Here is a 238,247-nt window from a genome sequence, read left to right on the forward strand (position 1 = left end):
TTGACCCACTGAGTTAGACTTACCTGTTCTGGAACTCGAGGAAACCAGACGGATAACCCTGTGAAAAAGAAGTAAAAATACTTATTTGAAACTTTGTTTTGAGAAAACGTTCCCGAGTGATGTTCTGGTCTTTGGAGAAGTGCTTTTCAGTGCTGTCTTTTGCTGCACATTCCTGAAACTGTTCATCAAAACCTGCTAAGTCATTCAGTTGTGTCCTGCTGTTGAGTCGCTCAGGTAAAATTGAAAAAAAAAAAAACAGCTCAGTGTTGTGATGAAATTATTAATTTGGTTTCTGCGCCCTCTGAGCTTTATCAGTTGCTTCACTTACCGGATTCAAATGTTGCAACTTTTTTTTAAAAAGCTTCTTTTTATGAACATGTTCTGCTACTATAGACTGCTCTCAATACTGAGAGAAGTACAACTCTGTTTCTAGAGGTGACTGCTATTTTAAGGTTTTGTGGACATTACATAAATTCTGGTCATTGACTGCGGGGACCTCTAGCCTCTGATGGTTGACTGGACCAGTGCACTTATCACTTCATTTAGATTGCATTACACACTACACTGACTCTGTTTTTATAAAAGAAACCCAATTTCTATCAACAAATCAGTTTAAGTATTTAATTCAAGGGCTACAACGCTGTAATAGTTGATGTCCCAAATCAGAGTTGCAGATATTATGTTTAGAGTAGTGTGAGTGTTTTTGACCAACTATGCACACACTCTAAATATGGCTTTTAATCTTTTTAAGTTGAGCAATGTGCATATTACTGTAGGGTCTTTACCTTATGAAATAAAGTGCCTTGATACCAAGGATCCCTATTTAAAATGAACTATATGTTAAAAAGTGAATATATTTTACAGGTTTCAGTATCTACTTTCTGAAAGAGCAGAATTATTAGAGAAGTACTACATTGTCTGCAAAAACTAACACTAACTGAGATGACTCATGTTTCATAATGCATCTCTGTATACAGTTCAGTATGAGTTTCTTTATGAAGACAAACTCCCCCACACACTGTCATACTCATGAAGGCTGCTACAAAGATGAGGATGTGACGAACATGCTTGTGTTTAACACTGCGGGTTAACAGTGGCCAGTCAAAGAGCACTTAAGAGCTCCCTGGGAGTCTTTAGTCATGCACACAGAAAAAAACAAAAGTCCAATCACAGAGATCCTACTTCTGTCGGCTCGTCAGCGTGTCAGAACAGCAGCTCCACACTCGGCCACATTAGCCCTTCACATTAAGAGCTCATGAATGCATTTACATCTCTGGGATCATTAACCAAAGGATTCGCTCCACTGCATTCACATCACCTCTTTTTTATTTTCATCAGTATGTCCAGCATCACTCTTGATATCGGCATAGTCATCATAACCACTATCATCATCATTTTAGTACTATTTTTTATTTTTTGTGTGTACGTCTTCTGTTTACTTTTATTTTCAACTGGCTTCATTGTTTATGACGACTCTGCCTTAAACAACATCAAATAAACTTTAGCTCATTATTGTTCACATTACTGATGCATGACTCTTCTAACACCTACCATATACTGACCTTTGCTGATGATGCCACAGTCATTGGCCTGATCAGCACTGAGGATTAGAGAGCATACATAAATAAGGTGGAGCAGCTGACAGCCTGGTGGACAACGAACAACCTCACTGTGAACAGAGACAAAACTAATGAGATTATCATGGAGTTCTTCCACAGCTGACCTTTAGTGGTAGGGAGGGTAAAGTACACTAAGTTTTGGGGAATGCATCCGAATGATGGCTTGGCCATTGTGTAGAAGGCAAAATTCTCTCCACCTTCTTCATAAATTGACCCACTCGAGCACTAACAGTGTTTTAGAGAGGAGCCATTGAAAGCATATTTACATACAGCATCACTTCATGGCTTGAAAACAGCAGGAAAGAGACAAACTGAACAGGATTGTGAAAAAGCCTTGCTTCCATCCCTGTCTGATGTCTACAACCAGTGCTGCATTATCAGAGGTTGCATCATCATAAATGATGCCTCCCATCATTCTCACAGCCTGTTCTCACTCCTGCAGTCAGGGATAAGGTAAGCATTTGCATCAGGACCACAAGAGTGGCAAATAACATCTTCCCCACCATAATCAGACTACTAAACTAAAACATGTGACTCTGATTTCTGGACATAAACTTTCTATTATGCAGAAGATTTTTTCTGCATTTTATTCTACACTGTCTTTAATTAGACACAGTTATTGTAGTTATTAATGTTCATATGGCACTTATATGTTACATTAAATGCTTATTTGCCTAGAGCAAGCAGAAATGTTATTTTATTTTTATGCATAAAAAGAAATTGACGAATAAAGTAAAGCTCAGTTCAAATAGGTGTTGGCTGCAAAGTGAGTGCTGACTATAGTTAATGGTGCTATATAACCTTAGCACCATTAACTTTCTGACTGGTCCCATATAAGCTTAAATTTCACTTTGCAATTGTGTCAAATTACCCAAGGAAACTAAATCTGGTCCCAAACAAGGAAGCGGATATTTTGTTTTACTGGGAACTATTAGCAGCTTTTCTGTGGGTAGAGTGTGGAAACTGAAAAATGAAGCTGAATAAAAACTGTATTCTTTCTAATGGCCAACAGGAGGTGACTCGTATCCTTGATTTATGATCTCATTAACCACTTTTCTGATGAATTTATGGTCCCAATTGCGTGGCAGATTGACAACCTGTCCTCTTGCCCTGCGACAGGTGGGTTTGGAAGGGGCTGGATGGGCAGTAAACCATGTTTTTTGTCAAGGTGGGCCTAACTTGTGTGAGTGTGCAGTTTCCCTCGGTTTCTAATAGTCCACCGCTCTTTCCACCAAAATGATGACGGACAAAATGCTGAGCTCACAGATCACTAACCAGCGTCTGATGTCACAGTGGCTACATCCCTCTTTTGTATAAACTGCCACTAAGTCTGATGTTATTAGCCATTTCTGGGTCCAAACTCTTCTTCTGTTCCCAGACTCAAGCAAACACTGTGCATCGATGTGTCATGTACTATGTGAAGTGGGCAGGAATGGAGGACCCAAAATGCAGACTTATAGGCAGAACTTAACTCAAAAGACAGTTTTATTGCTGGATGTATAAATATAGAAACTAAACTAACAGACAGAACACACAGTCGGATAATGAGGGAGATTGTGATGCTGGACAGAGGGAGACAGACACTAAATACAAGAGGGAATCAGGACAAAGAGGAAACACCTGGGGAACACGGCTGGCAAGAATCTAGCAGAAAAGACAGGGGGACTGAGCACAACACACACCGGACAGGAGACTATCAAAGTAAAGCAGGAAGTAGGGGGAAGACACCGAACACACGCAAGACTAAGACAAACAGGACACGAAAGGGAACAAACTAAATAACCAGGAACCTAAGAACTAGAAATACAAACAAAGAAAGAGGCTTGAGAGCATTAAACTATACCAAACAAAGACAAAGAAACAGATCATTAAAACAATAAACAAAATCCAAAAAACCATAATCCAAAACACCAGAAACCCTAACACACTGAGAGTTTAAAACGGTCAGATTCTTTCTTCTTCAATAAAATCTTCAGTGTGACTGCTCCCCCAGGTGTTACAGCAAAATTTAACATCCAGGCATCCATGAAATACGGGATTCACAAAGTTTAATGGAGTTAGAAGTTAGTAGGAAGCTAGTTCACTAGTTTCCATTTAAAGATGATACACTGTGTTCTAACTGAGGGATTTCTAAAAAGAAAAAAAAAAAGCTAAAGGCAAAGCTCTACTGTCACTTTGGACATAAATGAAGAAGGAAATCTAAACAGAAGCAATGTTTGTAGAGTTACTGAAGTTGGTTTACCTGGCATATAACCATGTGTTACTTGGTGAGTAGCTACACAGTTATGGTTAGAATAATATAAAAACATTAGCATAGTGAAACAGGAGGATGAGCTCCTCAGTAAAAGTTAATGTGAGATGGGCAGAGACAAATGCAATCACTTTGCAGGAAAAAGATGCTATAAACAAACCACACTTCAGTCAGGGGAACACCTGCTATGGAAAACTTAACTATTCATATGTATGATTCTTTTCTGACACGTTCAAATATTTGGTGTCTGTCAAACCTGTTAGCCCAAGGGCTGTAGTTACACTGTAAGGTTTAAAAAACTAAGAAAAAGGCAGAGAGACTGACAATGGCTGGTTTTTTTTAATATTAAATAGAATTATTACAACAATTATTATTATTACAACAAGCGGATACAAAGATGGTGAGGATGGAGTAATAGAAACTGAAAGTAAGGTAAGAGGGAGCTGTGTTTTAGAGCAGTATTAACTGGATAAAAAGAGCATAAAAATTCTCAGAAGTCACATTTAATAGAGAGTAGTTTTGTTACATGAAAAAGTAATAAAAGCTGCCTACTTATTAGTGCTCAGTACTACAGTCTGAAGGCAAATCGCCCACATTTTGCTGCACAAGTAGCTATTTCCTAAGGAGAAAAAAATTATTTTCTTAGGAAATAGAGCCTAGACAGCCCCTTCTGAAACTGACTTCCAGTTCAGCTTGCTGTCAAAGTGGACACCCAGGTACTTGTACTAACCCCCACTTCAACATCCTGTCCCAGAATAGACACAGGCCATGTAGCTGTCGTCTTGCTTCTAAATTTGACCGCCATCTCTCCAGATGGCGTTCAAATATGGAGCAACCCTGGAGGTCCCGTTCTGGGGTCTGCTTCTGTCCATTGAGCCTCTCTAATAGCCAACTCGATCTCCCAGGTCAGGGCCCCAATTACACAGGTGGGCGGTAGAATGGGAGAGTCCCGAGGTACGTCTTCAGAGGTGGCGAATTGGCGTGAGAGGGCGTCTGGCTTGACATTACGGGAACCGGGTCTGTAAGTGATTGTGAACTGGAAACTAGTAAAAAACAGGGCCCACCTGGCTTGCCTGGCGTTGAGGCGCTTTGCCGATCAAATGTACTCCAGGTTCTTGTGATCGGTCCAGACCACAAACGGCTGGGCAGCGCCCTCCAGCCAATGGCGCCACTCCTCCAGAGCTAGCTTGATGGCTAGTAGCTCTCGGTCTCCCACATCATAGTTGCTCTCTGCAGAGGTGAGACAGCGTGAAAAGTAGGCACAGGGGTGAAGCTTATCACCTTGCTGCTGGGAAAGCACCGGCCCCACTCCAGCGTCCGAGGCGTCCACCTCTACAACGAACTGCAGGTTGAGGTCGGGTTGGATGAGAATGGGCACCGAGGCAAAGAGGTCCTTCAGATGAGCGAATTCTTGTTGAGCACGGTTCATCCCAGCAGAAGGGAACCTTGGGAGAAGTAAGACGGGTCAGAGGCAGGGCAAGTTTACTGTAGTCGCGAATAAAGCAACGATAGAAGTTCGCGAACCCCAGAAAGCTTTGAAGCTGTTTATGGTTAGAGGGGGTCGGCCAGTCAACAACGGCTTGAACCTTCGCGGGATCAGTTTTGAGGTTACCTTGGTCGATGATGTGGCCCAGGAAGGAAACAGTTGAGATATGAAACTCACACTTCTCCCCTTTAACAAAGAGACGATTCTCAAGGAGACGCTGAAGGACTTGCCTGACATGGCGTTGGTGTTCTGTGACAGAGCGGGAGAAGGTGAGGATGTCATCCAAGTAGACGAAAACGAAGTGGTCAATGAAATCCCGGAGAACGTCGTTCAGCCTGAAACACAGCTGGTGCATTGGTGAGACCAAAAGGCATTACAAGATATTCGAAATGGCCCAGGTGAGTATTGAAAGCCGTTTTCCACTCATCCCCCTCCCTTATTCTCACCAGATGGTAGGCGTTGCGCAGGTCCAGCTTTGAGAAGATAGTGGCCCCCTGGAGAAGCTCGAACGCGGAACTCAGCAGCGGGAGGGGATACTTGTTTTTAACTGTGATGGCGTTGAGGCCACGATAGTTGATACAGGGCAACTCTTGTCCTTCTTACTGACAAAAAAGAAACCGGCTGCAACAGATGTGGACGAGGGACGAATGAGACCCGCGGCAAGGGATTCGTTGATGTATCCCTCCATGCTCTCACGCTCAGGTTGGGACAGGCTCTACAACCTACTGGTCGGGAGTGGTGCGCCTGGGAGGAGGTCAATCCCACAGTTGTACGGCCAGTGGGGGGGAAGGGAGCGTGCCTTATCCTTACAAAACACCAGTGCCAGGTCGTGATAAACAGACGGCACGGAGGACAGATCTGACGGTTCGGAGATCGCTGAATTGATTGGTGGGTTCATGGCGGGGGTGGCGGCTTTTAAACAGGACATGTGACACTCTTCCCCCCCACCCCGAAATACTTTCTTTCCTCCAATCGATCATAGGGTTATGTTGACGTAGCCAGGGGTAGCCTAAGACTAGCAGTGTAACTGTATGACTTCAGAGAAACAGAGCGTGCTGATCAGCGTGCAGCTGATCCGCCTGGCCGTGACAAATAGTTTTTCCTTATACTTAGTTTAGTTTTACTCTTTGAGCTTTGTGTTTCCTTGGATTTTGCATTCCTGACAATAGAGGCTACTTTCATTAAAGAGACATTAAGAATAACCAAACTAAATGTAGACGTCAGAATGAAGACACGTTTTTCTGTTATCGTCTTAGTGTTTTTAAGAAACAGGACAGCTGCTGAAGCCTTTTCTGGCAGGTTGCCTGGGCGGATCACCTCCTCTCTGAACTACAACTGGGCTTCTGATAAGAGATCTTTTAATATTACTCCCGACTTCAATATCAGAGGATTGCAAGGTTGCCAGGCAGGGATATTGAGCGAAAGCTAAGAGTTTCTCCCTTTCGGCTTGGCCCGGCATCAAAACTTATTAGATAGATAAATGAGAGCTGGACTTGTGCCGGAGCGGGCCTCTTTCTGTGCCTGTGTGTCATTTATTCGTCCCCCGAATAAAGGCTCCATCAGATAGCGGGTAGCCTTTCATGGCGGCCTCCATCTCTCTGCATCTGTTGACCCACCGCGGCACAGTCGGGATAATTTGGGCTGCTTTGGCGGCTCTGAAACAGCACTTTCCCTTTGAAACAGCTTTTGTTAATTTTGTTCTTTCTTACCAGATAAACCTCAGATTTAGAGGTCAGGAAGCATATATGTGGTTCTTCTACTCTATTGGGCATTTTGTTATCTTATTTATCAAAGCAAAGAAGCCTTAAAAACCCTTTTTATAAAGCATTTCTTTGTTATATGAGGCTGTACAGCAAAATAGGAGGCTTGCTTTTTTATCGTACATGGTTGGATGATGTGAGTGGTATTTATAGCATTGTAAGAATTAAATATTGCTTCTACACAGTAGAGTGTCTGTCATCTGCTTTGTCTATCAGAATTAAGCTCAGGTCCTTGAAAAAAGCATTTCCTTGACTAGTTTCCTGTAACCATGGTAATAGGAAGTCCTCTCCAATCACGTTTTCGTACTGTATGTCAGGGAAGTGAACAGCTTCCTGCTGTTTTCACTGGCTTCCTCTCCACTGGTGTGAACTCAGGATTCCGCATTAGGTCCTGGAAAGCTGCGCAGCTCTTAACCACAGCTCTTGTTGTGAGCAGTTTTTTTCTCTTTTCTGCATTTTCTAATGAATTTGCCCTCAACGCAGTCACATTTGAATGACGTAAGTTTAAACTTTCTTGTAAAAATTTAGACCAAACAGGAGTTTAGGCAGTGGCAGTTTCAAGATTTCATTTTTATTTCTTATGTTTTCAATACTTTTCAGGTGATTACTCGAGTGAACAAAACCAGTGAGATCAATTAATTTCTCTAATAATGTGATTTTGAAGCTTTTATCTAAATTTATTTTCATATCACTGCTCAGTGGGACACGAGAGCTGCATGTATAAAATCAGCTGTCAGATCTGACTTTAAAAATCTTTTAAAGGTTTGCTAACTTTGCCCTAAAGTAAGGTTTTAAAAGTCATACTTAAAGCACCATCTTTGCTGTTGTGTGATTCTGCATTCGGGATTCTTCATTGACATGTCTCGTCTCTTCTACACTCTCTGGCTATTTTGTTAGCTACGTCTTGCTAGTTCTAGCTGGGCTCCCTTTGGTCTTCACTACTACATTAGTTCACATAGATTCAACAAGATGCTGGAAACATTCCTCAGAGATTTTTGTCCATATTGACATTATAGCATTAAACAGTTACTGCGGATTTGTCGGCTGCACATCCATGATGCAAATTTCCTGTTTTTCCACATTCCAAAGGTGCTCTCACCAGATTCAGATCTGTTGACTTTGGAGGTAACAGTGAATTGCTTGAGAGCCAAGGCCAACATAACAAACAAAACATCCCTGATGTTGAAATAAAAGAAACTTACCTAACTCCAAAGAAACAAAATATACAACCTATAACCATAACCTACCTAACAACACATAAACAGGAGAAAACAGGGTGTCAAAACAAAAGGGAGCTCTCCCCTACAAGCAGTCCGAACATGAAACAACAATGCTCATCTCATACAAGTTACAAAGGCATGCAAGCCTGCACAGGTATGGCAACCAAAAAATGGCCAGAGGGCACAGAAGCACAGCTCCACAGGCCTTAAATAGTGCTCTGCTGATTACCAATTAGCCGGACTCTGCGCAGCATCCAATCAGGACAGAGGAGGTGGAGCCTGGACAAAACAAAGGGTTAGTAGGGAGAAGAGACATCCACCTGGGGGATGTAACACCACATTCAATAAACGAGTTAAGATTATTTGAGACATGATGTATTATAATGGCAGAACTGTGGTCATAAAGGGGTGGACATGGTCAGCAACAATACTCAGGTAGGCTGTTGTGTATAAACAGCACTCACTTGGTTGTAACGAGTGGTTATTTCAGTTACTGTTGTCATCGTATCAGCTCCAAGCAGTCTGGCTATTCTCCTCTGACCTCTTCTAGCATCAACAAGATATTTTCACACAGAGAAAATGCTGCTCACTGGATATTTTCTCTCTGTAAAGCCCAGAAATGATTGTGTGGGAAAATTCCAGTAGCTCAGCAGTTTCTGAAATACTCAGCCCAGCCTGTTTGGCACCAACAACCATGCCATGTTCAGTGTCACTTAAATCACCTTTCTTCCCCATTCTGATGCCCAGTTTGAACTTCAGTCGATCATCTTAACCATGTGTATTTGACTAACTGTATTAGGTTGCTGCTGTGTGATTGGCTGATCGGTGCTATTAAAGTGGTCAATGGGCATAATGTTTCCGATATAACATATTAAATATACTATATTAAACATGGTCTGTGTTAGTTTTAGACTGTTTTTTTAAACTCTTGAATCTTTAGGAATCAATAGAAATGGGATGAGTAAGACAAACACAGAGATATGTTGGCAACTGCCTGGTAACCACTGGTTGTTTAGATACCCACCACTATAAAGTCTGTGTTTGGGTTACTGTGGTAATAGTCTGGTGGGTTCACAGTAAGTGAGTGGATGTCTTTTGTCCATCCTCTTATTTAGACATCTTCCTCTCACAAACCTAATGGATTCTTTCCAGTGATAAGGCAGTGTTATACATGTGGAAAAAAAAACTGTAGAGGGAATATTCTGCCATTGTCTGCAGTTAGAGTGAAAACATCTTAGAATAACAGTGAACTACATAAAAGATAACAAAAGCATATCAGACAGAACAGGCATACAGAGAAAGTTTATTTTATATTTCAGAGAGACTAAAAACCACTTCCTGGGGAGTCACGGACACACTTGCGAGAAAGAAATGGAGAACTGATTTACATCAAGCTGCACTCCATTACTCCTCCTCACTGGATCAAACTGGCAGCGATGCAGCTTGGTCATCCAGTCACCATCAGCACTTCTCTCCAAATCCCTCCCCAACCTCAGAGTCTGATATCCAGGAGCCGACACCCATTCCTGCTGGACTCCATCCAGCCCGTGTTGGTCAGGGCTATCATCAATCCAAAACGGGGGATGGAGGAACCTCTCCAGCCGCAGACTCCACAAAGCCCCAGTAACTGCAGCTCATCTGGACCTGGTGGGAAATCCTGCTGGAGTTTAGACCTGAGGGTGGCTATTCTTCTGCTTACTCTGGCAGGAGCAGTAATCCTCCTGCTGCTGTACAGACTGTTACAGCTAAGACACAGGTGTGTACATGTGTAATAACATGTAGCCAAAAGGTAAATTGATGTCAGGCTTGTTTGGTAAGTCATCTGTGTGCGTCTTGACCCAACTCAGTTTGGCCTCAGAAATGGGATCCGAGTTTTACCACTATATTTACTTGGTGTTATGTTTTCTTCAGGCTGAGGATGGCCAGAGCGAGGCATGCTTTGGAGTACACCAGCTTCTACCACAGTGGCACCTACACACTCAAACACCCCACACCTTGTCAGGAGCTGCCAGAGAAGAACAGGGCAGTACCTGAAGACACTGCACCACTCCAAACCATAACCTCAGTGACACCTGCTGTCATCACCCCAGTGCCACCTCCATCGCTGCCCTCACCGGCACCCCCTCCACTGCCACTCCCCCCACCTCCTGTCCTACCACGTCCACCTCTTCACCCTCCAGTTTCTCTCCCTCCGACACCCCCTGTCCTGTCACTCCCTCTTCCCGTGCCTGTCATCCACACCACCCCGCCCAGCCCTCACCTGTCATGGGGTGCCTGCTCAGATGCAGATGTTTATTCTCGGATTGGGACTTTCAGGCCATCCAGGCTTTCCAACCTCTCCAACCAGTCGACAGTCATCCTGTTTGAACACTCATCTGTTTGAACTCTCACAGAATGTGTGTGATCTCCTCAAGGAGTCTGTGACTGTGACAGGGATTACAAGATGTTTCCTGTACTCTATGTTTGTGTGTGTAATATACAGCAAAATATAAGAAGTTAACATTTCAAAACTTTAAAACATGAAGTTTGCACTTTGTCAGCCACTGAAAGGCTTTATTGACAAAAGAAAGAAAGAAAGAAAGAAAGAAAGAAAGAAAGAAAGAAAGAAAGAAAGAAAGAAAGAAAGAAAAAAGTAGATCCAATAAAATTGCAATTTAATTAAAAACACCTCTATTACAACCATGTTTTTTTTTTAACTGGATTGTGACGTCAGGAGGACAGATGAAACCCTCCACTTGTCCAAGAAGCAGGACTAAAAAACTACCAATAGCAGATGAACAGTATGTAAAACAGGGCTTATGAATACATTGACTTTTTGGTGGAGGATTTCAAGAGCGAGGTACAACAGTGAACATCTACAGTCATCTGTAAAACATGGCAGAAGGTTGCATTTCAATCAGTGGTGTCAGGGAACGTGTTAAAGTTGATGTGAATGCAAAAAAAGCACAGCCAGATCCACCAATCAGAACCATTTGGAAGCATCTGATTGACAACAGCTTCATTTCTCAGCATGACAGGGATCCCATGAAAAGAAAAAATTAAGAATTTGAAAATTAATGGATTATAATGATTGTATTTTAGAGTTTAAAATAGTTTGATGAAAGACCTTTCAATCCTGGTGGATTAACCATTACAGAAACATAAAAAATAAATAAATAAATGACCTATGCTGTTAATTTAGGGCAGATATGGCATAACCCTTGCATTTTGTGGTGTCCTCATAAGTTTGTTAAGCACTGTATAACGAGTCCATCACCAGGTAGTTAGTAACACATTTTTGTGTTTTCGTTGTGTGACCACATTCAGGTGTGAATAAGAAATTCTGCATTACATACTTCATCGTGCAGATTGAGAAAATACACACCTCGTTATTTGTCTTAAAATATTGTAATATAAAAAATAATAATAATAACGACATTTTTAAATATTAAAAAAATAACCATGATCCCTAGTCACTTTAGCTATCTAGTGATCACCTAATGATTAACTCACTATTACTTTCTGGCTCTTTCTGTGGCTCCTTAATGAGCATCATAACTTACAAAATGATCATTTTGTTTTCTTTAAAACTCGACGACAGTGTTTAGGAAAATGTTCACTACCATCATAAATCAAGAGACCTGTAGGTTCATTTTCTCATATTCTCCTGTACATTCTGATGTTTAATGGCCTCCTGAGTTAGAAATATGGGATTAATGTCAATGCCATCCTTCCAGCCCTCTCACCTGGATGCTGTTAGTCTCCTAAAATGAGACTGTTATCTCTTAGTGGCCAATACTGCTGAATCCTTCCATGAAAAATGGGGATTCAAGTAAACAGTGCATGTATCATCAAATTTTAACAGGAACTTTAACTAATGATAGAAGTCATGTATATGTACAACCATGTATAATTTCTGCTGCATGAAGTAGTTCTGAAGTTTGAAGGATTCTTAAAGTGGATATGCAACATTTCAAAATGAAAAACTTTGATTAATATTCAACACATCCAGAAAACAAACACATTCATATTCATCCTTGCCTGACATTTCCTCATTTTATTTAATTGCCTCTGCTGTATATTGTTACAAATGTCTTTCCTCCTCAGCTTACAACCACTTACGAGACATTGCAGAAGCGCATGCACAGATTGAATTAACTGGCTTTTAGAATGGACACCGTGACCCCACGAGCAGACTTGGATGCAGAAATGACTAAAGATACAAGGTACACAAGGTCTCGGTTTTCACCCCAGCAGGCAGAGAGCAACAAACAACCATCAACTAAAACAGCTTCCCTTTACAAACTAATGTTGAATTATAAATGAGAGGTTGGTTGGGAAAAACATATTGAAATATTGAAGAAAAATTCACCTTGTTAATGTGGCCACTAAGATCACCATAGAAACAAGATGTTAGATGTCAGATGTTACCCTTGTGCCAATGGGGCTTTTTAATCTGTGCTAAGTTCATCCACTGGGGAAAAGCACTAATAAAATAGTTAAGAGTTGAGCGATTGCATTGTTAAACATATGGTTTAATAATCATGTTTGAATTTTTTACAGTTAAAGGCTTATATTACTAAATGAAGCAAAAGCTTATGATACAGAAAGAGACAGAGAGGGGGGGGGGGCATGAATGCAAAGAATGGTGTGAAACAGGGAGGGACGCTGCCATGAAAACCCAGCTCAGGAAATACCTCCCAACTGAGGAAACAATGAGCTCTGCTACTGCAACAACTCAGTAAAAATGGTTACAATAAACAGGTTAGGAGTGCTACGTTTCCAATCGGGCAGTAGTTTATTTATTACAAACCACTTGAGTTTTGCATTGTGGAGGGCACCCTGAAGTAATTAAGTGCATGTTGTTATTCATGCAAAGTAAGAAAATATGTCAAAAGTTGTCAGTATTCCAGTTATCGGCATAAAAACTAGACTGAAAATGAGTGAAAAAGCAACCAGTGCCCCCCAAAAAGCTTTGAAAGATCATGAAAAAGCCAAGAGACAGACATAATTGTTCTTTTCAAACTGGTCAGTCTACCTGTAACTTAGCTGCACAAATCTAGTGATACCTCAAATCTCAGCGCAGGGAAATTTGATTAATGAGGCAAACTGACCTCTACAGGCAATATTTGATGCTGGTGTGTTTTGTTGCTTACAGTGAATTTCCTGTTTGGCCAGATAAAGCTTTCTGCTTAACCAGCATTAGCTTAAGTAATAAAGTGGACAACTTGGCATTCATTGTAGCAGCTAGCTGGCTAACATCTCTAGAAAAATTCTGTCTCTAGCCACAACAATCTTCATTGTCTTTAGTTAGTAATCAATGGACTCCATAAGCTATCATAAACTAGTGCTGCTCAATGATGAAAATGCAAACAGAGGTGATTTTCTTAAAAAAAAAAAAAAGAAAAGGAAAAAAACTAGGGAACAAATAAAAAACAAGCAAGCAAACAGAAATAGCTAAGAGGCTGTTAGAGGAAACTGTATGTCAGTGTGATACAAGCCAATTTAAATGCTCCCATTTTCATATTAACATTCACATCAGAGTTATTAGTAGTGAAATACTGAAGTACTCCTATTCGTTAAGTTAATCACTGAATAGCATATTACTTGTGCTAAGAATCACTGGATTAAAAGCATATAAACTATTAGGAGGAATAGATCAATTTTAATTACATGTACACCGATCAGCTCAGCAGCCACAACTGATCCCTAGAAGGTCAGCTGAATTGATTATTGCTACACTGGATTTAAGGGAACCTCATGAGATTAGGTAAGATCACAATCTTATTTCCTACAAGAATTTCTTTCCCAAAAGGTAACATGGGTAGCACAAGTGCATGTTCTTCTGCAAGGTGGCATATTTTGTAGAAATATGTGACTATATAGCTAATGAATGTTGTCTCTTGGTGTTTTTTTTTTTTTGACAAGAAATGTTTAGATAGAAAGAAAGATAGATAGTTAATGAATATAATTCATACACACTGTCATGGGCCTTTGACCCAACATTTTGAGTTTTGGAATGTTTTGAGTTTTCTGTGAGCTCATGAGCTCTATATCTATATCTCTATATCTAGTTCTTTCAACATAACAGTGTCTCCCTTTGGTTCCAGTCTGCGTTCCTCATTAGGTTATGCAGTCTTTAGTTATAATCTTTTGTGATCCCTTTCTGTTCTCCCATCAGTCATGTCTCCATGTTTGTTCATCCCCTGTCACTGTGTCACATTCACGTGTTTCAGTCGTGGGTTCAGTCTTTGTTACTTCCTGTTTTATTTATATAGTCTCTTGTCCCGTGTGCATTATGTTCAGTCTTGCGTCCTCTAGTCTCGTTAGTCAGATTTCATCCAGCTGTGTTTCCTATCATCCTGATTACCTGGCGTGTATACATTGTCTGAGTGTCCACTTTGGTCTTTGTTGTGTTGTTGTGTAATCCCTCGCAGAATGGTTTTTCATTGTTTTTTGTACTTTTAGTTTAGCCCTTGTGTTTCTTACCAACCTTTTGTGCCAAAATCTAACATAAAACAACAAAAAAACATTTTGAGTTACCAACATGAAAAATGTGAAATCTGTGTTGTGTATGATTTAAACTTAGATCTCTGATATACGGTATGTGGTAAAGAGTCATCAACTAATCCAATCTCCCAATGTGCACTTTTCTTTGCATTTTAAAAGCGGAAAATAGTTATTCTGTGAAAATGAACGCAAATCATTACATATTAGATTAAATATATTTAGGCAAAAAAGGTTTTGACTGTTTGAGTTATGAAGTAATGTTATTATATTATTATTAAAAACACATAGAAAAACAATTATCTAATTACTGTCACTGGCATCATTAGCCACATCTATTGTATTCTATTGTCTATGTATCCTGTTCATGGGGTCTGTAGGTTTGCACTCCTTTTAAATAAAAAAAGAGAAAAATATTCAATATACTTCAGGTATTTATGATAATTATTATCTATAACAGTGAGTAAAAGTGTTCTAAATCTTTCTTGGCTGTGTCTGACTGGTAGGAACAGTGTTTGCAGTGCTAAATAAAATGAAATACAGTTTCTGTCCCTACTTAACTCATGTAACTGTGTATCAGATCGAGGATCATTACTTACTGTGTCATAGTCGCCATTTGCTGGAACGAGTGTGTCGACCATCACACAGTCCAGTGACCAGGTATCGATGACTTCACACATCATGCACTACAATTTTAATGCCTTGAGTTTAACAGATTGGACATCCCTATCTTGTTTTTGTAAACCAGATGGCACAAGAGAGGGTGTTCATAACTTACACTTTCATACCAAAAGACTACAGATGGGTTTTTAGATCAGTACAGCTAGTTTTGATTTCTGTGTCACACAGTTTATTGAAAGTTATAAAAAATATCAAACATTAAAGACCTTATCCTTTCCTAAAAGCTGCATGCTGTATTTTTGTTATCGCCTAAAAACAAACGTGGTGTTAAACAATGAGGAAATGCTGAAAGGTAAATCTCAGTTACCGCTGGAATCACGCAGTCAAATTCCAGAGAAGATTGCTGTCAGCTGTCTGCAATAAAAACAGACTTCCACCTTCACAAAGTTTATATGTGTCCCAAAACATCCATACAGGCAGATTTAAGAGGCAAATGGAAAATGTCATGGATTGATCCATCCTTAATAACACAGGATGGGGATGCGTGGAAATTGCTTTCCCAAGCGACATAGACAATATTGTGCTTTGAACATCGAGAGAAATTTTCCATTCCTCTGAAGGAAAACAAAAAGGCTGTGCTATGACTCTGACGTTTTCGTCTTCCTTTCATTGTTTACAAATGAACCAGAATGCATGGACAAAACTACAGTGGGAGAAATGACGACTGCTTTTTTAAAATTAGTGACTAAATGCAAAAATCTTTGTGAATCTATTTTTCCTTTGAAGATGGATGAATCCACTGTAAAGTTTGCCCTAATGTTCGGGTTTTAGTCACCAGTTTTTTGAAACTCGATCAGATCAGCCAATGCCAGCAAACTTTATCAGCAAACTGCATCTAAAGCTTTCAACACAATGTCAAAAATAGCTGCTAACTAAGAAAATAATAATGTAAAAACATAGTAGCAATAGTAGGGCAGCAAATCAGGGAAAAGTTGACTTAAAAGGATGAGAACAGGAGCTCAAACTGTAGGCCATGTCCCTCCTTTGGGAGTTGGCTGTTGGACTGCCAGTGCTGCTTATTGTCACTGATTTGGTTCATAAATAAAGAGAGGAGGACTCTGTGTCTTCAGGATCTTGTAACTGCTTTTTGCAAACGATGCAGTCCTATTGGCTTTATCAAGTGGGGACCTCCTGCTTTAATTTGGCAACTTTGCAACCGAGTGCAAGGCAGCTAGTATAAGGAGGAAGAGCTCCAAGTCTGAGGCCGTGGTTCTCAGTCAGAAAAAAGGTGGCGTATCCACTCCAGTTTGGGAATGAGTTGCTGCCCCAATTGTATGAGCTAAAGTAGCTTGGGGACTTGATAACAGATGAGGGAAGGATGGAGCAGAAGAGTAACAACAGACTGGAGCAGGATGCTGAACTGATGTGTTATGGTGAGGAGAGAGCTTGGCGTGAAAGAAAAAAGAGAAATTTATCAGTTGATCTACATCCCCACCCTCATCTATGGCAAGGAGCTGTGGGTAGTGATCAGATGAATGAGATTGCCGATACAGCAGTGGAATTAGCTTCCTCCGTAGGTGTATGGGCTCTCCCATGGCGATAAGGTGATTAACTCAGTCATTCAAGAGGAGCTCAGAGTAGATCAGCTACCACTTCACATCAAAAATAACCAGTTTTGGGTGGCTCTAACTAGGATGCTTCCTGGATGAGACGTTTCAGGCATATTCAGATGAGCCCCACACTGAAAAAAAGAACGTTATTTAATTCAATAGTTGCACACAGATGTTTTGCTTTGACAGCAACTTGAACAACTGAGATAAATTAACACTTAATTTTAAAACATTAGGTAATTTCTGTTTAATACACCCAAGATGCTGACAGAAATCCAAGAGATGGCCAGTCTCCTTTTTTCAGTGCACCTCAAAATTCCTCGAAGTCCCCCCAGAAGAGCTGAAGCAGGTGGCTGGGGAGAGTTAGGTTAGAGTTAGGAATGACGGATAGATGGATGGATATTCCGATTGCCAAGGATTTGGATTAGGGTTATGGTTAGGGCTCGAGCTGTCACACAACTTAGATCTCAGAGGGTTAAAAAATGTGGAAACATGTTAATAACACAGTCTGGACCCATTACAGGGAACTCAAGATCAAGAGGTTGAGAAAAAAAGGTCATCACATACAACTCTGCACATTCTTATTCCTTTTCCTTTATAAACATGATAGTTACTCTTAACATCTTGTGCTCAATCTGCTGGAGATGAGATTGAACACCTGCTGAAGGTATCAAACAGCAAGACAACAAAGAAAGAGCTTCTGTTTGATGTCAAACTTAAAATGACGCCTGTGAAACCAAACAAAGTCACAGAGCTGACACCTGCTGCAGGTTCAGGAGGGTCAGACTGAGGCCGAACAGGCTCTAAGATTTATGAAAGGATTGAAGAGAGAGAGGAGCGAGCAGTGTCTGATTCAACAAAATGCAGAATAATACAGTGGTTTGGGCCTAATAATAGTTACAGACCATAATTTCTCTTAAATCACTACTTGTTACACATTTTGTTTTCTATGCTGAATACTGGAAAATTTCATCTTCAACAGCCTGCTAAGATTTGATAAATCAGGTTAAGATATTAGATATGATACTGAGGATTTATCCTTTGCTTCAGTTCAGTTCAAATGCAGGATCGGAGCACTTAAATTCATTAAAACTTTGCTCCGGCCTCCAGTTGGCAAAGCTAATTTAATAAAGATGTACTCATAATGAGTCTTGACTTCATTACTTTTAGAGGAGCCCTGAGCTGCACACCGAACCATCACGACTTCACAGCAGAGGCTTCATTTGTTTACTTGCGCCTCCAGAAGAGACACTCGTGCATGACCAGGAATGTGTGTTTCACTTGAACCCATCAACAGAAGCTTGATCACCAATGAAAGAACAGCTACACGTTCAGAACTCTGTAACTACACAGTGTGCTGCGATAAAAGAAGCAGGAGAGTATTTCTTACATTGCACACTTCAAAAAAAAAACCAAGGATTCTTCACACTCAAATAAACATGATATAGTAAATTTGGGCAAAATGCAAAAATCGAAAGGTTAATTTATTTAAATAATTAAGGAAAATGTGCAATAAATGTGTATTAACTGAATGTATACCAAAGTAAATTTAATTTGACCATATTTAATTAAATGTAAGATTTTGCATTGTACACACACACACACACACACACACACACACACACCATTATTATTATTATTATTATTATTATTATTATTATTATTATTATTATATACAAATATACAAAGCTTAAAGATAGAAAACATGAAATTACTGCATCATCCACTTCCTCCATATGATGTATAAAGGTGTATGTGCTTCCCCCACAGAGACAGGATGATGAAGTTATAACTTTTTTAAAAAGCAGTTGAGAACTTCACCTTGATGAGAGGAAAGCATCTTTAATTCAGTTTAAAGAGAGCCCTTGGATGAGGAGTGAAGACATGTTAAATATGCCTTCCCTACCCAAGATGACAGCTTTATTTATTATTAGACCTTGATTAGCTAATGTTTCAGACCTCAGCCTGATTGAAATGCTGGGGCGGGGCCCGAAGAGAGCGATGTATATACGAATCCCCGCAAACCTCAATGAAATAAAGCACTTTTGTAAAGAAGAGTGGGCTGAAACTCTACACAAGTAGAGGGAAGACTTATAAACTCATACAGAACAATTACTTTTACTGTGTGTAAATGCCTTTGACCTGCCAGGGTGGCAGATTACAATTGGTTGGGTAAAATCTTGTGCATTTGCATGTTTGTTGTGCATTTGTCCCTTTTTGAATAAGATCAATATTAAATTTATGATTAAAGGAAGCAACATAGACTGAATTAATTTGGATGTTTTCCAAAGAAAATGTCATCCCATCAAAAAGTGCAAAAGCTGTTACACAACACATCTCATTAAATATAGTTTATGTACTTGCTCTTTATGAGTGAAACTCATAACAGAAAATTGAAGATTTGCAACAATGCTTTAAAAGTGTCAGTTCCTAGAAACAACCCTGAAAAAGATGAAGATTTATTTCCTATATAATATATCTTTAATAATCTACTGTGAGCCCTGTTCTGAGTTTAATGCCTCGTTTTCTGAGCTGAACTCGTTAACAACCGTTTCAAGAAAGGAAAATTCAATAGACGACGAGGCTTTATTTCGCCTTTGCTTCCCATGAGGTTGCGGAAACCCATAACGTAATTCCTTTGACAGCAGAACGCCACAGGCAGCCCAGCAGGGGAAACACGACGGAACAGTTCAAGAGTGTATGGATGAAATTTAATCCACACTCTTCACCTCCTCCAGTATGCAGGCTGATTTACAGCCAAGTGCACTTGGCTGCAGTCTCCGGAGGAAGTGCAGTAAACCAAGCTGGAGAACACACTAGCATCCAAACAGTGTTTCAGTGGCTTTGCTTCTGTCCTGCACCTTTTTAAGTGACCACTCAAGGAAAAGTTTAATGCTTTGCTTAGCAGGTTTTGTGAAACTGTTGCTGCTGGTGTTTTGAGAAATGACCTCTAAGAGATGATGACAAATGTGACTAATATGTTCATTCAGAGGGGGAAACTGTTGTGTATTTTGGGTTATAACGGACCCGTAGCGGCCATGCCCAGATGCATTATGGGAAAGAAGCTTTAGGCTGTCGCTCGGGCTAGCTCCATGTTAAGTTATGCCGTTATAATAAATACCTCAAGTTACGTCGTGGTCCGAGTATCATTGTTATACTAGTAACCCGGAGTGAAGATATAACAAAAGTGGCGACGAGGACGTCTGGACCGACGCTGCAGTCCGCTTGGAGTTTTACACTTTTTTTTTCCTGCTGATGCCTCGTGCTGACTTGGTGTTAGACGGCGCCGGAGGGAGGAATGTACAGCGGACAGGACGACGAAGGCAGACTCCGTAAGTGACGTTAACCAAAACATAAACGGGTAAAAGAGACGTTACGAAAAGGAACAGTTGTGAGGGGAAGAGTGCCATTCAACCAGGAGCCGAGTAATGGCTGGAGTTACTGGCCCTATCGGTCCCTTCGACGAAAGCACGGAGCAATGGAGCTCATATACGGAGCGTTTTGGATATTTCGTTGCGGCTAACGACATACAGGATGCTAAATTGGTGCCCATTTTTTTGAGTGTGATAGGCCCAAAGACTTTTACCCTGCTAAGGAGCCTGCTACAGCCAGCAAAGCCAGGCAATAAAAGTTTCACAGAGATCGTGGACACACTGACCAAACACTTCTCGCCCAAGCCCCTCGTGATTGCTGAACGGTTCAGGTTTCACAAGCGAAACCAAGAAGAGGGTGAGTCTGTCACAATGTTCGTTGCATCGTTACGCAAATTAGCTGAACACTGTGAGTTTAAAGATGTTTTAAATGACACATTAAGAGACAGACTCGTGTGTGGTTTGAGAAATGAAGCTGCACAGAAGAAATTGCTCACGGAAAGTGACTTGACTCTTGAGAAGGCAATTACTATCAGTGTGACCATGGAAATGGCATCAAAAGAAGCCCATGCGCTACATGCCACAGACAGAGTACACAACCTAGACAATGGTAAAGCAAATGCACAGGGACCATGCTTCCGCTGTGGCAAGTTAGGACACCTTGCTAGTGATTGCTGGTGCAAGGAAATGGATTGCAACAACTGTGGAAAAAAAGGTCATGTAGCACGGGCATGCAGGAACAAAAGGTGCAAGGATAAGGACTCAAAGCCTGGTAATAAAAGAGGCACTGCAAGATTCAAAAAAGAAAGACATGTTCACACAGTTAAGCTTCATGAGGATAGAGCAAATGACTCCTCAGATGAAGAAGTGTTGTCTGCAATAAATACTGTGCGAATACTGAAGGTGGATGAAACCTCAGACGGCTTTTGGGTCAAGCCCAAACTGGAGGGACATGTTGTAAAAATGCAGATTGACACTGGGTCAAAAGCATCACTAGTGTCATATCATGTCTATAGGACATGTCTGAAGCACCTTCCACTCAAACCCTCCGACACAGTATTTAAAGGATATACTGGACATCGAGTGCCTATGAAAGGAATGGCAGAGGTGACTGTTCAATACAATGGCCAAACTGCTAAGCTGCCTGTGTATGTTACGCAGAAGAACTGCCCTGCTATAATGGGACGTGTGTGGCTCAAAACAATCAGACTCAACTGGCAAGGAGTGAGAAAGCTGTCGCATGGTTCCTCTCAGCTACAGGCCATACTGGGAAAACACCAGGAGGTTTTTCGTGAGGAACTGGGCAGCATGAAAAAAATTACAGTGAAGCTGCATCTCAAGCCTGACACCAAGCCAGTCTTTATGAAGGCTAGACCTGTGCCGTACGCCATTCGGCCCAAGGTGGAGTCTAATTTAGACGCATTGGTCAAGAATGGTGTTCTGGAGCCGGTTACGACCAGCGAGTGGGCCACGCCCATCGTTCCAGTTCCTAAAAAGGACGGCGGAATCCGGATCTGCGGAGACTTCAAGGTATCCATGAATCCTGTATTAACAGCAGAGCAGTATCCCCTTCCGCTGATTGATGACTTATTTGCTGGTCTGAGTGGAGGACAAAAGTTCAGCAAAATAGATCTCAACCAAGCTTACCTGCAAATGCACGTTGAAGAGCAGTCACGTGACATGTTGACTATTAACACACATAAGGGACTTTTCAGATTTTGCAGGTTGCCTTTTGGCATCACATCAGCTCCAGCATTGTTTCAACGAGCGATTGATCAAATCCTGAGCGGATTACCTGGTGTGCAATGCTATCTGGATGATATCCTGTGTACAGGAGCAGATGATGAAGAGCATCTGCGCAACTTGGATGCGACCCTTCAGAGGCTGAAGGAATACGGATTGAGAGTCCGTAAGGAGAAATGTGACTTTTTCCAGTCATCTGTGGAATATCTAGGGCACGTGATTAATGCAAATGGACTTCACACTGCACCTTTGAAGATCACAGCAATCGTGGATGCACCCCCACCACGAAATGTCAGTCAGTTAAAGTCTTTCTTAGGGCTGTTGAACTACTACGGACGGTTCATACCCAACTTGGCATCACTCCTGAAACCACTGCACAACCTGCTACGCAAGGAAGAAGCATGGGAGTGGACAGCAAGCTGCCAAGAGGCCTTTCAAAAGGCAAAGGATTCACTGACTGCATCTGAGGTGCTAACCCACTTCAATCCCAAGTTCCCAATTCAGCTTGCTTGTGATGCTTCTCCCTATGGGGTGGGGGCAGTGATTTCCCACATTCTCCCAAATGGCGAAGAAAGGCCAATTGCATTCGCATCAAGGACATTAAACACAGCAGAGTCCAACTATGCTCAGCTGGAACGAGAGGCGCTGAGCATTGTATTCGGTGTTCGGAAATTCCACCAGTACCTGTACGGTAGGAAGTTTACACTGTTTACTGACCATAGGCCTCTCACAATCATCCTGGGACCCTATACAGGGATTCCATCTCTTGCTGCTTCACGTCTCCAGAGGTGGGCGTTGATATTGTCAGGACATTCTTAGGACATCAAGTATCGCAAATCGGAGTCTCATTGCAATGCAGATGGGTTGTCCAGGTTACCCCTTCCTGTTAAAAAACCCGTCTCTGACACAGTTGAGATCCTCTACTTCAGGGAGGTAGAGACAGCACCTGTTTCGGCTGTGCAGGTGAAAAAGGCGTCCAGAAATGACCCTGTGTTGGCAGCAGTGCTGGACTGGATTATTAAGGGTCTGCCTGCAAGTAAGGGTGTAGACCTGAAGGCTTTCCTGGGAAAGCGGGCGGAGCTTTCTGTTCAGGCGGGATGTTTGCTGTGGGGGAGGAGAGTCATCATTCCCATGTCATTGCGACCAAAACTGTTGAAGCAACTGCATGCAGGACATAGTGGAATAGTGAGAATGAAGGAAATAACGAGAAGCTATTTTTGGTGGCCAAATATGGACAAACAGATTGAGGAGATTGCTAAGAACTGCTCTTTGTGTCAGATGGTCCGGAACAACCCACCACTTGCTCCTCTCCATCCCTGGGAGTTCCCACAGGAGCCATGGCATCGGGTACACATTGACTTTGCAGGTCCATACGAGGACAAAATGTTTCTTGTAGCTGTTGATGCACACAGTAAATGGCCTGAAGTGACCATCATGAAATCAGCCACCACTGAAAAGACCATGGAAGCTCTAGGAGAAATGTTCAGTAGGTTTGGATCTCCTACTCAGATAGTCTCTGACAATGGACCTCAACTGGTTTCACAGGAAATGGAGGCTTTCCTACAGGCTAATGGAGTGCAGCACATTACGTCAGCTCCATACCATCCTGCAACGAATGGTCTTGCAGAAAGGTTTGTTCAGACAATGAAACATGCACTGAAAACATCACAAGGCCAAGGAACACTGCATCAGAGACTGCACAAGTTTCTGCTTAACTACCGGAATAGTCCACATGCTACCACAAGGACATCTCCTGCCAACGCAATGTTCAAAAGAGATCTGCGCACTACCTTTGATCTTTTGAAACCCTCAACTGTGAAGGACACTGTACAAAAACAACAAGAGAAACAAATCATGTACAGGGGTCAAAAGGTCAAGGACAGAGTCTTCAGCACCGGCGAGTCAGTGCAGGCCAGGAACTACCGAGGAGTACACAAGTGGGTTCCTGCAACTGTCATTGCTCAAACTGGTCCAGTTTCATATACAGTTCAGGTGGCCGATGGAGTGTGGAGAAGACACGTGGATCAGCTACTCCGGTCCGCACCAGTGTCTGCAGAAGGGTCTTGCGCAGATCTTGGAAATGCACTCATCGACTCGTCAGCCCCTTCACACACACAAGTAGAGAACTCCACCACATCATTTCCACCTGTAAATGAGACTGTAAGAGAGACTGAGACATCTTCGGTGTCAGGAACAAAGGCTCCACAAGAGAGCACACAGACTGACGTTACCACAGACCGCCGATACCCCAACAGAGAGCGGCGGCCTCCTGTTCGTCTGAGTTATTAGATGGCACCTGACCCAAATGAACGGGGCAGAATAATCCCCATGGGTCATGGGGGAGGTTGAGGTAGTCCACCCTCACTCCCCAAGATAGCAATTAAAAGAGTTGGTGTTGTAACCTTACAGTTAATAAGAGGTGAAATGTTTGTGAGGCTATTACTGTCATGTGCCAGTGAAGACTGAAGTTTGTGAGTAGATCACCTGTTTATTTCGTAGTACATCCTTTGTAAGAGGGGAGGAGATGTTGTGTATTTTGGGTTATAACGGGACCCGTAGCGGCCATGCCCAGATGCATTATGGGAAAGAAGCTTTAGGCTGTCGCTCGGGCTAGCTCCATGTTAAGTTATGCCGTTATAATAAATACCTCAAGTTACGTCGTGGTCCGAGTATCATTGTTATACTAGTAACCCGGAGTGAAGATATAACAGAAACCTTGAGCAATCAGCCGTCGGGGGGGAAAAAAACACCTATTTTTGTTGTTTAAAAGTTATTAGGACGCACAAATTGGATGCCTCACTGTGAAGAGAAAAGATCATTAAGTATTATGAAAGACTAAAAATACTTCTTTATTTCCCCATTGCTGTATATTTATGAATTAAGTAGGTACTTTATAGAACTTTGGATTTGTTTCTTAGGGAACTGCCTAAAGGAGTGATTCCTACTTCCCGTTATGCATCTCAATAGCATTTTTCTCTTCATTACTACCTACTAAAAACCCACATCAATCAAACTCTGTGAGTCTGTCCTAGTTTTAAAACATTTCTGCAACACTTCCAGGCTATATCTTTAGATTTATGTCGTTTTATGTTAAAATATTTCAAAGTAAGACTGGTAAAATCACAAGTTTTAAAACTTTTCCAACTTCACTATACCAGCAAACATCATATCCTGTCACCTGTCAATCTGCTGCGCACACCTAGGAGTCTTTAAACTCCACCCTTTTGACCTGCTAGGCCTTTTACCACCGTACTCCATATATAATGTAAAAGGCTATTCTGTCACTTGAATGTGCGTTTGTGTTACATTACACCATGTATTCCTATCTTTAAAGAAATGTTAATACTAAGATGGTGGATGCATTAGTGACATAAGTTGATGTTATCCTAAATTAGTGAATCCTGTCAGTAGCATGATTGTAATGTAATATGAACAGTATTTAAAAAAACACACAAAATATGTAACTCCTTTTTGGTTTTTTGGTTGTTTTTTTTTTCCTTTTTGTGCAATTTCTCCCATTTCTCTGTATTTTACAGGTATGCAAAGTCCTCTGTTTTAGCTAAAGTGTAATCTATCAGAATCCATGGGGATTCTGGAGGCTCTGTTGTGGCAAGCTAAAATAAATAGTAATAATCATTAATTTAAGAAATATATATGATGACAAATATATTTTGGGTATTCATATGGAAAAATAGAAAAGCCAATCTTTGTGTCAGTTTAGATATTCTTCATTGGACACAGATGGAATTATAATATGAGCTCCCCAGATATTTAAACTGTGGCACAGAGAAAAAGCCACAAAAGCACATTAATTTTTGGCTCAATGTGTGAGAGAGCATCATTTCTTGTAATTAGTTTTTTTGGCCAGAAAAGAAATTTGACATGTAAACTTGTGAAGAGTTATAAAATATTCTGCATCACCCAAACTCATCATGAGAATTGTCTTGAAAACGTCCTTTGAAGAACTGAGCCAGAAAAAATGTAAATCTCAACAGTACTGTGCAAATGTTTTAGGCAGGTGAGGAAAAAATGCTGTAAACAAAGAATTCTTTGAAAAATGAAAGTGTTAATCATTTATTTTCATCAATCAACAAAATGCAGCGAATGAACAAAAGAGAAATCGAAATCAAATCAATATTTGGTGTGGCCACCCTTTGCCTTCAAAACAACATCAGTTCTTCTAGGTACACTTGCACACAGTTTTTGAAGGAACTCGGCTGGTAGGTTGTTCCAAACATCTTGGAGAACTAACCACAGATCTTCTGTGGATGTAGGTATCCTCACATCCTTCTGTCTCCTCGTGTAATCCCAGACACACTCGATGATGTTGAGATCAGGGCTCTGTGGGGTCCATGCCATCACTTCCAAAACTTCTTGTTCTTCTTTATGCTGAAGATAGTTCCAAATGACTTTAGCTGTATGTTTGGGGTCATTGTCCTGCTCCAGAATACATTTGGGCCCAATAAACAATCATTTATATTTCTCAAAGCATTCTTTGTTTACAGCACTTTTTCTCAGCTGCCTCAAACTTTTGCATTGTATTGTATATCTGAGACGTTTTGTTAAAACAAATACAATGACTGGCCACTCTGTTAGGTACACCTGTTTAGCTGGTCCTTAACCTAGATGTAATCAGCTGAGCATGGCTGAAACTAATTGCATTTAGGCATGTAGACATGGTCAAGATGACTTACTAGGGTTGAATCAGAGTAACAGAATTGTGGTGAAAATGTTATTTTGAATGTAGAGTTGTTGTGGGCTGGTCTGAGTGTTTCAGAAACTGCTGATCTGCTGGGATTTTCCTTCACATTTACCTGTAGGGTTTTTAGAGAATGGTCCAAAAAAACAGAAAATATCTAATGAGCAGCCATTCTCTGGGTAAAAAGCTTTTTTGATGACAGGGGAGAACGGCCAGACTGCTTCAAGCAAATAAGCAACCACTCATTACAACCAGGGTATGCAGAAGATCGTCTCTGATTGTACAACACATCAAACCTTGAAGCACATGGGCTACAGAGGCAGAAGACCACACCAGGCACCACTCCGATCAGCTAAAATAATGAACAATAGATGATCTAAAAAAAAAAAACATTGTCTGGACTGAGTCTGGATTTCTGCTGTGGCGTTCACGTTGTTGGGTCACAATTTGGTGTAAACAACACAAAAGTGTGGATCCCTTCCATCGTGTAGCACCAGTTTAGGCTGGTGGTGCACTGTTTAAACGCCACAGCTTGGTGTTGTTTCTGACCATCTCGATGTCTTCATGACCACACTGTACCCATCTCCTGGAGTCTACTTCCTGCAGGATAACACACCATGTCACAGAGGTCAAATCATCTCAAACTGGTTTCTTGAACATGACAATGAGTTCAGTGAAGCAGTTTGAAATGGCCTCCACAGCCAAAACATCTCAATCAAACAGAGCAACAGGAGATTCAGGATGTGTAGCCACATAAAATCTATCATGTCAATATGAATCAAACTCACTGAAGAATGTTTCCAGCACCTCGTTGAACTGCAACGAAGAATTGTCAGTGGGTGTATATGTGGCTCTGTCATTGTCTGAGGTTTATAGGGAAAAAACAGTTAAGTTCAAATAAAAGTTAAATAGGATTTAAAGCATCTTCAATTTCTATTCTTGAGCTCTTACCTCTTTTCATTTTCTATTAAACTGAGCTTCTTCTTTAGTGTCATTTTTTTTTTTAATTTTCAGAGTTTGTTCATTCTGAGTAATTGTTTTCATTATATTGAAATAAGCCACTTTTCATGTTTTAGCTGCCGTAATTATGATTTCCCAACTTCTAGAAAAAATAATTTCTTTTTTATTTGTTTTGGGGTTTTTTTTTGTTTAGATATGAGGAAGTTTCTGGAACTCTTATTGCTAGAAGACCACTTTTCAGCACCAGCCAATAAATAAATAAAATAAAATAATACACCTGCTTATTGTGTGAGGCAGCAGGCAGCAGGCAGCTGTGGGCCCCTCATACACACCTCCGTGTTCCTGTGTCGCAGCAGGCCTTTGATCAGGTAATTGCCCCTCGGCCCCGGAGTTTGCATCCCCCATATGTCTCTATGGCGACCACCTCTTCAGCATCCATCTGCAAGCCGCCTTCACACCCCTTTTAAGATGAACTTATATGTTACGAAGCCACAAGTGAAGTAGCACCGTTTCCACTTAAGCTGCAACCTATTTGTGAAATCTCACATATGATGAATGGTGTGTGTTTATTTTTTTCCCCCTCTTTCCATGGGTTTGTCCATACATCCGGCACATGCAAAAAGCTCCCACACACACACACCTCAGTGGAATGGTGAAATACATTTTTTCAGACTGCAATAAGGAAGCTTTTGTTTCACTCTGAACGCTTTGATGTAACACCCATACATGCATGACACGACATGATCAGAATGCAGGTGGCACTCATAAGGAACCATCTCAGGACTCAGGAGTCTGTGTGAAGATGCTGTGCGGAGGGTAACATGCTTCAAATGCAAGGGATTAGATCCTGTAAGGAAGTGAGGTGCTTTTTTGACAGATTTAAATGCACAGCTGCCCCTTTAAATTTAAGACCACTTTCCTCTTTAATGCCTGCAAGATCACATTTCAGTTTAATTAATTCCTGCTCTTGTAGAAAGAAATTCTCTAATTAGAGACACTCTTTCATCCATTTAAATATTCTCATTATATTTAGCATTAATTTATGGCCACATTTCCCAGAAATTCAGTTTCATCTATATAATTTCCTCTGGGATTGATGTTAATACAGTATTCTGATTCTGATTTAAGATTTTTTTTTTTTTTTTTTATTTAATAAACACCAAAATGGCATGACTCTGCAATGAGTCGGCCTCCAACAGGTCAGCAGTGGAGGGAGAGGTAATTTAGTCATATTCAGACAGGATTTCAGACGGATTAAAAAAAAAAAATCAAATCCACATGTGGAAGCTGCACAGTCACATCCTTAACTGTTGACGCTTCTGCTGGGAAAAGTGTCTCGTTATGCACCTTGCTTGAGGGCACTGTAGTAGATATTTAATGCCATCATTTGCATGCGCATGCATGGTAGTTTATAGAAGCTGGGTGACGGGTTATCACCAGAGACAATGACAATCCTTCAGAAGTTGAAGGTTATGTTATTGTGACTAAATCCCTTTCTGTTTTGCTAACTGCCACATTATTGCATCCATTATTATTGCATCCATTATTAAAGTATGTAATTACTTACGGTGTAGCAGAGCGACATCATAGATACATGTCATTGTCTATAATTTAATGTCCAAAAAATTGTCGTCTTAGTTTTTTTTTTTTAATTTTCTGTTGTTTTTTTTTTTAATTCAATTAACAGACCCCACAAAATGCTTCATATTCTTCTTCTTTCTTATTTTTTATACAGTAACATATTACAACAACGATCGCCTCAATGTTGTAATGTAAACCATCGGATTAAAATAACCCTAAAATTTCGACTGGCACCTGAGGAAAGCATCACATTTCTAAAAGCTGGAAACACTATATTATTGATTTTTTGCCTAGTTAAAATGTTCTTTTTTTAATTTTAAATTTCTACAGTTTAGCTACTGGAAACGTGGATTCACAGTTTCAATTCAATAAATTCTTCCTGGCGCAGAATTTAAAAGTGTTAAAATAATGACTTCAGGGGAAAAAAGTATTAAAAAGTTGTTTTTTTATTGGACATCAAAGAACAGGATGAGCAACACGGAGCTTGAATCAAACGATCACAGCTTTATCTATGCATAGGCTATAGACATCTCTGGAGATATTTAACGATGGTGATGAGCGGCAATAATCATTGTGAGCCCTCAGTTCTTGTTTCAGAACAATCTGTTCGCAGGCTGTTGGTCTCTTTTTCACCTGGATGTCTCCAGATCAGCCCTCAGTGATCCGGTGAGTCTTGGTGGTGTCCCGGGCGCACACGCACGCGCAAACTTGAACCATCACGGTCTGCAAAAGTGACACTTGATGATTTTCTTGAAAGCGCTCTGAAAATCTTTGTTGAAGTACGCGTAAATGATGGGGTTCAGTAAAGAGTTGGAGTAGCCCAGCCAGTTAATGACATCCTCTAGCCAGCGGGGCATGTAGCACGACTCCTGGCAGAAAGGCATGACCAGGGCGACGATGAAGAAAGGCAGCCAGCAGAGGATGAAGGTGCCCATGATGATGCCCAAAGTCTTCACCGTTTTGCGCTCCCGTGCCAGCGCGATCTTCCTCTTCGCCTCCGTCGCTTTCTCGTGCCTGCTCTCGAAGAGCGGCACGGAGCTCGGGGTGTTGGGCAGCGGCAGGTTGCCTTTGGAGTTGCTGTGAACTTCGATGATCTCCAGAGACTCGCCGTCTTCGGCGTGTCTCACCGCGCCGTTGACACTCGGCAGCGGCCGGGGCTCCACGCTCCTTTTCCAGCTCTTGCCCTGTGGGTCTCCTTGGATCTTTTTATGGAAGAGCGCGGGAGAGAGCGCCAGGCAGGAGTCGGACACTTTCTTCTTCTCCGTTTTACGCACCGTCCTCCTGATGCGGAACCGGGCAGCTTTGAATATCCGCCCGTATAAAACCAGCATCAGAGTTAGCGGGATGTAAAAAGCCCCGAAAGTGGAGTATATTGTGTACCAGGGGTCTTGCCTTATCTTACACTGCTTGGGGTTCGCCCTGTCCTCTGCCATGCTGCTGGGCTGGGAGCGCATGATCAGCATAGGCGGCACGGAGATGGAGAACCCCACTAGCCAAGTGACGCTGATGAGGACGGCGGCTCTCCTCGGGGTCCTCTTCTTCATATAGTCTATGGGCTCGGTTATGGCCCAGTATCTGTCCAGAGCGATGGCGCACAGGTGCAGGATGGACGACGTGCAGCATAGCACATCCAGAGAGATGAAGATGTCGCACGGAATCTGCCCGAGAGTCCACCGATTCAAAACCTGGTAGAGCGCCGCCATGGGCAGCACCAGCACCGACACCATCAGGTCCGTGACGGCAAGAGAGCCGATCAGATAGTTGGCGACATTCTGGAGAGAGCGCTCCAGCGCGATGGCTGCAACCACGCACGCATTCCCAAATATTGCGCACAGGATGAGCGCGCCGAGCAAGAAGGATGTGACCACTTGGTAGCTGAGTTTCACCTCCTCGTCTTCTGGTTTTGGAGCTTTGTTTGAAGAGTTGTCGAGTTGAAGCCAGGCGGTCGTGTTGTTTGTGCCCTCCATCGTTGGGCCGCTTCGATGCGACTGGAGAGGTTCTACTCTGCAGAGCGCATGGCACGGGAACACCGTGAAGAGCGCATAGCGGTCAGCTGGTCTGCCGAGAAGTGCAGAGAGGCTGTAAACTGCGAGTGTTGGCTGCTGACGGAGAATGATGCTGCGGTTTTATACCGGTGATGGAAAATGCGTCATTTCTGTGTGAGGCTGTAACAGAGGCATGGTTATGTCTGTTTAGTCCACAGCGCAGGCAGTGAAGATGTAGGAGCTGTGAAAAAAACACAGTAGTTTCCTTTTACTCCGTGGTCTCCAGACTGCAAGTGGATTAAGATGTATTTATTTATTTATTTATGTAAACTTTATTGAAAAAAGTGGATTTGCTCATTTTTGCATGGCCTAAAATTAAAATCTTTTTTTAATTTAAAACAATTTCAGTTATTGTTTCAACTCGATATGAGTTGATATGAAATGTGTTTTTCTTCCCGTGTATTTCATTTGTGGCAGTCGTCTGCTTTCAGCACCACGATCAGCGCAGTGCAGTCAATCTGAGATGTCACACTGCCACCCGGCGTTGATTCACTGTCACAACACATAAACAATTATTACATTTTTGTTATCTTAAGCTTCAAACGCCTTCAAAATAAAAAGTAAAATAAAATAATTAAAAAGTTTGGCCATTGTGCCAGATTGTTGTATTATTATGACACTGTATTATTTTCATTCAATTGTTCAATGTTAAAAACCAAAAAACATCAAGAACAATATAAAAAGTACTGCTTTGCAAAACTGGAGTGCAGGATGAGTTCCTGTATAATTAATAAACTCATACATTGTGTCATCTGTGTCACAGGTTACACAATGTCAAGTATAAACAAGGATAAACATCCTGCTTTAAATCATAAATGGCCTGCATTAGTATACAACCATTTGCACTCACTGGCCATTTTATTAGGAATACACATGGCAGGAACTTTTACCCATGCAGACATGGTCAAGGTGACCACCTGAAGGTCAAACTGAGCATCAGAATGGGCAATAAATGCAATTTAAGTAACTGTGAAATGTGGAAAGGGTGTTTCTTAGGTCTACTAAGATTGATCTGGTTGGTTTTGAGTATTGTAGGTTTATGATTCTTTTGGGGTTTGAATATTGATTTGTGGTCAAGCTTTCTATCATTTTTTCTTTTGAGTTTGTTATTATTGCTTCTTGCTTTTTAATTTCTTTTTTTATGCTTCTAGTTCTTTGTTTGTCGCTTGATGATGTTAGGTCTCTTTCGTGTCCATTCTGTCCAAGCCTTATCTTTGTGTTTTGTCCTTATTTTTTTCTCAGGTGAAGTCAGCTTTTTCTTCATGTTTACCTTTCTGTCCTTGTGTCAGGTTTTGTGGTTTGAGTCCGTGTCTCAGTGTTAGCTTCTGTTTAATTTTGATAATCTCTTGTGTTTTGTATTAAGTTCTTCTTCCCTTGTCTATTCTTCTGTGATTAGCATCAGCTGTGCTCCCACCTGTTTCCTCTTCCTTCATTACCTGGTGTGTAGCGTGTGAATCTGTCCTTTCTTGTGTTCTCCCTCTATGTTGTATCCCTCTGTTCCCTGTATTTTTAAGTTTTCCATGTGTTTGCGCTGGCCTTGCTCCATGTATGCTTTGTTCTTAAGCTGAGTTTAAGTTACTCTCCCAAGTTAGTCTCCCAAGTCCTGTGTTTCGGTCTTTACCTGTCACATAGCATTTCATTACAGTTAGCGCCAGATGAGTATTTCAGAAACTGGTGATCTACTGGAATTTTCCTGCAAAACCATGTCTAGGGTTTATAGGGTATGGTTCAAAAGAGAAAATGCTTTGTTGATGCCAGAAATCGGAGAAGAATGACCAGACTGCTTCAAGCTGATAAGACAGAAACAGTAACTCATGTAACCACTGTATGCAGAAGAGAATTTCTGAATTCAATCAAAGCTTGAAGCGGATGGTCTACATCAGCAGAACACCGGCCAGCTAAGGACAGGAAACTGAGGTTTCAAAACTGGAAAATGCAAGACTGGAAAAACATCACCTGCTCTGTTAAGTCTTCTGCTGAGACATTCACAGGGTAGGTCAGAATTTTGTATCAACAACATGAAAGCATGGATCCATGCTGCCTTCTATTAAAGCTCTGGGCTGGTCGTGACTTATTTTCTTAGCATACTTTGAGCACTTCGAAAGGACAAAGAGGGTAGCATATTGTGGAAAGGAGAGAAATTTTCTCAATGTGCACAAGTGGATTAATGAAGTCACCACACACGAGAACACCTGGAGTCACAGACAAAAGCAGAAATTCACAGCACTGCAGTTTTTTTTAAGTCAAAAAAGGAAACTAGTATTTCTCAAAATCTGACTTTTATAGTCAGTTTGTATCCTCAGTCACACTCTTTCCCTCCATTGCTGCTGCAGGACTAAGCTTGATCTTTGTGTGCGCTGCAGCGTGAGCGTTTAAGTCTGTCATTACAAAACTAAGAATCTCTATGTTTTACTCATAGATGTAAAAACATATCAGTAGATTTCATCTGAGGAGACACAATGACCTTACTGGACTCCCAAGGCCAACCCATAAAAGTAACATAACACTGTGTTTAGCTATTAAACAAAATCAGTTTTATTTTGTGATTCACAAATGAAATTGTTAAAGAATAAATTAACATCCCGCAAGTCTGGTGACTGCTTATTCCTCAGGCTCAGAGTTAAATATAGTTTTGTATTTTCGAATTATTTGTTGTTATTTTAATTGATCTCTTTAAAATTTAGTTCAGTTCCATTTTAGTTTTTGTTTGACAATGTTGTGTTTTTAGTTTAGTATTTGTTAGTTTCTGTATTTCCAATTATTGCTGTGTGCAATGACGTGTCATAGTTAAGATTAGTACAGGTATTATTAGAATAACACAATTTTTGAACGTGTGTCATAGTATTATAAACATCCAGAGTCTCAGTAAACTTGTCTTTCAGTGACTCATCAGGTAACTTGTAATGTTTTTTAACCAAACTAAAAATTACTTAAAGATCTGTCCTCTATATTTTCATTTTATTTCAGTTTACAAGTTCTCTTTTTTTTATTCAAATCTAGATTTTATTTGTGTTTAACGAAAATCTCTTTTCACACGTGATTTTAGTTTTTAGTTTAGTTATCTACAATAACTTTGCTCAGGCTCAATAAACAAACACTGAAGTTGAAGCGACAGCAGCGGCCTGCTGCGCTTTTCTTTACGGTCCTTTTTGGCCCATTAGACGTCCCGTTGAGCGCTTTTCATGACGTCACCGAGCTATTTAAACTCAAGAGAAATACTTTACTTTGTTTTCTTAGCGTAGCTGTGTTTTCCTAGCAAATACATCTGTCTTAAAGGTAAGCTTAGTTTATAACAGTTGTCGAAATGTTCTTCGTTGTATTTGGACCGAAGCCGCTGTCGTTTAATAGGGCTCAGTAGCTAACTAGCGGCACATTTTATTGTTTTACTTGAATTATGTTTTTCTTATTTCATCGAAACCGTTAACTTTAAACTATGCACGTTAAGCGAAAAGTGGGGGGAAAAAACCCGTAATTTTGCCCTCGTAGTTTAAACATCGATAGTGAGAAGTTTGGTTGTCCCAGGCTGACATGTGTGTTGTGCACGCCAGCGTGCCTGTAGAGTGTCCTTTATTCTTTTAGTGACTATTTAAAGATTGTTTGGAGCCGCAAAACACCTGTGAGCGTTAAAAAATAACGTTAAATAAGAAATACTTACTACCACTAAAGTTTGGAAATTGCTGTGGTACAGCAGCCAAAACATGAAAAGCCACATGGCTCAACATAGCAAACATTATAACAGAACTACATAAAATAAAAAATACAATAAAGGTAATTTATACAAGAGCTTAAAAAAAACCCTCTAAAGACACATTAAGGAGTTAAATCTAGAATAAGTAGCACGTATAGTGCTATGAGGCGGTAACGATACTTTCTGTAGTGTTCATCTTCATCTCCAGTAGGTGGTGTAGAGGGTTATCAGATCAATAGCTCACCTCTTTGTCAGCTGATGAAAGAATCCATGTAATCTGTTGAGAATAGATTCCTTAATGTACATCAAAGTTAAAGAGAATATAGTTGTGATTGCTTGCAACATTATAATATTGTGGTAATGGGTGTAAGGATAGAAAATAGGCCTGGGATGGGAACAAAGAACTGAGGTGCAGGGCAGAAGGACAATCAACCCCCACCCCCAGGGCATGAAGCAAGAGTTACTGAGGCTGAGGAGCAGACAAAGGGCAAACAGACACTACCTTAAAAGGAGGTGGGGGTCAGGGTGTCAGCACCCTTGGCCACTGTACTAGTGTATTTACATTGTGGGGGTGTTTACTGAAGGGGGAAGGAGACCAGAGGTTATAACTGTAACTGTTGTGTGGAGTTCTTTAGATCAGCCTTTAGCATAGGACTGCATAGGAGTGCAGTGTGCTGATCTCCAGATGCATCTGTAAGAATAATGGGAAATAAAAGGATTGTGTAAAACATGGAAACATCTCAGCGTGATCTCTACCAGGACCAAAAGAATCGCAGAGACCGATGTTGTCTCATCAAATCCATGTGACAATAAAAGTGTTTTGATTTTTGAAATGTCTCATGTCCAGGATTCATCACATTGCTTCTCAGTGCTCAGATTAATGTCCCTGTCAATCCAAAAAGTCCTGAAGGTGAGTGAAGTCGCACTTTAGTTAACTGTAAAACCCTTGTTCATCCATACTATTGTCCAAATGCTTAACAATCCTTCTGATGACTGCTATAACACCTCCAGCACCTTCCAGGATTACAGGCCTAGCTTTGAGTGAGTTTAACTTTGCACCTTAAATACTAAACAGTAATATCCACGTATTTGCTGCAAACTATAAATGTATTTTTTTATCATCAAAGTGAAACAGCTGTGGACCACATGGAGCCTATATCTATTTGCATGTGTAGGCTACTTCCAAAGGTAGTAGCTTTAAAATGATTTGAGCCACTTCAGATCCTATCTGGATCCACATCAGCAAGCGATTGAACTAATTGATTTCCAGCCTCCAACCTTTGACTCAGAAATCAATCTCTGTACATGTGGTTTTCCTAATGGCTCTGGAGGAGAGATGGGAGGAGGACTCTTCAAACAACCAATGGTATTCACAGCTGATTATTTCAGCTGACAGTTTGAATGTCCAAATATTTTTGTCATTAGTTTTGTTTTGATTTGGTTTTATGTCCTTTATTTGAGAGTCGGGACCAGTGCAGGTGAGTTCATCATTATGCATTGACAGCCTTTGTCACCATGTACAGATGAAGGACCCACTGCAGGAAAATATGCAGAGATCCATGCTGCGCTGCAGGAAGTGTCGGAAAAGCGTCATAGACTCAGCATGTTTGTTAACGGTAACAGTTTATTTTAAAATCCTAAATGTGTTTTCTTTCATTAACTTCATAGTTTACTTTAGGAGACGTTTTATGGTATTTGATTGGGAAATTAATGTGTGACAGAAGCTAAAACAAAACCCACAAAAAAGCAAATTTGGCCCACTCTTTTAATGCTGCTTCAGTTCATTGAGGTTTATGGACCAGACCTCAAACTAATAGAGCTCTGGTCCACAGATGTACAGAGGAGTTCATGGTCGACCCAATAACTAAAGGTGCTTAGGTCCCATGGCTGCAAAACAAGCCCAAATCATCACCACCTCCACTACTGGATTGTAGAAAGTCGTGTGAAAACATCCTTTCTCACATGGCACTAACTGGCTATCAGTACCTGATAAGCTGTTTTTTCATGTAAATAGTCTCGGCTGTCTGTGTGTTTTTTGCTTTGGAGCAGATTCCGGACACAGATGAAGCCTCTGCTGATGTTTGCAGTATTTGGCACCTCGATGTTGACACATTGCCAGAGTGGATTTTGACCTCAGTTCACCAAGTGAGTGTGACCAGTGTGAACAAAGATAATATGTCAACTTTTTTTTTTTTTTTTTTTTTTTAAAAGCTGTGTTGACTGTTATTGTTCGAAGAGGAGCAAGAAACTGAAAAAAGTTAATCATTAAGCTTTGTTCCATTGGTGTTCCCAGACCCAGTGGACTGCTGGAAAACTGAACTGCCAGAATTGTAGAGCTCGCCTGGGAGGCTTCAACTTCATTAATCGCAGTCAGTGTCCCTGTGGCACTGACGCCTCCATTCACTTCAGCAAAAGCCGCCTGGATTACCACAAGCACTCCATCCTGATCGGCCAGCCTTTAAGGTCGAGGCTCAACAGGGGACAGATGGACGTTTCTCAGAATCACGAGGAGAGGGCTGAGTTTAGCACGACTACACTGGATAGATTTCGGGATTTTAACTGTGCTGCTACAATGCCTCATGAGAGTCCTATGGAGGCCTCAAATCCACAAACTGATGGACGAACTCCTGTAGAAAGAGAAAATGCTCTCTGGAAGAGTGTGCCAGCTTCCTGTGGTCGTGATTTTTACCCTGATGTTGTCTCACATCCTGCAAGCGAGCAGCTTCACACAGATGGTGAAGCCTCTTCATCTGTTTCTGAGGGTACGCAGCCGCCTCTGGATCAGCATCTCCTGCTAACTGAGGAGGGTGTTGAGTCTTCTGTAGAGACTGCAGCTCTCTGCGACGAGGTTTCTGATCCTGCTGTGTTTCTCAGAAGGAGATGGATCTCTGACAGTGTCTCTGAGCATGAAGAAGAACCAGTGGTATATTCATTTTTATTTATTTTTTTTCTCTCTGTTTGGATTTGTTGTAAACGGTCTTTAACCTGCCAGACCACGTGATTACGTGTGAGTACAGAGTAGTAGAAGTAATGGTCAAGTGAATTCTCGACTCTTTTACTGACTTTCATCCCAAAACCACACTATTTCCAGTGTTCAGAATGCATCTGAATTTGGGAGGGGGGGCTGAAACCTTGGTAAGGTTATTTCCCATTTTCAGTCTAACTTAGCAGCCAAGAGAGTTTTAAGGCACGGTTAACCTCATTCTCATATAGCAATGTATGCTGTAGCCTACCATAGCTGGTGGGCAGATAACTTCCAAAGTGAGCAGCAAAGTGGTCCAATGGGATTGTCACCTACAGCAAGAAGGTCCTGGGTTCAAATCCAATGACTAGGACCTCTGTGTGAGGTTTGCATGTTTTCCCCATGTCTGCGTGCTCTGGCTTCCTCCCACACTCCATAGACCAGCATGTTGGGTTAAACTGTGATTCTAACTTGGCTGTAAGTGTGAATGTGGGTGCAGCTGGTTGTTTTTCTCTCCAATTTAGCTCTGTGACACATTGATGACCCTGTGTTCCCAACCTCTTGCCCCCTGATAGACAGCCCAAACTTGTGGTTAAACTGTCTTCTTGCATACCAGTGGAAAAAAAAAATTCACTAGCTGATAGATTCTGTTGTTTGAGCTGCTAAATAAGTGACATATGTGTGTTATTGTCTCAGCCTCAAACCCTTTTGGGCTCCCCACCCTCAAACAGCCTTAGCAAAAGAGTGAAGAACCATATGAAGAGTGTGAGACGGAAACAAAGGAGGAGAGAGAGATGGCTGCAACACCAGAAGGAGAAAGCACTGGTGAGAGAGCAAAGTTCACACTGAGTTAGTGTCAGTATGAAGGATGCAATCAAGTGGCAGCTGCTGTGGCTGAAAAAGGAAGCCAACATAGAAGTGCTGAAAACTGCAGCTTCTCCAATGATTCCTTCATTCTAGCTCAAAAAGCAGGGCAGTCACCATTATCATGGTAAAATACCCCAAAACATTACAGCATAAAAAATCTGTTTGGCACAGAAAGGGGGCTTGGGCCTCTGTGGATAGTTTTCCCTTCATAACAACTCTATTTTAAGACTGAAACTTGAGGCTGTGGCTGGTTTATTTGATGGGGCTGATAGCTCTGCTGGACTTCACCTCAGTGTTTGTATGTTGGTGACTTTTAGATGCATTTTAATAAAATGATCTGATTTGGCTTGCTGTGTATAGATGGAAGACCAAATGCATGAAGGCCGTGCTTCAGTTGTGGTTAGCGAAAATCTGGTGTTTTAGTAGTCTGCTGTTTGGCACTAATCAGCTGAAGTGCGTTTCCCTGTGGTGTGCAAAAGTCTGTGAACTGAAGCGACATGGTAAAGAAGAGTGTGCCAAAATTCCTCCACAATGATGTGAGAGACTGAGTCATACAGAAAATCATTACTTAAAGTTGCTGTTGAAGGTGGTTCTAGATCAGGGGTGTCAAACTCATTTTAGTTCAGGGGCCACATGGAGAAAAGTCTATTCTCAAGTGGGCCGGACTGGTAAAATCATTGTGTATATATAACTTAAAAACAACAACTTAAGATTGTTTTCTTTGTTTTAATACGATCAACATAAAAATAAAGCTAGAGCCTGTGGACAGTATGTTCAAAATAGTACAGGCACAACATAGCTATTAATCATAAAACATCTCAAGTTATTTGAAAATTCTGAGGACAAAGAACACACAAACACACAGTGCCTCAGTGATTCACAGAACTGTTTCACAGATCACAGAACTACATCAGGGTGTCACTTCACAGGCAGCAATGTAGATAAAAATAATGAAATTCTGTTCCCCAAACAAGTACAAGAACCACAGAATAGGTTAAATATATAAGTTAAATATATAAATCAAATATAATCAATTAGAAACAGTCTCACATCAACATAAAAATATATAAACATAAAGCTGGAGCCTGAGGACAGTGTGTCCAAAAGCACAACAATAGCTATTAATTACAAAACACCTCAAGTTATTTGAAAATACACAGTGCCTCAGTGATTCACAGAAGTATATCACAGATCACAGAACTACATCAGGGTGTCTCATGCAGCACTTTCAGTGGGGTTGCATAGTTTATTTGACTCCTGATACCTGGCATCTTTTAGCTTTCACCAGCTCATCAATATCAGGCTTCACATCCTGAGCGGCAGCTAACTTCAGGATGTGATTCAAGTGCGTGAGCCTTGAGCGCAGTTTTGTTTTATTTATGCTCATTACAGAGAAAACTTGCTCACAAAGATACGTGGTTCCGAACATGCACAACAGTTTTGCAGCGAGGGCTGTAAAGTTGGGGTAACCTGGCAAGAGATTCTGATAGAATGTGTTCAAGCCAGCTGCAGCAAATTTGCCCTTCAAATCCGAGTCACACTGCAAGTCTATTATTTCAAGTTGGATCCTGACGGGCAGATCAAAGGGATTCACGGTGAACGGCGAGCAGAAAACTTTGAAGTCTTTCTCCAGTTCACCAAAAATCTGAAATCGTTGCTCAAACTCTAGTAACAGTCCCGTTATTTTATCTTTAAACCGCTTCACATCTGCCACACTTTGGATCGTGCACACATTTTTCAGACAGGGGAAGTGAGCTGCATCACCACCCGCGAGCTGCGTCTCCCACAATAACAGCTTCAACTTGAAAGAACGTATGCTGTCATAATACTGCATGACAACTTTGTTGCTTCCTTGCAGCTGTTTGTTCAAGTTATTCAGGTGCTCTGTAACATCCACCATAAATGCAAGGTCCTGCATCCATTCTGCGGAATGAAATTCTAACACTGGTTTGCCCTTTTCTTCCATAAACTGTTCAATTTCTTCTCGAAAACCAAAGAAACGCCTCAGCACAGCACCTCGGCTCAACCATCTTACCTCAGTGTGGTATGGCAGGCCATAGATGTGGTCTTTCTCTCTGAGAAGACTGTCAAACTGACGGTGATTGAGGCTTCTGGATCGGATGAAATTAACAGTTTGGATGACCACCTTCATGACGTTATCCATTTTCAGTGACTTGCAACACAAAGCCTCCTGGTGCAAAATACAGTGAAAAGTCCAAAAATCACGTCCTCCATTTGCAGATTGCACTTTATCTCTGAACTTTTTTACAACGCCTGCTTTCTTCCCGATCATTGAGGGCGCACCATCTGTAGCCAGGCTGACAGCGCGGGACCAGTCCACTCCGACCCTGTCCAGCAACCCTATCAGTTGCGGTCATTGTATCTGTCATCGGTACCAACTCCACGAACTCCTCGGTGACGGTCAATGTGTCATCAACTCCGCGGATGAAAATTGCCAGTTGTACAACATCTGTAATGTCCGTGCCTTCATCAATTGCAACTGAAAACACAATAAATGACTTTACTTTTTGCTTCAACTGGCTGTCCAAATCCACTGAAAGGTCAGAAATCCTGTCAGCAACTGTGTTTCTTGTCAGGCTGATATTTGCAAAGGCCCGGCACTTTTCAGGGCACACAATCTCCGATGCCTTCATCATACATGTTTTTACAAATTCACCCTCACTAAATGGTTTTGAAGCTAGTGCAATTTCGTTAGCAATGAGGTAGCTAGCTTTCACTGCAGCATCACTGATGTCTCGGCTGTGAGTAAACACAGACTGCTGTTTCTTCAGACCCGCCAACAGTTCATTCACCTTCTCTCTTCTCTGCTGTCCTTGAAAGTTGTCATATTTGTCGGCATGAAGACTCACGACGGAGGTTATATTCTTTCAGCACTGCAACATGCTGGGAACAGACCAAACATACAGCTTTCCCATTCACTTCCGTGAATAAATAGGAGGATGACCATTTTTCTTGGAACACTCTGCACTCTGCATCCACTTTTCTCTTTTTTGACAGAGACATATTGGGGCAATGAGGGTGCCAAAGCACATCAGGTTTAAATTTCGCGGGCAAAACAAAATAGCTCACAATTGCTATTGCACCATCCAATGGACACAATTGGAACAGCAGTTTCTTTATTGAAAAATTGCTGCTCATTTTTATACTTTACAAAATCATCTCATGGGCCGGATTAAACCCGTTTGCGGGCCTGATCCGGCCCGCGGGCCGTACGTTTGACACCCCTGTTCTAGATGCTGTTGAATCATGGAGTGTAGTTTTTCATATGACTGCCTGGAGCCCTGTGAAAACTTTCAGACATAACTGTATCCGTAAGTGTAGCAAAACACTATATAAGAACCAGTGCAGTTACCATATGCATGTAATAATGAGCAGGACTTAAATTATTTTAGATACAAGATTAAAAATGTGATCTGGGCAGTTTCTCCTCCAAAGTATGCTTGTAGAAGCGTTTTTTCCCCTCCGCTGTTTGGGACCAAAAAATAAAAACTCGGATGTTTATGTCCAGGCTGAACGTGTGAGAGTTTTGCTGCTGGATGATGATGATGATGATGAGGATGAGGAAGAGGAGGAGCACCAGGAGAACAGGGAGAACCTCACCTGTGCCGTCTGTCTGGATGTCTACTTCAGTCCTCACAGAAGTCAGGCCTGTGGTCATGTCTTCTGTGAGCCATGTCTTCGCGCACACGCCATGAACAGCGGAAATGACAAGACCACCTGCCCACTCTGCCGGGATGTCATCTTATACACCAACTTACAAACTGGTACGTTTGTTAGCTCGCTCTTTGTGTTCAGAATAGCAAACATTTTCTGGTGAGGATATGCTCTTTAGTTTGTCCCCTGTTCTGTCTTCTTCAGAGCTCGATCAAAGGGCAAAAACCCTTTTCCCAAAACTTTACAAGGCTCGCAAGCGTGAATTTGAGGCTTCGCCGTGTGCATCATGGCCTCTGCCTGAAGGTGAGAAGCTTTGCTGTTTAGTTTAATTTGTTTTTATTTGACTAGGAAGTGTTTCCAGTGTAATACTGTGACAGAAAAGTCTGGATTATCCAGTTTCTGTGAAGGTTGACAAAAGCAAAAATGCATGAAGTAGTTTTCAATCTCAGCTCACATTGCATCAGGACCTTGGTTCTGAGGAAGCAATAAATGGTATTACTTTATTGCCTTGCTTTAGTGTCTGTAGGGTATTTTATCTTTACACAGCTGGTTGTAAACTGTTAAAACAATAACTGAAACTGGAGTTAAAATCGATATAGCTAGGTTTGCAAACCAGGCAGAGCATTCCTCCACTTAAAAGCTTTGTCTCTTATGGTGGATAGATGATTCAATTCAATTTTATTTATACAGCACTAAATCACAACATGAGTCACCTCAAGGTGCTTTATATTGTAAAATAGACGCTACAATAATACTGCCTGTGATAACTGTGACACCCAGAGAAAGAAGCATCAGAACTTATAGTTTTGGAATGGGACCACTTCTGATTTGACAATAGATATTTATGTCTTTGGGAAATATATAATTTTTAATTCTTTAAATGTAACACACTTATGTACACTTCGGGTTGTGATATATGTATGTATTCACTTGAACCCCTTAGCTGTGTGCCTGAGGTGACCATATTGGAGTTACTCCCTCTTACTCACAAACAAGTCCAAGAGAAGATGACACTGTGTGAAACTGAGGAGTGTGTGGAGCAGTCTGAAGCCTGAGCTTCTGGTTTCTCGATCAGGGCATAAAACCATAATTATGTTTGTTTTGAGATCATGATTATTTACCACTATTATGCTCACTTTTTTTCCTTGGGCTTTAATTAAAATTCAAATGAAATATACTCAAAATGTTAATAAATAAATGAACTAAACCTTTCACAGCAGCCTGGCAACGAGTGAATCTGGACTTTCATGGAGAAACAAGAGTAAAAGAAAAGTTTGCTGAAGGACAAAAGGAGTAAATTATTGAACAGAATGCAGTTCAGTTCACTCATTTTGTTTTAATACTTGTTATAAATCCAAATTAATTACTCGGATAACCTCTATTATTTTTACATGTTCAGACATGTCATGTCTAATGTGAGTATCTAGCACTGGAACAGTAATAGAACCTAAAATAAGGAAAAAAACCAGAGTCCCATTAAAAAATGTCTGGTTTTCTAACTTGAATTTTTTATGTAGAGCTCCTTATGTTATTACAGATCAAAAGTAAAGGAAAGAAACTGATGAGAGATTGAAGGATCTGATGGTTGTGAATAGACTCAGGCAGAATTACCAGATGAAGGTTTCTGGCTGAGGAAACGATGTGTAGTGCGCTTATCTGCCGAATGAATTGAATATTTTCATATGTTTGTCTGTTTCATCTAAAAGCTAATCATTGTTTTATAGGTTTAATATTCTTCCACTTTTTAAAATTCTGCTCTTATCAAAGGTTTATTTGTATTTGGAGAAATTTTTTAAACATCTATCACTTTGTAAAATATAAAACTTGTATTTCTGTTGTTTAAAAGAATAACATTTTGAACCTCGGCACAAATAATGACATTACACACAAATTTTGATTGGTCACTAAATGTGGAACATTTCATCTCTTTCTCATTAGGTATCAGAGACGAAGATTTTCCCGTGCTTCATTTTTACGGAGTGCAATTGGGCCACATTTTGTTAAAGATATTTTTTGTCATCAGCTACATCCTGTGCTGTTTCCTGGTTCTAGTGTTCCTCTGTTTTATCCTGTTCTTCTGCTGTTTTAGACCTTATGGTCTAATTCCATCATTTCTTCCAGATTAGGCCTACTGAATCGCATGTCGGATGTTAATAGAGTCCGGGAATACGGGAATACCTCCGAAACAACAGAGGGCATGTGAGACATTTGCAGAAATTGTTGGGAAAAGTTTATAGTATTGAGTGGGATTAGGGTTTAATAACTACCTAATTACTTGAAAAATCTTCAGTCTGATGATTTTTGTCCTGCTAACATAACAAAGCACAGAACTGCAAAACTGAGCTTCTTGTGTCATGTTCACTAAGGTCACTTGACAGCAATTTGAATTTTGAATGCCATATTTCTTAAATTCAAAGGTGCCAAGCTTTGAGACATCACCTGAAGACGACTGTATCAGTGTTTTTCTTTTTTTTTCAACCATCTGCTGAAAACTCAGTTTCATAGGTCTTTAATTTCTGTCCGTCATGTTTCACAACGTATGGATGTGAAAAAATTGAATGTAAGTACATATCCTTGACTTATGTACACTTCATCCAAACTGTGAAGCACTTTGTGTTTTCAAAAGTGCCATCCAAAGATCTTGCTGCTGTTCTATTTTCTGTATTAAATGTACAGAGACACGCTGCTTCTGTGAAATGTAATCCATACCAGGAGTCTCAATAAAGGTTAGCTGGCTGATTTTTGGTTGAAAATGTGTTTTTATTTATGGTTTTTAACTCATTGGAAAATGCTAAACTATAATAACTCTGCTCGGTACACCTGTTTTGGGCACTTTCTCTCATTCTTCTCAGAACCTCTCAAGCTCTGTCAGGTTTGACGGGGAGCGCTGGTGCACAGCTGTTTTCAGATTTATACAGAGATGTTCAGTTGAGTTAGTCTGGGCCCTGACTGGGCCACTTAAGGGCGCTCACAGAGTGGGCCCAAAGCCCCTCCTTTGTCTCTCTTTACCCAGCTAAATCAGCAAACACCTGGTCAGGAGCAGGTTTTAAATTGTGGTTTAAAAATGGCTGAAGCACCATGTAATTAAATGATTAAAATTCTCTGCTGTCGCAATGTCGTTCTTTAGTAAAACCACGATATAAAGCACAAAATGTGCATTGCATAATTGCATGCAATAATGTGGTGATGGAGAAAATCTATACATGTTCTTATACTTGATTCTAATCTAAATCAGTATCTGCTGACAAAATAAAGCCCTAAATCACCACATTAATGTTTTTCTGTCCCAGTATATTTTGCGTTTTACTGTTACGTTTGTTTTATTCATTACAGATTTTTATCATCATCTAGCTGTGAGTCTGATTGGTGCAGGCAGTACTCGGAGAGCATTTTGGTCAGAAGAAGTCACATGACCTTGATATTTGAGCATACATGGCGCCTGCAGCAGAGAGCCTGGTTTAACAGATAAAGTTGATAACCACCATAATGATGCTGGTTATTTCAGACTGGAGTCTGAGGTTGCGTCAAGCTAGCTTAAAGCACAGGAAGCTGTAATCTAGCCATCAAGTGTCTGTATTTTGAAGCCTAGTTTCGTTACATACATGACATAACAGTACAAAAGATGGATGAAGTTACATGATTCATTGGTTTTGTAAGTCATACTTTGAAGCCTTGAGATGAGCATTTATGCTGACAAGGTCTTGGTTTCTTAAAAGAAAGAAGTTACCCCATGTCTGATGTTGGGGTTGTTTCCAGGACTCCTTTTTTAATAAGGTGGCACACTGGGGACTAAAAAAACGTAGCTTTGTACTTTACACAAGTTTTCACCTGTTCTTTTGTAGTGAATATCTTCATTTAAACCAGGGATGTCAAACCAACTTAATGTCATAGGCCACATGCAACCCACTTCGACCAGACCAGTGAAAGGGAGGTGGGCTGCTGCCACCATAGTCCACTTCGCACACGCCCCTGATTGATATGCATAAGTAGGTAATGAGTTTAAATAACGTGCATCTCGTAGAAGAAATCATATCGTTTGTCCTGTATGCACAGAAACGGTTAATTTTCAGTCGGAGGGTGACGACTTGTTTTGCCGTTGGCTCTCTCTGTATCCTCCGCACACGTGAGCGTGGGGCGGAAGACGGAGGAGCCTCCCTGTTGGCCTTCAGGAGGGGCTGAAGGTGACTCTCCGCTCGGCTGGGATGAGGAGGGCGCTGCTGGGATATCTTTTCTGATCCTGTTCCGGGGAACAGTCACGCGCCGCTGCGGGAGGGGGCTTTACGCATTAAGCAGGGGGAAAAAAAAGAAAAGCCCACACCCAGCAGCGTCTGCGTGTCGTCTTCTTCTCCACAGAGGACACAGCAGCCACCAGAAAAGAGAGGGCATCGCTCGCTGCGTCTGGCTCGGCTCCGGTGGTGGGTGTGCATGCATGTGTTCTGCACCGTACGGGCGGAAAAAACGCCCAAGATCCACAGGGAGCATCTTTCCGCTCGGTAAAGCGGCGCAGACGGAGACGGATCGCCGGGAGAGTACTGAGGGGGCTGTGGACGACAGCAGGATGGTGGGTACTGAAATAAGGATCGTAATCATGTCTGTTAATGATTAACTTGAGCTCAGCTCTGCACCAAAGGACAGATTCATGCGTGTAAATCCGACTTTTTTACGCGCAGGTGCAGCAGCATTGGCGCATAATGGATAAAAAGCGTCGCGATGAGCCGCATTAAGAGTGTGTTTGTTGTATTTGTTGCATTTGAAATCACACACAGTAATATCGTGTCCTTCCTGATCGCGTGATGGTTTGTTTTCCTTAAGACTGTGCAGGAATTCAACACCCTCGTAGCGCTGTACCGGGAGCAGGTCATCTCCGTCGGGGAGATCTCCGCCGACTGTCCTTCTCTGCGGGCTCAGATGCACCACACACGGTCCAAAGGATGCTCCATGGCCCGGGCTGCGCACCAGGACCTCGCCGTCATCTCTGTTTCGGGGTTAGACACGAGTTTGAATGATAATATTTTTTTAAGAAGAAACTGTGGCTTCCTCATTTATTGAATTTATTTTGTCTTTTTTTTTTTTTAACGTTTATGAGCTAAAGTTTATTCAGGTAGAACAGGTGAGCATCACAGAGTGTATTTTAAGTTAAATCAGTAAAGCAACAATTTTGAAAAAGGAGTCAGTGATAGATTTTATCCACAGTTAGTCATACATATACACATATTTTATTTTATTAAGTGAAGGTTAAATATGCTAGATACTAGGTGTTCCCAATCAGGGATACATACAAGCGGGATACTAATCAATCAGTTAACTAAACAACTACAACTGATGAATTAGCTTTGAGCAGAAAAGGTAACAGTTAATGCAAAATAAGACTTAGAATATAGACAAAAGAAATTAATTTGTGACTGTAATAGAAAAGTAATGATCAAAATAAAAGGTAGGAATAAAAGGTTGAAAAAGCACGATTAGAAAAATATTACATGCATTAAACAGTTTAATATAAACTTAACAGAAAAACGTGGCTAAATTATGAATGAAAAGTTATAGATTATTCTTGATTTGAGACCTCAAAAAATGAAAAAAAAAACAACAACAAATAAATGGTTTAAATACAGTAAAAATATAAGTAGAACTTATTTAGCTAAAAGTTTGTCTAGCAGTTTAATTGTTACCTATTGGTGTGGAATAACAGATGAAACTATTGACTGTGAGTGTCTGATTCTCCTCCCCTTAATGCTGCAGTCCAGAGGACGGGGAGATCCATCCCGAGATCTGTCGGCTCTTCATCCAGCTGCAGTGCTGCCTGGAGATGTTCATAACGGAGATGCTCAAGTCGATGTGCCTGCTGGGGGTGCTGCAGCTACACAGAAAAAGTACAGTTACAGTAGTGAACACACGGTGTGATGACGCTGAATTGCTGAGTAAAGATAAAAAATAAAAACCGCCTGTGGCCAGGTGTTTGATCGTCTGCAAGTGTAGTATTTAAAAGCTTTAAAAATCAAGTGTTACTCCCAACTGATTTCATTTCGCTTTCAGATAACAAGAATATTATTATTGTTGTTTTAACCATCTTCCAAGTGCAATATGCTGCTACCATGGATATTATGTTTTGGTTTGTTTGGGCTGTGTTTGTATAGTAGGAGTAATTGGATATATATGCCCAATAACACACAGTACAGATGTTTGATGCAGCTTGATGAGATGCAGACTTTACAACCCGAAATCCCCAAAAGACCTGAGTGGATGTTTGTGGTTCAACTTATAAATATTTCTGACGTATATGGAGAAAAAAGTTCTGTGTTTTCCAGGCAGTTGTGCAGCATGTCTTGCATTTTGTGCTAATGGCTCAGTCACACTTGGAGTAAAAGTAGAACACCGGTCTCCTTGTGGCTAGTATATCACCAGGTGGTTGCTTGGTGATTGCAGTGATTATTCTTCACTTCCATCAACCAGTTGCAAGTCGTTGCAGTAACCAATTGCTTGTTCAGAGGTGACAAATTCATCTTCTGGGGGAACACATTTGTGCACAGGTCGCCTCATGGTAGCTGCTGTCTCCAACCAATGTCACTCCGATTTGTGAATGATCACCGTGTAACAGCACTTTGACCGGACCCTTTGTCACTGTGCAGTTAAGTTGCCATCCTGCAGCAACTACATCACTACTTGTACACTACAGTGAATTTCTGCACCAGATACAGTGGCTTGCAAAAGTATTCGGCCCCCTTGAACTCTCCCACATTTTGTCACATTACAGCCACAAATATGAATCAATTTTACTGGAATTCCACGTGAAAGACCAATACAAAGTGGTGTACACGTGAGAAGTGGAACGAAAATCATACATGATTCCAAACATGGTGACTCTGGACGAGCTGCAGAGATCTACAGCTCAGGTGGGGGAATCTGTCCATAGGACAACTATTAGTCGTGCACTGCACAAAATTGGCCTTTATGGAACAGTGGCAAGAAGAAAGCCATTGTTAACAGAAAACCATAAGAAGTCCCGTTTGCAGTTTGCCACAAGCCATGTGGGAGACAAAGCAAACATGTGGAAGAAGGTGCTCTGGTCAGATGAGACCAAAATGGAACTTTTTGGCCAAAATGCAAAACGCTATGTGTGGCGGAAAACTAACACTGCACATCACTCTGAACACACCATCCCCACTGTCAAATGTGGTGGTGGCAGCATCATGTTCTGGGGGTGCTTCTCTTCAGCAGGGACAGGGAAGCTGGTCAGAGTTGATGGGAAGATGGATGGAGCCAAATACAGGGCAATCTTGGAAGAAAACCTCTTGGAGTCTGCAAAAGACTTGAGACTGGGGCGGAGGTTCACCTTCCAGCAGGACAACGACCCTAAACATAAAGCCAGGGCAACAATGGAATGGTTTAAAACAAAACATATCCATGTGTTAGAATGGCCCAGTCAAAGTCCAGATCTAAATCTAATCGAGAATCTGTGGCAAGATCTGAAAACGCTGCCCATCTAATCTGACTGAGCTGGAGCTGTTTTGCAAAGAAGAATGGGCAAGGATTTCAGTCTCTAGATGTGCTAAGCTGGTAGAGACATACCCTAAAAGACTGGCAGCTGTAATTGCAGCAAAAGGTGGTTCTACAAAGTATTGACTCAGGAGGCTGAATAATTACGCACACCCCACTTTTCAGTTATTTATTTGTAAAACATGTTTGGAATCATGTATGATTTTCTGTCCACTTCTCACGTGTACACCACTTTGTATTGGTCTTTCATGTGGAATTCCAATAAAATTGATTCATGTTTGTGGCTGTAATGTGACAAAATGTGGAAAAGTTCAAGGGGGCCGAATACTTTTGCAAGCCACTGTATGCTTTGAAGACAGCAGTCACTGCGAGTGGTTGCAGACATGGTCCTCATCTTTGAAGCAAAGGCACAAGCTCAAGTTCATTGCACACTGTTAAGCTAATTTGTTTGCGCTGCAGTCTCCAACTGCTGTTTTCTATAGTGTGACTGTATCATAAGAGAAAATCAGTTTAGTTTGTTATTATTTAATGATGAACTTAGTTGAAGAGTATATGTAGTGTTTTGATCTTACATTGCCTCTAATTTTAATCTTTCTCCAGATCAAAAATATGTCCACAAACAAATAAGTTTAGATATTACTAAGGAAACAAATTAAATTATAAACAAGCTGCAAATACAGTTTGTTTGTTTTTTTTTACAGTGCAGCCTTTACTAATGTTACGAAATCAGACAACATACAAAACACAGTTAACATATTACAAACACTGAGACCCCCACTCTGCATCCACTGGGCCATTGGCCTCTTATTGTCTTACATTTACAGATAAGCATGTGGAGAGTCTCCTGCAAACCTGCTTCTAAGTTATAACAATTATGAGTTTTTATTAAAGGTACAAGCATCAGCATCAGCAATCCCCAACTGTAGCTTCCTGTCTCCTTTTATGACAGCAGACCCCCAGTGTCAATAAATTCCTTTCCCTCTAAACAATTACACACACTCGCAAGCCTACAGCTAAGCTAAACTGAAACACAGACAAATCCTTCCCTATTCCTCTGATCTAAGCAAATAAAACATTATATTGTAATAATTGTTTTCTTGTACTCACAAATCCCTCTTTTGATCTGCCCCATGGCAGATCGACAATACACTATAGTCACTTCTCCCCTGTAATATTCAACATTTTCCCAAGAACATACTGTAATAGCATAATCAACATATAGCCTGCAAACACAGTTCCCTTCACTCATAAACCCAGTAATCCTGTAGTAGAAAAAAACATCAACCAGTTGTGTCCTGTTATAAACCACATGATCAAATCACTTGAAGAACTGTAATGCTGTAGAAAAGAGAATGCAAATGTTAGCGCTGTGCAGGTGTATACACACTTTCTCACAGTGACCTCTGTGAGCAACACAAGCCCATGAATAACACACCGCTGGTAAATCCACAAACACAGAAAGTGGCATTTAAAAGGTCAAATCGGTACGGCCCAAATCTCATGCAACCTAGGATGTTGCTGTCATCTTTCTGCTCCTGTAAAAAGAAACACACATAGATTCATCCACCCTTTTGTCCTGTCTAGGTGGAGGTTAACCTTGAGTAGTGGTCAAGTCAGTCAAGTCTTGTGAGCTTTTGTCAGCTTTTACCAGTCAGTCAGTTTTGTTTTCTTGTTTTTTTTCACTCATTCATTCATCCATTCTTTCTTTCTTTGCTGATAGTGGAATCGATCGTCGCATTTCGTTTCCACCCTCAGCAAAATGACGTCATTTCAAAAGAAAAAGAAGAATTTAGACTGGATTACCTCGCTGAATCCTTTTTGGGCAGGGACTCATTTTCTAATTGTCCCAAATAAGTGACTTTCTTCCGAGCCCATTGTAATTTTGGAGAAACTCACTTGCAACGGTTTTCTCGACGTGTCGTATAGAGCTTTTAATTCCCATCGGGCAGATCTGCTTAAAGAAAAGAAATTCCCAAACAAAACTCTCAAACAAAACTCCCAGTGCACTGTTCAAAAACCAAAAAAATAAATAAATAAATAAAATAAAAATAACCAATCAAAATGAAAAATAAAAATACAGAAGCCCGGTCTTAGGACTTGTCTCAGAATATTCTTCCTCTATTAGGTGAAAACACACCAAATCTAAAACTTGGTGAAAAAGGAAAGTACCTCAGCCAATTAAATCCCCAAAACCTTCATCAACCAACCAATGATCAGATTGAAATGATCAGTTTCTTCCTTTGTCCCCAGGTGTGTGCCATGGTAAAACCTTCCCCATACATCAGAAACAAAAAACAAAGCAACATTATATTGTAATAATTATGTTCTTGTACTCACACTAACTATCACATTATGTTCTGTTTTTCCCACTGTATAGAAGGAAAATATAAACTTCTGACACTTTTGGGATTTACGGCTTCAGAATTTGGGTTTCTCCATTATTGAACTAATTAAAATATTATTAAGTAAATTATTAAAATACAAAACTTTTATGCAGTTCATTTACATTTAGTCAGGAATTCAGATTGACCTACTGTACTTGACCCTCATCTAGGAATAATTTCTTGTGATCTGCCATTCATTTCTAGTTCACTTGGTAATGAGTTCAAACTGCATTTGTCCAAAAGTGCTATTTTCGGCTTAAAACACATTTAAATACATATAAATATTAAAACATTTGCTGAATACTTGTTTTGTTTGCTTATAGTTATTAAAACTAATTATGCTGAACATCAGTAGTTGATAGCTAAGGGCATAATGCAATAAAATATATCATATACTATTTTTATATGCACAGTTTTCCCCAGCTCACTGGGGCTTTAGGGGTGACTGCACAGGTTTTGTCCAAGTGCAGTAAATGTTCCTGTTACTTCTAAAAACTGTTTGGCTTAATGAAAAACGAATTAAAACTCTAAAAGTTCATTTACTGCAAAACTGGTGATTTTATTTTGGATCTGCCTGAAACCTCACTGTTGGCCACCTGAAATTCTTATATGCAGGAAAACTCCTGATATATTTAAATGTTATATGTAAATAGCTGTTGAATAAACGTCACAACTTTCCCATTTGAGATTGCAGTGGAGCTATCATTTTGTATTGAAACAGTAGGGGGAAGCAGAGTGCTGTATTCACGTTCATTACATTTTAAAAACATAATAAAAAAAAATGTTAAAAGGAAGAAATAATTTTTGTCAAATATTAAAACTAAAGTATTTAATTTTCTTGAAATCATGAATTGCATTCCAGATGTAAGTGTTTTATAGTGTGTGAGATTTCTTTGTCAATCGTGCTTGAGTGCTGCTGTATTTGTGCGGTTCTGAAGGAACAGACTCGGAGCCAAGGGTGGATTTCAGGCTGGACGAGAGCTCAGATGTTCCCATCCTGGAGGACCGATCCTCCTCTCCCATCGACTTTCCTCAGGAGCAGTGGCTGGTGGGAAATGATATTGAAAACATAGAGAGGTACACGCACTGCACTTGCTTTTAAATTTATATTCTGAAAATGTTTTACCAGTATAAACTCTGTTTTTGTCCAGGATTATCTAAACTACTCATAAAACACTGCTGGTTCTTTGTGTGCAGAGATATGCGAGAGATGCGAAATCTACTCAGCAAACTCAGGGAGACGATGCCCTTGCCACTGAAAAATCAAGGTATGTAATATTTGTTATAGGTAAAATATATGTAAGAGAGTTGATAAAGAAGAATGGAAATCAGAAAAGTCCTTAAAACGTTTCTCCAGAAGGCATTTGGTTTGTTTATGTGGGCAGCTGAAAATTTCAGAAGGTGGAGATTTTGGAGCAGGGTCGCTTCTTATTTTGGTCGGCACCCTCTCAGTCCATGGTGATATAAAACTGGCTTCACTGTGGACAGTGACTCTGGTGTTCTAGCAAATTCCAGTTCATGGTAGGTTTGAGCCTTGTTGGTTCCTGGGTTTTTTAAAAGTCATCAATGGTTAGATTTTCTAAAGCCTCCAATTAGAGTCCAGAGTAGGTGAAGAAGCCTAGTTCCCCCTCAGACCATTGGAATTACAATATAAAGAAAGTTTATTATGAATTGTGTTATTACTGGGGTCCAACATGTTGTCTACCAAAGCTTAAAAGTGAGACATCTTTGATTTTTGTGTTTGTTTGTTTGTTTTGGGGAATTTTCTTCCCAATCTTTGTGTTTTTACATAGCGGAAGCTAACAAATGTACATATTCAGGCTATGCACAGGCAAAGTCAGTTTTCAGCTATCTCTAGTGTGCTTGTGTCAAACTGCCATGGTTGAATGTGTCACAATGTGAGGCTGGTGAGTCTCTGTATACCTGTGTGGTGTAGGTTAAACAATTCATCTACAGCCTTATGGCGCATAAACATAACTGGCTCCTACGATATTTGCATTCCTCTTACTGTAGAAGCTAAAGGATTTAGAATTTATTCAACTATGTGTGTGTAGGCTTAAAATAAGCTTTATACCAGGAAAGAATGAGCTGTTTAGCACACTTCCTGAATTTTGCCTTTTAGATTTCATCAGCCTCTTTGTTTTTCCCCCCTGATATGTGTATATGTTGACGCTGACAGTGTTTTTCTAGGGGAGTTTTACTGAAGTTTAACCTCCGGCAGATGATGGTTTTGTAATGGCTTTGGTGGTGTTTTCAGCAAGGGCGGGTCAAATGTTCCATTGACAAACACTTTAAAGCTGCCATAACGGTTACTCAAGATGGATGTTGGTTCCTAGTTGTTTAGAAATGGTTCCAGATACCTGGGAACTTGAATGTGACATCACTCCCGCCTAGCGCCTACAACTGGTAGTTCCTCTGGAAACTAGCAGAATGAGAGCAAACAGGAGTTGTTTTTGGTCTTAGCAAGACAGAGCCATTCAGGTATCACTAGCAATACAGCATAATACTTGTGGTTTTGCACTGCTGCAGTAAAATCATGGATAAAGCCTGGTCAGTGCTCTCTGAATGGCTTATTTAGGGAGCCACAAATACACAACAGTGGCAGTACAGATCAAAGGTTTTCTTTTCTTGGAGGGCAACTCAGGGTTGCCGGCGTTGCTTCGACTTTCCAAGTGGGAAATGCGAGTTGGTGTTCTAGATTCAAATTCCAACTGGCAACTTGGAAATTCTGATTTCTGACTTATTCAGGAACGTAGAACAAGAGACTTTGCCAATTTGTTTAAGTCTACACTTCTCTTTCTTAGATATTCATTGAATTCCTTGGACATTCCCAATCAATACTCTCTTGACTGAGTATTGGTCAATCAAGTGAGTGCTGTCCTTTTTTATGCTGGCAAAGAGAATCTAATAGTTGTAGTTGGTCATGATCACTGACTGACTGATAGCGGTGTCCTACGACAACAGCTTCCGGACACCTATAATGCCGTGCTGAGATGCATTCCCAGGTGATTTAACCACCATTCAAACACTGACCCATGTGACCTTACCAACATGATGGGAGGGTTGGGCACCAACTCACAAATCTCCTGACAATATGCGAACATGCCCTGCCATGTCTGTGTATGTCGGAGCGACCTCCAAGGTGGCAGTCGGACTAGAGTTTGAAGTTGGAATTTTTGAGTTCCCAGTTTACTTTTTCAACTGGAATGCCACCTGTCAATTCAGATAGCCCCACCAACCCCAACATAGCAATTCAAGCTGGTGCAGTACATGTAAACAGTAGTAAAACTGTAAAAATTGTAGTCTGTCACTGTCTTGTATTTATGATTTGCCACGTGGAGAGCATTGACCAGGCAAAACCAAATCCCGTTTTTTCTTTTTTGTGATGTAACTCCCAAGTTCTGATATTTAGGAGGTGACCTCTGACGGTGGACTTTCTCTGGCTGTGATGGAAACAAGATAACATGTTTGTTTATTGCAGATGACAGCAGCTTGTTGAATCTGACTCCTCACCCACTGATAAGGCAGAGGAAGAGACGCTTCCCTGGACTCTGCTGCATGGTGTCCGGCTAAGAGTGTGACAGTAAAGGACTTTCATTTTAATTTGTTTTATTCAATAATGTCTATTTATTTAGAGGCACTTTAATATTATTTAATCCCGTCTTTCATTTTTTTAACCAATATCTGAAATTGTAATCTTGCAGTATCTGTTACCAGGCTCTATTTGTCCTCGTCATCTTGATATTTACTGTTTCAGACTTCTCAGCTCATGTGTTCAGGCAGCTTTGGTGCTTGAAGTTTCAGGATTGATTTTTCAAATGTATCTTATTAAGACATTTATCTTCTAAGCTCTATATACCTGAGAGCGCGTAGGCTAACTGTTGGTAATATTGCTTTGCCATTCTCAGATTCAGGTTCCATCTTGTTGGGCTTTAAATACAGAGATATTTTTCTGGTGCTATTTATGACATACAGAACCACTGGGTGATGTATTAGAGCACCAGCAGGTCAGCCCAAAACAAAGGGCCCACCGTCAGCCACACCCTGCTCCGTTTAGATTTTTTTTCTAACAACCTGAAAGTGTGCACTTAAAAATAAACAGAAAGGAAATCCAGCAACAGCCACTATCAGATGCTAACAAGGTAAAACACAAAGATGAAATAATGTTAGCTTCAGTTCACCAGTCTCTTCTCTGCTCACTCTGTTCCTGTTTCACCAACACTGCACAGAGCAGATGCACATGGTGAAACAGAGAGCAGAGGAGAAACCAGAAACAACATGTCCTAAACAACATGTCCTAAATTAAGTAAATGTCATGAATAAAATCTTTTTTTTTTTTTATTTGGTTCATTAGAGCACTTAATACTGCACTTTGGCCAGTATTCACCTTGTGCTGCCATCAGAGTGTTGGCAAATTAATAACTTTGACCAATAGCAGTTGGTAAAGATTGTTGCATAGAATCAATTTACACTTGCTAAATAGCGTGTACGTTATTTTTCAGTTCTTAAATTATAGCATGATGTTATGCTGAAAGACTTTAAAACAGTTTCATGCTGTAAAATTATTTTTATAATTAGTGTTGTAGAATTAAAGAAGTATTTTCCTGGGGAAAAAGGACACAATTGAAAATTTAGCTATCTACTATAAGCCCAAAATTTGGAAATTGTTTTAACCCCCTTTTTATTTTTGCAATAATGTGGAAACCATTAAATGTAACACAGGATATGAACCCTTATCACCCAGATGAAAGTCCCTTAATTGACCTAGCTGGCTAAAAGTGCACTAGTTCTCCTAAAAAAGACCCATAATTAGCCAAAGTCATCAATGGTTAGATTTTCTAAAGCCTCCAATTAGAGTCCAGAGTAGGTGAAGAAGCCTAGTTCCCCCTCAGACCATTGGAATTACAATATAAAGAAAGTTTATTATGAATTGTGTTATTACTGGGGTCCAACATGTTGTCTACCAAAGCTTAAAAGTGAGACATCTTTGATTTTTGTGCTTGTTTGTTTGTTTGTTTTGGGGAATTTTCTTCCCAATCTTTGTGTTTTTACATAGCGGAAGCTAACAAATGTACATATTCAGGCTATGCACAGGCAAAGTCAGTTTTCAGCTATCTCTAGTGTGCTTGTGTCAAACTGCCATGGTTGAATGTGTCACAATGTGAGGCTGGTGAGTCTCTGTATACCTGTGTGGTGTAGGTTAAACAATTCATCTACAGCCTTATGGCGCATAAACATAACTGGCTCCTACGATATTTGCATTCCTCTTACTGTAGAAGCTAAAGGATTTAGAATTTATTCAACTATGTGTGTGTAGGCTTAAAATAAGCTTTATACCAGGAAAGAATGAGCTGTTTAGCACACAACCTGAATTTTGCCTTTTAGATTTCATCAGCCTCTTTGTTTTTCCCCCCTGATATGTGTATATGTTGACGCTGACAGTGTTTTTCTAGGGGAGTTTTACTGAAGTTTAACCTCCGGCAGATGGTTTTGTAATGGCTTTGGTGGTGTTTTCAGCAAGGGCGGGTCAAATGTTCCATTGACAAACACTTTAAAGCTGCCATAACGGTTACTCAAGACCCCTGGAAGATGAATACTAACCATTTTCCTGACTTTACCACTGTTTTCAGTTTTACAGTTCCATTAATATCAAGAAAAGTCCAAATCAAACATATTAAAATGTACAAACTATCTAAATAGGAAGGATGCAACAAGAAATGTAATGTCTGGAAGTGTGTCCAGGGGATAAAGCCAGTTGATGTCAATGAACGTTTCTGGTCCCATTCAGTCCCATTCTCTGGCAAAGTCACTATTACCCTATAGTAACACTGTCACATTAGAATAAAGTGTTACTCTAGTTTTAAGAAAATCCATTCATCTATTTTCCAACACTTATCTGTGTTTGGGTCACGTGAGCAGCGGTCTAAGAAGAGATGCTCAGACTTCTGTCCCCCCAGCTACTTCCTTCAGCTTTTCTGAGGGGACACAGATTCATTCCCAAGCTGGAAGAGACATCTCTCCAGCATGTTGTCAGTATTGCCCTAGGCATAGGGTAGGGACGTAAAGCAGCCAGGAAATAAACAGCTTTGCTTTCAAAGTAAAGAAATGCATCATAAATTAAAAAATTAAAAGTAAATCATTTTGTCATTTTAGTCAAAGGAGCTTGCAAAGAAAAGCGTCTGGACTTCTTTAAGTTTACTTGAAGACGTTTCACCTCTCATCCGAGAAGCTTCTTCAGTTCTAAGGTCAAATGGTGGAGAGTCCCAGATATAAACCTAGTGGGAGTATCGCCCCACAGAGGGACAAAAGGACCCCCTGATGATCTTCTAATCGCCTGAGCCAAGGTGTGAAACTGGGTGTGGGTCCCAATCAGCCAGAGTTTCGGGTGTGATCATTGTGAAACCTGGCCCCACCTTATCATGCGAATTCCTGAGGTCAGATGGCCCAGGATGTGAGTGGGCGTTAAGGCGTCTGGGAAGGGATCTCAAAACTGGATTATAGATGGCAGAGAGTTGGTGTCGTAAACTCCCGCCTCTGTTCAAAGATGGTCGCTCACAGTGGACATAGATGGCTTCTTTCACTCCTCTTTCAAACCATCTGTCCTCTCTGTCCAAAATGTGAACATTGGCATCCTCGAAAGAGTGTCCTTTATCCTTAAGATGCAGATGGACTGCTGAGTCTTGTCCTGTTCAGGGAGATCATCAGGGGGTCCTTTTGTCCCTCTGTGGGGCGATACTCCCACTAGGTTTATATCTGGGACTCTCCACCATTTGACCTTAGAACTGAAGAAGCTTCTCGGATGAGAGGTGAAACGTCTTCAAGTAAACTTAAAGAAGTCCAGACGCTTTTCTTTGCAAGCTCCTTTGACTACGATGACCTGGATGACTGAGAACCTTCACAGACATTTTGTCATTTTGCCCTTCATCCTAGTAAAACAACAAGAGTACTGAATCCAGTTTTGTGTAAGAATGATGTCTTTTAATATCTTGAAAAAATATCAAGCTTCCTTTCATAATATTATAGTTATAGTTATTTTCCTAGCTGTTGCACTAAACTAAGCTAAGCTGTCAAGGATGTATTTCATTCAGTAATCTGGGATGTTATGCACACTGAAGCCTCTAGGGGACACTAGCATTATCAGTCTAAAAGAATAGTTTTGACGGGAAGAAAATATTAAAAAAGCCGCACACACAAACACGCAGACAAAATCCATATGAAGCATTCTACCAGAGCCATTTTCCTCGCTGAATGTAACGGTCACCTGTGTTGTAAATTAGTGTTTGTGCTATTTATTACTTTAATGTAACATTGGTGGTGTTTCAATTGAGGAATGCGTCGTTTTATTTTTGTCAGGCATGTGTTTGACTTGTGTGTAGTTACCGTGTCCTGCAATGTAGAGAAACACAGCTAAACTTATGTACAGCCAATAGGACATTTTATAATATGAATAAAGTTTTATATACAAGATATTTTTTTGTTTAATTTCTAACCTAAAATGTTTTAATATTTTGGGCAGCAGACCAATTTGCTTTCTTTCTATGAATGAAACGATGAGGTGGTAAGTATGACTCCGTGTTCTTAGATTACCTACAAAGCTGAAATCCGGATGTGCTTAGCTTAGTTTGGCATAAAGAAACTTGCTAATGCAAGAAAATCCATGTGTCTAGATGATTAAACATAATTGGAGCTAAAATGCTCGTCAGTGAGCCAATTATCAATTTTTTATCAATTTACTACACCAGTAAAAATCTCCTTCTGAACCACCTCCAACAGTGCGAGAGAACAGGGTAAATGGTCTTCAGCCAGGAGCCACCTCTCCCTGCTGGTTCACTCCCTACCGTTCATTTCCTGAACTAAGATCATTGTCCCACAACTTATCATTCCTCTGGAGCCAGAGCCAAAAGCTCCCCTGCTCTGCCTCCTACACAATACCTTGGATAGCTCTTCTCCTACTCTTGCCACCCATGACTCCAAGAGATTTCAGGAACTTCTATGTGGATCTTCCAATGAAACGTCTCTATCCATCTTCCACTGGGAAGATCAATGCTCTCCACTCTGCTTGTTAGCTTGCTGCCAGGAGCTCTTTTCTCTCAAAAGCTGCCTCTTACAGAAACTCAGCTGTACCACGGACCAGAGCATGATGTCTGGATGCAGTGATGTTATGTTGATCTCTCTGGGGAACTTCAGCTGCCTGCCAAGGGCTGCTGTAATTTACCAATTACCTCCTAATGACAGAAGGGACCTCAAATGCATGGGACAGCTCGGCACTTTGCTTCCCTGTCGGACAAACTTGATCAGCTGCTGGGATGTGATTGGCTGGCCATCTTTTCATCTGGTCTGACATTTGGTCTAACAAAGAGAAGGAGAGAGAACCTACCCAATATAGGTGTCTTTAGACTGTGGGAGAAAATCGAAGTACCCAGAAGAAACCCACATTGGCAAAAGGAGCACATGCAAACTCCATGATGAAAGGTCCCTGCCAGCAAGCACTGCATCATCATAGTGCCCAAAACCCACCACATAAGAAGAAAGAGTTAATTTGCATATTAACAGTTTTCTCAGTTAATTCACTTTTTTTCCTGTTATATCAGAAATTTTACTTTGTTGTCCAAGGATTCAATCCCAGTTTTTCCCTGTGCACATTTAGTAATACCTTTTAATTGTAATGAATTAAACTTCTCCAATTATACAGCTGAAAACAACGTATAAAGTTCTGTTGTTGCATTTTAGTTTCTCTTATAGTGTTGCACAAGAACTATGTTTGGTGCCAGATTATGAAAACGCTTGGACAACTAAAGAAAGTGTGGGAAGACAATAAGCATACTCCCCCCTTCGCTATCTATATCTGTCGAGTGTCAAGCACTGAACATCTGGTTTATGTCTGAGCAGCTGGGAAACTCCAGAGCTTTTTACTTCCCGTAACAAGGAGGACTTTTTGTGCACTGATTATTGTGGTTATTTTTTTTAAGTAGTTTAAAGTTTTTGGGCTCTGATTGGTCCAAATATCAAGCAGGTTTCCAAGAGAAATAACAGTGGGAGGTTTTTTTTATGATTATTATTATTCCTGCTTTCAGGACCCTCAGAGTCACATTCAGCTCTGCCTGCAGTGCAGAGACCATTTACTCCACTTACACTTAACTTTAACATTCAGCCAAACAGGTTAACTACAGAATTGCACTTGCTGAACAGGACATCACTGGTGAGTCTGATTTTTTTCATGTTTTTAAAGAAATGCATTTTTTTTTTTTAAAAAAAGGGAAAATACATTTTGCTGAAAGCTTGCAATTCACCAGTTCACACCTGATTGCTTTGTTCTTTTATTTCTTTATAGTTTTCACTTACTTTAGTCTTATGTTATATTCATATAATGTGTAAACCACTGTGTGTTAAATATGATAAAGCATGCATTTTCCTACAAGAAAATAGCTTCTCGCTTGCATTAAAAAGGAATTTTGTCCAATTGCAAAACACCACTTATGATATTTACCTGAATGAATAAAAGGAGATTGGGGACTTTCAATAATGAGCTGGGAATTACATCATCTTCAGTGGAGGTGAAACCACTTTGAGTTCCCATGATGGCTCCCTTCAGCAGCTTGGCCCTGCTGCTGCTCCTCAGCTGCATATCAACCGGTCTGGGCTGTTTCTGCGACCGATACTCCTGGAGCTCCTGGTCTGCCTGCTCCAGCACCTGCAACCATGGCACACAGAACAGAGTGAGGTGAGACACCAGAAACACGAGCGTGCCAGCGCACAGAGCACAGGCGGTGAAACCGATATAGACGCAAGCGATAGGTGAGAAAAGTGTATGATGCTGAGAAGAAACACAGGTGAGATGCAGCATAGATATCACAAACAGGTGGGACACTCTACAGAGCGCATATGTAATGCCTATTTAATGCAAAACAGATAAAATGGCATGCACAAGTGTCCTTTTTAGGATTTTTTTCACAAGTTTTGCTTTTTCTTTTGTTTGCTGTTAAAGCCAAAGTAATTGTGCAACACTGTAAATCAAAAATGAATCCCTTTCCTCTCCCATTCTCAACTGCTGTAGTGAAATGCACATGATGCCAGCAGATGCTGCATGTAAAAGGATTTCATGCTTTTTTGACAGGCAATTTCGGCATGACGAATATTTCTGGAAGAGCAGCTGCTTTCAGTTATGTCAGCAATACGACAGCAGAGCTTGCAACCAGCACGCCTGTCCAATCAACTGCCTGCTCAATGATTTTGGGCCGTGGTCCGACTGCTCGCCCTGTGCCAAGAAACAGGCAAGGAACTCGCAATAACGGTGTAAAACAGTGACTCTCGTCTTAACTCAACATTTTCTCCACAAATTTCTAAACGGCCACATTATTGTCCTTGGATTAAATGGACAAAAAAATTAAGGACTAAAATAAGACAGTGTTTTTGAAAGCTCTGAAAAATACAAATAAAGGGTTTTGTTTTTAAGAATAAGCCTTTCATCTAAGAAAATATTAGGTCTACATAAGATTGAGTAACATAGATGAACATTTTTACCAAATAATAAACATAAAAAGAGTTGAATATATATAAAATAGATTTGATCAGCATTTGGGTCATACTGAGGGCTTTAGGTAACCAAATAGTTGGTTACTGGCTAAAGGGTGACTCCATATAATATCAAATATAATATTTATCCATCTGTTACTGTTACAGCATGTAGAGCTATCACTGCTACTACATCACTGCTTGTAATAATCATGATCATTGTCATAAAAATATATCTCTATTTGTAAATGGCATACTAAGGAGGAGTAATGCTATATAAATTATGAAATGAGCACTTGCCAATGCCTTACTATTACCTTGATAATGTTTAATAGTGTGATATTTTTTATAAAGTGCTGATTTGAGAGTTAGATTGGAGGAACAAATTAGTTTATAATGGAGGAAACTTAAAATCTAATATGATAAAACCAGAATGATCACCGGCCTCATTCTTGTGTCACTGGCACAGTTTCGGACCCGGTCTGTCGAGAGGCCGGCTCAGTTCGGTGGATCCGACTGCAGCCCCGAGCTGACAGAGGAGAGGCAATGCTATCCATCCACAGAGTGCAGGATAGAGTCTGTCAACTGCAGGGACAACTTCAAGTGTGATAACGGTTAGTGGTATATTAACATAAATGATATCTACATAAATACTTCACAGTAACAGAAACAGCTTCACATTCTTCCTGCAGGGCGCTGCATTAACTCGACGCTGACGTGCAACAGACAGAACGACTGCGGGGATAACTCCGATGAGAGGGACTGTGGCGAGTTCACTGTTGTGTGTCCTGTAGAGAAGAGAGTGGCTCCAGGGTCTGACCTGGTGGGGAACGGGTAAGCTAAAGGTCAAAAGGTTACAGCTGAGATCCTGACTCATGTCAGTCCTCTTGCATTCCTCCCTCCTGTGTTCATATATTATGTTCCTCCTCCTCAGTGGTCCAGTCATATTTCTACTTGTAAACAGATAATCACCGTTTTGTTTGTGAGGCTGATATCAAGCTTTGAAAGCAATTCAAATAGGAAAACAAAGCATCTGACGACTTGAAATTTTTGGTTCATGCATAAATATAGAAGCATAATATTTTAAAAAATATCACAGATAAAAAAATCCTTGAAAATTAAATGTTTAAATCTTCACGATAATAGTGAATATCATAAAAACATTTATAAACACAAAACTGACATAAAAATGCAGAAAATGCTTTCAGTACTTTTTATTACACTTTATTCCAGTTTATTTATTCAGAAATTTCAATATAAGCCAATAATGACATCGGCCTGTGGATGTACTTTTAGACTTTAAAATCAACATTTTTCTTACAAGCGAATGAGATTTGACTTTCCCCCGATTTGTGTTCGTGAAGGTTTGATGTTCTCGCCCAGGAACCGAGGGGAGCAGTGCTGGACAACATGTTCATGGGAGGAACCTGCGTCATTGAGAGGCCTCCAAGCACATTACTCTACCACCGAGTTCCTTACAACTTTGAAACTTTGAAGATCAAGGTAGGTCTTGGTATTGGAGTCTTGCATTCATATGGAGCTGTTGTCACTTCCAGGTAAATAATCAGCAGTGACAGTCTTTACAAAGTCATTTTACTTGTGTCACTAAAGTGGTTGCAATAGAGTCAAATCCTACCCAACTGGCACTTAATGCAAACCAGCAGCAGCCTGATCAAGGTAACACATGCACTGCCAGGTGCATCGGGCAGCCACCTTAAGACATTAACACTATTGTCAATGTAATCTTTAAAAAGTGGAAAAGCTGAAGTGTTCCCAGCAACTTCCACACTTGTTAGCACCTAAGGAAGCTCACATTGAGTTGTACACAACACTGCTTGACATACGTTTATATAAACTGCTTGTGCAGCACAATGTCATGATGTGATGAACGACCATTGAGCAGCAAGGCTACAATCACTGCAGCAGACACACGAGTTAATGGAGCCTGTTCTTTTATTTTTATTTATCAAAGCTTGAATTTACTAAGCTTAACCCGGCAGTTCTGTGGAGCATTAGTGATGTATACCAGCAGCCCTTTCTGGGTAATTGGTAGCCCTTTATACCGTGCTGCTGATGAGCCACACTTTTCTCAAAACCTTCAGGGGTTTTTCCACATTCCAAAAAGGCAGATAAGCCACACAACCATTTGTGCACATTTATAATTAAAGCTTTCAAACAAAAGTATCCATAATAAATACATTTGTGTTAAAACCGAATAACCCTAGAAATCCCAAATGACACCTAAAACCCCCAAGCGACTCTCCAACCAAACTTCCCACTTGAGCTCTACCAGAACCTTTAAATAGTGTTCAGACCCCCGGGGACACATTTGCTCAAACACATTGTAGAAGGCAAAAGAGAGAACAGGCGATCGCTACACCACAAATCCACTTACACTAAGATCTATATTCATAATAATTGCGCAAATGCATTACCCGCACTTTTCTAAACTACATAATAATCAACTACATTTGTGACAAGTACTGTCTCTTTAACTTACAGTATCTGCCCACCGTACGCCAAGTAGCTACTCGAGTGCAGAATCACACAAATCATTAAAATGTTCAATAAATAATCAGTATATATTTAAGATCTCTAAAGTGTACGTATGTTTCTTGATGTGCAAATGGTTTCCTAAAGTGCAGAGTGCTAACTAAAATGCAAATTTCCCCGAAAAGGCATCTGCTAATCTCTAAAACAAAAATCTAAATTATTCTAGACAAATAACGAAACGCCTCTTTATTACATGTGGACATTAGAAATGATGTACAGTATTTTTTATTGGTACTTATTAAAAAGAACTTTTTGTTTAAACACTGTGTGAAACATTCAATCAAACCACTGCTGTGCTCAGCCCAACAAAACATAACAAAATGTGTTTTAAATGGAAAGGATGGTGCATTGAACGCCCTGCTATGTTACCCAAGAGTTGAACCGGTGCACCGCCTGTTTTATATGGCAGGGTTTGAAAAGTCCCAGGTAACAGATGTAGTTGTGGTTGTTTAGGTTGGAGAGCCAGAGGACTTCAACACTGAGCCTCAGCCGCTGCACGCCGAGTCCATCGATTTGAAGACCTCCCAAACGACGTCTGGCAGCAACACGCAATCTCGAGACTTGTTTTTCTTCCCGATCTTTTTCTTCAGTGCATCGTCTAAGTCGCGCTCTGATTCTAAAAGTGAAGCTTTTGAAGCTTCAAAGAAGAAGGTGAGTCCAGAAAACTGTGGGATGCACTCACAAGTTTGACATAATGTAGTTTTGAGAAACCCAGATTCACATTATGCTTTCCCTCATTTTCTAATCATAGATGTAATGTTAGAAGGAGAAAGAAAAGAAAAGGAAAAAAAAGACACGATGTTTACATTGTATAAAAAATGTCCGCACTAGTAGGATCTGAAACAGAGTCCCCACAAAGATAAATAGGTCAACATGTGTGCAGGAACACATATTTCTTTTTTATCTGTATTTTTTCCCCTTATGATCTTCTTTTTTATTTCTTGGATGTTCTTCTGTAGGACTCCAAGTTTATCAGAGTGAACCAAGTCCTTCCTGTGTCAACATTCAAGATTCGGGACCCGGGGGACCTCGTCCTGTCACAGCCCTTCTTACAGTTCCTCCACGCCCTTCCTCTCGACTACAACTACGCACTCTACAGGGAAATCTTTCAGCGCTTCGGGACACACTACTACAGCTCAGGGACATTGGGAGGCCACTATGATCTGCTGTACCAGTACAGCAGAGAGGAGCTCAAGAGTTCAGGTACAACAGCACAGCCTGGTGGAAAAAAATGGAAAATGCAGCACTGGGGACATACAGTAAACTGAAAAATTAGTTAAACACTAAAAACTGGAAAGAAAAAAAAATGAAGGAAACACTCAAATACCACAGTACAACACAAAGTCAGTTAAGCTTCAGGGATATCAGATCTGTCCAATTAGAAAGCATAAAGCACTATGAGGGCATTTCACCGGCTTCAGTGCAAATGAAATTAACAGCAAGTGCACTAGAGGAGCAACAATGAGACATGACATGTCACACAGCCAGAGGTTGACACAATGACTTCCACGTGGTTATTTGTGAATTTTTCTGACCAGTCTGTCAGAAACATCCTTCGGTGGCTCCTGTGCTCACAGCCCAGCACCGTGCCTCTTGACTGGCATTTGCCAGAAAACGCCAGAAATATTTTCGAGCAAGTCTAATTTTTTTTTTTACATCTGGTTAAACGAGGCTGAGTAACCATTCCTCCAGTTTTACCTCACTTTCATCCTGACCTTTTTCTTTATATTCTCAACATATAGGGGAATGGGAGAAATACGCTTTGACCTGTTCACTCCTCAGAAACAACATGTTGTTGTCTACAACATAAAACACACAACAGCTTGTTTTGATTTCCTGCATTTCTGCATTTCTTGCTCTTTTTCTCTCTGCAGGTGTAACTGAGGAGAGCGCGATAGACTGCCTGGGCCGAGAGACCACCTGGACTATCATCCTCTACACAGAACACAGGCGTGAAAACCGATGCTCTAACAACCGGATGACTCAGAAATATGAAGGTAACAATAATACTATATTTCTGCCTCACTGCCTCAATAGAGAGCATTGATTTAGTTTCTACCGTGTTATCTTCTTCACTCTTTCCCTGCACATTTCTTTTGTCCAGGCTCATATGTTCAGGCATCGGAGAAGTCTTTCTCCATGGTGAAAGGAGGTCGAGCTAGAGAGGCAGCAGCTCTGGCCTGGGAGAGGCAGGGCGCCACTCCGGATAAAATATCCTTCAAGAACTGGGCAAAGTCTGTCCTCGAAAACCCTGCTGTCGTCGATTACAAGGTTAACTGTAGTATTCTTTCCTCAAGCATCACAGAAATAACCATCTACAAAAAATCTTGCACTTACATCTGAGTCGGCGTGTCCAGCTGCTTCCTCTCATAGATCTGGTTCAAGGAATTCCTTGCGCTTCCACAAAGAGGAGGCACCTGAGGAAGGCCCTGCAGCAGTACATGCAGGAGTTTGATCCCTGCAAGTGCGCTCCCTGTCCCAACAACGCCAGGCCTGTTCTGTCCGGCACAGAGTGCAAGTGCGTTTGCCAGACTGGCACCTATGGAGCCAACTGTGAAATACGGGCTCCTGATTACACTTCAGGTATATCTGGTGCTCACCAGGTCTAGTTATAAAAACACTGTTGCTGTGTGATGTGGAAATACTTTGAATTTAAAGTGTCCTTAGTGAAATAGCATTGATATAACAGTGGGTTATTTCACAGTGTTCATTAAAGTCAAAGCCTGGGGGAAGGAACTGCCTCTGTGGCAGCTGGTCTTCATAAACAGTGCTCTGTAGCGTTTGCCTAAAGGCAGCAGTTTAAACAATTTGGGAAGATCTGCAAACTTGATTGTCCGTTGCAGTCTGGCTCTGTCCTGATGTATGGCGAAATGAAGCTTGTAGGCTAAAGCGCTTTGAGAGGTCAGTGAGACTAGAAAAGCACTGTTTGACCGGCAGTCAGAAAAGATCCTGATCAGTGACGGAGCTAAAAATTAGGATTTTTTGTTGTTTCTGGTTTTTATTTGTAGACCGAGTTCTGCTAGTCAGTCACATTTTTTTTATTTGATTAAATCCAGAATATCTATTCTAATATGCCCCTCATTTTCTTAGGATCAACTTCTTATTTTGAACTTTGAATAATACTTCAGGAACTGCTAGCGAGTCTCAAAACCTTGAAGCAAACACAGTTAAGATGAAACACAGATTCTAATCAGGTTTTACTAACATTCACACTGGAGACATTATCTGCTTTGCTACATCCACAGAGGCGGTGGATGGTTTGTGGAGCTGCTGGGGGTCGTGGAGCAGCTGTGGAGCCTCCATGAAGAGACATCGGACGAGGCGGTGCAATAACCCCGCCCCTCTCAAAGGAGGACAGCCCTGCAGTGGCCCAGACAGACAGGAGGAGGCCTGTCACATCTCCATCTTCACAAAGTACTGTTTTTATTTTATATTTCAGTATAAGGAAAAGTTCTGTCAACCTTATATCTTCGCTGCTTTTACCCTGATACATGGACATGAGGATACACTGCTGCTCCTGTACAACAGCTGATTGTTTATTTTGACTATTCAGAATTACTGGACGATCTGATTTGTGTCTCTCGTTCAGACAGGAGACCTGTGACAATGATGACGACTTCACGATAGGCTGGAGGGACGAGCTGCCACCTGGTGTGCAGGGATGTCTGCGGCCAAAGAGCCCTGAGAACAGCCTCCTCCGGGTAAAACCAGACACACAAGCTGAAATGCGTCAGATTATGACATATGCTTTATATAGATGCTCATATCTGCATTACATTATTTTGTGACAGAAAGCGAAGCAATATTATACCTTTGGTGAGGACGAGGAGTTTGAGTGTGTCACTGGGTTTGATCTCGACGGTTTTCAGTACATCAACTGCCTTCCTGATGGAAGCTGGAGTCAAATAAGTGGGAGATGCATCAGTAAGTCTGTTTTCCCATTAAACCAGTCCACAGTTATCTTAGTGGTTTGCTACAATAGTCCTTAACGCACAAAAAAATGACAAACTGCTTAAGGATTGTGTGTGTGAATGTGTGTGTGAATGGGTGGGTGACTGGATGTGTAATGCGCTTTGTGGTAATTAGGGACTAGTAAAGTGCTATACAAATACAGGCCATTTACCATTTACCAAGGATTAGCTGCGCCTGACGTCTATGTGATCCTGTAACCTTTAGGGAAGATTTGCCTTCCCCCTGACATCCCTGACGACACAAGTCTGTCTCCCAGCAAAGACGAGTACAGAGTGGGTGAAGTGGTGCGTTTGAACTGCAATGAGGCGGGACTGCAGCCGCTGCCGCGAGGTTTCTACAAGTGTGGCGACAGTCTCACCTGGGAGCCCCCGATACCTGCTGAACTGCGCTGCACTAATGGTACACTACACTGCTGGAGAAAACGGGGACCCTACTGGTCAAATTCTGATTTCTGACCTGCACTTTTCATTCATGTGTATTATTTATTAGATAAAACTCTGATTGGTTGGAGATACTCACCAGTCAGTGAGAGCAGGTGGTGATGGTTTTAATGAATAAAATGACATACACAGTTCTGAAGCTTTAGCTATTTGACAAGATTTCATTAAAAAGCAAAACAAGTTCCAGGAAGCGGCCTTTAAAAGTAAAAAATCGTATCTGATTTGAAGTTTGGCAGAGGTTCCATTCAAGATCAGCTGCTCAGTTTTGTGCACCCACAGTGAAAAACCTCCTTTGCAGTTTTTACATTTTCCAAAACCACCCAGTCAGATAGATCGGAAACTTTGGCAGGACATTCCCAAATGGTCAGAAGATTGTGCCAAAAACTGATTTTCGGTATTTGTCAAAATCTGATTGTCAAACATATCTCTCATGAATTATATCAAAACATTTTGAGCCAGAAAGAACATGCCAAACACAAGGTAGAAGTTGTAATGAGTTTTTGGCAAAGTGAATTTTATTTAGCTATCCTTTATTTATCGATGTATGGAGGCTCATTGAAAACATTGAAGGAATTCCAGGCAATTATCTACAAACCGCAGCAGCGCTGGTGGACATCTGGTCGTTTCCCAGAGGAGAACCTTGAACAACAAATTGGCTAAATTTAAAGATTTTGGATTTTTGTGGACCTGTTCTCAGAACTTTTTATCTCAGATTTCAAATGAGAACCACATGTGTAAATGAGCAGTTTTGTTAAAAATTTGGCATATTTACATCAAAATTTTTTACACCTTGATCTTTTTTGTTTTTACTTCTGAGTAGTTTAATCTGCTATAAATGATCATATCCATTAACCTGCTGACATAGTTTCTGTGGACAATACTTAGTTTATGCTGTTTCTGTATGTGCTGTGTGTAGAGGAACCATTTGTTCCTGATGTTCAGTGTGGTCCAGGACAGATACTGCGAAACTCTCGCTGTGTCTGTGTCCCACGGGAGAGCTGCCTGTAAGTATTTACGAATGAACTGGTCACATTTGAATGGATTTTTCCATATAATGTATGTACTTTTACTTTTACAACAATCCTCTTTGAATGTTTGAAATGTGATTGACAGCCCTGTGTGTGTGTGTGTGTGTGTGTGTGTGTGTGTAGTTCACAGCTGGAGAATCTCTGCATCCTGAACGTAGACCTCGGCGTCACAGTGTCAATGTCGCTCTGCTCCTTCCAAGCTGGTCGTTGCCACGGTGACCCGCTGTTCTTCGTCAGCAAAGCTGCGTGCGACGCGGGCACTTTGGACAAATTGGAGTGGGCCATGTTTAGGGCCAACATGTCCTCTAAGAGCTCTGTTCAGGAGCCTTGTGAACTTGACACTTGCTATGAGTGGGAGACCTGCTCTGGTGAGTTTCACCTCAGAAGACCTTTAGCTTAACAGTATAAAGCACAAATAACTGACCTAATGTTAACTCACGTCTGTCCCGCAGGGTTTAAGAAATGTGAGTGCAGAGCTGCTCGGGAGTGCCCCAGAGTGAAACAGCACACATTCTGCATAAAGCTGACCCGGCTCCAGAGGACTCGCAGCATGGACCTTTGCTCTATGGCCGCACTTAAATGCTCAAAGTACGAGTTTGAAATTCTCAATGAAGGCCAATGTGAGTCGTGATGACGCTTTTAAAGCTTTTCTGCTGCATTATACTCAGCAGCATCTAACACTGAGTGTTGTGTTTAAAACTGCATTCAGCACATATAGTTTTAGACCTCGTTGAGCACCACAAACATCAATTTAAAGACATAATAAACAACAACATGGTGTGAACTTTGACATAAAAAAAATGATTTTCAAAAAAGAAAGAAATATTACACAGTTACAACTTTTATATCTGGTAAAAGTAAAAAATGAAACTCCATTTCCAGGAAATGTTTATGAGGTTAAGAGGTGCTTTTAAGGCTTGCATCATCATAACTTCCTGGTTGAAAAATATCTGCTTCTTCAGTTTACACATTGAGTGAACATGCCTGTGAGCACAAAATTTGGGGGAAAGTTAACAACCTCTCCCAAAGGGGAGCAATAGACTAGACTGAATTGCAGGTTAGAGTGAAAAACCACAGCGAGCTTCAATGAGCTCACCTTTACTTTGTTCTGAGTCGCTGTAATGGCCTCTGAGTTGCATGCCTCTCATTAGCCTGTGAATATCAATAGCCTCACTTTAGTGATACTGTATAATGAATGAAGCAGTTTAAAAAAATCTGACTTATGTGTGAAGGAGGAAGAAAGCAGCAGCAGTCTGTCAGTCAAATCTAATTCCAGGTATTTTTATCCTTGCTAAATGTGCTTCACATGCAAAAATAAAAACATAAAATTGTAACTTTGTTTTCATTTTCTCCTGCAGTACTTTCTCATCCCTTGCCTTTTTTACACTTTACATACACTGCAAATTAATGTGACTATATCAAATGGCAGCAACTCTGTGCACTTAGGCAGTTAGACATGCTGAGGTATCAGAATAACTATCAAAATCAGGAATAATGCCGAATTAAGTGACTTTGAAAGTGGCTCAGACATGCAAGGATTTATAGAGAATAATAAAAAAATAGAAAATAGTTAAATAAATTTAAAAAATGACTTGATGATGTCAGAGATCAGAGGAGAATGGCCAGACTGTTTTGAGCTGAGAGGTAGTAACAGTAACTCAAATAACTGTTCACTGCAACGAATGTATGCACAAGACGATGTCTGCATGCACAACATGTCCAGCCTTGAATGAGCAGCAGAAGACCACACCAGGTACCACTCCTGTCAGGTAAGAACAGGAAACTGAGGCTACAGTTCCACCAAAATTAGACAATAAAAGAAAAAACACAGCCTGATCTTATGAGTCTTGATTTCTGCTGAGACATTTGGATGGCTGGGTCAGAATTATGTGTAATGGCTCCACCAACAGCAAAAATAAGTCCTTAGATTGTATGATACAGTAACAAAAACGTTTTATTAACTTTCCGTTTGTAACTAAAACAAGCAATTAGATTAAAACATTTGTGTGTATGTACAATGTCAAAATTTTCAGAGAGAAAAAGCCAAAAACAGCATCTTTATTATTGGCAGGGATCAATACTGATCACGTTGACCTGCTCTCCAGCACACCGCCTGGCCCCCGCCTCACATTCAGTCGTGGTCACGTGAGTGCTGCCGTCACCGGAGCTAACGCAGAGTGGAGCAGAGTCTTTGGGGCATTCTGATGCATTCCTGCACACGCATTTCCTCTCTGCTTCTGCAGTTAAAAAGCACAATGGTTTTATACAGCATCCTGTCACATATACATCCTGTTTCTGGCTTTTATTTTGAGAAAAGAAAAGAAAAAGTCTTCTATAGGAGACCACCTTGACAGATTGTCCCCGGCTGGCAATCCTCGCAGGATGTAAACTTCTTCTCTGGCCACCGGCAGTCACTGTCACTGGTTAACATGAAATTCTGGCCCATACACCGCAGAGCTCCGAGCTTACAGACATCTAGCACCATATTACGGTTTGCACGAAGTGTGGCACACAGCTGCAGAGAAGTCCTAAAAGAAGATAATACACAGAAACGGAGAGAATTTGAATTAGGTTTTATAAATAGATGGAGCATTTCCAATGTGCTAAATACAGAAATGGACATCAGCTTACGTGCACTGATTCGGCATTTTACAGACACACTCGTTCTTTCCCAGAGTCTCCCATAGTTTACATGTTAGGCCAGAAGGAGGAGAGGGAGCTGTGGGGGCTGAGGAAAGCATACAAAAAGCAGGATTCAACCATATATTAAAGCAGATATAACGTGACAAAAATTGACTGCACCTTACCAGCCCACCACCAAAATGCAGCCAGAAAAAGTTATTGAGAAGAAAATACTGAACATATAACAGCTAGAGAGACAGAAGTCACCCTTAGAGAGCAAAAAAAGAAGAGCAAGATGAAATGTATTTTACCTGCTGTACAATGAGCAACGGCAGGAGAAGGAGACCACTGCAGACTGGGAGTGCAGATGATCTCCGACACCTCTCTGTCAATCACCGAGCCCTCGGGGCAGGACAGGGACACACTGTCTCCAATCTCATAGGCTTGTTTGGTTGGTGTGGCTACAACTAAATTGTTGAGTAAGGGAATCCCACATGTGGAACCTGGAACAGGAGGAGAAAGCTTTTGAGCATCAGGGAGTGAGAATTACAACAAAACTGAACTTCCAATACAGTTACTAACAATGGAAAAACTTAAAACATGGAGATCTTTAAGGTTTTACTCAGTTCTGGGACTTAATTTTACTCCATCTTACGAGGCTGTGTAGGGTTTATGATCATGCTGTGTGCCCTGTTCAGCAGGTTGCTATGTCCAAAATTCAAGTGGTTATAAAGCAGCAAGGGGGAGGTGGTAGAAATAAAGCGAAACCTGCTGGTTCCCACAAACTGTACATAAAAGATGGGCCTCGCCACCAAAGACATCACCCGTTGAAGTTCTGCTATGAAGCATCCAACCATGGTTGAGGAGCATCTCTGACTGTTAGACTGTTCATATGCTAACAAGCACTCTCATGCCCTGGATTATCCTCCTTTCTGGCCCTAGAAATAACGATCATTCACAAAATTAACTTCAACTTTTATTCAGTAAGACCTGAAAATAGCAACTGAGTCCATGCAGTCATTTCTTTTTGCAACCGGAGGAGTCGCCCTCTGCTGGCCATTACAAAACAATGCAGGCTTCAGATGGTTCATTAATGTTGGCAGCAATATCCAAAATGTAATTCAATTATCAAAGTCTTATTTGAATGATTACCCTCATTACAGATGAGAGAGTGAGAAAAAGAAAGAGACTTGGGTGAGCTACAACTTTTCTCAACAGAAACCACCTCAACCTGTCTTATGTTATGTTCTGTAGGTTTTTTACTTTCAGTGGAAGTAGCTGCATTAAGTGACTTCATCCTCACTCTGAACGCCCTTACTCCCAATCTGAGGCTTCAGGTGTACATGATCCCCGTGTCAAAAAACACGGCACCCACAGCAGAATATAAAACAACAAAATGTAAGGAAAGTTTCTTCAATCTCTTCTGAGCAACATTTGATTCATGACGAGCTGCTCAGATTTCACAGATATGGGTCAGCGTGAAATGGGCTGCTGCAATAGGTCAGATCTGCTGACTGTCTTTTAGAAAAGAAAACACATCTGGTCGTATATTTATTTTGATAACTGACAAAAACACCTAAGAAAACAATTCTCACAGTCAGGATGGACAAGTTGTTGAAGTGAGTGGACCCAGGCCCCTTTGAACCACGCACAACACCAATAATTTCTGACTCTTTTATCATCTAATCAGACAGCAAGAAATTTTTATCCGAAGAAAATATCGTGGTGTCTCAACCAACAGATAAGGCAAAGCTTTGACTTGGAAATCACCTCTGCATTATCTCAGTAAGTAACAAAGCTGGCTGTAGCCATCCAGTTCCCTCTTTTGCTGCACAAACCGTTTACCTTAATGCAACCTGCCTAATTGTGACTATTGAAATAAATTTAAGATGACTGCAAAAAGAAGCCTCAAAGCTCCAGAAATCTCTGAACAGGAGCACAAAATGCTCATGTGCAAAGGTGTCAAGTAATGAAGTACAAATACATTGTTGCTGTACTTAAATAGAGTTGTCACTTTACGTTTTTGCCACCTCTGCTCATGTGAAGGAATCCGTTCATACATACTGAAGAATTCTCTCTGGACCAAAGCACTCATAAATGACCACATGGCACACAAAAAAATTACTCCATGACTCCAGACCCCTGAGTCCTGGCTTCTTAGCCAGTGGCTACATTCACACAGCAGTTTCTGGGATAACCTGATAGCACAGGAAACAATGATACACACACACAAAAAAATAAATAAATCACAAAACGTACTTTTACAAACCCTCGGTCCTGTAGTCCACTTCTGGTTTTCAGCACATGTTGCTACTGCATTTCCACTGAGGTAATACCAGTCCACGCAGGAGTACTCCACCATGTTTCCAACCAGGTAAAAATCTCTGGGATTCTAGAAAAAAAATGACAGGAAAGCTCAATCATCCTCAGCCTGATGGACTTAAAGAAGATTCTCAGTCCCAAACACCAGAGGTTCAGCAGCCTCGACAGCTGCTTAGCCTCACCTGAACAAATCCATTCCTGAGGTTTGGAGGAGGCCCACAGGTTTTTGGTGGAGTTACAGAAAGACTGAAGCACTGGGGCTCCATCATCCTGAGAGCAAACAGTTTGCAGTTAGATGACTCTGATACTCCTAAATGAATGTCACCGGAGTGGATTAGTTTGCAATATCAAAATCACAACTTGTGGATCCAAATCATTAAGGACATTGCAAATAACCTTTAAAACCTTGAGATTGAAATGAATGAAAACTTTTGGTTTTGCTTTTTAAACTGTTTTATTTCATTTATTTATTTGCATTACATTGATTAAGTTACATTTACCAGACTAATACTTAAATAAAATGATTCTTACTGTAAATATTGGATGTCTGGGTCTTCACAGGGCTTCTGTTCCACCTGCAGTCCCGTGCAATGTTGACCACCTCTGCTGGGGGCGGGGTTATTGCAGCTTCGGGTTCTTGACCTTTGACCTCTAGAGCATGATCCCCAGGAAGACCAGCAGCTCCAGCTGCCGTGGATCACCCCTGAAGGAAATCAGGTGAGCTTCAGTTTCCAGTTCTGTCTTGTTAGGAAAGGTGTTTGGATGGCACAAGTTCTGACCCCTCTGGGTTTTATGGCTGGTTACCTGGTTGTTCTCCAATCACAGCTCCGTTCTCGCATGCTCGTCCTGAGGTTCCCGGGCGGCAGACACAGCGACATTCGGAGCCCGTCAGCAGTGGCTGACCGTTGTTCTGACACGGCCGGCAGTGACAGGGATGCTCCTCCGCCAGGTACTCCTCTGTGGCCCTTTTCAGGTGGAGCTTCTTCAGTCCTGCACACTGCACTTCCTTAACCAGCTCATACAGAGGGCGCAGCTGAAAAAAACCCAAAGGTTATAAGGGACTTAAACACATTTAAAACAAATACACATAATCCTTCATCAAGGAAGGTTATTTATTATGAAAAGAAACCAAATTATATCTTCTTAAGTGCAAATGCATAGCTGGCAGAAGCCAAGCCTAAACTCTAAACAAGAATTTATAAAGGCAACTCTGCAAAAGATCACGTCTCACTTCACTGAATCCAAACTCTAATTTTTCCCTTCCTGTGAGTCTGTTTGAGTTTCTGCCCAAACCAAAGAGTCACTTTATTTTTTTGCCTATCCTGTTGGTCCACTTGATTGAGCTTTATTATTGTTATTATTTATTTATCTATCATATTTTAAGTTATTACAGAATGGACAGATATGGATGGGGGATAGATAGAAAGGAAGAAAGCAAGAAAGGTGGGAAAGAAAAACAGAGGGGAAGAGGGACAGTGAGAGAAGACACTAAAAAAATCCTCTCGATCACCTGATGGAACAAAACAGAAAAAGAAAACGAGCAAAAAAGAGAACAACAAATTAGGGAGACCACAGCAACAACCTAGATAAGTAGAGTAACAGAGTTACTGAGCAGCATGCAAGACCGACAGCGCATGGTACGCTTTGAGGCAGCAGCCAAGGAAGATATAGTGTGTCTATGAGCGCCTGCGTGCACACCTGTGTTTTCAAAAGGTTTCTCCATGTAACTATCTGCTAGAAGGTGTGGAGAACCATAGCCCTGCCCCCAAGGGCATGAAGCAGGCACGAGTATGGTGAGGGGAGATAGGCCCCCACACCTGGAGGGGCCTGAGAAAGAGTCACTTAACCAGGATGAAGCAGACAATAGAAAGAAAGCAAATAGATGTTTCACTCTTTTCACTGTTTTACCTTCTGGTTTATGACTTCAGGGAAGTCTTTGACAGATGAAGCCCAGTTATCGTAAACTTCTCCATTAGCTTCTGGGTTTTCCAGATCCAGAACACTCAGAGCACCAATGAGTCCTATATCTCCTCCGAACACATTGACCTTAATGGGCATCTTGTTAACGCTGCTTCCTGTAGAAAGTAAGTGGAGGTTAAATCATTTATTTCGTTTCTTTGACCCTCTATGGGCCACTGTGTATGGTTCAAAAGTCTTGATATAAAAACCTTTCACCCACCGTGGCTGCTTGATACAGATTTTGTCAGTTTTTCACAGACGGTTTTGACTTTTTTCCTGAAGAAACGGCGCTTAACTTTCCTCCAACACCTCTGGTAATCTATATCTGTCGTACCTTTACAGAAAACAAGCCAGGATCAAACAGATTATCTCTAATGTGTGTGCATTATTTTAAATTGACTAAAATTCCTGGTGTCATTAATACCATTCTACCATTGGTATTAATCTACCATTCTTACTGGTAGATGCGAGTGCCTGACGGTCTAACTCCAACAAGGCTTGGTATTCGCCTCCAAGTGAGCCCTCGGAAAGGTAGTGTGTGCCGTACTTCTGGAGCACCTGATGGTAGGCCGAGTAGTCATATGTGAGGGGCAGCAAGGACAAGGCCTTCCAGAAGCCTTCGGCCAGAGTCAGATACTGGGGGGCAGAGTTTTGAAACTGGACCAGCTCCACTTTATTCTTCAGGATTATAAGTCGGTAGGCCTGGACAACAGATGTGGAAGGAAAAACTTGAGCAAGATGCTGACAGAGCCGACTGATCTGAGCCTAGGTACAGTTTGTTAATCTCATTGGAATTAAAGAAAAGACATAAACTGTATTTGTGTATACACACCTTGTTGTTAGTAACCTCCTTGTGAAACGTGCGCCGGTCGTGCACCAGAAAGGCGTTGCTCTGGATGTGCTGCATGTAGGACCAAGAGCTCTCGTAGGATTCGTCGCTCTCGTCATTGTCTACAGTCACCTGCAGCACAAACATCAGAGTTCAGCATTTTCTAAAATCAAACGGCAGCTTGTCACATCAGCTCCGTGTTGTTCAGGCTGTCAGTCAGCTCACAACTCAACAACTGCAGGCAATTTTCTGCAAACATTTATTATCCCAACAGGTGGACAAATCCAACAGAGTTTTCCTCAAAAGACCATCATCCAAAGCAAATTTGTCACTTTGAGTGAACTTTTACCTGCAACTACTTGATGTCAAATTGAGCATTCTCTTATTATCTTACTGGGTTATTCATAGGAGTCAGCTCACCAACTTTATTTTGCATGAAAACTACAAGCTCCTGTTTGACTCACCTCAAAGTTATATCTGAGGATGTTGTGTGGCAGTCTGTACAAGACTTTATGGTCACCGCTGAACACCTTCCTACACTGCCCTCCAAAGCTTCGAGTGTTGATCACACCTGCTCTCAGTTTCCCTGTTAGCACATCGTACCTGCACAACACACACACACAACACACACACACACATCAGTTTTACACCAAACTGCAGTCTCAAAGGCTAGCATGGAGACAAATTGTTGAGTCCAAAACTTAAAGGAGAACCCACTGAGGTTATGCAGTCTATATTCTAGACACATAAGTTAAATATTCTACTTCCCAAAAATCATATTCTGATCTGCAGTCACATTCCTGGTGTTGGGAGCTGTAGCTACTTACCCTCGACCTGTGAAGTCAGAGTTTGGAGGTGTTTTGTCGAGGTCACACGTGGCCAGGCTGTTGTCTTCGTCGCAGTTTCGCTCGTCCAGCCCGTCCTCACAGTCCTGGTCTCCATTACACACCAGAGACTGGCTGATACACTGACCTGCATGATGGTTTCAGTAAAGAGGTTTATCCACAGATTGCAAAAGAAAACCCAAAAAACGCTGTAGAAGGCATTTTAATTATTTGCGATATTTTTGTTTACACTGCAATTTACCAGAGGTGCAGCGAAACCTGTCTCCGCAGCCTGCTTCCAGTGGACATCTTTTCTGTGGGACACATGTTTGTGTTTGAGTGGCCTCTCCTGAGCACGGCACACCGCCAAACTGGGCAAACACTTCCACGTGTCGAGTTCGTACCTGTAAAAAAAGTGATTCAAAACATGAATAATCTTTTTGGACGCTAATACTGCTAGTGCACCCTATGTAAGTGCGCTTATTGGCATGGTCACATGCACTATTGAAGCTCAATTGCCTACAATTGTTGTTTAGCAATACACTGCTTTGAAACCCACTTCCACCCCAGTTCTTCCTTTTAGCTAGTATCTGACTTCATAAATATCCAATCCTTGGTCACTCACTCTGCTCTGTTTGGTGATGACCTTGCTTCTGCTAAAATAGAAACATTACTTCTCCTTTGACTGCAGTGGCTCTGACTAAACTGTAGCCACGCAAGTGTAATGAATAGATGGAGCGCTCTCACTGTGTTTCCTCTCACAGTCCTGAGGCCTATCGTTTCTGTTGGCCTGAGGATTACACAAAGTGCAAATCAGAGTCTACATAATGGACTTGGGGGATCAGGCATCACTGAATATGTGACTGCTGTGTAAACAATTTGTGTGTGCACTATATTCATTATTTCACAGCAAAGGGACAAACTGTGCAGAAATAATGCACATCTCGGGACAAAACACTGATCTCTAAAACATTATACTTTAATAAGGCTTGGCTTTAAAGTGAAGATCAGAAGAGACAGAACAAAAAAACCAAACTTGTGGGGTGATCTTTGCCTATGCCTCACCAAACATTTTTTGCATTGTGTAACAGTTTGTTTAAACTGGGGGTCAGGCAGGCAAGCCAAAACTAAAGTTGGTTTTTAAGTTCCTAAAGATATTATTCAAAAAGTAGGGCCAAATTACCCATACAGCAAGATGCATGTGTAAAAATTAGATTTCGCTTCTAGTTCTCAAAGTTAAGCTAAAGTGGAAGTGCCATAAAGCTGCATCTTTCTAAAGGCCTGCAGCGGGCAACTCTGGCATCTTTTGTTGTCTAGAAATCTATGTGAAAAAACAGGCCTAGGCTGTAAAAAGTTTCTGTATGATCTCAATAACTCGTTTTAGGCCCTATTTAATACAACATGACACTAATATTTTCAATTATCACTCCATTTAAAGCTCCTCTTCAGTAATAAGTGCTGTATAAATGCTACTCTTCAGAGTACGGAAGGGCAACTGCTGTTCAACATTTACACACGTCTTATTTCTGACTCCATTTTTGTTTATAACTGTTTCTGGCATGTGTGATTGTCAGCTTCCCCAGTCAAGTCTGTGGCTGTAGCTTTTCTCCCTCCATGCAGTGCCAATTTCAAAATTGCAGTTTGGCGTTCAGCTTGAGGTTTCACAACAGGACTTCTCAAATCAGTAGTTGATTTGAGATCCCATCTTTTATATACAGTCTATGGGTTTAGAGCTGTTTTAGGACTGGAGAGTTGATTCCGAGGCACTCCTTGTGCTTAAGTGTCCTTGAGCAGGAGTAGAAACACAATTACTCGTTAGAATTTACAGTACCTCAGGCTAAAAGGCACTCTATTTACGTGCAAAGCTTTTAGCTACATGTCTCTGCTGCATGTAAGTGAATGCTGAAGCAGTTCTAATGTACCTTTGTACTTGTGCAGCCATCACACTCAGACCAGTCTCCATAAGGCCCCCATCTGCAGTTTACAGGCTGCTGACAACTGGGGATGAGGATGGGACAGTGTATTCATTGCAAAACAGTTATGTTATATTATATTATTTAAAATGAACAGATAGTAGAAAAACCTTTGATAATGAAAAAAAAATCTAAACTATGATTTTTGACAAACAGTGTACCAGAGATAAGTTTAACAGCCAACAGTGTCAAAGATTTCTACATGTGCGCACCTACCAAACAGGAGAGATGAAGGCAAGTGACAATGCCAAAGCAGCAGCCAAATTCAGCTGTGAAAAAAATGCAGGGAAATAGTTCATTTAATGTAAAAACTCCTCATTTTTCATTATTTACCATTAACAAACTAGTTATGCTCGATTAGCCAAAAAATACCTCCCAATTATTTTTAGATATAATCTAAATTTGATAAGTGCTTACCTTCATGATGCGCTCCTCAGAGTTCAGCCGTCTCCTCTGGACTAGCACAGTAGCACTCAGGCTCATATAACCAGCTGGAGAGGGTTGGAGGAGGGTTGGTGGTTTTTACTCATTAGAGTTCAGGAATTCCCACACTGAAGAAACAACCACAATTCATGAGCTGTGAACAGAGACTTGGCGTTCTTTTCCACTGCGTCCATTTCTCCGTCAAACTTTGTGTCGTTTTTTATCTGTGCGTCTATTTCCAGTAAAAATATGTGATAATCCTGTTTGCCTTGGGAACAACAAGAACGGTGTGCTGTTTTTTTGTCCTTTTTTCATTGTAGGAGAAAAGCAGCAGCTACGTCACAGCTGTTTATCCTGGCTAAGGCTTCCATAAGCTGAGTCAGCGTGATTTAGCCAAAGGTCACATAGACTCATATTTGAAAACATTCGATTTTTTTGTTGCACAATTCATGTAGAAAAGTCCCAGGTATTAAATACTGGTATAAGTCCAGTTGCCTTCATTTCAAGTACTTAAAACTCCCGTCAGAGGTAGAACTTATACAGGCAGACTGGATTATAGCCCAGCAGTGGTCTGTCATTATGCAACAAATAGCTGCAAGAAATAGTTCAAGTCTTAGGAATTAACCAGGATTTTTACATTAATTGGTGCTAAAATGACGAAGTTGTCCTTCCGTGGTCTAAACATAATGTGTAAGGCATGATTGAGAAAGCAGAAATTCTTTCAGCTGGTGTGTAAAATCAGTAGATCAAGAAGATATTATGTGTGAAGCTGAAAAATAGAAAAGAAAGATCACACCCAAAAAATGTAAAAGTTTGCTAATGATGTTTAAAAGCACAGTAGCCTCTATTTTTGTCATCCTGATGGAGCATAATAATAGAAGCTGTAGTTCTATTGTGTTTCTGCCTGTGTGCACACTTGGTCCTCTAGAGGGCACTGGTTACCACTGTGACAGTATCACAAGCCTGTGCTGTAGTGGTGCTTGTTGGATGCTCAGGACACAGGACTATAAATTTTTGCTCATGTCTTTTCTTTTTCTTTTTTTTTTTGTGAAGTGTTGTCGTTCGGGTGATTAGTATTTTGAATAATAATATAACTCTAGCATCAAATGTGCTAGAGAATTTGCTCTTACTATTTTTTACATACTATACTGCTGAGTGACTGTCTGCTCCTCGTCAAATACATTTCATTGCAATGTTGACCCTGTGCTAACTTGCATATGACAAATAAAAACTGAAACTGAAATGTCTTAGAAAGATTAACATGTTTTCTTTCCCTAAACCTTGCCAAAGTAACATGAATATATGGATTTTACACACATGATACATAAGTGAACACTCACACTTGTACAAACAGGATATTCACTATAGGCCACACAACACAGCACAGACTCACTTTGCACAGCAGACACACTCCACTTGAAGAACTACACATAGGAACCAGTTTCCCATGAGGCCTTTCAGGGGGTGACTTCCAGGTGAAATCCAGGTAACAGTTTAGTAAAATAAGAAGGCATGTATGCAACAATAAACAAAACAAAAAACTAGTATAGAGATAATTGTTAAATATTTTGGGGACGTCTTTATTGAACCTGTGTAAGTTATACCAAACACATCTTCTTCTTCTTCTTCTTTCGGCAGTTCCATTTAGCGGTCGCCACAGCAAATCCTCTTCCTTCACCTCACTCTCTTCTTGCATCTTCCTTTGCCGCACCAACCCTCTGCACGTCCTCCTTCGCCACATCCATGAACCTCCTCTGCGGCCTTTCTCTTTTCCTCCTGAATATATCCACCACCCTTCCCCTGCACATGTCTAAACCATCTCTATTGGAATAAATTCAGGATTCTTACTTTAAAATACATCAACATATGAAAAGAAGTCAACCTATTCAATGCATCTTGGTAAAGTTTCAACCACATCTGCTCTTCATCCGACCAAAAACAAAGCAGCTCCAAATCATGATGATGCTGATGATAATAATTTTTATGAGATTCTTTGAGTTACTGTGATTGAACTGTGAGAGCAGTCTAAGTACATACCTGGTGAAAATTTCAACATATTAAATTAACAGGGTGTTCTGTGATTTTGTATCCTCTTCCCCTGAGAGTCTAATATCACTAACAGCAGGCTTCTTTTATAACCATAACTTTTCACCTATATTGACTGAGTTTGCATCCTATCTCAAATATCAAAACTGCAGAATATGTGTGTGTCTCTGTGTGTGCTATGAGATCCTATATGTTACCCTCAAACCACCCAGCATGTGGAGAGTGCTGGGTGGTTTGAGGGGTGGTCTGAGGACAGGGTCAAAAACAAGCTGTAGCTGACATATGATTGGGTAAGGACTCACATGTACTGCTGAATGGAAAAGCACTGAAATGTGACTCCACAGGCTGGGAGGCATTCGCTCTGTTAGTCCACGTGTAGAGTCCAAGCTAAAGCTGAGCTTTTTTCAGCCATTTGTTAAGTTTCTCTCACAGTTTCTCTCAGCACCCACGGCAGCTACCAATTAGCTGTAAGAGCTTTATTAAAAAGGTTGACTAATGCACGTAATCACGTAAATATATTGAATTGTTTAGATGATACTGTGTTATCCATTTTTTTCCAGAGCATTTTCAACATTGACAGAAAAATATTGACATTTTTTATAAAACAAATAAAGACAAATGCACATGACACACTTATGATTATTGTAAAGGACAAAAGGTGAGAGTGAAAAAATACAATAAGAATCTGTAACAGACTAAGAAAATACTAAAAGGTTTAGTTTTTTTGTAAATTTTGTAAATCAACAAGAAAAAATTGTTAAATTGGGAAGAAATGAGGCAAATGTTTTGGAAAAAAATTGGTATATTACTTACTCAAAAAAATAGAAATATATAGGGAAAAAATAAAGATCTAGCAAATTCACATGAAAGCATTCACATGAAAAAATATGAATTTGGTCATATTCAGGAGACAAAAAGTGTCATATTTAGGAGAAATTGAGAAACACAAAAACAGCAAATTGAGAAAAAACGTGGCAATTTTTTGCATTTTGCAAGAAAAATTGTCAATATTGTCAAATATTGACTAAATTGAATTAATGAGAACAAATGCAGATTTATTGTTAAATATGTGACAAAGTTATTAGAAAAACCTGAAAATTTCATGAGAAAAAAAACTTTACAAGACAAAAGCTGCCAACAAGGCAAATTTGGGAAAAATAAATAGCAAATGTCCACTTCTCCTAAATTTCCCAGCATGTTCTTCTCTTGCCCTAACATATAGGTTCTCAGTATTTGTGACACCAACTCAGTACACTTAGGCATGTAGAAATGGTCAAGAGGGGCAGGCTGTTGTGTGTATTTCAGAAACTACTGATCTAGTTTTCCCACACAACCATCTCTCGAATTTACAGAGAGGACACTGAGTAAGTGGCAGTTCTCTGGGTCACAAGTCCTTTTCTCTGGTAAAAAAAAAAGGTACTTGTTGATGACAGAGTTCACAGGAAAATGGCCACACTGCTTCGACCGCAAGACATCAGAAACTCAAATAACCCATCATCACAACCAAAGTGTGCAGACAAGCATCACATGTGGTTCTTATGCAAAACTTTGAGGCAGATGGGCTACAGCAGCAGAAGACCACACCAGGTGCCAGTGTTGGTCAAGTTACTTGAAAAAAGTAATCAGTAACTAATTACTGATTACTTACCCAAAAAAGTAATCCCGTTACTTTACTGATTACTTATTTTCAAAAGTAATTAATTACTTAGTTACTTTTTAAAAACACGATTTACAACCTGAATAGGTAATAAAGCGATAGATCTGTCAGGCCAATTCTACTTTTTCTGCATAATCCATCACAAAATGTAATCAAATGGAAAAGTCCCTTTTTAAAACTTGTTTTATTAGTTTTAATCTTTTAACTTTATGCATCAAGCAAAAATTTAATTATATGCAACATTCTCTGACTTGAATAAATTAGTTTAACATTTAAACCTATTTTCTGCACATTCCAGCACATAAAATATTTTTTTGTGTGTGTTTACACTCACTCTTTCAAATAGATGCAAGTAAAACACAGCAGAAAATAAATAAAGTCACAGACTAGCGGTCCTGTTGCTCTATTTTCACCTGTAAAACAGGAGCAGGGTAGGCGGAGGTTTACCCTGGTGCAGGTGAGCCGCAGCGGTCAGTGGAAGAATCCGCGAGTTTCTCTGTGAGTTTCCCATTATGTCGTAGCGCACTCGGTGCTTGCTTGGAAGCTTACAGCTTTTTTTCGCTGTAAAAATAAGTTTTCTTCCCACGCACAACGGACGCTAATGTTTTTGTCACTTTTTATGGAATCAAACTCAAAATAAGGTCAGTACTTCCACACTTTAAACGCTGCATACTCTCTCCCGCACTCGATATATGATCCATTGTTGATCTGCACACAGCTGTTGTCACAAACGTGGCACTCGCTTACGTCACTGTCATGAGACATTCTTGCAAAAAAATCACGGTTTAAGTAACGCAGTAACGCAGCGTTCCTACGGGAAAGTAACGGTAATCTAATTACCGTTTTTGCAATAGTAATCCCTTACTTTACTCGTTACTTGAAAAAAGTAATCGGATTACAGTAACGCGTTACTGTACTGCCCATCTCTGCCAGGTGCCACTCTTGTCTGCTGTGAACAGGAAACTGAAGCTACAATCCACACAGGTTCACCAAAATAGATTTCTGCTGTGACATTTGGATGGAAGGCTCAGAATTTGGCATAAACAACATGGATCCCTGGATCATTTACCAGCACAGCCTACCTGATCGTTGCTGACCTTGCCCATCCCTTTATGAGCACAAAGGAGAACGCACCATGTCTCAAACTGGTTTCATGGACATGAAAATGACTTCACTGTGCGTAAATGGCCTCCACAGTCACCACATCTAAATCCCACAGAGCCATGAAGACAGACAGGAGCAAGGTGTACCTAATAAAGTGTCCGGTAAGCGCCTTCTCACTGTTTTCCTGCTGTTCTCAGACTCCACCGGTAGATGGCGCCACTCTTTGCTTCTCCACAGCGTAAACACATCACAGCTGCTGCCGACTGACACACAGCGAGGCGTTCTTCGACAGCGCTGCCAGCTCATCCCGCATTCTGTGAACAAATACAAAAATAAAAGTAACATAAAAAACCATCACGGCTCGCAGCAGAGATAATCCGGAGGACATTTTTTCCTGAGCGAAGTAGGAGTTTTAGTTTTTTTTTTTTCCTTCTTGCGTGCGTTCGCCTTTGCTACAGCTTTACCCAGGACAGCAGTGAGACCTCCAGGACCGAGCACACTGCGGTGAGTTACAGATGTGTGTTGTAACCCACGCGGATCTAAAAGCCACCAGTGGATCTGGGAATCCCACACGCAGTAGATTAAGCCTTGCTTGTGTTGTGTGTGATACTGTCAGAGCTTCTCGTTCACGTTTTCATGAGGTTAGCCTGAAGAGGGGAAAGGACACAACTCCGACTGTGTAAACAAACCAAGAAGTCATTATTCTGGGACTAAACGGGGTTTGTAAGGGTGCTGCCACCTGCTCATTACTTTTGTTTAGAACTACTTTAATACTAATTTAATTTTTACTTTGGTTATTTATTATTATTATTTTGAGAAAATACTAATTAATCAATTAAGCTATGTAATGTTTCCAAGCAAAAATTCTCTAGTCATGTGGATTTCTTTTCATGTGTCTTTTCGTGAGGATTTTCTCCTTTCCTTCGTCTTAAATGAGTAAACTGAGCAATTTTGGGGTTTGAGATCTTTACGAAACCTAAAAAAAGTTTACTTTTTGGATTGTCACACAAAACAGAACTTTGGGGGGGGATACATAATAAGAAGAAGCACATATTAATCAATTCGTTGATTATTGGAAAAACAATTAAAAAATAATCAAATATTTGGCAATGACACTACTTGTAACTTGAAAACCTAAAAATGAAATACTCCAAATGCCTCATGGATTTTAGGAACGTTACAAAGGGAAATAATTAACTCCTACAATATGATGAATTGCAGCACTGCATTCCATTTTTAATATCTTCAGCTAACATGTAGTGAAAATATATTTTGATAATATGAAAGTTAGAAATGAGGGGTGACTCAAAACTTTGGCACAGCACTATGTGATTATATGACTCTGAATGCAAAGTGGCATCAGATGCATCTTGTTTGAATCAGCAATTTTTGAAAATGCATCTAGAACCTGTCTAGGCTCCTCTCGTGGCAACCTTAGGAGACTAGACATAATAGTTTAGAGACGTTCAAAAGTGTGCATTTAAGCTCCTATAATTAACGGTGCATGTCAGGACAAAAACCGTTAAAACCTGTGGCGAGGTGCAGATCAGGGAGAGGGTATGAAACCATTTCTAAAGCTCTGAGGGTTCCTGTGAACACGTTGGCCTCAATAACTCAAAAACGAAAGATATTTAGGGCCACCAGTAGTAACTAGGGCCTCAAAATAGCCTGGGATGCCTCTACCACTCTAACAGAGCATTAGCGGTCATCTGGAGTACTTGCTGTGCTGGAGGACTCTTGGATTTCCAGGAAGAAGATTCTCTAACTGAATGAGTCAAAAACTGAATCATCTGGGGAGAATGCTAAGAACTAAGGTTGACAATGTCTCTGTATTTTACCAGGAAAATAGGAAGTAGGTGCAGAGATTTATTGAAACATGCAAATGCAATTATTCTTGTAATTTCTTTATGTAGTTTTCAGGACTACTTCTCCGGGTCTCTCAAGGGACGTTCAAAGCTCTTTGCTCTGTTCCATTGTCTGCTATCTTTTCTATCCAGGTCTGCTTTTACTGCACTGGCAGTGTGTTTGAGACTGTCATGCTGAAAAATTAAGCATATCAGATGCCTTCCAGATGGAATCAGAATTTAGCCCCAAACCATGACAGAGCCTCAACACAATGACATGCAATCTTGCTCCTCTTTTCTGAACTCCATGACAACAATTTGAACTATCAATTTTAAATTTGGATTCATAAGACCTGTTGCCACTGTTTTTATTCCAGTTCTTGTATATTATGGCATACTTCAGTATTTTCTCCCTGTTTCCCTTGGAATGGCGTCTTGATAACCAACCTTACACTGAGACAATTTCTGAGAAGCTTCAGTGAACAGTAGATGGATCTGCTGAGGACACAGATGTATCTTTCAGGTTCTGTGTCAGGTCTTGCTGGAATTTTTCCTATTTCTTTATGGCATGACTTTAGGGCTGCACGATTAATCGTTAGAAAATCGCGATCTCGATTCATACTTATGTGCGATCTCATTTCCAAATGACAACGATTTAAAAAAAAAAAAAGAAAAAAAGACGATGATTGTACCGCATTTTGATCCGGGACGTAATCTGCATGAAAACAAGCGCTCACTCTTCCTGCTCAACAAATGACAAGGGCGGAGCCTTATACCACGTGATACAGAAGCTGTGCCGTGTGATGCTAAAATTAGCAGGGAAAAAACAACGGAGAACACGTCAGGGAGGACAAGAAAGTGACGGGAGAAAATCCGTCCCGGTCAACCACCCAAACATCAATAACGGGAACCTTATACAGCGCTTCCCTATACACGTCGAACTCCCGCAGGCACAAAGAAATTACGGAGGCTATTACTTATCACCTGACCAAAGATATGGCTCCCATCAACACTGTGCAAAACGAGGGATTTAGGAAAATGATCAACATCCTAGACAAACGCTACACGGTGCCGTCCCGCAACTATTTTTCTATTGTTGCACTACCTGCTCTATACACGCAGTGTCGAGCAACGGTGGAGACGGAATTTCAAGCAGTACAACATTTTGCGGCAACAACAAAACGTGAGACATTTGTTGTTTTTATGTTTATTTATTGTTTTTATGTTCAGTCTCAACTGTTACGAAGTTGATGTGCAGTTAATAAGTGCAATAAATATTTATATTGGAAAAGAAAATCGTGAGAGAATCGTGATCTCAATTCTAAGCCAAAAAATCGTGATTCTCATTTTATGCAAAATCGTGCAGCCCTACATGACTTTTAGATACTGTTTAAACAAACAAACAAATAAAACAAAATTCCTCTGAAAATGATCAGATACAAGGACTGCACTGAACGTGAGTGACATCCTGGAGAACTATTCCTCAGACCAGTTTGAAGAATTAGAAGAAAGTCTGGTTTTTAATGAATGGAGGGTGGTGCTGGAGATGATGTGCTGAGAAGAATGTCTTTCCAAAACATCTCGAAGCTGAAGGGAAAAACAGACTTCCATGAAATATTGAACTAAGAGGCTTTTCTTAATGAGAAAATTCTCTTCTTATTTGCAGGAATAAAATCTCATTTGAACGTGGCTGAATGTTTTGTGAAGTAACTGAGTGCAAAGCTTTAAAGTCTTAAACCTAAGGTGGAATTTCCCTGCCTGTCACGGTGTTAAGTTTCCTGTTTTCATCAAATCTGACAGCCCTGTCCTAGTTAAAAAAAAAAAAAAAAAAAAAAAAAAAACCCAATCCAGCCTCACCCAAAAGATATTTTACTGTTTTGTTTTCATTTTTTTTAAGGTCTTGAAATGTTTAAACTGAGAAAATGCATAATTTCAAGACAAGTATGAGTAGTTTTAAAAGGGCTGGAAAATGGAGTTAAAGCTGTGCTTACAAATTGTGAAACAGTTTTAGTTCCTCAGTATAAAATGACCAAGGGTTTAATATCTCATCATCCACATTGCATGATGCCATTAAAAGATCTGGAGAAATCTCTGTGTGCAAGCGCCAAGACTGAAAATCAGTATTGGATACTGTGATCTATAGTCCCACAGACAGCACTGCATTAAAAATAGGCATGATTCTGAAACCACTGTCTGTGAGCACAGGTCACTGTGTCATCCACAAATGCAGGTTAATGCATTTTGTTCATGCAAAGAGGTAAACATGATCCAGAAACACTGCCATCATCTCTCGTCCAAAGCTCATTTAAACTGGACTGAGGTAAAGTAGAAAACTGTTCTGTGGTCAGACAAACTGAAATCTCAAATTCTTTTTGGAAAACATCCTCTGGGATCATCTGGCTTTTTATCAACACTCACTTTAAAAGCCTGCATCTCTGATGGTGTGGGGCTGCATTATTGTCTGTAGGCACCACCATCAATGCTTTAGAGCAACAATGCTCTCATCCAGATGATGTCTTTTTCAAGGAAGGCTTTGCATATTTCAGCAAGACAATGCTAAACCGGAAGCTGCAGCTATTGCCTGCGATCCAGATCTACCCTAAACTATTTGTACGACAAAGATTCAGGACTGTTGAGCAGCTAGAGTCCTATATGAGACATATGGGACAACCTTCCTCTCAGCTATCGCAGATGTTTATAGACTTGTTAAAAGAAAGAGTGGATGCCGCAGAGTAGTAAACACAGCCCTGTCCAGACTTTGTTTTTAAACGTGCTGCTGCATTCAAATTCAAATTAAGCCAATATTTTTTTCATAAAATTGTACATTTTCTCAGTTTAAACATTTCATATGTTTTTCATTGTTCTATTATAAATAAAATATGGGGTTGTGAAATTTGCAAATCGCTGGACTTTTTATTTGTATTTTACAAAGTTTCCCCGGATGGAAAAGGAAAAGTGATAGTATTTATAACCTTTGTTTTGTTTCAAGTAGGGGTGGGCGGTATAAACGGTATACGGTAGAAACAATATGAATTTGGCCAACGGTAGAGATTTTGACTATACCACTCTACCTCGATAGCGCATGTTGATGGTGTCATCAAGCCTGTTTTGGTCGAAAGCATCGCAGTGGCTGCAAGCAATATCATCTGCAAATTATGCCGGTTGGCAGTAATAGCAAAGAGAAGAAGCACGTTTTGGAATATGAGGAAAACCAAAAACTGCGCTTCCTTCACTTCCGTACCATTGATTCATCAATGTTGAATTCTCTCGCAGCTGCTCTATTCCCATGTTGTTGCAGTAAATTAATGACTAACCTCGTATTGTGGATGGATTATCTCAGTTGTTCTCCTGACTGAAGTTTGGTCCATTTAAAGCATCATGCCATGCAATTGCATTTGTCTCTAACCATCAGGAACCCTCACGTTAACTTTTATAGAGTGGAAAAAGTTAGCGTTCATCCTCTAGCTTCACTGTGTTTGTTATGCTAAAATAGCTGTGTCGCTAGCGGTCACGTAGCACATCATTATATACCAGCTAGTCCAACTTCACTAACTCTACAAAAGTCACTGTTGTTTAGTTTTCTGTCTTCATTTATGCTGGAAGTGATAGCAGAGCTATATGTTTTAATTTTTCAGAAATCTCTCAGTCAGAACATGGTATATCATGTTTAGGTGGAAACTAGCCAGCTAACTTCCTGCTAACTTCTGACTCTGTTAAATTTAATAAATTCTGTTTTCATGCTTGGATGTTAAACTTAATTGTTACACTTGGTAAAGCAGCAATGCTGATCATTTTACTAAAGATGAAACATTTAGACAGTTTTTAACTCTCAGTGATGCCGCAGTGTTCGTTTGACTTTGGGACCTGAAGAAGACGGAGTTTTGGACCCAGATTACTCTGCGAGGCTCCTGACTATGGTAGTTGTAATGCTCCCACAATCCATCAAGTGGTGCGGCTTCGTAGCTTACCAAAGTTGTTCTAAAACATTTTTGACAGATTTTTGAGCGCTTGTACCACATAAAATTGGTTTCGAGGTCAGTAAGCACAACCAGAATTCATAGATAAAGCAGATTATAAGGTGCACTGTCGATTTTTGAGACAATTAAGGGATTTTAAGTGCACCTTATAGTGCGGAAAACACGGTATACAGAGGAAAAGAATATATCGCGATATATATCGTTACCGCACATGCTTCAGATTATACTGTGATACGGATTTTAGGCCATATCGCCCAGCCCTAGTTTCAAGCATAAACAGATTTATGATCTTAAATAATTTCTCACAGTTAGTTACTGTATTATCACAAACAGGTTGGATGTATTTGCCAACTTGACCCATTCAATCTCAGAGTGATGGCTCTGACTCTGTCTGTGGGCAACACTTTTTAGTGACAAGGTTGGTGAGCAAAATAAAGACTTGACATGAGATAATTTAATCTTATTAGATAAAACAGATACTGACAAAATGTAACTTTGAGGGGAATCATTTGCAGTTGAAAAAAAAACCCCATGATAAATCGCAGTATATATTAGCATAAACATATAATATATCACACAGTGTTAAAAATTGCAATCATATCAGATTCTATTAAATACTAGTTATTTTTTAAAATAATGCTTTCACTAATTAGCAATATATTTGTGTGATAAACACAAAAGCTTCAAGAATTTCAAGCTGTTTTTTTTTTTTTTTTTTTAACGTTGTCATTATTTGGTAGTGTGTCTGGAAATTTGAGGTGAAAAAGGAATTTAATCCATTTTGGAATAAGGCTGTAACATGAAAAAATGTGGAATAAGTGAAGCACTGAGAATACTTTGTGTACTTCCTCCTTTGTCCCCATTATAATTACTGCTGCTGTTGGACACAGGGCAATCAAGCCTGATCATTAGACATAACTAAGGCTTATAAAGATTATGAAAACTGAAATGATGTCTGTTTGTGAAAACACCGGTACAACGAGGCCCTGAATACATGTTAAAAAGTTATGATAAGCTTCTCTAGAACTTGGTATTGGCCTTGAACTTGGTAGCGGAGCCCAGGTGTGTTTATTTAACAGGCTCTGACCTCTGCAGCTGTGAGCAAAGTTTAGTCTGGAAGAGCATGAGTTAAAAAAAAAAACCCTCAAAAAAACTACACATGTAAGAAACCACTTTCTTAACTCCGTGTAGACAAACAGAGGTAAACACTAACTTACACTACTGTGTGCATTTTGACTCCACTTTATAAGTTAAAGGTTATGTGTGATTTACCTACAGAAGTGTGGTATCTGCAGGTTTCCAAATCTGCTGTCAGTGATCACATATATTGAAACATTTTAGGGCCAATCTGTGTTAGCTGCTGAGAATCTGTTTTCGCAGAACCATACTGTGAGATATTTATCCTAAAAAAGTTAAGCTCAAGGACTTTAGATAATGGGATTTCAAATGGGCCCTCTGAAAACGATGCTAGAAAATCATCTAAAAACAGCCCTGCTTGTAGAAAACTAACCACAGTAGAGACTTGAAATTTTGCATAATTCCCGATAAGTGCAGCTTTTGTTTTTTCTGGCAAATCCAAGATTGTCAGATGGGAGGAATTCGATACACTGACATCGAATAACCCTGATCTAATTGTGTGAAACTAACTGATGCATTTATCAGTCACTTTCTTCATTTTTAATGATGTTCTGTATAAAATGAGTTTGAAAGAAAAGGAGGAAAGTTATCAGTGATTGCTGTAAACCAAACAAGTGTCTGATTCTGATAAATATTTAAAGTTAAAAAGAATACAAAAATACACATGTACCTAAGTCCTGATATCATTCAGTAAACCTTTAGTAAATTAATATTGGATGATTTGTAAATTAAGTCTAAGAAAGTCAATGCTCCAAAGTGAGCTTAGTTGAAGAAAGAAATATGACCTTGCTGCACATCTTTGAAAAGCACTGCAACAAATAGCAGTGAATATATTAGAGTGGAGATGCTAAACTGGCAAGACGGCAGACATCAGAGAAACATTCATGTAGATCGAAGCTAAACAGGCTTAGAGAACAACATGAATGGGTTCGCATCAGAAGGTCTCTGCCTCTTCGAATGGAGATCAAACCACATCTTTGTTGATATGTTCTGAGGCAGGGATCGCAAACATGAGGCCCGGTGTCCAAAATTTTGCACATTCATGTCTTACAATTTAAACCCAAGAAGTCAAGCTGACACATTTCATTCATTTACTAGAGCAACATGTTTTTTTTTTAATCATGTATAAACACTGAGACATTCTGTTTAAATTGCACTTCTTTTTCTTATTTTAGGATATGTCAGGGATTAAATGTGGAGTTATATTTTGGTTCACTGACAAAAAGAGGACTTTCACTGGTCCGGTCCACTTAAGCAGTATGTAGCCCACGGAGTAAAATGAGTTTGACATCCCTGATCTGAGGTGTGAAAACTCATCATTATGCATAGAAGATCTTTATTTGTGAAAGAGTTAAATTATTAAAAGATAAACGTTTTGAAACCACTGAAAGTGTTTTCTGAGTTGTATGTGGTGCAGCGTCATTCACAAGGCCGACAACAAATGCTGCCTCCATCCTAACATATATGTGGTTTTGCGTTTTCTTTAACTTTTGAAAATTCCTTGGCACAAATTTATAAGCTCGAACAGTCTGAGCAGTGCTAAGTTTTTAAATGTTATAATAAGTGTTTGTGAGAAATATTTATACAAAAAGACCTTTATTATCATCCCTTATTAACACCTCTAATCAAAGCTCACAGAAGTGAGTTCTGGGTAGATTAATTTGGCACCGAAAAAATGGCAACTGATGTCAGCAAACAAGAGCTACGCAAAGCCCAGAGAAGTAGTAAGGTTGGATTTCACAAGAGCTGGCAGGATTCCAGCACCACTGGCTGGGTGTCACGTTCAGAAGAAATCTGTTTAGTATTTCAAAATATGCCTTTCCAAGAAAGATGGATTGTTTGTGAATACCAAGAAGCATAATGAATAAAACACATTTCTTAACCTGCTTGTCCTTGCTGCTTTCGAATAACTGGTGTTGTCTCATTCATCCCCATCTTTGTGTAGCAAAAAAAGATAATAAAAACATGTCATTAAACAGGTTGCAGTTTTGAACAGCTGCTAAAATACTACTATGGATATGCACTTACTGGCCACTTTGTTAGGTATACCTGCTCAGCTGCTTTTTAATGGATATCTGCTAAGCCTGCATTTAGACATGTACACATGGTCAAGATGACCTGCTGAAGTTCAGACTGAGCATTGAAATGGGGGGAAAAGGTGACTGAAGTAACTTTGAACATGGCATCGTTGTTGGTGCCAGACGGGTTGGTCTGAGTATTTCAGGAACTGCTGATCTGAAGGGATTTTCCCACTCAGCCAACAAATCTGGAGCAACTGCACGATGTTATCACCATGTTTGCACCATGTTTAACCTATGAAGTGAAGAATTAAGGCAGTTTTTCAAAGGAAAAAAGGGGGTCCAAGTCACCACTAGCAAGGTGTACCTAATTAAGGTGCCAGTGAGTGTAACTGTCTTACTGCTTCATCATTTCGTTGCGTTAAGAAGCTGCAGTTTCTACTTCTGCTGCTGCTTTCTTTGTGCACTCTGAGCTTCATATAATAAAGTGATTTGAAGTGTGGATGAATGAGACTTAGTCATTTATTCTTTTCTTGAGTTTAATGCAGGTAACAAGAAATGCATCCATTAAATTGTGATAGTGCAAAAGATGTAGCACGTAGTGGTGTCTGGAAAAACAAGCAACATGCAACTAGCTTAAAATGGACACTGGGCTAGCTTGTTAGCTCAGAAATTTCTTAGACATATGGATGGACGAATCTGAAAATGTCACTCACTCTTAAACTGAAAGCTTAACTATGAAGAATTTTACTAGCCAGTTTCCCAAACACGGATTAAACCTAAAAGACTAAAAGGAAAAAAAATCTGTGACAACTCTATTGAAAAAAGGTTTAGTCTAGGATGAGGCTTAATCCATTTTGGGGGAATTGAGCCGTGTATTTAACAAAGGCCTCAGTCATACAGCGGGCCCCCGGCAACCACTGGTTGCTAGTGAAAAATGTGTATTCCCTAACTGGCTGGCGGATGCTTGTTAGCTTCCAGCAACCACTCAACCAATCAAAAACCATGAGTCAACTGCTTTCAACAACTTCTGTGTTCTTATTGTAACACCTCTACTAATGTTCTAGATAAGAATTAATAAATAGCTAAAGCTGCTAAACAGAAACAAGCAAACAAACTGAAACTGCACTGAATTAAAGGCAAAATGTCGAAAATAAATAAAAATAAAAACTAATCAGAAAATAATTTTAGAGCGCTCAAGCACTCCCAAAACCATAGTAGCCCTGAAAATAATAGCAATAATAGTTTGGAAAATAATGCTAAAATGCTAACTTCTAATGCTAACCCAGAAGGAAGATGAAGAGGTAATCTAATGACACAAATCAGTGGTGCGGATTTAAAACACGTCTTACCTGAAGCGTTAGCAGGCAAAAGTGCAAATTGTTGTGATGATGAAGGGTGATTAAAGTGACTTAATAAGTTTCTGCTTATGCATATTTGCTGTTTAAATAGCATCAAAAACACTGGCTGGCTAATTTTAACCTTCAGTGTTTGTTTACAGTATAGGACAGTTACAGATCCAGGTATGAACAAGTGAAAAGAATGTTACCTGTCCATGGCCAGCAGCAGCCCGTATTGATTTAGAATATTGGTATGACTTTATTGTTATAAATTCTGTTTCACTGTTACCTTGGCACAGAGAAGGAGAGAGGAAGACAGAGAGGGGGAGGACAGAGATTTCTGAGATAAATAATATTTGTGTTTTCTTGTTTTCAGTACAGCTGGTCTTCTACATGCATTAAGCACTAGGTTGTTATATATTATTTTAGAATCTTTACTCAAGTCATGGATTTTTTTTTTATCAGTTATTGTGCAGAAAAAATGCAAAAGAATGCAAATGTGCAAAAGTTTAATAAGGTTAATCCAATTTTCTTATAAGCAAGCTGAAACTATAAACATACAGAGATTGTTACTAATGTATAGCACCTGCAGCAGTGTGGCAGTAGTCGAAGTAGTAATAAGTTCAGCATGGGAAGCTGGCATAGAATATTTTAGTAAACCAGGAAAAAAAATTCTTTGCCTTAAATAACAGTGCCTCAGCAGAGGTTTAGATCTAGTTACGCCCCCGGTGGGAGCGTACTGTTAATGGTGGTAGTGGGCTGGGCCTTCGTCGGCTGTGTGGTTCAGCTGGGTGGACTGCCCTGAGAAACTTAACATTACCCACATGTTTCCTCCACAGCTCCACACCATGGCTCCCACTCTCACCATGCTCCTCTTTGTGCTTCACATCCTCACTGCTTCGGTGCTGCAGTCGGCCTCAGAACCAGGTAGGATTTTGAATATTTATTTCAATAAATCAGCATCTGTGTTTGTAAAGCTGTGGAAGACCTGATTCAGGTTTGAAAACACAGTCATTAAATGACATTTATTCGTGCCTTTGGTTGTGTTTTGCAACTCTACTGCTATGACATCTGGTGCCTTCTACTAGCCAGATTTTCAGATGCTGTTGAACTGTTTTGTGGGAATAAAAATTGAGGAACATCATAATAACTGGGGAACTATTACCAGAGATCAGGATGCTTTTAATGGTCACAGGAGACTTTGAGCCTAGTATAATGTAAAATACTAATAGTTGCATACTTACTGAGCTGGTTTGGCTTTAAATGAAATGGGTTGCATAACACATTCACAGAGAGCCTCGGTGAGCAGAGAGCAGATTTCTAGTGAAGTGGCTTCCCAGGAATTCTGAACAGAGAGCACTCGGCTGTTGTTAAACAATGGGAAGCTGTTCAGTTCGTAGAGGCCTGGCTTTCTACCAAACACTCCGCAAATGGAAGTGAAAATGCTGTGTATGTGGACACATAGGCTGTGTTTTATCCACAGTGATAAACTATGTCTGTGCTGGCTATTTATGTCACACATGGACATCCGGTGCTTTGTCTTGTTACATAATGCTCAGTAAGTTAGCAGAGGTGTGGACAGAGAACATGATCTCCTGCTGTTTGCTATTATCCTCTTTGTGCTCAGTACCCTTTAGGTGGGATTTTACAAGGCCGCTGTGTTTTGACAGGAGTGTTTGCTGCTCTAGAAAAAAAAAAAATGAGACTGAGGACAACTTGTGATTGAAAACAGTGAAGTCACAAGTAAAAAGAATTCTTTTTAAAAACAGATTGTGCAACACGCTAGCCAGCTTGTAGTGACCTGTACATTACTGACTCACTCCAGTGATCTCAAATGTTGTGGAGGGATTCTTATTGGTTTATTGTCACCATGGTTAATGGCTGCTTGCCCAGTGGGAGGAATATCTACACAACCAACATAAACTTCGTGATCTAATTGTGTAATATGAGAACCTACTCTGGAATTTTTTAGTGTAGACAAGATTTTCAGAATCAACATAAATTTAAAAAGGCTGAATCATCATCAAAATATAGCCAGAGGCCTTGAAATTGTATTTACGCAAATGTACACTATATGGACAAAGGTGCTGGGACCCTCTTTGTAGCTATAATAGCCACTATTTGGTGTTGTGCTTTGTGATGTAATGCTTGCGTGCAATTGCCCTGCCATAGAAACCCATTCCATGAAGCTTCCACTGCACAGTTTCTGTGCTGATGTTATATCCATAGGAATTTCTAGCTCTGCAGTAGCTGACTCAGCAGATCATTGGCGACGTTTATGCACTACAGTGGTCCCTCGTTTATTGCGGGAGTTACGTTCTTAAAAATAACCCGCGATAGGTGAAATCTGTGGAATAGCCAGCTTTATTTTTTACAATTATTATAGATATTTTAAGGCTGTAAAACCCCTCACTACACACTTTATACACGTTTCTCAGACAGGCATGAACATTTTCACACTTTTCTCTCTTATTTAAACACTTTCAAAGTTCAGACCTTCATAGAAAAATATGTCCACCATTATAGAATGAAACCAAAGATCAAACCCTTTTTTCAGTTCCAGAACATGGGAATAGAGCAGCTGCGAGAGAATTCAACATTAATGAATCAATGGTACGGAAGTAGAGGAAGCAAGAAAAATGAGTTGAGTAAAGTTTGACTTATCTGACTGTTTTGTTTCGCTTAATGCGCCTCATAATCTGGTGTGTCTTATGGTCTGAAAAATACGGTAACTTCTACCTTCCTTTAGCTTTAACTTTTTGTGCGATGGTCTTCTTCCTCTGCCTCTTGGGTGCTACCGCAGGTGCCTTTGATGGTGCAAAACGTTTCGTCGACATTGTTGTGTTTGTTGGGGAGAAAACTTGCAAACATACTGTACAGCACTTCAGAGTCACACTGCTAGCGATTGAAGAATTATGTAAATTTGACAAGCTGAATGCATTCTGTACTGTACAGTAGGGCTGGGCCATATCATACCGTTCACGGTAATACCGGTATAATGTTGGGCAATGATAAGAAAATGAAATATCGCGATAGAATATGGGTAAAACGTGCATGTGCAGTGCCTTTGTTTACATACGCACATGGCGGAAAAAGTATGGCGGCGGCGACGCAGAATGAGAAGGGCGAAAGCGGATTGTTAAATAAAACAGATGAACCAGAAGTGGTTTGTAAAAATGCTGCAACTTCAGTGGTGTGGAACTGGTTTAGCTTTCGACCGTCAGATACACAACAAAGCACTATTTTTGGTAGAGCGTGCTAGCGGGCCGTCGTTATTACCGTGTTTTTTGGAAAATACGGCACACTTAAAATCAATCCTTTGATTTTTCTGAAAATCGGCAGCGCCCCTTCTAATCCAATGGGCCTTATGTATGAATTCTGGTTGTGTTTACTGACCTCGAAACGATTTCATGTGGTAAACGGCGCTCGAAAATCTGTCAAATGTTTTAGTACGACTTTGCTAAGCTACGAACCCGCACCACTTGATGGATTGTCGGAGCATTACTGCTATTGTAGGCAGGAGCCTCGCGGAGTGATACGTACTGTGCTTCAACATAATAATACCCTATTGTGTGTGTATAACCTCTTTTTTAAGTTTTGTGGATATTATTCATGGTTATGCTGAGGATATGTCGGCCAATTTCCACTGGAAATGCCTTTTGGTTAAACTGTCAGCAAGGAATTTGCATTTACACTGTTAAATTTTTATATAACTTTAATGCACATAAAAAACAGCTGCTTGTTTAAGTGAAAACACATTGATTTTTTTTTTTCACTAATAAAGTTGTGGAGTTGTAAAGTATTTTGTCTAGTGTCAATTATATCGTCAGTTATATCGTTATCGCAAATTTTCAAATGTATATCGTGATAAATAGTTTTGGTCATATCGCCCTGCTCTACTGTACAGGAGACACAGCAGGAGACTGACTGACAATGGTCTACAGCCGATCAGGATGCAGAATACAATGCGTGTAAACAAAAAAAAAAGAAAGAAAGCATGCAAAGTTGCACAAAATAATCTGCGAAACAGTGAGGTCGTGAAAGGTGAACTGCGTTATAGCGAGGGACCACTTTATATCCTTCAGCGCTCGGCAATCCCATCCAGTAACTTTACTTGGTCTGCCATTGCTGTGGGTCCTAAATGCTTCCACTTTGCGTATATAGACGTAATACCGCTTACAGTTAATTTTGATTATTTAAGAGGAGGTAAATTTCAATTTTTGCAGCAGTCTCGTTAGAGTACTATACTTAAAGTTTAGAGAACTCTTTAGAAACAACCATTCTTTCACAAATGTTTGTATGATCTTGCTACTCAGTACCAAAAATATGGTGTTTACCTACAGATTCTGCATCAGGTATATTTATAGAGAGTGCTCAGTGTTTTATGTTGTCATGCCAACAGTATAAAAGCCACTTAAACATAGAGGCAAACAAAGATAGGGTGGCTATGCAAACTGGTTGTATTTTGCTAATTCTCAGCATCACTTTACTCCCCAACCAACCTCTTAGTTATATTACCATGTCCAGTGTTAAAAGTTCAGTTTAAATACATATTTACAAGATGAATACAAAAGGTAAACCTTCAGTTTTGCTGAACTTTATGGAGCCTTATAACCACAGCCAGATTGATTCCAAACCGTTTTCATTCTGGCAGATTTTATAATGCAGATTTTAATTTGTCTCCCCATTACACACAAGGTGTCCTTTCACATCACCGCCTCTGAGAGACAACAATTTCCAGGATCAATAGTGGGTGGCTTGAAGGCAGGTCATCTACCGATCAGTTCAATCGCTGGCTGCTCCAGTCTCCAGACTGCATGCCTAAGTAACCTTTGGCCTAGATACTGAACCCCAAGTTGCTCTTTGATGTGTTCATTGGAGTATGACTGTGTGTAAAAGGCCTTAGGTGTAGAAAAAAGTGCTTGTATGAATTAGGGCTGCCACAAACAATTATTTTGATAGTCGACTAGTCCCAGATTATTTTTGCGATTAGTCGCCTAATCAGATCATGCATCCACTGGACGTAAAGTGTACAGCTTATTGCGCCAGCATGCGTCTGCTCTTATATAACTATCATTAGCTTACAGCTTGAAGTGTTTAAGGTATGTGCTAACTAAAAAAAAAAAGACAAGATGATAGTTTATTAAACTTTTAATGAAATTTTTCTTTTTTTAGTTTTTTTTTTTTTTTTTTACTTTTAATTCCACTCACTGGTTAGATTTGGCACTGAAAACGAGTGCTGAGTTTAGGTAAAATCTCCATGGATAGGATTAGGAGAGGACTGGTTTGGATTTAAACACACCCTTTCACAACAATGGCCCTGTTTGTTGTGAAATAATGAGTTGGGAGGGACCAATTGGGCTCAATTAATCCTTAACATGGTGCATCAGGGCAAGATGCAAAAGGACAACTTGTGCCTTTTTTCATCTTCCATACCAGTAGTTTTGACAAAGGGGCACTAATTGATGCCCTGGAGATGAGAAAGGGCTGTAACATCTGAGGCAACCAGTGAGGCATAAAATACCACACTCAATCTGGCATTTCTGCTAGCATTTTGAAAATGAAACGGGTAAACATAAATGAAATAATTAAGAAATGTAACTGGTTTTCAAAGTAATGATGATGAAAGCAGAGGAAAAAGTTAGAGGATTTTAAAGAGGTAAAAAATAGTCAACAATCAGTCGGCTTTAACAGTTTTGTTCTTGTTTCACAATAAAAGTCAACATTATCTGTTTCAAGTTTCAAGGGGTTTTTTTTCACCTAAGGTAACAAAACTTTTACAATAGCTCTGTCACATCTCAAGGGGTGTTTATGCTCTTTCTTTCCTCCTTTCTTGTTCCATTTGGCCCCTTATATGCTCATCTGGGTCAAGCTACAGCATTGGAACAAATAGTACATTTCTTTTGAGAGCACACATAGCCAAAAATAACTCCTCTCACTTTCCAGCTATACTGAAGCACCAGCTGTGGGAGGTACTACTTCTAGGAATTGAGTGGTCTCTGTAGGGGTCAACAAGTGTTTTTCCTCTTTGCTACTAGAGCACCACAGGGGATATTACTTAGAAATCAGGACATTTGCCGTTGATAAAACAGCATTTCCTCTCTTAGGAGGTTATATTGTTGCTTTTTGGCATGAATAAACTGTTTTCCTGCCCATGATTTGCCCATAAAGCTTGTTGGGTCTCTAAAAGGCTGGAACTTTAATCACCGATAAGGGCTTCTTGGCTCTTAGCCAAGGAAGGAAATGGCTTTTCTAAATGTAGCGCGTAAGGCATTTCCCCCCTGAGAGTGCACTTATTGATGTCTGAGCATGTGAATCTCTAAATCACTGTTTTCGCTGTCTGCTCACAGGAAAGACATTAATGAAGGCTTCCCACCAATATGCTGAGCACAGGTTAACAGGTGCAATAAGGGGAAAAACATGAACTGATTAATTAGGTGGATTTGGTAAGTGTACGAGGCAGTCCGTCAAAAGGAAATTAATTTATCTGCTATTTCCCTTCAGAGCTAAAACATAACACATCTTATCAAAACAAATCACACAAGGGTGTTTTGTTTTACCCTGAAATAGGCTGCCAGGAGGCCTCTGAGAAAAAACATGCAGTAAACATGTTTACCCCGTAAGCTCGTGGCAGATCTGTAAGAGAAGCCCTGTAATGAGAACAAGCTGTAAGCTGATATTGCCATCTTGGAAACCGTCTGTGTGTTTTGTAGCTCTAATGATATCTGCTGCTCCAGAACTACTGCTCACATGTTTACTTACACCACAAGTGAACTCTGCTTGGTGGCTGCTAAGCAAACACAGCAGCACTTTGATGCACAAGCACAAAAATTAAAACCCTTTGCAAGCCAGTCTAGTTTTTTTAATCACTTCTCTACCTGCAAATGGCCCAACTACACAACACGTGTATAATACGCTGTGGCACAATACACTTTTTCCATTTTGTCTTCTTTTTCACTTTCACTCAGTACTTTAAATACAAGTGAAATAAACCCTGAAATCACAGAATTAATGTTAGCAAAAGTGTTTCTAAAATAAAATTACTCTGCTTACCCTTTCATCGTATTATATTTAGTGCTGTCAGCGTTAATCTCGTTAAATCAGAATCAGAATACTTCATTAATCCTGAAGGAAATGACGTTAACGCCATAACCGCATTAACGTGGCAGATTGCCACTTGCCGCTAACGCGTTAACGGAGATTTGCCACGTTAATGCGGTTAAATGGTAAATGGCCTGTATTTGTATAGCGCGTTTACTAGTCCCCCCCAGGGACCCCAAAGCGCTTTACACACCCAGTCATCCACCCATTCACACACTGGTGGACGCAAGCTACAGTTGTAGCCACAGCTGCCCTGCCTACAGAAGCGAGGCTGCCATATCGCGCCATTGGCCCTTCTGGCCAACACCAGTAGGAGGTGAAGTGTCTTGCCCAAGGACACAACAACCGAGACTGTCCGAGCCAGGGCTCGAACCGGCAACCTTCCGATTACAAGGCGAACTCCCAACTCTTGAGCCACGATCGCCGCTTTGTTATGGCTATGGTTATGGCATTAATGTCATTTTAACGAGATTAATGCTGACAGCACTAATTATATTATATTATTTGGTCGCAACTTATCTTAAACTCAAACAAATAACAGTGCAGCACCCCATTTGCTTTTTCCTTTTAAGACCATTTTAAGCAGGGAAGCTGTGCTTTTAGCAAATCAAATCATGATTATTTCACAGCAATGTTGTTACCATCGATTGAGTAATAATTTCACCTCTTATCATTTTATTGGGCCATAATTAAAGTCGCATTCATTTGAAAGCACTTTATTGTTTTAGCTGGTGGAGCTGAATGAATTCTGATTAATTTGCAACCTGCTGGGCATTCTGACTAATAACATGCCTTATTTAGAAGTTATTACATATCCACACAGTGTTACTGATTGACCAGAATGGTCAGCATACCTTCTGCCCATTGAAACAAGAGTATTATTTAACACTTTGCATGGCATCAGTAATCTCCTTTTTTAATTCTAATCATACAGAGACCATATTCAAACCTCTGTGTCATTGTTTTATGCTAACTATATTTCCCCAGTCACGTGCCTACATGTCCCTTGAGATCATAGATTATATATGAAGCTAGATAAGATAGATGGTGTCACTGTGGTGGTAGAAACACACTTCGAGTCAGAAACATTCGAGGAAAACCGTTTGAGGGTCAACACATGAGATGCAGATAGCTATTTTTGCATTTTGAATGAAATTACGCACTTTACAACATGACTTTGTGTATATCAAACTACAGTATATCACTCTTTCCAAGGTTAAGATTTTCCATGCCGGCACTACAGTCATGTGAAAAACCGTTTTCACACGACTCTGTGCAACGGAGTGAAAAACTAGGTACATCCTTGCTGCTTCCATTATTAACAAGCGTGACTAGCTTTTTTGGGGGGGAAAAAAGAAGAAAAAAAAAGAGGTTTTGACATGTTGCCGGTCTGGAGCATCCAGGTTCATGTTAACACAACGCCAGAATTTTTTTTTTTTCCAGGAATGGATACCCAGCAATTCTACCCCAAGGTCATACTGTGTAATACTCAGAAAAACTGTAAAACCTCCCCCGAGCTACATCCTAAAATCTGCAGGCCTCAGTTAGCATGTGAAATGCTTGACAGTACAATTAGAGAAAGACTGAACAAGTCCAGCTTGTTTGGAAGGGTTTCTTGGAAAAAAGAAAACTCTTCTTCTCTCTAAAAAGAACATGGCAGCATGGTTTAGGTTTGCATCTAAGTTGCATCTGAACAAACCCAAAGGCATCTGGAACAATGTCCTGCCATAATACATGCAGATCACCACACCTCATACCAACTATCAAGCATGGTGGTGGAGGGGTGGTGATTTGGGCATCTTGCAGTCATTGAGTCGACCATGAAGTCCTCTGCATTCAAAAATATTGTGTCTGAGTGCAAAAGTGTGTCAGTGATCCAAAGTACATCAGCAAATCTGCAAGTTACTCATTTATACAAAAGGATCTACAGGCCCCCCCCCAGGAGACAGACACACACACACACACACATACACACAATTTCTGTCAATGATTAACATTACAAGGAGATCAAAGTTGAATTTCACTTGACATTAAGTGCAATTGCATCAGAAAGTTCTTATTTGTTGATTTTTTTTTTTCCTTTAAAAAAAGGAAAAACAAATATCTGCATTGCTCCGCCTACCGTCAGTGGGGCCCTGCCTACAGTTTAAGAGTAATTAATAATAATTAATATGAAGTAATGTTCTTGAACGCTCACATTCAAGCGCATACCAACTCAAAGAAATGTTCCATGTTTTCATTTATCACTAAACTGAGCTACAGGAATCCACCACATAGCTGAGTGTCAAATTAATTATTCTCTTAATCCTGACACAGTTCTAAGGAGGAGCAGGGGATCGAATACACAGGTTATTCTTAACCCATGACGGCTTTTTCTCTGAAGCAGGCCAAAGCTATTCATCTGCTGCCTCTCAGATGTGAAGGAGTCATCTCATTGTCACACTTCTATCTCATGTTTTATCCTCTCGGACATGTTGATGTAGTCAGCTGGCTGCGGCTACTGCTGTGTTTACCTAACAGCCTGTTTAAAAAAAAAAAAAAAAAAAAAAAAAAAAAAAGCTCTCAGCTTTCTATTTAAAAGGACACCTACTTGACATTTCACAAACATATCCCCATTCTCCCATGCAGACTGCTGTCCATACACACCCTATTTAGCCAAAGCAAGTCACTTTTAACCACCCAAGTCAACAAAATACACAGAATAGATAGCCCCAACATACAAGATGTACTTTGCTGTGTCTCCCAGCACAGACTCAAGATTCCAGGAGACAGACGGTTAATTCTAGGAGCTGGACAAAGCTGTAGAAGGTCCTTAACAAATCAGCAGGATGGTATCTGCTCCTTTGTGGACGGAGGAACAGGATAAGCACTGCCAGAGCTACAAAATGACCTTCAGCAGTCTGCTGTTGTGAATGTCTCTACATGCATAAAGAACACGGGGTCCATACAGACTACAGAATACAATTTTCATTTGCAATGAAATTTCAGCAAAATGGATTAACCTGCTGCGTATTCTTTTCATTTCTATCAAACAATGTAGCGTCCTTTCAAATCGAACACACTGCCCAGTCCATATCAGTGTAGATATCCAGTGTTCCTTTGGATTTTTTGACCAGTGTACAATAAAATAAAATTCAGGAAAATAATAAAAAACCAACATATAGTGTAAAAGAACATGATGGACACACAAAATTTAACCGTTTTTAAGATGAGACAATACCGGCTTTTATTTGGTTTTCACTTGGAGGGAAAAAAAGCCCAAAAAATCACTCTTCCCATCAGCGCTGCTGATTTGTTTTGTGAAAGTCAGGAAAAATCAGCTGAAGCACCAACATCCTTAATTATAAGTTTTGTGCATATGTGGATTAAAAAGTGCCTTTTTATTTGGCAAAACTAATTACCTTGTTTTGGGGTTTTTTTTAATTCCCACATCCCTGATTTGATATCAAATATTATTAGAAAAGATGAACCCAAAAGCAGAGAGGCGGGCTGTTTTATTTATACCTTCATGCATGCAGATCTCTAACAGCTGGAGTCCAAAACAAAGAGAAAATAGAATCCAAAACTAAACTAGGAACGCTTGGATGCAAACAGGTGGAGGACCACATGACACAACCACAAAAATGAGGATTGGATGCCTTTATACAGAGACACATAAGGGCTAACAAAAAACAGCTGAGAACGATCAGAAAAGGGCAAGGGTAGGAAGTAAAAGTGCACACAGTTTCTAAAGGAAGCAAACAGAAAAGAATACAAACATTTACCAAGTGCGACAAGAAAACATACTGAACATATCTACACAAGAAGACAGGGGCGAGGAAACACTAAAAGACGAAGACAAACAGGGAACTAACTAAACAAAAACTCCGTATAGACATCAGTAAATAAAGATAACACCTGAAGACTCAAACAACAAAGGTAGAAAAACAAGACACCATAAAGACTGAATAGGGAAGCTCAGAAAATAAACATGTCAAAACTTCTAAACACGAGGCACTAAATTAAAACTGCTCTACAAACAGTAAACTAGACACACAGAGAATCCAAACCTAAAAATAACCAAACAAAATGCAGGGACTACGGTCCCTGTGGAGATGATAAACAAATCACAAACAACATGAACAACACTGAAAACCTTTCATAAGAAAAAAGGAACAAAGTGTAAACCACGAGCTCCCAAAATTGTAGCACCAGTTAACAGCATTTTGTTTTAAGGTAAAATCTCTATAATATTGGAGAAAACCGAAACCGTTGCCGAGCTTGCTCTGAGCTGCACAGTGGTGGAGTCTCAGGGAGGGGCAGCCATCTGGTGCTACTGGTTGGAAAGCGAGGGGAAAGTGCGAAGTTTAGCAGAGAGAGATGACAAACGGCACACAAAGGAAACATTTGGCCGGTTAGAGGCTTCATTAAACACACACCGGGAACACAAAGCTCCGGAAACCGAAACATCTGCAGGAAGGAACAAGAACAAAGCAGGTGGGACTTCATGGGGGAAAAGACACAAGGTTAATGGTTTATCATCATTATGAAAATATGATGATAAACAAGGACAGAGGGGAATAGGGGTGAGGTGCCCAGCACAAAATCACAGGAGGTCCTCCAGATTTGTAGTTTAAAGCTCAATCTGAAAAGTAGAGAGGGTACCTGCCTCCTGAACCTAAACTGGGAGTTTAGCTGATAGCTGAAGACTTTGTCTCCCGTTCCTCTTTTAGAAACTCTAGGAACCACAAGCAAGCCAGCGGTCTGAGAAAGAATTGCTCCATTGGGATAATATGATACTATGAGGTCTTTGAGATACGATCAGGTCTGATCCTTAAGAACTTGGTATGTGAGGAGGACTTTAATGTCAAATCTGGATTTAGCAGGCAGCCAATGATGGTATGGGAGAAATGTGATCTCTTTCCTAGTCTCTGTTAGTGCTTTCACTGCAGGATTCTGGATAACAATACAATTACAATACAATACAATTTTATTTATATAGCCCATTTAAAAACCAGATATATGCCAAAGTGCTTCACAGAAACCAATTACAAGCAATAATAAATACAAGTAAATAAAATAATTAAATTAAATTAAAAAAAATAAAATATACTGACAGGTGGGAGACATAACTAACCAATGATACAGCAGGCATAGTAGGCACGAGCCGAAAGGCTGAAGGTTAAATCATAAAAACATTAATAAAAGCAAAAAAAGATAAGTTACAGTACACTTAAAAATGCAGGGTCTAGGAGGCAGGGAGGGCAAGGCTAAATAAATACATTTTTAATCGAGATTTAAAAAATTGAACTTAATCAGATGCGTTAGGTAGTTTAAATCGGATCTATCCGAAAGATCCTTTTCTGTTACGATGGGTACCTACTCTTCCTCCATTGCCCCTGTTACCTCTGGTGTCCCCCAGGGGTCTGTGCTAGGTTTTATGCCGTTCTCTTTATACTTGTTACCCTTGGGCCGAATCTTTGCTAAATACAATTTATTTATTTATTTTTTAAATTAACTGAAAATTTTCCCCAATAAGTTTGAAGTTGGGAATGAACAATCTTCTCTAGGATTTTAGACAGAAACAGGAGTTTGGAAATAGGTCTAAAGTCAGCGAGATCTTTCTGATCCAGGCAGCTCTTTTTGAGTATAGTTTGCACTACAGCATGTTTAAAAGCAGCCGGAACACAGCCCGATAACAATGACAGGCTAATTAGTGATAAAATACGGGGCCCGATAACGTTAAACCCATCTTTAATAATGCGAGACGGGTGGATGTCATGAACAGCGTTTGAGTGTTTTAGGTGATCAATTATACCCTTAAGAGTAGGGAGCGAAACTGGATGAAACTGATTGAGGTTAGTGGAGCATCGTAAAGCTGGGGCCTGACTCATCACAGGGGGGTGCAAGACTCTTAGAGATAAGATTCTGCCTGCAAAATGATTTAAAAATTCTTCACAAAGAGCTAAGGAAGCCAGTCTAGGCATTTCAGGACAGGGATTAATCAATGAGTTAAAAGTTTTAAATAAAAAATGTGGATTGTGACTGTTATTTGTAATGACAGCCGACAGGAAAGCCACTTTAGCCAACTTAACAGATTTCTGAAATTCCAGGCGGGTCCTGCGAAGGATATCAAAAAACACCTGGAGCTTATCTTTTTTCCACCGTCTTTCAGCTTGGCGGCAAACGTGTCGTAGAGCACGTAAAGAGTCATTTAACCATGGCTGAGAGCAGCTTCCAAACATTTTACCTTTATAGGGGCCACAACGTCAAGTAAAGAGGAGCATGTATTCATTTAAACAGTAACGTATTGTGAAGGTTCAGACAGACTTAGTGGATTTTTAGTTAAAGCTAAATACAGCAGATAATACTGAAAGTTTCTGGTGTCATCTTTGCACTGAAAGTTAGTTCAAGGCCCTGGTGTTCACTTTCAGAGCTCGTCATAGTAGATCTAAGGAGCTTGGAAAGAAGGTGACTGGACTTAGAACTGAGGAAGCTTCTTGGATGAGAGGTGAAACTTCAGGAAACTTAAAGAAGTCGACTAACCTTCTTTCCTTAGACTACCATGACCTGGATGACTGAGAACCGGCACACACATTCTTCTGTTTTAATATTTGTCTTTTTATTTGTTATTTGCTGTTGGGAAGTACTTTGAAATCCCCAGAAAGGTTCTATATAATATATATGCTAAATATATGTGTCTAAATGTTTGCATAACTATAAATTGTGAATGTGAACATATACACAGCATTTTGATATGAGTTCAGCATTTGCAGTAAATTGAAAAACAACACATTTGTGCTTTAGGGTTAAAAAAAAAAACTGCTAATCTTTTCCACATAGTTTTGGAAACTGCCCACATTCAATCAAATTGCCAAGCCAAGTCCAAATCAGTTTTTATGACTACCACAAGAAAAGTCCCACGCATATCTTGCAGAGTGCAGTAGATATTTGGCGTCATCAGTATTGTTTAAACAAATGTTTAAAGTGGTGTTATGTTACTGTGTTGCAGAAAGCATTGAATAAAGGGGCAAAATGACCTTATGGTTGAACGTGTTGAGCATGCACATCAGTGCTTGAAGAGAAAAAGAAGCAGTGCTAAATTACTAACTGTATGCACTGAATATTATGCAGCACTTAAACTTTGGTTTCTGCATTAAATATGTTTTTCTTCATTCTGTACAGAAAAGACCAGTTAAACCACATTATGCTCACATTTTTCACCTTTGCATTGATCACAGTTCACACAGACAGGATCTGGGACAGAATACCATAAGGAAACTGCAGAAATGTGCTCTCTGCACACGTGTTTCGTGTTTATTCAGGCAGTAAAACAGATTCCCGGAGGTTCTTTCTGTGTAACTGTGTTTCTAGGTAAGGCAAAAGCAAATAGCTTGTTCCGTGAGCGTCGTGGCACTGAACTCTCCAGCTGCTGCTTTCTCTTAAAGAGCAATAAAATGACTTCCAGGAAACTGCTGATACTCGCCTTGTGGCTGCGCTCCTCAGTGGAGTTAGATTACCATTATTAGCTTGTCACTGAAGTGTATCTTTGCAATCCTCAAAAGCAACAAGATTTTATAACACTTGCAACAAGGAAAAGAAAAGAGAAGTAGATATTTGCTGTATTAAAGATAATTATGTGTAATCTTCCCCTCTGTTCCTCTCTCCCTGTTTCCTTCAGTTCTCTCTGAGAGACGTCCACACCTCACTGGCTGTGCTTCCCCAGACATGATGACTTTCCGTTGCCGATGGAATGTTGGCCCTTTCCAGAATCTCTCTGATCCCAGAGCTCTCCGCTTATTCTACTTTAGAAATGTGTAAGAAGAAAAGATCTCTCATCACTACCAGAGTGCTTTTTTGGGAAAGATTAGGAAGGGGAAAAAAGAAGAAAAACATGGGTCATAGGTGCCTGTTTTGTACAGGCATTCGCACATCTGCAGGTTCTTAAGCACAGCTTTAAAGAGTTTCTACACGTATGTAGTGTGAGGAAAACGCCAGTTGTTTGCAGCCTTTGAAATGATTTTAAAGTATTAGAACAGAAGTATTTTTAGCCTGTTAAGTGAGCAAAAACACAGTAGAAACACTTTATGTGTAGATAAACCATCATTTAGCTGCTTAGGTCAATCAGGGCCACTGGGTTTATACCTCCAATGCGTAAAATTTAAACTTATGGTGCAGACATTCACTCTGTTGACAAAGCAAAGTCCAGCTTATATTGTAACGTTTAACACGCCTAACTTCGGGCAGTTTACGCTTTATTGCCTTAAATACTCTTTTTAAGTACACACGTTTTCACACAGGGAAAGTAAATTTTCTAATTGTCAGCAAATGCAATAAAAAGATAAAAGAGGAATAATGAAAATCCCAGTTCCAATCCATCTCCAGACTATCACCAGCTATTTCTAAAGTGTCTGTTACAGCCCAGTTTGTTTAAATCTTCTGATTTTGTTTCGTTTCACTATTCCAGTGTCTTTTTATAATACAAATATTTCATGAGAATTTGCATCTAAATGTAAGGACTTTATCCTGTAGAATCTAATAAGAATTAGATTTGGTTCAGTCAGAGAAGTGCATCTAAACCTACAAGTTTATTCCAAAAGATTTTTATGAAGATTTGTAAAAGTTTAAAAGATGCGACCCTTCAAAATTATATAGTTCTGTCTCTTTAAAATTGGAAAATTTTATAAGGAGTAAGAATTTTAGTTCAATTTTTTTTTATTTATTATTTTATTTATGATGAACGACCTCTTGTGGCCGACCTGCACTACCTTCATGACCCATGAATCCTTTGGCTGTATTTTATGTGTTATCAGCTGTGTTGCTTGATTGTGAAACTAGGAAAAAATAGATAAATTGCTTTAATTTTAAATACATGTCATACTTGATGAGTTCATATAACACAGTTGTTTATTCCTCAAAACTCAAACAGAATATTTAAAAGATTAGTTAATCATACTGCCTCTTTTCATTATTATCTATAATTCCCCTCAGAACAAAATGCCATTTATTAGCAGGGTAGGTCATAATCTTATCTGCAGATTACCATGAAATCGCATTTCATGCATACATGGGAACAACCTTTTTTTGTGACCTTGCACTGCTCATGGATTTCTTAACTGACTAATGCACTGATCCTGTGCCCCACCATTCAGACCCCCTCTTCTGTCTTCTAAAAATTGGAGTGAATGTCCTCACTACAGCAACGAGACGCCAAACGAGTGCTTTTTCGATCAGAACCACACCTCGGTCTGGACATATTACAACGTCCAGCTCCGCTCCAGGGATGAGACCATCCTCTATGATGAGAAGGGTTTCTTTGTTAATGACATTGGTGAGTTCACTGCCTCTTTGCACACACTGAAATTATTATGTTAGAAAAGACTAATAAAAAGATACAGTTGTAAAGTTTTCACATGTTACACTGTCACCACTTTTAACTGTCACAGCATCACAAGTACGCGAGGTGGTTATATGACATTTTCAGGGGTGAACAATACTTTTGAGCTTTGTTACAAAATTTTGTTTCTATTTGATCTTTTTCTTATAATTCGCTAGAGAAAACTTCAAAAAGGGAATTTTTGGTTAACATAAAGGGTTATGGCCAAAGTTCAGGTCATCCCTCCTATGATTGCCTGTGCAATTATGGATAACATCTCCCACGAGTCTTAGCATTTGCATATTGTTCAGGCTTCATAGGAGCTGCAGAACAGGTTTAACAGAGCTACAGTGGTTTCTACTGTCCTGCAGAATTGATTATAAAATGCTCTTGCTTGTATATGAGACTCGCTTACATGGTCAAGGCCTTGCTACATTTCTGATAATCTGTCACTTTACGTTATCCTCCACTCCTAAATTGTTACACATCCAGTATTCCTCAAAAAGAAAAACTGGGGATGCAGTTTTTCACCCGTCAGCCTGAAAGGTTTGGTTTATTGTCGTCACCCCGCCAGGCGGCATATCTCTCACCTCTTCTCTCTGTGTGTCTGCTTTAAAGGCCAATAAATGGAACATTTAAAAAATAGAGAAGAGACATATCTTCCAGCTTTTCCTCTAATGCCTCGTGCAGCTCAAAGTTTTTCACTTACTGTTGTGAAAACACTTAGTTAGGATCTTTATAGAGCACAGAGCACACATAACTTTCATCTACTGATAGTTTCATAACATTTTTTCTCCCCCCCCCTTTTTTGTATTGTTTAATCTAAGCCTATTTTTCATAGAAATATCTACAACAATGTGCTTACAACTTTGTGCCAACTGTTTGGGAAAAACTCTTCCTGTTTCAACATGATTAAATCTGAACATTGACGGCGAGCCAAGCCATCAGTGGCTGACTTCACTAATTCTCTTGGGCCGAATGTGACCAAAGGCTTGATGTCAGGTTTTGAAATCTTGCTTCAGGATGACTTGCAGCCAAATTCCAAGAAGAGGCGATTACAGCAGTGCATGTATTCCATTTGCTTTGTAAAAACAAGTTCAGCAATCATTTGCAATGTCCTGGTCTTTGCTTGCTTTCATGTAGGCAGTGAAAGAGACAGTCGAGGACAGTGATGTAAGGATCAGTCTGTTATTACTCAACAAATTAATTAGTTCAGTCCAGTGGAAGACTTCCTGACACCAGCCCCCTTACTGATGAAAAAGTGCTCTAAAGTGACCTTCTGTTCCGCAGTGCAACCGGATCCTCCTGTCAGCCTGAACTGGATGCTGCTGAATGTGAGTTTCACTGGCATCCACTATGACATACTGTTGAGCTGGAAGCCTCCTCCATCTTCAGGTGTGGAGACAGGGTGGATGAAGCTGCAGTATGAAGTTCAGCACCGTGACAACAGCTCCAGTGTGTGGGAAATGGTGGGTGTGTCATGAATCTAATACACAGCTCAAAAAAATTAAAGTAGCGCTTCAAACTTCTGGGGTATTTATCTGGTCAGTTAAATAGCAGAAGGGTTGTTAATCAGTTTCAGGTGCTTTGGTGTTATTAAAATTAACAACAGATGCACTAGAGGGGCAACAATGAGACAACCCCAATAACAGGAATTGTTTTACTGGTGGAGGCTACTAACATTTTTACGTCCTATTTGTTTGTTTTTTGTTTTTTTTGCTTGCAGTTGTGGTTTTTTTTGCATTTGGCTAGGGTCAGTGTCACTATTGTTAGCATGCGGCAATACCTGGACCCTAAAGAGGTTGCACAAGTAGTCCAACCTCTGGCAATGGCCATCAATACAAGATGAGTACTGCCGAGGTACAAAATGCACTCCAACAGGCTACTGGTGTGAATGTCTCTAACCAAACAATCAGAAATGTCACGAGGGTAGCCTGTGGGCCTGACATTGATACCGCTGACTGGCCCCGAAATTCGCCTGACCTAAATCCAGTAGTTATGTTTTGGTCAATCTGACACTGTCAGGTTGCACCTTCGAGCTCAGTGACTCCCAGATATGGGATAAGATCCCCCAGGACACCATCCATCATCTCGTTATGATGATGGTGTCAGTCATGCATACAACCACATGGAGGCCATACAAACTACCTGGTATCATTTTGAGTTGCTGCAGTTGAATTTTGGCAAAATGGACTTGCCTGCTTTGATTTTGATGTGTCTTTGAATTCGGCCCTCTGTAGGTTGATCATTTTCATTTCCATCAAATTATGTGGCATCCTTTCATTCCTAGCACCTTATCCCAGTACATATCAGTACAGATATCCAGCATGATTTGTTTTGGGGGTTGTTTTTAACCCATCGAGCTCTGATGCATTTTCAAAAAGTTTTTGGGGAGCGTGCACACTGGCTGATTTTGGTAATAATCTTTTTATTGTTGTCAAAGGAAACCTAAATGTCAGACTTTGAAACCTTATTTTTTCACCACAGGTTGACCCTGTTTTGAGTACACAGTGCTCCCTTTACGGGCTTCAAACTAACATCAATCATGAGATCCGGGTTCGGTGCAAAATGCTCGGTGGGAAAGAGTTTGGAGAATTCAGCAAATCTGTCTTCATTCACATCCCATCAAAAGGTAAACTCACTGTTTGACTCAGTGTTTGAACCGGGTGTAAACGGTGTTGTAAAGACTTTTCAGTTTTAGATCATCTTATATTTGTCATGAATTAACATTTGAGTACTATTTCACATTGTTTTATGTGAAGTTTAATGTGATTTTTTTTTTTGTGTGTGTGTGTGTCCATTGTTTTCATCAGTTTCAAGATTCCCCGTGGTGGCTTTGCTCATCTTTGGTGCTTTGTGTTTAGTGGGAATCCTGATGTTGGTTATCATATCACAGCAAGAAAAGTAAGCATTTTAGATTTATTAGGCTTTTATGCTAAGCTGAAACGGTTTTGGCTGCTTAACTTTGAAAATCTACCACAGGCTCAGACGTCAATTGTGTTTACTGTTTTCTAATTTCTTCTATGCATTGTGTGGAATTTAGTATTCTTTTTTTATTTATTCCTCAAGGTGGATGGTTATCCTTTTGCCTCCTGTTCCTGGACCCAAAATTAAAGGAATTGACTCTGAACTACTCAAGGTGCTTATCCAAAGTTGTGACACTTAAAATAGCTTGATTAGCTTAATTACAAAAAACAAGACTTAAATTGCAATGATGGCCTCTAAGTGCATTGGTATATTTTCTTTCTCACAGAGTGGGAAGCTTAGGGAATTGACATCAATCCTGGGTGGTCCTCCTGATTTGAGGCCAGAGCTCTACAACTCCGACCCCTGGATGGAATTCATCGATCTGGACATTGAAGAGCAAAGCGACAGAGTGACAGAACTGGACACTGACTGTCTCATGAACCACCATCTGACTTCTAACTGCTCCCCACTATCACTTGTCTTCAGAGATGACGATTCAGGTCACGCAAGCTGCTGCGATCCAGATCTCCCATGCGACCCAGAACCATCACCTTTCCTTCCTCTGTTCCCAAATCTTGCCCTCAGTCAGGAGACATTATGTGCAGCAACCTCCGAGCCAAGCTCTCCCATCCAAAGCTGCAACTCTGGGGAGCTTCCTTCATTCGTCACGGACAGAGACACTTTGTACACCCAGGTGAGTGAGGTGAGGTCATCGGGCAAGGTGTTGCTCTTACCCGAGGAACAGACTGAGGGGGAGAAAATGCCTAGTAAAGAGAAGGAGGACGAAATTGTGGTAGAGAAAGAGAAGAAAGAGTTTCAGCTCCTCGTGATGAATGCAGATCACAGAGACTACACTTCAGAGCTCAATGCAGGAAAAACAAGCCCAGAATTATCCACAGGGGACCTGACTGAACCCTGTAAAACATTTCCGTCACCTCCCCATGAATCAAACACCACCTCGCCCCCACCAATCCCTGCTCCTGTCTACACTGTGGTCGAAGGTGTTGATAGACAGAACAGTCTCTTACTGTCACCAAATTCAGCTCCAGCCCCACATCTGATAATTCCAAAGAACATGCCGACACCAGACGGCTACCTGACCGCTAACCTTCTGGGAAGTATCACACCGTAATTCAGTGTCGAAGTGTGCAAATTAAAAATCTGGAGGTTGAATGTTGACTGCATCGTTTGGCAGAGTTTTGTAAAGGAACTGAATAAAAATGTGTTTTACTCTGATTGTGGAAAAGGGAAGCATTAAAAGGGAACGCTCGAGCCGAAAACTGCTGCAGTCGAAAACCAGGTCTGCAACAACTTAACTAACCACCTTTGTTAAAGCCGTATTAACCAGTTTTTGACCACTAGGGGTCAGAATATCCCCTGAATAAAATCAAAAGTAAATATTGATTGCTTATGAAGTGCACCATCCAGTATACATGTATTTATTTTATTTGCATTTATAAGATTTAGTAAAAAAATTTAATTTCCTTTCATCCCTGGTGGTCCTCTTTGTTTAAATCTTTGCTAATGTTTTGTCATTTGGTGCTGTAAGACAAACAAGGACAAAAATGGATTGCAGGTGTACAATTCCCTGCAATATTTTAACGAGCAACACCTTCTATGCTACAGATTCACATTTTAATCAGTATTAATGTTAAAGGCACCACGTCCTTGTGCATATTGTACATATGAAAAGACAATATTTGAAAAGAAACAAATAAATAACCTTCTTTTTGATTTTTTTTTTGAATGACATTTTTTTTTTATCTGTCAGATCAACTTTGCCTCAATGCAAACTCAATGCATTCAGTTCTGTGCTTTTCAAAATGCTCAGTGTATGTCAGCATATTGATTCCTAAAAAATAATAATAAAGCATGATTTATGTGTGACAGGATAAACAGGAGCTCAATGTAAGATGCTAGTTTAATAATAATATTATCACATATTGTGTTCTTAAAAACTGTGAAAAGTTTTGAGAGCTAAAGCCAAAACGATATGAACTGAAATTATTTTGCTTAGTGAGTATTTGTGTTTATAGTGCATTGACTCTTTTTTTTTTTTTTTTTTTTCCTGGTTGGCTTATATGCATTTGATACAATGTAAAAGCTAAAGGTATATGAACAGTGTTAATTTGTATGGTTATTGCAATAATCTAAAAATATTGTCAAATAAATGAAATAAAAAATCAGATTTTGATTTTATGGGTCTTAATAAACTAAAATGTGTTTTGTTTTTCTGCATTATTTATGTAAAAACCAGTGACTCTACAGCCATTGGTAAAAACCCACAATCTACTAAGTATCTTGATTATGGGTTACTTCTGAGTCAAAATCATAAAATATCCAAAAAATTCTAAATTGGGGACAAGTCACAATATATATATTTTTATTTACAATAATAAAAAAATAGAACATGGTAACAACTGTCACCATATACAGTTTTTTTCTTCTCTTAAATGTAATAATTTATGTGAAATTTATATAAACTGCAGATTTTTATTTATTTATTTTACTAAATATTAAATCATCATAGCACTGCAGAGAAACCGCTTCACTGCTAGTAAGCTAGCTGTATGCCCAAACTAGCTGGGCTCTTTGTTAGCGTCATGTTAAGATCACTTATGAGGAAGATAATAAAGACAATACTATACTGACTTGCTCTCGGGCTTAAAATATGACAAAGTTAAACTGCGTTAATCTTGAGAAATTTCTGGAGGAGTTTTGTCAACTAGAACAGGTAAAGTAATTTACATTGCCCTATTAGCCAGCTAACTTGCTAACAGGCTAACTTCATCTGCTATTTACTTTCTCATTTTATTACTTTCTGCCTCTTTGTTAGACTAGGAGTTTATCTATGAACTTTTACAGGAAGCCTTTCAAATGTTTTTATTGATGTCAGCTATCTTTTTTTCTTGTGTTGTTTTTTATTGCTCTTAGTCACTTAAACATAAGAAGGAAACCTAGTAAGTAAAAGAGGGATTGGACTGTAAATAAACTTAATCCTAATGAACATACATCGTACATTTGTAGTAAATGTGGATTTTACTTTATAATAAACCTGAGACTGTTTGTGTTTTATTATATATGTGCATATGTGTCTTTATGGAATAAAGTATTTTCTCTGGATCTTTATTAAACAGAACATAACTGAAGTTAATGGCAGAAACAGCATGTTGGAGATCATGTTGGAGGATGCTAATAGACTGGTGAAGTTTTACCAGACCAAGGAGAAGAGCCTAATTGAGGGTGAGTGTTAAAGCTCAAAACCTATCATTCAGTTTAATAACATCTCCCTCTGCTGGTGGTTTTGCATTCATTGGGCCCTACTGGAGTAGTGCTGTATGATTCATACATAAAAATAATCGTTATTCAGCTTATACTGGCCTTGGTGAAGGCCCTCAGTTCATCCTCTTTATGAAGTGAGATGTTATAACTTGTTGATCTCATTATTTGACATTTTAGCCACATTTCATATCAGTATCCAGCATTGTAACTCCACATATGTCATAGAAAAATACCATCTGGCGGATATTAATAACAAGCTGGATTTGGTAACGATTCACTTTACAGAAGAAAAACATTTTAAATATTTGGGGATTTTTTCTGTAAATTATTAAATTAATTTCTGTTTTATATATGTATTTGGAGCATGAAAGTAGACTTTGTTTCTGAACCTCTTTCAGAAAAAGATAGCCTTCTTCTCACAGTGAACAAACTGCAGCAGACTCTGCAGGAGCAGTGCAACCTCAGAGGTATCTCTAATAACATATCAAACACACATACACATATATACAGCAAAAAAAGGTACCCTATGTCAGCTCTAAAGTTTTACATATCAGGACATAATAATATAATAGTTCTTAGCAGGTCTTAAAATGAGGTATATACATGTGACATATTAGTGACATATTATATTGTGTTGTTATTTATTTAAGAACTAAACCAGAATGCAGAAATGTTGTGTTAAAGACTAAGTGCACCCTGTGCAGTTTGTAGAACAAGTTTTAGTAGCAAGAACTTGAAGTAATTGTTTTCTTCTAGGATCACTGCCTTGTTTCAATATCCAGTTTTGGATAAACTTTAGCTGTCGCAGAGATGGCTGCACATTTGGTCTTGTATGCTGGAGAGGAAGCCCAAATCATCAACCCTCCACCACTGTACTTAAAGTGGGTATGAGGTGTTTCTATTGAGATGCTGTGTTTAGTTCTCTCCAAATGTGACACTGCGCATCATGGCCAGGCATCTTCACTTTGGTCTTGGCTGTCCAAAAAAGAGTGTTCAAGAAATCATGTGGATTGTTCCGGTAACCCTTCCAAACAAGCCATACTCGTTCAGTCTTTTTCTGATTGTATGTCACGAACTTTAACATTTGAAATGTGAAAATAAGGCTTGTCTGGGTTGTGTGCTGTTTCTCTGAGCATTACATGGTCTGATTTGTGGGGAAATTTGCTGCGATGTGCACTAAATAAGGACTAAATAATTTATATATTTTTTAAACCTTTATATTTTTATATATTTTTGATAGGGTGATAATCAACTGAAAATGACTCCATATCATCTTTTTCATGTTTCAGTGAAGAATGAGAGACTTAAGAATGATATGGCAGATCTGAAACAGCAGAATGAGAGAACAGCAGAGGTACGAACAGAAGTAGGAGCAAGCAACAGGTGTTTCCTGTAATCACTCTGGCTCCTTAGACCTAAACTGTTAGGCTACAAAGCAAAACTAAAGGGTTTATCAGGTACATAGAGTGTTTCTACCTAGCTAAATCTCCATAATAACATATGCTGAACACATATCCAGAGTAGGTTTTCAGGTTATGTTCAGAGTTTGGTTTAAAGACCATTGTAAGTTGACACTTTTTGTTTGCCACAGATGGTCTTACCACCAATATGCTCTCTGTGTTTGATTTTTCTTTTCAAAGTTTTGAAAATACAAATTTAACAAGCAGATCATGTCTTGTTGGGTCGAATCTTTCTTTATCTTCTTTATGTGGTGGTGCTCATGTGTTTCATAAGCAGTCTAGGCTCAGTACTTTCAGTACTTTATATAAGTTTGGTGGTGCTAGAAACACGAAGACCGACATCAGTGACGTCTGAGCACCTCAGCATACAGGACTGAGCACGTCTGAGAACCTGTTCAGCTGTTTATAATGAGTGAAGGAACTTAACCCTCTCAGGCTCAAATTAAACTTTTTGTTGCTAGTCCTGCAGTGGTACTTCTGAGTAAAAAAAACTCATAAAATATGTATGTGGGGTAATCAGGTTGTTAGTTTTTAACTGTTGCAAATCGGCAACGCCTGCCTGGAGAGGGTTAAACTGATGAACATCTATCATAGAAATGATACAAAGCTTTTCCTAGAGTCAGTCAAGTGAGAAACACAGAATTATACCTGCACATTTTACTTTCTCCTTTGGTTTTTTTGATCGTGTAATGTGGCAGTCTTGTTCAGTCTTGCTGTTGGATGTAGTTGATGCTGCCTCTATGCAAGACACCTTGAGGCAGGAAGGGTGCCTTTTCCTGGATTATATCTAGTATAGATGTTACAATATGGTGTTAACATGTTTGGCTGTCAATCTGTTGTGTTTGGCTAAGCAGAAGTTTGCGGTGGTGTTGTATTCGTTGGGATTGCACCATGTTATCTAAAAGTCATAAATCAATTTCTCTTTTTTGTCGTGAACAGCAATGCAAACTGCATCCAGCAGGGTGCCAGAAATTTGCAATAGAGCGTTCGGCACATAAATGTGTTTTCACAGAGGCTTTGGGTTTGTTTCAGATTTAAACGTTGCTTTAGTACAAGTGTTTTAATAATTACTTTTCTTAGAGCCAAGTAGTGTAAAGAAATTTCCCATTTAGTGCAACATAATGCTTCAGGTTTGCGGTAAAGTCTTGTGCTGTTGTAGCTAATAGCAGACAGGTTAGAGAACTGATCAGCCTATTTTGTCACAGAATATTTAATAATGAAATTACTTTTTACTTCTTAATGCGTAGCCTATGATGTTAAAAATATCATGATTAAAGTTTAAGAGGTGTAAAGTGAAGCTGTCACTGAGAGTGCACAGAGGTGTAAAATATAATAATAATAATCAAATTGTACAAGATTAGGAGTTTTCTTTCTGCATTATTTGGATCACCAGTGTTTCATTTTGCTGCAACAACTTTTAAAATATTCTTTACATCTCTTCGGAGCCACGGGCTTTCTTTGCCTTCAACAACAGCGTTTATTGATGCTGTTGTTAGAGGCAAAGAAAGCCTGGCCAGGTCACACATGCTTCGTAGTGCACTCTTTTGCCAAGTATGAAACAAGTGAAGCTATGCTTGGATTTACCCAAATTTATAACTTTGATGATTAATTGTAGTAATAATAATAATAATAAATCATGATAAGTGTGTCAATGTTATCTAAATACAAAAATATGCCTGCAAGTGACAGAGCTGTCGATCAAACTCGGTTTCAGTATGTTGAGAGGAAATCTTTAGAAGTGAAAACATCTGAGGGGTATGAGCCTGTCGGAGCCTGTGCTAAAACTTTGCTCAGCAGTAATTTCAGCCTTTGTATGCTGTTATCAGGTTGGAAAAGCTGAAGTTCAGCGGCTGGTCAGAGAAATGAGAGCAGAAGAAGGGAGACACAAGAGGGCGCTAGAGGATCTAAGACAGCAGTGTGGCAGGGAGGCGGAGGATGCCCACAGGGAGTATTTTAGTCAATGTAAGGCCTCACAGAGTGCTCAGTGCACTGAGACACTGGTTCATTTCCAATGAACCCATTGCACCCTGACATGCTACAACAAATGTATGAGAACAAGTAGGATGGAAGAGCTCCAAACACTGTCTGATAAATGGGATACCTAAATCGCATTGCCTGCAGACACACCAACACAAAAAAAGCATTGTCAGCTTACAAAATCCTTTCATAGTTTATCTTTTTATGATGTGCATTTAGACATTTCAGTGCAGCTTTAATAAAGTCTGCAGAGGGCTGCTTCTCCCTCTTATTTAGCTACATGCTTGCTACTCTGATCAGGAAGCTCTGCAGAAACTGTTAAAGGCATCAAACAACTTACAGTTTGCTCAGATTTGCAGGAAATCTTTAGTTTTGTTGATTCTAAAAAATGTTTTTGTGAACACGTGCACTTGTTTTGTTGATTGATTGCTTTTTATGGCTGTAGACAGAGTGAGACAAAGCATCAAGCAAATTATCTCACAATTTGACAGCCTTGAGCTCTTATATGCATAATGGGAGCACACTCCATTGAGTGCATGAGGGGGTTGTAAGACTCAGAATAAGTGAGAGTGGTGATGTTATGCAATGTTTCAGGGAATACTGACACATTGTTTATATAATTTATGGTCCTTGAGTCCTATTGCACAACACAGACAGCTAACAACAGATCTGTTGAAGTTTCCTTACTTTACCTCAGTTTTTTACTGACAAAATCAGAGAAATCTGCCTGTGGTTTGTTTTATTCAGTGGAAGCTAAAGATGCTGAATGTAAGAAGCTGCTGGAGAAAAGGGATCTGGATCTAGAGGACATGAAGAAGAGACTAAAAGATCAGGAAAAGGAGAGTCAGAACGAGCTACTGAAGTTACAGATGGAGGTAAAATAACATAATTGAAATTGTAACCATCATACTTAATTTGATTAACATAGATCTACATAAATATCTGTCATTGCTTTTAATATATTTATGATGTTTAATAATCAGGTTTAAATTGTGTGTGATTTTAATGAATAATATTAAGAACACAGGCAGGAGCAGGAGTCTAAATCTTTGAAATCAGAATAAACTCTGCTTTGGTTTTGAGTGTCTAGTTTCAGTTACAAGCTCATTGTTTTGCTCTGTGTGTTTTTGGCAGTTTGGTGCAAAGTTAGCCAGAGTTCAGAGTTCAGCTCAGTGGAGCCAACAGCAGCAGCAGCAGCAACATGGCCCAAACCTTCCTCAGAGTGTCTTTAAAAGGGTAAGCAGCCCACACAGAACCTGTTACACCCCCTTGTTTAAACTGTTGTCAATCTGTAACTGAGTGTCTTGGTGTGATTTACCGTATTCCAAAAGCACAGGTGAGTAAACACCATGTGTGTAACTGTTACTGATGTACTGATGTATCCTTCTCATAGAAACTACAACTGAGTAGAGCAAAGTCCATTAAGTCTTAACTAGAAATCGTATCTTGTTAGTCTACACGTTTTAAGTCATCAGGCTACTTCCCAGTATGCTATGTCAGCTTTATCAGCCTTTGTAATGCTTTAACAGACATAATTTCCCACTTAAATTGTAGGCTGACTGCCTGTATACGTTGCTTTTCTAGTCTTGTTTGACCACTCAGCTTTTAACATGGGCATGTCTTTACCCTGAAAGTGTCAGCTGGATCATTTTTGAAGCATAAATTAAACTCCAAGAAGTGAAATGGCAACTTTAGGTTCATTGCTATAAATGAACTGCACCACAGTTAATCTTGATGCTGACTGTCACAAACACCTCTTTCAGGTTAACACTAGCTGTCCACTTTATTAGGTATACCAGTTTGGTATGAGCAATACTCATCACACCAGGAATTTTTCCAATCTTCCATTGCTCAATTTTGGGGAGCCCCTGTGAACTGTAACCACAGGTTCCTGTTCTTAGATGGCAGCGGTGTCACCTTGTGTGACCGTCCTCCATCTACATTCAGAGATGCGCTTCTGCCTACCTTGGTTGAATACAGAAAATGCACACTAGATATAACCATCCAATATTCAAATTCACTTAAATGACCTTTCTGAGTCTGAGTGTGTTTTGTTGAAAACTGCTAACCAAAATTTTCATTATTATGATTTCAAAATTTATTTCATTAGGGGGGGAAACCGTTCAGTTATGTGTTTTCTTACATTTTGGGCTTTAAATGATTGAATAAGAAAATAATTTCAAAAGGCATGAAATCATGAACAGCAATGAAAAAATCCATCAGCTTCAGCAGCCACTCAGTGCAAAGCACATGGCAGACTAGATTTTTCATTTAAACTCGTTTACCTGGCATTAATCTGAAGAATAGAAGCTAGTATTTACAGGGAGTGTTTTATAGGTCAGCAGTGATTTTGTGTTTTCAGAAGTGTGTTGTATGTCTTTTTATGTTTTTCTCAGAAGCTGCAGTTTTTCCAGGAGGAAAAGAACAAAGAGATTTTTGCCCTGCGTCAGAGAATCAAAGAGCTGGAAGAGAATCAGCGTGCCAGCAGCATCCTGGACAGCCGTCCAAAGAGAAGAAAGATTTAATTTGTTTAGAGGCTAACGAGCTGCTGACCTGCCAGTGGACGTGCATGATTCCCATAGAGCATTCTGAAATTTCCAATCTTACATATTTAACAGGACATTTACTTGGTGCTTGTGCCAGTGTGACTAGATTTGACTGCAAATTGCAAATTCAGTGCTCTTCTAGCAGGTGACCAGTATAAAGAAAGTACAAACACGTGCTGTATTCCTGTCTAAGGATTTAATCCAATTAGACACCTGCAGGGAAGGATGGAGGGAGAGAGGAAGTGTAGATGGAGTAGTGCGATTGTGAATGAATTGGCTGAAAGGGCAGTCTGATTCAAGGATGTAAATCTGTTTATCTGTTTTCATTCAAAGAAATCATTAATAGTACTTATCCCCCTTTTTTCAAGGTTCTTGTAATTCACACTGAGTTCTCTTTGTGTTCATATAGATGCATTTTCTCTGTGGTTTATTGTTCTGAGCATTATTAATTGACAGAAGTCTTCAACTAGCAGAGTGTCTTGCCATAAGCTAATGTTTTGTGTGTATCATAGACTGTATAAGAAAATGTGTATTAAAAAAACTTCAGTTGATCCAGTGAAACATCGGGCACAGCTCCTCTGTTTCAAATCTTTTCTTCTTTTTCTTTTATAAATTGCAGCTCTGTTTAGAATAAAATAGATGCTACAGCAATTTATACTTCCTGTATCATTGTGTGAACAGCATGGGTGTTGTCAGTGTGGTGACATATTGTCAGCTTCTTTAAAAAAGAAAGCATTAAGTAGTAACACAAAGCCAACAACAAAGTTGGGGAAAATGAGCTGTAAGAGCACTTCACAGCGGTTTACACGTGGAAACAGTTACTGGTAGGCTACAGTGCTACAAGCCTGTCTGCTCAGCACTGCTTCGATTAACTGCTGGAAATCAAGCTTTGGCTGGTTGGATGGAGATTATTTGCTACTAGCTTTTTTGTTAGCCTTAGCCCTTACTGTCACGTTTCCATCTTTTGCACAGTAAAAATAAAACTTCACACGTTCATATATCCACTCGCCTGCTGCATCATTTTCACTTTGACTTCCAGGGTGTTTTTGAATTCAGCCCTCTGCAGGCTGATTATTTATCCTTTTATTCCTAACATGTTACCCAGTACATATCAGTATAAATATCCAGCATGATTTTTTTTTTTTTTTGGCAAAGTGGTTTTTTTTTGTTTGGGTTTTTTTGAGCAGTGTGTATAATAATTGATTTTGTACATTTGCATGGTGTTTGACTGCTGTCTGCTGATTAATGTCCTTCCACTACTCTACACAGGGACGACACACCTGAATGAAGATGCCCGTGCCTGCTGAGGCGTTGACCTTTCTAATCTCGTTATCTGTGCTGTTCTGCCAGCATCTAAAGGGGACAGAGAGCTAATCTCTATGGGAACATTTGCTAATGCCGTTGCATAACATTTCATCTTCACAAAAGCCAAGAGATCAACTTTACCTAGATAGCACATGGATGTCAGTTGCACAGGTGTATTATGTTAGACATGAAATCCGCATTCTGATCATATAAACTCTAAAAACAACTTATTTGTGCATATCTGTTTTAAGGCCCCTTTTTTGATGTTTGAATTGATGTTAGCTGTATGAAAGGACTGGGGCAGACTCAGATTAAAGCAGGATTAGAAGTCATGACATCATCTTAAGCTTTCGTTTCTTGGACATGAAAAGAGGCTGAAGATAAGCAAAGGTGAGGGGTGTGGCCAGAGATGCCCACATTGACTGAACACTTTACTAATCGTTGTGACGCTCCCCCTACCACGCTGCCTTGCATGTGATTTGCCATGAGTGTGTAGTCATCTGATTTAGAGGACTGAGAAGAGAGCGAGGCCATGACAACGCTGCTCTGAAGACATTTTTTAGGGTTCTGTACGGAAAAAATAACCCCCTTTTTTAATATCATTTGCAAGGGGCTCTGCAGCCATGGTTTGATGCAGGAACTTGGTAAGAAAATTTCTCATTGTAGTTATTTGTGTGTGTTACTGTTTTATTGCAACCATTTCACTACTAGGCTTCTAAAACAGTATAAAACATGTATACTTTGCAGATTTAATTAATGTTTTACTTGAGCGATTTGGTTTCAGTGAAATAAGTGTCAAAACTTAATAGTGGTTCTTTTGGGGAAATTTATAGAGAATATCAGGAATCAAGTAAAAAAACAACACCTTTGTCCCTCTAGTTTGCTTCTATATGCTCCTCTGTACTGTAACTCACATAAGATGGACTGTTAATGACTTCACCATTATCTTCAGCCTGCTGCAGAAATGCCTGGAGGCCAGTACCAGGTGGCGAGCGCCAGGCTCCACCACAGCCTCTACAGCCTGACGGACAGCTCTGATGCTGGGCCTGAGGATGAGGAGACAGACAACCTCACTCCCCTGGAAAAGCTCACCAGAGATATGTGCAAGGATGAGCAGACCATCAAGGAGCTGATCATAGGGCGCAGAATTGGATTCTATATGGTCCGCGGGGAGATCGGCTACGGGACCTTCTCCAGGGTCAAACTGGCTTTCCACGCTCTGACGAGAGGTAGATGGATATTCTGAATCTTCAAGATAATCTTCACTTATATTTTACCTTTGCTTCCTTTGCTTCTGTCTCAGATTCAACTCTCTCAAAGCAGAGCCTGAATAGAGTGTGGATATGCAAGGTTTAAACTGGTTGCAGCCCTTTGTTGACAACACTTGAAAACCTTTTTTAAAGACTACACACGTCTGATGTTTGACGGGCCTGAAACTGAGAACCAAACACAGCTCACGCAATAATGAGCAATTTTATGCAACACAGTTTCCAAATTTAAAACTCATCTATAAAGCTTCCAATGCACCAGATGCTGATTAGTTGCTCAGTTAAAAGGAGAAATTACTGAAATACTTAGAACAATGCACAGCAGCAGAACAGCAGCAACCTGATTCCAAACCTGATGTGTTGAGTCGTTTCAGGACAGGTGGCAGAAATCTGACCTGAAAAGATCCAATTATTCACATAGCTTGAGATAGCTTCTCTTTGAATGTGTTGCAAAACAGTCCACCACAAACACATTCAACATACAGCAAAGTTAAACTGAGGAGATTTTCACATTTGCAAAGCACAAACAGATTGTATCATTATAAATACCTTCAACATTTAAGCACAAATCCAATGACTTAAAACTGCTAATGCTAGTTGAACCACTAGAACCACAAGAACTGCTAGAGAAAACTGGTTACTGCAAAATTGTTGCCTTTCAAATGGCCAGGTCTGTGACCACTCGCAGTTAGTTGCCATCTTCAAAGCAACTTGCAATGGGAAGCAATAAGAAGGAAGGGCAATGGGAATAAAACAATCAGTCCCCTGTCGATTGGGAATTGAATGGGGGTAAAACTGACAATTACATGTCATTTTGTTTGTGATAATACAACATTTAACTGTGAAGATTGCAAATCTGTTGCCGTCTTCATCCACAGAAATTCACATGAATTATTTTGATTCTAGCCAGAATCTCGTAGATTTGAAACAGAAATTCAGATATTTAAACTGCTAAATGGCATAAGTGCTTGGAAAGACCTGCTTTTACATAGGAATATAACCAGAATACAACCAGCTGACAAACAGTTGAGAAAAGTCTGCTATTGCAGAGACAAGAGACATGTCGCAGCTGAGTTGCACTTATTGCCTAAGACCGACTCATATTGGTTGAAACATGTTAGCAATTTTTTTATAAATTAGATGGCAGTTATTTGCAAACAGTTGCCAATCTGTCTGAGACTGATTGGCATCTGTGTTGGTCTGCAAATGTTCAAAGACAGGTTGCCTTCCACTATGCACCTGGTTAAACTTTTTCTATTCCAAGGAGTCAAGTCTGAAAAGCAGCTGATATCTGGTGGTTCATCTGGATAAATTAATCAAGAGGACCAATCAACTGCAGTTGATTATATATTATATAATATAAACATGCTGTTCTGGTGATGCCAGTCCTTTTTCATCTTATCCTGCTTTAAGCTAAACCATTTCAAACATTGGGATTTCAGGTTTACCTTCAGCAAGCTAACCCTTTATTAACTTTTTGATCATTACTTAATAATTAACACCATCTTTTTATATGTTATAAATTTAATAAAAGAATTCTGCTCGTAGTCACTTCTTTAGTTAAAGACATTTTTTTTAGATTCATTGAACTACTCTCTCCATGTATCTCCATGTAATGCAAAAGTACTCCGGTTTCTGTGTAAGCTTTCAGTTTCTGTTCGACTTTCAGCCTCTGATGTCATGGACACCTTCTCTGGAGTTATGTTACCATGACACGATCATTCTGTCCAATCTTTCACAGACAAAGTGGCTCTGAAGATCCTGGATAGGACGAGGCTGGATGCTGAAGCCCAGCGTCTTCTCTCCAGGGAGATCAGCAGCATGGAGGCCCTGCACCACCCAAATGTGATCCGTTTGTACGAGGTCGTGGAAACGCCGAGACGCCTCCACCTGGTGCTGGAGTACGCAGGAGGAGGAGACCTCCACAGCAGGATATGCAGCGAGGGAAAAGTGTCAGACAATGCCAGCAAGATCACCTTCGCCCAGATCCTCTCTGCCATCAAACATATGGTCAGTGATGTTGAAAGCTTTCAGAGCAAGATGCTGCTTGTGTTTCCCATCATGCAGTTTAGTTATGTGCTCAGTGAAGTCACACCTTCTCACATGTGAGACACACACAAGATGTCATCTGCTTCAGATGTGTCATGGCTGCTGTCAGTCCTCTGTTTGGTTTGAAGGTGAGGGAGCTGCCTGGGTAGAGCGTGCAGGAGGCAGGACACATGACAGACGCTGGCTCGCTGTGAATAAGCCAGATTATAACCTGCCCTGTTCACACAGGAACACAAACTGGATTTTTACTGAGAAGCTGGCAGGTCAAAGATCAGCTAACAGTTGATCCCACCATGTCTGACACAGAGCTGTTATAATTTTACCCATTTTAAAAAAATATTTGAAATTTTATCTTTTCTTTTATTTGGTAAATTTCTAGTGTGGGTTTGCTTGTTTTGGTTAATTTTCATCAGCTTCATGGTTCATTTTAGTTTATCATTATGCATTTATTATATTAGGTATTTTAATAAAAACATAACCCCTCATGACATGTATGTGTTGTAAGATGTTTTTACATACATCAGCACACTAACAAAGGGTAAAAGTCAGGACATTCACCAGGGAAAAACCAGAATGACACAACAAAGACCTGATGAAGTCAGGGCTTAAATACACACACACGAGGTGGGCAATTATAGATAATGAACATGGCTGGAAAAATAAAGAGAGGTGGACAGAATCAAACTAATGACATAAAGAGGAATCAAAACTAAACACACAGGAGACAAGAGACTAGCAAAATAAAACAGGAAGTAACCAAACAAAGGAACATCTGACATTGCCAGGAAACTGGAAACCATCTGGGGGATAACTGTAAAGAACGCAAAAAACTGAAAGAACTACAACAAAGAGTCTAAAGCCAGAAGCACTGGGTCAAATATCCAGGATCATGACAGTGGCATCAAGTAAGGTAGCACACCTTACATGAGGAAATGTACTGTTATTTTTGGCCATGAAATACTCGATGCACTTTATGCTTCAGTAAATAAAATCCTGCTTAATATTTTTATTTCAGTCTTGGTGATTTTCTTTTAGGGAAAGAATAAAACCTCTTTGGCAAGTCCCAAAATTTTTTCTCTACAGGAAAATCCTGATGAAGACCTGATGAAGATCCAATATATATCTCATATTTATTCATAAAAGGGTTCTTTCCTTATCTTATTGTATAAGATATTATTTTATTGACTCACACTCAACTCTTATAGTCAGGTTACATTAGAAGAATGAAAAAAGGCTCCGTTAGATGAAATCTTGGAATGGAGAATGGAGACATACATCAAAAACATGCAAACACATGATTATAAACAAGCCTTTGTGGTGACCCAGTTATCTAAACCATTGGAGTGAATATTTTAATTTTCACTTTAGATTTTTTCAGGGTGATTGTGGGTTTAGCTGTAACCTGGGCAGCTTAGGTGCAGGTCTGCTCAGAGCACTTTTTTGTGTTCCAAAACAATGTTAAAGTTGTGCGGTCACTTTACTGGTCACCATTAAAATTATAATTCATTACAGCCATCCAGCTGTACATCTAAATTCCCAAAAGCCTTTTAACAGATGTGACTTTAATAGTGAAAGTCTAACCTCACATTTACTTTACAGTTTGAAATTCCAACCTTCTCTTTATGTTTTGCTCTGCAGCACAGCATCAACATCATCCACCGCGACCTGAAAGCAGAGAATGTCCTGTTCACCATCGACGGCTGCGTGAAGGTGGCTGACTTTGGATTCAGCACGCAGATGTCAAACTGCAACAATGCCCTGGACACCTTCTGTGGCTCACCGCCCTACGCAGCCCCAGAGCTCTTCAGGGATGAGTCCTACCTGGGGCCTCCGGTAGATGTTTGGGCAATGGGAGTCCTGCTTTTCTTCATGGTGACCGGCACCATGCCGTTCCGTGCCGAAACCATGGGCAAGCTGCGGCGCTGCGTCATTGAAGGCAATTACACCATCCCCCCCTGGGTGCCAGGCCCCTGTCAGAGGCTCATAAAAGGCATCTTGAAGCTGGTCCCCAGCGAACGATATGCTATTGACCAGATGCTGGGTTGTGATTGGCTCTTACCTGTGGAGTTCCCCTGGTCGTTTCTCCCTTCCGACTCAATGACCACCCTGCATAGCCTGATGGTCTCGGAGAACACCAGCCTGGAAGAGGAAGTGGAGGAGGTCAGAAGCTCGCTGGAGAAGCTTGGCTTTACCGCAGAGCACCTGCAAAACAATCCGCTGAAAGACAGCCGGAGTCCTGTCACCGGGGTCTACCGCATCCTGCTTCACCAGGCCCAGAAGAAGAAGGGCTGCGACTCTCCCCCAGTAGTCCGAGGGATGGTGAGAGACCCCAAGAGGGAGGGGCTCCGGGCCTACAGGGGCCTCAGGCACACCTCCAAGTTGTGTGTGCTTTCATAATAAAGCACTGCTTTTGCACAGACTAATTTTATACCAACTTGCAACAAACAGGAACATTTTTAAATGACTTGTAGCTTTTACAGTTTTTAGCTTTTGATAAATTTGTTTCACTCCTCCTAATGCAACTCAGGTGTCAACCTGCAGCAATGCCCCAGTCACCTTCTGCACTGTTTGGAATACCCTAAATGTTAAATAAACATGGAAGTGCCTAATGAAATTAAACAAATGTAGTAATCAATGAAGGAATGTGTGTTTTCATTCATTAATTATTACTTTTTAGCAATATTTAAACACATAAAATATTTTTTTTCTAAAGCCCAACAGACAATATAAAAGCTGTGAGAGAGAGAATGGGACTCTATTGCACTGCTCCGTACATTAAATGAGAGACAACGCTTATACCCTGTTCATGAAAGTGTAACTAAAGTAAGGAGCGGTGCCTGATGCAGATTCATTTTAAAGGCAGAGCAGGTGGTTCTGCTGCTGCACCCAAACACAGCTGATCTCCTGTCTTTGTGCTGTGTTTACCAAAGTTTCACCAAGTGCCTGCCAGTAAATAATAGTCCCGACAGCAGCTGGCAGGATACCATATGATAGTCAGGACCCCCACCCTCTCTTCTCCCCAAAACCGGCCCAAACCAGCCAGACCTCACTCAGCCCCCCTGCAGCACTGTACTGACTAACCCCTCCGACTCCTCCCAGCCCTGCCCTGCCCGACCCCAACCTGCAGGAAGCAGCAGATGGCGCGGCGTGGCCAGGGAAGACATCTGCGGGCTAAACAATAGGCACTCTGTTCGGACCGCTGGAGCTGACAGGCCGGGAGCCCCGCTATTGTGCTCTGCGCCATACATATGCAGATGAAGTCTGGAGGAGGAGGGTCTGAATGTGTTTGCCCCCTCCTCCCTCAGATGTTAGGCCGTATCGGTCTCTCCACCCAAAGGGAGTTTAAAGCTTGTGTTAGTTTGAGCCCTCCTCCCTCTAAACACCCCGAACAAGCACAAAAACAGAGTTTTGCAACTGCAAGTGAAAACACAACGCAAAATTCATCTTTCAAGTTTTATTGAGTATTTTCCACTTACAGCTTCCAATAATGTTTGAAACAGCTGATAAGTTAACACCAAGTTAGTTCCAGCATTGCCTCAAAAAGATCAAACACATTAAGTCAAATTTTATTTTCTTTAAATATTTGTTTTCACTACAGGCTACATAGTAAAATATTTATAGGATAATCTAACAAATTCTCATGACGTTAAGTTAATTGAGCCATTTTCTAAAGTGAAACCTTTAGAATATAGACATTTTTGTTGTTTTCTATATATGTTTTAGAATATTTTTTGTCATTGTTAAATTTCTAAAGTGAAACCTTTAGAGAATTAAGACAATTCTGGAAAGTGGGAAACATTTCTGCTGACTGCAACTGATGTCATGTTGCTCAGCGAAGAGAACATCCTTAAAAAGTCCCTTTCTAAGAAGGCCTCTCTCTCAGCACCGCTTCTTCTCCTGCTGCGCGTGCTTCAACGTGCGACATTTGCTCTGTGGAACCACAGGACGCAGAACTCGCTTCTCCTTCCTCTCCAAACCTCATCCGCACAAAGAATGAGGGTCGATGCGTCGCTCTTGTGGCATGCCCGACCTCATTCACATAAAGAATGAGAGTCATCTTGGCATGGACGGGACAAGAGGCGACGGTTCACGGGGGCCCCTCGGGCCGGCGCCGTGCTGCCTGGACGGGAATCCTCCTCAGGAGTATCCAGGGATGAGCAGAAACAGGGTCATCCTGTCCATCAGGATGAATATTTCCAGATAAGAAGCTTTGCAGCATCTGAGCAAGTGAGGAGCAGGTACCAGATCAGCGCTCGGGGAGGCTGATCTCAGGAACCCAGTCGTTCAGACGCCTGCTCTCCTCACAGAACAGGTGCAGCTTCTCCAGAGCGGGGTCCTCCCAAGACCCGTCAGCCGGATTCTGTTCAAACAGGAAGAGGAAAGTAGATTTAGTCGCACGTTTCTTTTCAGAAAGCACGAAAAAAAAAAAAAATCAGCCTTGAAATTCTTCACAGTGCTGCTACTGAGCTCTACATACCGTGATGAGGACGCAGTGTGCATCTTCAAACTGTTCCGCCTTGTCCCCAACAATCTCCACCAGACGCTGCATGTCGCTCACTCTGACGATGCTGATGTCGTTGTCGAAGCAGAAGGACTGGATGAGGGTGAAGTGGATCTGGAGGGCGATGTCACACTCAAACTCCTCATCCATGGCCAGGACGCAGAAAGACACACTGTCCGGGTCTCTGTGGGGACATTAAAGAACAAAATCCATGAGATTCTACCCACAACTGAATAAATCAGCGTTTAAATGAGTTTACACGTAGTAAACTTTATCTTTATAGCAGTCTCATACTTACAGGTTCATAACTTTTGCGCACTCGTAGACACCAACGGTGAGGGAGTCGTTGTCTTTTGCGGTCACCAGGACCTCCTCGAGGGCAGTGCCGGCGCACTGAGCACGCTCGGTGGGTTTCTGGATCAGGACCTCCTCAAAAGTCATGATGAAGGCTGTGAGGATATTCCGCAGTGGAAAAGTTCGAGAAAGTCTGAAGAGTAAATCCGCAGAGAGAGCAGAGTGCTTTCACAGCCGCAGTCACCCTCTTTTATACCCTGCAGCTCGTGCGGCGCAGTGAAAGCTCTGTGCCCTGATTGGCTAAAGCTGAATGGTGTATTGGTATGATAATGCTATTGTCACACTCCGGCTCGTGGCAGATTGATGGGGGTCATCGAGCCACTCACGCCCCCGGCTGCACGCACACAGCAGCTTGCCCTGCAAGCTAAAAATTGCTTAATTATATTACAGAAAGCGTTTGATTACTCTGCAGCACTTTGGTGCAACGCACTCAAAACACAGCATATGATTTAAGTTGCAGTGACACATCGTGCACCTGTCTTTTTACATGTACTCATAATAAACTACAAACTGAAGTAAAATGCGCATATAGCTACTCGGAAATCTTTGCAAAGGTTACTTATGGACACTTTTAGCCCCACAAACTTCTTTGTGAACTTTACTAAAACATTTTTTGAACTCCAAACAAACTTCGAATGCCGTTTCCTTCATTTTATACTTTTCTGATAGAATCTAAGTAGCAGAATGGCGAAAGTGTGAAGCTACCCTCCCCCCTCTCAGCAGCAGAGAAAGGGCAGGTGGATGATGCCATCTGTGGAGTAGAGGCTGGCCATAAAACTGCCCCATTGTAAGCACAGAAGCTCCTCTATTGTCACGGTCTTCTATACAAATGCAAATCATCAGCGCGTGCCAGAACGCAGTGCGTGCTGCACAATCTGCAGTGCTGGCCCACGCGAATCACGTGGCCATCAGCTGGCCCCCAAATCCTTCCTTCCTCGGGTTTTATTTATTTACTCTGGGGAGTTCAGGAGCCATGCGAGTTACGCAGAAATAGCCTTAAAAGTTATTTTACTTGGATTTAAGTGGTCCCGACAAACTTTTACGCAGGACTCCATTTCACCTGCTCCACGCGTTAGGCACTTTCAATGTAACATATTGTCATTATTTGGTAATTTTTAGTATCCAGTTCAACTAACCTGACCTCTGTCTGGTTTTATTATTATCCACAACTTATTTTCACTCCGAAACTTTTACGCACCATCCTGCCTCATTCGGTTCACTTCTAGTGCCGTTTCTCTTCTCTTCTCTTCTCTTCTCTTCTCTTCTCTTCTCTTCTCTTCTCTTCTCTTCTCTTCTCTTCTCTTCTCTTCTCTTCTCTTCTCTTCTCTTCTCTTCTCTTCTCTTCTCTTATTTGGTGCCATTTCATCTGCATAATAATCCAAAACACATCTTGCATCAGGTCAGACCTGCTGCCATTGCTGCGTAAATTGCGCAGGGGGTTGGAGGTGCAGACACAGGTCGGTGGTGATTGATTCAGCACTATTGTTCTGTGGAAGGCACAGTGGCAGATGGAGAACTGTCGCTATGAGGGGACCCCCTCCTCCAAGCCCCCCTTCTCCAGGCCCCCCTTCTCTTTCTCCTAAACCTAGGTCATCTTCGACCCCAGGGCTTTTTTTTTTTTTGTCTTTTGTCGACATGTCTCAACATTCGCAAGTGTGTTGTCTGAGTTTTGATTAAGTTAGAATACCCAAGATGAGACTTCACAGTCTAAACTTGCAAAATGTAAAAGGCTATCTCCCCAAACAAGTAGAGGCAAATAAAAATCACTCTCAGTTTGAGCTGTAATCACACGAGAATGCCCCAAGTGTTTCGTTTAACAACAAAATGCTTATCTTTGCATTATTGCTCCAAACAGGGTCATTTATTTGTTTTCACTTCAGTCCTCATCTGCGCGTCATCTGGCCCAAAGTTTGATTTGGATCTAGCTGATACAAAATAACACCACATCTACTTTTAGGAAGGATAAGCTCGTATCACCACGGGCCAGGCGCGTGCAAATCGATACCGACCCATTGTTGTTGAAGCACATCTGCCAGATGGAGGACTCTCCGGCAGTGCGCGACAGGTGTTGGTGTTCAAAGCTCTTTACTGGTGACCTGCGGCGACTCAACAGAGCCCACCCTCTGCGTTATAAAGGGAAATGTCCAGAGGTGGCAGATAATTCAGAGGTTTGCAGAAATGTGTTTTTAGTGTTTGCAGAGATGACTTAAGCTTTGTGAATAAAAACAAAATATTTGTATATATCTTTGCACTGACAAAATACGTTTTTGAGTTAGAGAGCGACACACATTACATAACAATCATATTTAGCGTAGATCCACGCAGTCTGTCTACATTTCTGCGTTTTTTAAACACAACTTACAAAAATAATCTTTGCAGGAGTAGAACATTTGTCTATCACGCCCAGCAGGTGCTGCGTGACTTCTTTTGTTCACCCTCACTTTACCTTCCCCCTGGGACAGATGGTATCTGCCGGTTACTATGGAGAGTGATGCAGAGTAGAGAGATAAAGCACGCAGGCATCTCCAGATGCCACGCGCCAGTCTTTACGCATGCAAAGCAGCGGCCCGTGCCATTTCTTAATCTACAACAAACAGTTCATGCTGTGAAGCTGGTCGCGACGTCTAAAAGTCTGCCTGACAGTCAGTACAGTTGGAAGGGTGGATAGATCTGATTATTTTGACATCAAACATTGGTGAATACCCTGCATTGATGCTGTTTAAGAACGTTTCTGCTTATTCTTCCAGAAAATTTTCTACGACGTCTTAAATGGCCCTGTCCAACGGTGTTCCAATAGTGTTTTAGCTGTTCTGACCACAGCATTAGTAACAATTTGGACATTTCTCGCCTATTTACAAATATACATTGTGCATATTTCATAAATTTTTATATCTTTGCATTTTTACACCAGCTGCGTTTTCAGTTAGGAATAAAATATTTAGCTTTTAAGAAACTTCAAAAAGTGGTGAAAGCATGAAAATATCTTACAAGTCTTGAATAGATTTACTGAAGCATTTGTGTACACAAGACTTTATCTGACTAGCTTATTAAATCAAACTTTTATTTATACAGAAAAATATAACGTCATCATTTGAAAACAAACCAGTTCAACATCTAATGCTCTGTCTTCAGATTTTAAAAATCCATCCTTAGATGGATTTTTAACAGCAGACCAAACCAATCAGCCACTGCCACCCATTCATTTCCACAAAAGGTTAAACTAAAACAGCAAGTCTTTCTCTGTGATTTCAGCTTATTTAAATAATCTTTATAAGCTTGCTTAGATCTGATCTGAAGTTAACTTTGACATGAATGAATGCAGACAGTCCGAAGATATTGGTGTTAGGATTCTAACCTTGCAGGAAAGCTTTATTCAGAGCCCAAACTCAGTGGATGAATGGAGTAATACATTTTAAATGGCAAATATGAAATGATATGGATGACATAACTGGATAAAAAGGATGTAGACTTCTTACTGTTTTCACTGGAGCTTTTTATTGCACTGATCCAGGCAGACATCAATTCGCACAAAACAGCAACAGTTACATAGAGAACCTCAAGAATGCAAGAATGCAGGAGTTTTGACCAAAATTACATCCTACTAATGCTCTGTTACTCTTGATGTAATCGACGATCACTCCAAGTCTTATTAAAACTAGCTGATTGCACAAGAAAGAGCAAGTTTGAAACAGATAGATTTGAAAAGTCTGAAATGAACCTGACAAACACTTTGTTGATGTTTGGTGAGATGCCACAAACACCGGTAAATTTAACTCCATGCAAATGAATGCAAATGACTGGGTGCATTAAAACAAGCCCCCCTAAAGCACAATATTATGATTTGGAAAGCGTGCAGTTGCATTGAGAAATACTTTAGATTTAAAAATCCTTTGGCTTCATCGTTTAAGCATTTCAGTGGCGTTATCAGTCGCTTCTTAATCTTGCAAAACTTTGAGGACTTTCACAATAGCAGTCGGGTCTTGCTGTGTGGTTTCATTATTCTTGTAAGCTGAAATAAGCACTTAAAGGTCAGGCTTTCTACATTTGATCCTTTCAAATGAAGCTGCCCCCAACTTTCTAAGACTTTTCTATGGGCACGCGTGCCTGAGGGTGGGGTGAGGGCTGCTGGCCTCTTGTTACCATTGTGCTGCAATCAGCCAATGAGAGAGTCAGCACGTGCCGGGTCTGCAGTATAAATGTTGGCAATCTCCTGGAAGCAGCACAAACAGCCTTTTCTGGACTTTCTGACACTGCTTCAGCTGAACTGTGAGATACAAACTAACCATGCAGTCTCCTGGAAAATCTCTGAAGGAAGCTCTGCTGTGTGCTCAGAGCGAGGAGCGACTCACTGTTGGAGTCTATGAGAGTGCCAAAATTATGACTGAGTAAGTAAACTTCATGTGACCTTAGCATCTTCTCTTAACATTAGGGTTAATAAACACTGAACAGCAGCGCTTAACAGGATGATTTTTGTTTGCCTACAGAGACCCGGACAGTGTGTCTTTCTGCGTCCTGGCCATGGATGAGGAGTTTGAGTGTGACAACGCCCTCCAGATCCACTTCACCCTCATCCAGTCCTTCTGCTTCGAAAACGACATCAGCATCGTCAGAGTGAGCGACATGCAGCGTCTGGTGGAGATTGTTGGGGACAAGGCGGAACAGTTTGAAGATGCACACTGCATCCTCATCACGGTATGTAGAGCTCAGTAGCAGCACTGTGAAGAATTTCAAGGCTGATTTTTTTTTTGTGTGTGCTTTCTGAAAAGAAACGTGCGACTAAATCTGCTTTCCTCTTCCTGTTTGAACAGAACCCTGCTGACGGGTCTTGGGAGGACCCCGCTCTGGAGAAGCTGCACCTGTTCTGTGAGGAGAGCAGGCGTCTGAACGACTGGGTTCCTGAGATCAGCCTCCCTGCGCGCTGATCTGGGACCTGCTCCTCACTTGCTCAGATGCTGCAAAGCTTCTTATCTGGAAATATTCATCCTGATGGACAGGATGACCCTGTTTCTGCTCATCCCTGGATACTCCTGATGAGGATTCCCGTCCAGGCAGCACGGCGCCGGCCCGAGGGGCCCCCGTGAACCGTCGCCTCTTGTCCCGTCCATGCCAAGATGACTCTCATTCTTTATGTGAATGAGGTCGGGCATGCCACAAGAGCGAAGCATCGACCCTCATTCTTTGTGCGGATGAGGTTTGGAGAGGAAGGAGAAGCGAGTTCTGCGTCCTGTGGTTCCACAGAGCAAATGTCGCACGTTGAAGCACGCGCAGCAGGAGAAGAAGCGGTGCTGAGAGAGAGGCCTTCTTAGAAAGGGACTTTTTAAGGATGTTCTCTTCGCTGAGCAACATGACATCAGTTGCAGTCAGCGGAAATGTTTCCCACTTTCCAGAATTGTCTTAATTCTCTAAAGGTTTCACTTTAGAAATTTAACAATGACAAAAAAAAAAGATTCTGAAAAAAATGATCTAAAGGTTTCACTTTGGATATTTAATATTGAATTTAAAAAAAAAGGTTTAAAAAAAAAGAAGATCTGACTTTAAATCTTGAAGTGTGAAACAAAAACTTTCAATTTAACTTCATGAAAAACGAAACTATTTGTGAATTCTTGCATATTTTTTTTCACATGAAAAGTTACAAATAAAACATTTGAAAATTCTACTTTGCTTATTCACTATTCTTTAATTTTTTGTCTCAGTTGTCTGAAGTAGAAACACAGTAACACTTGGATGTTTTCCGTGGCAACATTTTGAGCTCCTTTTAGGGAGTTTTACTTTTACTGGAATCACTCAGCAAGGTCTGCAGCTCCTGAGTGAAATGGGAATAAAGTAAAGAAAACCAAGTATATAACAATATAATTGCACAGCTCAGATTATTGTTATCAGACTCATTTCTTTATGGCAGTAAAGGATTAGGAGGGGTTACGAGATGGATAAAAAACAATAAAGTGGGAAAAATAGATGCATAATGGTAGACCTCTAAAAAGTTTCATAGTCACATGAAAAACAGCTAAGACCAATCCATTTATTTCTCTAGAGGAGGTGAGGTGATTTTAACGTTACCTGGCATGGCCAGAGATTTAAATCTGCTGTTTTCACTCCCTCTACAGTAATGATTACAGATCAAATGAAGTTTAGTGAGAAATTCCTACGACCCTAATAAGGTTAATGAGGATAATGATAAGGGAGATAATGGATGGATGGGTAGTGTGAGATTTGAAATTTGTTTAAAAATCTGATCTAATTACCAACACTGACCGCTGCTATCAGGTGACCCTCTAATCTCAAAAATTGATTTAAAAAGTATTTTTTGTATATATTGTTTATCACGCTTTGTCAAGTTGGTACATTAAAAACCTAGTGGATTAGCTATTAGCAGCTTGTGTTTTAATACTATAGCCAGAGAGGCCGACTTTGACCTATAACAGAATTTCCCAGAGGAACCCACCCGAGGGATTAATAAAGTTTTATCTTATCTTATCTTATCTTATCTTATCTTATCTTATCTTATCTTATCTTATCTTATCTTATCTTATAAAGGAAAACTTTCAGTTTGTGATATTCAAGTTTGTTTTGCTTCCTGTTAAATTATTACAAAGTCCTGTTGATGATGAACCTAAACTTGAGTTAAATGTGACCAAATAATGAGTGCAGCCTATAGATGGGCAAATAACATCTGCATCTATCTCAAAAACTGATGACTTTGACAACATAAACATATTTGACACCTTTAACATTTATATATCCCCCTTTTCAACAGAAGTGAACTATTTTTTAAAAGACTTCACAGAGTCGGCTAAACAGAGGTGGAGTGGTAAATTGTTCCAGAGCCTTGGCGCCACAGGCCAAAAGGCTCTGTTTGCCTTAAAGGCTTCAGTCTTCTACAAAGGACAACAAACAGATTTTGAGCTTTTGAACGAAGACACTGAGCAGCACTGTGTCTAATGTGTCCAACAAGAAGTTGAGATAAATAGTCTGAATCATTTTCATGTACATAAGTGTGCTGGATGCAGTTTTAAAACATACACTTAAATCAACCCGGAGCGAGTGTAAAGAGAATAAAGTCGGGGTAATATGCAAATTTGTAAAACTCAGATGGAGGCCTCAGATGACTTACTGTAGCATCCTTTCAAATGTCACAGGCCAAAACACTGAATGTGTGGCTGCAAAAACTAGTCACAAAATAAGATAAGATGACCTTTATTAGTCCCACAGGTGGGAAATTTGTTTTGTTACAGCAAAAGTGCAAAGTAATGTAGCAGAAATTAGAAAACACTGGAATGCAATAAAATACAATAGAATAAAATAAAATACTATATACAATAGAATAAAATAGAATAGAATAATATATACAATAGAATAAAATAGAAATACAAATACTATATACAACTGAGTAGGAAAATACAAAAATACAACTTGCACAAGAATTGCACATATAGCAGTCTTATTGCACATGTGTGGGTTTGTGTGTTTGATCAGCTGCAAAAGTCTTTATTGTGGAGTCTGACAGCAGGAGGAAAGACCTGCGAAATCTCTCCGTCCCACACCGTGGGTGCCGCAGTCTCCCACTGAAGGAGCTGCTCAGTGCTGTCAGAGTCTCATGCATGGGGTGGGAGATCCACCCATTAACACATTTAAAGCTTTCTAATTATAGCTTTTCCTAATTATATTGTAGCATAAATTAGGAATACATATTTTTATTTTATTGTAAAGCACATTGGTTTTAAATGTGCTATATAAAACTAACTTATATTTATTTATTGTTTGTACAACTTAGAATCGACATTTGCAATATTTTGTGCATAAGCTAACTTTAGCTTGCTATCTTTAGCGACACGTTTAGCACAGAGTTTCTCTGCTTCTCTGTTGTTTGTCTTTAAACAAGATGATGAAAATGTGTTTTTCACATCATTTTCACACATACACTGCTAATTTATTGGTAAAAACTCTGTCTAAAGTTAGATTGAGCAGATATGGAAGTACATGGCTAACTGTCTGGAGCATTTTGTGCTAGCAAATGCTCATCAAATGTTTTGCCTCCAGCACGCTCTATTCAGGCAGCACTCCCAGCCTAATCCATCAAGCTTTTCTGATCTGATTCTTTCCAAACTATTTAAAGTTTAGTCTCCTCATTTAATTGATGGCCAGTTTATGCAGAGGTAAGTTTATGTTTTAAAGAAAAAGGGTGTTTATAAAACTTTGCAGTGACTGAACTGATGACATTTTCTGAGGCTAGCTCATTTAGTATTGCCAACTCCAAACATTTTAAATTATTTCACTCTTGTCAGCATGCTAACTGTACTTTGTACCCTGTACCCTTCTTTAAAAACACCCCCCCCCCTCCCCAATAAAACTCAGCTACACAGAGGTTGCATGGAGGTTAATGGAGGTGATCTTCTGCTTCTGGCACACGCTGCTTTTTTCTTCTCATTCTCAAATTTACAATTCAGAACCTTTAAGAAGCTTTTGTGTGCTTGGATTCAGATTTTAAAGGCGCTCTGACCTGCATGTTGCCTGCAGTGTGAACTATTGTGGCGTCAACAGCTGCTGCAGGACCCCCATGCCCCAAATGACATACACAAACACACACACAGACACCCATGATTGCTACTTAAGTCCTTACTCTTTCTGCTGATCTGCTTTCTAGTGTGATGTTTTAAAAGATTGAAAAATGAAACCAAAGAAGAAGAAAAGTGCTTGATCTAAATCAGTAGCTTCATCAGTCTGTGTTGCACTCTGGCGTGTGCACGTACGCACACCCAGCAGCCCTTTGTGACACAAAAAAAGAGGAAGAAAAAAGGGCCAGGCCAGCTGAAATGTAATCAGCCCTTTAAATTTCCACAGCAACCAACCCAACACTCACTCCATCTGCTGTCCAATTTAATGAGAGAAAGGGAGAGAGGAGGAGGAGGAGGTGGCCCTGTGCCTGGCACAAGTCTGCTGCCATTCATCCATTCAAAGCCAAATCCTGACTAACAACAACATCCCCCGGCCGATCAGTCAGCAGAAACACATCTGAAGTCTGAGCACAGCAGGACGGAGCGGCCTCTAAAAGTAGTTAAACAGTTTTGAGCATTTTAGAAAAATGTGCTTTTATTTTATTTTATTTTATTTTTTTATGATACACTAAATGAGAACCACCGTCTGCCATGTGCAGGGGATAGCTTAGCATCGCTGGAGTCAGAGAGCAACATTAAGGCTGGAACTGGAAAGGTTTAAAACACACCTCCAAACACCTTTAAGGGTACATTTTCTGTCTGCTTCTCTGAAACCTAAACAAACCCAGCTGCCCTCAGCCTCAACCCAACCATTAAGAGCTGTGCTGCTGCAGGCGCATGCTGCTTCTCAAGTATCCTTTCAACATAAAAGCTTTCTTCTCCTCCTAAAGTCTTTTCAGTGCTGGAGAGCTGCAGCAGATGGTAATGACAGGCTGCAGGCTCAGTGTGTGTTTCTGTGTTCTCCTGTTTTATTGGCGTTTTGATTGAGCTGTCCATTTATATTTCTTGCTTTGCTCGGTTATTAGGGTTTTTTGGACAATAAAGGCTTTTATGCATCTAAAATCCTAAAATATTGAATAATCTAAGAGCACTAGCCAAAGCCAAAGTCAATTAAACTGTTTTTACTTTAGAAAAAACAAAATTGCAGAAATTAGTAGCTGTCTGACAACAATGCTAATCTTTTTTTTTAAACTATGCAAATTTCCTGATTCATCATTTCCATACGCCTGCTGCTGTTGCGCTGCTTGTGTGCATATGTACATACGGAACAGAAACACCCACCCTGTTCCCCCGGTCATCAGCTGCTGATGCTAATTTCTGGTTGTGATCTCAATCGCCCAGACCTGCTCCGGCTCGTAATGAGTCTAATCACTAATTACATTAGCAGGCCCCCTGAAGGGTGCACTGCTCATCGGTGGCCTCAATCCTGCACAAAGATCCGGTGTAAACACGCCACCATCTAAAGAAGCAAACCAAAGCTCGTTTGTATTTGTAACAGAGAAAACTTCAGCAATTTTACAAGTTAATTAGAAATCAGTGAAAATACATTTGTTTGCATGACAATTTCATCTTTCGGGTAATAAGAGTGTTTTTAAGTAAATATGAAGACAAAGAGATTATCTGTTTTGTCCAGCTTTGCAGCTTGTTAAGATAAAGTGGACTCAGAGAGCTGAAGCGCTGCCAGCTGTTGCCAAAACACGGGTCTGTTTCTCCATTGAGCGTTGAGGCCCTCGAGGGCCTGGCTCAGCTGCTGCTGGTTCAACACGGCGAATTGCTGTGTATGCGTTTAGCCTTACAGACAACATGGCAGAATTTCAACACTGAAATGAGTCCAAAGCCACCATAATTTATGTAATAATGTAGATTAGAGGCCAGATTTGAGTGACACAGCAGTGGCCCGTATCCTTGTATGCTGCAGAGGAGGAAGATCAGATGGCTAAATGTGCCTGTGCGGCCCCTCCACCAACTGCACACCCACACCAAAACAAAACTCTGGCAAAAAAGAAAGAAAAAAAAAAGCTACAGCCAACACGTCTACGCCCCCATCAATGGACACAAAGAGCAGAAAACGACAGGAGGGGCCCCGAACAAAGGTGCAGCGAGACCTCGGCCCTCTCTCCTCTTTTGTGCTGAAGAATGGCGAGGTCCAGGAGCAGCTGCTGCTGGCTGCATGGGACATTTGAGCCGGTCCTTTTCACCAAAAAACAAAGTCTGGCGCTGTGAGTGGACAGGCTGCACGGCTGGAGGGGTGGAGAAGAGGAGGAGGGAGGAGGCTGTATACAAAACGAAGGGCACACTTTGCCAGATCGACGTAGAGTTGACTCCCCATTGATCCTGCAGATCAGCAGCAGCAGAGGAAGAGGAAGGTGGGGTTTAGCAGGGTGAAGGGGGGGGGGGGGGGGGGGTGCTTTTTAAAGTGGGGCCCTTTAAAGTTGATGGGAGTCACATCAGTCACAGCACAAAGGAGGACCCCGAGGTCTGCCATATGGTTGTAGGCACATCATCTGTTCAGGAATCACTAAAAGAAATCCAACCTAGGCCAATAGCAGCTCGAGCTCTGCCCACTGCACTACTCAGCAACAACAAATCTCTGGTTTCCGATTGGCCGATGGGATGTAGTTATTACAGTTTTTCTCAAATGTTAAAACACAAAAGCCAGTCCTGTAACCCAAATGACCAGTAGTCTAAACACATTTACTAAATGTAGCCACCATATTCCAGTACCATAAACACATGTCACATGAAGACACAATTCACAAAACACAACCCTCTGTACTCATAAATCTAAACACATTTTTCCTTGCTAAAACACATGTTGCAAAACAACTCTGCTCATATTCTCAAATGAAAGCCCATGTGATGCAAAATGCTTGCCACAGTCACCAATCTTTGAACACAGGGAACACACCTGGCGTCAGTCACTACACACAACGACTCAAAATTGAAGACACCTGTTGCTAATGATGTGACCCCACCTATAAAAGCATAGTTTGGTGAAGATGCCAAACAATCACAATGGATGAAGGCATTCGAGCGTGCGGAAGGAGAAGCGCTGCAGGCCAAAGAGGAAGAGGGGTTGAGATCAGAGGAGGAAGAGGTGAAGGCCTAAGAAGAAGAGGAGTTCGGAGTAGAGGAGGAAGAGAAGGAGGCCAACAAGAGAGAGGAGAAGGTCCAGGTGGGAGAAGAAGACAACCTCGCACCATCATAACAGATGATATGCGAGCAACAGTAATTGATCATGTCATTGGCCATGGCATGACAATGGCTGAAGCGGGACGAAGAGTACATCCAAACCTGAGTAGGTTCACCGTGGCCACCATTATCAAGGCATTTAGACAACACAACAGGTATAGTACGCTATTGCTTTCTTTGTCACACTACAGTTTTACAGGCCTGTGAAAGTGGTCTGTTACTTTACATGTAGTTTTACATATAAATCAGTCAATTGACAACACATGTTTCTTTCTTTAGAGCTGAAAGGATGCCACATAGAGGTGGGAGGGTTGCCATATTCACAGCGGCACAAGAAACCCTCATTGCAGATATGGTCCGTGAGAACAACTGCATTAGACTCCGAGAGATCAGAGACAAAGTCATTGCAGATAATGTAAACTTTGAGAACATTGATGCTGTCAGCGTGTCCACAATAGACCGAGTTCTCCGGCGCCAACAGATGAGGATGAAACAGGTCTACAGGGTTCCCTTTGAGCGCAACTCTGCGCGACACATAGAACAACGTTACGAGTATGTGCAAGTACGTATACATCCATGTCCACAGTACAGTTAGTGGACATACTGTGTTGCTTAGTGGCCTACATTACTTCTGGACAATACTGTGCTACCTGATTGACCATTCTGAACACCTGTACGCTTTTCCATGTTCAGAGGATAATGCAGTTGGACGCGATGGCCAGACCCCATGAGTACCTCTTCCTGGATGAGGCTGGCTTCAACCTCCAGAAACGAAGGCGAAGAGGCCGTAACATCATTGGCCAAAGAGCCATCACTGAGGTTCCTGGCCAACGGGGGGGGTTACTCTTTGTGCAGCTATGGGTACGGAGGGGCTTGTCCACCGGCATGCTGTCCTTGGGTCTTACAACACCCAACGTCTCCTCACCTTCCTAGAGGAGCTAAAAGACATCCTCCTGGACCGTCAACAACACCATCCTAGGCTAGCACATCACATGTATGTGATCATTTGGGACAACGTCCGCTTCCACAAAACACACCAAATCAGAGAGTGGTTCACCACCAACAGTGACCACTTTTTAAACGTCTGTCTGCCACCCTACTCCCCTTTCCTGAACCCTATAGAGGAGTTCTTCTCATCATGGAGATGGAAGGTGTATGACAGACAGCCATACACGAGAGAACCTCGTACGGGCAATGGAGCTGGCCTGTGCTGACATCCCAGTGGAGGCCTTCCAGGGATGGATTCGCCATTCCAGGGCGTTTTTCCCGCGGTGCCTAGCAAGGGACAATATAGCCTGTGATGTGGATGAGGTGATGTGGCCCAATGCAGCTCGGCGACATGATGCCGCACAGTGACTGTGTGTAATACTGTAAAAAGACCGTGTAGACAATAAAAAAGACTTCACACCCTGATCATGTTTCCGAGAGTACTGTTGTGTGCGATAGATTCTGTTTTTGCATTGAGTTGTGTTACAGTAGTGTACGTACATGCAGGATGTTTTTATAGATTTATAGTCTTCATGTGAAACTCACAAATCTAAATGCCTAATCCTCTGCAGGGTTCTATGACGATCCGTTACTGTACAGTTTATAAAAATATGCATTGGCAGTTATGAACCAAAGAACCTTCTCACAAATTGAGCATTGTGTTTTCAATTGTTTTGCTGTAGTGTGTAATGCTGTGTATAGTGTTTACAGTTTTGACAGCTTCGAGCTGCTCTCTTGGTGTGGGAGTTTGAGTTTTGCAGTGGGAAGGTGTGGTTGTGTTTATGTAGCTTTAGAGAAGGGTGTTGTGTTTGGACACTGGGGGACCTGGTGGTAACGTTTGTGACATGTGTTTTAGCATTTGAGAAAAACTGTAAAAGCTCAGCGTCTCAATTACCCAGACAGGTATAGAAGTGAGAGGCTTTGTTGTTTTAGTACTTGAGGATGATCTGTGTGGCAGATTGATAAGTGCTATTAATATTTCATTTCCTCTCCTTTTGCAGCTGTCAAAATCCGTTCTTTTGTATACTTTTTAGGACTTTTTACTCGACTCCTTTTGCCTCAGATGTCCACTGAAACTAATCAGTTAATCACAGGATGAAACAAATACATTAAAAAGCAGTCAGTGCATTTAGCAGCATTAATCAAACCTCAGATTTTAATACAAATTTAAAAGAAACCTAATGCTACATATTTGGGTGCTAACTTTTACCATATGAATAAATCTTTTTTCTTTCATGCACCAGAACTATTTTAAACAAAAAGAATGCGATTTTTACAGGCATGTGGCCTAAAATAAACATAACTTGTATTAAAACTGTAATAGTTATTTTAGGTATAGGTCATCTGTAGGTATTTGTTTTATTCCTCTAAGCCGACCTGACCTTTGACTCTCTTGCTGCAGTTGTTGCAAATGATTGTATCATAAAGGACAGAAAAGCATGCTGCCCTGCAAAATTCAAAATGCAGGCCAGCATGGAACATACAAAATCTTCAGTAAATAGTGTGAGAATTTAAATGAACCCATAATTATACATTTATTCAACATGTCATGTATAATGATGTTAATCAACTGCGTTTATGTGTCAGAAGAAGATTACTTGTATTCATTTTAAAAGCATTTTTCTTGAAACTGCTTATTGCATTAAGTATGTCTGGCTGTAGGAAAGAAAACAAAAGCTGACTTACATATGACATCTTTCATTTAATGGAATCTGGTCAAAATTAATCCATTGGTATACCTTAGTGATTCATTATTTTAAGAAATACAATTTGATTTTAGAAATTTTAGTTGCACTTTTACTCAAAATTATTGTTACAAGTGCACGCCTGCACTTGCCTAAAGGCATAGCAGAGGGAACCCGTGTGTTAGGAGATGAAAGACTCGAAAGAAAAGGTTAAAAAACAAAAAATCTAATACATTTAACTGGACTCTCTCCTAATCTTTATTTAGGAGGGGAATGAAACCATAGCGGTGAAACGGACGAGCACAGTGTTTTTGTGAGGCACCACAAATATAAAAAGCGATCATAAATGAACAGTTCTTTTTAATAGGCTTGTTTGTGTTTCTTCAAATGTAACACGTTATTCTGAAAGATGAACACAGCTGACAGGTGGAGTAGGACCATAAAACATGGCGTAAAACGGACATAAACTAATGCACTTTACACTAACTGGTAAATAGTTTAGGTTGGCTTTCCAGCTAAAGATATAATGGACCTGTCTTCTTCTGTCAGCCTGTAGCATCGCAGTGGCACTACAGCTATCACCGCTCTCCTCCAGTCGGCATAGTGAACGAAGATAAATAGCTCCACCTAGTGGTTAAAAGGGGTTCCTGCATAACAGTGCAGCGTATCGTGCAGCCTGGTCTTGATTAAGTCCATCAAGGCCAAAAATGACCGTAAAAAACATGTCAATTAGATTCAGATGATAAAATAAAGAAGCTGAACGTTTCTTTATTTGTTGCAATAAATCTGTTAAAATGATAAAATAACACAAATAATCATGGGCAAATGATGCACTTAAATTCTATTTCTTATCTGTTATTTCTAGAACATTTTATTATTAATCATGATAATTAACTAACTATCATTCATAATTATTTTATATTTCACTCTCCATTGTGATTATTATTGTTATTCTAAGAGGATTCTTTACTTTGAAATCACTTTTAGCTGGATCTGTATCTGTAGTGGAATTATCTAAAGGATATTATGGCTTGTTGTGTGGTTCAGAGAGGCCAGACACTTGTGCTCCAGTTTTGCTGATTGACAGTCTAATACATCATTAGCCTACTACCTAGCACTGTGCAGTGCATAAGTACAGTTTATAGTTACACTTTTGCTAAGCAGGCTTGCTTATATTAGCTGACAATTTAGCACTCCACACTACTGTGCAAAAGGCTTGGCCCATCCCTCATTGTTGCTTCCAATGAACCAGACTTTTTATCTTTCTTAAAGCTATTTTTTAAAAAGGTGTCTTAATCAACAGTTCTCCAGGTCTTTCAAAGTTTTTCTCTGACCACTGGCTGCTTTTTCATCCATTTTCAGTCCTTATACCTGACCATCACTGACCTATTAATCATTCAAGCATAAAAAGGCACCTAAACTCAAGGGAAAACCAAACAGAAAACATAGCAACGTTTTGCTATGTCACAAAAAACAAAACTTGTTCCCATTTCTATAGTTAAATCTACAAGAAATACCAAAGATAACAGTGTGTGCTGTGTGTCCTTAACAATACCAAAGTCATGACCAAGAATTAGGGAGAAAGAAATCCAGCAAAGACCTGATGCACGACCTGAAAGAGCTTTTCAAAATCAATGAAATTTTGAATACAGAAAAGTGCTGATTTTTATCCACCATGCAATACCATCTGGAAAGTATCCAATCAACAACAGCTTGATTTTTCAGCACGACAATGACCCCAAACACAATAACAATGCAGTAAAAGAACAGAAAAGGTTAGAAGAAACAAACAGTGGAACCAAATCGGTCATGGTGCCCAGACATCAACAGTATTGAAGCAGTGCGGGGTCATCTTGACAGAGAGTGAACCAAAAGGCCAACAACATCCAAAGAAGAACTTTAAATCTCCTTCAAGAACCTTGGAGAACTATTAATGAAGGCTACTTAAAGAAATGACAGCTTTCCTAAGAGAACTCAGGCTGTGTTAAAGAATAAACATATATTTCCATGTATATTTGCACCTTTCATTAAATCTTTGCACATATTTCTCATTTTCCAGGCAAAATATAAAGAAATGAAGGATGATTTGACACTTTTTCACAGTATCGTAAATTTGCTCCTATTAGAATTTGATAGCTTGAAAAGCAGCCAGTGTGACGACCTCTGGGCTGAGTATATCAAGCACAGCCACAGCACTGGGCGGGTGGTGCCGACGGGTCAAGATTAGGTTAAGTGGGGTGTGTCGTGCAATGAAGTAAAGTCGGTTTGTCGGGTCTCCAAGCTGCAGATGGGACCCCTTCTCCTCTGGAAAGTCCCCTTCCCACAGGCACCTGTTGGGTGGAGTCTGATGATAAGGTTAATTGGTAGCAGTCAACCATTCCACATTGCTTGGCTTTGCTGTGCTTTGTTTGCGCTTGGGAGGTCCATCTTCCCTAACAGTTTTGTAGAATTATCTTTTTGTTATAGCTTTTTTAAAATCTCAGTGGATTTGATAAAGGTCCGCTAGATTTACCAAAGCTTAATTCCACTGTTGCGTCAGTCGGATGGTTAAAATACTCAGAGGAGCCTAAAAAGAAAATCATGAAGTGCATATCACAACTTCTGTTTCTAGTCCTCCTTTTCTCCATAATGCACATTTAGATGGCGATGACAGCTGCTGCTTGGATCTGCCTCCCAAAAATCAGACCACCCAGTCGTGAAGCTAAAGCAAAGTTTTGAGCAAGTGTGTTTTTCAGTCACCAGAGAGTCTGTGTGTGTGGTCACTGCGTTGGAAATACATCCACACATCCTCGTAGCAGATCAGCAGTAGGGAAACAGGCTACAGGCAGCAACATGTTTAAGTCCAGTCCTTTAAACTGGAGGCGGACAGTTGAGATCACAAGTCTCTGCTGACTTACAGCAACTATTTGCCTGACTGGAGAAACACAGTGTCAGACGGGGAAGTCCGAAGTCCGGCAGCTTTCCTTTTAATTGGCTCTCAGCTGCTGGAAAACAGACGTTCACTTACACATGAACACAAACACGATGGGTCAGCACATGTGACTTCATTACTGTGGGAATAACACAAGCAAACACACGCCTATTCTGGTGCAGCACTGACCCAGTGAGAGGAGGAGAAAGCCAAGTTTTAGAGCACTAATGTAGCTTCTTGAGGGGTTAAGTTCCAAAGATAGGAGGGTTTCCCCCTTTGTTTCAGGATTAAATCAAATAAAAGAACCTGAACATGCTATCAAGGGAAGTGTGGTAAGAACACCTCCTCCGCCTCTAAAGTTTGAGTGTTTTATCAAACATGAATCTGTCATTAGCAGCAGATATAGGCACACTAGAATCCATCTACAGACTGCTTTTGTATGTGAGACCACACAAACAGGACAAAACTAATATTCAGGGCACTATTTTGCTCCAGTCCAGCTAAAGCTGCTGCTAATTTTGTTATCATCCCTGTCTGAGTCATCTCATCCACTTATTTTTAGCCGTCTGAAACATTTCAGTCTTATTGCACTCGCTAAAAAACACTCGACTTTATTGTACCCTCCTCAATTTACAAAGATATGCCATTATATTTAAACACTTTTGCCTCCATTCTGTCTTTATTAGAACTGATACTTGAGCAATTTGAATACTTCTGCTCAGCCTTCTGTCTGGTTCCTCCCCCGTTTTCTCTGATTCTCCCCTGTTTCCTCTTTTAATCTGTCTCCCCCTTCCCCTCTCTCTGTCCCAGGGTACGCACACAACAGACTGGAAGTCATTTCAGAAAGAAATTAACACAGGAGTCTAATACTCTAATGCTCCCACACAGCAAATTGGATTCGTGCGCTTCACTGACTCTGGGTATCAGTTTTTTGCAGGACACAAAGCCTCCCGCTGCAAGCCAGAAACATAGACTCTGGGGGGAGATGCTGTTGCTTCGACACTGCTAAACACTTGCAGACTGAAAACTTACAACCTGCGAACAAAAGTATGTGGACACCCTGTCATTTAGACAGTGGCCTTTTCTGCTGCTGTAACAGCCTCCATCACTCTGGTTTCAAGCATTTCTGCACAACATAAGGAGCAGATATACTGCAGAGACTCGCTCCCACTCAGCCGTGAGAGATTAGCGAGGTAGACACTGATGCTGGGTGATAATGCCTGGATCAGGTGAGCTGTAAAGGACTGTGAGCTGGTTAGGATGAGAAACACGGTGTGGTTTTTGAAGGAAAACTGTTTTATTTTAAACAAAAAAGTCAAATCGTAGTTCTGGGCCTTTTTGTAAGAGGTAAAAAAAATAATAAAATACTTAAACCCAATCAAAGTAACACATGAAAACTACTCAGAGGAAATCCAACCCAAACTCACTGACCTACAGGGGGAGACTCTAACATGTCTTATAACTAAGACACAAAACCAACAGTTATTTCAATAGTTACTTAAACCTATCAGCATTTAAATTGCCATCAATCGCCCTCAACAATCAAATGAAACAAGCAACATGTTTAAAGTAAACCATCACCCCCTCCATTAAGAAGTGGTATGATCCAAACAAAACTTTCTGAGTTTTTAACACTGCTGAATTCAAAGGCCTATCACAAGTAAAGACATAGAAAGAACAAATAAATAAAGCCAGTGTATTTTAAACATATAACAAAAAATCATGCTTATTAAATTGAATTCATGATTCATTTACACATAACTGGTTTGCTTTATTAGGAACACTTGTTCACCTGCTTCATAATGCAAATGTCTAATCAGCCAATCACATGGGGCCTAGACGTGGTCAAGTCGACTTGCTGAAGTTCAAGCAGAGTATTTGCGTGGCCAAGAAAGGTAGTCTAAGTTACTTTGAATGTGACATGGTTGTTGGCAACAAGATGAATGGATACCGAGGAGACCTGAGATTGGCCGTGGAATTGTTTGTGGAGGTGGTGTCGGACGTGGAGGAGGAGTTGGACCTTGAGGCCTTTCCCAGTGAGACACAATTGTTGTGACTGATTGCTGTGATGGATGATTCTAGAGCATTTTTAAATGCCCCTGGGCTTGTTTTATCATAAATAAGTCACATGTTCTTAAGCGCTACACTGTTTTTACACTCCCTGGCTTTGTTCATCTTCTGGTTGCCACAAAATTAGAAGGACACTTAAAAAATCACTAAAAGCTTTAAAATATTTTTCTCTACGGGAAAAATGTGATGCTATTTCTACGTAGCATTTCTTGCCTTGACCTTTGCAAACTGTGAAATGTTCTGTATAATGAAAACATATGCTCATTTAAAGTTTTATAAAAAAGCAATTATTTATTTCTAATGAAAACAAGCTAATTTGAACATTTTATCCATTTTTAAACAGTGGCGCACAAACAAATAAAAATCTATTAGAAGTATTTAATTGCATGACTGCAAGTTTATTTTAACCTTTAGTAAAAAGAAAAGCAGAACCTTTATTTTCATTACTGTTTTTTTTTTTTTCCAGTTTAGAGTGTGTGTGTGTGGGGTGGGGTTTGTGACTCTAACTGCCAATTTGGTGTAAAACCGGCTTTCATAAAGTCTCCCTTCTGGTCAAAAAGCCTGTTCCATGTAATCCTAAATCAGCAGCTCGTTCCTCATTTCTTCACCTACTTTGCTGTTATATTATTTTTCATTACTTTGCTGTCCTGAAGCACCAGCGTTAATTACGTTTGTCTGAAAATCTGTCCGTCTGCCACGCTCTAAATTACAAAAGCTGTTGCCGCTTCAAATTCTCTTTTATCCTACGTGCTTCAGGAGTGAGGCGCTGGAGCTGAACTTTGATCTCTGTGTACTGTAAAAAGAAAAAAAAAAAAACAGGGTCCCTGATCTAAAGGCTAGTTCTACTTTAGAAAGAGCACTTCCAGTGATTATAGAGAGGATGTTCTCAGTGAAGGTAAAAAGTTCCAAATCCATTAGAAATGGATACAAAGTTACAAAGTTTCTTCTGTGCTTGAATTTAAATGTGTCTTGGGAAGAGTTTCTTCACACCGATGTCTTTGGTCAGAAAACTGCATCAATGAAAGGAGAGGAAAAAACTGAGCCCTTAACCAAAGACAGGTTAAAGGGGTAAAGTTGTCTGCATGCTATGGTCCACACTGTGTAACCTGGATGTAACTGGCAGCTTTGTTGCTTGAATACCAAGCATCTGCTGCTACAGCTCTACTTTGTTTGCATGTTTTACCCACAGACAAGCCAGCCAGCGTGCATAACCTGGGTAATCCTCCTTTTCTGACTTGTTAAATGATCATAGTTTACAAAATGCATTTAATGATCTACTGAATGCACAACACAGGAATTATAATACAGACATTTGTGTACAATTTCACAAACTTAATGTTTACTTTAATCAAAAAACAAAGGAGCTGAAGGCTTTTCTTCAACAGACTTCTATACAACCAGAGGGTTTGTTGTAGGTATCGCCCTCTGTGTCCATCTTTTAAACTGTCTGTGGCAGGAGTGTAAGACATAAGTCCCGGGGTCCAAAATTGGCCTGAGTCTAATTCAGTCCACTGGACAGCTTTGAAAAAAAGTGAACAAGGGCTTAAAATTTTGACTTTCAATTTTATTAGTTTTACAGCTTTTCCTACTAATAAAGACTTGTGAAGCTCCCCCCTGATCATTCATACTGCACTAAACTAATAGGTAAACAATTCAACAGCAGAAAAGTTCCTGTTTTTCACTGTCTGCCATAGGATTTTCAGGTTTTTTTGCAATTTCCAAAAAGGACTTTTTGTGATATAGCAAAACGTTTCTGTTTTATAATTACAGGGCAGTCTGGGCAGTGAGCTACTAGAACCTTTTTTCTGTCATTTTAAAGAGTGTTTAAAAAGTTATGCTGTCAGATTTCTCTGTACTGTTGAAATTGCACTTCTTCTTATATTAAGATATTTCAGGCATTAAGTGTGCAGATAAACTTCTTCACATTAACAGGAAGGGGGAGTGGGTGAATGGATGTATGGAGATTTGCTGTTATGCTTATGTATATAATTAGCTGGTTAGTTAGTTGGATCTGTGGGGTTGTGGTTAACACAACTATCTCACACATGAAAGATCCCCACTTCAAGATGGAGAGGATATACAAATTCAGCCTCAGGTGTCAGTCCCGTGCCTGGATAAAGGGAAAGGTTGTGTCAGGAAAGGCATTTGGTACAAAATCTGTGCCAAACCACATCTTTTGGTGATCCCTCGAGAAAAACGGGAGCAGCAGAAAGTTCCTTCTTCCTGTTATTGGGCAGTTAGAATCAGAATCAGAATACTTTATTAATCCCGAAGGAAATGAGCAGATGTAGGTTGTAGCCACTGTCACATCATGAGATAGTCATGCTAAATGTTTTTGTCCGAGACTGGTCATTGTGACCAGCTTTGGATTTCTCTCACTTAGATCTGTCCTCAAAACTCAAAAAAGGTCTCTATTCCAGTCCACTTTGAAAAAAACAGCCCAAAGTCACAACCCAACACTGATAAAAAGAAATAAAGAGACAGATTTTTAATCATTAATGTTTTGCACTTTTTAGGAAAGGTTCCTTTCAACCCAAGGAGCTTGGAAAGAAAAGCGTCATAAACCACCGCCTCTGTTTGAACAGAGGCGGTGGTTTATGACACCAACTGTCTGCCATCTATAATCCAGTTTTGAGATCCCTTCCCAGACGCCTTAACGCCTACTCACATCCTGGGCCATCTGACCTCAGGAAATCACATGATAGTGTGGGGCCAGGTTTCACAATGAGCTCACCTGAAACCCTGGCTGATTGTGACCCACACCCGCTTTCACACCTCATGTGATTAGGTAGAGGATCATCAGGGGGTCCTTTGTCCCTCTTTGGGAGGAAACTCCCACTGGGTTTAAATCTGGGACTCTCCACCATTTGACCTTAGAACTGAAGAAGCTTCTCGGATGAGAGGTGAAACGTCTTCAAGCAACTCAAAGAAGTCCAGACGCTTTTCTTTCCAAGCTCCTTAGACTACGATTACCTGGATGACTGAGAACCTTCACAGATATGTTCCTTTCAACCCAAAACCACTCGGTCACCCTTGGGTGTACAGACATATATCTATGTATCAAATTTAAATATTAGAATTTCTCGTACCAAAACTAAGCTTCTTGGGTGGTCTGTACCTCACAGTACGTCTTAGTGTTTTGTTAGATATATCAAGTAAAATTGCTCAAAAGGACACCAACAGCAGATCTTCTTAGCGTACAGCTTTCTGTGTTGGGACGCCTGTTAATGAAAGAGACCTCATAAAGCTGTTATGAAGGGGAAAACTAGAGGCCAAAATCTTGCGTCTGATCCTCTAAAGTTGATCATTTTAACATGAGAGTCTATGGGGACTGACTCACGTTTGGAGCCAGTCTTAGAGTTAGCACTTTCATGTTTGCTTTATTTTCCTGTCTCAGAGACAGCTGCCTGTGTTTAATGCATTATATCTCATTTTGAAGTCTGCACAAAAACCAAATAGTGTCTTTCTGGGGGCTATTTCTGTCATATCGCCAACAATAAGCTCGTCAGACACCCAGCACAAACTCCAACTAGCTGTGCTCTTTCTATCCTACTCCTTTCAAATCTAAGGATAAACCCCTTGAGATTTAGTGTTTGTCTACAGAATGTCAACTGATGACCTCGTCCTTTCTCACAACCAACGGTGGGATTTACAGAGGAGGGAGCGATCCTTCTCCCGATATTAAACCATGAAAGTCAAAGAGTGGATTTACGAGGTTTTGGCAGGACGGCGGTGATCTGCAGGCATGACGGACACATTATGAACAGCGGCTGCATCGCTGCACTTCTCCTCGGAGTTCCTTAAACAATTTCCCCACAGCTCATTTTTAACCTGCCACACAGCCGTCATCACTTAGCTCCATAATTCCCCAAATTCACGCATAATCAAACAAATTAGCCTTTATGCTAATTTCTTATGACTCAATTATGTTAAAAGCCCAGCTTGAATGACAGTCATAATTACAGCCATAATGCTGGCAGAGATATTACCGGCGAATAATACGGTAATGGATATCAAAGGAGCAAGCTTCATCTGCCATAGAGAGACGCTGCTGAGTGGGTTAGCAGGAGTAAATAAACTCTGATGTGTTTGCTGATGAGCTGTTTTTTGGTCTACAGCACTGCTGAGACTCCACAGAGGTCAGAGCCACGAACACACTGATGGATGGAAGGAGACCCAAACGTTTTTAGGGAGTTGACTTGATTTCAGCTCTCTGGCCCTATTTACCTTTAATCTCTTTCTAAGGTTTTGAGTGTGATGTTAAAGAGTTTACAGAGAAGTTCTTTGCCATGTGCGTGACTTCTCACTCATCCACTGACTTTGTTAAAGACTAGTTTATTCCAAGCATGTGGACTTGAGAGCATTATGTGGAAACTCTAAGCTTTTCTGGTGGTTGAGGCTTTGATGCATACAGTACTGTGCAAAACTCTTGAGCCAGCCTTCATTTCTTTACATTTTAGGAAAAAGAGGAATTGTTGCAGCAATTTATTGAAATGGGGAAACACACAGGAACGATATATCATGTTATATTAAGCAAGAACTGAGTTTAAAAGTCAATATTTGGTATGACCACATGTATTCTTCCACACAGTCTAAACTCTCTTAGGCTGTTTCCTTGTCATTTCTTTAACTTGTCTTCAGGAATACTTCTCCAGGCTTCTTGAAGGATATTCAAAGCTCTTCTTTGGATTTTCGCAGGCTTTTGTTCCATTCTACATGAAGATGATCCCACATTGCTTTAATAACATTGAACTACGGGCACTTGGGAGGCCAGTCCATGACTGATGGTGTTCCATTGTGTGCATTGGCAGTCTGTTTAGGATCATTGTCATGCTGAGAAATTAAGCCATTCTCAATCAGATGTTTTCCAGATGGTACTACATGGTTGATAAAAATCTGACGGTACTTTTCTGTGTCCATAATTCCATCAATTCTGAAAAGAAATCCAACATTACTGAATGAAATGTAGCCCCAAACCATGACAGAAGCTCTGCCAGGTTTTACAGACTCACCGTTGTACCTCACCTCTCTCCTCCACTCCTCTATACATACTGATGAAGATTTCACCCTATAATGTCAAATTTGGATTTATCAATCTATAATTCCAATCGCCAATGATTTACAGCTTAGTTCTGGTGTAGTTTGGCATTCCTGAACCTTTTTTTGTTTCCCGGTCTCCATTCCTTAAGGACGGCTTCTTGAAAATCACTCTTCCACTGAGATGTCTGATGAAATTAGATCCAACATTAGATGGATCAGCTGAAGGGACAGAGTCATCTTTCAGATCATATCCTTGCTGAGGGTTTTTCCTCCTCTTTCTTACGCGCATGACTTCCAGATACTTTTTATCTGTTGTAGATGGTTTTTATGCCTTCCGCATCTTTCCAGCCTCATCACAAGGTTCAAACCAGGACCCTTCTTGCTATGAGGCAACAGTGATAGTCACAATGCCTCAATAGAAAATAAGAAATAGACAAGTAAGGTGACTCACTGTCATATTTTTATTATTTTTATTTTTATTAAATACAATGTAGCAAACATAACAGCCTGCTATGACACAACATATAACCTTTCCTCCTGCAAACCCAGAGCTTCCCACACATATAATATAAAAAATATTAATTTTAATTACTATTAGCAGCTTATGGAGTAAGTCTAAAAATGTCTGCACTTCATTTTTGAAGAAGGAGAAAAACTGAGGAAATATATTCAAACAGCCCCATCACACACACTCATCATGAATCCACACCAGCCTGTGACAACATAATAAAATCTCTCGTCCCACTTGTTCAGCAGTGTAGTCTGGATGGCCCCTGACATTTAAATGTAATCCATATCATGAGTGGATCTTCTACACAACAGTGTAAAATGTTTGTCCTCTCTCTTTTTTAGATTATTGTTATTTAACGTGTAATTGCCGTTTATCATCACTGCCCTTTTTTCTTATTATTTTTGTGCGCCCCTCTTGATATTTCACCCTGTGGTGTGAATTTTATTTTAATTGAACATCAGTAGAAAATGAGGACAGAGGGACTTGTTTTATTTGAAAGGTTAAATATTCAGAGCAATTCAAAATCAGCACTAATCTTTTTGAAAAGAGTTACAAGGTTATGTTCGAGTGGAGGCATTGTTATTTCCCTCCTACAGTTCGTTATGTAAATGCTTACAAAAGTACTTGTTTTTAATAAAATAAAATAAAAAATACTATGATTTGAATGAATCTGAAATACCGCTGAAAAACTATTTAAGTGATCACTCCCACTGAGATGTTCAGTGATTAATGATTCCACTAATGTACCTATAATAGATGTAATATTAAAAATAAAATGTTTGAGGAGCAATGACCTAGAAAAAGCTGCTCAAACTGCGGCAGAGTAGATAAAGGCCACATTCCTGTCGGTCCCCACACTTGTCATAGAGCGAGAGGTTAACTCCACATGGATTCACACTTGTGCCTGTGGAGCAGTCTCTTAATTAAGGCCCAAAACAGGAGCTTCCCATCACATGAACGTATGAGTCAAATAGATTAATGTCAATAACTTGAAGATTAAAGACTGATCTGTTTCAATATATAATACAGGTTTTTATTAAAATATTATTTTTCTACTCTGTTGGTATTTATCGCAGAAATTTAGAAGAAAAAGAAATAATAACTTGAACTATTTAGCACTGTGACCTCAGTCAGGCATCCAAGGGGGTAAACTAGGAGAGTGCAAGTCCCAGATATACACAGTGAGCTAGTTTGGCTGACAAAAGGACAATGTCTAGGGTGAATGCCTCATTCGGGACTAAGATGATGTCAGTATAATGTCAGTTAGATGATCAATCATAAAAAAACATTCATAAGGGAATACATGCACCTCCCAATTGCAGGCAAAATCATCTTTAAACCCAAATAAGTCAACAGAATGTCCATCCATCAATCACCTTAACTCCCTATCCAACGTATGATCATTAGCCCACGGTTACAATCATGTAGCCTATCCCTGCTATAGTGGGACTTAAGGGAGTGCATGCTGTGCAAGCTGCAGGCTTTATCACAGGGCCAACATAGAAAAAGAACCACACACTGTCCAACCTGATGTCCCAACCCAAAGCTTTTAATAGACACGCTGGTCCAACGTGTCCATTTCTTTGGCTCTTGAAAACGTGAAATGGGAATGCAAGCCATAAGCTGCAGTAACAGCACAGCGAGATATTTTATTTTAAGTCATGCAGTAATGCAACTTTCTGCATGCATGTCCATTTCACGTTTTGGAGAGGCAAAGCGTGAAATGGACATGGTGGATCAGAGTTCTATTACACGTTTTGCACTGTCACATCCACACCTACAGCCAGAAGCACTAATTAACCTGATATGCATGTCTTTGGACTGTGGGAGGAACCCAAAGTACCTGGAGAGCATGTGAATCCTACAGAAAACACCAGCCTGATTAGGAGGTTTGAACCAGGAACCTTCTTTCTATGAGGCAACAGTGCTAACCACCACATCACCATGCTGCCCTCTTCAAGTGTCTGAAAATATACACTGCAAGGCCTTTGACTGCTATTGGCATGTGCCAGTGCATTTAAAAAGGCATGCACATACAGAGTAAGGAATGGTTTAAAAATATGCACAAATCTACAGTCTTCTTTGTTTTCTTTTGGCTGCTTCCTTTAGGGGATGCCACAGCAGATCATCTCCCTCCATCTCACTGGGTCCCTAGTATGCAGTATTTACATTACAAAAAAACACAACAACAACAAAAACATGTGACAAGTTTCCACAGGAATTCTTTTGCCCAAACACTCTGGGAGACTAGTGAAGAGGCAGAGGTGAGTTTGCATGAGTGATAGGATTATTCTGTCATTTATCTTGAGTTAAATTTGAGCAATAATTAATCAAACATTAAGCAATATGTATTTTTCTTAATTCATAGGTAAACAAGGGGGAACATGTGACTTGGCTGTGCTACAACAATCAAATAAACAATGAATAAAAAAGTCTGTTAAAACACGTTGTGTGTTTATTGTGCCGATGTTCTGTAATTTTTCTGTCCTGATAAATCTACATGTTAAAGTTAAAATTGGGCCGCTATAAAAATACTAGAAGTATATATACAGAACAAATAAGGCAACAATGAGCACATTGTTAATTTTTATTTGCATTCATTCATAAACATGCTGGACATGAAAAGTTCACAGAGCATAAATCTGGAAGTACCACAGAAGCAGTTAAAGGATAACTCAGTGATTAAAAACTATTAACAGGTATTTGAAATTATTGCAGCTTAAATCAAAACCCCATCATCTTTTTTTTTTTTTTTTAACCTTTTTTCACCAAAGACAGTCAGTTTGGTTTGTTACTGAGACAGCTCTTCTGAGCTTAAAACTCAAAAGTAATTTTTGTAAGTGTGCACACTTTCCTCTGCACATCTGAGGTGTTGGTTGAGGTTAGCAAGCCTGTTGACCGAGGGCTTTATAACCCATTCTCATTTCAGACTAGTTGGTTTGGAATGGCTGTTAGTGATCTTGGAATGCCATCCTTCAACATCCAGCATCCCACGTGCAGTTTGAGTGTTATCTTTTACTCGAACAGAGCTTTATTTTTGACATACAAATTGCCATGGTATTACAGACGCTATCTCAAGCAGAACTGGAAAAAGTCACACATGCTTTCATCTCATCATGCTTGCACTACTGTAATTCCTTCTACTTGGGCCACAGCCAAAAAGTCCATCTCCCACTTTCAGCTCATTCAAAACTCAGCTGCAACGCTTTTAACAATTTCAGAAAGGCATAACCACGTCACTCTTAACCTTGCTACACTACAATGGCTACCTGTTAGCTACAGAGGTTATTTTAACTTTTATTTGTTCTTACAAGTTCTTGATTACATCTATATAATGGATTTATTTAGGCCTTATTAGCCAAACCCTATGGTGGCCCTGAGAGGCCAAACGGACTGCAACTTAAGAAAACACCAGCAATAAGAAAAATGCTGCAAAAGCACACAAAACAGAATGGAAATAGGAAAAAAGAAAACAGAAATATAAGAAAAAACACAACTTCTTTTAAGTGGCTCCCAGCTCAATTCTTAGCATATTTTGGTTCCTGCAACTGGTCCGTCAGGTTATTGTCTCCCCAGAAACACTTCCCTTGTGTTTTTTCCTATTTCTGTTTTTGTTTTTCCTATTTCCATTGTGTTTTGTGTGCTTTTGCAGCGTTTTTTTTTTTATTGCTGATGTTTTCTTAAGTTGCAGTCCATTTGGCCTCTCAGGGCCACCGTAAAACCCTTCTTGAGGGACAAGCATGGTTCTGGCCTGGTTCTATGAAGAACTGTGCAGACTATGTTATACGTGGTGTTTCTGTGTATAGTCACCAGGGGGCAGTGTAAAAAACATGTGGGACCACTAGTACTGTGGACTACACTTGTTTATGGTTGTGCTGCTGTCGGTCCACTAGTTTAACGAGAAACAGAAAGCAATGAACTCTCTCCGTCCTCCTCAAGAAACCTTTTCAACTCATCAGACTTCAGATGGGACACCCATCTTTGCAAAGCATTATCACTGTTCTGCTGTGTGCTGTTGGCTTTTTGGAGCACATCTGGGTTGACTCCATACCCAAAAATCCTTCAACATGGTAGCCAAATACATAAACAAATGGACGCAAAAACTGTGGAACTCTACCAGAGGAAACGTAGTTAGCAAACTATGTTTCTGCTTTTAAATCACTCCTCAAAATTTACTTTTACAGGACAGCTGTTTTCTTCATTTCTTGAATCTGTTTTATTTCTCTACCGCCGCTTATTTAGTTGATTTGTTATATTATTCACATTTGTTCATGTTTTATGGTTTGTTTCTCAAGTCTTTTTTTTCTTTTCATTTTTGACTTTGGGCTGTTTTACCATCTTCCGTAAATCACTTTGTAACTATGTTTTGAAACTAAATCCATTACTATTATAAATGTGGGGGTGACATTCTGGTACCGGACTAGAACTGGGCCTTTCCACCTCTCTCTTAGACACAAAGAAATCTCAGCCAATCACAGCCTTCACTTTTCATTCCTGCAGAGGAGCAAAGATATTATTACGTGAATCTTTTTAAATCATGTTCCTGTGAATCTTTGGAATTTGGTTCCAAGAAATTTGGTATACAACCTCCCCTTTGGAATCAGGACAGACAGCAATAAAATGATGAAAATTGTGGCGGTTTGTTACAAGATGACAGAAGCCAAAAGTTCATGTTGACAAAATAGTAAGACATTAAGAGACCTGGAGATTAGAATTCTTAGTGGACTGGCTTTTGTGTTTATGATAGATTGATTGCAGGTTGTAAGGCATTCACTCCCAGGCTCCTTATCATTGTGGTCAGAGGTCAACCTGAGCACTTGGCTCTTCACAGTCAATATTTTTTGCGACTCCTTCCTTCTTCCACCTCCATTGTAAGTTGCTGTTATGGATCAGATCTTCATCTTGGTCAACAAAAGAACGCACCAAGGGTCTTTAATGTTCTATCCCTTAACTGCTGCGTTGATAAAAACACCGCCTTTAGGTGAATTGCTGTGCATTGTGATAGATGGATCCTCAGCAACTTGCAGAGTAATTGCATATTTTAGAGCCCTCAGATGAATTATCCAGGGCTGATCCGTCATTATAATACTGAAGCTCATGCCGTCATTCGCGGTGAGAAATGTTGCTCGATAGTGGTATTTGCACAGCTGCAGGGGGTCATAAATTATTACAGAGGACACATGAGCATTAGTTCAACTCTTTCATCAGAAGGTCTTAAACAAGGTAGCCTCCTCCTTCGTCATATGTTGTCAAAGAGGCTCTCTCGTGCTTCCTTTTTCATGTGTCCTGGGTTATCTGTGCTATGACGTCTACATGCAACAAAACGTTTTTCTAAATTGTTTTAGGCACCAGTCACCTATTCATTTTAAGCACTGACACCCTCTTCATGGGAAAAAGGGATTATCTGAAAAGAGTCAGAAGAAGCAAACCAAACCTTACCAAACCAAACCATAGTGCTGGTGCCGTGTTCTGCTTTGTGGTTGGGATGTTAACATCACGTTATCATGTATAATTCAGGATAATCACGGGACAATATGAGAAGATTTTGTGCTATTTTAGCATGTCTTCTTCAAGTACACATTTAAGTGGTCCTCTGTATTTACAGACCCTTTTTTATTCTCAGAGAGAATGATTCACACTTCAACCTCTATCTGAAACAAGCTGTTTTAGCCCTTCCCACAAAGAGCTGTGCACCTGATATGAACATATTAGGATGTCAGATCTCACTGACATCACAAAGACCCCAGTATAAAAAAAAACTTTCTTTAGTCTGAGCTTCTGTCTAATTATTTGAAGCACTCGCTATATTTAACAGGAACTGTAAAACTAACTAAATGAAAGGAAAAAGCTTAACAGCTCCACTTTCAACACTTTTAAGAAGCTGGCAATACAAAAAAATATCTAATCACCTGTAGTGTCCTCCCTTAAAAAAAAAAAACAGCTTTTATATGCACTCGCATTACCCCATAAGGAATTACTATTGTTCTGGTGCTGAAGTTTTAAAATATATTAAAAAACAACCATATTAGGGTCATGTTTTAAGTTTTGGAGTAGATGGTATATGTTGTGGCAAACCTTGTAGGTCATATTTGACTGACCAGTAAAGGTGGACAGTACGGTTAAAAGTAAGTGGTTCCCGGATTACTTATATTTCCCAATATAAAGTCCAATATTTAAATCAGCCATGTATGCAAACCCCATTTCAGCACCTGGGGATCGGACCACCAAGGCCTTTGGCTTCAACTACCATCCGATCCATACATGGGCCACCCACAGTATGGGTGGATCAATGGCCCACGTATGGATCAATGTAAAATCTGTGTTGGATTCATGTGATGAATGCAAGAGAATCAAGACATGAAGTTTCACCTTTAGATGTTTTGTTTCATTGTGGAACAGTAAAATGCACAATTCTAAGTAAAACTACTGATTTGTTCCAGTATATTTCAGCAATCAAATGAGTGATGAAACAGTGCCTGTTCTTTAAAGTGATGCATTCAGATCTGTAAATATAGAATCAGGGTTGCCAACAATAAGGTCTTCTTTTAGACAGGAGGGATGTGTCTTATTTAAAACCTCTTATATTCTGGGTCTGCTGCTCTCATTGCCACTGAACAGTGCGGTTGCATGATCACAAGGAGAGCTAAAGAGCTTTCTAAACCTTCGGGGTGGATGCCAAACAGTCTGGTAAGGGATTTAAACTGATTTGAAACCAATTATTCCACTGTAAAAGAAAATCGTCAGGAAGTGGTTTAAAATTTTGAACAACTGCCAGTTTCTCCAGGTCTTAAAAATTATAAATTCATTATAATTGTCATTATAATTGTTTGATATTCAGACTTGGGAACATTGGCAGCATTTTTTCACTCTGGCGGTCAAAATGAATACTCTGGCAGGTGGCCATAGTACTGGAAGGAGAAAAATAAAATCTGAGAAATATGAGTAAGAATGTACAGCAAAATTATTTCAATTAATAATTGTGAGCAAAAACTAAAGTGTTACACTTTTGCACATTGAACGTTTGGTAATACTCCTGATATCAGTCATCCTGGTAAAGAGGAAAGAGGCTTTTATGGTGCTTATTAAAATGATGTCTTGCTTCTAGTGTAAATTTCAGGTGACGATGAAAGCCTGTGTGCAGCTTTGTTTTATGGCAAAGACTTGTTTGCTATATATTTACGTAGATATATTGGTACTAAAACTAATACGATACATTCAATGTGTGTGTGTGTGTGTTTATGAGAATGTGTGTAAACTGATGCATGTGCCCAATGCCTCTAATGTCTCTCTGTCTCTCTCAACGACTTTTCATTCTTGTTGTGAGCAGGATATGGATCACCACCGTTCGTCGCTCGGATGCCGCTGTTCGGTGCCTGATAACTCTGTCCAATTAGATCACAGACGCTGCTCGTGCTCGCCGCCTTAGCTCACTGCCTTAGCTCACTGCCTCAGCTTGCCTCTCCGGGTGACAAATGTGACAATTACCCAAAGCACCAGGCGCTGCTGTTCATTCCCTATTAAAGAATCAATCAGGACTAGGCGTGCTGGGCCCTGAGGCACTGGCACTTCAAGAGCCCTGAGGATGTAGGGCTGGAGGTTATTCTGCATGCCGACTTTCAGTTTTTAAGAGTTAAAAGTGCTTGTTTTTGTTGCATAAGAGCAAATTAAAGCACTTATCTTTTACATCCTCAAACTTTGCACTAACTGGATGTTAATATCCTGCAAAAACCCTACAGTAAAATAGATAAAACTCCCACAATCAGATTGGAAGAAATGCTCCATAATTGGCTCCATTGTTTCACCCGACAGCTCTCTCATGGGCGGCCACGCATCCTTTCAGTCAAACAGGTGCAAAGGCTCAGACCAATCAGAGAGGCCACAATCCTTAATAAATGCTATACACGTAAGTACAAACTTAAAAACTCATATAACAATAATAAAAGTATACAATGGTTAAAAACAAAAAGAATAAACACTATAAAAAATTAAGGAAAAAACTGCAGCCAACACTACAGTGCAGTCTGTTGAACTCTTAGCCTGACCTCTCTGGGGTATGGGAGGTGGGATTCACTCCTGCATCACAATCCACAAGGAATGAATAACTTCCAAGGCAGCAAAGCAGTTCTTCTCCCTCTCCTTCATTTAGCATCTCTCTAAAATAGAGGACCTCACCAGTACATAATGTATAGGTGAAGATTAATCATCGTCTCCTGTCCCTGGCTACTGGGCCTTAAGATGGACTGACCATCAAGGTGGAACATCTCATTTGGTAAATGACACGCTTTACGCTTTACTTTTAATCTCTTGCTGTTTTTTGCTGATTGTTAAGCCCTTTGATCAACCCTGTTGTTTGTAAATGTGCTGTATAAATGAATAAACCTGAACCTACTCAGAGAGGAACATCAAGGTGTCTAATAGAATTCCTTCAATAGCCTACGACACATTCTCACACACACAGTCTTCTGGATACCATGGGTGCTGAACATAAAGGGTGCTCCAGCTGACCAACATCCACAGCTACTGCTATAATACAGGAGCGAGCAGGTAATTTCAAATGCAGTCTTCAAACATCTCAACAAATAACAAAAACAGAAGATTTCTGTGCAGCTGGCTCACAGTTTGTCTCCTAGCTGAAGCGACAGCTGCTGTATTTTCCAGTGAGGGGGACAAAAAAGTTATAAATGTGATAGCTTTACCTACGAGACTGAGAAAATAAGGAGAGAAGATACAGATTTCTTAATTCTCTACAGATTGTTTTATTCAGTCCATTAAATGTTTTTAACAAATGAAATGATAAAAAGATTCACGTTTTAAAGGTTTTTCTGGGCAGCTAAACAGAGGTGTTTGCAGTTACAGTTTACAATAATGGACTGTGCTGGACAAGTGCAGGAGAGCCTGTGGTATCCATGGTGACTAGATTAAATCATGGGTAGCAACAGAGAGATTATAAAAAAAAGGAAAATGTCACTGAAATAAAGTGAAATCTACTGAAGATATCCACAACAGCAAAGATGATGTTAGTAATTTAATAACCAGCACAAGAAGCTTTTAAAACCTTAATTTAAAACTTTTTAAGTTTCACATTTTCACATCTTGTTCCATATATAACGTTTTTTTTGTGCTGATAATCACTGAAATTAAGATTATTTATCTAATGAGTAACTACCTTGAGATATATAACCAAACTGCTTTATCATTTATAAATGGTTCATTTTTGTGTACAGTTGTTATGTAGACATATTATTGGTATAAACACTTTCATTCTTGTATGCAAAATTACTTTTATCTGGTAACTTTCTTGGATTGTGGCATGCAGGTTTTGGAGCTACATGCAGCACAATTTTTCTGACACAAATTCTTCTTCTTCTCATTATTTTTGACTGACAGCAATGCTGTGCTTTCACAGCTCTGTTTCAGGAAGGTGTAAAACAACATGCCAAAATAGAGCAAAATAAAAAAAGAAATTGTTTGTTGAGTGGGTGTACCTGAAAAGAGGATGACAAAGACACAAACTTGTTTTTGTATTGTTAATACCACTGATTTTAACTCTTTACATACGTGTGCTCAGATATAGTTTTATTCTTGTTTCCAGTGCAGAGGCCTCTTAGAATACAGAAACACAGCTGTGTTGTATTTTGGCACCACTGCATTCAACCGCTGAAGGCATTCCACCAAAGGATCGGCAGTGTGTCCCAGAGGAAGTGCTCATTCAAAATAGGTGATCACAGCAGATAAGATGGTCTGGAAGGATTTTCAAATTAAAAGGCTAAGTGCAGGTTAAACATTTTAGCTATGAAATGCTTCTTGGTGTAATTTGATGGTGTGAAGTCTGCAGAGATGCAATATTGAAGACACACCAAATGTACTCCCAGATTTATGCTACCTTTATGCCTGCTGTGGGTTGGAAAGCACACAATATTTCATTTAACATCTGCTTAGATATCATAGAACACACTTGGATAAATCCACAGAAAAGTGAGTCCTTTCACCCTGTGCACTGACCCTGCTTGATTCCACCAGTTACAAGAGTTTACTAACAATCATACTGTGCAATATGTCTTCAGAGACCCAGACATATCATGACTCCAGGAGAAAGATTCATTGAATAAAAGTAGAACTATCTGAAAGTCAAGACTGCAAGGGTCACAGCTACAGAACTCAGATAATAGCAGCTACTTATGCAATATTTATAAGGAAGCAAGAGGTGGGCAAAGGGTTTATATCTTCATTGAGAGGACAACAAGATTAGTAACAAAAAGCAGAAGTTGCTGAGAAGAAGAGACTGCATGGTATATAAAGTATTTCTGGTGGAGAAAACCTTTCCTCATCTCAGCAGCACATACAGAAATTAAATAAGTTTTGACAAACTTCGAGACAGACTAAACATTCAAAGCATAAAAAGTCAAAAGTCTTTCAGACCAGGTCCGTAAATGGAATTGCTAAAGCAGTTCATCATTCTGGAATGAGGATTGCAAAATCACAAAGTCACTCTTGTCTGCTCTTCTTCTGTCAAGACAGTGCGCTGTAAACATTTTCCATACCTGTTGGTAATGTTCTTGGAAAATACTCAGTGTTTACACTTCTGCATAAACCATCTGCTGCCTTTTCAGCTAAGAGACTGACGGGTTAAAGTGCAACCTTTCGCATCATTAAATAGAATAGCATAGAATAGAATAGAATAGAATTCAACTTTATTGTCATTGCACATGTCACAGGTACAGGGCAACGAAATGCAGTTTGCATCCATCCAGAAGTGCTTTAGCCATGATATAGATATATTACAATATATATTAGCAATAATATAGATATGTAAGTATATTACAGAAATGGGTCTATTGTGGTGTGTAATATGTACACGGTATGAAGTATGTTATGAATATGCTATAACTATAAGTATGTACAGGCTATGAACAGGATATAAATATGAAAAAAAAAACTATACAGAATATGAAATAAAGAACTATACAGAAATATGAGATATACAGCTATACAGAAATATACGGAACTATGCAAGTTGTAAACAGTTGTAGAATTAAAAATTATCGTATTGTATTGTATTGTACAGAAACATTAAAAGTCCAACTTTTAACAAACGAAATTCTCCTTAGTTTTCTTAGACAGACTACAAGGTGACACAGGTCCTGCCCAGGTGTGCACATGTGATGCTTCGTGTGCAAACTCTGAGACCACTCAGCTTCTCTCCCTGTATGGACACATGGCTCTAAATGAAGATTAAATCCTGTTTGATGCATTAATACAAAGCATTTTCCAATTTTCCATTTCTTGGTTTCGACTTCCATCGCTCACTTACAATTTCATTTCAGTCCTCATAACTACTACGATGGTGGTGATTACTGAGTCATTACAGCCGCTATAATGATATAAGCATTTACACCTGATTTGATTCTAAACTCATTATCTGTCATCTTTGGGAGGATGTTATGAGAAGCTGCTGTTCACTAACATTCATTTACTCATGCACTTACTTTCACACACTTACCTCTTCTGTTTAGAAGAGGCAGAGAGTTATTTGCCAAATCATCCAGAGACTAACCAGCAGGGTATCTTAGCTTGAGTTTGAGATGGCAAATTTATAACAAAAAGCCTGCAGTACAAAGTGGAGGTGTGAGCAGGAAGGGGAGAATTTGCAATATGGGAAATGTAGGATTAAATATGTTTGGTTGTTTGTTTTTTTGTATAGAGTAACAACAAATGAGTAATTGTAAATGTTATTCTTCTTTAATACCTGTCTGCTCTTCACTCCAGTCTTTTATTTTTCAATCCAATTTTATTTATGTAGCACCAAATCACAACTTTATATTGTAAGGTAAAGAACCTACTATAATACAGAGAAAACCCCAACAATCAAACCATGCCCAATGAGCAAGCACTTGGTGACAGTGGGAAGGAAAAACTCTTGTTTAACAGGAAGAAACCTCAGGCAGGGGCACTGGATAATTTGAATCCTCCTGCCTGAGCTTGTTCGACTTATTTACTTCTCTTTACTTTGTGAGTTAATGTAATTAAAACTATCCATCCTGCCTCTGTTGTGTCTGACCTTGACTTCATTTTTTAACAACATACAGAGAAGGTACAAAGAGTAAAACACAAAGAGACAAAAACAAAAAAAACACTGAGTGAAAATGTACAAAAGGACAAATATACCAAAAAAAGGGATCTGGCTACACATGTTAGTTTCCAGCCCACTTGGCTGATCTTGATCACCAACACCAACAGCTGCAAACATATACACCCTATTGTTAAAATACTGCCTGCTAAGGTATTTTGAGTATCGACACAATAATATTTCAACACATTACAGGTGGATTTACCAAGTACTTTACAAAGCAGGTCAACAGATGTGTGAAGAAAGGTGTGATGGGATGAAGCTTCATTAATATGCTAAGTAAGTTGAGTGAATTTTCACCTCGGTTTTATTCCAACATATGAACAACACTGACAGAATGAATGTTGTTATGCTTGCAAATTTTGACACTGTGTGGTCTATGTGGTTAATCTTTGAATTCAGGTATTTTCAGTGCGGTTGTCACATGTGTACAAAATCAAGTACCTAGCCAAGGAGTCTGCCTTTACCAACACTTGTGAAAGAAAGGCTTGTTTTAAAGATTTTAAAGATGAATTCAAGTGTCTGTTATACTGTATTAGGATGTCATCCTTGCAGCAATTCAGGTAATGAAATTTCTTCCCTTCTTGATGTTCCACAATCAGCTGTAAGTGCTATTATTACAGAGTGGAAGCATTTATAAACCACAGCAGCTCAGGCATGAAGTGGCAGACCAGATAACGTTACAGAGCGGGTTTCGTCGAGTGCTGAAGCACATCATAAAATTCAAAGGAGCTTGCAAAGAAAAGCGTCTGGACTTCTTTAAGTTACTTGAGGACGTTTCACCTCTCATCCGAGAAGCTTCTTCAGTTCTAAGGTCAAATGGTGGAGAGTCCCAGATATAAACCTAATGGGAGTATCCCCCCACAAAGGGACAAAAGGACCCGAAACTCTGGCTGATTGGGACCCACACCCAGTTTCACACCTTGGCTCAGGCGATTAGAGGATCATCAGGGGGTCCTTTTGTCCCTCTGTGGGGGGATACTCCCATTAGGTTTATATCTGGGACTCTCCACCATTTGACCTTAGAACTGAAGAAGCTTCTCGCATGAGAGGTGAAACGTCTTCAAGTAACTTAAAGAGGTCCAGACGATTTTCTTTGCAAGCTCCTTTGACTACGATGACCTGGATGACTGAGAACCTTCACAGACACATCATAAAATGAGCCAACGCTTCATATTTTCAAATTCCATCTTGCGTTAACAGCAGCACAAAAACTGTGTGCTGGGACCTTCATAGCAGGGGTTCACAGCCAAACAGTTCCTGTGGGTGTCATGTGTAGATGGCTCCATGCTTTTATTCATATAGTGTATGCATTGTGAATGCATCATTGCAGGTATCTTAAACTGAGCTGTTTAGACATGAGATCTTCTGCATGCTTATTTTTTAATGCAGAGGCACATAGTTCACACTTGTGTCATCTTGAAAGGTCAGACCTACTAAGACTGCGGTTGCAGACTTCACGAAAAAGTAGCCATTGTGCTCAACCAGACATAAAGCCAACACATTTATATGCCTTCTGATCAATGGAAAGGAATTGGTGTCTAAAAGGCTCATATGTTTCTTTAAAAGCAGATCTAATTCAGAACATTTTTTCATATGTCTTTCTGTACGCATGTGAAGATTTTTCACATATTTTCTGCTATTATTTTTTCATACCAGGACGTCAAATTTGTCTAAATTATCCTCACATGATGACTCCAGATTTCAGTTAAGTACAGGGTGGGCCATTTATATGGATACACCGTAATAAAATGGGAATGGTTGGTGATATTAAAGTCCTGTTTGTGGCACATTAGTATATGTGAGGGGGCAAACTCCTCAAGATGGGTGGTGACCATGGTGGCTATTTAGAAGTCGGCCATCTTGGATACAACTTTTGTTTTTTCAATAGGAAGAGGGCCATGTGACACATCAAACTCATTGGTAATGTCACAAGAAAAACAATGGTGTGCTTGGTTTCAACGTAACTTTATTCTTTCATGAGTTATTTACAAGTTTCTGACCACTTATAAAACGTGTTCAGTGTGCTGCCCATTGTGTTGGATTGTCAATGCAACCCTCTTCCCACACACTGATAGCAACACCGCAGGAGAAATGCCAGCACATGCATCCAGTATCCGTAGTTTCAGGTGCTGCACATCTCGTATCTTCACACCATAGACAATTGCCTTCAGATGACCCCAAAGATAAAAGTCTAAGGGGGTCAGATCGGGAGACCTTGGGGGCCATTCAACTGGCCCACAACGACCAATCCACTTTCCAGGAAACTGTTCATCTAGGAATACTCGGACCTGGCACCCATAATGTGGTGGTGCACCATCTTGCTGGAAAAACTCAGGGAACGTGCCAGCTTCAGTGCATAAAGAGGGAAACACATCATCATGTAGCAATTTCAAATATCCAGTGGCCTTGAGGTTTCCATTGATGAAGAATGGACCCACTATCGTTGTACCCCATATACCACACCAAACCATCACTTTTGTTGTTCCAACAGTCTTGGAGGGATCCATCCAATGTGGGTTAGTGTCAGACCAATAGTGGTGGTTTTGTTTGTTAACTTCACCATTCACATAAAAGTTTGCCTCATCACTGAACAACACAATTTCGATCCGCTCTTCACGTGTTAACCTCTTCGACATGTCAATGGCTGTGAACAAAGAGAAACTTGTAAATAACTCATGAAAGAATAAAGTTACGTTGAAACCAAGCACACCATTGTTTTTCTTGTGACATTACCAATAAGTTTGATGTGTCGCATGGCCCTCTTCCTATTGAAAAAACAAAAGTTGTATCCAAGATGGCCGACTTCTAAATGGCCACCATGGTCACCACCCATCTTGAGGAGTTTGCCCCCTCACATATACTAATGTGCCACAAAAAGAACTTTAATATTACCAACCATTCCCATGTTATTACGGTGTATCTGTATAAATAGCCAAATACATTTGGCTATATTTTGTGTTTAATGAGACTCCAAAACAAAACTGTGTTGTGCAGCTTATTTGAAATAGATATGGAAGGTAAAGTTCACAACAATCCAGCTGTTAATAAGGCCAAGCTTTGGGGGGTGTAACCTTCAGTAGATGTTGTGTATATAATAAAGAGATCCCCGGGCTCGGTGAGAGGGAGACGCCTATAGTTTATTATTTATTATTATTATTTTCTCATCCCTTTTTAATCATCATTGTCAGACTGTTTGTGAGCCTTTAATCATTGTTTATGTCTAGAGTTAACTGGAAACATGCTTTTTGATCGGCTGCACTTGACTGGCATTGACATGGACACATTATTTTCCTCTGAGGAATTCTTTCCTCGTGGTGACCCGGAGACTCTCCACCACAATCACAGGATGACCGATACCTGATCCCGCAAAGAAACCTCTGAGATCCTCCCAGCCAAAACGAACGCTCTGTTTAATGAACAAATACCAGTTCGGCGTGGTATGCTGAGTCACAGGCAAACATGTTTTGAGTTAGTTCTCGGCAGGAAGAGGTGACACAGATACTGCTGGGGAAATCTGATGAGTGCAGGAATAACATTTATGGGGAAGAGAACAGAGCGCTCGCTCACTTCTAGACAAAAGGGAAGGTTGTGTATTTGATGTGCAGCCACGCTGTGAGGACGTGGATCAGTTCAAATGGACAATAGCTGTGCACCAGTGGAGACAAACTAATGACTTACAGACATTGCCTCCATAATGTCTTGCTTCACACCAGGGCTGGACTGGGACAAAAAATCGGCCCGGGCATTTTGACTAGAGACCGGCCCACCAGGTATTATAGGAAAAACCATAAAGCCTTTGAATGAAAACAAACGCTGTTGTCACAGTGATGTACACTATCTTGTTGGTATATATGTATCAGTCTAATAAACTTAAACCTACACCATCCTCCCTATTCTGGTATTCTAAACAGTACCCGAAAGTAGACTGCTTGGTCGAGTTAACCTCCTGAACTATCTACAACACATGGTGAAAACCTGAAATTAAGACAGAGAACACTAGAGGTGAGACATGACCATTACTGATTACTGATGACAGATTTAGATATATTTTCATAAACCATTCATTTGCCACATCAATAAACAGCATGGCAGGGCAAAATATTTTTTCTAACATGACAACCTTTAAAAAGTGAAAGGAGATAGAAAGACAGGTGAGAAAGAATAAAACTTAATTGACTTTTTGATGGCATTTTACACACAGTACTGGTACAGTATCTAGAAAATGTGGGAAAATACTGGCATCATATACAGTACTTACTTCTGAAGAAATTATGATGGGACCCTAAAAAAAATTACTATGTACAATAATGGATTTCTATACATTTTACATCAGATGAAAACGTTTGTTGTAAGATTCAGATAATTATTTATTAAAAGCGAGACATTTTAAATGAGAATAAGAAAGAAAAGTATTTCTTTGTGCCCCCCTTTCCCTGTTAATGCCCTCCCTGGCCCCCCTGGCAAAACTTTGCTAGACCCGCCCCTGCACAGTTACCAGCTGTAAGCTACTTAGAAAAGCATCCTGGTGTTATTTGTCTCTCAGAAACAGTTCATAACTTCCCTTCAACTCATTCATGTCACCTAAAAGGTAAACCTGTTTCTCCATCACCTGTTCAGCTCTGATGATTCAGTAAGGACATCTCCTGGTTTCATCTTCATGTTTCCCTCTCACCAGATATCCAAACTGATATCATGACCAGCAGCTTTTACAGCTGTGGCTCCAGCAAACATCAGCTGATACTAGAAATTAATATTAAATAAATTCTAACAACAGCTGATCAAGCTTAAACGTGCTGCTGTTGTTTAGCGCGACATCCGCTGGTTTCCTCTTTCTGGCGCAAAGTGGGCGATAAATAAACAAGAGAGAAAAGCCGATCAGCTGATCATGGATCAGTTTCATGATTGAAGTAGAAACGGGAGGGGGGAGAATGAGAGAAGAAGAGGCAGCTGTGCAGCAAAGACACAGAATAACTCCAGCTTTGTGTCTTTTTCATTGTAGCTGAAGTCCGAGGAATACTGTTCCTTTTCACCTCAATACGAAACGAGCAATATTTTCTCTGAATACGAGACGACTCCGTTTTTTAGGGGACAGTTGGAAACTCTAATAACTAACCTTATGAATAAAATAAGATAAAACAAGTTCAACATCAATAATATCATAGCACCCGCCCAGCAGTATATAAACTCCGTCATGCTAGCTAGTACACAGTACGAGTTATTGTAACTGACTGTAAAAAGTCAGCATAACGAAAATAAACTCCACCTAAACTTGGTTTATATCTGACCCAGATAGACTGCAGGTCATAACTTCTTACCTGAAGTTCAGTTCACCGCCTCGGGTCTCTGCTCCTCCTGCCTTTCCGTCATCCACCTGCTGGCCTCCACCACTTGCTAATGTTACTGAATCTGTGGAAGCTCCGCCATAGCCACCACCAAACAAATGAGTTATTTTTACACATCTCCCAGCATCTGGCCAATCCACCACCTTTCAGTGTTTACACCGTTACGGAAAAAAACGAAGAAAAAAAAAAAACCCATCGGCCCATAAAAACGAAAAATCACCCGGTGGGCCGATGGCCAGTCCAGCTATGCTTCACACACAAAAATACAATAAAATAAAATAAAATAGGTCATCATTTATCACTAGATTTAAAGTGGAATGATTGTGTTCTTGCTTATTTTCTTTCATATGTATGTTATTAATTTAAGTTTCAAATAATGTCTATAGGTCAACAAATGCACAAGCATGAGGCTTATACTGCTCTAAATCCTCCATTAACCCTTTAAGACCTACCATAGAACCAAGTCCACCAGTGCTTATATTATATTTTTACATGTTGTTGTGCCATTTTTGGGAGCATTTCAAGTTGCTATACATCAATACAACCATTATAGCCCAGATTTTAATAATATGTATTCATTAAGTGCATAGAAATTACATAAATTGCAAAAAAGTGCAATAAACTACAAAAAAATTGAAAATCGTTTTTGTTTTTTTAACATCTATTTCTAGTTAGAGAAATTTAAGAGGCTTATCTCTCAAAACTGTAAATACAAAAAAGTTGCACAAAATAGTTTCCCACCACAGGAAATTTATTTTGAGTGTCTTCATAGTTTTATTTTTGAAATACACCAATTTTTATATACTGCAGGAAAAACGAAAATAAATATTATAGTGCAAATTTGCAAAAAAGCAGCATATGCATCAAAATAAACTATTTCCAGCAGTGCAATATTAGTCCTAAGCATCCTAGAAACGACACAGAAAGTCATAAAGTCAAAGATAACTTTTAAAAACACCAGTATAGGCTCATGAGGCCCTGATGGTAAAAAACTACATTTCCGCGAAAATGACGTCCTTCCGGTTTCGGGCAGGTAATGGCGGACATGCAAAAGTTCGTTCTGACGTCTATTCCAACATAGGAAGTGTTATGAACAGCTGATCGGATCGGCAAAGCGTGTTTCTGGAATATTATGTTTTTGTTGCTGCAAGTGCTTTTTATGCAGTTTTTGCAAAGCTATATGTGGAAGGAAACCGTGACCTAGGACAAGCTGACGGCATAAGATGTAAGTACAACTCCTGCGGTTTCATATGCAAAAAAAATTATTGCGCTAGCTTACGTGGTTGCAGTGCTACCGCGATTTAAAAATTGTTACGCAAAACAGAGCGTGCCCTCCGACCGGTTTTAAAGGGTTAATGACACTCTATTTGGTTTTTGTTTGTTTACTATTGGCTGTTAGCCAAGAAGCCCCACCCACCTGCTATTCAAACCTTTTTGTTTGTGAGGGGAAGCCAATGAGAAGAAGACTGGCTTAGAGAGAAAATGGCCTTTAAGGCAAGGGATCTAGAGTAGAGTAAAAAAGCTTCTTTGAGACGGTGGATGAATCCAGGTGCCAAGGATTCAAGGAATATTTTAAACTGGGAATCATGCAAAGCTACTCTTGCAAAGTGAAAAAGTAAAAGTACTGGGCTGGAAAAAGTGCAGATAACAAGGAGTATTCTGTCTTTGCTATCTGTCAAAGGTTAGTTGATTGGTTCAGCTTGTCTGTTTGTTACTAGTATTACTTTAAGTTGGATGAAACTCAGAGGTGGGGTTCAACCAAATTAGAAGTGATCTGAGTCGATCCAGATCTGAATGCAGGAGGTTTTATTAATGTCTGGCAAAATGCCATATTTACAAATACACGTCCAGTGTTGGAGTCTTAAACATTTAGTTACGGTACTTGTTACATAACTTTCAAATAACTCTGTATCATGGTCTGAGATGCATCGTCAAATAGTCACCATTATGTAGCGACCTTAAGCTGCAGTCCAACATTCACACAAAGCTCGGGCTGCTTGACTGAGTTTAGCATAAACTCAGTTTTACCATCACTCTGAGTTCTGTTTCTGGTCAACTGTTCCTCTGATACACTCGTTTCACTTCCAGATAAAATCTCAGCGTCGCCTGCTCAATGTCGTGTCTGTTTATCAGCGCTTCCATCTTCAAGCATGCATCATGGCAAGTCTTGCTACAATTTTGTGAACCTTCCTTTTCACTTTAGCTGCTATCCATCTGTCACAAATCACCCCGGACAGTCGTCTCCACCCGCTCTGTTGTCATCGTAACTGCTATAACAAGAGATCCCCAAAATTGGATAAATAAAGTCAGCATCATTCTGATGTTCTTCAGAAAATATGAGCTGAAAATTCAGAAAATTCAAATGCTGAAGATTGTAAAGCCAGAATCATCAAATAATTATCAGACTGGACTGTTTATTGAATCTTCCGAAAACATTTAAGATGCTTAAAGAAAGTCAAAGGAACACCAAAGTGTTTAGGAACATCTGAGGATAATAAATGAAGAAGGTGACAGGAAGATGGAAAGCTCCATCCTTAAAGCCATGATGTTAACAAGGTAGGAAAAAACTGTTAGCAATGACTGAAAGTTACAGGGAAACTTGTGCCTGCTTTTAACTTTCTAACCTTCTGCTGCACCTCCTTTAAATCATTCTCTTGTGTTTTTAAAGTGGATTTTCTCAGTTTTCAGGAGACTTGGCTTCCAGGATGAAAACACTTTTCACAGACTCCCATTGAACATTACCAACGTGTTGACTGATATGACTTGTTTAGAAGTCCACATATTGGATATATGTATGTGTTTTTAAACAGAGGCGCTCAGATGAAATATTTTGTTTGGTTGAGGAGGTTCATGCATGAGCAGAAGCCCCCGGGGTCCTCTCTCTCAATCAGGCCCGCTCCTGATGTCACGACCACGCCGTGACCCTCATCACTTCTCACTTCCCACTCCGCATTTTCCCACCGACATAATGACGCACTACTGATGGTCTCTGAGCCCACTTTGATACAACTGCTGCCACCTTATTTAATCGAAACCAAACCTCTCAGCAATGTGTTCCTACTTTCTCTCTTCAAAATAAACCTCTCCCTGCTGTTTTACTGATACAACAAAGGGAATAAAAGGAAGGCTTGTTCTCGCATAAAAATTAATTGTTAAAACTTGGACATTGTTTAAACTGCAGGTGAAGTGTGTTTATGGCCCAGTCCAGGCGCTCCCTTTGGAGTGACAGCCTTGTCAAATAAACTTCAGGCTAAGTGTTAGCGCTCATTCCCTCATTTCCCAACAAAAGTCAAACACGTCACGGTCATATTTTATGCTACTAGCGCGCGCATCTCTGGAGAGTTCGTCGTACATGTTTAAATGAATTTTAATGGCTGCTCGTGAAGCTTATTTCCTGGTAGAAAAGGCTGATGAGAGCCCTTGTTTTAATGAAGCAGTGTATAATTTAAATGCATGAGAAAATTCATCTTCAGCCATAAAGCAAAGAGAGAGAGAAAAGCTCAGGAGATGTACATAACATTTCCCCAGATATGCATTTATTGCCATCATACATCTGTGAGTAATGTGCTGCCTCCGCTTTATCATGCAGACTCGAAGGACTTTTTTTCTCCCTCTCACAATATTTACTGCCCTTTTGCATTATTCATAGCAGTCGTGTCATGGTGAAATAAATAAATAAAGGTATAGACCTTAAAATGTTATTATATGTATTTTTATTCTGTGTGTGCAAAATATCATGGCTGCAGGGTCAACTTACACACACCTCCCTTTCCTGTTTTTAGCATGATTACAGGAATGGAAATGTCATTCTCTCCAGTGGTCCAGCTCTTTGGTTCAGACTGAAGCTCAACAACTAATGAATGGATTACAATGATATTTTGTGCAGATGCACACTGCTCAAGTCAACAAATTTTCTGCAATATTGATCTGGTCAGTTAGGCAGCAGAGGGGTTTTTCAGCAGTTTCTACCCCCAAAACAGGAGTGGTTTTACAGTGGGAGGCCACTTTTTCCCCTCCTTATCTATTCTGACTGTTTTTTCAGTAGTTTTGCATTTTGGCTCGGGTCAGTGTCACTGCTATTAGCATGATGGAATACATGGACCCTGCAGAGGCTGCACAGGTAGTCCAACTCCTTCAGGATGGCACATTTGTGCATCCAGTTGCCAGAAGGTTTACTTTGTGTCCCATTGAGGAGATTCCAGGGCACAGCCAGTTACTCTAGGAGAGCTGGGCGGAGATCTCCAGGACACTGTCTGTAGTCTCGTTAGGAGCATGCTCTCACATTCTAGCCATACAAACTACTATGTGCCATTTTGAGACAGTGAAAAATGTTCAGCAAAATGAACTATCCTGCCACAACATTTTTTCACTTTGATTTTTGAGTTCAGCCTCTGTAGACGTTTTCATTTCTATCAAACGATGTGGCTTCCTTTAGTTCCTAAAACATTACCCAGCCCAGTATAGACATTACCTAGATCAGTTAAGACATCCGGCATCTGAGATCTGATTTGTTTTCAAAGTGTTCAATGTCCTGTCTCTACACAGGCAACCAGAGCCAAACATAATGTCCTGCAGCAATGATATCACTCTTTGTAGAGGAATTTTATAGATTTCTGTTTCTATGATATTCTGGCTGGACTCAGAATGTTAAGTAGTTCACATGAATTTCTATGTGTACAGATGCAATGTATTTGCAACAAATGGCAAATTATTGAGTTAATCTCTTATCAAAAGAGATTACATGGAACTGCCAACTTGACCCCATTTAATTGCAAACTAATAGCAGACTGACTCCATCTTACTGCTGTTTTTTTGGCATCTTAACACAACAAAGTCACATTGAAGATGGGATCTGAGTGCAGGTGGTCATAAACCGGGTTCCCATCGTTCAAGGAACCATTTTAACTCTTGAAAGCCCGAACGCCGAAATAATTGATTCTAATTTAGAAAAATGTTTGAAAATGAAACATTCATTTGAGTTTAAATTTGTTTCACATTTGCTACACCCATCTTCCTCCCACAGTCCAAAGACATGCAATTAGTGAGGTTAGGTTAACTGATACTTCTAATTCGCCCATAGGTGTGAACGTGAATGTTTGTCTGTCTCGCTGTGTTAACTCTGTGGCATACCGGTGACCTGTCCAGGGTATACCTTACCTCTTGCCCTATGGCAGCTGGGATAGGCTCCGGGCCCCGACAACCTTGATAAGGATAAGAATGGATGTATTTGCTGCACCCCACGTTTTTTCCCCAATTTATTTCCTAAAAATTTATTGTGCAATTAACTTGTGGAGGGGAGAAAAAATATCACACTGATGACATAGAAGTATCATAAACACATTAAAATTCCAGTATCAAATACGAGGTTAAGGGCAACAAGTTTTTTGCACATAATTGCAGTGACTATGGTCAAGCCATGACTCCAACTACTGTTTTCCTAATTTGTCTGTAGCAGTCGTGTCTTCTAAGCCCCGCCTCCACTATAACTCACTAAACTGAGCCTCTTTGCTGTGTTTGTGCTCTTTTATCATTCATCTTTTATGCAGTCGGTCATGTTTTATGAATGCTGATAAAGTAGAAGATGTTAATAAAAAGCAAAATCATGCTCAGATTGATGGTTTCTAGACTGTATTTCAGCAAAAGCTTTTGCTCTTCACAGGGAAATGTTTATTTGCACCAAACCAAAGCTCAAACGCTCAAATGCAACTGTTCAGTAGTTCTCAGACTTTCTCAAACCTTCGGGTAGCAAAAAGAAAACCGTATCCTTGCCTACAGATCCTGCATATTAACATGCATATATCTGTTTTTACAATCAGCTCTCCCTGTCTGCACAGCTGGAAAACAGGGCTTCCAGAAAATGCCCAGGAAGAAAATGACATAAATATTTAGGGAGTGATAAATATCAGTTTAGTTTTCACATGGTAACTGATAAAATAGCTTTGTGGGATGGTTGTTTGTGCTCCTTTAAGTTCACCACCACAAAGGTCAATGTAGCTTGTTTTCAAACACATGGCTTATCTTAAGTGCTGTAATCAAGCGGTGGTGAGTGATTGTGTGATTGCTGGTGATGTTGTTGTTCGAGCTATTGGCTTTCATTTTCTGCTGCTTCCAGACCTGGATCTATATATATAGAGAGGGAGTGGGGGGACAGGACTGTGGTAATGCAATGATAAATGGATTCAGCGAGGCCTAATTTTCATGGGGCAGGAAATCACTGGAGAAAAGCTAAACTGTACAGGCTGTAATTATCCTCAGGGAGAGATCAGTCACAAACTACAGCCCAGGAAATGGATGTATCATGATTCATAGTGATGTAACATGTTGTACGTTCAGCCTTGCACTGTGATACCCGCCTTCATGTTCTCGTGCCCATTTATGTGCTTTCTCGGGGGATCTTTTCTTTTTATAAGTAATATACAATTCAAATGACCTCATCTCATTCCGCTTCTCAGGAGACACCGAGCTGTGCAGTGTTGGCCACTCAGCTCTGTTTCCTCTACAGCTGCAGCTACACGGCATGACGCACATGCATATACACATAAATGTAATATGTAAACTGTGAAGAGTGATATACTGTTGCACAATCCTTGTTATTCTTTAGCACCACGTGAGATTCTTTTGCTCTGTGTTTGCACAGTGAAATACTTTCAGTAGGTCTCAGTGTCAGTGCTCACAGGGATCTGGGGATAAAAACTTGGTAGGGGAGGCCACAGTAAGATGACTAACAGGTCTATGGGATCGCTGACATTTTATAGTTGTACCTGCAGCTGCTATGACACGAGCTATGAATCAAATATGTAGCTACTGCAAAGCTTGGCTATGCCGAGAAATTGTTGTTAGATGTTTGCCTCCTTTGAATCTGTTCCATTTATTCATTTATATTTTTTTAAAAGTAATGCCTAACCTGTTGACATCTGCAGCACTGAAGTTTTTATGCTGATATATACCAAAGCATAAAAAGGGCTGCCACGGATAACTTACATTTTTCTTGTTGTCAACAATTCTCATAAAAAGTTTATATATTTTTTTAAGTCAATGAGGAACATGTGTTTGTTCAGCACCACAAAAACAGTATATGTTGGGCTTTTTATGTTATGCACCAGTCCTACATTACCATGCTTCTGCCAAACTGTACATGACTCCAACCAAATGTATATAAATCCTTTGATGAAAATGTAGCATTCAATCTTGTTTGGGTGACATTTGCTAAACATTACGGTGCCGAAGTGTTTTATGGAAGTACGGAGCCCTTTAAAACAATGCATTTATCATTTATTTTTAAAGATTTACTGTGTTTTTAGTGTGATTCATGGTATTTGGGCTGAGTGATCCAATGTGGGAAGTGGAAAAATATTTAGGAATTAACACACTGTTGGTTTTGGCTTTCCAAGGGTTTTAAATCTGGAATGCATCTCACAGTTTAACTCTTCATAATATTCAAAAATTACAGTCAGAATTAATATGTATAACTGTACAGGAACTCTACCAGGAACTTTATCAGGCACAGCTTATTAATGTAATTAGCTAATCAGCCAATCACATGGCAGCAACTTATTGCATTTAGGTGTGTAGACATGGTCGAGACAACCAGCTTAAGTTGACACTGAGAATCAGAATGGGGTAGAAATTTGATTTAAGTGACTGTGAATGTTGTGTTGTGGTGTCAGGTGTGCTGGTCTGATTATTTGAGAAACTGATGATCTGCTGGGATTGTCAGGCATCTTTAGGATTTCAAACACTGATGAGAAATGCAGAACATACCCATTGAGTCGTTGACTTCAGACCACTCGTTTCAACCAAAGTATGCAGAAGAACATTGAACCCTGAAGCAGATGGGCTACAGCTAAGAACAGGATACTCATGGCTCACCCAAACTGGACAAAAGAAGATAAAAACATTGCCTGGTCTGTTGAATCTCCCATTTCTGCTGCAATATTCAGATGGTAGGGTGGGAATTTGGTGTAAATTGCATGAAAGCATGGATCCATCCTTCCTCATGTGGTGGTGTACACCTAAATATGCGAACAACTGTTATGTTTTAAACGTTCATGGAGACCTTTTTGGTTAGAAATAGCTCAAAAATGTCTCTTTTGATAGTTAATGTCACTGTTGCAGAGACAGTCAAATAAAGGTGTATTTTATGTTTCTGTTATAGATTCATGTGTATCTAAATTCACAAGAAATGGTTAAAAATGTATTAAATAAGAGAATAAAATGTTGGCATGTATTAAAAATAGTCTAAAATGTGGGATTATTAAATACTCCCACATTTTAACAGTGGTTAAAAGTGCTGTAAACCTTCTAAAAGCTTGTTTGAAGCAAAGGGTAATTGTCACATGACCAGAGTTTAGCAGAGAGCACAACTGTGTTATTGCAAGTCAAAACTAGTATAATAAAGAGAAACCACAAAATGTAGATTATTCTGCACACATAGTAATTATTTCTGTGAATAATATATATAATATATAGTTTACATGCCTTTGCATGGACAATAAGATGAAATTTTAAGTAATTTTGGTTTAATTTTTTACTTTTCTGCTTGAGACTGTTTCTGGTCTGAGATATTTACACTGTAAGCTTTTAGGTCTTTTTAGTTTTCATGCTTTGTGAAAACAGATAAATATGTCTCTGCATAAATATACAGATAAATAAAACTTCAAGGACATCAGTATGATGCTTGGCTATCCTTTTGTTGGACTAAGTTGCAGACTTCAGGGTCTACACCCCGAAGAAGACATAATCAGATAAGCTTTTGTGTTTTGTTAATGTCAAACCAGCTACAATTAAGGCCTCTTATTGGATGGATTTTTATTCCATACATGGTTAGAATTGTTCCATTTTTCCTTCATCATTCCCTTCCATGGAGGACATCAGAAGGCCTCCTTTTATTTTCATTTTTAAAAACATTGTACATTGCTATCAGACTTTTAGAGAAATACTCGAGTGTGACAGTCTTTTTTTCAAACCTGTCCAATAAATTTAAAGGCCAGTTAAGTATACTACTACTAATAATAATAATGTAGGAATGTGGCAGCTTGAATGACAAGTTTCACCACAGAATTTAATATCTGATCACTGCACGTTCTATTAATTATGTGCTCACTCAGCTTCAGACAGCAGAGGGAGCTGTTGCCAGTTTGTTGGTATTCGGTTCCTTTCTTGGTTTGGACACAAGTGTCAGTCTTATCTTCTTTAGATTTTGTCAGTTCCATGTAACAGGATTGGTAAGGTTCAACCTTACTAGTGTGTGTGTTTGCTATGTAATCTATGCTGGTCAGAGTGCGTCAGAGTCAGGGTGCTGTTTGGCCTCCTGATGTTCTGGAGTAAATATGAAAATAAAGCTTCACGCAGGAAAGGCCTTATTAGTCTGTCACTCCAAACTAACCATTGGACCCCTCTCTTCACCCTAATCGCCCCGTTCAGCTCCCACCATCCTTAAATCCCACCCTCCCCCCTTTCTCACCCATGGTATTTTCTCCCCCTGTCAGAGCTGGTCGTGAGTGTCAGATTTAATCTGGTGCAGGGGTCGACCCTGCCCCGGGGGTGCAGGGAGAAACCCATCATTTTAAGTTTGTTTGTGTGTCTGTGTGTGTGCGTGTCTGTGTGATGGATATAACAGATAGAGGAAAGGACTGGGCCGCAGAGAAGGAAACAGCCTGACAAATTCAATAAAACACCTCAGAAGAGTGCCCACCGCACAGTCTAACTCACTTTGCCTCTCAGAATAAATATGAGTTTGTCTAAATCCGCTGCTCAGCGCATTACTGTTGTGCATAATTGACTCATTTTTTTTTTTCTTCCCTGGACTATTCTTATGATTGTTGTTTCCCAGAGTGAATCCAATTACAGGTGTCATCATTACTCACAGTGGTAGATGGAGCAGATGATGCGAGGATCTGAATGCCTGATTGCTTCTTTTGCGAGGTGATCACATTGATTATCAATAAAATGTGTCAAGTAAGAATTTCTATTAGTCAGCCCCAAACGAGGCTCTAAAAAGTTAAATTAAGCAGTGAGATTTAAGTGTGCTTTGGCTCTCACCTGACCCTATTGACAACCTCCTCTGAGTAATCTCATCAGTCAACCAGAAGATCAACCAATCACAAGACAGATGGTTATTTCATGAAATGTGTAAGTAGTGGTTTTATTGGAATTTCAAAGAAACTCAAATGCCAATCTTCTGATGACCTCAAGGCTGTTCATCATCTGGATTCTGCCCGGCTTGGTTAGATGGGTTTCTGGATAATAAGCCAGGTAGCAGTGACTGGTTTGTTGGAGCAACCACATAAATGGTGGATGAAAAGTTCTCAGCAAACAAAAACCTGAACCCTGTTGCTATGTTAGTCCTGAAATGAAAATTATTGTACATAATCTGGAGAGAGTGAGATGGAGGCAGATGAACCACTTTGGCAACCCCTAAATAGAGCAGCTGAAAGAAGAAAAAGTTCAAGTGCGCCAAACTGATTAGAACTGAGCTTCCTTACTTTGAAAGGCACTACGTCACCACCAAGGCAAATATCCATCCACAGCTACTGTAAGGCCTGTTGAATGACGTGAATTTACTGACTTGTTGACAACTTGACTAACATTATTTGTATTTCAGCTGCTGAGTGTGTGCCACAGTAAAACAGACACATTGGAAGCAAAGCATCAGAGACATCCTGCGAAGTCCCATTGGATGCCATAAGTTATGTTCTGTTATTTTTTCCCCTTTGTGATTCTTTACTTACCTTTGTCTCTCATTTCAGCAGCCCCATCCTCCCCTCCCCTTGTGTCTCCCCCTGTGCGATAGTCTGGTCTGCCTTAATGTGTTTCACCTGTAGCTAATTGTGTGTTTAGCCTTAGCCTAATTCTCTGCCAGATTTTCTATCATCGTGAAACCGAGGAGTATATGGCGAACAAAAGTCAAAACAGCCAGGCTTTCTTTGAGATTCTTTGGCTCGACAAAAATAATGGCCATCATGAGGGTGGTAATCAGCTTTCTGTTGAGCTGGGCTCTCGGCTTCAGACAAATAAAACGGGGTGTGTTTTACAGTGATATTAGAGGATGATTATAGTGATACAGACGATGACTCAGTTATTTTATAACCCAGTGTCCTGTCAGTGTTGCTGTTTTGTTTCTAAGGTGATGGCTGCACATTATAGCCCTGAAACTTCAAATTGGATACATTTAAACATTGTGTGTTACTGTCCCACAGCGTGATAAAACAGACATGGAAATTACTTCAGTCTGTCAGCAGATCAAAGTGAAACTAATTGGACTGACTGAACAGGTATTAGTGTATATGTTTTGTTTGGAGGGATAGCTGCAATTCCAGTAGTGTAAAAGAGACTTAGCAGCAGATCAAGTATAATGCCAAGACATTTTCTTCATCAACAAATGAATACCTGGACAGTTTTAGTAAGGTACGACTTAACATCATGCACAGTTATTTAACTAGCAGACAGTCTAAGATGCCTTTAAACATGCTGAAGTAAAACAAACTGAAAATGTGGTACATCCAGGCCATTTTAAACTGAAACTCAGAACATAACCAGGTCATGGGTTCACTATAAGTTACCACGGTGATTTAGTCAGAAAACTCACTGTATAGCTATATGGCTCACAAAGCTGTTAATCTCACTTCGTAGTACACTCCTCAGGTGTACATGAATAAGGATACTGTAAAAGACAATATTGTGTTTTATAATGTGTGGGAGATTACTTCTAGTCCCTTAGTCTCCTCTGTGGAAGGCTGACGCATTCGAAGGGAAGGACTCGCATGTGGCAACATGCATTCTTGGCTTAATCAGCTACCAAAACAAATAAAGAAGCTAGGATTACAACACATGGAACAGGATTTAATTCTCTTCAAAGGATGCCATTATCTCACCATTTCTTTTTATAGCAAGCAGACAGTTCTTGCTGTTATAATAATTATAAAACCTTGATATACAGAACCTTTAAAAGTCTGAGTTTCATTTGGTTTCAATGCATATGGTTTGCGGCTAAGAGCTAACTGTCTGGCTAACTGAGAGGTTTCCTTTTTGGATAGCACGCTTTCACTATATCTTTTTGATGTTTTCATTTACGAATTGCGTACCCTTCATCGTGACTTCGCCTTAGTCTATTTTTACCTTGTTTAGCTTTTATACCTGTTTTTGGTTTTTGTTTTTGTTTTTTTAATTTACCTTGTGTTTTTATTTTTGTGCTAATTTAAGGTGACCTTGAGGGTCTTTAAAGGTGCCTATAAATAAAACTATTACTACCATTATCATCATCATCATCATCATCTCGTCAACTTTGAAACCAAACTACTGGAACACTTCTAGGTTTTTAAGACTTAGAACTTGCCTTAAAGTCTATAACTAAAAATACAAGAACAGTGTAGAGAAAAACCCTAACCCTTCCTTTGAGAGACTAGAGAGAGAAAAAAAAAAAAAAAAAAAAAAAAAAAAACCACTCAGACAACCGTGGATCTTCCCCCCTGAGACAAGCAGAAACAAAACAGTATGAGTCTGTTTTCTTGGCTGTAGGGAGGTCACCGTTAAGTGGTGGGGTTAGAGGTGCAGAACCCGTGCCCTGCCCTGAGTTGCAGGGGGCAAGGGCAGGAATCTCTAATCAATGGATCGAAGCTTTGACAGACTCAAAGAGCACAAACACATTAAATCATCTTTAAATTTAGAATAAATTGAGACAAATAAGCCCGTTGCAGAAGTCAGTTTCCTGGTTTTGGTTGCAAATTATCAAGCTGGTGCCATTACGTCCATAGCTTTCAAGCCAGTAATAGTGTTAGTTGATGCCTAAACATTAAAACCATAACATTAGAGTTTACTGTGTGTTTGCTGTAAAAAGACGAACAGTGCATTTGTATTCATCTTTACAAGAAGTGAAAATCTTGAGATAAATTCTTAAACTTCTTACATAAACTCACTAACCCTGTTAAGGCCTCTCACGCAGCCAAAAATCACTTGTTAGTTCATACTATAGGTCAGATGTGCATTTTACTTCGTGGGCCACATACAGCCCACTTTGATGTTAAGTGGGCCGAACGAGCAAAACTCACTTTTGTCCCATTTAATATAAGAAAAAGGACAAGTTTAACAATATGCTTTTTTTTTTTTTTAACATGAAGTAAATTATGTTGTAAGTTATTAATTATTTGTGTGGTGGTCATCAAGGTATTTACCTGTAGAAAACGATAAAACCTAAATACAGTTAAAAGCTTTGTGACGTTGTGTTTTCCTGCTGGATGCCCTCAGAATGAGTTTGGCAACGTGGACACAGACATGGAACACGGAAAACAAAAGGGAAACGAGAGCACAGACATAACAGTAAAACAGACTACACTGAGTACAGGGGAAAAAACAAAAACAAAAAACCAAACACCCCAGGCAGGTGGTGGAGGGCCACGATGGAGGGTCCAAATCAAAAAGCAACCTGTCAAGGGGCCGAGCCAGAGGCCGATGGCACCAGAGTCCTTAATTTAACAGTTCAGGAGGCTGACTGTGGGGCTAGCAGTGGTGGCAAAGCGGGCATAAGTGAAGACCCTCGGGTGGCTTGACTGGCGGTCGATGGTGGCGTAAACTTGATAAAAGACAGGACCAGATGGTGGCGTCGAACCCCCAGACACTGGAGCCGGTGGAGGAGCAGCAGCTGTTTGTGGCGGCAAGGTGGCTGCACAGGGTGGAGCAGCAGGTGACGGTGTGGATGCCACCGCCAGTTGAGTAGGTGACACCATGGAAGCTGCAGGTGGTTGTGATTTTCTACACCTCCAGCTGGTGTGGAAAATCTAGGTGGCTGCGAGGGCTCTCTGGAGCTCCCAGTGGAAACAAGTGCAGGACTAGCAGATGCGAAGACCTCTGGCTGAGGTGGAGCTAGTTGGGGTGTTGCAGAACACCCAGCCAGCTCAGAATACACACAGCCTGCTCTAGGCACTTTTAGGCACTGACAACTTCATGTAGTCCATAACTGGCTGTGTGAGCATGGCAAAACTCCCCGCAGACGGAGGAGGAGAAGGCTTCACTCTCCTTATAACCTCCAGGTGTCCAGAGTTGGCCAAATTTGCCATCTCAGCCTCTGGGGAAGCATCTCAGTCTCTGGAAAAACTAGCCTTTTAGCAACAAAAACAGTATTTGTTGGAATAATTCCATGCTCTGAAGGAGCAAGTGAAAAACCAGTGTCCATGAGATGAACAGTCTTTATGTGGGCTGAGTCCTTAAAACCACCATCTGGTAACTTAACTAGTTCATTGTTGCAAGACAGAATTTACAGCACCGGAAGAGTCTCTGGCAAACTCACAGAACAGTTCAAAGGGGCCGAGGTTACCTTAAACACAGTCCGTCAGTCTTATTGCTCTTGAACAATATTAAAAACCTGTTGCGAATTCACCTGGTGATATTTTTAATGAACGAAGCAACCGCGAAAACAGCAAACAAACGTCAACATGCCAGTGCTGTATACAGGATAGCAAGAGTCAATGATCTGGAGAATCTTGTCTTCATTATCATTCCCCTTGTTCATTTTATTACTCTGATTTCAGTGTTTTTGCCTCGCAACAGAAGCGTGCAGTTTACTTTGTGTGCACTCAGATGGAGTTGAGACAACTAGCACCACCTGTGGCCAAATGCCAGTCTACAGCCAGATTCATTTGTGACACATCTGTGCCTGGGTCCATCTCCACGTTTGAATTCCTGTTTCATGCACAATACCATTTCTAACTGTCAATGTTTTCTGTTCTTTCCAATAAACCATTAAATTACATGAAATGCAAATTGTGTATTTTCAGCTTATCATACACGTGAAGTTTTACAAGTCACCTCTCCTTTTGTTTGCCATTTCACAACAAAGAAATGTATTTAACACATTTTACTAGTGCTGTCACATTCTGTCAGCATAATCTGCCTGTGTCTTTTCTCTGGACATTTTAACTGAAATAACGGGTTACTGACTTTGTATATTGCAATTGTGATAAGACTTTATTGATCCCACGACAGGGAAATTTTTGCATTACCTCAGCTCAGGTACAGATATCAGAAGGAAATACAAAAATACAAATAAGTACAATCAATGAAAAAAGTAAGATAATACACTATACACACACACACACACACACACTGTATGTGATTATGGATATGGTTGGAAATATGCAAGACATAAATTATATAGCTTGACATAACTATTGTACCACTACTATTCACACACACATTATGCATGACTGTAACTCACCTGGGACAATCATGTAGTGTTTGCTAGGAACACTTTGAGCCAGTATAGGTAATTGATCAGCACAGCTGGTCTACATAAGTTTGATGAATGAAACAAACATTTGTGTGTTTGAGGAGATAGCAGTTAGTGACTTTACAGCAGCTAGACAGTGACTAGAAAACAATTATAGCCCGTGTGATTGAGAAGAGCTTGCGAGACTGGATTTAAGAGAGTGAGTGCCTGAGGGGTGCCCGTTTGTTTATGTTGTGTGTTTTACATATTGTGTGTGTTTGTGGTGCAGTGGAGTATTGCAACAAGGTACGACATTAATAAATGAAGTAAATATGAAAATTCAGCTGTGTTGACTAATGTGATCAACTTTTCAAGGTCAACTATGGCTTGTGTGAAAGTCTGGGCATCAAAAGAAGTCTCTGCTCACCATATCATCCCCAAACAAATGGACTTGTGGAAAAATTAAATGGCCCAGTCCAGAGGTACAGTACTGTCACTTTTGTGTTGTAACTTTATCACAAAACTGCATATTTAGGATATTTCTCCTGCGTGCTACCAATTTTCAGAAATGCTGTAAAGTACAAGAGAAAATGTTTTAATCCAGTTCCGTGTCATTCTATTTTGACAGATTACAGAAGAAAGGGTCTGTACCATCATTTGCAACAAAGAAGTTTGTGAGGGCCTAAAATAGCAGAAGGTGGTGTACGCTGAAGTGACAAACAAAAGACCCACAGGAGAAAGGCAAAAAGTGGAGAGGAGGATAGTTTTCAGGTGGGAGACCTTGTTTCGCTTAAAAATATAAGGCAAGAGCATTAAGAACATTAATAAAACATTAATTATATACTCATATTTAATGACATCAGTTTGGCAGGGGTGCACAAAAGGTTTCAGAAGGCTTTGAAACTTGAACTTTTTAATTTAAGACTATTCATAATTTAATTTCAAGGTCTTCACTTTGTAGTATGATGTGGCAGTTGGGGCAGTCTGCGACAACAGACACTCGTAAGAAATCACACAACCACGAGCTTGTATTAAACCTTGTAAATGAAATTACAAGGTTTAATACAATTTTATTTGTTGTGTTTTGATGCACGATAGATGCTCTTTGTTGACCTATTTGGGGCAACACAAGAACAAAAGTACAGAGTGCAAGGATGTAACAAGGTGAGCAAAATGAGTTAGTAGCTGTGTCCCAAAACGTAGGCTGCATCCTTCGGAGGACCCGGCCTTCGCGGTCTACGTGGGCCGGGTCCTTCGAAGACCGAGAAGGCTGGAAGTGCGAGGCTGTGAAATGGGACGGTCTAGCCTTCAGATTTGTGTCACCGCTGTCTCGCTGGAGTTTAATAAACTCCACGCCGTCTGCTCCTTGCCATCTCAAAATATAACAGGACACTGGCGTAAATTCTCGACCGTCTCACACTTCTGTTTACTCAGTTTTCTGTTTGACGTTTATTCAGCTGTGTGAAAATCCCGGAGGAACCCACCCGATGGATTAATAAAGTTTTATTTAATCTAATAACTGATCTCAGCCAAACCGATTTACTCCGGAACAAATAAAACACAGAAAAAAGCCAAAAAATTAAATTTTTAAGTTATCCGAGTGACTTTTATATCATGTTTTACCCGAGTAGTGAAAGACAGCGGGCGTCTGAAAACGATGAAGCTGGGAGTCCGCTGCTCTCGCCGGCTCGAGTGACCATTGAACCCCCCGGCTAGCTATCGAGCGGGTGGGTAACAGACGTCTCCGAAAACGTCGGAGCACTTTTGAAAATATGCGATGTCTTGATAAACCAAGCAGATATTTAAAGTTTACACAGATACTTTCTCGCCTGAAAATATGTTAAAAGTTTATTTTGTGACCCTGAGAGGGTAATAAGAGTAATATTAAAACTTAGTAGCGGCCGCCATTGTTGGAAACTGGAATTGGCTGGGCTGTGCTATGAATTCTGGGATATGGTGGGCCACAAAGGACACACCCGACCCATCCTTCAAATTCTGGGAAATGAAAGACTCATTTGTCGGCCGCATTTGAAGGAGTCAATGAATTGGGACAGCCTTTGTCGCCTGGCTGTGATGTAATTGGCCTTCAAATGCGGCCTCCGAAGGATGCAGCCAACGTTTTGGGACACAGCTAGCGTGACTACTGTGGCTAACTTCTATAAACTCTTACATGTGAATTACATGAGGTTCTTGTAACAAGTTCAGTAACTGTAGTAGGCCTACCCGTTTTTGTGCAGAGCTCTAGTTAGGAGGAAATGTTCAGCTATTGGCAAATGGAAATGCTCAACTGTCACCCATCCTAAACAGCAGGGCATAACATCCTGTGGCGTCTTTGTATGCAAGGTAGGTAAAATACTCGTGTATTGTACATGAATAAACAAATTCTAATGAATAGAAAAGGGTCAGCTTTCAGAACAAATTCTCAGGGACAACGATCCACTACCCTGCCGACGAGGAGGGGGTTGCCAGGCTAAGACTGGACATGGCACTCTCTCTGTTCCAAAACTCAGGTATACCTGAGAAACGGCATTTGGGTCTTCATTTAAAATATTTATATGGATATCCTCATTGTGGCATATATTTTCAGATGACCTTTCCCAGCTATGTGCCTGTGGTGAGAAAAGCTCTGGTGCAGAAATCGATGAGTGGGTAAGATAACCAAATCAAGACTGAACCACCATGAATGGTTTACTTCAACGTCACTGTGTAAAATGACACAGAAAACATGTAGGTCAGGTAACCTGCATGCCTTTGCACTTTAAAGACACTGGAGCACCAAAAGGATACATGAAAACATCAAGTGATCCACAGATAAGACTTTTGCACAGAAATCTGCTGTAACTGCACATTTAGTTGCTTCAATTACCAGCCTGACTTTAGATGAATGACTGACAATCTAATTTTCTTCCAGATTGAATGCACCTGCTGTGGAAAGTGGTACCACACAGTGTACATGGTCTTCCCTGTACAGAACGGGACTACAAATGTTACGCATGCTAAATAAACAGAAAAATAATAATTTGGCTTTAGACTATGGCACTTGGCCACGGGTGGCGCTAGTTGACTCGACTCCAATTGAGTGCACACAAAGTAAACTGCATAGTTGTGAGGCGAAAACGCTGAAATCGGAGTGATAAAATGTACGAGAGGAATGATGAAGATAAGATTCTCCAGATCGTTTACTCTTGCCATCCTGTGAACGGCTTCGGTGTGGTGACGTTTGTTTGTTTGCTGTTTCCGCGGTCGCTTCGTTCATTAGAATATCACCAGGTAAACTCGCGACAATTTATTATTTTATTGTTCAAGAGTAATAAGGCTGACGGACTGTATTTAAGGTCATCTCAAATGCCACAGATGAAATATTCAGTGCTTTTTTGCTGGTTTGTCAGTAGCAGCTCCTGAAAAGTCTACCACACATATGTTTAACCTTCACCAGTTAATTCGCAACACCAGCTAAGCTGGAACACCAGCAACTTCCCATTCAGGAGACAAACATAGAAACAGACTTAAATTCTTTAGAGATGGAATTCACAGTCTCTGAAATAATTACCCTGTGTTCAGAAGCACAAGGCAAACAGGCTTTAGAATCCATAATACCAGAGTTTCTTTCTCTGCAAAAACAGTCTCTCCCAGCTCTGACGGAGTAAAACTAAAGTCTCTTTGGCTACGTTCACACTGCAGGTCTTAATGCTCAATTCCGATTGTTTGATCAAATCCGATTTTTTTGTCTGCTTGTTCACACTACAAATAAAAATGTGACAGCAAACGCGCTCTAGTGTGAAGCCACAAAGCGGCCCGCATACGTAAAAGAAGACGTCACACACACACACAACGCGCTCTGTTTAGACCCAGACCAAACAGTATTGTTTGACTGATGGCCTTAATATAAAGACTTGTTTCGGACTTTACCTTTCCCAATTTTGCTTTAAGTTATAAAGTCACTTTGTTATTTACATATGGCCTAATAATGATCCTTATTGCTGTTTCAGAGAGGAGCTGTGCCTCAAAGGATAGTTGCAGATTTCTGTCAGAATCTGCAGATTATACAGTACAAATAAAATGTTCATGTTTCTCCAACGTTGTCTTCCCAACAGTTTCACTGACATCTACACTGGATGGCCAGGAAGCGTTCGCGATGTCTTCTCGGGCGCTTCTCCGGCGCTGATAATTGGCGTCTGTCTTGTGTCAGTGACTTAAGACAGATTTAATGCGACATGACCATTCAAACAGCAGTCGCTTTCTAAAACATCAGATATGTATCGGATTCAGTAACACATACGAAAGTGACCCAGATTGGATTTGAAAATATCGGATTTGTGCCGTTCACACTGTCATACCATGATCGGATATGGGTCGCATAGGGTCAAAAAAGTCGGATTTGATGCGCTTTCGCCTGCAGTGTGAACGTAGCCTTTGACTCACCGCTGCCAGTGGCTGTAGGCAAATCTGGGGAGCCGACCGCAGTCAAAAGACAGCGCTGTTTCCTTCTGGGAGCGCGAGGGAAGCTGCGTCGCAGAAGCCGGGGGTGACGTGGCGGTGGACTCCTTGTCATCTGCCCACATTCTCGCCTAAAACGAGGCAGGCAACGGGAGGTCCGACTGAGACGGTGAGGAAAAGCGGCTAGTCTGTGACAGAGACGTGGGTGCAGGTGGCTCTGGGCTGGGGCAGAACCTCAGCAAGCCAACCCGGATCTACTCGGGGCCGCGAGGCAGTAGTGGAGAACGCTGAGTTGAAGAGGCGTTCAGGATTGAGCCAGGGTTTGGACTCGGTGCTCCTCGTCTATCCAGGTCCATGTTAGTCGGGCTGTTACTAAAAGATGAAAACTTGAACATGGCCTGAACAGGAACATGAAAAACTATCACATGAGATAACTAGACCCTGAACCTGAATGGGAGAAAGAAAACTCTGTGACTTGACATGGAGAGGAACAGGGGAAGACAGAGGACATAAATACACAGAAGGGTAATGAGGGAAGTGGAAACACCTGGAGAAACACAGCTGACACAAATGAACCTGAATGCCACAGGGGAAGTGCAACTAAACACACTAAGCATGGAATGTACTCTTCACAATAAAACAGAAAACATAATAAAACACCCAGTATAAGACACAATAGGGGTTACTCTGAACTGTGACTCATGCAAAGCAGAAACATAGCACTGGAAATAATTAAAATAGAGCAAATTTAAAGTAATGGAGTGAAAAACAACCTTCACTAAGTAATGATTACTTATATTGATCAAGACAGTTGAAAACTGTAATTTTATTGCCTTGTCCTGACAGCATGAGGTTATCTGTATTGATGTCAACCCCTGTGTTTACAATCCCCATGCTTTTAGGTGTGAAGCTCTGCATAAATTCTCCATCACTGCTTGCCAAACTATTTCACTTGTATCCTCAAAATTATTGCTGTGGAAAATTCAGCAGCCACTCAGTGTCGGTCTGTAAAGTCTACCCCCTTTTAAAGTATTTAGTTGAGTAATGTTTTGAGAAAAGTTAGGTGGAACTGACTTCATTTGTTTCAGTGATTTATAACTGTTAAATGTTTATACTGCAAAACGTTTTGTGTGAACGCAAACTGCAGCAACCTCTTACATTAATTTTAATAAAGTCATTTCACTAGGTTTGTTTTCACAGTGGGATTTTTAGCCATGTATTTAAATTGCTTATATTCTTATTGCATCTAAATATTAACTTTTCAATTATTTGGTTCTGGAACGATTATTTCATGTCCTAAAAATAACTGGCCTAGTGTTATATTGCATAAAAACTCATTTCCAGAGAGCGAGGCAAAACCTTTGTGGACGTGAATTTAATTAAAATAATGGTTTTTACACTGTCTAGATGACCCAAGCGTTTCGGTTTGTTCCTCTTTCATATTTCCACTCTAAAGGATTCATTTTCTCTTCTACCTGCGAATTCTGCTCAGCGCACGTAAAATACCTTGAACTGTTGATAATCAATGTTCACCCATAAAAACCCGGTTGAGCCATTCCTCGGGGCAAAGCGTGGTGGTATCTTATTTATGAAATTCAATATGCGTGCACAGAAAGTGGACTGCGGTCTTCGGGGTATCAGTAATCGTCTGGAATAACTTCCAATTAATGAGCCAGATGGTATTTTCACAGTAACACCTGGGATGTCCAGGCGTTCAGCAGGCAGGAATTAATTCTACTTAGAGTAATATTTCAAAAAGTGTTATCCCCTACATCCCTGTTGCTTCTTTTTTCCACTGCCGGCTGCTTAAAGTTGTAATAAATACCCTTTGCACTTCTTTAATAGAGCATTCGTCTGCGAAGGCCTCCTCTCTTGTTTCTGAGGGTTTCTAGTTCTTGGTAATCCTGCTGAAAGTCATAACTGCCTGGGAAGACTTCCAGAGAAGGACAATGGAAAATGGATAATTCCATGTGTTGGTCTTTGTATAAGTTAATATGCCACTCAGGCTCCTGCCGTGCGGAGTGAGACCTAGGAAGCAGCGAGCACAGGCGAAATCGTGTTAGTAAAGCAAACACTGCGACATGACAGGATTAACCAGGAATGTGAGCAAGCAGCACAGCAGCCAGCAGAAGGTGGGCTGAGCTCTCCTCATTTCTGCCTGTGTAAAAATGAGTAATTATAACACAGACCGGTCATTTTGTGACCACAGCGACCACATGGTTAAATACCCATGTCACATGTAATGAATGGCTTTCTGTGGGGCCACTGAAAGAGAATCATACTTATATCCATCCATCTATCCATTTATCCATTTTCTTCTGCTTACCCAACTTAGGGTCACTGAGAGAATAATCCTTTCTGGGTAAAATGTATGCACCATTAATTCTGTTTTTGTTACTTTAATTTTTGAGTTAAGTGCAATTAGTTAAAATGTACAGAGGCCCTGCGGTGCAAAAAAAAAAAGTTTTATACAAAAAAACCCCAGAAATATTCTCAAAGAGTGAAAAGCATTATTTAGCAAAACAGGGAAATAAAAAAATAATAAAATAAATGTTTTAAAAATATAAAAAAATTTCTTTAGAAGTAAAATAATAATTAAAGAATAAAAGAAAGAAAAATTATTTTAAAAATAATTTAAAAGTAATAAAATAGTGATAGTAATAAAAGAAGAGTAGTAAGAAAAAGTAGTATTATTATTTTATTATTATTCATAAATCAAATTATTGGGACAAAATCTCTCTTTATAAACATATTTTATTTTTTTCCAGAAAAAATGCAAAACTAATAAGTAAACAACACACTCAAATCGATTTTTAAAACGTTAGACTAGAACAGATTTTGGAACGTGAGCATACATGCATGAATAGTCAATTGAAAATCACAATAAACTAAACAGAAAACCATGTCAAATGTTTATAAATCAGTACAACGCTAATGTAAGGCACATACTGTATACCACAGTAATTCATGTTTGTTGCTCAGACTTCCAGTGTGGGTGGCATGATTGTCAAAAACGTTTCATAGCAGACAAGTATGACGAGAAAATGACCAAGTGGAGCTCCAAAACCGCAGGATTGAGGTTCGTGTTTTCACCCCGGGCTCCAAGCCTGCACGGAGCTGAGTGAGTCAATAAAGCCAACACTTTTTGTACAGCTTTATTTTTTAATTCTCCAGTGAGAATCTCAATTGATGTACCCACAAAAACGCTTTCACTTTAGCAGATTTCAAAACAGAGACTTTCCAGTATTTCACAAAAAAGCAATTAATTTTCACCCAATGTCTGATCAACATTCAAACAGAACTCTAAGTTCATTACGATCCGTGCAAATCTAAATTATTTTCCCCACAGCATCAAGAAATGGAACGGATTACATATAAAAAGACGTCAACTGCATAATACAGTAATCATACCAGAGGTATAATCATTAAATTTCAAGTGCAAATCATACTGCATATCTACATTTAACACCAAAGCATTTGTCCCAGCTTTAAATGTGAAACGCTCCATAACAACAAATGTGAAGAGGAGGTTGGAAATAATGAAACTTGGCATGTTTTCTCTGTGGCTCTTTGCAGCGACATTGGGTTTATTGTCAAGTGCACAATAGGAGTTCTGTGATGAGCTGCATTTGATGATCATAAACGAAATCAGAGCTTATTATGATGAGTTTGTTGATAATCAGACGGTCCTTTTTTTCTCCCTCCCCCTACTCATAATGATCAAAGTTGGTTCCAACGCGCTTCCCTGGGAATTTCTTTCACTTTACCGTCATCTCGTTTCCGGGGACTGAACTGCAGCCCGGGGATTCGTCCCTCTGTATGGTAGACATCTGTACTCTGTTATTTGTCCATGTAGAGACACGCTGCCTCTCTGCCTCCACTCTGCCTGTGATGTAATTAGTAGCTTCCCCTGTCAAGAATGAGGTTGCTGTTTATCTTTGTCACAGCCTGTCCATTAAATCATTATTAGCTGGCTAAATGCTGAAGGAGGAGTTTGCTGCCTGCGTGGCCGATTCGAGGAGTTATGACCAAACATTGGCTGCGTCTGACCATCCTGTAATTGATGGCTCTGGTTAAGCTTGGGCCGATCCATAAAGAGCAGTTTCTGCACTGTGGTTAATGCAAGCCTGGAAACTGAGGAAATATGAGAAAGGGGAGGCAGTGAGTCACAGGAGGACACAGAAAGTCTCCACATGAAAGCCAGAACAGACATCGCATACTTACATGTAATGTAATGTTGCTCATTTCCACTCTCTACACACAGAGTATTACATTTCAGGATCTAATAAGAGTAAAACTCAGTGGCAGTTCTCCTGAGGCCATTTTTATGGTTGTCTCCTTTTTTGTTCGTGTTGCACAGTTTTCACTGTCTCTAAGAAGAAAACTAGAGTTTACAACTGGATCATGGTGGTAATACTATACACTGATGTTTAGCAGGAATGTTGCACACTGTTTTACCAAAGTTAGTGCGCTAACGTGCTAAAGTATCCAAATTAGAACTGAAGACAAAGAAAAACTGATGGGAATTTGATTTTCTTCAGATATTTAGTTAGCAAATTACTGCCAAAAGAGCTCTGTGTAACCTCAAAAAAACATGTTATTAATGACGCCCATGCATCCCTGTGTGAGCTTGCATCAGATTAAAAAAAAGTCCAAGAACTCATTATAGGAAAATAAATATTTTCATCAGTGTCGACGTCTTAAAAACAACAACTGCTGATTTGCTTTTTTGCATAAATAAACCAAAATGCATCTCCTTGTTGAGACCAGTGCCAAATATTTACTGTATGTTCCTTCACTGCTGCCTTTAGCCCACCTTTAATCAGGTGTGGCTCAGGTACCAAGCGCACTGGGGCTCCTCCAAAAAATCAATAAACATTTCTTTGGTCTTAGCTACTTTTATTTAGAGGAACGACTGGTACACAGTATATATGTGGGTCTCTCTGTTGAACAGAATAAACACACAGTAATGTAACGTAACAGTGCAGCCGGACAGCATTATGTATAGATCCCAGTGTTTTACGAGTCATTGGTTTGGTAGTCTTAGAAATTGCCAAGCGGTGCCGTTAAATCACTGGTGCTCCCTTAACGACCCTCAGCATCTGTATGAAATGAGGTTTCCCTCAAAGGCACAGACCATCTCTGTGGACCATCAGCATCCCTTACATGTTGAATTCCAGATGCTTCCATCAAGCCAAAGTCTCCCTAAAGGTAGCACTAATAGATATAGACTGTCATTTGTTCCATCTGCTCTTGTTTCTGAAACAAATTTTGAACCATTCCCTCCAAAGTAGGATATCTGGATCTTTGGACATACTGCAATTGTATGTAGTCTGTTGCTGCTACCGCAGACAGTAACCCAACACAAAACTGTGGAGATGATAGTGGACTACAGGAGGAGGCCCTTCCCATTGTGCCCAGTCACCTTACTCAACAGCACAGTGTCTGCTGTGGAAACCTTCAGGTTTCTGGGATCCACAGTCTCTCAAGATCTGAATTAGTCATCCAATATAGACACAATCATCGAAAAGGCCCGGCAGAGGACATACTTCCTGCACCAACTCAGAAAGTCCAACCTGCCTCAGGAGCTGCTGATCCATTTCTACACTGCAAGAATTAAATTTTTCAATTCAATTCGATTTTATTTATACAGCACCAAATCATAACAACAGTCGCCTCAAGCCAGTTTATATTCTAAGGTAGACTCTACAATAATACATACAGAGAAAAACCCAACAATCATATGACCCCCTATGAGCAAGCACTTTGGCGATTGTGGGAAGGAAAATCTCCCTTTTAACAGGAAGAAACCTCCAGCAGAACCAGGTTTAAGGAGGGGCAGCCATCTGGGGTGAGGGAGAAGGACAGGAGGAATCTGCAGAGGAAGACAGGACAAAAGACATGCTGTGGTAGAGAGCCACAAAATTAACTAATGATTAAATGCAAAGAAGTCTATTAAGACATAGTGAGTGAGTGAGAAAGTACTCAATGCAAAAATCCAGTTTGTTCTCTGCACGTCCATCACTGTACCGCTAGGATCCACTCAACAAACAGGACAAGAACAGGCTACAACAAACAGTGAGGTCTTCAGAAAAAAATTTGATGGTAACTTGTGTTTGACTCAGGAGTTGAATAAATACAGAATCAGGAAACGGGCAGGCATTTGTTGTACATATCTATATACCACTGTACCTCTATATCTATCTATCTGTACATCCTTTATTTATTTATTAAAACCATTGGCATGGTGGTTAGCACTGTTGCCGCACAGCAAGAAGGTCCTGAGTTCAATTCCACCATCAGGCCGGGGTCTTTCTGTGTGGAGTTTGCATATTCTCCCCGTGTTTGCGTGGGTTCCCTCCGGGTACTCCGGCTTCCTCCCACCGTCCAAAGACATGCAGCTTGTGGGGATAGGTTAATTGGATAATTCAAATTGCCACTAGGTGTGAATGTGCGAGTGAATGTGAGTGCGAATGGTTGTCTGTCCCTGTGTGTTGGCCCTGCGACAGACTGGTGACCTGTCCAGGGTGTACCCCGCCTCTCGCCCTGTGACAGCTGGGATAGGCTCCAGCGCCCCCCGCGACCCTGAAAAGGATAAGCGGAAGCGAATGGATGGATGGAAGGATGTTAATTACCTCTCACCATTGTACAGTGAGAGCAAAAAAATACAGAAAGAGCAAACTTCCTTTAATGTGCATTAACTTGACCAAAAAGCAGATTCTGATTCTGTATTCTACTCTCACAGTTTGAGTATGAATTAACCTCGATGTGATGAAGCAGCTAATGCTAAATACATGTTGCATAGCCACAGTTGTTTTCACTGGACTCCGTACAGTCCTGTGAAAACAGCAGTAACTTGAAATAATGGTGTTCTGTATGATTTTTATCTTTCTATCACACCATTGCCGTGGAATTCTGGCCCACCTTTCTTTATTAAGTTGCTTCAGTTCATTGGTATTTGTCAGCATTCATTTATGCACAGCCACATTCTCTGAGATCATGAATAACAGTTTATAGTACAACAAAGTTCCAAAGCTTAGAGCTTAAATTTGGATCACTTTGCTTCTGTCTGTGAGACACAGCTTGTTCTGTGGGAGGTAGACGAGCTAAAAGGCATTAGGCTTGATAAGACTGGTGGTCACCCTCTCACAGCAATCTGCATGGTAATTTTAAAAAAGGATATTGAATATTTGCAAAGCTCAGCATATTAATTAGACGGTGTAATTAGAAGGAGTTCCAGAGTCCAGAATAGAACTAACTCAACTCATCTTCTGGGGAGCATGAACATGTCCAGAAAACATCACAGGAATCCCAAATGTTGAGCAAAGGCGAGTATGAAGGCGGTCCCAGAGGGAAATTAATCACTGTGAAAATGAAGTGCATCAAATTTCATTACTAGGTGGTCAAAAACAGTCAGAACCTAAAGTTCATAATTCCCTTAACCTCCTAAGACTTTTTACCTTATTAAGAGCCACATATGAGGATATTCATTTAATATTTTGATAGAACAGTAAAAGTATAACGTCCTCATAAGTGGATATCAGGCCCTTGTAGAGCAAAATTGAGTATTTTGGTCTAAATAACCCAAAATGTGATGTCCACATATGTGGACCTCCTAGGAGGTTAATGATAGGAATTGCTTTGTGTAGATGGATCTGTGTTAGCAAGCAAAGGGATTCAGAAGGCTGTGTGTGATCAGCGCATCTGAACTTGTGACATTAATGTGAAATATTAAGGCCTCCCCACTGTTTGCTGTCCGCAGACCTGCAGAGGACTCGCAGGCAGCATCTGTCTTCAGCAGCTCAGCGTTTGAAGGCGGGCTTTTGTTTATGTATAGTTATACAGTATTTGCGAATACGCGTGCCCCTGTGCAGTCCCAATTTGCCAGGAAGTCTGGCTGTGTGGGCAACATGCAGCGAGGCATGCTGGGACCCTGAGGCATGGAAATATTAATTAGCTCCGAGGAAAGAATAGATGACTGGCTAACAGAGAGTAGAGCACAGGAAAGGCCTTCAAACACGCTCGCTTTCATTCTAACTTAATGAAATATGATCATTAAAACAGAATATTTTTCATCTATTGTGAAAAAGACACTCTGCCGCCGCGTATCATTTTTTATCGTGCTGTATGACAAGCTCATATTACATTTACGAGGGAAGATGAAGCAAGGAATGCAGCCCTGTAAAGAGATCTCTGAACAAATAAAGCCGCTTATTTGGAAAGTATTAAAAAGTGCTATGATGTGGCTCTGAGTGCAATTCTTCATTACAGGTTTCAAAATTGTTTTCCAGCATGTTGCAGGAGTGGGTGGTGCTGTTCTACATCAAGTTTCCCATCAGGCAGTAAACGTTAATTGAAATGCTTTGCACAGTCAATTCAAACATCTTGTTTTCATCTACTGTGGTATTTTCAACCAAGATCTCGATCTTTATTTTGTTACATTAATTTTTCATTTATGTTGTCAGGGTTCTGGTCTGAAATGAGGACATTACTACACTGAATTATTACTGAATCAGATTGGATTTTAATAAATCATATTTTATGAGGAGATAAGAAATGAGGTTGGTTGTAACTCTCCAAGTCTCTTTGTGACCGCAACAAACATGTTTATTGTTCAATTTGTAGCAGTTATTAGAATGAAAAGTGAATCTGTCATCAGAGCTCTTTTCTTTTGAGTGGAGAAACGATATACATCCTGTTTCGGAAACAGCAACAGTCACATCACACATTCAAGAATTGATCTGAGGTTTACAGAACACTCCATCATACTCTCAGTGGAGAGCAGTGTTTTATTTGAACCACTTTGGAAGATTATATGATGCTTTAGAAATAAAAACAAAATCTCATTCCATCAAATATTGGTCTGTGAAAGTTTTCCATTAAAATTTCAGGCTTGTATAAAACCTTCATGTCATCTTGTTTCAATAAATAAAATCATTTGAATTTTATTTTTTTAAGCTCTTATAATGCAATTCACTTTTTAATAAATGAGTTTTACAGCAACATAGGCTGATTGTCCTCACTTAAAATGATATCTGCCCTAAAACATGTAAGAGAAACTGAAACTAAAACAATATTCTGACCATAATAAACTAAATCTCTGTCTGTGCGTTTGTTTATTTGTCTGTGAACTCTTCCAAGACCATCAAGAGGTAAGCATCCAAACCTGGCACACAGGTATACTTTGGGACCCTGAAGATTCTTAAATATATCAAATATGCCATTATGTTGCCTAGCAACCACCTAGCAAATGGCTTAAATTACTTTTCTTTGGCATTTATGCACCTATAACGGAATAGAAAAGCATTGTATCATTTTTATTTCATTACAACATCATGTGATTTATGTTCACAAATGTTGAGTTATGTATCATATGCTATGAACCCACTGGGATAACTGACCAACACCTAGCAACAGCTAATTGCTTTTAGCAAAACAATACTGTAGCATTGTATTAGTTACAATTAACATTTACCCCCACCCCATCTCCTCTGTGCTTGACCTGCAGCTGACATTTCTGACCCATATGACAAACATTTAATCAGTTATCCGGTCTTTAAGTCTGACGTCATTAGCCGTGTCTGTGCCCAAACTGCGCTGCAGGTCCATTAGCCAAACGATCATTGCGGCATCACTGAGAGTTAACTGTCTAAATTTTTTCATCTGTAATAAAATGATCAGTGTGGCTGCTCTACCAGGTGTAACAATTAAGTTAAACATCCAGGCATCCATGAAAACGGAATTTATTCAGCTTAATGGAGTTTGAAGTTAGCAAGGAGTTAGCTCGCTAGTTTCCATCTAAATATAATATAGCCTGTCCTGACTGAGAGATTTCTGAAACAAATTAAGACGTACAGCTCTGCTATCGCTTCCGACATAAATGAAGACAGGAAAGTAAACAGCAGTGGCGTTTGTAGGGTTACTTTAGTTTGGCTAGCTGATATATAACGATGTGCTACGTGATCGCTAGTGACACAGCTATGTTAGCATAATAACAGTGAAGGTGGAGGATGAATGCTAACTTCTTTCCACTCGATAAAAGTTGCCGTGAGGATTCTCGATGGTCAGGGACAAATGCAATCGCTTGTCAGGATGCTGTAAACAGACCAAACTTAAGTCAGGAGAACAACTGAGATAATGATGATCAACTATGAGGTCACAGAGGTCTTCAAAAAAATACAATAAAAAATAAACACGAATTAAAAAAAAAAAAAATGCTATACGTGGCTTTTACTTTGAAAAGATTCTATGGGCCCACCCTATAGTGCCTCTGATTGGATTGTGTTTCGGGGGTTAAGCTGAAGCATGACTCATGACGCACCAGGTGTGAATATGATACATTAATAGAGAAAAAAAACCTCACTCATTTCTAAATTTTGAGGGATCTGTGCCACTGTGTGTGACTGTAAATATATGGCAATGCATTTCAGGCCATGTTACAGAGCAATGTGAAAGTACTGAAAATATTTACTTTCTCCAGGGACTAATTAAGTAACAGACTACACTACTAAAACAAAAGTGAGTCACGGATAATATATTACCTTTTTTGACTAACGACCGTAATACTAGCCTTAGGTAGGGTTAATTGGAGCAACCCCAGCAGCTACCTTTTGCTTGCCCTTTGAATTTACTTAAGAGCTGCTTATCCACTCAGAGTAAAGAAACTACACAGGCCCCCCTAAAATTATACATGCTGCATTTCGACTATATTTTGTAATAAACCTCATAGTCGTTCTACCAATATTTATTCATGTTGTTTACCAGAATAAATATGAGCAAAGAACATGGGGGAAGGGGGAAATGAAATAAACCAACAGATCACCATTATGCAAGCCAATCTGTGTTCTCCCAGTGTAAATAAGTGAAAACAAACACAATCATATGAGTCTAGCTGCAGTTGGGAATGACTTGCTTTTCATAAATAATACTCTTTCTTAGAGGAATGTTGATATAAGACAGATAAGGAAATAAATATAAGATATGTGTTATTTATTGCAAAATCTGGGAAATTCCTGTGTTACAGTAGCCAGGTTAGAGTACAGAGTCTGAAATAAAACTATTAAGTTTAACAGTTTTGAACTTGCCTTCTGCTGTGACAACTGTCTGCTCGGCCACAAGAGACGAGGTATCCAGTTGGCAGCGGGCAGGGAAGATAAATGCAGTTTGAGTTTGTGTGGAGACCACAGGAGGAAAAATGTAGCTTGACAGATCTATTAAAGCTCTAAGGTTAGAAAACAGACTCATATCCTACTGGAAGTTTTGAAAACTCTGCCTGTTTTCCTCTGTATCGCTGAACTTGGTGACCACCGCAGTGCATGCCGCATCCTGCATGAAAGCAGCTTAACAGTTTGTTGGGTGACCTCATCTCCACCACAGCTTCATTAGTGTTTGGTTTGCAGCCAATCACAGAGCTGACCTTCCTGTATTGGTCTGTATTGGCACAAGGATCAGGACTATTAATAGCAATGAGTGTAAAACTTGTCTTAACCTGCAGTGCTTACGAATTAAAGGATGCATTTTATTTTTATGCTCACATCCACACATGTGCACTGCTCCGCCCCCTCTTCCTGTGAAGGAATGAAACCGCTAAAAACAACAAATGTGGATTTTTAAGTAGTTTAAATGCATTCATCTTAACATTATTATTAATATTGATATCATCCCTTTGGTCTGAAAATTGCTTTGCATTGGACTAGAATCAGATTTTACCCAGTCCTGCCTTCCAGTAATAATTTCAATTGATCATACAGGAATAGATGAAACCTCTTAAAACTGTGATTACAATACCAGGATGTTAAATTATAAATTAGCTCACTTGCTTTACTGTGGCTCTATATGAAATTGAGGATATTTGGGCAGAACGCAAGACCGCTTAACCTTTTTATGCGGTAATGACATTGCATGCTTTGTACAGGCATCATACTTAAATGCACAGGAGAATGTCAAGCATGTTTAGCATTACTGAAAGCTTATTGGTTGCTTCTACCCATGTCACATTTTATTTTCCACCTAAACGCATTTTACTGTTCATGCTCATTATTTACAGGCATTTAGAAAAACCAGTGTAGTTAATTCATCTTTTTTCCTGTTCTGTTTCCAGTTTTTCTTATTTGTCATCTTTGACACCTACAAGCAGTGAGGAGGTCCTACCAAAGGTGATTTACAAGGCCACAAAAAACCTCAAAGACTGCAGCAGGATGCGGGCCAGAAAAAAAAAAAGAAGGCCATGTTCCACAGTGACGAGGTGAGAGTCAGTCTCGTGAGGCGGCGTAACGAGCCACGGCTGCAGCGGGCAAAACTGCGATTTCCGCCCATTAAAACCAGAAATCACGGGCTCACCCCGACCATCGTTAAGAGGCAGCTGTGTCTTCAAGGGTCAGCGCTGACACGGAGCTGGATTCTGATAGCGTGTCTCCAGCTAATTGTGAGAGCACTCATTACATCTGATAAAGAAAAACATAAATCACAAGGCGAGGCTTGACCTACGGCTGGCCCCGGACGTTTGGCGGGGGGGGGAACTCTCAGGGGCTGACTCAGAGCAGCTAAGATCTCATTACGTCTTTGTCTTGACAAAGAGCCAGCCGCATCTTTGATACTTCTGGGGAGGCCGCTTTCATACATGCTGGCTCTGTTCTGTGTGGCTGGATGAAAACAACCTGAGAATGACACCAAATCTGCCACTGATTCTCTGATGCTGAGCAACAACCAGAGGTGAAAATACCAACAGGATCTGTTAGGAGTGGCATTAAACCTGCTTGTTTGATGTGGATCTTTTTATTTTGCTAGGACAAACCAAAAGTCTGACTGACAGTGGATATAAGATTTTGGTATGAAATTAAGACCTGCTTTTTATGGTGATAAAGAAGAAGAAACACTACTATCAGCTGCTCCCTTATTCACAAGGGGGTCGCCACAGCGGGAAGCTCTGCATATTTGATTTGGCAGACTTTTATGCCCTTCATGATGTAACCCCCAAGGGATTTGTGTCTTCTCTTGGGAGTCAACCAGGGATCTTTTGCTTGTTAGTTGAACCACTACACCATGCAGCCACTGAAGCCCATGAAAGAAAACTTTCAGTGTATAAATCTGGCATCGTGTTTAAATGGCATGTAACAGTGGAAGATGATCAGATTATACATTAAAGTCAAAGCTGCACTACTATAGTATAGATAGTCTCCTTTAAATTCACGGATTCACAAGCTGACTTAAGTACATAAAGTCTGTTAGACAAGTGGCGCTCATGAATATGAAATTTCAGTGGTTCTGACAAAACAGCTTGAAAGTACCTTTAGTATCTTATACTCGAGGTGTTGTTGGCATCAAAGCAGACAGTCTTGTTTGAGGGACATTAAGACTATCAGGCACTCTCTGATTTTGAAGATTTATCCTTCTGCGTTAAGTTTAGCATTTATTCACTGATTAGACTGAGGAAAAGATCTGCTTTTGAGCTAAAATATGCCCTTTCATACCATTAACTGTGCAAGAAGAGTACCCAGTGCTTTCTAATATGATGCCAAGGGGTCCTGACCAGGTACCGATATGTGACAAACTGGCAGTGAGCCCAGTGTATTACTGCAAACACTGTGCCAAGGCAGCAATGCTAAAGGAAACTCTGACCAAACAGAAGCAGGGGAGTGGGATTTGGCAGGTGGGGGAACCTTAAAATGCAGTGAAGTGATGCAGTGTGGGGAAAGGACTGGGAAACTATACAGTTTTGTGAGCTTCAGTAGATTTGCTTTCTTTGGTTGTGGTCATGTGGGCTGTGCAGCTGCTACACTAAAAACAAATCTTAATCGTAATAATCTCTCATTTTCCTCTCTAGCCCTCTCTCTTACATCTTTCTCTATAGTTGCATTTAATGACACATCAAAGTTTTTTCCTCTCACTGAGAAGCCTCTGTACCTTTAGCTCACAGACACACTGTGGACCAAACGACACAAAAACAGTTTGTGCTTGGTGATACTTGCTCAGTATTAAGAAAATGTCAACCCATGGTGCGCTTACATTCTTAGCACATCCTAAAGCATTTAGCTCAGGACTCTGGCTGCCACAAAAGAAGGGGAATGAGCATGAATGGAGAAACTGGGAGGTCATTTCAAGTGTTTCAAGAAGCTCACCAAGCATCTTTATACTGTCAGATGGAAGCAATAAATGCCAGATGACAGAACAAAAAAAAAGAATACTTAAAAACAACAACAACAATAATAATAATAATAATAATAATAATAATAAATATCTTTAGTGTCTGTTAGATTTGCCTCCTCACTAAATATTAATATATTTAATATACATGTATATACACATTTGATATCATCTGGATGATGATGGGCTCAACAGGAAGTCAGTTTTGACATAGCACTTTGAGATTAAGTTATTGGTTTTTATTATGCATGGACAGATGGATGGGTTTGTCATGACATGTTCAGTCTGTTCATTGTGCGTCTTTCCCTGCATGCACTGATAGAACAGATAATGTATTACCATCAACTGAAGCCTGAATATCATGAAAATGGGTGTTGTTATCTTGTACTGGTGGAGCCAGTGTCTGCACAGCAGTGACCTGGGCATGGAGATGTGGCGTTAAAGATACATAAAAGTCATTCAGAACACCATGTTGTCTATCTACCAAGCTACATGGAGGCAGGAGCTCAATGCAGTCTCTCCAGCCGTGGGGAGACAACACAAAGCCCCAGTGTCCACAGTATTACACGCAAAAGAGATATTTTGCCTTCACTCCTGTGCAGCTGTTATGTTGTTCATGTTTATCTCCCGTCTAAAGTCCTGCTATAACAGTTCCCACTTCATGCATTTCTTCTCCTGTTCTCCATATATCCACCAGACACCATCAGTTTTTCCCACTGGTCCCAACCTAATTCTCCACATAGTGACAGCACACAGCGTGTTTCCACCTTCCTGAGTACACGCCCACTCACCTGTTCCCTGTTCCCCATGTCATGTTATCTTTCTTGCTACAGGCTCCCATGCTCGCCACCCTGCCTGTTGTCTGTTCCTGTCTACTTTCATAATCTTTATCATCAAACCTCTGTTACATGTGCTCGATTATCCGCACTTGAATGCACTGTTGTTCATACAACCAGCAAGGACAGCGGTTGCATATGTCTGAAGCCCATATTTCTGTTTTCTGAATAAAATTGTAATACTTATTATTCAGAAAGGCTAATTTCACATAATAGCCAACACTTTTTTACAAATATATTATTACATGTTGGATTATCACATTAATAATGCAACTGTTGAAAGTGTAACAGTTTAATCACTGATAATTAATAACACAAAATATTATTATGTTTCATATTAATCTGAGTCCAAAAGCTAACTAAATAGAGAAAAATATAAATAACGGAACAAAAAAAAGAAAAAATATTTGTTCTCGTATAGTTACATAGAGGCAACATCCAATCAATCCAATCTGTTAGACAAAAGGTAACAGGTTGAATAACCAAATATGTGTTGTGAACCGATATTAAAACTTCTGAAAGCTCTGAATGAAAGATGAAAACATCAAACATCACATATGTCAGTCCACCAATTAAACTAAATGACAAGCCCTGGAGCTGATAAATAAAGCTGAGTCTGAAATGCCAGAAATTGCAGTTCTACAAGTGGCCAGTTGAGGCTTGCTCCAGAAATGAGTTGATCCTAACTTCCATATTATGCCCAACTTTGCATCTGGATTTCAGTCTGGTACAACAACATGAATTCGGCTTCTGTAGATAATCTCTCCCTCCATAACAACTCTTTTTACATTTAAAAAAAAGTTTATTTCTCCTTTTGTGTTGAATATATAGAGCCTCCGACGTAGCCTTCTGAAGAGACCGACTCTGTAGATGGAATTTATGCCTGTGTCATCATGATATGTAATTACATTTCTAGAGGGATACATGTCACATTACGGTGCAGAGTTTCAGAAGGCCCTGCAGCCACGATGTACCTACAGCATAGGTTTAACAAAGAGGAGTAAATCTCCTTTAAAGACCATGGCCACTTTGACCAACAGGTGTCCCAGAACAGCCAGCTGAAGCCAGTCTGTGTCTGTTTGGTCTCATCTCTGCTAACAGACATCACACAGCGGACCCATCCTCCCCCTCTGTGCTGCTGGTGCCTATGTCCATCTTTTATATTGTTTCCAATCTGAACACATCCTACTGCTTCCTTGATACAACCAAATTGCAAAGTTAACTGCAATGCCTGACCAATAAGAACCCACAGCTTTCTGTGACTCGTGATTGAAAATGTGAATTTTGGCAGCTCCTCTCATTTAAACACCACATCCGCCAACACAGCTCAAACGTTTCAGAGCATTTCACTTTTCAGTGACTTCACAGATTGTAGAATCGTCTCCTGTGTGCACGCTTATAAAGAGAATTGGGGTAAAAAAGTGCAAATTTAAGACCTAACTACTTCATAAATTGCACACCATAACCTTCAACATGTTTTCCAAGCTGTGACCTTGAAGTGCAGCCGCAGCAGCGCGATATTAGTGTGAATCTCACGGTGCAGCACAGCAGACGGAGGAAATCCAACTGGCTCTCCATCTTTTTTCCAGTAATCTGCCGTTTCCTGCAGCTAAAACAACATGAGCAATCTGACTGATCTTTAACAATGAAAATACTTTGTTTCTATCAAATATAAATCTCTGGAAAACAAAAACAAAACACACTGATATATTGCCACAAAAGGAGAAAAAAAAGCTCAATAAGTTTTGTGGGTTTTGTTTTGACTCATGGTCATTTTAATAAAGTTGCATTCAATGTGCAATCACTTTCTGAAAAACTTTGTCTCCCTCTTAGTTACAGCCTTTTATTCCTTCTGGGTTTTTTTTTTATATTTCCCTCCATCATTGTTCTCTTTCCTCATTTCCTTCCCAATCCCTTTGTGATTTGTTTTTCCAAGTTTCCATTTCTCTTTCCCTTTTCCCCTCCTCTTTTCTTCCACGCTTGTTTTTCCCCCCTTTTTTCCTTCTTTTCTTCTTTCCAGCCTCCCCAGTCGAGGCAGATGGTTGCCCTCCCAGAGCTTGCTCTCTGAGGTTTCTTCTTGTAAAAGTTTTTTTTTCCTCTCTATGACTGTCTGGTGTATGCGCCTAGAGAATTGTTGGTTTTTTATGAAGGCAAATTTTTAATCTATAATGAATAGAATGTAATTTCTTTCATTTTGTGATCTGGAAGCAGATCAAAGAGACGATGGCTATTGCAAGATTACAAATAAATAGAACGACAATTTAGATGCACTTTGTGTGTAATGTTTTTTAAACATTTTAATCTTTTAGTTTAGTTTGTTACACTGTAAAATGACAGAGAAAGTAAGCACTGAGATTAGGTTTAGAACATCATTAATGACATAAATTTATACAAATCTGCACAAGCCTTCATCTTCTCCCTTCCTTATTCGTTTTTTGACAATCATTTAAGCTCGGTGGCTTTATACCTTTATTTTTTTTTAAATATATATATCAATTTCATTGCCTTTCCTTTTACTTTCTATTCACACCGTCCCTCTTTTCTTCCCAATTTTCCTTAATTCCTTCTTCATTTTCCTGTTCCCCACATCTACTCTCTTTGCTTACTTCTAAGCATCTAGAAGATAAGGAATGAGCGATGGTCTGCGGCCACCACCTTAAAAACGATTCCCTTTTTGGTGGTTATCTTTGTGCCTCTCCAGGGCACCCTCCCTGAAGTTTAACTTAACTTTGTGTTGTTCTGCAATGATCGAGTGAGCTGTGTATTGAATTCCAGAGTTATTACAGTGAGTGATAGGGTATTTTTACATCCAGGCACTGATACGCAAAATATTTTTCCAGTATAAACTAACGGCCTGACTTGAAGAGGGCAGGGCTTGTGTTCAGGAACAGAAACTTTTTGGAAGATGCAGGTGACCCTTGTCCTTAGCTACCAAACTACTGTGTCTGTTGACAGCACACAGTGCTTTTCCCGCCTCCTTTCCTTCACACCTCGCCTGTTCCAGGAGAGCAGGCCTGTACATTACTGTAGGGCTTTGACAGTTATGCTGTTATTTCTAACACATGGCTAATTTTCTCCCTGGCATTCTGGATGCCAAGACTAATATTCATTTTCACTCTCCTATGAGTTTACACTGTTGACCATAGTTTGGAAACAGCACACAGGAAAGTCGTGGTGCTGGGATGGACTGCCGAGTCCAAAGAATCATTGTTTTGGAAATTAGGTATGCTTTTCATTTGGCATAAATACACCCGTATCCTCAGACAGTACAGATCAGAGTAAACACCAGACTATAAACACTTCCAGAGCATTCCAGCACTGTGAGAGTCAAAGCGTACAAACATCTGCACAACCCCACACCGATTATGAATCAACTTTTAACCCCCAGACTGAGTCAAATTTATTCCTACTGTCATTTAACAATGTGCACTGGAATTTTAGCAATATTTTCTCATGAAATTCTCGCCCCTTCTGTAAATTATGAGAGCAGACTAGTAAAGAAATCATAACAGAGACACTGGACAGTTTGCCTTGCTGAAAGATTGTTTAGCTAGTTAGCTACAATTACTGTTTGTGTATTTTTAGTTATAGTCACTGTGATCTATTTTTATATCAAGTGACAACAGAAAAACTATCCCAAACCATTTACTAAGCTGCTGAGCTGATTGTTTGTATGAAGTATGGTTATTTTCTTACTTACTGATCTAGTGGAAATTATACCACTTAATGCTGATTTCTACCACTCAGGTGCCACAGATCGCTGTGTTGTGGAAATGCCTATCTATAACTATTTACTCTTTACTCACTGTTTATTTCCCTTTTCCTCTTTGCTTTCTATTCTTTTTCTTGGAAAGAGTTTCCGCTTTTAACTCAGTTGTTCAAGGGTCCACTTTGTTAGCTACTTAATGAAATATACCCATTGCTATTGTGCAAAATAAAAATGTTTTTTTTCTTCTTCTTGTTTTGGTTGTGTCACACTGTGGAAGTAATTTATTATTTTGGGAAAAAAACAATATTTTTAATTTTTTTTCTCATTTACATGCTTTCATTTTGAAATGTTCTTTTTAGTTTTGAAAGCACGTCTTCCCAATCAGTAAAAATATATGTATATATATATCACACCTGCCCACCTGTCCATCCTTTAAGAGACACAGCAAAGCAACATAGCAGAGAACCGAACGTAAAATGGGTGGTAATAAACTTTAATCGGCATCCATGAAGTGATGGAGCGAAGGAGGGGTTGGTTTTTAGGAAAGGAGACGAAAGCAGGGGGCAGAGAGCTCAGAAAGCAGTCAGTCATTGTTGGAGACACACAGAAGCTGAGGAAATTACTTGACGTGGAGTCAGATCTGGATGCGGGTCAGAGCTTAGACCTCTGCCCATGGCCAATGACTACTGTCCCTCTGCAGTTTCTACAGAAGAATTGGTGTCGCTCAGGGTGAATTACTGCCAGTTGTTTCCTTTCTACACAAGAGGTCAGCACACTTAGCCTTTAAGATTCAGTCCATTCCCAACAGGTGGCAAGCCTCACAGTCGTGTTTGCTTTTAAACTATAAATATTCCCACTGATAAAACAGGGGGAAATAAATAAATGAATATATATATATATATATATATATATATATATATATATATATATATACACGTGTACGTGTATATATATATGTATACGTGTATGTGTATATATATATGTATACGTGTACGTGTATGTATGTATATAATATTCATTAATTTATATATATATATGCACATCCTCACTGCCATGTGGGGCTGGTGCAGACCTGAAAAACACTTAAACACAGAAAAGATTTAATGGTTCACACACTGCAAAACTCCATTTTCCTTATTTACTGCAGCTTATAGTATATGATGTTTCAAGCATACATGCTGTTCAGACAGTGAATCACAGGACGGCATCATCTTAAATCACGTGTGATAGGTCACATGACCGTGACCAGTGACAGTAATATCCAATCAGAACCACGTCTTGCATTGGATGAACAGCTGAAAAAATCATCTAATAGTAATACATATTGCCTTGGCATGAGTCAGAAAGGCTAGAAGGAAATAAGAAGGATCTATTACCACTGATTCTTGTTAATTTGCCTTTTTTATAGTTTTAGCTTGCCTAGCCCATGCTGTTTTTATAATAATATAATAATTTTATTTGGGGGGGGTTGTAAGTAAGTTATTTTTAAAGTTGCTATTTTTACATCTGTGAGACCTCCTTGAATTCCCACCCCTGACTCAGTTACAGTTGCCACAAAAGATTGTGCTACTGTAAATGGATGCTGCTGTAAGGATAAGAAGGAAAGGATGGCACAATCAGCCTGTCCATCTTACAGATTTCATGCCTGAAGTATGATAAAATAAAGAAAATAAGCAACCAGATCTTTTACTATGCTACAGTCACTGCACTTTCTTTAAATGGTTATTGTTGGCTAATGTGTAGATAGGACAGTGGTAATGTATATGTCACACAGGACCAAGTACCAACGCTGGAAAATGTAACATTTTTTTCACTGTCTGATGAATATTTTCCTCTGTGCCACTTAACTTTGGACTTGGGGGAAATTATCATATTTTTTTTCAGGCCTCTCTTCCTGTGTCTGCGTGGGTTCTCTCCAGGTACACCTGCTTCCCCCCACAGTCCAAAAAAATGCAGTTAATGGGGTTAATTGGTGAATCTAAATTGCGCTTGTGAGTGTGAATGGCTGTCTGTATATAAAAATCCTATTTTTTATTTTATTTATTTTTGTTTTGGTGTTGTTTTTTTCTCCCTTTGTGCATTATTGAGCCCCCATAATTTAACCACATGAACTTTTCAGAGCTGTTGAACACATTTGAGTTCTTTAAAAACTGCAACCAAATCAATTTTAGACCAACTCCAAAACTCATGATTTTAAACAGAAATCTCAGCATGTTTTATCCTTTTTTTCTTCCTGGTAACTCACTGGAGGAAACTTAGAAAAAGTATTTTGGCTAAACTTCCAAAAGTAGCTGAGTGGCTGAAACAGGTTGCAGCATATGAAAAGTCTTTTTTTTTTTTTTTTTTTTACTACTATTTTGGTACCAGGCTCATCTTCCAGATGTGATTCTATCAGTAAAAATTGAGAGAGCTTATTTTTCAGCCCTTAAGTATATTTTAGTTACAAGGGTTCAAAAATTCTGAGGTAACAACAAAAAAAAAAAATTAAATAACACATTTTCAAAAGGAAACACTCAAAGGGAATTTTGACGCATTTGTGGATATGTAAGCACTGGAATTTTCCTGGTGCTGTGACACTGCTGGGAATCGCAAACATAGACTGTATATGAAAGATTGGTGTAGTCATTGTGACATCACCAAATGGAAATCCAGTGAAATCCAGTTTTGAAGCCTCGGGCTGAAAATGGTTGGGCTGCTGCCATCTTTGTGTTTTCAAACTACACTTGATGAGTGACAGAACACTGAGTGACATTGCGTGCTAATATAGTTGTGTCTTCAGTCAAAAGTAAGCATGCTGCCCTAATGGAAGCATAATAAAAAAAAAAACCATCATGCTGTGTATATATATATATATATATATATATATATATATATATATATATATATATATATATATATATATATATATAGTAACACTTGAAAGTAGTGATTGTAACAAACTCATCAGGAAACAGGTTCAGTAAGGTCACAGATCAAGTGAGATTTGGGGTCTTTTTCCTAGGAATACCATTCACTCAGTGAAATAACACTTCTGCATTGGCATTACTTTCAGACCCTAAGCAGATATTCATCTTTAAATGCAGTGTATAAGCACAGTGCACTTAAAGGAGAGCCCTGGCACTAGCTTTGGTGAGAAGGACCTACAATACCCAAATATCTGATTTGGAGCTGCCAGGCAGGAGGAAAAGAGGAGGACCACAGAGAAGATTCATGGATGTTGTGTGACTGAGGAGGATTGTAGAAAGATACCTATAAGGACTGAATGCTAGGGAGGTTTCTGTATGTACTCCTGATCCAGAAAGGCTGCACTGCTCTGATATTGTGTGGGTGGATATTGTCATGCTGCAACAACCACATGGTGGGGTGCTGCCACAAGAATGGCATAAGTACGGGTTGGAGCACCTGATCGCGGTACCTCTGTGCAGTCAGAAGAACAATCGGACACATGAGTCAGGTACAGCATGGTGGCACTGATGGCAGGGTTGAACATGTACTGCTTTTTGAGAATCTCTTTTTAAGCACTTAAATGATGTACTGAAAAATGCATTCAAAACAAAGACTGACAAAATATTATACAACAATTTTTAAAAAATAACCAGGTATAATATTTATCTAGGTAGACTTTTGCACATATCAGAAACTGTCAGACAAGTTTGTACAGTTATCTGTATCAGCTGATCTTTCAGGACGTGGGTTTGGTCGATTGCTTTCTTTCTTTTTTGTCAAGATGTATTTAGAATAAGGCCAGCTGTTGTTTTACATTTCTTGTAAATGTTCATGGACACCACTTAAATCATCATTAGCACTACTTCCGAGCATCAGCCTGAAAAAAAAAAACCTGAGTACTTTTAAATGTACTGTTTCAACCAAACAAATGTGCGTAGGGTCTTGAGGAAAGCTAGCATAAACAAATATTACTAAAATGCTCCTCTTAATACAGGACAGTTAAGATAAACTGTTCCATAATTACAGAAATGATACGAGTGATAGAAATGCCCAAACCAGAGTTCACAAAAAGTTTAAGTGCAGCTTTGTTTCTCATTGGTGATAATCAGCAGTCTGAACTGTTCAGCCCCGGGACTGGTGCCTGTTAATGGCACTGCATTACAAATGGGCCGCAGTTACTCATCCATCAAACTATGTGAGCGGGCGTCTGCAAGCCACCACACAACTGTTAGACTCCCTGTCCCCGGGCTGGTTAGCGACACTGTACTGTGGCATGGGAAACAGAACCAGGTGTCACCTCACTGTAAAGCTATGCTAATTAGCCATGCAATAAAAACATTCAGGGCAATTAACAAAGAAAAGGGGCATGAAAGGAAGGAATGTCAAACAGAAGTGGAGGAGGGAATTCAAACTGCGGCTCACGAAAGCGAGGAATGTCGGAGACTAAACACCGGCTGAGCATGTGCTCCATGTGCTCCTGTCTGTGGGGCATTGTGAGGTTGCTTGCTAACCCCCCCTCCCCATCTTTCATCTGTTTAAGGTTTTTGTGTATAAGGTCATAATTTCTGAGAATGCTCAGACCTTCCACAGGGTGGCTGCTTTCTAATTAACTTTTTTTAATAAACTCTCCTGTCAGGCAGATTATTCATTTTGCTCCCATTAGCTGGAGTTATCTATTAATCTGCAGGACACACTGAACCCAAGGGATAACGAATGACCACAAGATATCACATATAAATCTGTATACATATGGCATTTATTAAAAATTCTTCTGCATCTTCATAGTGATGACTCAGGGACATTACATTAATAGCCTGTGAGGTTTTGTTAAGACTTTTTTCCATTTTTCCTTCTCTCCATTTCCATTTGTTTTCATTTTGAAATTAAAAACACATCTCAAACGCACAAGCAGAGTAATCCAGTCATCATATTTCTCCTTCAGTACCCTCCATCTATGGGGACATTGCAGCCAAATTGAAATGATGACCTCATGATGGCGCAAGATGAAAGTAAATACATTTACTAAAGTCTTTAGGACTTATCCTGTTGCTGGCGTGGCTAATTCACCTTCTGGCATCTCTGCCCTGGCAAACTGGGTTATGCAGGAGTGCCAGGGGCTGCAACTCCAAACTCATCATTTTTCAACACACAGGGTTACTGTTAAGAAGGGCCATACATATATTTTTTTTTTTATTTTATCCCAATCCAAGAACTGTTCCTAGACCCATGGGCAACCTCCAGAGTTGACAAATGATGCCAAAATAGAAGTGGCACAAACTGCAGTTCCACCAGTGGCCATTCGAGGACTAGCTTTAAAGTTGAATCATTGACCCTTTGCAAATTAAAAAAGCGCATTTGGCTTTTATAGGTAGTTTCTCTGCTCATGACCACTCGGTGTGTGGGGTTATAACTCATCCACCTGGATAACTGAATAACTGAGTTGCAGCATGGTCATGTTGATTCACATATGCCCCAACACAGTTAACTGTAGCCTATAAGCATCTTGTAGGCCTCATTCATACTGTATGTGCGCCACTGGAGCATTTTAACGGATTATCATGGCTTGTTATGATGCATACAACATCCAAAAAGGTTTGTGTTTCAGTTAAAGTGAAATCCTAGTTTTTTATTAGTCTGTTATTTGACAGTAATTACCCAATGTAATTAGAGTCAAGTTTAACAGACTGCCTGTAAAACTCTACAGGTTCAATACTCTGTGGTGTACCTTTAGTATTTTAACTTATAGGTTTCCATATAAAAAGGTACCTTTTGGCTTACAAGCAACATTAATAAAGGCATCAGTCAAAATGCTGCTGGACACAATTCAGAAAAGCTGCATCTAGAGTTAAATATGGTTTCAGAAACCATCATGAGGTCTTTGACACTATATACACTTGAAAGATCCTATTCTGTTTTTTATGATTGAAATGAAAAGACAACTGAGTAATGATAATGAAATCATGCAGGCATCTAAGCTAATCTGTACTTCAATGCACTCTCTAGTAAGCCCAGTCTACCTTTAAAAAATTGCAGTAGCTGTCAGTGTAGTAATAAGTAATAAGTCCTCTCTTTAATTGCAATAATTGAATTATTGGGAATACCAACATCTTTATTTGCACTGAGGTACATCATCTGTTTTGTTTTTGGTTTTTTTTTTCCATTTAACAGAAGTTCTGACCAGGCTGCTGTGCTCCTAAACAGCTCATCACACTATAAACCAGCAGTGCAGCTATGAATGGTGGTGGTATGTGTCTGCACAGGAATTTCCCTGCAACAAACCCCTGAAAGAACACAGCTGCAACAATGTAACGCAGTAAAATGGATTGTTAAACATAAAAAACAGGAAGAACTTCTGGATTCAAGAACGTGTGTTTTGTAGAAGAATTTACAAGAGCTGGGTAAGAGATGGAAAAACACCAGCATTTTCTGGCTGAATGTCTTTTTCAGAGTGTTACATGGTGCCGATCTGACCGCTAGCTCGCCAAACTGCTGTGCTTGGTGTCAACACAGACAGTGTTCCTGCTGCCAACCCAGAAAGAGAGGGAGACAGCTCACCAGAAAACTGCTTTCCTTTACCTAATGGTTTAAACATATTCACATAATACATACTAAACATTTAAACCATCACGAAAGTTTTGGCAACATGACTTTGACCATACTGAGGTTTCTCTTGTGACGTCATGCACGCATTGCTTGAGATTTGGCCTTCATACTGGACGTGATACTACCACTGTGGTTCCTGGAGGGTGCTGGCTGCCACTCTGTTGGTGCAGAACCTTTACAATCTCCTGGCAATTGTTTTGGTTTCTAGCAAATTGCCAGGGTTGTTTTCATGTTTGTTTGCAAATAGTTGCTAAGCTAGCTGAGCGGTGACAAAAGTGAAAAGTAGAATACAAGTCAAGTCAAGCCAACATGTTTCAAAAAGCACAACTTTTACTTTGAAGGTAAACAATCCCCATTTCCCATTTGTGTCACACTTCTCACAGTTTCACTACACCTCTGCAGCGATCACTTGTAACTCGAAGGGGAATGCCCCCCCCCCCCACACACACACACACACACAACCAATCGTTGACAGATGTTCACAGGTCCATCTCTAAGCCTGTGTGGATGGGGCCTTATTTACTTGATCCTATATCATCACCATGATTTTCACACATCCAAAGTGGTTGACAATCCTCAATATTTTTGGTGAAAAATACAAAACTGAGGTTGCTGTTAAACTACATTGTGTGTCAAAATTGAGGTCCACTGGCTAAATTTGACCCTTCAAAAAAAGAAAACATTGTGTAACACTTTAGGTTTTCAATAAAGTTTGAATTGCAACTATTGTCTGCACAATAATGCTCACGCTGTGTACATAACTCAGACTAAACACACAGGTGCACATCCACGGCACTTGCAAGCAAGCTACCTAAGTATTTACAAAGTATAAAGAGAGTGTCAAGATCTAAGAGTCTGTTATTTCGCTAACCCTTCCCCTATGTGTTTTTCTTTGTCAAAATTAAGTATCTTAGTCTGTGATTTCCTGTTTTATTTTGATAGCTGGTTGTCTTCTTTGGCTGTGTTTCATTTGACTTCCCCCTTGCTTGTTGTCTTGATTGTTTTCAGCTGTTTCTTGCTACCCAGGTGGTCTCCATCACTCCTTAGTGTGTTTTGACTGTAAAAATAGCACTGTCTTTGTTTTGTCCTTGGTCACAGCAGGTTTCCTCAAGCCAAATGTGAGTGATGGATCTTTGAAGGCGAGTTTCAGTTTCACACAGCCCATATGATGGCAGTTGACTGGTCATGCTACAGGTGAACTACACCAGCAAAGATCTTTTGTTGAAACTTCTTACACAGCAATTAAATTGAAGAAGACCCAAACATTTTTTTACATGTTGCTTTTACAGCATTGTAAATTTGTAATATTGTTTTATTAAATTCCTCAGTGGGTGTTATATTAAGCCTTGTGTATCATTATTTGTCTGTTTCTTGTAGAGCTGCAATCAAAATACACAATTTTTCTTAAAGGCTAATAATTTTTTTTTTTTTTATGAGTGGTAGTGGGCTTTATGTGGATTAAATTGAAACTGCTGTATGTGACACATTTGACGAAACAACATGGTATTAAACTACATGTGTCTGAGTGTTGGTGTGATTCTCATTTCCCAGAGTGGCCCTTAGGCTGTGCGACACAGCAAAAATAAGTAGGAAAAAGATCAGCTAATACTCATCTTGACACCCTAGCAGCAACATTATACAGCTGACACCTTTCACTACAGTCAAAAATCCTGAAAAAAAAAAAAAAATACAGGTGTCAAAATGAAAAGCAAGAATGTCTGCTGCCGTCACACCCAGGTAAGGTAAGCAGTGTGTTTTACAGAGCAGCAGGCACCGACTATTGTAAAGGCCATTTACAGGAAGGTGTTAAAGCGGACTGGAATGAACCAGAATGGTGCTCCAGCACCTTTGGTTAATAAGTAATTAAATCTAATAGAGAGTTTAGTACAAAATACACTGAAGCGGGTTCATTTTATATGGCTCAAATGTCAATAAAATTGTGTTTGCAGTACTGCAGCATCAAGCTAGCACCACAGAAGAGAGCAGAGCACAAAATGAGTAACTTACTTATTTATTTATTTTGGAATGGCAGACAATTTCAAATACCTCTGAGTGCAGGCTCTTAAAGTTTATACTAAATTGTAAATGAAATCTAAGTCTACGTCCACACGAATGCACGCATCGTTTTCTCTCCGTTTTGGCCTCCAGTCCACACTGAGATGGTGTTTTCCCAAGGAAAAATGAAATTTGAAAACGCTCTCGAAAACGTATACATTTGAAGACGCTGCGTTTGTGTCACAGTGTGGACAGTGAAAACGGAGACTTTCTAAAACGATGATGCATTTTAGTCATGTGACCAATTAAACAAAGATAGGAGGGAATTATACAGCAGTTGTTTTGTTTGCTCTGAATTTTGACAGCGCAATTAAAGATTAATATCAGTCTGTACATGCTCCAGATAGCTTTTCTTCAAATTATTTAATTCTCACTCGCTTTTGCAACTTTGTACTTTTGTGTTACTCGCAGCAACAACTTCAGCTCATTGTTCGTCTCATTTAAAAAATTCTGCTTTTCCTTGACATTTTGCCGCGACGTTTCAACGAGCCGGAAAGTAAATAAACGGCAGACAGAAATGAGGCAGGCTGAATCTTCTTGCGCTTCACGCATGCGCAATGCTGGAACGTAAGCGTTTTCGACCGTTTCAATGTGGACGCACAACTCTGTGATAACGAGTGAAAACGCTAGTGGGGACACGGAGCGTTTTCAGACGAATCTTTTTTTGTTTTTTCAAATCTATCCAGGCTAGTGTGGACTTAGTCTAAAATGGGTAGTTTGCAGTGTGATGATATGATTTACGATGGTGCAGGACAAACCATGATATCCTCAGTCACTGCTAGTATACGTCCTGGGTCACATCAATCATGTTTTTCATTAAAGCAGACTCTAACGATCAGCAGTGTAAAAAGGTGTATTGAAGGACGGGCATTCCCAAACAACTGGTGAATGACTGGGGAGGCTGGATATTTCACAGGGGGTGACCCAAAAACTACCAGAGGAGAGAGAGAGAGTATTAGCAACTGCAAGGGTGAGTAGAAGAGAATATTGATGAGGCATTTCCACTAGCTTACTTAGGGGTTCTGGAGGGCTACTAAACTGGCAGGTGGAGATCTGGTAACAGGTGAAAGACTGAAGCAGGAGGATTTGGCTGGAGGTTCTTGGCAGGTTGTCTTACTAGCAGTTAACAAGGAGGGGCCATAATGTTACCATAATTACAAGGACAAACTGGTAGAGAATAGTTATACCATCCAGCCTTTAAACACTAGACTCTTTATTACTCAGGTTGAAAAAGGTGTGGAAAAGATAGCGCGAGCAGGAAGACTGCTCTCTTGCAGAGCCAGCCCAACAACTCCACCCACAACTTAAGGGGAACAGGTTGGAGGGAGGATTCAAACCCTACCCTGCAACGATTATAACAGAAGCAGAAATAGAGGAGAGACACATCACTCAATTCTCAATGGAGAATTTTGTAGCTGCAGTGATAGTGGCAGACGTATAACTTACAGGGGAAAAGCTTTTACAAGCTTATTTGTGCAAAAAATCTGCAATAATTTCACATCATTTTCTGTTCATACATTTTTAATGTCCAGATTACTTTTTAAAAGTTCATTTAAATAACGCTTCAAAGTAAAATACAGAAAATAAAATAAAGAATAATGAAACTTCAGTGTTCAGATGCTTTTAAGCATAGCTGCTGAGTAACAGGATTTGCTTTTATCAGTTTGAATTGAAGCTGACTGTGTTCGTCACTTGCCAAATTCCACCTTTATCATAGCTAGGGGCTGGAAAGGAGCCATAATGGTTTGTGTAATGAGGTTTTTACACTGTAGTTGGCTGGAACACAGCCAATCACCTGTTCACTAAGAGAGCTCACAATAGAAATTATGTGGCTTATTTCTACGTGAGTTATTTCCTCGTGCTGTCCTGCTACACAACTTGAGTTCTCTCACCTGCCAGATTTCACTTTAACCCCTGATTACAGGCATGTGTCCCAAAAGGAAAACCACTTTACTTGCCTTGTCAGAGATCACCAAGTTCGAATTTAAAAACACACACACTAATATATATATATATATATATTTATTTATTTATTTATTTTTTATTCAGACCCTTTGAAATAAATAGCTGGCCAGTAGCAACATCTTCCTTTAACAGAAAAAAGAAGAAGCTGCAGAGTCCCACACTCTTAGCTGTGTCACCATCTAATTTACCAGGCTCTGCTGGAGCATAAAGTAGTCCACAAAAAAACTAATGCAGCAATTAACAGACAATTATGAAACAGAGGTCAATAGTACTTATGTCTCCTGAGTAAACAGATACGGTTCCAGTAGCAGTTATGCTGGCAAAGCTCTCTTAACAGCTATGCTCAAGCCAGCTGTCCCGATCCTGTTCTTGATGCATTCTTGGTTTTCAGTCCAACTAATCTAGGGGTTTTTCTTGGTTTATCCATGACGTTCTGTGCATATGTTTAAAAAAAGAAAAATATCCAGAATTTCCTTCATTTTTCTTTTTTTGAATGTGGGAGAGCGCCCACAGACTGGCCCCACCACCCCATGCTGAGGGGATAACTGTCACTCCAAGCTGAACCCAGAAGTCTGCAGCCCTAAATTTATCAACAAGCCCCAGAAGGAATAAAGACACGCATATTAATATTTTCCACTTTTTTAAAGAGCGAGACAAACTGTAGAATGAGACATTTTCAGGGAAGATACTATACAAGTACTCAAGTACTGTTTTGCTTAAGAAATAATTTTTAAAGTGTATTTCTTGCCTGAACAACACAGATTTAAAACAAGCTGTAGAAACACAATTTGCTTTTGCATGTTCTTAAACCACAACCTTGCTGTAAAAATACCCCCCCTCCCCCGACTCCGTGTGTGTCCACCTCCTTTACGACACAGTGCTTTAAATGATTTGAGTGGACACACCTGCGATCAGCTGCCGTGATTGCGGTCCTGTCGCTGCAGGTGTGGCTTTTATAAGGAGCTGTGTTTCCTGCTCTGTAAGCCAGAGACTTCCTTGATTTCCCCGATAAATGCATATCACCTCATGTGACCACACACACACACGCACGCACACACTGCATGTGTGCAGAGATTTTATTTACACTTTACTTCTATGAAAAGTGACGTTTGAATTTGCTTCATGGTGTATTGTGGGCTGCCGGATGTTGAGCACTACTGGGAGGAAACCTGCCATCCAACCATAAAAACACTGTAAATTGGAGGAAAGCCCTTTTAACCCCGAGTAACCCCCCTCCTCGCTCCCATCATGTTGACTTTTTCCAACTTTTCCTCCTGCCCCTGAGGATCAGTTGAATTGTTTAACGTCTGAGAGACGTTTTCTCTTTTTCTTAGAGGGACAATAAATGAACTTAAAAGTCAAACAAACGTTAGTACATTGAGGACGGAGTTGGAGACAGAACAAGCACAAGTGCTGGGGGGGGGGGAATGGAGCTGAGGTGATGTAATTGCTTGTTTAGCAGCAGCAACAGGATGGGACAGTTGAGCTTTTAAATACATGCTTACACCACTTGAGCTGATCAGCTGATTAGAGTTTGTGCCCTTTTATTAAATTGGCATTAAGCGTGACCCCTTAATTATCAAACCATTGATTCTCACAGATCAGACAGCAGCAGTGAAGCTAATTACACGCTGTCAGACTAAAAGAACTAACTTTGTGGTTAAGACACAACTAGATTTTTTTTTTTCCCCTTAATGTGGATGTTAACATGTTTAATTTGTTCTTAAAAATCAATGAAAACTGACTGCTAGACAGGACACTGTTTCAGCAGTTCAGTGCTTTGGTCCTTTTCTCCTTATCCCTGACATTTACAGACCCCTCGCCAGCAATCGCTAAATTTTTAAACAGCTTCCAGCAGTTTACATTAAGGCTGCATTTGTTAAAGGTTGATACTTCAAACCATCATCAACCCACTCTGGTCACTGTTCACATTAGCTGTAACATCTGCAGAATTTGAGGCTGGATGCTTTTGGAACAAGTGTGTTTGTGCATTCCCTTATAGGAATGTTCCTAAAGCATGGAAGGCACAGACAAAGAAAAAAAAAAACCCACATGGACAGGTTTTTAGTCTTTGACAGAGTAAACACTCCAGACTACACAGTCCACATTTCCACATCTTGGTTTTCTGGAACCAAAGCTTTGCCCCACATTTATGTTGTTGGGATCTGATAGCCTTATCTTTACAAGCCCTAAATGTGCTCTTTAACATGAAGTTTTAAAGCTACCACAGAAGTGATGTTTCATGGCTGTAAATTTAGTTTTAAACAGCCAGAGATTAGATTGCATAGCCTCTACCTTTAACCACAACCCAGTCCACGTCGCACTGGACTCACAAGATGGCTTGTTTGTGTTGAGCCTGGCTAGGTTCTGTGGATTATTGCTGGGCCACCAGGTGCTCTTAAACAAGCACCTTACCCAGCCCTGGCAGAGTGGGAGCTGGTCCTGGAATAGACGGAGGGCACACTGGAGATATGTCTCTCATCTGCTCAGTGGACTAGAGTACTCCTAGTGAGTACACAAAGTGACCATTTTTTTTCTTGGCTGATCAATGCCACACAGCAAGCCACATTATTTGTATTATTTCTATTAAGAATGCACCAACAACACAAAAATGGGGGGGGATTAGTTTAGGTTGGCTTGGCAGGCCAAATGATACCAATCAGCTACAGCAGCCATGCTGAGAAAAATGTTTATCCCTTGCAATATTTATGAAGGAGGAAATATCTCTTTGGATCAGCTTTCTATTGGAGCTGGCCTCAAGTGGCCACTAGAGGAACTGCAGATTTTACTTCTGTATTGACTTGGGATGCTTATGGAAAGCTGTGTAGGGCTTTAATTAGGACTCTCAATGTAATTGTGAGAAATAAGATCTTGGTTCAGAAGCAGGATTAAAAGTCACAAGGTGTCATTTCCAGTCCTTTATTTAGCCACAAATGGATGTAGACACTCCATTAATTCAAAATTAGCATAAAACCACTGTTTGTGCCTCAAGTTATTCAGCAAGGCACTTAAGACAACATCAAAGTGGTGCAATTTGCCTCACTTGAGAAGTGGAGAAAAGGACTTTAGATTTGCTTCCCTCAGTTTTGGAATCACAAACTGAAAGAAAAGGAAAAAAGTGTCAATTAAGAAGTCCAAAGATTTTTTTTTTAATAGCACCACAATTAGCTACCAGTAGTAAATTATATAGAGGCTGATAAAGTTCAAACACGATGAAATAAAATATTATGCAATTAAAAATATAATCAAAAGTCACCTAAAAGGTCTAAATGTTCCTTTTGGGGGGTACTTTTAAGTTGTGTGTTTACCAGAGTAAACATTCTGTTACCTGTTATAGTGTAGTCATTGCTGTCAGATTATACTCCATGGTATCCTGCTCCAGATGACTGGGTTAAATACTTCTGCTTCAGTTTCATACTTGTTCTGTATTTTTGTGACCTTTTTAATTGTTATTTAGTCCTCAAGTTCATAAGTGTCAATAATAACACTTCACAAATCCAGTAAAGTGTATAAAGAAGGCTCCTGATTGATGATTTGATAAACTGCTCATGAATACTGAACTACGAGCGAGCCAACCAAACCGTGTTTCTGCCAGTTCATCATTCTCATGTTTTAATTCAAATTCAGCGCGTAACAAGAAATGTAATGCACATGAACTCGCAACCACCTGCTCCAGATTTACTCACACAGCTCCTGTGACTGTTCCAGTTACGCTGTACCACTTTTCACCAATTATACTTGGGCGGGGGGTCGTCTCTGCTGCGACTAGCTGTTTGTGTGCGTGTTGTACGTGTGCCTTGTCTGTGAGATGGCTCCTGGGATCCCATGTAGTGACATTGTTGGGAATTGCGTGTTTCTGCATACAGTAACCGTGTGTGCGTGCGTGTGTGTGTGTGCGTTGTCTAGGTATTCCTCATGTTGTGGGGACCTAGATCTGTTTACAAAGCCGCTTTTTGTGGACAAAAAGGAAGCCTCTTTAAGGTGAATCGTCAAGCTGAAGATGTGAGCTAAAGTTAGGATTATATTTAGACAAGTACTGGTTAAGTTGACAGTATGTTACCAGCAAAGAAATGTAAATCAAAGCAATGTCCTCTGAAGTCATGTAGTGTGTGTGTGTGTGTGTGTGTGGGTGTGTGTGTGTGTGTGTGTGTGTGTGTGTGTGTGTGTGTGTGTTCCTGAGAGCCAGGTGGCCTCCCGAGGCCCCGGGCTGGGACAACACCTGCCTGTGGACTGCCTGCAGCCTCTGTTGTCCCATGTGTTTCAGCTTCATGTTGTTGTTGTGTAACAGTTACTGTAACATGCTGCTGAAGATTGCACAGAGGCTTCAGGTGTTTCAAAACACTTGCTGTATACTACATCAACACTGCTACTGTTAATGCTATTTCTTATCCAAACACCTACATTTTTCATGTAGAGTATAGAGTAGCCTACCATGCTTTATTGTTCTCTTTGACTCTAATATAGCTTATAATTTCAAAATATATATTTTTTAAATTTAATAATTTTAAAAAATGAACTTCATTTTTTTTATTCAGTAAGATTTGAAACTAACAACTGACACTTTAATCTCATCAGGACGCTGTTTACTGATGCTGTAGATCAAGGGAGAAGAGAACTGTTTTTTCATAGATTTCTAACAACTGGATGGTTTTTTGTAGCCAAATGCCTCCTCCTGTCCATTGCAGTTTTGATGCACTTCAACATTTTCTTCAACCAGGGCCGGATCTACAGGGGGGTAAGGGTGGGGCCACTGCCCCCTCTGCTGTACAGCCCTGCCGAGACCTCCTGTCCGTGCTTTGCCCCCCCATTGCCCTGCGATGGAAAAATTTCTAGATCCACCACTGGCTTCACTTTTACACTGTCTATAAATAAACAGCTGCTTTTCCTAACCTTTGGCAAAGTGCTGTACTGTACATTTTTTGGGAGCGACCTGCAAAAACCACCACATCATTTGCTTCTCAAAAAAAATATAAAAACAGCCAATGCAGCAGAACATCCTGCTGGCCTTTGTGCAGAACCACATGGCTGTGGCGCACTGATTTAATGCAACGGCTATTTTTTCTAACACACAAAACACGACACAGAGATACATGGCAGACCAAATAGGATTTGGGGGCTTTAATGTAGAGAGGAATAACTAATCATCAATCGCAATTTTCCATACTGTGCTGCACCGCTACAAGAGGCAATTTTGCAATTATTGATTCCTTTTTTTTCTTTTTCCTTTAATGCCCTGCAGTCATGTATGTGTCTGAATAATAGATTTAGCCAGTTTCAGTGGCCTTGAGTCAATCACTGTGTTATGCTCTGTGTTTTCACCGCTCCCTCTTTCAGAGATCCCATTCATCTCGGAGCAGGCTACAGCGCAATGAATATGTTCTATTCCACTCAGTCTTTATTTTTAGGTTTGAGTAGACTTACAGATGGCCTACATAAAACTGAATAGGGCTTCATTTTAACAGCGGGGCAGAGAATTGGCCGGCGTGCCATTGTGTGGTCTCTATTATGGGAAGACGGGGGAGTTCAGTAATACAGCCTGTCCCCGGCTGTCCACGCACACGGCCAACATGATTTTCCATGATGATTTCTGAAATGAGTTTGTCCTCGGGGTTTGCGGCTGTACTGCCACGCGGTTGAAGGTCACAGATTCTGAAGAGGGGTTGCGATTGTTTGGCTGCTGATATTAACGTCTCACTCCCCTAAAAGGATTCATTTACCGTGGCCCGTCGCCCCATTCCATCTGCTCGAGCCTTCAGCTAAATTGGAGAGGACAGGAATAAAAGTTTTAAAAGGAAGCGTTGAGAATTAAAGTGGAGATATTATAGGGGGGGCCCTCCCGTGAGATCAAATTAACACGAGTCTCACGAGACGTTCTCAAGACCAAGACGAAAGGAAAATTAATCAGGGAAATGAAGGGTCGTGAATTAGGTGTCAAACTCATAACCTTCTCGTCTCTTAAGTATGTTAGATTTTGAAATATTTCAGGCCAGCCTTGCATCACATTTTAACCTCAGTGCCAGTCAATGTGTATCCCTTAAGCCCTTATTTATTTTATTCTAGAGGACATAACCATATCCCAAATATACACATCCATCAGCTGTCTTTTTTTTCCTCCCCTCCAATGTAATACCCGGATCAGACTATGTAAATGTTTTGCCTTATGAGATGGATACTGTTAGATTAAATCATAAATTCTTACCATGAGTCTGTTGAGACACAAGGCAGATGTCACTGATCCACTTAACAGCACCAACAATCAATGTTTACATATGTGTAATGACAGTTTCGTGCCTGAAGTCGGACCTGGAACTCTTTAACGTTGCTTGGCAGGGAGGGGTTGTCCTGTCCTTTTACTTCCCAGTCAGCAGGATGATTGTGCGTGTGTGGAGGCTGATGTTGCACTCACAGATGTGTTGAATTTGGGATAAGGCTGCTGTTTAACTTTGAAAACCTGACAGGCATCAGGACATCCACAGGAAAGGTCCAATAGTCTCAAATAGTCTGCCAGTGTAGGTGGGTTTCCATCCAGATGTGGCCCAAATGTAACAGACTTTTAAGGAAAAGGAAATGCTAATACATGGCTGTGATGCAATATTAGGAACATATTTTGATTTAAAAAAATATGGCTGATGGCACAAATTCTCTGAGTACAACACAATAGTTAAGGAGGATAGTAAAAGCATGTATTTTGACCCGAACAATCCTTTGCTTCCCAAGTTAAAAATGTTACAAAGCTCAGCTTACTGTGTTTCCAGCTGTGCGTCCTCTTAAGGAGCTGACACATTGAGCACTAGTGGTCGCTTCCCTTTACAACACAACTGTAAGTTGTAATAACAGATTCAGACGACCTGTCCGGATGTTTCCCTGCAATGGTAACATTCAAAAAGTTTTTCAGAATGCTGTTTCTAAGAGTAGCTCCAACAAAGTAAAGCTTGTAAATAAGTTCTGTAAGGAAGCTCTGTAATCACTCATTTGCTTTCCTGGGTGTTCGGTTGCTGGTCTACTCTTGGCGTCCACTTTCCCATGCTATCTAACTCAATGCTGACATAACTGCTCTAGTTCAATCATTTTCTTGCCTGACACTCCTCTTCTGCCTTTCCCTGTTCACGTGCTTCGTCATCTTCACCACCACAAGTGTTTAGACTCCACAGTGTCCTTTCTTAATTCCTGTCACCTGTGGGATTCAGTTATGCTATGATGGGGCATCAGGGCGTCTTAATGCCAAATAGCTTAATAGAATTCTCTATTTTAAATCAATTACGTTCAGTTATTCTATTCTTTAATGATTTCTCCTTATTGAACTCTCAGTCGCATCAATTCTGAGATGGGGGTCCTGGGTTTTAATGAACTTGCCCAGCTCGGGCCCTTCCTTGTCTGGGCAAGTTCCCTCCCAAAGTCCAAAGATATGCAATCAGGTGTGAATGGGAGTGTAAATAGTTGTGTCTCTGTGTTCGCCCTGCAACAGGCTGGCGACCATTAGAGGGTTCACCCCACCTGTGTGACAGCTGGGACAGGCTCCAGCCCCATCGCGACCCTGAACCAGCCAAGGAGACAAAAATGGATGCGGATGGCTTGATGAATATGAATGTGGAAGGAGGAGGAAGGAGAAAAGAGTCATTTTAATCAGCGTGATCCACTCAATCATTTACCCGACTTTCATTTTCATTATTAGATGAAGCTGGAATCCTACCAAATTTTACATTTGATTTTTAAATCTAATTATTGAACTGTAACATGATGGGGACAAAATGCAGATGATGGAAAGAGGAGATGAAAATATACAGGAAAACAGCCTGAACACAAGTTTGCTGATTAATCTCACAGGTCCACAAGCAAACTTGTGTCCAGGCTGTTTTCATGCATATGTTTAGGTGATTTTTTCAGAGGAAACCATGTTGAGGTTTAGTTTTTAAATTTTCATAGATTACACCTTTCAATTTGGTGTTTGATGTATGTTTTAATGACTAAATGTGTTGATGTTTCAACATGAAATCCAGTTACTATACAATCAGACTCTCTGCAGCCTTTAAAAACTCATTTTAAACAACATCTTGTCCTGTTTTAGAATCTTAAAATCATTTCAGCCTAATTCCCACAGAAATATTCAAATCATCCCTAAGACACCAGCTAAGATGACGCATTCTTCCATCAGTATGACCACATCGTGTGACAGCCTAACAAATGATTGATCATTGATTGGTGTGTTATGCGTCTAAAGCTTATAGATTTATTTTTATTTTAACAGCGATTGCCACCACACACTAAAAGTTTCACTGCAGGGGAACTCGCTGACAGCCTGACAGCTGCTTTACTGTCCACAGAGTTAGTCAGAAAGATAACACATGTGTAGATTTCACATTAGTGACAGACAGGCTCATGTCAAACATAACAACAAACCAGTATTTTTTTTAAAAACATGAACTACTGCAAATTATTGCACTTTGGCATTTGCTTTGACAGCAACTACATGAATGAATGAATCAGCTGGTTCAGCATTTACATTGATAGCAAAGGGAGTTTCACTGCCTCAAAATCAAATCTACCAGTGAGCAGTGAGGCTTCCTCACATCTGACACTGAGCTTAAGTTAACTCTCTTTCTGGGAAAGAAAACCCAGAGTTTCTCTTATTCCAGGGCTAACAAATTGAAAGTTTATACTTAATCTGCTTTCTGGAGGACAGTAAAATGTCCCACATTTCCACATAGGATCTCCTGCAACACCAAATGCACACAGCACAAGAGAGCCTGAGTAACAGAGTACAGCCAGAGTTTGATTGTTTTAAAAGGTATCAACAAGTATAAGGAAGGCAAGGCATTGAGCATTGTGGCGCTGGAACAGGAAAGGATAAAACACAAATCATGTAAAGCACTGTCTAAAACATTATGTGAACCACAAATATTAAGGAGCATTGTCCAAATAGTTTTGGACTATCCGGAAAACGAGAGCTCCCACTGCAGCTGCTATTTCAGTCTCCACTTTATCTCCAGTGCTTGAAGACTAAATAAAAACTAGCAGACTCCACTTCCTGAGGCTGATATTGTCTCAAGGTAGCAGGTATCATCACAGCTGAGTTAATGAAAGTGACATTCCTTCCACCTCCTGCTAAGGCATCTGATGTGTGAGGTGCGCTGCAGATAGAGAAGCTGACAGAAAACAGCTTCTAGGCCTTTACTGGTTTAAAGAAATGGGCTTCCCATTCAACCATCCTCTTCCCATCCTCCCTGACTCTCTCAGGTGGCTTAATCCAGGATTACACACAGATGATCATCTGTGAGCTCATGCTCAGCACTGAAATGCTAAAACAAGGCTGTTAATTACAAAAAAAATGGGGGGGTGGTGCATTGGAAATACAGTGCGTTGTAAAGAAATCATCCCTCACAATAATTAGCAGCTTAAGTTGATCTATGGAACAGCAGAGCAGATAAAGTGAGTCTGTCTGTAGGTAATCCCGTCACTGTGAACATGTTCTTGGATTTATCCTCTGTAATCATACAATAAGAGTTAGAATATAAGCAGAATCCTAGAATGGTTACTCCTGATGGCATGTTTATGTCCTGACACCGTATTCATAACGGCTTACTTATAATCGCAGTTCATAAGCACACAGCAGACAGAACAGGAAGGGTGAGTGTCTCACAGATATATTTCACTCAGACCCAAAACAAAGATAACAAGAGTCTGGATATCAGTGGGAAGTCCAGTTCGAGACATTCCCACAATCTGGCGTTTGTCAGTAAGGAAATGCGAAGGCCACAGGAGACAGCCAAAATACTGCAAAGTGATCATGGCCAAAGCAATGCCAGTCTCAGCCTGTCTGTAAAGGTGTGGATCATCGTTTGAATAACAATGAGCAGCAAAAATCTGCAAATCTGAAGAGGTCTGCCAATCAGTGGTTCGATGAGTTGCCAAAACAACAGGAGGTAAGATCTCAAAAAGGTCAAACACGTAATGTCTGAAGTGCAGGTGCACCAGCCAAAAACATTCAAAAGATGTGAAATGTCAGAGTGAATATCTTTGTTAGTTTTTCTGCCATTTTAGACTCACTGGGAAGTGCTTATGATGATCTGTCTCATTAAATGTGCACATTAAAAATATATACCTGCTTGTGGTCATTTGCCTCTGCCCGGTGATGGTTGTGTGTGGCTTTTTATATTAGATGGTTAATTGCAAACTGTCACGCTGTCAAAGGTGAATGCACTATCTTAACAATTTTATATATATATATATATATATATATATATATATATATACACACATATATTTTATAGGCAACTTTCAGATAGTTTTTACCTTGACTAACTGCACACCGCTGCCTCTTCTGCATTATAAATGTCTCTCAGAACTTCTTATCTTTAGAAATTTAGTCTTGCACTTCCTTAAACTGCTCCTTGTCCATGTGAAGCAGTGTTAAACATTAGGCCTGGGTGCCAGAATCAGCCTGGCAAAGACTCCAATCTGACCCACTGAAAGGCTTTGGTGTAGTATGAATTGCAGTGGAGGAGGTCTATCAATTGGAAAAGCTGTAAAACCTAGGAAAATAGAGTCCTTCACCTTTTCCAAAGTAATGTAATGGATAGTAGTAGAACAATCTGAAGACAGAAAAATTCTTGTTTTTCACTGCGTACTGTAGAAATACCTACTAAAACATTTGTCTAGCCACTGAGCTACCAGAATTTTTATCTGTAGTTTTACACATTTGTCATGTAGAAAAACTGAGACGTACTGTTGAAATTGCACTCGTATTAAGACCTCACAGATTAAATGTGTAGTGAAATGCATTTACATTGATAGCAAAGGGAGTTTCACTGGTCTGGCCCACTTAAGGTTAAAGAAGGTTGTACAAGTTTCTGCTCTAAGATTCAATTCAATTATATTTATATAGCACCGAATCACAACAGCAGTTGCCTCAAGGTGCTTTATATTGTAAAGGTAAAACCCTACAATAATGAAACCCCAACAATCAAACCAACCCCCTTTGAGCAAGCACTTGACAACAGTAGGAAGGAAAAACTCCCTTTTAACAGGAAGAAACCTCTGGCAGAACCAGGTTCAGGGAGGGGCGGCCGCAACCAGTTGGGGGTGAGGGGAGGAAGACAGAGACTAATAATAACTAATAATTAAGATCTGAGTCATCATTGGTGACAACCTCAACCCTAGGCCTAACTTTTACCCAAGTCTAGGAAATACTCCGTCTAGGGTGACTTCAACAAATGCTTTCATGATGAGTTTATTGGTTAAATCTCTAGCTTCAGGCCATACTGAATAAAACACGATGTTTTATAAATTCTGGTCATTATTAGAGTTTGAAGGATTGTCCAGGGTATGCTCTTGGGCTAACAACCCAATCACAGTCCGAGCCGCCCCTCGCTCTTCACATCTGGTTTCAAAACACCAAGTGAAGGTGAAAACACTTCATAACAGGATTTACGAACAAGTGGCTGACATCACAGAAGCCACAGCCATCTTTTATATGCAATCTATGTTGGTAATCAAGATACTCTGTCCTTTAGGTATATTTACGCATTTCCCATGAAATAAATGTTAAGATTTATTTCAGACACCTTGCCTACATTGTCTCTCCAGGTTATTTAAATTTGGAAAAAACCTTGATCTAGATTATATGAAATGAGCCAGTTAAAGGTTGCAAACTCACCACAGGTACAAAAAGAGGGTAAGAAGGACAGAAATTGAGAAATTAAGTCAGACAACAGGAGAGGCAGAGCGGAGC

At 40.2% G+C, this 238,247-nt stretch overlaps 11 protein-coding genes across 17 annotated transcripts; 8 read left to right on the forward strand and 3 right to left on the reverse strand.

Moving 5' to 3' along the window:
• The first annotated feature begins 7,477 nt into the window (after window positions 1-7,477).
• Window positions 7,478-11,637, forward strand: LOC146383429 (uncharacterized). The gene is made up of 3 exons (XM_084934666.1): window positions 7,478-7,614; window positions 9,656-10,092; window positions 10,248-11,637. The coding sequence occupies exons 2-3, from the start codon at window positions 9,773-9,775 to the stop codon at window positions 10,717-10,719; spliced, it is 792 nt and encodes a 263-aa protein (XP_084790792.1). The 5' UTR covers window positions 7,478-7,614; window positions 9,656-9,772; the 3' UTR covers window positions 10,720-11,637.
• Window positions 11,638-29,853: 18,216 nt separating this feature from the next.
• htr1ab (5-hydroxytryptamine (serotonin) receptor 1A b) lies at window positions 29,854-31,665 on the reverse strand. Its single transcript, XM_084934668.1, has one exon. It carries the CDS (start codon window positions 31,372-31,374, stop codon window positions 30,124-30,126), a length of 1,251 nt encoding a protein of 416 aa, XP_084790794.1. The 5' UTR covers window positions 31,375-31,665; the 3' UTR covers window positions 29,854-30,123.
• Window positions 31,666-34,621: 2,956 nt separating this feature from the next.
• On the forward strand, window positions 34,622-45,886 carry LOC146383431 (E3 ubiquitin-protein ligase RNF180-like). 5 transcript variants are annotated; one of them, XM_084934671.1, is made up of 9 exons: window positions 34,622-34,728; window positions 35,988-36,050; window positions 36,152-36,756; window positions 37,190-37,285; window positions 37,434-38,063; window positions 38,799-38,927; window positions 42,499-42,754; window positions 42,849-42,947; window positions 44,583-45,884. In XM_084934671.1, the coding sequence occupies exons 3-9, from the start codon at window positions 36,664-36,666 to the stop codon at window positions 44,768-44,770; spliced, it is 1,491 nt and encodes a 496-aa protein (XP_084790797.1). In that variant the 5' UTR covers window positions 34,622-34,728; window positions 35,988-36,050; window positions 36,152-36,663; the 3' UTR covers window positions 44,771-45,884. The 5 variants fall into 5 exon arrangements, with proteins under 5 accessions (XP_084790797.1, XP_084790796.1, XP_084790795.1 ...); XM_084934670.1 differs by having other exon boundaries at window positions 36,664-36,756; XM_084934669.1 differs by having other exon boundaries at window positions 34,622-36,050; window positions 36,664-36,756.
• Window positions 45,887-46,672: 786 nt separating this feature from the next.
• Window positions 46,673-59,989, forward strand: LOC146383432 (regulator of G-protein signaling 7-binding protein B-like). Its single transcript, XM_084934678.1, has 6 exons — window positions 46,673-47,205; window positions 47,457-47,629; window positions 48,384-48,514; window positions 53,461-53,599; window positions 53,720-53,790; window positions 56,004-59,989. The coding sequence occupies exons 1-6, from the start codon at window positions 47,074-47,076 to the stop codon at window positions 56,093-56,095; spliced, it is 738 nt and encodes a 245-aa protein (XP_084790804.1). The 5' UTR covers window positions 46,673-47,073; the 3' UTR covers window positions 56,096-59,989.
• A 101-nt stretch (window positions 59,990-60,090) lies between these two features.
• On the forward strand, window positions 60,091-72,366 carry c6.2 (complement component 6, duplicate 2). 2 transcript variants are annotated; one of them, XM_084934676.1, is made up of 18 exons: window positions 60,091-61,721; window positions 62,025-62,243; window positions 62,637-62,793; window positions 63,504-63,648; window positions 63,727-63,868; window positions 64,399-64,537; window positions 66,041-66,238; window positions 66,547-66,790; window positions 67,462-67,584; window positions 67,692-67,858; window positions 67,945-68,170; window positions 68,833-69,001; window positions 69,177-69,288; window positions 69,379-69,511; window positions 69,764-69,958; window positions 70,916-71,003; window positions 71,151-71,395; window positions 71,480-72,366. In XM_084934676.1, the coding sequence occupies exons 2-18, from the start codon at window positions 62,098-62,100 to the stop codon at window positions 71,656-71,658; spliced, it is 2,808 nt and encodes a 935-aa protein (XP_084790802.1). In that variant the 5' UTR covers window positions 60,091-61,721; window positions 62,025-62,097; the 3' UTR covers window positions 71,659-72,366. The 2 variants fall into 2 exon arrangements, with proteins under 2 accessions (XP_084790802.1, XP_084790801.1); XM_084934675.1 differs by having other exon boundaries at window positions 62,072-62,243.
• Window positions 72,367-72,462: 96 nt separating this feature from the next.
• Window positions 72,463-82,144, reverse strand: LOC146383434 (complement component C7-like). The gene is made up of 18 exons (XM_084934677.1): window positions 81,974-82,144; window positions 81,773-81,825; window positions 81,506-81,581; window positions 79,846-79,987; window positions 79,587-79,731; window positions 79,224-79,362; window positions 78,763-78,891; window positions 78,389-78,632; window positions 78,151-78,264; window positions 77,880-78,046; window positions 76,776-77,004; window positions 76,503-76,674; window positions 76,154-76,241; window positions 75,909-76,041; window positions 73,961-74,152; window positions 73,659-73,755; window positions 73,374-73,555; window positions 72,463-73,264 (listed from the first exon to the last, which is right to left on the reverse strand). Exons 1-18 carry the CDS (start codon window positions 82,037-82,039, stop codon window positions 73,089-73,091), a joined length of 2,544 nt encoding a protein of 847 aa, XP_084790803.1. The 5' UTR covers window positions 82,040-82,144; the 3' UTR covers window positions 72,463-73,088.
• A 4,495-nt stretch (window positions 82,145-86,639) lies between these two features.
• On the forward strand, window positions 86,640-118,711 carry LOC146383435 (growth hormone receptor-like). Of its 2 annotated transcripts, XM_084934680.1 has the most exons (9): window positions 86,640-87,290; window positions 97,942-98,029; window positions 111,864-111,999; window positions 113,335-113,513; window positions 114,849-115,027; window positions 116,046-116,190; window positions 116,372-116,462; window positions 116,628-116,697; window positions 116,812-118,711. In XM_084934680.1, the coding sequence occupies exons 2-9, from the start codon at window positions 97,951-97,953 to the stop codon at window positions 117,655-117,657; spliced, it is 1,725 nt and encodes a 574-aa protein (XP_084790806.1). In that variant the 5' UTR covers window positions 86,640-87,290; window positions 97,942-97,950; the 3' UTR covers window positions 117,658-118,711. The 2 variants fall into 2 exon arrangements, with proteins under 2 accessions (XP_084790806.1, XP_084790805.1); XM_084934679.1 differs by lacking the exon at window positions 86,640-87,290 and having other exon boundaries at window positions 93,349-98,029.
• Window positions 118,712-118,812: 101 nt separating this feature from the next.
• ccdc152 (coiled-coil domain containing 152) lies at window positions 118,813-126,351 on the forward strand. The gene is made up of 8 exons (XM_084934683.1): window positions 118,813-119,259; window positions 119,663-119,768; window positions 120,206-120,274; window positions 121,097-121,161; window positions 123,094-123,229; window positions 123,992-124,119; window positions 124,379-124,480; window positions 125,641-126,351. The coding sequence occupies exons 1-8, from the start codon at window positions 119,197-119,199 to the stop codon at window positions 125,767-125,769; spliced, it is 798 nt and encodes a 265-aa protein (XP_084790809.1). The 5' UTR covers window positions 118,813-119,196; the 3' UTR covers window positions 125,770-126,351.
• A 217-nt stretch (window positions 126,352-126,568) lies between these two features.
• Window positions 126,569-133,047, forward strand: nim1kb (NIM1 serine/threonine protein kinase). The gene is made up of 4 exons (XM_084934682.1): window positions 126,569-127,739; window positions 128,048-128,324; window positions 130,105-130,373; window positions 132,051-133,047. Exons 2-4 carry the CDS (start codon window positions 128,060-128,062, stop codon window positions 132,807-132,809), a joined length of 1,293 nt encoding a protein of 430 aa, XP_084790808.1. The 5' UTR covers window positions 126,569-127,739; window positions 128,048-128,059; the 3' UTR covers window positions 132,810-133,047.
• An 804-nt stretch (window positions 133,048-133,851) lies between these two features.
• LOC146383438 (growth arrest and DNA damage-inducible protein GADD45 gamma-like) lies at window positions 133,852-135,452 on the reverse strand. The gene is made up of 3 exons (XM_084934684.1): window positions 135,212-135,452; window positions 134,890-135,097; window positions 133,852-134,772 (listed from the first exon to the last, which is right to left on the reverse strand). Exons 1-3 carry the CDS (start codon window positions 135,352-135,354, stop codon window positions 134,659-134,661), a joined length of 465 nt encoding a protein of 154 aa, XP_084790810.1. The 5' UTR covers window positions 135,355-135,452; the 3' UTR covers window positions 133,852-134,658.
• A 3,989-nt stretch (window positions 135,453-139,441) lies between these two features.
• On the forward strand, window positions 139,442-140,849 carry LOC146383439 (growth arrest and DNA damage-inducible protein GADD45 gamma-like). The gene is made up of 3 exons (XM_084932573.1): window positions 139,442-139,652; window positions 139,752-139,959; window positions 140,076-140,849. The coding sequence occupies exons 1-3, from the start codon at window positions 139,552-139,554 to the stop codon at window positions 140,187-140,189; spliced, it is 423 nt and encodes a 140-aa protein (XP_084788699.1). The 5' UTR covers window positions 139,442-139,551; the 3' UTR covers window positions 140,190-140,849.
• Window positions 140,850-238,247: the final 97,398 nt, after the last annotated feature.

The sequence above is a fragment of the Perissodus microlepis genome, chromosome 7, assembly GCF_051167445.1.
Source record: "Perissodus microlepis isolate ML-2025 ecotype Zambia chromosome 7, ASM5116744v1, whole genome shotgun sequence".
Classification (NCBI taxonomy): Eukaryota; Metazoa; Chordata; class Actinopteri; order Cichliformes; family Cichlidae; genus Perissodus; species Perissodus microlepis.

Coding starts and splice junctions, on each gene's coding strand:
- LOC146383429 (XM_084934666.1), top strand. CDS start 9,773: ATGCAGCTTGGTCATCCAGTCACCATCAGCACTTCTCTCCAAATCCCT. Junction 10,093..10,247: donor CTGTTACAGCTAAGACACAG/GTGTGTACATGT, acceptor TGTTTTCTTCAG/GCTGAGGATGGCCAGAGCGA.
- htr1ab (XM_084934668.1), bottom strand. CDS start 31,374: ATGGAGGGCACAAACAACACGACCGCCTGGCTTCAACTCGACAACTCT.
- LOC146383431 (XM_084934669.1), top strand. CDS start 35,973: ATGTCTCATGTCCAGGATTCATCACATTGCTTCTCAGTGCTCAGATTA. Junction 37,286..37,433: donor TTTTGACCTCAGTTCACCAA/GTGAGTGTGACC, acceptor TGGTGTTCCCAG/ACCCAGTGGACTGCTGGAAA. Junction 42,755..42,848: donor ATACACCAACTTACAAACTG/GTACGTTTGTTA, acceptor TGTCTTCTTCAG/AGCTCGATCAAAGGGCAAAA.
- LOC146383432 (XM_084934678.1), top strand. CDS start 47,074: ATGTGTTCTGCACCGTACGGGCGGAAAAAACGCCCAAGATCCACAGGG. Junction 47,206..47,456: donor CTGTGGACGACAGCAGGATG/GTGGGTACTGAA, acceptor GTTTTCCTTAAG/ACTGTGCAGGAATTCAACAC. Junction 47,630..48,383: donor GCCGTCATCTCTGTTTCGGG/GTTAGACACGAG, acceptor TTAATGCTGCAG/TCCAGAGGACGGGGAGATCC.
- c6.2 (XM_084934676.1), top strand. CDS start 62,098: ATGATGGCTCCCTTCAGCAGCTTGGCCCTGCTGCTGCTCCTCAGCTGC. Junction 67,585..67,691: donor GATGACTCAGAAATATGAAG/GTAACAATAATA, acceptor TCTTTTGTCCAG/GCTCATATGTTCAGGCATCG. Junction 69,002..69,176: donor CACATCTCCATCTTCACAAA/GTACTGTTTTTA, acceptor TCTCTCGTTCAG/ACAGGAGACCTGTGACAATG.
- LOC146383434 (XM_084934677.1), bottom strand. CDS start 82,039: ATGAGCCTGAGTGCTACTGTGCTAGTCCAGAGGAGACGGCTGAACTCT. Junction 79,732..79,845: donor CAGGTTTCGCTGCACCTCTG/GTAAATTGCAGT, acceptor ACCATCATGCAG/GTCAGTGTATCAGCCAGTCT. Junction 78,892..79,223: donor TCCTCAGATATAACTTTGAG/GTGAGTCAAACA, acceptor TTTGTGCTGCAG/GTGACTGTAGACAATGACGA.
- LOC146383435 (XM_084934679.1), top strand. CDS start 97,927: ATGTTTCCTCCACAGCTCCACACCATGGCTCCCACTCTCACCATGCTC. Junction 98,030..111,863: donor GCAGTCGGCCTCAGAACCAG/GTAGGATTTTGA, acceptor TGTTTCCTTCAG/TTCTCTCTGAGAGACGTCCA. Junction 115,028..116,045: donor GCTCCAGTGTGTGGGAAATG/GTGGGTGTGTCA, acceptor TTTTCACCACAG/GTTGACCCTGTTTTGAGTAC.
- ccdc152 (XM_084934683.1), top strand. CDS start 119,197: ATGACAAAGTTAAACTGCGTTAATCTTGAGAAATTTCTGGAGGAGTTT. Junction 120,275..121,096: donor GGAGCAGTGCAACCTCAGAG/GTATCTCTAATA, acceptor TTCATGTTTCAG/TGAAGAATGAGAGACTTAAG. Junction 121,162..123,093: donor AGAATGAGAGAACAGCAGAG/GTACGAACAGAA, acceptor TGCTGTTATCAG/GTTGGAAAAGCTGAAGTTCA.
- nim1kb (XM_084934682.1), top strand. CDS start 128,060: ATGCCTGGAGGCCAGTACCAGGTGGCGAGCGCCAGGCTCCACCACAGC. Junction 128,325..130,104: donor TTTCCACGCTCTGACGAGAG/GTAGATGGATAT, acceptor AATCTTTCACAG/ACAAAGTGGCTCTGAAGATC. Junction 130,374..132,050: donor TCTCTGCCATCAAACATATG/GTCAGTGATGTT, acceptor TTTGCTCTGCAG/CACAGCATCAACATCATCCA.
- LOC146383438 (XM_084934684.1), bottom strand. CDS start 135,354: ATGACTTTTGAGGAGGTCCTGATCCAGAAACCCACCGAGCGTGCTCAG. Junction 135,098..135,211: donor TGCGCAAAAGTTATGAACCT/GTAAGTATGAGA, acceptor ATGTCCCCACAG/AGACCCGGACAGTGTGTCTT. Junction 134,773..134,889: donor CACACTGCGTCCTCATCACG/GTATGTAGAGCT, acceptor CTGTTTGAACAG/AATCCGGCTGACGGGTCTTG.
- LOC146383439 (XM_084932573.1), top strand. CDS start 139,552: ATGCAGTCTCCTGGAAAATCTCTGAAGGAAGCTCTGCTGTGTGCTCAG. Junction 139,653..139,751: donor AGTGCCAAAATTATGACTGA/GTAAGTAAACTT, acceptor GTTTGCCTACAG/AGACCCGGACAGTGTGTCTT. Junction 139,960..140,075: donor CACACTGCATCCTCATCACG/GTATGTAGAGCT, acceptor CTGTTTGAACAG/AACCCTGCTGACGGGTCTTG.